Source organism: Ischnura elegans, chromosome 12, assembly GCF_921293095.1.
Source record: "Ischnura elegans chromosome 12, ioIscEleg1.1, whole genome shotgun sequence".
Classification (NCBI taxonomy): domain Eukaryota; kingdom Metazoa; phylum Arthropoda; class Insecta; order Odonata; family Coenagrionidae; genus Ischnura; species Ischnura elegans.
In genome coordinates, this window is record NC_060257.1 from 48,857,275 (window position 1) to 49,099,328 (window position 242,054).

The 242,054-nt window shown below is 36.8% G+C and overlaps 8 protein-coding genes and 5 long non-coding RNA genes across 23 annotated transcripts; 7 read left to right on the plus strand and 6 right to left on the minus strand.

Moving 5' to 3' along the window:
• The first annotated feature begins 8,382 nt into the window (after window positions 1-8,382).
• LOC124169733 (sec1 family domain-containing protein 2-like) lies at window positions 8,383-30,592 on the plus strand. Its single transcript, XM_046548423.1, has 11 exons — window positions 8,383-8,790; window positions 12,568-12,825; window positions 13,500-13,661; window positions 16,002-16,187; window positions 17,351-17,559; window positions 20,454-20,742; window positions 20,996-21,148; window positions 22,923-23,106; window positions 24,333-24,411; window positions 25,995-26,168; window positions 29,347-30,592. Exons 1-11 carry the CDS (start codon window positions 8,614-8,616, stop codon window positions 29,573-29,575), a joined length of 2,100 nt encoding a protein of 699 aa, XP_046404379.1. The 5' UTR covers window positions 8,383-8,613; the 3' UTR covers window positions 29,576-30,592.
• LOC124169737 lies at window positions 26,082-71,885 on the minus strand. Its single transcript, XR_006867221.1, has 3 exons — window positions 71,632-71,885; window positions 71,427-71,478; window positions 26,082-26,163 (listed from the first exon to the last, which is right to left on the minus strand). It is a non-coding gene; the product is annotated as an uncharacterized LOC124169737 (long non-coding RNA).
• On the plus strand, window positions 39,148-43,480 carry LOC124169736. The gene is made up of 4 exons (XR_006867220.1): window positions 39,148-39,691; window positions 39,778-39,959; window positions 41,660-41,784; window positions 41,881-43,480. It is a non-coding gene; the product is annotated as an uncharacterized LOC124169736 (long non-coding RNA).
• Window positions 56,233-59,430, minus strand: LOC124169734 (BEN domain-containing protein 5-like). The gene is made up of 7 exons (XM_046548424.1): window positions 58,984-59,430; window positions 58,571-58,719; window positions 58,061-58,445; window positions 57,887-57,963; window positions 57,086-57,305; window positions 56,785-56,941; window positions 56,233-56,513 (listed from the first exon to the last, which is right to left on the minus strand). The coding sequence occupies exons 1-7, from the start codon at window positions 59,195-59,197 to the stop codon at window positions 56,498-56,500; spliced, it is 1,218 nt and encodes a 405-aa protein (XP_046404380.1). The 5' UTR covers window positions 59,198-59,430; the 3' UTR covers window positions 56,233-56,497.
• On the plus strand, window positions 59,443-61,200 carry LOC124169735. The gene is made up of 4 exons (XM_046548425.1): window positions 59,443-59,630; window positions 59,835-59,951; window positions 60,174-60,290; window positions 61,023-61,200. The coding sequence occupies exons 1-4, from the start codon at window positions 59,445-59,447 to the stop codon at window positions 61,116-61,118; spliced, it is 516 nt and encodes a 171-aa protein (XP_046404381.1). The 5' UTR covers window positions 59,443-59,444; the 3' UTR covers window positions 61,119-61,200.
• Window positions 71,886-78,268: 6,383 nt separating the features above from the next.
• On the plus strand, window positions 78,269-126,547 carry LOC124168897 (DNA repair protein XRCC2). Of its 6 annotated transcripts, none has more exons than XR_006867006.1 (4): window positions 78,269-79,303; window positions 79,473-79,667; window positions 82,571-82,733; window positions 83,238-83,583. XR_006867006.1 is itself a non-coding variant. In XM_046547276.1 (2 exons), the coding sequence occupies exons 1-2, from the start codon at window positions 117,125-117,127 to the stop codon at window positions 121,833-121,835; spliced, it is 900 nt and encodes a 299-aa protein (XP_046403232.1). In that variant the 5' UTR covers window positions 116,926-117,124; the 3' UTR covers window positions 121,836-123,222. The 6 variants fall into 6 exon arrangements, 1 of the variants encoding a protein (XP_046403232.1); XR_006867008.1 differs by adding an exon at window positions 124,979-126,547 and having other exon boundaries at window positions 78,276-79,667; window positions 83,238-83,377; XR_006867007.1 differs by adding an exon at window positions 121,608-121,689 and having other exon boundaries at window positions 78,277-79,667; window positions 83,238-83,377.
• Window positions 98,967-99,797, minus strand: LOC124168901. The gene is made up of 3 exons (XR_006867011.1): window positions 99,393-99,797; window positions 99,097-99,316; window positions 98,967-99,007 (listed from the first exon to the last, which is right to left on the minus strand). It is a non-coding gene; the product is annotated as an uncharacterized LOC124168901 (long non-coding RNA).
• LOC124168895 (xylosyltransferase oxt) lies at window positions 125,989-154,463 on the minus strand. Its single transcript, XM_046547274.1, has 19 exons — window positions 154,264-154,463; window positions 153,977-154,108; window positions 144,640-144,764; window positions 142,965-143,167; window positions 142,395-142,551; window positions 141,123-141,265; window positions 140,352-140,569; window positions 138,956-139,221; window positions 138,631-138,771; window positions 138,202-138,382; window positions 136,951-137,127; window positions 136,450-136,555; window positions 134,291-134,520; window positions 132,526-132,675; window positions 131,715-132,029; window positions 129,272-129,432; window positions 127,871-128,056; window positions 127,505-127,690; window positions 125,989-126,939 (listed from the first exon to the last, which is right to left on the minus strand). The coding sequence occupies exons 1-19, from the start codon at window positions 154,447-154,449 to the stop codon at window positions 126,933-126,935; spliced, it is 3,270 nt and encodes a 1,089-aa protein (XP_046403230.1). The 5' UTR covers window positions 154,450-154,463; the 3' UTR covers window positions 125,989-126,932.
• A 198-nt stretch (window positions 154,464-154,661) lies between these two features.
• LOC124168896 (protein ecdysoneless) lies at window positions 154,662-203,701 on the plus strand. Of its 3 annotated transcripts, XM_046547275.1 has the most exons (13): window positions 154,662-154,929; window positions 155,207-155,324; window positions 169,468-169,555; window positions 172,945-173,105; window positions 173,516-173,657; window positions 177,828-178,007; window positions 178,420-178,566; window positions 181,187-181,397; window positions 185,091-185,262; window positions 185,637-185,767; window positions 191,509-191,610; window positions 193,836-193,960; window positions 201,087-203,701. In XM_046547275.1, exons 1-13 carry the CDS (start codon window positions 154,662-154,664, stop codon window positions 201,321-201,323), a joined length of 2,082 nt encoding a protein of 693 aa, XP_046403231.1. In that variant the 3' UTR covers window positions 201,324-203,701. The 3 variants fall into 3 exon arrangements, 1 of the variants encoding a protein (XP_046403231.1); XR_006867004.1 differs by lacking the exons at window positions 193,836-193,960; window positions 201,087-203,701 and adding an exon at window positions 191,054-191,325 and having other exon boundaries at window positions 191,509-191,597; XR_006867003.1 differs by lacking the exons at window positions 193,836-193,960; window positions 201,087-203,701 and adding an exon at window positions 191,054-191,276 and having other exon boundaries at window positions 191,509-191,597.
• LOC124168898 (NFU1 iron-sulfur cluster scaffold homolog, mitochondrial-like) lies at window positions 164,386-167,315 on the minus strand. The gene is made up of 7 exons (XM_046547277.1): window positions 167,178-167,315; window positions 166,915-167,098; window positions 166,709-166,843; window positions 166,506-166,617; window positions 166,231-166,334; window positions 166,031-166,147; window positions 164,386-164,647 (listed from the first exon to the last, which is right to left on the minus strand). The coding sequence occupies exons 1-7, from the start codon at window positions 167,261-167,263 to the stop codon at window positions 164,549-164,551; spliced, it is 837 nt and encodes a 278-aa protein (XP_046403233.1). The 5' UTR covers window positions 167,264-167,315; the 3' UTR covers window positions 164,386-164,548.
• LOC124168900 lies at window positions 187,384-188,506 on the plus strand. The gene is made up of 2 exons (XR_006867010.1): window positions 187,384-187,914; window positions 188,101-188,506. It is a non-coding gene; the product is annotated as an uncharacterized LOC124168900 (long non-coding RNA).
• A 7,270-nt stretch (window positions 203,702-210,971) lies between the features above and the next one.
• LOC124169087 (O-acyltransferase like protein-like) lies at window positions 210,972-235,698 on the plus strand. Of its 4 annotated transcripts, none has more exons than XM_046547565.1 (15): window positions 210,972-211,131; window positions 211,400-211,688; window positions 211,811-211,944; window positions 214,842-215,101; window positions 215,879-216,087; window positions 216,571-216,665; window positions 216,807-217,000; window positions 217,840-217,991; window positions 218,920-219,088; window positions 221,865-222,058; window positions 224,395-224,536; window positions 224,780-224,975; window positions 225,405-225,547; window positions 235,054-235,174; window positions 235,270-235,698. In XM_046547565.1, coding segments are annotated over exons 3-15 (1,911 nt in total). In that variant the 5' UTR covers window positions 210,972-211,131; window positions 211,400-211,688; window positions 211,811-211,943; the 3' UTR covers window positions 235,305-235,698. The 4 variants fall into 4 exon arrangements, with proteins under 4 accessions (XP_046403521.1, XP_046403519.1, XP_046403520.1 ...); XM_046547563.1 differs by having other exon boundaries at window positions 211,857-211,944; XM_046547564.1 differs by lacking the exon at window positions 210,972-211,131 and having other exon boundaries at window positions 211,216-211,688; window positions 211,857-211,944.
• On the minus strand, window positions 232,434-233,403 carry LOC124169089. The gene is made up of 3 exons (XR_006867030.1): window positions 233,002-233,403; window positions 232,728-232,888; window positions 232,434-232,644 (listed from the first exon to the last, which is right to left on the minus strand). It is a non-coding gene; the product is annotated as an uncharacterized LOC124169089 (long non-coding RNA).
• Window positions 235,699-242,054: the final 6,356 nt, after the last annotated feature.

The following is a 242,054-nucleotide window of genomic DNA, read 5'->3' on the forward strand; positions in this document are numbered from 1 at the left end:
TCTCAAATAAGTACCAGCCGAGTTATCCTCACACAAGTACCTACTTCTTTCTCTTCATAAAAGCATCAACTACATCCAATGTTAAAATAATTAGATATTAAAATATGTGATAACCCATCAAGATTCTGTCACACGCATGTCGGCCACACACAGCCTGAGGGTTGGTAACCTCTGCTTTACAGTATTTACTTAAGAAATTGAAAGGTTTTTCATTAATGGTTGGGTTAAATACTGCATTGGGTGCTATAGATTATTACTCCTTACTAGTGATGGGCACTGTGTGAGTCAGTTCAAATGTGCAACTCAGCAGATAGAGCTGTGTGATGAGAGAGTCTTATTTGGTGAGTTGCGACTCCCTCCCCTCCAAAGTCCGCACACAACTCCCTCCCCTCTGCAAACGACTCTCTCCGTGCACACTGTGCGTGTTGGAGTCATGAGCTGCAGAAGTTGGACTCCATGTGAACACGACTCTCTTCACACACACTGTGTGCTGGAATTGTACAAGGCAAAGTCAGACTTCTGGCACCTACGACTCCCTCCTTCCACAAACATTTCCCGTATGATGCTCATTGCACGTTTGTCGGGTCAAAGGAAGCACATGGCACTTTTCGCAGGTAGCCCACTGCTCACCTTTTCACACCGCTTGAAAGATTCATTCATGATTAATTTTCTGGGTATTGCTCTAAAGAATCTCATACGACCCATATCGTAATTCTTTCTCCTGCATGTTCCATGTATTGTGAAAGAAAAACGGTGGAAATGCTCATGTAAAAGCTTTTGCCAAAGGCAAATTTATGAAAGTAATACGAGACAAAAATGAAAATTTGCTTTAAGACAAACAACTAAGATTAATCAAGGAAATTAATTATGAATTGTTAACATGATCATGTACTTTTGGAGAGAATATTTTGTTATAACAGAAATTTTTAAATTGCCGTCATCTCTAAGCACAGGGGACGGAATACAGTTTCCATCTCCCATGAAAGATATGAATAACTTATTGGCAGAAATGGTTTCTCAGTTATATCACCTGTTAAACATTGTGACTATGAAATACGTGAGTGATTTGAAATCATTTTTTCAAATTGTGATCTAGGAAATGTTGCATTGTAAATGTTTTAATTTGGGCTTCCTAAAATTCACAAGAGTGATTGCCCAATTAGACCCGTTGTTTCCAATGACATGGCTCCAAGGTACCTCTTGGCAAAAAAACTCAACTGTGCGCTAAGACATCACTCAAAGTTTACCCCTAAGTATGGAGTTACTAATGCCATTGACTTCATCCAACACGTATCTAAAATTGATATCCCCAATAAGTACTTGTTAGTATCTTTCGATGTGTGCAATCTCTTCACCTGTGTCCCACCTAAGGAAGCCGTAGACATAGCAGAATCTATTCTCATCCAGAAATGTGTGGCAGCTCCCATTATAAGTGACTTGTGTGATCTATTGAAGATTTGTGTGTCTCAAAATTATTTCAAATTTAACGGTGTATTTTATGAACAGCCCAATAGATTGACCATGGGCTCTCCTTTTTCCCCTCTCCTGGCGGACATGTATATGGACTTTTTCGAAAGGAACCTGTTTTCCCCCAATAATCCACAAACCAAAAATGTACTATCCTGGCATCGATATGTAGACAATGTGTTTTGTATTTGGACTGGCTCAAATAGAAAACTACAAATGTTCCTATCTTTTTTGAATTCTTTGGACTTCAATTTGAATTTCACTTACGAAATAGAAGATAATAACTCTCTCAACTTCCTAGATCTTAAAGTCACTAAGGTCAACAATCACCTTGAGTTCTCAGTCTTTCGGAAAAACTCCTATATGGACCAAGTGATCCACCCCAGTTCAAGACATTGTTTCTCTCAGAAGTTATCAGCCTTTCACAGCATGTTACATAAGTTGCTGCATATTCCGATGTTCCCTACCAATTTCAATGAGGAATTAAACACAATTAAACTAACTGCTGAAAATAACGGATATAACAAACAGCTAATTGATAGCTTATATGTATTGGAAACAATTAAAAAAACAAGCAGTGGGAGAAATTTATGGATCCCGAACGCGACAAGAATCCACGGCCAAGTGGCGTAGAATCCTTTTTTTAAAGGACATCGGGCCGAAGATTTACAAAAAAGTGCCTAAGGATAAAATAAAAGTTGTGTTTTACAATAAATCCAACCTCAGAAACATCCTTTCCCTCACAAAAGATCCCATCCCAAGAGAAGAAAGGAGTGGGGTGTATAGGTTAAAATGTGATTGTAACGCGGTGTATGTTTGGCAAACGGGGCGACAATTTCAAGAACGGGTGAAAGAACACCAAGCCTGCCTGAGAAATAAAAAGAGTACTTCACAATTTGCTATACATTTGTTAGATAGCAATCATCAAAGTGATTTTGTTTTTGAAGTGCTTCATTTTGAACCTAAAGGACCTAGATTAGACGCTTTGGAACAGATGGAAATTTTGCAGCATGTACGTTCCAATGACAACATTGTAAACAAATTTTTGTATGACTCCCACTCCCCTCTTTTAAGCCTCCCACTCCTGAATTCCTGGGCTAATGACATGACCAACTCTTAGGCCTCTCTCTCACCTGAACCATCTCCACCTGCCATGCCCTCCGTAAGGGAGCCTCCTCCCCCTAACTTCTTTCAAAGCATATGACCAAGTTCTTTCCCCCCCCCCCTCTTCTCTGTTGACCAATCCGTTCAACCTAGGTCGCGGTCCGTTTCACGCTTCAAGCCACTTCAAGCGCCTCAGGCCGGTCCGTTTCACGCTTTGGAGGGCTCTGAAGCACAGAAGGTGGGGCCCGGGAGCGAGCATAAATTATCAATTTTGATAGCTCCAAACGCCCCAGCATTTACGTGAAGTGTTTGGAGCGAATGCGATATATCGTTTGCAATCATTCGAGAAATTGCGCCAATTTCCTATGATATTATCACGGTTACTATGCACTGGTGAGATAAATAAATAAAGCTGTGGAATAGAAGACATTACCCTCGTAGTTGAGAGAGGTTTTGGTTAATAATTGAAAGTAATGGAGAGAAAAATATTATTAAATGTGGATGCCCGATCGGTTAAAGGATGCCGCCATGCCGTGAAGGGCCACAGCCGTGGAAGGGCCGTCAAAATCTGCAGAAAGTAAGTAAATAGAAACGATGAATTATTTCAAAAGATGTTAATGACTTTAGCGTTATAGTGATTGATGATGTTTCCTTTTAATAGTGTGTTTACTGTGACGATACTTTATTTTATTGAATTAATTAGCTTAGACGTCCTTAAAGTAACATTATTTCCTGTGGTATTCCCTATCCATTCATTTTTCCCAAGCAGTGCCAAAGAAGAGGCGAGTCGATGTAATAATCGAAGAGTTCATTAAAAATATCAACCAGCAAAAGGAAAATAACAAGCGGGATTGCGAAATAGAGAGGGAATAAAGAAAAAAGGCGAAGGAGGAGAGGGAAAAGAATTAGATGAAGAGAAGCGGCAAAGGCTCGAGGAGAAAATGGAATTGCTAAGAACATCGATAGATAATTGATGAAGAAACTAATAGCGAAAAATCAGTGACATTTTTTAATTGGATGTTCATAATATTTTTAATATGATTGATGTGAAATAAGTAAGAAGAGTTTCAATGCATTATTTAATATGATACGTTCTTGCAATTTGTTATTGTATAATAATTATAATATAGGTATTTAATTTCTTACATTTAAATAAATGTAATCAATCCTGAGGTAATTCATAATCATGATTCTCTGACTTTTATTCACCCCCTAATTATGTTTTCATTAAAGTTAATCGGTACTCTTTCCACGTCAATTGGAGCTACATCGGGTGCTTCGCCTCCTCTTTCTTCACGTATTATGGAGCGCACAACAAGCCAAGATGAATTCTGTTATCTTCTCCATATCAAACAATTTCAATTTGTCTCTTATTTTTTATTATTAATTACTTTTCGAGCCTTTGAAAACTTAGTATTGAAGAGTTTATGACGCAAAGTCATCCCGTAGTGTAGTTCATATTTTCGTTTCGCATCAAGACCCGTTATCTCTGAATGGTACCATCAAATGTTCATTGATTCCATAAGCGGAGTCTGCAATGATGTGGGTCTCATTGGGAAAGAATTCCTATTGATGGCTCAAAAAGAGAGAGCCGTGAATTATTTAACACCCGCACGTCATGGACGGTAGCTTCATTGCCCGCCACACAATTGATTTATTATCATTCTAAATAAGATCAGGCTTATAAATGACAATATTTGAAAGGACTTAAGAACGATAGTACACTGTAATTCCCTACCACATTTTCCACGTAAGAGAGAATCCGTGGCTTCAATGCCAGATTTCCCCTCGCCTCCATCATTTTAATGGCATAAATTACTAATAAATATACCTCATTGACGTCTCTTGATTCCTCCTCACTCTCACTTGTACTTGCGTCATCACTCGTATCCGATTCGCCATCAAAAATATTTGTTAGCAATTGGAAAGAAACATTCCATTTCCGTGCGATTGAAGATAAGATCGAGATGTCTGATTGATAACAAATGTTTATAAACAAACTCTTTCATTCAACAACTCCCTAGCAACCAAAGTCGAAATGCCCGCCGTTCTGAAATGCCGGTCCGTTTCACGGCCTCGCTTGAAGCGCTTCAAAGCGAAGGAATGAAACGGACCGGCCTTTAGAGCGGTGACGCTTCAAATCGCTTGAAGCGTGAAACAGACCGCGACCCTAGTTACCTTCCTCCCTCCCCCTCCTAGCCTGGCATAAAAGGATGCGATGGACCTCTGTAGAGTTCACCTGATGATGACGTCTAACGTCTAATTTGTGAATAAATATTAATGTGAAAGCACAAAGTTCTTCTTTTTTAATGTTAATTATGAATCGCTTTCACCAAGTTACGCCTCAAACAATCAATTTTTTCATGTCAAAGTTATGCCTATCTTAATATTATGTGAGCAATAATATTTTTTTGCAAGAAATAAATTTCAAGGACTTATGATCCTATATGAAATTTTCCTATAGGAATTGATTTATCGTACCTAAGAGTCTCAATGGATTATGTTGTCAATGGGATAATAATTGAAGATGAGGACTTCTTATCTACCTCTCTAATAAGGGCTCTCTTCCATAGTGGAGATAATAATACTGCATATTATTCACCTTCATGATATCTGTCAAACTTTCGTGATCTCCCATGCAGTAAGGCAGTGCATAACTATGGGGGGGAGGGGGGGGGGGGGCTGTGGCATAGCCACTTGGGGGTCCAGACCTCCCCCCCCCAAAATATTTTAGATGCATAAAAAAATTAATGAAGCATGGATCGACGGAAAGTCTTCAGATAATAAATTATCATATCGTTGTTAAAGGTTTATGTTTTAAGGATATGTGCACCGCTGCAATGCAGGCTGCTAGCAAGTAGCAGAGTACCCTGCTAGCATGTAGTGTTTTGCTTAAATAAGGATTATTAATACCTTATCAAACGAAGGAAACTTTCCGACCGTAGGCAGTTTTAAAAGGTGATTATTGAGAGATGTTTCCCTAAGCTCTGTGCCTCATGCATGCATTGGTAATCTCAAACAATGTAAAACTGCTATCTACTTGTATAGAAACTAGGTCCCTGTGATGTCACGTGGAGTGGCATCGCTTGGGTGCCAATCCAGCCGTTTTCAAATGTGGTTAAAATTTACCATTTATAATATATTTTAACAAATGCTCTTCGCTGTTGGTTTTCTAGCCTTTCTTATATATTTGAAAGAGTTTGTAGCTGCGGATAACTACAACACTACATTTCTGTTTATTTGGATAAAACATAATTACTTGTACTTTGCGTCATCTTAAAGGAAAACAAAATATCAAAAAATCATGGATTTACAAAAGATTTCTTTGAAAAATGCAGTTTTTCCTATTATGAAAGGTGTAAAAATTAGTTGAAAACCCTCTACTTAGTACCCTATTTTTCAAAAATTTTCCTCCGGACTTGGTTTTGGACCGCAGGTTTTGGCAGCGAGGTGTATTGTTGTCGTTGGCTCTCGGGAGCAGCTGCATGCAGCGCTTTGTCATGCGAGCTTTCGTGTCCATTACAGGGCGCATCATCAGGCGATGAATGAAAATCAGAAGAAGGTTGTATTTTAATATACTCACCAACCCTCCTCACTCCACCAGAGTAGTGAGTGAATTAGTGGGGGAGGAGGGTGTCTCTGACTTAGCAGAACTCAACCCTATCGTTGAGCGGCAAGCGGACAATTCTCCATTGTTGTGTGGGTTGCCGGTCAGCTGGGCCATTGTTTTGGACCCCCCCGAATGAAATTCCTGGCTACGCCACTGTGGGGGGGATTAGGGGATGTATCCCCCCCCCTCAAAGCCTCTGAGAAATAAAAAAATTATATGTAAATCTTGTCTGGATTTGATATATAATAACAGCATCTGCTAAAAGTTAAATTTTAAGTGCCAAAATGATGTAAAATGCATTTTCAGGAAAAACTTTTCATGAAATCCCCATTTCCTGGGGGGGTAGCCCCCACTAACCCCCCACCCCCAAAGACCCCACATCCCCCCCAAATCTTCATCCCCCCAAAGCATATTCCTAGTTATGCCACTGCAGTAAGGAGATGAGGCATAGTCCAAAGGAAAAACATCTCCCTCGCATCCTCAATCATGTGTCTCGCAAAAGATGATCATGGAGAATAAAAACATTACTGAAATGAACAAACTTGACTTTTTAAGATACTCGGGTAGTTTTCTTAAAGTAGGGTAATAACTTGGCTGTTCAATAGCAAAAAGGATTGGCAAGTAAAATTATTGGTCGTGAGAGGTATCAGAATGAAGGTTAAAATTCGACAAGGGATCATAAAACTGAAAAGTGGTCAACTTTTTATTGGATTTCAAAGTAGCCTAGAGGGTGGATCTCTCATTAAGAAATGAAATACAGAAGTATATAAGTCCACTCCAACATTGCCATAAATATTTTAATTGAGAAAATGGTGGCCCATATTAGAATTACTCAATGCACTCTTTTGAGATCATTGTAAAACAGTCGAGTAAGACAGAATTTAAGCTATATAACAGTGAGAATATAGTAACTGCAGCACACCTCTGCAAATTTGGTAGTTTCTCTAATATTGTACCAAAAAACTCATGAAGAAGGAATTACTGATGGCCAAGGTAAGACATTTAAATTAATCTTAGTGTTACAAATGTACTATCGTTTCCAAAACTACGTAGACACTCACGAGCCCCACTCAACTGATGTGGTAGGGTCGGTAAAAACTTGGAAGGTAGGCACATGAGCTAGCCTGCATCTCTAACCAGTACGCCAGCAATAGCTGATGAGGATGGACGCAGTGGCGACCGGGCTAGCGAGACAGGAGTCAACTAAAGGCTCAAACGCTCTAGTAGATACAATGCACTGAGGCAACTCATGTCCACGCACAGGTTAGGCCATCAGTGTTTTCTTGCGGGCTCCATGGCGAGGATTTCCTCTCTTCAGATTCATATTTGGACTCACCATGAACAGGGAATGTGTAAGTGGCTCCATATCTGAGTAGGATTACTTCACGTGCATTTGTTGCTCCAAATTGTTATGGGGGAGATTTGAATCTGAGCTAATTGTAATTTTTTTTCATTTTGTGAAAGATTAACTGATAACATCAACATAATAGATACAGTTGAGCTCAAAAAGTACCAGAGGATCACCCAAAACATGACTAGAACAGAAAAAAAAAATTTGATCGATAACACTTCAAAATTTTGAAGTGTTATCGAAATTTCTAAAGATATTTTTGGATGTTTTAGTTGATTATGTGGAATAATTCACAATCATTAATTGGTTAGCCATAATTGGATGAAGTAAAAATTTAACTATGTAAATATATGATTCGAAAGAATAATCATTGAACACCTATTTCGTCCTCCTGATGAGAAGACGGCTTAATAATATCAAGTATTTTTTCTAGGATCATCCCCTAATTGCTGATTTTAAGGAATTCATTTAATTCCATGATTAAAATTTTATCTTATATTCACCTCATACAAGGAGCATTAGCGGTCCTAATCCTCGTATCAGTAACTCTCCTCTTGATTGGGAGTTTATGATTTCCTTCTGACCTTCCTATATTGTTCAGCGACCATCTTTGGTTGTTTTTATTTACTGTGAATACTCTTCATCAGGAAAATGTGCCTATATTGCGAATTCATGCAATTGGTGGGATTTGGAATGCTTAAGTTCGAAACGTAATATTCTCGCAATATTAAAGGTATATTATGTTAACAATAAAATCACTGAGAAAGATTAAACAATTTTCGCGCTCTAACCCTCTAACTGCGGGTCGATCGCATATCGCATGCTTTTGTTGCAGACGTGAAAACGTAAACATCCGGTTTAACGTAAACGCGAAGGGAAAGGAGTGAGAGAAGCAGGCAAAAGAGTTTGTTCGATAGTGTCAGTTGACTGTGGAAAGTATGGATCATAAATCAAAGTTGTAAATGAGAAGAACTTGAATGTTAATACTTTTAAAAAATCGTATCTTCGGAATTTTGGAAGTTATGTCGAATGAATAATTTTAACCGGTGCGACAAGATCCGTTAACGTCGGTCTTCTCACGATGGCTACAGATGTGCAGAAGTTAAATGAAGATGTGTGGGATATCATTTTTGGAAAAGTAAAAAATTCAGTAGTGTTCATTGACGACAATGCTGCAGAGTGCTTGCATTGGAATGGAGGTGTTATGAAACTCTTCAATGCAGGAGCTGATGCTGTAAAAGAATTTTCCCCAGTGGAGGTATCTTTCCAAAGACTTGTGTTTTTTTCTCTTAGGTCTTACGTTGATACTGGCGTATTTCAGCCAATAAGTGTGGTAAAATATCTATGCATTAAGGATTACTTCGTTAATCTTTGATAAACCATGTCGTCGGATACAAGTCATTGCTCTCCCAACACGACTTTATATCACATATGTCATTTTAACTTGTTGGAAGTTTGAAAGAGAAGGATACATCTCCAATACGTTAGCAGTATTTAAGCTATTAATTACCATTTGATGTCGATGCTGTATATGAAAACACATGTCGACTTTTATGCGAGTGGAAATGCTATTACCCTATGTATTCTACCAAAGTGAGGACAAGTATGATATTTGCCTTATATCCTCCATTGAGTCTTTTTGCCAGTATGCAGCATTGTAATGGCACAGTTTGACGTCATTGAAGTTGAATGCACTTATAACTAAGTTGCCTTTTTGGATCAGAGTATGAGGAGCCTGTTGTATGAGAATTCTGATTGGTTTTATTTGTTTTGGTCATCATGGTTTCATTTCATCAGTAGCTTAGTCGTTTGGTTGAGTTCTTTCCCTATTCTGCATGTAATTATTGTGTGTTAAATTGTATTCTGAGGTTTCTTTTTTCGTTATCCGTCCACTGCGGAAAATAAACGAAAACTCTCCGGTCTAATGAACAAAAATAAATTAAAAACTACCTACATTTCAAGTACTGTGGCTCATGCCAGATAAGTCAAAGGGTAGGAGCCAGACCAAAGGTCGTCCACGTAATGGTGTCTCGTAGAAAGCAGCCAGAAAAGATCTGAGAAACCCGACCAACTATCTCTTCTATGATAATAGAAAGCTGAATCAAATTAGTTTTGGAAACTCATTCAATGGGGCATAGCCGTTTAAGGTGGGTGTTTTTGAAGGCAGTAGGGTTGGCTAGGTCCTCATGATCCCTGGCACGAGAAATCCATGAAAGTACTTTTCAGCATCATGCAAGGAAGAAGAAGAGGATTCCAAGGCATTGGAAAAGGAAAGGCTGCAATGAATGCAAGGCTATAGAATTGATGTATACTCTTTTGGGCAGCTAAGCTGCTAAATATCTACATAAGGGAAAGGGAGGATAGATATGCCTTGAATTGCATGAGTGAGATGTCAAGGGAGTGGGGCTACTGGAGGTAATGGGTGCAGGGTGATATTCTTGTATATGTATAGTAGCAGGGATAGAAGTTAGTTTGGATTAGCTTTGGTTTTAAATGGTTGACTGGAGAAAATAGTGGTATTGAGCTAGTAAATGATAGGGTTCAGTCGGTGAAAATTTAGGCATGTCCCACCAACTTCTTGGTAGTTTAGGAGTACATCAGACTAGAGATCATGGAGTAGAGGAATGTGAAGGGCTGTATGAACAACTAGAAGTAGTAATAAGGGAAATCTTTGAAGAGAAAAATCCAGTAGTCATGGGGACTGGAATACTGAGATGGATATTGTGAGGAATGAGGACAGGAAAAACTGGATTAAAATAAATGACTATGAGGAGAAAAAAAGAATTTTGCTGGAGGAATATGTGATTTATGATAAATTCATATTTCTATCATCATTATGGACAAAGCATACTTAAGAAGAGTCAAGGGATTATGGATATGTATTAGACTGATATCATATTAACCCTTTTAGTACCAGAATATTTTGCCTGGTACACTGAAGAATGCCATGGCTTTTTTGGTGAATTTGTAGGTTTTTACTTCAAATTTTATATAAAGCCCTAATATGCATTTTCTTAAGCTACTTTTTTCCATGTGCAAACACTTTTTTACATGTTCCAAAACAAGATAGCACTTTTTCCACAAGCTTTACTATGTACTAGCCATTTCAACAACTTACGCTAGGCATTTGAAGTTTGGTCATCATCGGTTCATGTATTTATGTATATCAGGTACACGATATTAAAGCTTGTGGAAAAAGTGTTACCTTGTTTCTTTTTTCAACCAATGGAATATAGAAGCTCTGCAGGGGACTGAGGGAAAAGAATATCTGAAACTGTCTCTTGAGAATTTAGTAGGGAGAAGGGGCATGGAGAATGTAAGGATAGAGTGGTATAGTGTTGAAACAGTAGTGGTAGAAGCAGCAGTGAAGTCGATTACGGTACTACTAAGTTTAAAATAGGTCTGTGACCTGCATCTGTTAACAAAGGTTTCATGCTACTAGTTAAACCCACCTTTCTAGAGGTGTTAAACCATATACTTATGGGGCCATCACTTTTCACCTTAATAAAATAGGTTTAGGTTTGGGGGGGTAGGAGATTTATTCATAATCTCTATAAAACTCACAATTCACAAGTGAAGGTACCTCACAGAGAGTCAGGGTTGGAAAGTTTATTTGGTTAACACATTCAGTGCGCAGCACCTCAATTGACGTGGTCCCGTCCAAACCGAGATACGGAGCATGTCGATTGACGTGCTCTGCTGGTCGGACCGGGGGCCTTTCTCCGCCTCCGTACGTGACTAATATCCACTTCCGAGTCTTCCAATCATGTGCATGGCCTTCAGCAAGCTTCCCTCTTTCAACCTGTGTGCACCATTTGTAAATAGTATTTGAACGGAAGTTATGACACAAAAACTTCTTTCTTATTTTATCGGCCGACTCTGACGACGTTGTTGAAAATCGGGCCCGCATTTGCTGTATTAAGGGGTTAGGTAAGGCTCTCCTCTATCAAGCCTGCTTTCACGCCATGCAGAGATGGTAAGGGAAGCATGGGATGGTTAGATTTTTTGGGTTAAAGTGGGAGATTGGTGTTTAAATTGGAGAGGTTGGAAGGTGATTGAATATTAATTTGTTAGTTGGGCAAAGGCCTGCCCTCTGGTTACTTTGATGCAAACACATAGAAATTGGAAAGTGAATCCTTTATTTTTTGATCACTTATCTTTCTGTTCCTTTCTGATACATACATGACAACTATATCTTGAGGCAATTTGATGGAGGCTTGTTATACATACATATTAATGGTTATGAATGAAATGATGCCGAAAGTTCATGACACAGATAAGGTAGGAAACTTTCCATACCTCCATAGATATTTATGTTGTGCCTCAGTGGTCCTTTGAGAGTGATGTTATGAGGAGAATGAGGACTTCAAGGATGCTATTTCGGATGCTGAAATGGTTTTTCCTTAAGAAAATACTTGCTAATTTCATTCCTCTTAATTTATCTGCCTTCAAATTATAAGTAAATCTTTCATAATTTACAATAAAAAATTCAAAGATAAATTGATGCTCCTACTTTGTCCGTCTGAGGCATATTCTTTTTGTGTTTCTTTTCTCATTCATTCCTCATCACTTTATCGATAAATCTCATATGAGGCATTCATTGGTGGAGTATTTGCCTTATTATTCATTTTTTATTTCTTCATATGTTGGATCATTTTACAAACTATTTTTCAATGGTGTAAGTAAGGGCTGGAAACTTTCACCTGAAATTAATTTTTGCTGGGATTAGATAAAAAAACAATCAGACATTAGTGTGAGGTGGAAAATTAAAACATTTACCTCTTTAAACTGGGAAACATCTTAATAAGTATAGAGAGCGTTTGAAGGCATCTTATTGTGAAAGTCTAGAATATTAATATAAAACTGGCAATTCTCAGCAGGAAGTTTAATATAAAAAAGTATGTATTCAACTTTGTGAGGAAAATTGTTAATTTTATAATCTTCATACTCAGGGTAACCCCTCAAAATGTATCCTCTGCATTTATATTTCCTGTAATTTCTCTAAGTGCTATAAGATGGTCTGTTAATTTTTCAGTCAGGTTCACCAAAACAGACAAGATGTATGTTCATTACTTGCTCACCTCTTCTGGGGAAAATACGTTACACCATGAATGCCATACTTCAAGCAAGCAGTTTCTCATCATGTGTTGCTGTGACAGGGGCCGGGAAAAAAGTTCACTCAATGGCCTTTACACTTTTTGATGATGGAGTTTCCCAAGTTCAGGATCCTTTTGCTATGATTGAAGCTGAAATTAAGGATGTAATGAGGTTGCAGGTTCGTGACTCAGAGAAGGTAAGAAAGTTTCCACTTCACTGTAGCAATTATTATTCAGTTGTGCCATCATTTCATGCATGCTATTGTACTGATGGAGTCTTTGGCTATGAAAAAGCACTATAAGTATTTTAATTTTTTTATTCACTCTTATGTGCATGAACCGTAGAAAAGCTTTGAAGATTCTCTCTTTTAGATCTACAAAATGTAATTTTTTACCAATATTTGTCTTTTGGTAATTTTGGCTTGGATTTTTTATAGTAAACTGTGGTTTACTGAACTTCCTTTGAAATAGTAAATAACAGGGCAATTGTCAGAGAAATAAACTTCAAGGGTTAATTTTTTTGGGGGTGAGGGTATTTGGAGAGAGTACAATTATGATTGTACAAGTACATGTATATCAAACATTTTCAAGGGGAGCTTGAAAACTCGGACCCCCCCGCGAGCTCAGAAATAACTCATGATAAAAATTTTTTTCTAGCAATAAAATGTGACAGTGGGACACAACATCATTGATGATTCGATTAATTAGTATTTGTGTTCAATTGAAGGAAATAGGAAAAGAAGTGCATGTATACATTCTTATTGGTTTTCTACAATTCCTAATGTACACGTGTGTGCATAAATAGTGTAATTTGTGCCAATGCAATAGATTTTTTAAGAAAATTCATTATCAGAATTCTTTTTTGTTTCAGGCATTGGATGTGGAGGTTTTATATTTACCACTATTTGCCATAAACTTTGGGGGAGAGAAAAATCATATTCTTTTAACTCCTCCATTTTTAAATCTATTTCCTTATTTTCAAACTGATGCTTCTAAATCATCTAAATCCGCTAAAACTCATCCTGGGAAGAAAGTGAGTATTCTTGTTGTAGTTTTCTGGTAAATAAAGGAAATTGTAGAATGCTATCATTGTCAGTTTGGTTATAATTCTGAAGCAATTGGTAACTTATGTACAATATTTGTAAGTCAACTAAAATTTAATCATTATGGTGTAAAAGTGCTGATTATTATTAATAGTGCTGCAAGCTTCTTTATAGAATCTGATTGCCATGGGAATTAAAGAACTGGGGTAGCATAGCGGTCTGTGCAGTGGCCCGGAAAACCAAAGGCCCACGGTTCAATTCCCAGTCCGGGGGAATTTTTTCTCATGGCAATTCTTGTATAGGTAGTGGTTAGTTTTTGGATTGAAAAGAAGAAGGTATGGGTGATTTATTTTCGGATCAGAATCAGCATTTGACCATTAATAATTTGCCTATGCATATTATTGTATCTCCCTTTTTTAATTTCAGTTGCAAGTGTTAACATTTCAAAAAAATATGTTTTTATTACCTGTCATAAGTACAAGTTCTTAGAAATTCCTTGTGGGTATTTAAAAGTTATATGTACCGTACACTTGCGATTATCCGGGCTAATGATGGGTAGAGACAGCACGAATAACCAGAAAACACGGATAAACCAAACTTTTTCTTTAATGTCTTGTTATGTTCATAATTTATGTAAAGCAAACAATATATTATTATTCGTGCAGTTATTCTGTTATTTTAAAGCGCTTGCCAGATTTATTGAGAGCTTTCTTTGCCAGTTCATGATCTTTTTAGCGGCGATAACATGGTACAATTGCATTATTACTGCTTCATGTATGACCTCGTTTCGAAAACCATGTGATCACGGATTCTGAATAGTGGTTCGCACGAATGCTTCAAAACACTGCTTGACGTTGGAAACTACACTTTCAGGCACCACGCCACGCAGTCGAATCTCACACAATTTGTCTGGGTTGCAATTTGTGGTTTGTCTGGGTCGGGAAGTGTATCCGTGATCATGGAGTGCAGTTGCACACTGCGAGGCTTGGAAAACAGGAACATGCTGCTTCCGTGAATGCAACTAGCGCACGATCTCCTCCGTTTTACAAAGGGGATTCTAATTGAAATAATAAGTCATAATGGAGTAATTCTGGTGATTTTGGGTTTGGTTTTATTTTTTATAAAGATCAAGGAAATATTGAGCGAGAGTGAGAATTACGCACGGATAATCCGCAAAACAGATACATATACCGCAGGCGGATAATCAGGAGTCTGATGTATATGTATGAATTTTGATCCCATTATTTTTCATATCAAGAAAGTCGCGTCATCATCGCCCTGATGAAGTCTCCAGTAGCGGGGACGAAACTGTTGGAATTTTAATTTGTGACACAGGTAAACCCAGAAATAAGGATCTTAAGTTTTTTTGTTGTTTAAAGAGGCTCTCCCCTGCCTCTCTCTGCAAGGTGGTGCACTATTTTAAGGGTACAACTTTCAAGGCCACTTCATGATGCATAATCAGGAAAGAAATTCATCAGGGACGGACGTATCGGGAATGAGCTCATTCAAGCATGAGTATCATTCGTGATGTTGCATCTTGCAATTTTCATGAAATCTAGAGCCTTAGCAAAGAGCACAACATAGTAGCATGATTAACATCCTTAAATAAATATGTAAATATTTGTGCATTTGATTGAAGTTTTTTTTATTTTTTCTAATGCATAAAAACACCATTGGGCTTGATATGGTGAGTATGAGTCTATGTTTATGTGATGTATGGATTAAAATTTAACCCATTTTGATAGTGCCCATATTTCATGAAAAAGGTGCAGTATTCATCTGTTCATCAATTTGGTAGTAATTCTCCATTTGTCTTAGATCAACTTTATTTTTTTGAGAAAAAATTAGAATAGGAATTAGAATTCAACATATATTTGGCCATTAGCGGCTCCGATTTTGATAAATATGTTTCTGTATATTCAGCCCAAACTAAATCCTCAAAGACCCAAAGCATTTTATGCATTTTAATTTCATCACATTTTTGCTAAAAATGTGCTGTAAATCATAAAATACCTCATTCGCCTCCACATAATTGTCGTTGGACCTTTATTTTTCCATCTTTTAAATCTTGCTCTTTACTAAGGCAATAAATATCAACTTTATAGATTAATCTTCTTCTTATTAATCTTTAAATTTAATAAATAATACTAACTAACTTTCCTCAAGTACTCAAGCCTAGAATCGGTTGAAAATTTTACTTGAAATCTATGCATATCTAATGTATAATTTGAAATTGATAGATGGTGAAAAATACTTGTCGAAGCTACAATTAATATTGACTTTCCCCTAATGTTGTAAACTGTTGTAATCTTATTGTATTATTATTTTAGGGTCCACATGCGAATCAGCCCAATGCTATTTTGGATGATTCATCTTTACCAAAAGATACTAGATTGGCTATGGTTCACCTTGCTGATTCACTCCATTATTTGCTTAACAAAATTAGTGGGAGAACAGAAGTGTATTCTCTTGGTCATTACAGTAACTTGATTGCAGGAGAAATATCAAGGAGAAAGGTAATGACCATACATCTTATTATATATAAGGATGAGATATATATTTGGTTGCTATGTGATGTTAAAAAATTTTGAAGTCCATGTTAAAGTCCGACTCGGATAATTTCCTTCAATGACCCAATAAATTCTTAAAGTGAATAATGCTGCTGCAAGTAGCTAATAAAGGAGCTATCTGGATATTAAACTGTGATGATTACAGTGTAAATGGGATCCAACCTGTTGGAGAAGAACATGAAAAACCCTTAGGTTATTGTTCTTATGGCTTTTTTTATCCCCAGCTTCCAAAATATTAAGAGGGGTGTACTTTCCCTTCAAGAAAACATTTAATTTATAATTAAATTTTAGCATCTCTCTTTGCAGATAAGGTGCTACTTCCAAAATATCTCTAAAGTTTTTCATTTATATATTGTCAAGAATCATAAAAAACCAAGTTTTTAATATTTTTATGATAATCAAGAACATATTTTATTGGTAAATTAAATTGTGCTTATTGCCCAGCAAATTTTTTGCATGAAGTGTTATCAAGATTTGCTGTGGCTAAAATCATTGTATATCACCGTTGTTTAGTTAAAGTTATTCATTCACCTTTTAATGATGGATGAGTCCTTCATTGAAATGGTAGTGATGTACTCATACATACAACTGTTATAGCCGGTTTAAATCTTGAGAAGACTTCATACAAATTTTGCATTTACTGGGTTTTATTAATGGCATGACCTTTATATATGATTTGCAAAATGGACTTATGGAATATTAAATCATCATTTATGAAATTGCAAATTGGGTTGTGAAGGCCTATTTTTCCTTGCAAATCAGGATTTTCGTAATTTTTGTCATTAGTAACCTTACCCATTGGTCATAACTTTAAAGTTATTAATTGTACCCACATATGGTTGTTAATTGTTTTCCAAAATGGTATAATTCTATTGTAAAATAGTTTTTCATGGTGTCCCTTATGTGGATAACATTTCTTGTGAGTCTGAATGTATGGTCACCCTGGTGTCATCCAAATGATGCTATTGCTTAATTAAGACAAAACATATGCTATTGATGTGTTGTCAATGAAAAAAGTCATCTTATGTATAGTATTAAGTCATTACCAGTTTTACATTGTTGATATTGTAAATTTCTGTATGATATAATTGCTATTAAATCATTTGTAGGCAGAATCCTGGTCCCATTTAAGTGTGCATGGTGGTGATGTTGCCTTGGATGCATCATTAATTTTGGTTGATCGTACTTTGGATGTTGCAACTCCCTGTTCCCATGGTTCATCGGCTCTCTTGGATCGCATAATGGCTTCCCTTCCTCGTTTGCCTGGGCATACGACTGATGTTGCTATTGACACGACTCCACTGCGACACCCAAAAAAGTAAGCTATTTATTTATGAGATTGGTGTTATGCAGGTTTTTTGTAACTGGAAGATGACCTTTCAAAATTAATTATCATTAATAAAATTCTTCTCTCATTGCATAAAACTGAAGGAATCGATGGTATAAATAGGCTGACTTAGGTGAGGGGAGCGGGGTGCATGGGATGCTCAAGAAATAGATAAGATTTTTAATATGGTTATCAATTTGTTATGTGCATTACGGAGCCTCAGTCATTTAATTTCATATTAAAAGAAAGAGAATACTTCATACAGTAATTGTGATACATATGTTGTTTTTATCCTGAAATATGAGAAGACCATTTACCTGTCATGCCTGTGTGCCTCCACCCCAAGAAAAAAATCCTGGATCAGCCCTTGATCGTTTATATTGATAGGTATCCTAAGACGAGAGAGACAAAAGGCATGGCTGAACTTTTGGTTGCACTAGGGCGATATGAGGACCTTGGGGCTCAATCCTTTATTGAATGAGTAAAGAAGTCCAAAACTTGTAGACATGGCCTCTGAAGTGTCATCCCAAAATGGTCAAAAGACTGTCTGACTGTCAAAAAGATACCAATAGAACATGCAACATACTAACCTGTTACTCAGTCAAAATGTTGATACAATTTCATCAGTCTGATTCACTGTCTCCATCCAAGGAAGCCAATGATTATACTTCAAGTTCTTCGCCTCATGGAAAAAGGGCCAGCTTTGTCAAAAGAGTGATTTCTTTCCATTTCAATTTATCGATTCTTCTAAAAATATTCATTGGAGAATACAAAAACTAGGCAATTATTATCCCTATCAAATTAAAAATACCTCATTTTTTAGTTGTTTTGAGATATACAATAGAAAGACTATCCCTGAAAGGACTAGGGCACTGATCCAGAAGGCCAGGAAGATTTTTCAACAGCATTCTCGTTTTATATTTTATATTTTTTCCACATTACAGCAGACTCCCAATTATTCGGCTGCGGTTTATCTGGGTTGCGGATTATATGTGTATGATTTTCACTCTCGCTCAAAGTTTTTCCGTGATCTTTATTAAAAAAAAATTGGAAGGAAAATTATCGGAATTACGAAATTAATGCTAGGATACACCGGGCTTATTATTTCCGTTGCAGTCACCTTCATAAAATGGAAGAGATCATGCGCTAGCTGTATTCACGGAAGCACTGTGTTCCTGTTTTCCAAGCCTCGCAGTGCGTGACCTTGCTCCTTGATCACGGATACAGGTCGCGCAGCAGTTGCAACCCAGGCAACTTGTGCGGGATGGGACTATGTGGCGTTGTGCCTGAGTGTAGTTTATGATGTCGAGCAGTGGTTTTGAAGCATTCTTGCAATCCACTTCTCCATATCCGTGATCACACAGCCACGGACGTGTGTTTTTCAAAACAAGGCCTTACATGGAGCATTAATAATACAAATACAGCCATGTTATCGCTGCTAAAAAGATCGCAAACTGGCAAAGAAAGCTCTCAATGAGTCTGGGAAGCACTCTTAAATAACAGAATAACTGCATAAATAATAACATATTGTTTTTTTTACGTAAATTATGAACATTCTAAGACATTTAAGTGAAAGTTTGGATTATCCGTGTTTTCCAATTATTCGTGCTGTCTCTCCCCATCATTATCCCGGATAAATGGGAGTGTACTGTAGTTAATACGCACATGAGCATTTTCTGGCTTGTTATAAAGATGTAACACATAACCATTAAATTTCATTTTTATTACAATGAACAATGTGTAATTTACATTAAACATTTTAAATTTAATGCAGTAAAAGTTACGGTTTCCCTGGACCGTCAGTAGTGCATCTCATCCTGTGATTTTGTGTATTTCAACATCATAAATTATGTATCTCATTGTTACTCAAGTGAAAGAGTAATGAAAAACAAAATTTAATGAAAAACTTATGCATGAGAAATAAATATGTACCTATTGTAAGAGTTTCCTAATTATTTTAATTTAATTAAAAACCGTTATATACACTTACATGACAATTAAATTCCAATTTTCAGGTGAACATCTGCATGTTTAATATTTAACTCAAAGTTTCGCTGCTCCTGCTGGGAACGTTGTCAGGAGACAACAACGAACAAATTTTTCACTCTGTTCCTGTTACTCTTTTCCTGTCTCCTGACAACGTTCCCAGCAGGAGGAACGAAGCGTCGAGTTAAATATTAAGCATGCAGACGTACACCTGAAAAATGGAATGTAGTAGTGTGTCTCGCTGCGGAAAACTTAAAAACCAAAATACTTACATGATGTTTAAAAAAATGGTCACTCACAAGCTACCAGGTGGTAAGAGTATACTATACCCAAGAAAGTACTACATAATTTAAGTATACCGGAACTAGCCACGGTGATAACTTTACGGGAGTCACCCGCAATGCACAATTGTGCGAAAAATCCACAGAGAAAAAATCATTCGCCTTGACCGGGATTCGAACCCGGATCCCTCGATTTCCGGCCGAGTGCTTTAGCCAGTTAAGCTACCGAGGCGTCATTCTTCCCTGTGGAAATTTGTGGACTATACCGGACATGGTGGTATGGACTGCCGAGCATATTATGCTACGAGCAGTCCAAATCGTGCGCATGGCGCCACAGCCGCCATACCACCATGTCCGGTATAGTCCACAAATTTCCACAGGGAAGAATGACGCCTCGGTAGCTTAACTGGCTAAAGCACTCGGCCGGAAATCGAGGGATCCAGGTTCGAATCCCGGTCAAGGCGAATGATTTTTTTCTCTGTGGATTTTTCGCACAAAGTACTACATAATATCATTCAAAGTCAAAATGAAATTAATTTGGAATGTGTATCTCCATGTGGATCACCTTATTGGGTGGGAAAAGGGAAAAAAGTGGTACATGATTATCTACATTTACAGGGCTGGAGTGAATGTTGTTGGTTATCCTGTGGGAAGCCTAGCCACTGCCTCTGTTCCTGGTGAAAAGACTACTGGTCAGGGGGAACTCCTGGACCTATTAGCTGGAGGAAGACGGCAGAAAGAAATTATATTAGGCCTTCACAGGCAAATAGTTTCCGCTGCCATCAGTTCCAAAGTTCGAACTGCGGCACCTAAAGCTGAGAGGATCACTCCGAAAGTTATTGAGGGGTTAGTGGAAGAATTTGCTGGCCATCCCACTGCAGTGCAATCATATGGAACACTTTTGCAGGTAAAGAACTATTTAAAATTATTTTAACTGCGGAGTCCTCTCAGATTTTTTGTTTGAATTTAAATTGATTTATAATTCTTCCTCTCTTCTTAGTACTTAACATGCATTTGATATAATCAACATTATATTCTACTCAAAATTTCCTGACTTGTTGAAAATATTACTTATATTTGTGTTCTCTATTGTTCTATTTGTTTGATTTTTATTTTCCAAATTATAATACTAGCTTTTATTGTATCACATTTTCTTTTAGCATAGCCTTTGTGTATCCCAAGCATTGGCTCATCCTGTGTCTCAGATGTTTGATTACATGTCTGGTGCTGAAAAGGTGCTTCTGCAAAGTCTATCTTTAGAAGATGGAAAATCACCATGTACTACTGAAAAAACGAAGGAAATACTATCTCAGGTTGGTATATATTATGAAGTCAAACAAGTATATGAGTCACTGAAAATAGTCACCTGATATGTAGAATGCTGCTTCTTAAATGGGCCTTCTAGTTATTGTGGCTGTTCTGATTCAAAGATGGAGGAGAGGGAGATGTGGGTAAGGGATGAGGCAAGAGAGAGTCAGTATTCTAATTCTGAATGAAATGCAATCGTTAAATCAAATCTCAGTCCTTATTAATTTCTAAGATGAGTTCCAACTCTCTCTTTGAGTGCTGCGCAGAAAGGTGCTAAAAGGGTTCATTAACAAGACTTGGTGCCCTGAAGGGCAAGCAAGGTCATGAAAATAGCCTAATTTCATTTAAAGGTTTCCCCGGCTGTTTTACAGGTAAATTTCTACCTCACGAAAAATGTCAATAAATATACAGTGAGTCCTCGTTTAACGTCACCTACCGTTCCTGAAAAATGTGACGATAAACGAAATGACGTTAATCGAAGCATAATATCCCATAAGAAACAATGTAAAAATTGAATATCGGTTCCTAGACCTCACAATTCCTATGCGAAAAAATTTTAGCGTATCATATGTGGGGCATTTTTTACGATGGGAATGCCAAACTATGGTACAAATACGAGTTTCTGTCTTCATCGACGACAATAGCGGCAGTGACGTAAATCCTTCTCCATTTTTGTATCTTCCCGCATTTGCTTTTCGGCTTCGCCAGTCCAATGAATGCTACCAGACGCTACAGACCGGGGATCCGGTGCTCCGGTCCATAGGCCCCACCCTCGCTACGAGAATTTCTTTTCGGACCGGTCAGGAGCGAAATCAAAATGGCGGAAATGAGCGAGGGCGGGTAAACTGGGATTATGAAATCGAAGAGATGGTTTTAATTGCGAATTGAGGCGGGCGGGCGTCGCCTGGGCATCATCATCGCTGAAACATCGTGGCAGTAACAGGAACCAAAATTATTGTGAACATTGTTCTCTTGGAAATTTTCGTGGAAATGTCTCTGATGCTAAAATTTGCCAAAACCGTAATCGCAATTAACAATATACACACCGCTTTACACTTTGAATAGACTAACCGTATTACCGCCCACGAAACAAATTACCTGTAACGCCTGCCACTTCGCCTTTTTTCTCACGCGAAATTTAAAATACGTGACGTAATCGCGAATCGAAGGGACGATAAACGAATCACGGTCGTAAAATTTTCGTGACGTTATCGCGAATGGACGTTAAACAGGGTGACGTAGAACGAGGACTAACTGTACTTATATTATTTTCACTTATTACATAAAAAAAATTAGCTAAAAAGATTACTGGTTGTAGAAAAAATATTGTCTTTTTTTGAACTAAGATTTAAAAAAATGGAAGAAATCGTTAAGTTATAATTAATTTAATTTTCATTTACATTTAAAACTTAGAAACTTTTTTTAGAAAGCCTTTCAGAGTGATTTTGGCACTAAATGGGTTATAAAATTGAGTAAGGTTAGAGTCCTAGCAGAAAATCAAGGTGCCATGCATTTGAAGCCGAGGGTAATATCTTTCTCATATACTCCCCTGAAATGAAGATACATATGTATACTCCACTGAGTCGTGACAAGAATTGACTAGTAAAAAGGCAGATTTATATATGTACCTGGTTTGGTAATAATTATATTTAATAAATTTTTATATGTGGCCTAATTTTTGACTGTTTTAATTGAATTATTCCAGATTAGTGATAGTTAAATTAGATTTTTAAGCATCACCACAGGTACTCCATTCAACTGCATTGAGCTTTGATTCAGGTGGAGATGATGATTCGCAGTCGTCATGACCGTGGTTTTACAATGAATGAACTACTGGCTCTTCTTGTGCATCTGTTTGCTCTCCCATTGGCAACGATAGATTACAGTTCGTTGAAGACAGTCATCCAAGAGGCCTTTGAGGATGATTACAATGACGAAAACCGGAAAGATTTTTCTGCTAAAGGTATTTAGTCATCATTGCTGTTTTACAATTTTGATAAACTGTGGTTAGAATTTGAAATCTTTTAGGAAAAGGAAAGAAGCATTGTATAACATTGGCTATGTTTTCTGTCTATAACTTGTGGCACTGTTTAGCAGAAAATAGATTCACATCAACTTATCAGAGTTGATATTTTACTATAGGTTTTACGGATATTGGATTCTAAAGAAGTTTAGTTCTGAAATCCCAAAATTAATGAATTATTACTAATATTTTCTATTATGGAAAGGAATTTGTGTTCTTGTCCAAAATATTCAACTTTGTATTATTAGAATTTTTGTTATAATCAAAATGTCCACAGATTGAAATGCTGCATGACCCAATTCTGTGTCATTAATGAAATGGTACTAGTAGGGAACATGCATGAAATTTGTTCATCAAGCTAGTCTCGTTGAATAGAAAATTTTCTCATGAGTCCAAATATATAAGCAAAACTCTCCTAGTACTCCACAAACGTCAATAAATGCTAATTAAAAATGCTCGAATATCGCTTGAAGTCACGTGTAGTGTAGTGCTAATTTTCTTGATTTTAAATGTGAAAAGAGTTCAGGAAGGCGATCCTACAACAACTACCGATAGTAATTGTAATTATGATGACTTTTCCACAGATTGCAATTACCCCAACTGCTAATATTTATTTTCCTCGTTGGCACGTTTTCCTGGTTAGCACATTCATTTTTTTGTGGTCCCTTCAGAAACGTACTAAACAAGTTCTACTGTATGTATACTTGATGTAGGGGAATTAGCAAATGGGAAGAACTTGTTGTCATCTCGAGTTTTACAAGTGTGGATCATTTTAGTCTTAGCATATAAAATCTAAGAGTTATTTGATACAAAAAAATTGAGAAAATCTAACCAAAGCGTTAGCGTAAATTAAAATGTTAACTGTGAAGGGAATTGAACTTATTCTTAAAAGATTCGTCAATAATTTTCAAGATTCTAATTTTTCTCTTAAGTAATTTATGTAGTAAGAGCAATATGAATAAAGCTTGGTAATAATTTTTTGAACCCTTTGAGTCATATGTCATTTACAGAACATGTGCATCCCGCTGGAAAAATTAGTAGAAAATAAGATATTGTGAACATTTCTCCACATTTTTGTCTCAATGTAAAGTAAAAAATTAAGCTGTAAGTTGCAAAATGAAGCAATTAATTTACTAATTAAGAGAATTTTTTTTTTAAATTTTCAGATGCCTCTGTTGATGTGTCTCATATATTCAAAGTTCTTGAAAGTGTATCAAAAGCAAGGGATAACCTGAAGAAATACAGGTAAATAAAAGATTTTATAACTAAATTTATCATGACTTGAATGATTTTATCCTTAAGGATATGAAGTTAGTTACTATCCTCTAGTAGTTTTTAGATTGATTGAAAATTACTTGTATTAATGATAATAAAAACTGGTATATATCACTGGTACACTTGGCTCTCTGTAATTCAATCCTTAGATTGTATCACTTTTTCTCCACTTTGACTAACCCTGGCATATTTTGCTTAATTCAGGTGTATGTTTTTTTGCCCAATGCATCTTCGTAATGACCATATCAATTTCTAAGAATACTTAATTTTCCATAAAAAAGTCACCCATGAAATATTGTTGTGGTCATCAACTTTCATGCATTAAATATGAAAACTTCTGTCTTACCACAGCAACTGATGCGGTAGTAACCGAAAATGAAGAATTACTTTCCCTTTGAAGCCATTCATATATGTGTGTACTTAAATTTAAAGTGTTTTCCATATTATAAAAACTTTGAAATAATTTAAGTAGCTCCTGCAAAAACAATTAATTCATAATTAATCAATTTTGCTCTAAGCCTCTTATTAATTAAAAATTTCAAAAATATTAATGTACTTTAAATTAGTCTCCAAGGAAAACATTATTTTTCATGAGTTTATCAAGGACTGAGAGAGCAAGATTGAAAAGCCAGTTGGCTTAATTTGAGTGAATGGACTGGGCAACCTAACAAGTATGTAAGTTGGAAAAGAGTAACCCAATAGAAAGAGCATGTAGAAAGAAAATTGTATTTACAACAATTTTTTACATTGGAAAAGTTTAACATGAAATCCTTGGGACAGAGTTCACAGAAAAGAATTGTGTTGAGTTTAGCATGTAGCATACACTGTTTTGCTTAGCTATTTCAACAGATAATGAGAAAGAGGCAATGTAATTCTAGATGTGGTTTTGTGGGAATTGGGAGGAGATGATGGGGATGAGAGGAAAACAATGAAGTACTTGATATGGTTGGCAAGTAAAGGAAAATAGTGGAAGGGATTCAAATATTTTTTCCTTCCAGCAGAGCATTGTGGATCGTGGACCACTTTTAATGATAATTATTTTATTTACTTACCATATAATAGTGATTATTATTCCTCATATTTTCATTTAGGTTATTGTGAAGAAACTCTTCATATTGCCTAAACCCTTATATCCTAGGTCATATGCAATATATCAGTACACGTAAGCTTCAGTGGTTCCATAGTGCTCAAGGATAATGATAGCTTATTATTTATTTCGATAATCCTTTCCACTCCACTGGTTTGCAGAGATTTTTTTTCATGAAATGAACAAGTGTAATTCTCATGAAGAAATTCGTTTCATCTCATGGAGGTGATAGCATTCAGTAGTGCATTTCAGGTTAGAGGTGTGAAATATTTTGGAGTCAAATGATCCAAAATCTTATTCAATGTGATGATTTTATTTTCACTGTGGATTTTCACAAATGCAAAGTCAGTACCCTTGAAAATTCCTGGTTTCAAACAATCTTGGCATGAAATGGAGGGCCTACTCTATATGAGTGCCTCTTTAATGACTCAGAGATTGCTTTTGCATTGACTTGGTATTTTTGTAGGACTTTATACAGCCAGGAGTACTCTCAGCGGACTGTTACACTTCGACCCCTGCTCGCGCAATTAATGATAGATGTGCTGAATCCAACCATCACTCCAGTCCCAGATCTTGTTTGCATGTCTTCAGTGGCTGGGCATTCTGCAGGGATCACTGGTCTTCTACGATCAAGCCTGGGGTGAGAGAAATTCTATTGATACTCATTTTAAGCATATTGTGGGAAAATTTTTGTTATTTTCTCCAGTTTTGGCTAGTTTTTTTTTTCAGGACAACACTATTAACGTTCACTTTTTATTCAACAAATGAAAGTAACACATATATAATTAACTCAATAGCCCTGAATACAGGCGGTCCCCGACTTTCGTACACAATGCGTTCCCGAAAACTTGTACGAAAGTCGAATGTACGAAAGTCGAAACATTGACTTCCATACTAATTAGGGGTTACGTTCCAAAAGAGCGGAATATACGCACTAAAACCTTTTTTTTCACGGAATTCATTTCAATTGACTTAGTTTTAAAAATATGTTAATAAAATTCCTCAAATCATCTAATTTCTTTCGAAAATACGCAGAAAATGCAAATAAAAGTTTAAAAAACAAGAACTCCGTTGGCTATCGAGTGAAATTTCCTCTTGGCATTTAAGTTGACATTCCACTTATTACGTCCACTATAAATAAAAAGACATATCAAGAAGCATAACAAAATGTAGTTGTTGAACCCGCACTCTGGATACCTTTTAATTTTTACACCAAAATTTGACATTTGGCAGGTAACATTCGTGATCGCGTATATTTCGCATGTTATTCAAAAAAGACAAAAGACAAACGGAATTCGGGTGATATTCCGTGCAACATCGTTGCTGAAGGTGTACATGAATTAAACAGCACTCAAACAAAAAAACACAATTAGAAAGAAGTTCTTACTAGTTTTATTGAAAGCTATTTGATGATGTCTAGTCAACTTCTTTTGAAAAATATCGTCAATGAAGGCTTTCTTCTTCTCTTGATAAAGGAGCCTATAGCAGGCAGTCTCTCACCCAAATAAATCACCTAGATTAGAGTCAACTACCAACAATTCCCTTCATTATATACGTTCGTATTGTTCGCATACTGCCATTTGAAACAATTGAATGTTGGGATGCACGATAAACATCGCGGGAACTTTAAAAAAATTACAGACCAACGTCCGAAAGTCCGAATTTAGCGTACGAAAGTCAAGTAAAAGGTGTCAATTTTGAACGTACGAAAGTGCGAATTGTACGAAAGTCGAGTGTACGAAAGTCGAGGACTGCCTGTAAGTCCATTTGAAGAAAATTGGGAGCAATGACTTGTTCCTTTACTTCACAAAATTAGTTGGCACAAATTGCAAACACAATTGTCCCGGAAAGGTACAAAGAAAAAAGGAAGCGACGATACGTTCTATCACTTCGTGAATCCAATTTACTCACAAATTTCCCGCACAATTACTAGTAGTTTTGGCAAAACATCAGGAGCGATGATTGGTACAACCGAACGCCACTCTTTTCATTACAATACTCCCCATTTTTTTTGTTTTGTGTCGTCAACAAGAATTTTTGTCCATTATCACATTACTCTCATTGTTTCTTCATGTTGTCAACAAGAATTGTAACACACTTGAAAACTTGTAATTCAATATCAATGTGGGAGACAATACTTTTCCATGCACATGCAAAGGCTATTCTTGGCCAAAGATTCAGAAATTTTGGGCCGTATTCTTAGTCGACCCTACATATCCGTCCCTACATAACAAAAGGCCCCTACATGCGTTTCTCAGTCGACCCTACATAAGTGGTGGGGGGTGATTCCGTCGTCAACTTCTCTGAGATGACGTAGATGATGGTGCAGCGCCAATTTTCCATACTGGTGGCGTAATGGGAACTAACTATGAAAGTAAGAAAAGACGTCCAATAATTTTCGGGTGCATTGTTAGGACAACAGCTCAAGGTAAATAAACAATCGGTGTCGTCCGCCAGGTCGTGTCGGTACCTTAATTATCGCTACAAATACACTCATATCGAGCCAAAATTAGAACCTTGTTTTCTTCAAATTACTTAAAAAGCGGTCTGTACAAGATAGTAATAAGTACGGAGCACATATGATCATTGACGTGGTAACTTACGTTGCATCATCAAGGTTCGTCGTTCGCTTTTACCTTCCGTAATTAAGTTTATTATGTGGCAAATAGTGGCATGAAAATGCGTTTTCTATGGTTGTACGAAAACGAAGTATTGGTTTCCCAAAAGTATACCAAGTGCCAAACGTGAAAAATATTATATATTCGTAGAAACCAGATGCTTGTATACCGCTATATTCTTCTTATTAGTTTGTAGCAGGCGTAGGAATTGTCTGCTAGCAATGATAAGGCACTGTAATGGTTTGGACGACGTTTATTGATCCGTTCCATATTTCAGACTGACTTGCCGGCCGAAAGGCCGCAGTATTTATTCTATTGGTGCACTTCCAGAATGTTCTATGTTACTGTTCTTGAACATGAAAGAAATTTCTAGAAAGGAATTCTAGAAGGCAAGAAAAAAAATTAATTACACTTCCCGGCACGGGGAATCGAAGTCGAGCTGCCCGCTTAGGAGGCGACCGCTTTACCGCTGGGCTAGCTGGCTTGTTGAGGATAAGCGATGATGGAGCGCGGTTTATCTTGCCTCCGGGAAAGCGGTGTGGCGGCGAGGCAGGACGTGCGGCCGCCACAATTTCAGTCAATTTTATAATTTATTTAACTTGGTGGCTATAAAGTGGTAGTATTATTACCTTTCCGCTGTGTTACTGTACATTTCAAAATGGTTTGTGCGAGCTCGTCTCCCTTAATATGCATTACAACGTAAATAATTTAATCGAGGTGATCAGCAGACGATATTTGGCCGCCATGTTTTTGTAGGGTGTAGGGTTGGTTCGGGTACCCTACATCAAGTAGGGCCCGTTTAGTTCCAAAAACGGCCATATGTAGGGCTTGATGTGGCGTATGTAGGGTGAGATCGGTTTATGTAGGGGCTGATGACGTATCTAGGGTCGGTTGGCCCTACTGGGTCGACTAAGAATACGGGCCTTTGACTTTGTATGAAGAACATATTGCTGTTCAAATGAGAGCAAATTTTAATTTTAAAATAGTAATGTACTTTATATATTTACAACAAAAACGTTACATGGTATTAAACCTGTAGCTAATATATCGGCACCTTGATACCGGAGAAAACTGAAAGCCAGTGTAGCAACACCTTGAGCATATAAGGGCTAAGTAAGCTGGAGAAAATTCTTACTTGTCTCATGATTTATGTAACTAATTAATATTCTTCACATTAAACTCATTGAAAACTTTTTTCAGGCACTTAATGAGCACTGCTAGGCCTACACCCCCTGGGGAAGCTAAGCTGGTGATAGTTTTTGTTATCGGTGGTATTACTGGAGAGGAGGTGAGGTTAATCAGAGAGACACTGTGGTCAGTCAAAGACAAAGCAGCTTTGGCTGCAGCTCCAAAGACTGTCGTAGTTGGCGGAACGCAAATACTCTCCCCTGATGAAGTTGTAAAGTATTTACTTGCTGCTGACTGTTAATGTAATATTGCCAAACTATGAATTTATCATTAATAAGAAACAATAAAATGTTTTTCATGTGTTTTTTAGGTAGTTGGGCCACTATGGTAAATTGAATTCCACATTGTTTATGTGTGATTGCTTGTTAATATATTTAGTGCTATAAAGCTATTTATTAGCTTAAGTTGTTAAATTATCTGAAATATTTATTTATAATAAACTCATTATGATGTAAATGAAATGCAAATGTACTTCTTTTTTTTCAATTTTATGATTTTATATCCATTTGATATGAATTAAACATATGGTTTTTTTTTTACAATAAGAGTTTTCATTTGACACTTGTGTTTAATCTATAAAAAGGTATGCTTCAATGATTGAATGGCTGGTCATTTTTGACTGCAAATGGTCCTTGAGTTTGTTAATCACTGTTTGATGTAACCTCATGTTAAGCTATCAACGATGTCTTAAATCACTGACAAGGAGACGTCACGAGAGTGATGTTCGGGATCTGGATCTTCGGTATATCTAATGAGGAGATATTGCAAGAGTGACATTCGGGATTTGAATACTGATGTTATTTTCAGAAACTGTATGGGTAATGTGGAAAAAGTGTCACTGCTTTCTTCCGCATAGGCCCGGGTTTGAGAGATATTCGCATGTAAAGATTTTGCACACCATGACTTTTTTTGAGTAAACGCTCCTCGACTCGACTATTAGCAGAAATACTGAATGTCTCGGGTTTTATTCCTGGAGTGGACCAATTTTTTTTTCTCTCTTATAATTTAAGAAATCACTGTTACAACTCATCCACGTTCATTTAATGAAGTGACTTCGTAAGTTTTTAAATTTTCATATTAATTTATGGATTTTAAATGGATCTCCGAATTGTGCCTTACAATGGGATTTTGAGGACGTATGTACATGTGAATTTCTGGGTAATATACTCATCATCGCCCCAGCCATTGCTCCCACGGCCTCTTCATGTATTTATAATGTCAACTCTTTCTTTTCAACAAATAAACACCATTGTCTATCCTCAAATTCAATTACTGACCCAAGCCAGTTTTGTGTTATTAGTTGTCTTCCAGGGTCTTGTGTAGTTATAGTTTCTTTTTCTGCAACTGTCGTCTGCACAGATGGACACACTTGGTGTAAATCCCATAAACCTCTCTGCTGAATCTTCGCCACTCTACAAAAGCCTACACAAGGAGTTCTGACCTTTGTTTCTGTGCCATGATTCATAGTGCCCCCTACATCTCCCTTTTCACACCCCATTTTCCTCATACATAGTTATTTGTGGTTGTGTACACCCAAATGAGTACAATGCTAGTGGGATCATCATCATCATCAATGCGAGGATTGGCTGTGCCTCTTGCTTCTATGTATACAAGATGTTGATTCCAAAATCAGGTGTTTATGATCATTATTGGAAGGTGAGTGTCATTATGTAATTGGGCATTGGAGGAGTGGTTTGAGGGAAATGGTAATAGCTCTCATTTTATGAATACAAAATCTTCATTTTCTACGGGGGAAAGCCATGTTATTGCACACATAGCTTGACAAAATTTTGGTACCAATAATCTATGTCCCATCTCTAAATAAGAGTATTCATAGGTCACTCTAGAGGAGGAGGAGGGATGGGACTATGAAATCTCTAGACAACATGGTGGTCCCGTGGGTAGATTCTTGGACTACTGATCCTAGGGTTGTGGGTTCTAAGCCTGGGCCTTTAACCTGGATCCGCCCAAAATATTTTTTTTTAAATTAATAATTGATATTCTAGGAGAATGCTAAGGGTCTCATATTTACTACATTCTGAAAATATTACATTAATCGGTTGTGTAGTTTCCAAGATACAGACTGTGACATAAATGTCACATTGGGCGGATCTGTTGTCTTTTCGTGCAAGGTAATATTTCCCTAGAAAAAGCAAATATTTTTCGTATTTGAGCTGCACAGTTCATTTAAATGATAAAAAACGCTAGAAAAAACATATTATTACTTACATACACTATTGTCAAGCTTTTGTTTAAATTTAAAGTATATTGTTTAAAAATTAGCAATAATTTTTAGAGTTCCATTGCCTGCGATTTATAAATTTTTCAACGTAAAGTGTGATATTTACGATTTACAAATTTTCTGGATTTTTCAATGTCATCTCACAAATGTGGAATATTTAAATTTATAATGTTTATATTATAAATTTGTCAAATACACGTCAAGAAAAATTATTCTAAAGTTATGTAAAGTTTTCGTCAGGAGTGTTACGAAATTACAGAACCTTGAATTGACACAATCAATGGATTTGTTGAAGGTACATTTAAATAATATTTTTACATGGCTAATAAGTAAAACAGTTGAAAATGCATTTCCCAATTTTAGAAAACACATAGAATAAATATACATATTTGAAAATTATTCTCATAACACATAAGAGTGTAATACAGTATAAAATTGAATGAAATTTGAAACAATTTGTTTCAAATAAACAATAGATTGATTTAGAGTTCAATGCCGGCGTATACGTACCATTTTGAGTGGTAAGTAGTAAAGCAACATTTGTCCATATTACATGCGTCGCATGCAGTGCAGTTGACGGAAGCGCAATATTCTCCAGCACGGCGACGCCATCTTTTATTTAGTAAAACAGGGACTAATTTATTATTAGCATCATAACATATTTCACTGTCTGCCTCTGTTGAAAACGAAATAGTACGGCGGCTACACTTGGCTTTGCATCGATGTATGGTCAGTTATGTTTGCACTATTACACGCCTGATCTCTAATTGTGACATGTAAGGACCAGATTTCGTTTGTGAACAGCTTCAGATTGTAAGCAGCTACATCCAAAAGCCAAGGAGAGATATTCCACCACCACCACCAAAACTGATTGTCTTCCGCCGAATGAATTGCATGCAAGGATGGATACCAAAATACGTAATCATACTCCTGCCAAAAGAGAGTTTTCCCAATGGGAAAAATCTCCCTGAAACGTTTTTGCAATTTAGTGATGTGCGGGCGTAGCTCCCACAATTTGTCTTTCATGCTAGGCATCGTATTGTCTGCACAGTGAAGGTATTTACTTATCACAAGGAATCTATTCCTTTGCTTGGCTATGGCAGGAATTGAGTTGTAAACATCCCCAGAATCTTCCCAGGGGCATCGCTTGGATGGAACCTTGTTACAACCCATAACAGTAAAATTCCAATGAAAATTTTCATCTCCTCTATACTGATACTAGGAGATGAAAAAACAATAAACGTAGTATTATTATCTTATTCTGCCATGAGAAAAAAATGTCATCCGAAAAAAACGATTTCAAAAATGTGTACACATGATTTTTCCCTCAATTCAGGAAGATCTGTATCGGATTAACCTATACCTTACAAAAAGAACTTCCCGTCGCCAATTAGCTGCTTCTATTTTTACTTTTTTCTGTTGAAGAAGTAATGTAAGATTCGTTGACTTCGAATCCTTTTCCTTATGTGTAACTGGTACCGAAATTCTTCCAGACTTCTCTTTAAATTTATTAGTATTATCATTATCAAGCTGCAAAACAAGCTCCACTCTTGCCCGAAGTTGTCTTCCCATTCAATTTTCCACAAGTCCTCCAGCCTGGTCATCTGCAATGTCCTCATCAGTGACAATTATCGCTTCTGGTGGCTCAAGGTATATTGATTATACTTCGTCAAAGTCTCTGTTTTCCGGAAGCTTCACAGTTTAATATCTCTGAGCTATCGATATTAAAAATTTTAATTCAAAAGTAATTACCTTAATAAAAGTAAATAAACGCAAATTATTGATTAATTCATAAATAATAAATCTTTTGGCGAGAATGCAAAGGAAAAAACGTTGAAATGCAACAAATTCTAACTAGAGCATAAAATTCGAAACTTTGAAGATTTGCATAGGGATCCGCCCAATGTGACATTTATGTCACAGTAACATTTATCAGAGTATATTGCAGAAATGGAAAGCAATACCAAACATATTAATGAATTATTAATAATTTTGTATCATTATGTTGATACATACCAAAAATTGTCGCTGTAGCGCATATAGTTAATGAAAAAATTAATTATTTACACAAAGCGAACGTCCATTTTTAGTGTCTAGGGAAGGCGCATAAGTACCAGGGGTACTTAAAGGATAGGTCTTCACTCTCACTTGACAATTCTTACCTTGAATTAAAGCACTTAGCTTCCTCTTTCTAATAAGGTATAAAACTTAACAATATACCGTGCCCGAGCGATACAAGAGCCATTACAGTGGAGCGATACAGGGTGTGACATTTTTGTTACATTGGGCGGATCCAGGTTAATCATCACCGTTAAAAATCCTCATAGTGTGAGGTGATAGTGTGAGCACAAAGTTGCTAAGTTTCAATATGTTATCAGGCATTTTTTTATTTTATTTCCATCCAAGTTCGAAACTAAGGGAAAAAATTTTTACTCAATGAAACAATGTTAAGGAGTCACCCATCGGCTTCAAATATTTAAAATTAGCAATATTATTTGCGTACTTTACAGGGGCATGTCTGTAATTGTGTAGAATTTCCACTTCTACATTATTCTACAGCATTTCAGCTCTAGTGATATATGTACATATGTGATAGGACATGAAATATGTCTTCTTTCAATGAGGGAGTGCATCAGATGAAGATTTAATAGAGGAATACAATTCTTAGAATTTGCCTACTTTATAGGGGCAAGGCAGTTCGGTGGACGAGTGCTCCATTCTAGGTATGATTCCTAAGGTTCAAATGTCCTTTTCTGCCAATTAGAAAGTATGGCAGTGGGGATTTTTATACCAAATTACATATCAAAGGAGAATATTGCTGGGACTATTGTATTTTCTCTCTGATGTGTATGAAGTTGGTGGCATGGCTTTTGATGGTGCCTCACAGCAATTACTGCCAATGGCCAATGATATCACAACAATGATTTTCCTTGATATGATTTCCCCATATGACTGCTTTCGCCAATCCATTTACAGTTGGCTGAGTAAATCTTTTTCCATTTGTGCAGACAGATCCTTTTCTATTCCTTTTATATCCTTTCTGGCATCATGACGAAGAGGATGAAGAAGAGTCCACTAGATTGGGGTACTAACCTGGGTATGAAAATTTCAAAGCTAGCGACTCATTGCTTATCCTAACTGTATTTCAAGTACTTCCAAGAAATTGAGAAGAAAAAATTTGAGAAATTGATATGCTAATTTTTGAAAATAGAGGGGTCCTAGAAAAATCTAACCAACCTTTGGACTGAGTGACTGATAAATTTTCAATGCTTTTACAGACCAAGGCCAAAGCCAATCAATAGTCCATCAGGGAAAGGTTGCAATGAGGGAGGAAGGTATCCATTTGGAGGGACTACAATTGTCTCAATCTTTTGAGGGTATTTTGAACCCCTTGACTATAGGGCATGCTACAGCCTTGTTGTGAAATATCCATATCCCAGTTAGCACATTATAAGTCATTGAGATAAGGTGAAAGGAAGAAATAAGGAAGGCGCTTATCAAGTAAGGTTGTTATGGGTTTCTTACGGCCAGGCCAACAAAAATCCAGAGTAATGACAAAATGGATGCCAAACTTTCAGCACTTATTCAGTTTTTTCATTCAAGCACCAGCTAAGTTTTCCTATATGTACATATAATTGAATTTAGAAATGGTAACTACACCTTATGGTAACTACCGAAGAATGATGAAGATAAAATGGATTGACCGTGTGAGTAACCAGGAAGTGCTAAGGAGAGTAGGAGAAAAGAGAAGCCTCCTAAAAACATTAAGCAGAAGAAGGGACAACTTAGTTGGCCACATTTTGAGGCACGATGGTCTGATGAAGACAATCGTTGAAGGACAAGTGGAAGGGAAAAAGGGCACGGGACGGCCCCGAATGAGTTATATAGGACAGGTTATAAAGGATGTAAAAGAGAAGAAATATGTAGCTATGAAAAGATTAGCGGATAGGAGAGAGAAATGGAGAGCTGCATCCAACCAATCTCAGGATTCTTGACTAATGATGATGAACTACACCTTTTTCAGTCATCAGTTACCATGGTGTAATAGTTAGCGTATAGAGCTGCGGATGGGTAGGTCATGCATTCTTTTCTCCCTGGTTTAATTTTTTTTCTTTCCACCACAAGGATAAAGTACTTTTAATATCTTCGCCAGCCAGTCACTTGCTGTTGTTTATTTTTTTTTCTATCTACTGGAAAATCTGTAATTAGTTGTTAAGCTCTTATAAAGACTCACTGAATTTCACCATTAAGCTTTAAATTCATGTCGGGATGAGCAGCGTCGAATGTGTAGTATGCTGTTCAGCCACCTTTGGCACTTTAATAGAAGAGACTTTCGTTGTATGAGGATATTTAACGGCATTCCTTACCTATTCTTCCCTAAAATCTTACTCTTGCCCCTTAGCTTATGATGAGCTGCTTATCAATTTTTTCCACAGGAAAACCATAAGAAACTGATAACTCTCTTACTTTGTGCTATCTGGAATGAAACTCATATCTTGTTCTGTTTTTATCACATTACCTTAAATATTGAATATGCAGCTCGCGAATTCATATATTATAAAAAAAAACATTTTTTGTACATAATATCTTAAGAAAATTTCTCTAGCCATACCTATTTTGGATTGTTTCATAACTTTGATTTGGTAAAAATTGCATCCTTTATTCAGGTATTGGCTTAAATAGTAGTTGCATAACGATATGGAAGGTAAAATAATTATGTTAACATTTTAAATTACAGCGCAGACAGTCTTAAGCTCAAATTTCCTACGATATCCTAATTTTTTCACTTACAAATCATAAAATCAGCTATTATGAAATCGAAATGGTAATATGTGACAAACTATCCCATTTGAACCGTTCCGCGCGATTTCTTAGCGATAGCAAGCGAAAATGACAGCGATTCGCTGGCGGGATTTTTAAATTGGAGTTTCTCTGCGAACATGAGTCGCTCGTAGAACAAGAGTGGCGAGGGGACATTATGGGGGAAAATGTTTTTCACTATTCTGAGACAAAATTTTGGCACAAACATCAAGATACATGTAAGTACATTACTTGCAAGTAGTAGACAAAATAAGCTGATCTTACATAATTAATAGGAACATGTCCTTTTAAATTTCGAATTAAGAAAATAACTCTTGAAAGTCTGGCTGATATATTTTTTTGTGTGGTTCCCAGGTCAACCTATTATCAATAAGAATCCCTAAAAATTTAACAGTTTCTAGTTCATGATGGTCAGATATGTTCCTTAAACTAAAAAGAAGACTTTGGGTTTTACTTTCATTGAGTAAAAATCCATTTGCCCTGAACCATACGGAGGCCCGAGAAAGTGTGTTTTCAGTTAATGTTTTTAGTGTCAATAGATCTGAACTATTATTTGGGAAAGTTGTGTCGTCAGCATATATTACATATTTTAGTGATTTATTCTATACGTCAGTTTTCTACTTTCCATAACCAATAAAGTATATAAAGTAGGGGTAAGTATCGTTAATGGGTTGACCCGTGAATAAACAGATAAATGAAACTGGTGCTATGCGATACATCCGCAATCATTGACGAACGGAAGATTGAGAAAAAATTCTCTATTATAAGATTATAAATTCTCCTACCATTACCTGCTAAATACTTCCTTCATTCGTTGCCATAATTTTTTTTTACTAGATTAATTCGTTTCGTCAAAGTATAGGCGAGCGAAAAAACAACAAATAAAAGATTAACGATCAGCGCGTATTTAGATGACGTTTTATGACACAATAGTACAGATCGTTTACGCGCTGTGTAAACGGAAAATTACGGTCATACCATCGCTGTGTAAACGCGTAAGTGTGGAAGTCACCATGGTCGACACCTACGTAGTATAAAAAATAGGATACTACAGACAAATGAATGTCTGTGTGTATACACGACGTTTAGTACGCCATGGAATGGAAATTTGTCGGTAAAAATGACATGAAAACGGGAAATACGATTCATAGCGTAAAAAGGATTTAAGATGCATGGCGATGTACTGGGAAAACTATTACATTCGAAAATTGTGGCGGAGTCAGCAGTGCGAAAGTCAGTAGTGAAAAAGATATCAAAGGAAGGCTTCGGCGATATTATAAAAGAAGCAATAAATATGAATTCCCTTCATTGAAACCCAACCCAACGGGTTGCGTTTTCAAACATTAATTTAAAAACTACTCACAGGAACTCATTTCTTTAGTTTGTAATAGTGATACGTATCACTCCCAGACGGCACAGGAAGTTTTCGTACCTGAATACGAGGATGGACCATCAAGATACAAAAATCGCACTTAGGAAGTTACTAAAAAGGTTTTGTTTCTTTATTTCCTATAATGACGAAAAAAGATGCAAGAGGACTGGCAAATTCATATGCATCGATAAAACTGTATTCGGTCTGGGACTATTTTCTTTCGCGGGTGGTGCCATCTGGTGCCATCGTGCCATATCCTCCTAGAAAGATCACATGTCTTCACAAGCTAGCACAAGCCGTTGGAGATCGCGTCGTTTACGTAACGTCTTACCACATTTCAGGGATTTTTGTGGTTAAGTTTGTGAAAATTAGAGTGTCTGGTAATACATAGTAGTAATAGTAGTGATTTTGCCAAACGTTAATTAGCTATTTAATGTGCGAAACTATACATTCATTGCAAGTGAATTTGCTCGGTAGGTACTAAAATTATTTTCCCCTGCGAAAGAGATCAGTTCACGTTATGGTACCACAAGTAAAGGGACATTCAGGGTAGTGATGCCGTGATAAATAACATCATCAATTAATTTATTTATGCAAGGATCATGGATGTGTGCTTGATTTACATGTACACTGCAGTGATGCGTGCTTGAAGAATCCCATCGAGTTGATTGAGTATTCAGTGCAATTGTTTTGTTCATAGCGTGTGATTTGGTAAGCCCGGATAAATACGTATTGCCAGTACTGCAGTTAGTTTATAAATTGGCTCCAAATACTATTTAGTCGACGCATTGATGACGCGGCCAACTTATTTTCAGTGTCCTCCTAAATGCTATCCAACTAAAGGCACACTTCTATCAATGTTTTCACAAGTAATGGGTTTCCAAAATGGTTCTCAGTTGAACTTGGGTATCTGTCTTAAGAAGCTGCATCATATGATATCAAACATTGAAAAGTAAACAAAAACATTGAAAATCGGAAATCGCCATAACTATAGTGATTACCGGTTTTCAATGTTTACGTTCAATTTTCAGTCATAATTACACCATATAAAATTTTGTAAAATCAGGAGGAAATGCTAAATTCTATTTGATGAATGCCACTCTAAGTAAATGGACAATGCCCAACTATCCAATCCCCAAAATGTACTTAATTTTATTGTGATTTAGGCTTTTTTATCACTCGGAACAGTAAAATATGTACCTATGTTGAAAAATGAGACATTGACCTACACTCCAAGAACTATTTTAAGGTGGTTTGAGCGAGATAGATCCGTAGTCACAACAGCGACTGTATCTTCTCAAACTTTACAAGTATCAAGAGTTTTTAAGGTTAACGATACAATTTTATAATTTTTTGTCGGGTAAATATTTGCATCAGTTGCTTATTTTTCTCGGTAATGAACAAAATATACGTATTTTAAACTCTATCTTGACTTATTACCAAAGGTACCAACGGTACTTTTAGTAATATAATACTAAGTTTCCTTAATATAGTATGGACTTAATCCCGACTTGGAGTACGATATCCTGACATCTGAAATGTTCAAACATAAAAATTTAAGGGTTACTTATATTAGAAAGCTATTTTAAAGCATTGTATCGCTAGAAATGACATATGTCAAAGAGACGTTCGACTTGGCAACAACGTCAAATTTCTTAGGTTGGTGCGACTCTCAACTAGCAACTAGAAATTCAGAGAAACAAGTGAATGGCTTGAAGCGTTACAGGAGTGCAGAGATTTCGGTGTTGAAATGTACTTTAGAAAGTCGAGTATTTCTCTAACTTTTTAGTGAAATATGCCAGTTTTTCAGCCTTCTCTGCTTTAACGATGAAGTCATCCACTAGTAAAGCGGGGCGGTTTGTGCGGAAGAAGGAATTTACGAAGGGACAGAAGAGTTCTTCTCGAACGTTCAGTGAATATAGGTAAGTGCTCTAGTAAATAACTCATTGCGAATTTAAAAATGGAAATATGTTATTAGCTGAAAATAATTTTTTTATTTCATTTATAGTGTGCGTCCTGTCATGTGTTGGGAATGAGCAAATGAATCGGGTTTTGGCAACCCTAATTATTCCGTCTGTCGCCAATTCCACTTGGAAAAGGTAGGAGCGATCTGTGGGGTCAAAGGTTGAAGATGCAATCGAGTACGGAAGCTGTGGAGGTGGAGAAGCTTCTCACTTTGGCCTTAACACCGTAAGTTTCACCGCATCAGTTTAAAAAATGAGACTATAAGTAGTAGCGTTATTGGTCCCCCGAAACCCAATGTGAAAGTTAATTCTTTTTTTTTTAAATGTGCCTTGTGGTTGCATTACGTTCTTTCATATCTCTTGGAAATATTCAGTCGGTGTGCTTTTTATTTCCATGTACATTGCATTCCAAGAACATTATCAGTAGTAGGTCCAATATATAAACTAAAATTTAGGAAATGCAGAGGCTTTAATTTTTTTGATGATTACTTTGTTCAAGTGTAATTTTAAATTAGTTTCATTTAATTTTTTATTGTCCTTCAATGTAATTTGTTATTGGTTCCTTTGGATGAAATCATTATCGATTAAGTGACTGTTGACTGGAATTTGGTGATGTGAGCTATATAAAGTGTTTGATATTTAGAACCAGAGAATTACCACAGATTTGCTGTTTTTAACATAGAAAATCAATAATTGCTGGATTGTGTTAATGTGGATTATAAGTTGATTAATTATGGTGATCTGTTATCAGGTCATAGGATTAGAAGTCTATCTAACATATATTTTCAACTATAGTATCCATATCTTAAGTATTTATTCAGCAATTGAAGACAATCTAATTTCTCCTTGATTATTATTCCTTAGTCATTGTTTCTTAAAGAGGTAAAGTACTCAGCACAGCCCTTATACTGGTGTGCTCAGTGTTGCAACTATTACTCTATGTCATAATTTTACATGCTACTTATTTATCTAAGACTTTCAATATTTTTCGTGGATCAAAAACTTTTTCTTGATTTCTTAAAGGGATTACCTGTCTCCTCTAACAGCTATTTGCATGTGCTTGCCAGAAGAGGAGTATTAGTTATAATTCAATCAGCTTTGTTTCCGTGGCCATACCCTTTCCACTTATGATGTTCATCCTTCTCTCACAACCTGTTTTTTATGCAATGTGAAGAAATATTTTCTCTGTCGTTAATTTTTTAAAGTCAAGGCTGTACATACTAATTGCATACCCTTATTCATTTCAAATTCCTAATGTTGCATTGAGTGAATGCTAATGATCACATTGAACTTATCTTTCCAAAAGAATTGCATATAATCATATTTTACTAGTGGAAATAATATTGCAGGAAAATGTTCCTATCCATCGACATCATCTCCCTGTTGTTCTTGATGGTTCTGTCCTGATTGTGGTTGCTTTCCTACATTTATCATAATTACAACCTACTTCACTATATCTGGTATGATGTTGGGCACAATATGGTGGTCTTTAATATTAGTACAATTAAAAAGACATTGCAATATTTCCACTGAGTCTTATTATGACAACAACAATTGATAATGTTGTTTGTAGCAATGAAACGCGTTTTGTCATAATAAAACTCAGTGGAAATATTGCAATTTATAATTTTAGTAATACTTCATTATACATACTGATTAATGTTCTAGTTAGGCTAATGAGTTCCAAAATGGCAAAATGTATTTGTGTCACATTAACCAATGATAGGGTATAAGTGTCTGACACATATACAATGTCCTCCCTAATGTTGAATCAAGAACATCATAAGTTAAGGGGTAGATTACCTCCAATGTTATCATACTATTTCTATTCCTTAGTTTTAATTCCACCCAGTCACAGAAATCTAAGTGCAGTGCATTGGCTAATTAATATGTGGCCCCTCATTCAGTATACATAATTTATTTCAGTGGCATGACTCCCAGTGAAGAGTCTCCTATGCAGTGCAATGATGGAGCTGAGGTAGATATCATTGCCTCTTATGATTATGGATGGCAGAAGAAAGGCAATGGGTAATCATACAACAGTAAATCTGGTAAATTCCATCATATTTTCTGGGAAATAAATTATGCATAAATTGTTCCTCTTTATTATGTTAACAGTTAAAATGTCTTTCTTTTTACATTCACAGGGCATGGGTCTGTCATTGATTACCACTCCAAAAAATTACTTGCGTATGATGTATGCAGGACTATCTGTGCAATGTGTAGAAGACACAGAAGGTGGGAATGTTACAAACCCTGTGGAGTGTTATTTCAAGCTTAATGATTTCCCAAATGGCTACAGCTGGCATTAATATGGAGAAGCTGGTGGAAATACTCAGTATATGTGGAACTGAGGGAATAAGATTAAGTACACATGGGAGAGAGTATCAATGGTAAGCCCCATGTTACCATCCAAAGGAGAATAGAGTTTCACAAGTCTATTGAGGCTATTAGTAAATATTTTGAGGAGTTGAGAAAACTTAAAGAGTATGATAAATAAATAAGATGATAAATAAAAAGAGAAAATTAAAAAGAGTAAGACTGATAAATTATCTTATGCCTTATGTATAGCATGGTTTAAATGTACATAGTAGCAATGGTCATACTGTAAAGTCTATTAGAGATTTTTTAGCTTCTTTAAGATTCTCCCCACGTCCTCTGGCTTGTGGTAACAGGTGTCTCCTGAGTATTTTAACTAGTATCTTCAGGTTTGCTGCAAGGGTCTAAAGGTTTGCGTGACATAATATTGGGCAATTTTTCCATGTTTTCTTTTGGGTGATTATCTTGTATACTGGTTAATGCGTCAACGCCTTTGAGTGAGAATGACTCTTTAGAAACTCCCTCCTGAATTGTTAGTGGGATTTTGTCGATAGGGCTGATCAATTTCTTTGCACACCTTGATTGGCAAGAAAATTATGCTGTCCCTCCCAAGGGATTGTTGTTAAAAGGGTAGCAAGGATTTTATTATTATTTGCATCGGTGAAAGTTATTTTAAAGTACTGTTTAACTAATTGCCATCTAATTACTGAAAGACATTGTGTTCCACTCTATGTATATAAATATCTTTATATATAAAATTAACCTGAAAATGTCCACCAGCTTCTCCATATTATGTAGAAATAAGGTTAAGGCAAATCTGGTGGTCTCCATGTTCAATGCTATTGGCTCCTGAAGTTAAGCACAATCAAGATCAGCTTACATAGCTAACATTGGTAACATATTCCCTTTCGTATTATATCTTTTGCTCTTACAATGACTTCGGGAACAACCTAAGTTGCTTCACAGGGACTGTAACTTGCCTCCTTACTGTAGCCTTCATTTTTTCTTCTATTCTGCTAGAGTGGGGCACATGGCATATGCAGTGTTGAATGCTAACAAAGAAATGTTTCTTTTTAAGACTAGCCTCTGCCCATTTCTTCAAAATTTACTGTGAATGCCTGAAGTGTATTTTTTTAACACTGATTTGAAGGAAAAAATCCCACTACTACATTGGAAATATGAGGGAACATTATCACAAGCAAGTTAGAGTGATAAGACAGCAGAGAAACACCTCATATACAAACAAACAAAGTATATAGTAGCCAATTTAATGTCTCTTGGGAGCCCTGGCTCTCCTTTTTATGTTCTTAGCCAACACTCAGTGAAACTGAAATGTGTATTGCTACATATATGTAACATTGTAGAGTGCTTTTCTGAAAATATTTTGTAATTTTTGTTATGTATTAATAATAAATATGTATACCAGAAGTGTAGTAATATATCATTTTTTGTCTGATTTCTTCCTACAAACCCTAAGTTGGTAACTATGTGCATATATTTCCAGAATAGGGCCATGAGATGAAAAGCAGAATATTGAAATTGTATCCAATTTAACTAAAGGTAAGGGGTATTGCAGTAGGCATCAAGATGAATGGCAAGCTTCATTTAGAATAGTGTTATGGATATTTTAGTGGTTGAAGCACAATATTGTGATTTTTTAGCTTATAGTATCTCTGTAATGATGTAAGCAGAAGTCCATTTGGTGTGAATTTCTTGTTCCTAAGGGATTGTTGTAAGGAAATGGCAAGATGCACTTCCTTTGAGACTCAATATGACTGTTATTGGAAGATTAATTTATATTTCGGTAACGTTCTATCTAAAGATTAGATTCGTTTGATTGCTTCGTGGTTAGTAGTCAGCTCTGCATTCATAGGTAATTTAAAATCGATGTCGACCAATGTTAATATATTCGGAGGGCTGGTTATACATTCATTTTTTCGATAGGTTTCCTCAAATTCGGTTAAGGCAACAAGATTTAGTAGGTTTTATGCATTGTGGGATGAATTCTGATTTCCAAAAGGGAGATGATTCAACAGAATTTTACCATAAACGAAATGTGTTGTTTGACTTAAGTGTAAACGCATGACTACACTCATAATATCTCGCCATGAATCCTGTCCTTTCGTTTATGTAAGGTTCGGACTGCGTTGACTTAAATATGAAAAGTACTTGTCAATAACTACCTGTTAACGTTGTTCAATAGGTTTCACGCACGGCTCATACCTAAAAGATGGTTTGAGCCACTCGATTTCATCACAAATAGCAAGTTCATTAATGCGGATGGAGAATCGTACTTGTGAAAGTAAATACGCAGACACCTTTAGTATGCGTAAAATCGGTAATATCTTTCCTCCCAAAGCATGCCAAATAATATTTACGTACACATAAGAAATCTCTTCATTCGAAGTTTACAGAAACCCAAATAGTATCAGGAATCGCGAGTCTCATATTTCACTTCCCAATGTCCACCACGAAGTAATTTTTGTACTTGGAATTTACTGCGACAATATGGAAAGTCAGTACACTAAACTCTTACGCAATCAATTATATCCAGTTATTCCTTTTCCAATTATTCCTTGTATGCGATCATGTTTGTTTACGTTTAATTCTAAAGCAGCGTTGCCAAGCCGAAACTTCCGGCATCCGGTCGTCTGCAGGAAATGCCTTTTCGACGAAAAGTTTTTCTTTTATATTTTAATTATACTACCGGTGACCTATAATTTTAATGCAACCAAAAATTCATAAATGAAGTTTACTACACTCAGTTAGTTTTTCGTCGATTTCTATGTACGGGAAATAATTCTTTTTAAATAAATACTGTCGCCAAAGCGCATGGCTCCTATCTATGCCATGTAAATCAGCTTCTCTTTGCTCACAAATATCTCTGAATTTAGCCCGGTAAGGGGTGTATATTATGATATCACTGGAAAGATCAAGACTTTTTCTTTACAATGAGATAAAAATCATAGAATTCTATGATGATTGATTTTTCGCTCAAACTACCTTAACACATTGTAGCTATTTATTTCTTAACTTTGCAAGTAGGTTACAAGCACAAAAACCTCCCTTCAACTAGTTGCTTCCATCAGCTAAAAAATTCTATTCATTAATGCAGTTCAAATGCTTACCATTGTTAAGCCCATTTGGAAGCACATTTGCTACCATATTTTGTAAACATGTAATCAGCAATTATTTTTTCCTATGGCAACAGAGTTTTTAACAAAATGATGTCTAACCTCTGTTCTTTGACCTTCCATGCACCACATCAGTGCCAAGTTTTTTTTGCTCCAGCTGCCTAACTTACATACTCGCCTTCTATTGTATACATAGCCACTGCACAGCACTGCTTTTTGTTTTCCCAAGCTACTGCTCCATTAACTAACTTGTCATGTATCCAGTACAGGACACTCAATCTATTTTGTCAATGGCAAAGTCAGCATTTTTGTATCCCTCCAGAAACTTTCCTGACTAAGAATAAGATAATTTATAGTTCCCATTAAAATATCTTAATATACTCTTTGCATATGCCCAGTATTGCATTGTAAAATCATCAATAAACCTTCTTAACACATCTTGGTCCGGCACCCTTTAAACTAGACTAGCCATTGGGGCCGGTCATATTTTATGCCATAGGCCTCAATATATGTTCAAACTATTATAACGTCGATAAAAAAGACGTCAATAAGAAAAAAATTTCACAAAAACAAACAGTAAAGCTACCTGAAGACGCACAAACCAGAACTAGGTCGAAATAGTTCCAAATAAATCCGTAGAGGTCAGCAGGAGACTGCACTGCATGAAAACGTGAAAACGTAAAAACGCGTGATCGGCACATAAGCGCTGGCGGCGGAAACACGTAAAAACACGTGTGCGGACCATAATGTGTTAAGTTTGACACTGCAAAGACGCGATCTGGCCTTGTACAAATCATTGCATACATAAGAAAACCAATCAAAATTAGAAATGGAGCATCAGGAAAAGTTTTTGGGTCACTGCAGGAGCTACATTCAAACCTGCTTCTATGAGACAAAGGTTGATTGCAGGTCAAGTTAGTAGATGACAAGGAGATTATGTGATCTGGTAATTTTCGAGCCACTCCATTTTTTAAAGAAAACGTCTCTTCTGCTTCCTTGCTTCCAAACACTGACTCATTTTCTTGATTACTCTCAAAACTACTGTCGACATTAGTTGGAACTTTGTCATTGCCCTCACAACTTGATTCAGGAATAGAGTCTTCATTACTTGATATTCTGATATTCCCCTCACTACTTGGGTACCTTTGTGAGTTCAGCTCTGCCATTCTCTCCACTGTCAGGTTGAGGCTAGTAACTAATTATCCCTTATCCCCTAAGAGCCTAGGTAGAATGAAAGAGTTACCAAGAGGTATTTGGACTAGCTTGAGCTCCCTAAACATATTTACAAAGAATACTACATCACATGCTTCGATGAATCTTCCCGCAATATCAGGGTCAGTCAAAAAATATCATTTTTGACTCCTCACAATTGCCAATACTTTTTGCATTTGGCATCCAGCATCTTTCATTGCTCTGTAGCCACATAAGCATAGAAAATACATCCAAATACTTTTAGATGTCTTCGATTAAATTTTCGTTCAGACCATCTCTCCTCAGGTAATGCATTCCCTCCTGCTTTGGATGGTACTGTTTCGAGATATACAGCTTCTCAACAAGCTTCAACCCAATAATATTTTGGTAAATTGATGCCAGAGAGTTTGTACCTAGCTTTCTATTTGCTCAGCGAATCATTTCTGCTTGAAGATTATAAGATTTTGTAGTTTAATCTTTTATCACACATGCCCTTAACCTCCCCTGTTATGCCTGACCCATATATTCACCCCCATAATCTGTATGCAGGCATTTCATATTGTTCCCTGTCTCATTCTCCATGCTTGCCTTAAAAATTGTATAGCATTGTAGGACTAAATGAGACTCCTTACTTTTAATAAAGAAAACAAAAACCTTTCTTGTGCAGTCATCAGTGAAGGTGAGCATACATTGTTCTCGTCCTTTTTCTATTCCATGTTCCTATCCCTTTCTTTCCTTACCCCTGAATTTATATGTATATTTTGCATAAATAATATAAATATATTTTCACCTATAATACCATCAGACCACACAATTCTGAGAGGATCAGACTTAATTTATTACATACAGCTTCCATTCTAGCACTTATCTCGAATCATTTCTTTGCTAACATGCCATCAACATATGCTATACAAGGCTGAAATGTATTACATATTAGGGGGACAATCCACACCACTGACAACCACATTATAACCTGCATGTTACTCTGTCACAAGTCTGTTACTCTTGTACCACAGACTTAGCAAACAGTCCTCTACTGCTTTGACAGTCAATCCTACGTAACAAGTTGCATTACTTTTACTTTATGAATTATATTGTTTCAAATCTTGACAACATATGCCATTTTCTTCTAAACTAGTGGCTAGATCACTCCTTTTACTTCCAAAGATCTGGCATCAAATAAGCTGTACCCAGATTCATTAAACAAGACAGCTGTGTCTTTTTAACTAGCTTGCTTACAGACAGTACATTGGTTGATAAATTTGTAACATTTTGATCTGGAGTATAGCACTTTACAGTGTGGGAACATGGGCACTTAGGGAGGAGAATGGGAGAGGCTGGAGGTGTTCGAGATGTGGGTAAGGAGAAAGTGAAGTGGACTGAGAGAAGAAAGAAGGTCAAAGTGCGAGACATGTTGAGTGAGGAGAGACAGCTTCTGGATAGCATTCAAAGGAGACAGGAAGTATGGATTAGGCAAGTACTGAGCTGGGAGTGGATGTTGAAAACACTATTAGGGGATAGAATGTTGGGTAAACAAAGGAGAGAATAGGATTTTTAGATAGCATGAAAAGGATGAAGTTGTGAATTCAGGAGGGAAATCAATGAGGGCAAGGGGGACTTTTGGAATGCTCCATGCAAACCTACCTTAATACCAAGCGGTAGAATACTTAAATAAAAATGTCTTGGAGTTAATTTTTAAGCATTGTATATGCAGTATGACAAAGTGTTTGTGAAAATTTTATCGACGTATTAAGTATTCCTTCCCGATTTTTATGAAAAAAAATTGTTTTCAAGTCGTATATCTTGTCGGAAAGCCATAAATTGATGTCTAGCAGCTAAATCTACATACTATTGATCGTAAAAATCGTCTCTTCAAAACAATTTGACCCGTAAAACTCACTGATGGCTGAGATATACTATACACTACGCTTCCTTATTGACGGTTTTTCGAGTAAGCTGCAAAAATTCCCGTCAATTCGCTCAGTCTATCAGTATTTTAAGTAAATATGAGTTGCAAGTTACGGCTTGGAACTTTCGAACGACCGTAATGAATAAAATTAAGTTTTAACATACGCATCAATAAACGTTTTTCGTCATCATAAGTACTATGCACATTAAATTTCGGCATATCAATCATTGTGTTATCGCTTAACCCGAACTATCTTCCAGCACGGGTGCCTGCGGGTATTTTGAACGGGGGAATACTTCCCGCTCATATCGCATCAAGCCGTTCCGAATCATGCATCAGCATGGGTGCGTTCCGAATCACGCATCATGCGCATCAACGCATGACCTTGATGCAGCCGTTCCGAAATTGCATCAAGGCATTGATGCGCTTATGAAATGGTTCTAAGGTTTCTCAGCCCATGCCTGGATATCATATTTCCTCTATGCTATCAAAAATATAGTTGTTTACAATGTATTTGAATTGAGAAATCTGTATTGTTATCTACTTTGTATCACGTATCCCATCATCAATTATAATTGATTGTAAGGAGGTTTATGATCAAAATACACATTAGCAGTTACAAGTCTGATAAATTGAGTAGAGCACAAATTATCAATAATATGGGAGGGGAAGCTCAACAGATAGTCAAACATCATATATTATCTGTTTATCGTCATTTTCTTCTTGAGTTTCAAATATTAATGTTTTCAGTTCAATCATATCCTTGTTATTACCACATATACTAAGGAAGAAAAAGTATCCCAACAAAATTTGTGCCACCATTATTGCCGTAAAATTGGTTCCTTTCTAATGATGCATCACTCTTAGGAACTAGAAAAGAGATATTTCACTAGGGAAGAGGTGAATTCAATACACATACTTTAAAATTGGCATTATATTTAACTATGATTTTATCTTCCTTTTCTATGATACCATCTCCCTCTCACTTTCTTCTCTCTCCATGCTTTCTGCTTAAGATTTCACTCAAAAAACACAAATCCTGAAATGAGCTCCAACCTCATCACCACTCCTTCTTTCCATCATCTGAAAATTTGAGAACTGTAGTCTTTTGATTGGACGTTGCGATAGTGATTAATCCCTTTGATTACTAGAAAGGATGAAGAATAATGTTGAATACCTCAAAAAGCATCACCATATCATCAACATCAGTCCACATAGTAAAGAGGTAGCTTGTGAAAATATTTACTCAATACACTAGCAAATCATTGCCACATAGGACACTATTACTACCTTTTAAAACATAGTGTTTATTCTTTGGATTTTGGAATGAGTTTTTTAAACACTACTAGAAGAACACTTAAACAAATAATGCATTTAATAATAAGTCTCTCAGTTAAGAATTCATGATTGAAAACCTCTGGCTACAGAGTTACCATTGTAGTTTTGTTGCTCCGGTTTTAAACCTAAGTTCTTAAACCTAATTTTAATGTTCCGTTATGTACTGATTACAAGGCTACTATTAATCGTTATCTTGATGATGTCAATCTTGTCACGCCCAAAGTGGAATAAATATTTCAAGCAGTTAAAAGGTGGCAAGAAATTTTCAAAACTTGATATGTCAAATGCTTATATCAATTAGAGCTAGGGGAAGAAACAAAACCTTTGTTGGCATGGAGTACACATAGAGGTATTTATATTCCTAATACAGTAGATTCCGGTTAATTGGGACACATCGGGACAGGCACACTTTGCCCCAATTAAGCAGCTGTCCCAATTAAGCAAACTATCCCATACATGTACCTACATAAACAAACTTTGAATGATAGAAAGAAGACTAAAGAATGGTTATAATGCAAACAACGTTTATTAAACTATTAATTTGTTTAATAAATCAGCGAGATTAGTTAATTTATTAACATTTTTAAGAATGATAGTAATCTTAGTTGAAAATATTTTTCACAGTCTCAGGCGATGCTGGATGAATGTCATTTACTAACTCCTATTGAAGAAAAATTCATGGTTAATTAGTTTATAATATGTGATTCCTTAAATTCCTAAACATGCAAGTACTTTCATTTCAAATCGTATCTCGTCGCCCAAGGAATTTTTCTAATGTTCTCTGCAGCATTCTCGTCATCCTCGTCGTACGACCCAAGTCGGCACAGAAATCCAATGACGACCTTGGGCTATCTTCATTGCCTTTCACATGAAGAAGAGTCGCAAACCCTCAATGAACCTCCTTGCATCCAGAGTTATCACTTAGCTACGTTCAGGTGCGATTTCATCTCCATCACCATCCTCACCTTCAGCTTCAATGTTGCCTGTGTAATATGGTTTCAGCAATATCAAGTTCACAGTTTTCATTGGTCCAAATTGCAGTGAATATAATCGAGCTCTTCATGGCTTGTTATGTGGCACAGTTTGGAGTTGAATACATTTTCAGATTCTGCTGTAATGTTGTACACTGCACTGAAACTTTAGAAATCGCAATGAAAAAACAATGTTGAATTTTTTGACATTTGACATCCATTTTAGCCAGAAACAATATTGCTTGCTGAATGTTCACCTTTGAGCTTAGCGCGTTGGCGGTGGATGATGATATCAGAAGGTTATCTTCTATAGATTCTAGAATATTATCTACTTATTTCCCACGGTAAAGTGTTCTCAAATTTTTTATGATCCCCATATCCATTGGTTGCTCCAAGGACGTTATGTTTCCAAGCAGAAATTCCAACTGATAATTTTTTAACACACATTTTGGCAATTGGCATGTGCCGTACAGCTTTCAAGTACAAGAAGAACCTTTCTTGATTTCCATGCTAATTCTTTATCCCCACTGGTCAATCATTGCGTAAAGAGACTCACTGTCATCGCTACCTTGCTATTGGCTTGGTACTCTGATGGTAAACTGCTTATTCTTAACCCTTTAAAGCATTGAGGCTTAGCACTTTCCAGAATTGCCAGAAGAGTTTTTTGTCAGTTCCCGAAACATTTAAACAATACTAAACAGTGACGCGATTCATCGATTTTTTGAAGCCCGTTGGTCCTACATGACTGTAATAAGAAGAGCCATTTGGTGTTGCTCGGTATTACAGTCCCGTTTCATTGGCATTGTAAATGCCATCGGCGCAAAAATTCAGGAGTAACTTGGGCAGTTTGTTCAATTTCCACTCCTCTGCACTCACGACATCAGCACTTTTTTCTCCGTTAGCTCTCTTGAATTTTATTTCGTTTTTGGTCTTCATCGAGATGCCAACCATCTGTTGCCTTAAAATGGTCATGACCAAGTTTCAAAGCTAGTTCCTTCGACTTCTTATTTAATATTGGACCGCTTACACAAATCCCTCGATCGCTTACTATGGAATACCATTGATCAAAAGCGTCCTCAACATCTGGATCCTTAAGTTGACGCTTGCATTTCATAGACGATGCTTGCTTTCCTTTTTGACTCCATTCCTCTCTTAGTTTATCCTGTTGCTTCAATAACTGAGCTATCGTCAATTTTGGCATCCCGGTAATCTCAGCCAAACGAAGATGACTGGATCGAGGATAATCTTTATTTTTGTCGAGTATAGCAAATTTCAGCGAGTAAAAGGTCTTAACGTGGCCTATTATTCAAGAAATGGAGCGTCACTGAATCTCAGAACTAAAAAAATATCACTTATCTTAGGTTCACTTAGATCGTAGAGCACGAGATAAATCCCACCAAATATGCGCACCATTTAAACTGGTTTTAGACTTAGTTCACAGATGACTAGGTACAAGTGAAGAGAAAAGTGTCTTTTGTGCATGCATAGACTACTGGGAGAGTGATGGGAAAAAGAGAAAGGAACGAAGAAACTTAATTTTCCAATAGTGACTACTCAGTTGTATAGAGGAAAAGGAATTAAAAGGATAGATTTCATGAGTAAGTTGAATTTTGTTCAAGATGCTGCAAACAAAAAGCTCTTTGTAAGCAAAATTGTTCGCCTCGTACCGTCTCCTCTGTTCAAAAACAGCCAGTAATTCCTAGAAATTGGCCCGTACTCGCTCTTACACCCTCACCACGGTTGTCATTAGTTCTTTCTAACTATCCCGGGCTCATTCTATCACCTATAGCCTGCCACAGGAGTCCTCTCCTCTTGAACACATCACTACGTTGAATGAGGTTTCATGGTCGGGAAACGGAATCCGATTCCTCACACGGATGATATAAGAACAAGAGTTTTAAGATTAAGGCAAGAATAGGTACACTTGAGAAAAATAAGACTAAATTAAAGAAGGAAAATATAAAAAACAGTATTCTGATACAAAAAAATTTTAATTTCGTCGCGAGCATAGAGTCGCCTACTCATGGCCCAATAAAGCGGCATGCTGTCCCAATTAAGCGGAGAAAACTCTGGGATATTCTTCAATTGGATTCGGTTCCTCAAGATTTGCCCCAAGTAACCGGTGGACCCATTAACCGGAATCTACTGTAGTTTGCCATTTGGTGTGAAGCCTGCTTGTTCCATTTTTCAAAAAGAGTTGGAAAAAGTGTTACAGGGTGTGGATGGTGTAAAAAATTTCTTGGATGATGTGATAGTCACTGGTAAAAGTGATGAAGAACATTTACATAACTTGAGGTTAGTTTTTTCCAGACTTAGAGAAGCTGCATTTCGATTGAATTTTGATAAATGTAAATTTTGTGAAACAGAAATTTCATATTTAGGTCATATTATTGATGCTGCGGGAATTAGGAAGGATCCTTGCAAAGCTATAGTTACAGCTGCCAGGCCTACAGATGCGACTGAGGTTAGATCTTTCGTTGGTACCTGCAATCACTATGGGAAATTTGTTCCTAATACATTCGTCAAAATTATTAGGTCCATTGTATAAATTGTTGCGAACAGGAGTAAAATATGAATGGAATGATGATTGTGAGAGAGCTTTCATTCAAGTTAAAAGAATTATGTCATCAGATGAGATATTAGTGCATTATAATCCTGATTTACCAGTAAAATTGATTTGCAATGCCAGCAGTAAGGGAATTGCTGGGGTGTTGGTGCATATTTTTGAGAATGGTGAGGAAAAACCTATATGCTTTGCGTCAAGAGTTCTACCACCTGCTGAAATGAATTATTTTGTAATTCACAAAGAAGCCTTAGCAATTTATTGGTCAATAAAAAAAAATTTTTCAATACTTATTGGGAAGAAAATTCATTTTGGAGACAGATCACAGGCCTTCGTTAGCATTATTTGGTGTACATAAAGGTATTCCACAAATGGGAGCTAATCGGTTACAGAGGTGGGCATTGTTTCTGTCTGAATATGGCTATACAATAAAATACATTTACCAGTTGATGAAAATGACATTAATGATGAAACTGAGAATTTTGTGGATGATTATATCAACTTAGTTAGTAATTGTGTACCTATTGATAATGATCAAATAAGAATTGCTACAAAAAAGACAAGGACTTAGTAAGGTTTTGTATTACATTAAGTCAGGATGGTTAGATACTTGCGATTAATTGGAATTGAAGCCTTATTTTGTAAGGAAAAATGAATTGTATATTGGAAATGGAGCAATCATGTGGGGTTATAGAATAGCCATTCGAGAGAAGTTTAAAATTCATTTATTAACTGAGCTGCATTCAAACTCATATGGGAATGTCAAAGATGAAAAATTTAGCCAGAGGTTATTTTTGGTGGCCAAATTTAAATGATGAAATTGAAAAATTTTGTAAAAGTTGTAATGTTTGTATGACAAATAGCATAAACACAAATAAATGTGAACCCAGCTGAAAATTTGACCAACCGGTTTCGGTTACTAAGCTGCTTTTTGAAACACTTAACCGGGTTCGGTAGCTGAACCGAATACATACTGGATTTAACCGGGTCCAGTAACAGAGCCGAATACATACGGGATTTAACCGGGTTCGGTTGTTGTACCGAAAACATACTGGATTCAACCGGGTTCGGTTGATGTACAGAAAACATATTGGATTTAACCGGGTCAGGTAGCTGAACTGAAAATACACTGTATTTCATAACTGAACCGAAAAAATACTGTACATAACCAGGTACTGTAGCTGGACTGAACATCTACTGAACTCTACCAGTTTAATAGCAATACGATACATTCATACAATGTATCGTAGCGGATTCAGTAGCTGAAACAAACACTCTCTGTTTCCAATTGGTATCATGTCCCTTCAAATAGAATATGCATCAAATCAATCCCATATTATTTCCCCATGCAACTACCTTTAAAAATTTGCACCCTTACGTGCAATACACTTATGGAATGGGTAAAATGCCACTGGTTAAACAAATAAAAGCTTCCAAAGTAAACATCAAAATATATTTATCAGAAAATTTTACAGTACCTCAGGTGAAAATTAACTGCTCACTTCACTGTTCTTTGGTTGACCGTTGACACGTGATGAAACATGATAAATGCCGGAAATATAAAACTTGGCCGACAACTGGGATCATTTGCGCTGACTTCATTCAATAGTTGCGTAGCAATTATGGGTTAATTAAATACTTAAAAAACTTATTGAAACTTGAATTATCCCATTCAAATAGCAGTGTATCGCAAACTATTGTAACTTTAAAAAATTATTAAGTCCCATGACAGTTTGTACTACGCATTTGATCGCGGAGGGGTAGTTCAGATACTCGAGTGTTGCTGAGTTACCCTCAATTCGTACGGGAAGTAGAATTGATCCGGGTTGAAAATGGAAATTCGAGGTGAAAAATGGACTTTAACTGACAAGAAAACGAAAATTTTAAAGATAGTTGATTCCCTCACCAGAACCGGCATCGATTCAAACACTGGTGAAGCAACTCAAATGTGGAGACCGGCAATCCGATCGGATTTCCAGTCTCAACATTCAATACCGTGGTGAAAAATCTCGATGCCATCGTAAAATATGCAAACCAGTGCGGACATTTATCAAAAAAAGAATACATGTGAAGAATTCCAGGTAAGAATAAATAGAACGAATTCTAAAAGAGTAGTTTTTAGGTGCAAGATCATCACATGTCCCTGCAAATGGTGTCATCTAAAGGCCTGTTTACATAGTACATTAACCTGTACAAGTTAATGTCTAAATTATGAACATGAAAATGCACCGTATATTCACCCAACATGTGTCCGTACGCATGAACAGAAAATAGAACCTGTTCAAATTTGGTTAATGCGCATTCATAGTCGGATTTAGGGGCAGGGGACGTGCCCCCCCCAGATGCTTAAAAAAATAGAGAAAATTTGAATAGGGTTATCATAGGAGGATCAATGGGAGGGGGGGCACGTGTCCCCCCAGACTCTTAAAAGTATGAAAGATTTTTAATATGGACCCGTTATCATTGCGTTTGTTTTGTATAACGTGGTATCATTGTGCCCCCCCCTCTAGAACAAAATCACGGCATTGCTTGTGCACCCCAGCAAGAAATCCTGGATCCACCCCTGATGGTCATAATTACGTTCGCTTTGTTTTGTGTATTACTCAAGGAGGCACGATCATTTAATTCAATAAGAATAACTTTGATGTAAAAATTAAGAGAATTTCGTACAGTCATTGTTAAATCTTGTTTTTAATCTCAATTAAGACAAGGTCTTTTGCCTGTCAGGCCCTCTGTGCCCCTCCCAGGAAAAAATCCTGTATCTGCCCCTGCCTACATTCATACATGTCCTGTTCCGGTCCATAAAAATCATTCATGCAAGCAGAAATTAACTCGTACGTGTTAAAGTATCGTGTAAACAGGCCCAAAGGCCCTTGAGAAAAGGTATTTCCCCACAAGATTGAGAATCGAAGATTGCACGGTATCTATAATGGTTGGTTGGATAGATTCAAAAATAGGTAGTCTTGTATATAAGATGGTGAGTGGTGAAAGCAAAGATGTTAACATAGAGACAGCAACTCAGTGGAAAGAATCTGAATATATTAGAGTTCTGGAAGGTTACAGCCCAAAAGATGTTTTCAGTGCAGACAAAACAGGATTACATATTTTTTATTTTTTTCTGCCAGCAAAAACACTGTGCTTCAGAGGGAAACAATGTCTAATGGAATAATGCCTAGTGAACAATTAAAAAATTAACATTTCCTAAGCCAGCATATGAATAAAAGTGAAAATTCTGTATTTCCCACTATTTGCATTTTCCCGCTATTTACACTTTTTTTCTTGGGTCCCAAGAAAAGTGTAAATAAGGGGTTTTACTGTAGTTTTAATCCTACAGTAAGCTTAATCCTTTAAGTCCCTGGAAATAATAAATTAGCTCAATTAATTACCTATGGTAAGCATTTTAATCCACTTATTATTAGAAATAATAAAAAATCTCTAACTGAATTATTACCATGTAGTTATAACCTCATGTGATACTACATTACATTATTATTCATAACAGCTTACTAGCCTTCCCTTTTTTAAAGGAGCAAACTTTGGCAAAGGATGTATGCACTAGGAATAGCAATTGTTTATGCCAATGAATATCTTCAATGTAACATTTAACATTTTACGTAAATACTCACGCTGCTTCCAAATTATTGCCTTCTCTTTCATTCACGGCCCGGTCCTTCCGATTAAGATACATGATCTTATCCGATATATAGGACTTGTATTTCTTTGATCGTGCAATTAACTCCGCTCCTTCCACTCCTTGCTTCTCCAACCAAGCTTCAAAAGTTGCTACGAACAGAGTTAAACAAAAATGTTGGACACATGCTACATAAGACACGAAACATTTAAGCCTTACAATTACTGGTCTATATTAATTGAAATGCAATTTTAAAGCCACTAATTTTCGAACTGGAAATCAATCATCATGCTCACCTCTAATATCATTCAGTTTCGCTGGAGTCAGAGGTGGCTTGCTGACAGCACCTTTTGAAATTAACCGCCGGCAAGGAATTCCATCTACACTCCTTCCTTTCAATGCTTCACTTCCCCACACTGCCACTGCGAGGTCCTTTATGAAAATTGAATCTTTTGTGTTCCTCATTACCATATCCCACTTTTCTTTGGGAAGGGAAATAACCTTTCCAAGGGTGACCTAAAGAAAAATAGGATTAATCTAACTTCTCATGCAATAAAGATTCCCTTCCCTTCCAACTATGTACCAAAGGTTTGAGAAATAATCACCATTAACCACAGGTGGAACAACGAAATCCTTGGAATGCGTCTATTAGTACAGGTACATGAAGTTCTGAGAGAAAATAATTTTACAAAGGAAAGGAAACAAGGTGAAGTAGGTAAATTCAGGTGTACAGCTAGGAATTAAGGCTGGGAGGGGTTTAGGTGCAACTAATTAATACAGGGGCATGTGGGGGTATGGTATACCCACCAGGATAAGCAGTAGGTGCAAGATTAATAAATTGCAGAATTTTTAGGTAAATGGTTCAAAATTTTTATGACTTTCTAAGGGATATTTTATTGTTCATCCTTAAACTGTTCTATTAGTCATATCAATCCAATTAAGTGAAATGGTAATTCTATGAGCTCTGGGGGGTTATCCCCAAAACCCACCCTCACAGCACCACTGGGTAAATTAGTTGCATAGGAGTGTTCCCTCAAAACTCTACCAAGTAAATCACCACTAACATAAGCAATACATTACTATAACGACATACTTACATTTCCATCTTCGACATCGTGCTGATTATTTTTCAGCATCTGTCCACTAGCTGCCTCTTCTGGAGCTCCAGGGGAGGCTTTGATTAAACACAGAGAAAAATTAAGGACATGAGCACATACTATTTTTTAATATTTGTTCCTGACAAATGATTCATATACATATAAAATACATACCGGACGAAAATCTGTTGATAACCTTGTCTTGAAGTTCATAATTTAGCTTCTTCAAAATTTTATTCTCCTCCTCGACCTCACAGAGCTTCTTCTTCAATAACTGCATCTCCTCGCTGGCCACTGAAAACTCTCCTTCTATTTTTCTCAACACCACCATACTTTTCTTGAGACGGATGTATCTCGCCTCCATCTCCAATAATAATTTTTTGGGGACTACATCGCCGCCGTCAGAGCTCGAGTCCGAACCGTAATCTAAGTCGGATTCGCGCTGTATCCCTGGACTTAGAGGGACTAGGGGAGACTTTAACAAAGACTTCTTCTTCTCGGCAAGAATTGCCCTACAATTTTCCTCCGTTGATTGCTGGCACTTTAATTTCATCTCCACCTAGACGGATGAAGAAGTCAAGGTAAGACAGATGGAACAAGAGAGAGAAGCACAAATACTCATGTAAAGGTGTGATAAAGCGGCCATGATCCTTTGGCAACAAACATAAATTATAACTAATTAACCTTCTCAGCTTGTATCGCCTTTCGCTTCTTCGTTAATTCTTCGTTAAACAACGTCTTACTCCCCTCATCCGATTCTTCATCCATGCCCCTAATTTTGGTGACAGGAACCCTTGATGTGGATATCAGCTTCTGTAGCTTCTCTTTAGTCTCTGTGAAGAAGCAAAGGCTATGGACTTACACATGCTCCACAAAAATTTGCAATGCGATCACAGTGATTACATCCACTATTAGTGGTAACAATCGATATGCAACTTTCGCATATATATCTAAAAGCATTTTGGATTAACGTCGGCAGAAAACTGATGGATTAATGGTTCAATTTGTTTATACGTGTATAGTGGAATGGTTAAAAAGATGTATGAGCCATAAAATTTCTCTGAGAATATACCGATATACTAATCCTAAGTACTTACCAGCTAAAATCAGTATTTGGGACTTATAAAAATCACCATCCGTGTCTCCAACCTGCCGTTCCCTTATTCTTTCCTCCTCGCTCGGACTCCAGAAGACCAAGTAAATTTTATGTTTCAGAAAGTCGTCCGTTGACTTTGGAGCGAAATTTAAAATTTGCGAGGTATGGACGATTGCCCGCACATCGTCCTGAAAGTACTTCACGTATGCAAACATAATGTGAGTATTCCTACGAAACTTTCCACGCAGCTACACATAAAATGTAAGTCTCTTAGAAAAACCATTGGCGCCGAAATTACCCACGTGAGTGGTTGAACGGGTTGAACCAAAACCCCAAAACATATGAATATCAGAATTCGTTCTTGTGTGATCTTGTGCTCAGTATCGTGATACGAAACGTGAACGCATGAGGAAAAGCCGATTGTAACTCGAATAGCCCACTGCTTTGCAAAATTCAATCAGCATGCCGAGGGTAAGAGTGCGAGAAAATTACAAGGCTTATCTTGAGCCTGACTCGCAAGATTCCAACAGCGCACAAGTTCCTCGATGCACACGTTGGAGGAAAACAAAAGGCATTCATGCTGGTGTGCCGCTCAAATCTACAGTTGAAGATGGAGAAGTTTTCCCCGCTAATCCTGCGGACCATAACGTAAGTTCTTCAATGCATAAATGTCTGAGAAAATTTTTACAGATCGGCTCCTTATCTATCCCCATCGGTAGATCTATATCCATACCCAAAATTTCACTATTTTCATCTGTTGAAAACGGAAAATGGTTGCATGATTTTGATGGTTAATCTATCGAAAATTCGAGGTTAATATTTCTAATAATTATTTGGTCGAATTTTATTTAGGTTCGTGGTCAAGATGTTGACGATCTGGAAGAGGTGGATGTCAATGTCAATCTTGTTGGTTGTGAAGTAGAGAAGGATGAAGTTCCATCTTCCACCTTGAATTTTGCTGAAGTACATGTAAGTATTTGAGAGATTCTTGGTAAACTGTATATTATAATCGAACTTCCATAGAGTATTATTGTAGGTGCATTCAGTCTAGATGGAAGATATTTATGAGATGAGGGCTTATTCCTATATCAGTCGACACAAGAGTGGAGATGGTTGCATGATGTTGATGGGTCATCTATTGAAAATTTGAAATTAATATTTCTAATAATTATTTGGTCGAATTGTATTTAGGTTCGTGGTCAATATGTTGACGATCTGGAAGAGGTGGATGTCAATGTCAACCCTGTTGTTTGTGAAGTGGAGAAGGATGATGTTCCATCTTTCACTGTGAACTCTGCTGAATTCTATGTAAGTATTTAAGAGGTACTCGGTGAACTGTAAATAATCTTACCTCGTAAAGAAGGGGGATTTCATCTCAAATCAGGGTGAGGGGTGTCAGATGATCATCACCGATTTCTTTGAAAGTTATACATGTGAAAGCAATATGCTTATTACGAATAATTATCACTTTATCTCAGCTCAAAAGTGAGCCGTTTAAAGTTATTATCCTTAGAGCATTGCTGAGTCAGGTCACTGAGTAAAAACTGAAGAATCAGATAAATGCTGATTACTAAGGAACCATGACCCATAAAGCAGAGGTTATTGTTTCATGTTGAAGAAAATGCATTCATGCATATTTTGATGTAACTTTAAAATATCGTATATTTCTGAATATAGTCCCCGATTTCTTTCAAAAATGCCTGTGGTAAAAGTAAAGGGGGGGACGTATTCAAATGCTTTTTTTTTTTAACTTTTCTCAAAACTGAATCCTCAAAATTGGGGGGGGAATATATTCGGAGAAATACAGTAATTTGAAGTAATAATAAACAGATAGGACTTGCATTACTCAATTATGTCCTTCATGAAATTTGAACAATAGTATATTTTAGCATTGAATTTTGAAGCTTTAAATAGTTATGATGCCTTTTTATTAAAAGTATGGAAGAGTCACGAGTGCAAAGGCAAATTATAAAGTGAATTATGAAGGGTTTGATGTGGTTCCAAATTGGATTTAATGTGATAAATACTTTCTATTTTCAGGATAGTAATGCTCCCAGTGAATTCTCCGAGTGTGTTGAAAACTCTTCCTTCAGTGATGACTCTGATTACTGTTGTATTTGTGCTGGAAATAAATGAGGCTCGATTGGCTCGACCGGCACGCCGCCTACCCCGGCTTATCAGCGGCAGTTGTGAGCTCGAGGAGTTGCTACCCTACCTGCCGCCGAGCCAGTCGGACTCGCTGAACTGAAAACCACGTTGTCTTGAGTCATTGAGCGGTACACCACAAATGGCGACGAGGATAAACTATGTGGAAACTAGCGTTATGTAACAGATCGATAACGGCTAGGATAAAGGAAGTAATTCCGTGTGATCCAGTAATTCTGAAATGGCTGGAGTAATAGGCTCGGTTGGCGAGTTTGATAGTACGATAGACACGTGGCCGTCGTATGTCGAACGATTTGAATTGTTCGTGGAATGTAACGAGATAAATGCGAGTAAGAAAGTGAGTACTCTCTTAACCGTTGTGGGAGTTAAAACATTTAATTTGATTCGTGATTTGTGCACGCCGAACAAACCATCGTCAAAGACGTATGGCGAGTTAGTAAAGCTGGTAGAGGACCATCTTTACCCGGCACCATCATTTATTGCTGAGCGCTACAAATTCAGCAAGAGAAATCAAAATGAGGGGGAGACGGTAGCTGATTACATCGCAAGCCTCAAAAAGCTGTCAATATATTGCCAGTTCGGGTCTTCCTTAAATGACTATTTAAGGGATCGCCTAGTAAGTGACATCAGGAATGAGTCGACGAAACAGCGATTACTTGCAGAGGCCAGCTTGAGTTTCGAGCAGGCAGTCAAGATTGCCAGCTCAGTGGAGGCAGCAGAGAAGAACGCAGCAGCCTTGGCTGTCCAAGGAGTCGACAACGGCGGCCGAGTACAGCACATCGCATCGTGGAGAGCAACGCAAAGGATCAACAACCCTACATCGACCAGGTCAAACTCAGTGTCCAGGGATGGTGGTGTGAAGTGTTTCTGTTGTGGGCAAATTGGGCATGTAAAGAATCAGTGTAAATTGTATGGTGTTACTTGCCATAAGTGTGGGAAGAAAAACCACATTGCCAAGGTTTGTCGATCGACGAGTGCGTTGACAAGTGCGACAACTGTGCGTAATAATAGTTACGGCCATTCCAGACCACCAAAATGTAAGTCTTTTAATAAGTCTATGTTAAAGCCAAAACACAATTTCGTGGGTTCGGAAAAATGTTCCGATACGCCAAGTGCTTTTTGTGTGGGAAATCAAGCTGACGATTTGCACATCGAAGATATTCAGCACATGTTTGTCATGTATGAGGAACATACCGAGAAAGTCAAAGTTGACCCAATAAGGGTAGATATTGTCGTTCAGGGTGAAATGACTACGTTCGAAGTAGACACAGGAGCAAGTGTGACTGTTATTAGTGATACATTTTACAAGAATAATCTAAGTTCTTGTACGCTTTACCCTAGCGAGTTAAAGCTATGTTCCTATACCAATCAACCGATTGTTCCAATTGGTAAAATTAAAGTCAAGGTCAGCTATCAGAATGTAAATAAACTTCTTGATATGTATGTAATCCAAGGGGGATCACATCCGTTAATAGGACGTGATTGGCTTAAAATATTGGGCATAGACATTTCCTTCAAAAATAAATCCGATCTGTACGGAATTAGCGATTCAAGTAAAATATTTGATAACTTTGATTTAATGGTTAACAATTTAGTAAAAAAGTTCCCTGAAGTTTTTACCAATAAATTAGGCCAGTACAAAGGCGAACCAGTAGAATTAATTCTGAAAGAGAGTGCTAAGCCGAAATATTTCAAGCCAAGACCCATTCCCTTTTCCTTAAAGTCAAAGGTTGAGAGTGAATTGCAACGTCTAGTGGACGAAAAAGTGCTAATGCCTGTACGTAGCTGCAATTGGGGTACGCCAATTGTGCCCGTGTTAAAAGCTAATGGTGACATCAGAATCTGTGGGGATTTTAAGGTCACACTAAACCAGTATTTGGAGGTTGATAAAAACCCCATACCTCGCATTGAGGATTTATTTTTAAGCATGCATAAAGGTCGGCACTTTAGCAAAATTGATTTAAGCAATGCATTTATGCAATTGACCTTAGATTCTGAGTCACAAAAGCTTTGTACTATTAGCACACACAAGGGTCTCTTCTCTTATTGCAGAGTGCCCTATGGTATTTCGAGTGCTCCAGGAGTATTTCAAAAGGCCATTGAACAAACCTTAGCAGGGTTAGAAGGTACTGTTGTGTTTTTAGATGACATTTTGGTTAGTGCACCGGATACTAAAACTCATTATAAGCGATTGGAGGCTGTGTGTAAACGTCTTAGTGAATGTGGTCTAACAGTGAAAAAAGAAAAATGTAAATTTTTTGCAAGTAAGGTTGAATATTTAGGGTTTAAAATTGATAAAGACGGATTGCACACATCCCAAGATAAAGTAGCTGCGATTGTGAATGCACCCATACCAAAATCAGTCAATGAAGTTCGAGCATTTATTGGTCTTGTGAATTATTATTCTAAGTTTATTAAAAACATGTCAACCATTTTAAATCCTATGTATAAACTTCTACGTAAAGATGTTCCGTTCAAATTTGGCAAAGACTGTCTTTATTCATTCAATGAAGTGAAGAAAATCTTGACGCAAGCACCTGTGTTGGCACACTATGATCCAACACTGCCCGTGAAATTGGCAGTTGACGCCAGCTCCACCGGACTTGGTGCTGTTTTAAGCATAGTCACTCAGGAGGGTGTCGAAAGGCCAGTTGCATTTCATTCACGAACCTTATCTCCTGCCGAGTGTGGGTACTCACAGATAGATAAGGAGGCATTAGCAGTTGTTTTTGGCGTCAAGAAGTTCAACCAATATTTGTACGGACGGAAGTTTACTTTATGTACCGATCACAGACCCTTAGTAAGCATTTTCGGCCCAAAAAGGGGATTACCTGTTTTTGCCGCGAGTAGACTGCAGAGATATGCTTTGTTTTTATCAGGGTATAATTTTGATGTTCAGTACGTTAAATCTGAAAAACATGGTAATGCTGACGCTCTTTCACGTATGCCATTACCTGACTTACACTCTGTTAATGAAGAAACAAAATTGGTAGGAACTTATTTGCATTGTATAGCTGAGAGTTCCGTACCACTAAATTTTGAACATGTAAGAAAAGAAACACAGAGTGATCCTATCTTAAAGAAGGTGTATAATTATGTAATGAATGGGTGGCCTAACTTTATCTCAGAGGAAAATAGTGAGTTACAGCCATATTTCTTAAGGAAAGATGAACTGACTGTAGAGCATGGTATTATTATGTGGGGGTACAAAATTGTTGTTCCAAGTAAATTGTGTGACTATGTTCTGAACGAATTGCATTCGGGTCATCTAGGTATTGTAAAGATGAAATCTGTGGCTAGAAATTATGTTTGGTTCCCTAATATTGATAGACGAATAGAAGACCTAGCTAACAATTGCTCGCCTTGCCTTAGAGAACATTCTAGCCCTCCCAAGAGTGAACTTCATGTGTGGCATTATCCCGCTTCTCCTTGGGAGAGGTTACATGTGGATTACTTGGGCCCTTTTAAAGGAAAGATGTATTTAGTGGTGATTGATGCTCATACTGAGTGGCTTGAGGTATTTGAAGTTAGCTCTACCTCGGCTAAGGTAACCATAGAAAAGCTCAGAGAGCTATTTTCAAGATTTGGACTACCTGTTTCCTTACATTCCGATAATGGCCCACCTTTCACTTCATTAGAATTTAGAAATTTTATGGTATCAAATGGTGTGAAGCACTCATTTTCACCGCCATACCACCCTCGATCTAATGGCCAGGCGGAGAGTTCTGTTAAGTATGCTAAGCATAAGTTAAGTTGCGCTTTTGTAGAAAATGCAGATGTAAATATTGCCCTGAGTAATATATTGTTTAGTTACAGAAACTCTATTCATAGTATTACGAATGAAACCCCTGCTAAACTAATGTTTGGTAGACCTTTAAGATCCAGACTAGATCTATTGAGGCCTAATGTGGTCAAGAGAGTGGAACTTAAGCAAGAAAAACAAAAAGAGTATTTTGGTGTTAAGAAAACAAGGATTTTGTTTGAAAATCAACCTGTTCTAATTAGGGATTATCGCTGTAAAGACAAATGGGTTGAAGGGATCGTATTAAAACAATTAAGTGGTGTAATGTATTCTGTAATGTTCAAGTCTGGTTTTGTTTGTAACAGACATATTGATCAGCTCATTGGGATGAATTCCAGCTCAGTGTATGCCAATTCTGATGATGTTAAAACGGGTGATTTCAATGTCAATAATGACGCAGTAGCGGAGAGGTTCCCAAACAAAAACAACCTTTCCCCTCACTCCTCACCCACCTCTAGCATTCCCAGTACGCCACGTTTGCCTCACGCATCCCCATCGCTGCAATCCCCGGTTCCTTCTCACTCTGACACTCAGTCAAATGCAAGTGTTCCATCTCCAAACGAGGGATCAGCTGTTGATAAAAGATACCCTCAGCGCATTAGGAAGCCGGTTGATAGATTTCAATCGCAATGATCTTGTTTATTTGGTTATATTTGAGAGTTTAGTTGGTGTTTATATTAGTTTTTATAGTTTATGCATTGTTACACTGCTATTGTTATTGCCTTATATTTCCAAATATGTGTTTCCAAGGAGTTGTTAAATTTTTGTTTATTGAAACAAATTTATTTTTTTTGTTATTAAGTTTTGTTCTGTGATGTAACCATTTTTGAAAGGGAGGAATTGTTGTATTTGTGCTGGAAATAAATGAGGCTCGATTGGCTCGACCGGCACGCCGCCTACCCCGGCTTATCAGCGGCAGTTGTGAGCTCGAGGAGTTGCTACCCTACCTGCCGCCGAGCCAGTCGGACTCGCTGAACTGAAAACCACGTTGTCTTGAGTCATTGAGCGGTACACCACAATTACGATCATCCGTTATCAGCGAGCTGCGATTCCGAAGATGGAAATGACGACAGCAGCAAATCTGAAGCAGGTGACCAAGATTCAAGTGGTGACTTCTTGTATGACTTCATATTTTGGAAGTCAAGGAAACAGTTACTCTCAGTTGTATCTGCTGGTGAAATTTTTTTGATGGCAATTGTGTTTTCCGTTAGACATTCATTGCCATATCTGGCCATAATTGATCTGCTGAAGTTAGTGAACACCATTTTTGGAGAAGCAGTAGTACCAGGCTCTAAGTTTTTGTTTGATAAGATTTGTTATAAGTTGATGGGTGGAATGGTGCAAAATTACTATTGCAAGTTCTGCTTCACATACTTTGGTGAAAGTCTAAATTTTGAAAGTGGATCCATTACATGCCCTACTTGCAAAAGAAGTCTTGAAAAACAGCAAACAGACTTTTTTCTAACGCTACCCATTGAAGAGCAGCTAAGAGTTATTCTTGAGAGACAGGATGTATCTGGTAGTAACTTCCGCAATTCTCGTGTAAAGAAACATCCGGAAGCGTTTGAGGACATATTTGATGGTAATCTTTATAAGGAGCTAATGGAACCGGGACAGTTCTTACACGACACTAACAATTACTCCTACATCTTTAATACCGATGGTTGCCCTATTTTTAAGAGCTCAAAATGCTCAGTGTGGCCAATTTACATGCAAGTAAATGAACTTCCACCAGGAGAAAGGTACAAAAATCTTGTTTTGTGTGGTGTATGGGTGGGCACTAGTGATCCAAAAATGAATATATTCCTACAGGAGTTTGTTAAGCAGGGTAAAAAGTTATTTAATGAAGGAATAACTTGGAGAAGGGATTCAAAAAATATATGTAGCAAATTTGTATGCTTGTGTTGCTGTGTTGATTCTGTTGCTAGGCCATTATTACAGGGCACTACTCAGTTCAATGGCTATTATGGCTGCAGTTGGTGCCTTCACAAAGGGGAGCTTGTGGAGGGTCAAGTGAAGTACCCCGTGATTGAGGGAGAGGTCAAAGCCAGGACAGATAGGCAGCTGGAAAAGCATATGAGCATTGCTTTTCATTCCAAGAATAAAGTGAAAGGTGTCAAGGGGCCATCACCTCTCATCAATTTGCCGCTTTTTAAAATAGTGCGTGGCTTTGTGCCGGACTATATGCATTCAATATGCCTTGGTGTGGTACGCCAATTTACCAATTTATGGTTTGAAGATGTAGGGAAAGCCTATTACATAGGTCGACCAGGTCTTCTAGACTTAATAAATAAGAAGTTGATGGCAGTGACACCTCCTAATGGCATTGCAAGATTGCCGAGGTCAATAGGAGAAAGAAAATTTTGGAAGGCTAATGAGTGGAAAAATTGGCTCTTGTTTTATAGTGTACCGTGCCTGCGAGACATCTTGCCTGCCAACTATCTAAACCACTGGGTATTGCTGGCTCAAGGTGTGTTTAAACTATTATGTCAGTCGTTGATGCCCGAAGATATCAATTGGGCTCATATTAATTTAACAGAGTTTGTATATAATGTGCAAATTTTATATGGAAAGTCAAAGATGACATTCAATGTCCATCAAGTGCTTCACCTAGCACCCAGTGTAAGGGACTGGGGTCCACTCTGGGCACACTCCGGATTTGCATTTGAGAGTGCTAATGGGCAACTCCTTAAATACGTTAAGGGACCTAAAGGAGTAGCTTCACAAATTGCAAAGCGCTTTCTGCTCCAACAGTCTGTGGCAGTGTTGAAAACCATGCCATGTGTTTCCCCCACGGTAGACAAGTTCCACAAGGAAGTAATTGGTTACTCCTTGGTAAAAACAAGTGTACAGGTTGGTAGTGCACATTTTCTTGGTCGTGGCAAACCTTTTCTATGTCAAGACGAGGGTAAAAAAAGGGCTTTAGAGGTACTAGGGGTGGATGTATTTAATTTGACTGAGTTCAAAAGAGCTGTGGTCGGAAGTCTGATAGTTGAAAGTGCCCAATACAGCAGACCCAAAAGAAGAAATAATGGTGTTGTGCTCTTAATAGACAGAAGAATCATGAGGATATTACATTTATGTCATGATGAAATTAAAGGCATTTGCTTGGCAATAGGTAGCCCTTACAAAATTATTGGAGAGGAGATGGAGGGTAGCACGGTGATGTGCGTGCCTTACATGAGACAGTACGTCCATGATGATGGTGTGGTAGCATTTTCGCTGATAGACATTGAGGGAAAATGCATTTTAATTAAAAATGAAAACTCTTTTTACATTTCCAGTTTGCCAAATAATTATGAAAATGAATAATAATCAGAATGATTAATATAAACTTTGGTGCTAAATTCATTTTAAATTCATCAATATGACAATGTTGTAAACTTAATACATTTATGTAGTGTAGCGTCACATTAATTAATTTTTCAGTAAAAAAGACTATTACTTTCCCAAAGATAATAAAGGAGAGGGTGAGGTTTTCTAATGATACTATGTATAAAATTTATCATTAACGTTAATGCAGCAATTTTCAATTATGTATTCTTCACTTGATCCAGAGGCGGATACAGATGGGGGGCGCAGGGGGTGCGTGCCCCCCCTTTTGCGTGGCCGCTCACATTGCCGAACATTGTAGAATCACAGTTGTAACTTTTTTTATCGTAAGATTTTGACTTATATACGTGTATAATTAGTTTAAATAAAACCATATTCAACTTCGCACGTGTCTTGATTAATTTTTTGTTACGATAAACGTAAAGGTAGCTCAAGATATCTTTTGCGCCGCCCCCCCCTTGAGTTTTTTTTGTATCCGCCACTGACTTGATCATATCATTTTCAGTCTTCCTTGCATGCTTTACTTTAGTACATGTTTGATGGAACTCGTACCATTTCGAAGTGTGAAGTGAATTTTCAATTCAAAGGGTGAAAAACCCTCTCAACCCTCCTTAATGGTGACTCGTGTAACACATTAAAAACTGCTGTGACACAGAATTAGTTCATTCATAATGTGTTGCTATGCTGCAGCCTATACCTTATCAGAGACAAAAGTGCCTTTAAATGTATTTGGGCAACCGAACAGTGTACAGTAGAGTTCAGTTGGACAAGTATGTATACAGTAAGGTACAGTTCATTTCGGTTGGAGGTATGTTGTGTTCGGTTGAATACAGATGGGTTCGGTTGAAAACATTAACCGAACCCGGTTGAAATTTTTAGCTGGGAAGTGATCAATTGGCCCGAAACTAAAGAGGTATTTGATCGAATTCATGCAGATTTCCTAGATCCAATTAAAGTTAAGCAGTATCTCATTGTACCAGTCAGCTTTCCAAAATGGCCTGAGGTATATGAAATGGCAAAGCTAGATTCAGAAACGACTATTGAAAAGTTGAGAGACATATTCGCCAGGTTTGGAATTCCAAAATTGCTAGTGAGTGACAATGGAAGGCAGTTTGTTTCACAAGAATTTGTAAATTTTTGTGCTGTGAATAAAATTAAACATGTAACTTCTGCTCCATTTCATTCAGCAACCAATGGTGCTGCTGAAAATGCTGTTGAGACTTTCAAATATTCTTTATATAAACTGTTAAGTGATGATAAACACAAAGGTTGCTCATTAAATACACTCATAAATAAGGTTTTGTTTACCTTTAGAAATACTCCACACTGTATAACCAATGAAAGTCCTTCTTATAGGATGTTCAATAGGAAAGTTAGAAGTATATTTGAATATGTCAAAGAAACTACATTAGATTGCAAACCTTCTCGGAAATTGTTAAACCTGAAAATGAAGATTTAATTTGGCGTACTGATGCTACATGCTGATCAGATGATTAAAACGTGCGAGTTCAATTCAGGTTTGGAGCAAGGGCATGTTATGAATAGCGACTTCGGAGAGCTTGACACAAATATATAATCATACCAAATAATGTAATGGCCAATACAAACCGACATGAAGGCGTTCACCAAAAATGTTAACCCAAACGATGGATTTTTCTGTTTTCATATTATTAGATAATTTGAGATGATGAAAGCCGGACACAGTTAAATTCCGGTTCATTGCACCACTCACGATTGTAAGAGAAAAACGCATATTTTCATTCACGGCGGTTCATCCACACTATAATAACATATACAAGTTTCTGACGAGACTCATCTCACTGAATTTCTCATCATTGCTTTCCATGCAACTTATTAAGTGAGTATCGTTGGTCTTGCGAAATGATACATAAGCTCAAATTAATTTGAAAGCAAGAATACCTTAAAATGTATGTGCTTTTCCCCGTAATGTACGGTACTACGCCAAAAATACAATGACTCAGGAAGTTTCATCGAAAATACCCGATTATATAACTTAGGGCGTAAATAATTCACACAGCTTTTCAACTCTAAGTTACGAATGAATAGTTAAATAAGTATTTTTAACTGAGTACTGAGTTTCAGACGCATAACACACCAAAGGGCAAGCTAAGAAAGAATATTCGATACTATAAACTTGGCTGCAAAATTATAATTCCCAGTACCTCCTTCAACCACACGTTTACTGAACGAAATAATACAAGAAACAACTAAAATAAAAGAATTTTCCGTCGAATTGCCGCTACAATATTTTAAATCACCACTTTTGGTATTGGAGACATTCATCAACATCCCCAAGCCACATCTAGCTAGAAATTTCATCCAAATAATTACAGGCGTGAAAGGGTAAGTAAGGCGTAACCTTACTGTTTTTCGTGGAGGTGAAACTGTCTCTTCTGATCGCCCGAATCCACTCTCCAACTCAAGATATTTTGGAAAGCTAAAAACTTTAACTTAATTGGGTCCACTCCTGGAGTTTTCTACGCACCCCGGCACTGAACACGTTAAAGGCGTTTTTCACAAAAAATACCTCACAAACACATGTTTCTTAAGCCCAGCGAATGAAATTCAAGAAAAAAAGGAAAATTCACTATCCTCAGAAACTTCAATTTTCAACAACTAACACCACATAAAACCCTAAAAATTCGTGAAACTTAACGTACTTCACTCGTACACAACGAGTTTCAAGAATATCACTACTTCGCTCAAAGATGATCTTATGAGTGGACTCATTAAAACCGATAATGCGCAAATAGGCAATTATCAGTTTTTAAAGTGAATATTAATCCACAAATATAATTTTCCTCGAGCGAGAATGTGAGCGAGAATGTCAAAAGCATTTAAGTCTGTGGTAAGAATTTATTGAGAAATAATTAAAACTATTAATTATTGAAGCAATAACACAAACAACATTAAAATCAACCTCCAAATACATTTTGGCGCGTAGAATTTTTTCGAGAAACCAACACTTGAAGCCAACCAACACTCTGACATTCGTCCACCGTTCGATGCTTACATGAAATCTCGTTGTAATTCACTTTTAATAACGATATAAATGGCCAACTTACTAGGATATCCCTGAATAATAGCAGAGTTCAAAATGAAATAAAAGGATAGAAACCCACCTAGGAATTTCTGTCGGCTGGAACTCGTTTCTTGGAGTGGCCATGGAAGAATCTTACATGGAATGGCAAGTATCATTAAATATCTACCAGATGCATAGGAATATGTCTATTTAATGAAAGTAATGTACTGCTTAATCTACAAAAAATACCGTAATTTTAAATACTGATAGTAATTTCTAAAAATATTTGAAGAAATGCTACATACATCAACATTTAAAAAATTATTGATGAAAAAGAAGCCATCGAAAGTTTCCGCAGAATTTATAATCATTACACGCATTTAATAAATCAAAAATGATAGATGACTGTTAATTATCTCAGTTCCACGATGGTTCTACGTGTCCTCGTCCTTTGGAATATAGAAAACACTTTGTTATGTACTCGGGTGTCGCAAGTATATTTTTTACTTGTAGCGCAGAAGAAACGATTCTCAAATTTCATTGGTCGTTTAAGTTTCAAAAGTCGCCGCCAGGGGTTAAGATGAGTTTCAGTACTCATTTGTTTTTAGTTCCTAATAACGCCGGGGGTGGCGTGAGGGGACATAAAAGGGGGCATTTCAAACCACATTTGTTTTCAGTTTACAACTTAGACCATATAAGAACTAGACCCGCCATTCCCCACCCCTACCCATGTCTCGCCGTGTGGCCAACATCTCCCCTCCGCTCCCTTCCTTCCCCACCCACTTTTAAAGCGGCGTGACGTCACGGTTGGGACGCTCATCGTCGTAGCGCATGGCTACGAATGGGGATTCACTGTATCACTGCGGTATTTTGACCATTTTCTTCGCGATTTTTCAATTAAAAGTACTAATATTTATTGCGTTATGTACTAGAAGTATTCTTTCAGCCATGGTTGGATTGGTGAACTTACAATTAATGAACATTGGCATTTTTCGGCATTGGCAGCGACGAAAAAATATTGTGGCAGTAAAATGAAGACAAAGCCCTTTGTAAACTTCCGCAGATTTTTTTCTTATCTCGTTAGCGATCTAGCATCATTCGGAGCATCGTTATAAAAACATGAAATCTTGTACAAAAGTTGTAAACGGGGGGAATTTTAGAGAGGAAAAGGGTCATGGTGTAAAGAATTTGCCGGTCATCCACGAAGTAACGCGGCAATGCTTTCGCATATAGTAATTTTTAAACGGTCAATTATGCGATGCAAATTGAGCTGCGCGCTAGCGGTACTAAAAAGGGATGTCAACAATTCAGCATTCATATTATTTAGGTAAGTAATTTAGTTATTTCATAAATGCATAATTTTTTACTTAGCAGACAGCTCTCGTGTTATATATATTTTGCGATGGTGGAAAAAGGTCTAGCGCCGGCTTTGCAAGTGACACCTACGATTTACGTACGCTACGGAAAATTCTGGGAATAAATAATACCTATTAACATATTTATAATTAGAAAGAAAGAGAGGATTGGATTAAAATAATTTTAAAAATAAATTTGCTTTACAACAATCAATTATATTTAATATATTGAATAACTTATTAAATATTTTTATGTAATTTTGTACGTATGTACTTACAGAGCTTTCAATTAAATTTTTTTTAACAATTTACGACATAATTTAATTTTTTATATTCTTGTCACAATACGTAAGAAAAGAGAATGTGGATTCAAAGATCATCTAAGAAGTGAATCTCATTTTATTAAAAAAATCCAGACGCGATTACTCTGTTAAATGTGTGAAATGTAACGGATAAATTTCTATTTTTCACGGCAGTATGATATTTCGAAGCACTTGGAGACGCAAGACCATAAAAGATATTTAAATACTGCTCTATCTTCCTCCAAAATACAGAAATTTTAAGTAAAAACCATTTATGAAAACGAAGAAAGAAACTAGCATTAGCAGAAGGATGTATTTCCATTCTATTTTTTATAGTCATTCCTTCAGATCTAAGGTCAGTACATCACAAGTTATCAAATCGGTTTTGCAGCGCACATGATACATAAGGCCGTTCAAACAGCTGCTGTTTTGTTGCCCGCAGATGTGGAAAATATTGTCATTAAAATATATTTCTATTTCTACATTACACTGTGCGTCTTCAAATGCTGAACGAATTTTGTGAAAATGCGGAAGTCGCATGTATAAGAAAATACTTGGTTACAGTAAAACGCGCTAGTTACCTCTTTCGTCAGCTGTAGATAGAATTTTTAAATTATACCACACCATGAATTCCTACTTTCTATATCAGGCTTAATGGCCTAGAATTGTAGAAGAGTTTTGAAAAAGAATCCTCAAATTTAGCTAGAGTTTAAAAACAAACAATCACCTTTTTTAAAATGCTATTGAAGTTATTGAGGGAGATAAAATTTTGGTAATCGAAGTAGCGAATGAAGTTTAACATATCTGAATCAAAAGCGGTCAGAGAGTCAAAGCGGTCGACTAAAATCTCTATGACCTTTGACCCCCATTATGACTTTCGGAGGTCAAAATAAATTGTTGTACGGATGAATGAACTGCGTAACCGACAATGGGACCCTCCAAAACCTATGGTTTGACACGTTGGTTGTCATGATGGCCAGACATTTAACTCTATGACCTTTGACCCCCATCGAGACCTCGGTGGTCAACAAATCAACAATACGGATCTATTAACTGAAAAATCGACTTTGGCACCCTTGAAAACATATGGTTCGAAACCTGGGTGTTACGATGGCCGGACGTTTACCTCTACGGCCTTTGACCTCCAAATTAACCTTGGAGGTCAATTAGTGAATAATACGGGTATTTGGACAATATCAATGACTTGGGTGCCCTATAGAATCCATGGATCGACACCTTTGTTGGTATGCTATTCTTTTTGCCACCCTTATGACCTTGGCGGTGACCTTACTGGGTCAACGGTTGAATTTTCGTAAATTAAAGTGTTATTTTTTCAGGTTTCTTGTGTCTGAAAACCCAAGAATTGACATTTTTGGTCAATGAAATTTAGACATTTTTCAATCTCGATTTTTTACTTTAAAACCACATAAGGCAAATTAAAATTTTTGGTTTGGACCCACATTGCGAGGTCAAAAGGTCAAAATTGTAAAAATTTTCCTTAAACTCAACAAAACTTAGGACCTTTCCCCATAAGTGTACCAATTTTTTGAATATTGCTCGATGCAAAGTTACTAAAATTACGGGTCAAAAATGACACACGACCGTTGGGACAGTCTTAATATTCATTTTCTAGGAATGTCACCGTTAGGTTAATCTACTAGTAATAAGGAATATTTCTAAAATAATTTTGCCTTTTTATGGACCCCTCCCTTCATCCTTTGTGAGATATCGTGGGATTTTGCCTTCTTTCTAATCTCACGTAGGATTTTTCAAAATGCGTATTTTCAGTGTAAATACGTTAATCTAGGCTTCATTGTACTGGGCTTATAAATAAAACGATTTGTTTAATTATTTTATTGAAGATTACCGAGATCGCAATAAACTGGTTTTTGCGGAAAAAATTACGAGATACTTGCCAGGACCCCTTCTTTTTACCTAGAGGGGGTGAAAAGGTATGGTCTATGGGGAGGAAAGCCATGGTCTAGGGGGAGGAAAGCCATGGTCTAGGGGGGGAAGCCATGTTCTAGGAGGGGGGGGGGGCAAGCCAAGTTGAGACATTTTAGCATGGAAAAGATGAATGAAGAACATTATAAAAGCGCCATATTAGTTTATGAGATCATTTCCTTGAAAAAATAGTTTTATTTCAGTTACTTAACTTATACTAATACATATCATTTTTCGTTGGTTTGAAGAAAATTTGTTGAATACTTTCGTTCCAATTCAGTACTGATTTTGCTTAAAGAATTTTGCGATTTTTGCTTCTAGGGGGACAGCTGCTCCCCCTGGCCTTCGCTGGCTACGCCCATGTTTACATATGACATTCTTAATCAATTTATTTAATACGATCGCTTCTAGCTTTATCTTGATTTATTTAGCTTTTTGCGCACAGTCAAGGCTATAAAATGCCTTAGTTCATCGTAAAAATATATTTATTAAGTGTATAATCATTTTGCGTGCCCAATATCGTCACTTTTCGGCGACTTTGCAGCGAATGAGCGTTAAAATATCTCAAGCGCGCATACGGAATATCGTCTGCAGTCCCAACCGTGACGTCACGCTCCCTCATCCCACTCACTTCCCCACCGTGCGATGTTGGCCACAGCGTTCCGCCCGAATGGCACGTCTACTTACTTAAATGGTCTAAGGTTTACAATGTTGCCAAAGGGGCGCTGTCCCCTAACGACGGATTGCTCGCTTTTCATGTGGTCGGTTCGGGTAGGGGATGGGTTGGGTTGGGTTGGGTTGGGTTGGGTTGGGTTGGGTTGGGTTGGGTTGGGTTGGGTTGGGTTGGGTTGGGTTGGGTTGGGTTGGGTTGGGTTGGGTTGGGTTGGGTTGGGTTGGGTTGGGTTGGGTTGGGTTGGGTTGGGTTGGGTTGGGTTGGGTTGGGTTGGGTTGGGTTGGGTTGGGTTGGGTTGGGTTGGGTTGGGTTGGGTTGGGTTGGGTTGGGTTGGGTTGGGTTGGGTTGGGTTGGGTTGGGTTGGGTTGGGTTGGGTTGGGTTGGGTTGGGTTGGGTTGGGTTGGGTTGGGTTGGGTTGGGTTGGGTTGGGTTGGGTTGGGTTGGGTTGGGTTGGGTTGGGTTGGGTTGGGTTGGGTTGGGTTGGGTTGGGTTGGGTTGGGTTGGATGGTAGCACTGGTACTGTTGGGTTGGGTTAGATGGCAGCACTGGCACTGTTGGGTTGGGTTAGATGGCAGCACTGGTACTGTTGGGTTGGGTTAGATGGCAGCACTTGTATTGTTGGGTTGGGTTAGATGGCACCACTGGTACGATTAAGTTCAGTTTTGGCCCGTCGGATGGCAGTACATGCGTGCAATAACTCCGCATCTCTCTATGTGTTCTGTGCATCTCTTGCGCACCCACTCGCTGTGGTCCGGCATATGAATGGCAACCATATGATAATGATGATCTATTTTATTTGATGTTTGTATTATATTCACACAGTGGGTAGGATTTTTCATACTTTTTTTTGAATGACTCTCCTTTTGAAGGAATTCATTGTCATGACAACTCCTCGGACTGAACCATTCAAATATTTTTTATCCAGTATTTCTCCTATAATTTCCTTCTGTGAACTTGTATTTTATAAATGCTGAGAGTTTCGGTGAACCTTAAATGGCAGAGTTAACAATCTAATACCACATAAGAGATATTATTCTGAATATATAGTGAATTCTTCTTGGAATAGTTTTCTGCCAGCCTCTCGAAAACCTCAACGAATAGCAACTCTTCGTAGGCTTACAGGTGACCTAATTAGGGTTAAAACCGTTAAAACCAAACACGATTGGCATTTGTGTTTCATGGATAATATAATTACGTGAAAAGAAAGAGATTTTTTGATACACTTTTTCAATTTAAAGAAACTGTTTCTGTTAGTAGCATTTAATTTAAATGTTAGAAAAGCCCACCTGTTGGGTTGGGTTTTAATGAAGGGAATTAATGTTGAGTGCCTGTTTTATAATGTCGTCGAAGCCTTTCGAAAACAATTTTCAGTGCCATAGCATCCTGCGCAATATGTATATGCCTATCCTTGACACTACAAAATTGTCGACCATGGTCACACCTATACTTTCCCGTTTACACCACAATGGTATGATCATAATTTCCCGTTTACACACCGCGAATACCGCCCGTACCATTGTTTCATAAAACGTCATGCAAAACTCGCAAATCGTCTTTCAGCTAATATTTTTCGTCTCTATCTATCTTATCTATCGCTCTACTGTACTTTGAAGAAGCGATAAATATAATTGATGAATTAATGTAACATAGAAAAAATCTGTTGCATCGATTTAAGGAAGTTATATTTAGCAGGTGATGGTAGGAGATATTGAAATTTTATTACAAATCTTTTGCTTGTCAGATGATTGCGGATTCGATGTTTGTAACATATCCACACAGTGACTAGGATTTTTTATAACTTTCTTTGAATGACCTTCCTTTTGAAGGAATTCATTGTCATGAAAATTCCTCGGACTAAATCATCCAAACACTATTTCAACCAGTTTTATTTCCTTCGTAGTTTAAATAGCAAATATTGCATGATCCGTAACCTTTTGCACATTCACTCGTCTTGTGGCCTAGTGTTTATGACCTGCAATATTAATTTATTGGCAGTTTCCTATAATTTCATTCTGTGAACATGTATCTTATAAATGGTAAGACTTTCAGTGAACCTTAAATGGCAGACTTAACAATCCAATACCACATAAGTGATATTTTTTAAAGATATAGTCAATGTATTCCTCTTCGAATAGTTTCCTACCAGCCTCTTGAAAATCTCAACGAATATCAACTTCTTTGTAGGCGTAAGTGAGACCTTATTAGGGTTAAAAACCAATCACGACCGGAAATATATAGTTATGTGAAAAGAAAGAGATTTAGTGATACACTATTTCAATTTTTAAAAAGCAGTTCCTGTGAGTAGTATTCAATTTTAATGTTTGAAAACCAAACCTGTAGACAGGTTCAAAATGGTTAAATTAGCTATGAACTTAAAATTCGATAAAGAATATCAGTTAATTGATCTAGGAGATCATTGCACGAAAGGTTTCAAGCATGCATTTAACGTTGATATAGCCACATTTTTTCAGTGGTAATTAGCAATAAGCAGGAGAAATTACTTGTGAACAATCCTTTTTACTCTCTTGATGAATTTTTTGATTGCACTGCATTGTTACATGTAATATTTTATCTCTGTTCTTTGTATTCTAATCAATATTGCACATAGTCAAGTAATGTACATGTATCTTTGTTTATTTTGTATTTGATGTTGTCTATTACTGAAAAGTTAAACGACAATAAAATCTTTTTATTATTTATTATTATTAATATTCAGTATCGCAAGATCAACTTGGCCACAAATAATCCTTTCAATTTATATTAAGACGTGGAGATTTCGATACTTGTACATACCTTGTTTATTAATCCAAGCTTATCCTAGTATATTTAGTGCATGTACTCTTTCAGCGCGTGAATCCAGTTAAAAGTTTCAACATTCTCTTGATGATTCCTAGATTCGTTAAAGCTTTACTGACAGTTCCTTATAGTTTTTTAGTTTTACCTCATAATTCAGGAATGCAAAGTGTAACTTTTATAGGCATAACTTTTTCAGTGGTAATTAGCAATAAGCAGGAGAAGAGTTATACAACAATGAGGCGGTTCATTACAATTTACTAATTAAAGGGGATAGGAAAAATATATGTATAGGAATTAATAATGTAGGTGATGAATAGGGTACGTATCCTTGCAAGATCGTCTGTCGTGTAGGTAAGGGTTTAAATTGGGGAGGGATAGAAGGTATAAAGTGTTGTAATCAGACAGTGAGATTCCTAATTTATTAATTATTCGATTTGAGAAATTTATTTTTGACAGGTTCAAGCTGGATTCTCTGTATTATGATACGGTGACCAGTTAAGAACTGAGTATATTCCAATTTGCAACGTACCAAAGCATGAATATTGTTAAATTTTTCTCAGATTCTCATCATGAATTCTACATTCTTTTAGCTTCCTTGATTTAGTTATGCAGTCAACAGGATCCGTGGGCTAGTTCTTAGGCATAATTATTGTTGAATGAATTTTTGTTATTGTGGTTCATATAGTTTACCTTATTACTTCACAGTATGAATGTTGTGTTCGCTCAAGAATTTTGTGTTTGTATGTATCTGTAGTTCTCGCCTCCACAAGTATGATAATCTTGCTGCAGAATTGACTCTGTTTCCTCAAAATTTGAGATATTGTCAGTGTGGAGCCCGGCTCTTTAAGGAAGTTTTTGTTGTAATTCAACCCTACCAAGCCGTACTTTGACTGAAATGAATACCATGGTATACAATAAAATTATGCTGATAATGTGTGTTAAAGATTCTCAATAGTCAATGATTTACATGACTTGGCATCGGTATACAACGATTGCAAGTTCTCCTGAGGAAAGTTTGAAGAAGAAATTTCTATGGACATTTTATTATTTTGGAAATTTTCCCTATTGAACTGTAGGTGGCCCCATCAGATGGCTTCCTGAGGTTCATCTGTCTGGACAAGCAAATCAGGATGTTCAAGGATCGATCAGTGTCTCCAGGCACGCTCCTCCTTCCTGCAAGAGTTCCTTTTGGAGATTAAGCAGGCCACGGAAAAACAGCTGCTTGACGCTGGATTTGAGCAAAATCCTCAACAAGTGAGTTCTTCATTAAGGTAACTGCATGAGGAAAATGATATCCTTAACCCTTCTTTGGGCACATAAAATCTTGTTATGCGGTTGGGTGTGTGGGCCACACTGATGGCCCAAATTCAATTTATTTTAATTTCCTTAAGTGTTCAACATTTCGTAAAAAAGTTTTTTCGTAATAATAAATTTAGACTTTGTTTATTGACCTTCAGATCTAAAAAATCTACAATACTGTTGAATGAACTGCAAAACTGACTTGAGCACCCTTTAAAACCTATGTTTAGACACGTTGGTTGTCACGATGGTCCCACATTTACCTCTATGACCTTTGACCTCAGTATTAGCCTTGTTAAGGCAAAAATACAACTATGGGCAAGGTGGAAAAAGCATAATACGGAAAAGAAACAATGTCAAGTAAAGAAAATCTTCAAAACATACCTTTTGAAAGAGAGTAGTATTCGAAAACTGTACCAACACAGGATTACACAACTGCTCGAACACATAAAACCAGAACATGACATCAATAAGGAATGGGAAAATCTTAAGAAAGCTATTTTACAAATAGCTAATGAAGTTTTGGGCACCAGAAATAAAAAGAAACGGAAAAGAGGTTTAAAAATCTGGAACGAAGAGATAGCACAGGCCATCGAAAATAAAAACAAAGCATACAGAGAATACCTACAGAGAAAAACAGAGGAAACGAAAGAAAAATATCACAGGGTCAGAAACCGTACGAAAGCAATAATAAGGAATGCACATATGATATCATGGGATAGATTTATAAGTGGAGTAGAGGAGGATATTCATGGTAGGCAAGAAATAGCATATAAACTGATGAAACAACTTAACAAATCAGAGAAAGATACTGCCCAACTAAATGTTATACCGAAGGAAGAATGGATAGAACACTATAGGAGATTATGGTATGATCCAACATTAGATGATACGATCAACACTCCAGAGGAAACAATAGGAGTAGACCCTATTGACTTGAAAGAACTAGAATGTGCTCTGAAGAAGACAAAAAATAGGAAAGCTGCTGGCATAGATGGAATTGAATCAGAGCTGATAAAATATGGAGGTACATCCCTACAAATAAGAATCCTCCATCTATACAACATGTGTTGGAAAAAGCTTGAAATCCCAAAGGATTGGAATGTGGCGAAGGTTGTTTCATTGTTTAAAAAAGGAAAAAGAAATAATCCAGAGAATTACAGAGGTATAAGCCTACTAAATACTGCATACAAAATTTACAGTAGAATAATAAATACTAGACTACAAGCTATCTCTGATACCATTTTATTAGAAGAACAGGCTGGATTTAGGAAAGGAAGATCTTGCATCGACGATGTTTTTACTTTAAAACAAATAATTCAAAAACGAAGAGAGTTCAATCTGGAAACGCATCTGGCATTCATAGATTTTGAAAAAGCATTCGATCGTGTGAATAGAGAAACGTTATGGTCAGTTATGCAGAAAAGAGGGTTTCCTAGACATCTGATAAAAGCTTCCCAGAGTCTATACAGAGACACCAGAATTGTAATTGACACAGGGAAACAGATCACCCAAGAAATTATCATTAACCGAGGAGTTAGACAGGGTTGCAGCCTATCCCAAACCTTGTTTAATCTATACATAGATGACGTTCTAAGAATGTGGAAAGAGAATAATGTATCACCAGGCATAGAAATAGGACCATCTCAATACTTAAATACGATGCTGTTTGCTGACGATCAGGTTATAATACAAGATAAAGAGGACAAACTCCAGATGGCAGTACACAGACTACACGAGTTGAGCAAGCTATACAACCTGAGAATTTCAAAAAACAAAACAAAGACTATGGCATTTTTAGGAAGCAACCCGATAAGAACAAAAATTGTTATTGAGGATCAAGTCCTGGAGCAAGTGTCGCACTTCCAGTACTTAGGATGCAACATAACATATGACGAGGAAAAAGATATTATGAATAAGGTTAACACTTTCCAGAGAATATGTGGCACTATCAGAAGAACTCTGAAGAACAAAACAAGAAAAGAAACACAAATAAAATTTTACAAAGTGATGGCAGTCCCTACTGTACTCTACGGATCAGAATGTTGGGTAACAAAAAAGAAGGAATTAAGGCAGATAGAATCGTCTGAAATGAAATTTTTAAGATCAGTTAAAGGTTGCACAATATTGGATAAAATAAGAAACACTCAAATAAGAGATGAACTGGGTGTCCAAGCGGTCACTGACAAATTAAAAGAATACAAACATAGATGGAAAGAACATTTACTTCGAATGCCAAATGAAAGAATTCCAAAGCAAGCAATGGAATATCAACCATTTGGCAAGAGAAGTATAGGAAGACCAAGGAAAAGATGGTGATGTGGAGCCGGAACAGGCTTAGTAGCCTAATCCTGGAAGGAAGAAGAAGAAGAAGATTGGAGGTCAAATAGTGGATAAGACGAGTATTTGGACACTACCAATGACTTGGGCACCCTTTAAAACCCATGAACCACCACCTTTGTTGACTGATCACCCGCTGATTGGGTCGACCTGGGTAGCAAAATTCTTCTCTATCACTGGAGCACCAAAAAAGACCTACACATCTGAGAAATTTGTACTTTTACTTTTTTGGGACGGTTAAGCACTACACATCCTAATGTATTCTAAATCCATTCCAAGGGCTCCCCATTAGTCCATGGACTAATGGGGAGCCCTTGTGTGCCTTGAGAGCAAGTTACAAAAACATTCTCTGGGAAAATATGCATGTATGTGCCAAATTTCCCAATGATCGGTGCAGTGGATTTTGGGGTCTATCAATCTTGGACTAACAATTATAAGAACTTCCTCTTTTATATATTAATGTTTTAGTTTTTGTTGCATTTAAGGGTTACTATCAATTTTTGTTAATTTTAAGAAGGAAATGTTGTTATTCTAGGTAGTGCACAGGTAGATAGTGGAGGTTATGATGGCCCAGCAACTTTCTGCTTTCAATCTAGCGCTTGGGAAAGATGTGGCCTTGAGAGCTATGAGCTGCAAGAAGTACATCAGCAAAGGGATCCTGAGTTTGTTTCAATACTTCAGAGCATAAGAATTGGTCGGTAAGTATTCTTAGAGAAAATAGTCCATTCTATATTTTATTTGGAAATAAATAACATTAGGTTGGTATCAGTGTAGGTGAAATACAATATCCCTTTAAAATTTGTTTTCAAACCTTGATAGTGAGGGAAACTTGGTATTTCAGTGACAGTCTTTGTAATTATTCCATAGTTTTTCATCTTGATATTTGTATACAGTCATGCTTTTTTTCTTGAGGCTCTAAAGTAATGAGTTACATATTTAGATACACATGTATGGTTTTGAGCATCATATAATTATGTAATTTGGTAGAAGGTTTGATCTCTGTGATATTTATTACAAAGCTCTCAGAATTATAAAGGCTTCATAATTGTGGTCAGGACATAATTCATTATTATGAGAAGGCATGTATACTATAAAAGTTATCCTGATTTACGCATCCTGAAAGCCATCATTTTTTCAATGAAAATTCATCCACTGCATCAGCTAACTCAGTGTGACAATACCTTTTCTTTTGCCTCTCTTAGGGTCAAAGAAGAGATTTCAGAGAAACTTACTTCAACGATATCTAACCAGGTTGAGGAAGGAGGTATCCTGGCTACTCGTCTGTGCAGTCATACCAAAGATGCAGATCAAATCAACCAGTCACGTTTAATGGAGTTACCAGGTAAAGTCTTCATGGAATAATCGATGGAACTCAAACTTAATGCTCTCCTTTCTTTGAATAACTCATTGAAACTAGTCGCAGTCAAGTTGTAATACCATTCGATCTTTATGAAATAAACTTACACCATGTTAACTTGCCAATCGGGATTTCAGAAGTCTGGTTCTTTTGTGTATAGTTATTTGAGGACAGGCAACCCTCGATTATCAATTTCCTAATAATAATAATAATAATAATTTATTCGCTGAAGGCAATACAATTGCATAGCTTCGTCAAGTTACATTACATAAAGGATAAAACACAAACAAACAATGGCAATAGAACACAGTGTGTATGCAAATGACAATTAAAGATACATCAGGACAATAGTTAATACATTAATTTACATTTAAGTTTTTCCTTACATACAACATAACTCATTTAAGTTTTTCTTTACATACAGCATAAAATTCATCAGTAGAATATAAAGGTTTTTGTATTAAAAATTTTTTTAGCTCAGTTTTGAATTTAAAAAAATTGTTGATTTTTTTAATATTTTGTGGGAGTGAATTGTGGAGTTTTGCTCCTTTGTGGTATGGACCCTCAGTATTTAGTGTGGTAGATCTAGTTTTGATGTGGATATCTAGGTTTGACCTGGTATGATGCTGGTGAATGTTGCAGTTTAACTCATATAAATTCATGTTATTTTTAACAAACAGAATGAGTTCAAAAATATACAAGGAGGGTAGGGGCATTATACTGGCCTTACTAAAATAAGGTCTACAGGACTCTCTATAAGATAGGTTGAAGAGAGTCCTTATGGCCTGCTTTTGCAATCATCTGTTTTGTGGGTTATCCAGGCTATTTTCTCCTCCTTGCTCATAGAATTTCAGAGACTATTCTATAGGCAAAATTGATGGAGTTCTTTAAAAGTCCAATGTATCTCAATATAATGCATCTATTAAAATATGTACTTGTGAAAATGTAGATACAGCAGAATCCCGATTATGCGGCTGCGACTTATCCGTGCTGCACATTATCCATGCACGATTTTCACTCTCTTTCAATGTTTTCCGCGATCTATATAAAAAATAAAATTGGATGCAAAATCACTTGAATTACTGCATTTTAATGCTAAGCTACACCAGACTTATTATTTCCATCAGTGTCTTCTTTGTAAAACGTAATTATTTCATTTACTTGCCAGCAAGGAATGTTTCAAGTTTACTTGAACGTCTACTCAAGGAATGAAAATGACAATAAGCGGCAGGGAAAAAACTCTTGATTAATTTAAAAGATTCTTCAACAGTTAACCAATCCTAAGTCAACAAAAATGTTATCCATGGTCTTTAAAAGAATGCTGCAATGCAAATGCGCAATTATTGCTGTGGTCTCACATGTTGATTAATGCAGCCCAAGAGTACCAGACATTTTGTTGCACTCAGGCATGTTAATGCCGTGACTAATGAAGGTCTAACTGAAGAGGAAGGGATTCGTGTAAGTAAAGGCAGCGGGGGAAGTGAAAGGAGAGAGATTGGATGAGTCATAACCAGGCAATCGCCAGTGTGGATACTCTAGAACCGCTGCTGCATGATGACACTAGCTGCATTCTCGAGAGCTCCATCTTCCTGTTTTCCAAGCCTCCCAGTGCATGACCGCACTCCGGGTTCATGTATCCACGTCCCGCTGTTGCTACCGAGGTAACTTGTGCGAGACACGACTATGTCGCATTTTGCCCGACAGTTTACAGTGCAACCTCGATAAAACGACACCCCACGGTGCACCAATAAACACTCGCTATAGCAAATTGTCGCTTTACCGGAGGTGGAGCAAATAATAGCCAATATACCTGTTGCGAACAGTTATACAGGAACAGGAGTGGTGCAGCGACAGATTAATTTCTATCCGATAAACGTAAGCATAAATCCAGGCGAAAGGTGATGTTTTTTTGCATCACTAAATTTCCTTACTCAAACAACGACTAACTATTCAAACAATTTATAAGCGCCGCACTGAATAAATATCATGCAAAGCATTGTTTTGTAAATCATTATGCCACGACCGACCGACGAAGCCATTTTTCTATGCACTTAATTAGTGCATTTACGTAATCATTCTATTACTTTTTTTATTTTCCACTGAAAATTCAAAAATTAACTAATAAAACTGTATCGCGGTTATTTAATGCCTCAAATGTTTCCATTGGTGTATTTTTATTGTTCCTATACATTAAGCGGCAGTGAAGTGACATAATGTATTGCATTTGTTTCTGCAGTCGAAAACGGTGGAAGGTTGTATAACATTCCTGCCTTAGAAGACTTTTTCTATCAGATAATGTAATATCTTCATCATCTACAGTAAAAAGTATGCTAAGCTTGAAAAATGATGCGATTAAAATTGCCGTTGTTAAAAAAAGTTCCTTTTTGAGTGTTTCGCTCGCGACGTATTTGAAATAATACACCGAGTTTACCACGGCACTGCAAAGGAGAGTCAGTTATTCTGTGAGTTCTTCCAGCGGCCACCAGTGGATGTTCGGCTACCCACATGACGGAACAGAGCACCAGTACGACTCCAACCACTGACACGAATAGTTCACCCTAGTGAATCCCCAACGGAGAATAAATACATCCATCCGGACAATTCACGCTCAGTATCATTGCATCATACATCCTACATCATTGCTAAGGTGCACTACATACCTTTAGAGGCATCATTGCAAGAAATACCTAGTACTGCAAGGATTTTGTCGGGGAGTAGGATGTAAAAAAGTTCCGTTTCTTCTATGTTATATCATGCGGCGAATACTTCTTAAGATACTTATGATCGGAGTCCTTTCTTCCACGACTTCAGGTTTACACCGCAGGCATCATCAGCATTGATGAGGGGAGATAACGCTTTGGTGCTTTGCATCAGTATAATCTATTCTCCGCACTCTTGAAATTCTCGATTCGCAATCTATCCCTGAAATACTCCGCTTTAGGCTTAGGCGTAGCCCCTTTCTCAGAAGTTCCTGCAGACTGGAGTGGGCAAAACCACCCGAAAAAAGCTCCTTATAACTCTACGTAGTCTGCATTGCTTGGGCGCTTTTGTTTTTTTTTAATTGTGAAGAGCGAATAGGAAGATAAATTAATTTCGACACTCTCATATTACTCCTTTATTTTTATTTTCTCGCTTAGACGTGTTTGGTGTTTTTTTGGCCATGGTGTCTGCCGTCAAATGCTTTCTATTCATGCAACTCATGGACGTGCGGGTATGCTGATGACAGCTTTCTGCCGTCCCAGGAACAAAAGAGGATCAAGCATTCGCGAATGCTAATGCCACAATATTTTCACCAAAATTAACTACTTATTTATTGAACGACAGTTTACCGCATAAATTTGAGACTGAGCACTCCATTAACTTAATTTCTAACAAATCGCTAGCAATTACAGAGATTAAGGAGTCTTGATGTAAGTTTTTCCGGCGGTGAAACCCTCGCTATGGTGAGAGCCAACACCAAAAGGGCCTCGTGAAAAAGAATTTTTTAACATGCTTATTATAGGGTCAATTGACGGTGCATCAGCTATCTCTCGTAATAGCGGGGGTTTCGCTATAGCCCGTACTCGCTTTAATGAGGTTCCACTGTAGCTTCCGACATCGCACTGTGGTTTTGAAGCATTGATGCAAACCACTTTTCTGTATCCATGATCACACAGCCAAGGATACGTGATTTCGTGATTTTCAAAACCAGGTCTATCCGGAGCAGAAGGAATACAAGTACAATCACATTATTGCTGCTAAAAAGATCGTGGTATGGCAAAGAGACCTCTCAATGAATCCAGGCAGTGGTGCAGCGGTGGGGGATTTTTGGGGAATAAAACCCCCTCAGAGCTCAGAGAAATTTGTTAAATGTATTTTACTTAATTGGATTAATATTGCTTATAGAATAGTATGAGGATTAATAAAAATCCCTCAGAAGGCCGTAAAACTCAACATTTTGAACCATTTATGTATCTTAATTTTTTTCTGGTGGAGGGACCCCACATCTCCCCTTACCCTGGTGGGTATACCACACTCCCAGGCACCCCAGCATTAGCTGCGCCTGAAACCCCCCCCCTAGCCTTAATTCCTAATTGCGCCCCTGAATCCAGGCTCTTTAAAATAACAGAAAACATTGATGAAGTATTAAACTCATGCCGGGATTATCCGCAACACAGATAAACTGCAGCCGGGAAATCAGGAGTCTGCTGTATTTCAATTTTTCAAATCAATTTTTGACGATGTAGCTTTCCCTTTCATTTTCCTCGCTTATTGTGGACACAACCCAGTGCAGCCATTGCATGCTTTTTAATCTTCCTTATATCCTCCAATGATATGTCTAAACCCTAGACCTTTTGTTAAAATTTGAGTTTTACAAAGTTGCAATATCTTGTAAACCTGTATGTGTTACAAAACGTTTTGGGGTTTTTGTTTCTCAATGAAATGAAGACTATATGCCAACCTCGGGTCGAAATTCGTGACTCAGGCAAGGGGTAAGCACCTGGTTAAACTTTGGGTAGAATAACCCATGTATCATATCAATGAATGTAAAATGTTACATTGTTGGTTAGCGTGACAATTTAAGTGCAATATGAAGAAACTTTGGCCGCTCAATTGGGGAAACAAATAAAAGCTCAGCTGCTTACACTGCCATTGTTGGCCATTGCATTTAAAAATTTAATTGTTCACTTGCACAATGGTTGTCATTTCCATGTTAATTCGACAAGAAAAACTAGTTTAAAAACTAACCATTACATTATATTCATTCATTTTTATCAGATTTCTCTGCTCTTATCCTTCAGCATAAGATCTTAGGCAAAATTAATGAAAGAGTAATCATGCCATGATAACACTACTTGGGTGATTCAGCCTGTTCTTTTCATTCCCTGGAAACTAAGTACCATATTTATTTGAATATAGTTCCCCCTTTTTTTCCAAAAATGCCCATAGTAAAAGTTAAGGGGGACTATATTTAAATGCATTTTTAATATTTTTCCCGTAACTGAAGCCTCAAAATTAGGGGGTGGGACTATATTCGGAGAAATATGGTATCAACTCATGTCTAATGCGATCCTATGAATTCAGTCATATTTTAATCAATGGTGGCAGTTAGAAATTAATACTTAAACGACAGAACGGAGAAACCCATTACATGATCTCCAGAACCATTGCAGTGGTAAATGGCACAAATGTAGATTCAGAGGTAATACTGCCAAAGGAAAGAAGCAAGCCTTTATTTCCCTCCCACGCTGCAATTCCCAAGGATGATGAAGGCAAGGCATGAGACAAGCCAAGAATTAAGTTCTCTCCAAGAGCAATGTTTCCTTGGGTTGATGAAACCACAATCACTACCCTGCCATCAAACTTGCCGCCTAGGAATTAACTGTGGAAAAGAGTACTATAAGAGCTATTAAAATTTTAAGGCGATAGGAGAGTTAGAATGGTGAATCAGCCTCGGTAAAATAATTCAAAGAATCTCAGCTCAAATGTAGGCCTTGGTAAGTTGATGAACCATGCAAAATATTTAACAAATATATTCACACTGAGTTAGCTGATGCAGTGGATGAATTTTCATTGAAAAAATGATGGCTTTCAGGATGCGTAAATCAGGATAACTTTTATAGTATACATGCCTTCTCATAATAATGAATTATGTCCTGACCACAATTATGAAGCCTTTATAATTCTGAGAGCTTTGTAATAAATATCACAGAGATCAAACCTTTAGAGCCATTGAGTAAAAAAAGTACTATGGATATATGAAAAGCTATCAACCAAGAGAAAAATCTTTTCATTGCAAATACATACGACTTATTTGGGTATATTCTACCAAATTACATAATTATATGATGCTCAAAACCATACATGTGTATCTAAATATGTAACTCATTACTTTAGAGCCTCAAGAAAAAAAGCATGACTGCATACAAATATCAAGATGAAAAACTAGGGAATAATTACAAAGACTGTCACTGAAATACCAAGTTTCCCTCACTATCAAGGTTTGAAAACAAATTTTAAAGGGATATTGTATTTCACCTACACTGATACCAACCTAATGTTATTTATTTCCAAATAAAATATAGAATGGACTATTTTCTCTAAGAATACTTACCGACCAATTCTTATGCTCTGAAGTATTGAAACAAACTCAGGATCCCTTTGCTGATGTACTTCTTGCAGCTCATAGCTCTCAAGGCCACATCTTTCCCAAGCGCTAGATTGAAAGCAGAAAGTTGCTGGGCCATCACAACCTCCACTATCTACCTGTGCACTACCTAGAATAACAACATTTCCTTCTTAAAATTAACAAAAATTGATAGTAACCCTTAAATGCAACAAAAACTAAAACATTAATATATAAAAGAGGAAGTTCTTATAATTGTTAGTCCAAGATTGATAGACCCCAAAATCCACTGCACCGATCATTGGGAAATTTGGCACATACATGCATATTTTCCCAGTGAATGTTTTTGTAACTTGCTCTCAAGGCACACAAGGGCTCCCCATTAGTCCATGGACTAATGGGGAGCCCTTGGAATGGATTTAGAATACATTAGGATGTGTAGTGCTTAACCGTCCCAAAAAAGTAAAAGTACAAATTTCTCAGATGTGTAGGTCTTTTTTGGTGCTCCAGTGATAGAGCAGAATTTTGCTACCCAGGTCGACCCAATCAGCGGGTGATCAGTCAACAAAGGTGGTGGTTCATGGGTTTTAAAGGGTGCCCAAGTCATTGGTAGTGTCCAAATACTCGTCTTATCCACTATTTGACCTCCAAGGCTAATACTGAGGTCAAAGGTCATAGAGGTAAATGTGGGACCATCGTGACAACCAACGTGTCTAAACATAGGTTTTAAAGGGTGCTCAAGTCAGTTTTGCAGTTCATTCAACAGTATTGTAGATTTTTTAGATCTGAAGGTCAATAAACAAAGTCTAAATTCATTATTACGAAAAAACTTTTTTACGAAATGTTGAACACTTAAGGAAATTAAAATAAATTGAATTTGGGCCATCAGTGTGGCCCACACACCCAACCGCATAACAAGATTTTATGTGCCCAAAGAAGGGTTAAGAATATCATTTTCCTCATGCAGTTACCTTAATGAAGAACTCACTTTGTTGAGGATTTTGCTCAAATCCAGCGTCAAGCAGCTGTTTTTCCGTGGCGTGCTTAATCTCCAAAAGGAACTCTTGCAGGAAGGAGGAGCGTGCCTGGAGACACTGATCCTTGAACAACCTGATTTGCTTGTCCAGACAGATGAACCTCAGGAAGCCATCTGATGGGGCCACCTACAGTTCAATAGGGAAAATTTCCAAAATAATAAAATGTCCATAGAAATTTCTTCTTCAAACTTTCCTCAGGAGAACTTGTAATCGTTGTATACCGATGCCAAGTCATGTAAATCATTGACTATTGAGAATCTTTAACACACATTATCAGCATAATTTTATTGTATACCATGGTATTCATTTCAGTCAAAGTACGGCTTGGTAGGGTTGAATTACAACAAAAACTTCCTTAAAGAGCCGGGCTCCACACTGACAATATCTCAAATTTTGAGGAAACAGAGTCAATTCTGCAGCAAGATTATCATTCTTGTGGAGGCGAGAACTACAGATACATACAAACACAAAATTCTTGAGCGTACACAACATTCATACTGTGAAGTAATAAGGTAAACTATGAACCACAATAACAAATTTCATTCAACAATAATTATGCCTAAGAACTAGCCCACGGATCCTGTTGACTGCATAACTAAATCAAGGAAGCTAAAAGAATGTAGAATTCATGATGAGAATCTGAGAAAAATTTAACAATATTCATGCTTTGGTACGTTGCAAATTGGAATATACTCAGTTCTTAACTGGTCACCGTATCATAATACAGAGAATCCAGCTTGAACCTGTCAAAAATAAATTTCTCAAATCGAATAATTAATAAATTAGGAATCTCACTGTCTGATTACAACACTTTATACCTTCTATCCCTCCCCAATTTAAAACCCTTACCTACACGACAGACGATCTTGCAAGGATACGTACCCTATTCATCATCTACATTATTAATTCCTATACATATATTTTTCCTATCCCCTTTAATTAGTAAATTGTAATGAACCGCCTCATTGTTGTATAACTCTTCTCCTGCTTATTGCTAATTACCATTGAAAAAGTTATGCCTATAAAAGTTATACTTTGCATTCCTGAATTATGAGGTAAAACTAAAACTATAAGGAACTGTCAGTAAAGCTTTAACGAATCTAGGAATCATCAAGAGAATGTTGAAACTTTTAACTGGATTCACGCGCTGAAAGAGTACATGTACTAAATATACTAGGATAAGCTTGGATTAATAAACAAGGTATGTACAAGTATCGAAATCTCCACGTCTTAATATAAATTGAAAGGATTATTTGTGGCCAAGTTGATCTTGCGATACTGAATATTAATAATAATAAATAATAAAAAGATTTTATTGTCGTTTAACTTTTCAGTAATAGACAACGTCAAATACAAAATAAACAAAGATACATGTACATTACTTGACTATGTGCAATATTGATTAGAATACAAAGAACAGAGATAAAATATTACATGTAACAATGCAGTGCAATCAAAAAATTCATCAAGAGAGTAAAAAGGATTGTTCACAAGTAATTTCTCCTGCTTATTGCTAATTACCACTGAAAAAATGTGGCTATATCAACGTTAAATGCATGCTTGAAACCTTTCGTGCAATGATCTCCTAGATCAATTAACTGATATTCTTTATCGAATTTTAAGTTCATAGCTAATTTAACCATTTTGAACCTGTCTACAGGTTTGGTTTTCAAACATTAAAATTGAATACTACTCACAGGAACTGCTTTTTAAAAATTGAAATAGTGTATCACTAAATCTCTTTCTTTTCACATAACTATATATTTCCGGTCGTGATTGGTTTTTAACCCTAATAAGGTCTCACTTACGCCTACAAAGAAGTTGATATTCGTTGAGATTTTCAAGAGGCTGGTAGGAAACTATTCGAAGAGGAATACATTCACTATATCTTTAAAAAATATCACTTATGTGGTATTGGATTGTTAAGTCTGCCATTTAAGGTTCACTGAAAGTCTTACCATTTATAAGATACATGTTCACAGAATGAAATTATAGGAAACTGCCAATAAATTAATATTGCAGGTCATAAACACTAGGCCACAAGACGAGTGAATGTGCAAAAGGTTACGGATCATGCAATATTTGCTATTTAAACTACGAAGGAAATAAAACTGGTTGAAATAGTGTTTGGATGATTTAGTCCGAGGAATTTTCATGACAATGAATTCCTTCAAAAGGAAGGTCATTCAAAGAAAGTTATAAAAAATCCTAGTCACTGTGTGGATATGTTACAAACATCGAATCCGCAATCATCTGACAAGCAAAAGATTTGTGATAAAATTTCAATATCTCCTACCATCACCTGCTAAATACTTCCTTAAATCGATGCAACAGATTTTTTCTATGTTACATTAATTCATCAATTATATTTATCGCTTCCTCAAAGTACAGTGGAGCGATAGATAAGATAGATAGAGACGAAAAATATCAGCTGAAAGACGATTTGCGAGTTTTGCATGACGTTTTATGAAACAGTGGTACGGCCGGTATTCGCGGTGTGTAAACGGGAAATTATGATCATACCATTGTGGTGTAAACGGGAAAGTATAGGTGTGACCATGGTCGACAATTTTGTAGTGTAAAGGATAGGCATACATATTGCGCAGGATGCTATGGCACTGAAAATTGTTTTCGAAAGGCTTCGACGACATTATAAAACAGGCACTCAACATTAATTCCCTTCATTAAAACCCAACCCAACAGGTGGGCTTTTCAAACATTTAAATTAAATGCTACTAACAGAAACTGTTTCTTTAAATTGAAAAAGTGTATCAAAAAATCTCTTTCTTTTCACGTAATTATATTATCCATGAAACACAAATGCCAATCGTGTTTGGTTTTAACCCTAATTAGGTCATCTGTAAGCCTACGAAGAGTTGCTATTCGTTGAGGTTTTCGAGAGGCTGGCAGAAAACCATTCCAAGAAGAATTCACTATATATTCAGAATAATATCTCTTATGTGGTATTAGATTGTTAACTCTGCCATTTAAGGTTCACCGAAACTCTCAGCATTTATAAAATACAAGTTCACAGAAGGAAATTATAGGAGAAATACTGGATAAAAAATATTTGAATGGTTCAGTCCGAGGAGTTGTCATGACAATGAATTCCTTCAAAAGGAGAGTCATTCAAAAAAAAGTATGAAAAATCCTACCCACTGTGTGAATATAATACAAACATCAAATAAAATAGATCATCATTATCATATGGTTGCCATTCATATGCCGGACCACAGCGAATGGGTGCGCAAGAGATGCACAGAACACATAGAGAGCTGCGGAGTTATTGCACGCATGTACTGCCATCCGACGGGCAAAATCCGAACTTAATCGTACCAGTAGTGCCATCTAACCCAACCCAAATGTACCAGTGCTGCCATCTAACCCAACCCAATCGTACCAGTGCTGCCATCTAACCCAACCCAACCGTACCAGTGCTGCCATCTAACCCAACCCAACCGTACCAGTGCTGCCATCTAACCCAACCCAACCGTACCAGTGCTGCCATCTAGCCCAACCCAACCGTACCAGTGCTGCCATCTAACCCAACCCAACCGTACCAGTGCTGCCATCTAACCCAACCCAATCGTACCAGTGCTGCCATCTAACCCAACCCAACCGTACCAGTGCTGCCATCTAACCCAACCCAATCGTACCAGTGCTGCCATCGAACCCAACCCAACCGTACCAGTGCTGCCATCTAACCCAACCCAACCGTACCAGTGCTGCCATCTAACCCAACCCAACCGTACCAGTGCTGCCATCTAACCCAACCCAACCGTACTAGTGCTGCCATCTAACCCAACCCAACCGTAACAGTGCTGCCATCTAACCCAACCCAACCGTACCAGTGCTGCCATCTAACCCAACCCAACCCATCCCATCCCTTACCCGAACCGACCACATGAAAACCGAGCAATCCGTCGTTAGGGGACAGCGCCCCTTTGGCAACATTGTAAACACGGCGAGTAGACTTGTAGGTGAGGGGGGGAGAAATTCGCGGCGAAGCGGGGTTGCGCCGCTACCCCGGCCACCGTGGCGTGGCAATCGCGTGACGTCAGGATAACAGCCAATCGGAATTGACTGCCAATGTCGTCTGCATATATTGCTGTATTTACGTATTACTTATTATTTTTTCTTATTCCCTTTAACCAGCGCGAATTTAGGGACAGGATTTTGTAGGGATCTTATAAGGATAGGGGTATTACTGCTTCAAATAAGTAAAAAATCCGATTACGCTTCAAAAGCCTTTATTTTGAGCTGGTGTCTGTACATGAAAAATCGTTATTACAACAGAAATTATTCTTTAACAAGCAGGACAGGAGTCCACAAAATTCACACGTAAAGCGGATAAGGATTAGTTTGTAAGAATTAATTGGAACGAAACTCCTATGTACCACTCGTACGTTCTACCAGTCTAAACTAACATTGTAAAAAGTTAGGAAAGCTCAAATCAATAAACATGGGTTACAACCAACACACATTAAAATAATATTTATACATTGAAAATGTAGTCATTATATTAACAAATAAGCTTCCATCATAACAATTAATGTACAAAATTTTATTGTAAATATCAGGCTATATACCGTAATGTGTACTACAGTATAATGTCCTACGTTTGATGCAATATAATTAAATTAGAAGTTGAAACGAAAACCAAATACTGTTTCACAAACTTTTTATATGCTATCAAGACAAATTGTCTTGGTAATGATGTTGAAACTAGTTGATAGCATTAGTAAAATAAGACATTGCAATATTTCCACTGAGTTTTATTATGACACTACGTGTTCCGTCGTTACAAACAACGTTATCAAGTATGGCCAAGCAACACCTGATAATGTTGTTTGTAATGACGAAATGTTAGTGTCATAATAAAAGTCAGTGGAAATATTGCAATGTCTTATTTTACTAATATTAAAACTTCCACCATATCGTGCCCAACATCATACAAGATAGTTGATACCAAATAAAAAGTTTTTGGAACAGTACTTTGTTTTTGTTTCACCATGAATATTTCATCATTCTACTAAGTAACGCCCAAATCAGTTGAGTTTAAATGAGAAGGCTTCAGACATTTTGGTAAGGGTGGAAATCAAATTGGAAATGGGAAGAATTCACTCAGGCAGATGATTCTCGGTAGCCTACTGAACCCGGTCGGCTACAGATGATGTTCGGTTGTCAACCAAATCGGGATTGTTACTGACGATTTTTAGTTGCCTACCTAACAAACATAGTAGGATGTTTCAAAAAGCATATAGCCTACTGTAACCGGTTGGAAAAATTTTCAGCTGCAGTTATCCATTCATATCTCAAAGTGCATTCGTATCAATGAAAAGTAACAAAGTGAATCTTTCCTATTTCCAATTTGGTTTCCACACACACTATTATGGCTGAATCTCTCAAATGTACTTATCATATATCAAACTTAGGAGATTATACTGCACTGTACAGTGTAGAGTACGATGAACAGAAAACCACTACTAATCCATGGTATCTCATTCCAGTTTTTAATCCATATTGCACAAAATTAGTAATCAAATCAAAATTTCTAAACACAGGAGAAATTACTGTAGTGAAAGGGATGTTATTACATATCACATGAATTGAGGTGACTTTTGAAGTTGAAGTAAAGCCAAGGTACAAAACATATTATTATGAAAATATCTTACCATTGTCAATAATGTCACATGATTTAAGACTCCCTTAAAAATTCAAATGTGTTTTGCTGTTAGGATTATGTACATATGCAGTAAAACCTCTATGCAGTGAACCTCTTTACATCATAAACCTCCACACTTCATACCACCCCTGCGGTCAGTTTTACATGTAAATTTATAGGCAAACCTCTCTGTAATGTTAGAGCGTAGGTTTCCGTGGCGATGGTTTGATCTCTGCATTTCTCCAGGGTTTTCTTCCGCGTCAGATTGTTGAAACTGTTGTCAACCAACAATCTGACGCGGAAGAAAACCCTGGAGAAATGCAGAGATCAAACCTCTTTGTAGTGAACCTCTTTATCTCATAAAATACTTATCATACCAAGGAGATACTCCCGAGACAGCCTAACTACCTCCAAACATCAAATTGCCCAAATTTTGGTCCCCTCCATTGCGATGTAAAGAGGTTTTACTGAATAATTGAGGATCTTAGAAACCAAGAAAGATAAGTGCAATTAATTACCAAGAATTATCAGCTATTATGTAAAAAAATTGCACTAGTCCCCCTATAGGCTTCTATGGTCCTCATTTGTTATGTAAAATGAATGACTAAATGAATTAATCTAAAAAATCTTTACACGTGAGAATACAACTCAAAGCAAATTAGCAGTAGGAACACTCGTGTATTTAAAAATTTTGACTGCAGTAACTTTTCAACAGTCTGACTGAACTATTAAATAAAAGCAAACAAAACAATGAGGTGGGAACGGGAAAGATTTTTCTGATTACAGAAAAACCCAACTCTCTGTCTTACTTTGAAATTTGATTAATTTACCCAGCCTTAAATATTTATTTATTTATTTCAAAGGATGGAAAAAATACACTTTTGCATTCAAAAGAATCCTAAGTCTGGAATAATGAACAGTAGTCTCCATGTAAACTTACTAGGAATTTCCAAATTAATCAATTTTAGGGGCGTACAATCCACATTGAAATCATGTAAAACTCAAGGTCGGAAAATGTCAGAAAATTGCAAATGCCCTACTACATGCTTCAAAATTTCCATTAAAAGCTGTCCAGATTTGCCAAAGCAGTATCCACTCCTTTGTTTGAAAAATTTTTTTGAGTGACCTTAAGTGTTTAGGGTGGTAAAACATTTATCCTTGTGCATTTCTTATGGAACAACCGTTTTGGTTACCAAAAATCGAAGGCAGCATTTCTTTACTACCTCCTTTAGGCAAGTTTCATTTGAGATATGAAGTTATAATTTTCACATTTATGCTGACAAATAGATGAGATTCACTTGTCTAGCAATCCGTTTCTTCCCACGATAATATCTCCCTTGATAAATGCAGTTATACTGATTAAATAATTCATATTCCCCCAACATCAATAAGGACATAGATATTTACTTCCTAACCATAAATACCAAGGGCAGGAAACAGTAATCTCATCTTCTGAAATCCATCACTTAGAAAACCAGATTATCAATGCACTAGATAATAAAATGGAAGTTGCTACAATATTTTTTGATTTCTCAAAAGTTTTTAACACTGTGGACCACCAATTGATACTCAATAAACTTGACTTGATGGTTTTTGTGTCATAGCTAATTTTGATTGAAACCTACTTGTCGGACCATATTCAATTTGTCATTACCTCAGGAAATGGTGTAACTTTCATTTGCCTGGGTACAGGCCTGAAGCAAGGAGTTCCATTAAGCTCCTTCCCTGTGCCTATCCTATCACTTTCAGACATAAATGATCATATAAATAGTTTTCTACAAATAAATGGTTCCAATCCATTCCCTATGCTGTTGACACCAATATTGTTCTCACAGCAACAATAATTTTGGAGAATTGAAAGAAAAATGCAAAAAGTGAGTCATACTTTCTCTACCTATCTCATTGAATACATTGGAGTTCCTCGTCTCAGACAATGGCCATTTTTATAGATCAAAAAAAAAGAGGCATTTAGGCTATGAATTTTAAAAAAACATGATGCCCTTTACTGTCCTCTGTTCAAAAAGTTGGCTGTATTACCACTGCCATGCAAAAATTAGAGGCTTTGGTACTCGTTGTCTTTAAGTAATGGTTATTTTATTAAAGTTGGTAGCAAAAACTGTAACTACTGTTTTCACTAATATTTCTCATATCTTGCTCACTAAGGGTGAGGCCTTAAGACAAAGTTTCATTACACTTCCCTAAAAGACAGAGAAAAGAATATCTCATAAGATACAAAGAAATAATATCTCCTTCATCTTACACAGGAAACAGTATGTTTATACATATCTTGAATGGTATTCCCATCGTTGATTGTTGAAATAAGTCAGGCCATTATATGTACCGAATAATTTTGTAAGGTGTGCTAAGAATGTTGGCTATGTTGTGTAATCTGACTGATGTGTTCTATTGAATCTTGGTGCATGAGTAATTAAACAGACTAAATGAGTAACAGGGAAAGATACTTTCCAAAAAACCATACCATACAACTTTGTGAAAACATCAGGAGAGGTACAGGCTAATGCTTGGTCAGAGAAATGCAAATTGTTAGAGAAATGCAATTTGATAAATAAAATATACAACATAATATAGAAATACCCACTATAGAGACTGCACAGAATTGGCGAATCACAAATATATAAACTTTTTCAATACCTTCTTCCTAAAATTCCAGATGCTGACATTTATCATGCAAGAGGCCACAAGATTTCCATTCGAGTTCTTCTGTTGGGCACTTCCATTAAAGCTGCAAAACTGCTTTATGAATTGAACGATTTCTGCAGTCACACTCACACCTTAATCAATCCACCCTGCAATAGACAGTAAAAATAACATGGATGTCTCCCTTACTAAATTTATCTATTTACAGTTTCTCAAATCTGTATGAAATCATACTCACCTAACCGAACAAAAATGTCCAAATGGAGAAGACAGTAATCGACAGAATGCATGGGCGGCAAGGCTCCCTTTCATTTTCTCTCTTCACCTAGGATTAAGAGTAGAGGTGGATATCTTGGGGAAGTGAACGATATTCCCAGTGTCTTCCACTCAGATTCTTTAGTCTCCTCATTGTGGGTCTATTTTCCAACCCTTGTAATAGCTACACCACCAACTGTCATCTACAACAAAATTTATAATTAATTATGGTTATTTACATAATACTGACAATTTTGAAGTATTTGCTAATGTTTATACCTCTTCTTTATTGTCATATTCCATGAACATGTTTCGTGGGCACTTCAGGAGATGTGGAGGGTCATCGATGGTGAACATTTTTTCACCCGCAAATCTGAAATAAAGATAGGATATCTTTGCCAAAGTGTTGGAGGAGTAGAAAGGACGATCTTCAAAGGGATTACTCATCACGCCAGCTTCCCTAATATAAGGGTACTCCCGTGGAAAATTATCTTATAGTGAATGACTGTCTCTCGCATGGAAGAAAATAATGCCCTAATAGTACTTAAGTCCCCACCCTTTGCACTTGCATTTACCCCGTCATAACACCATTTACAGCACATATATAGCATGACACTAATGAAAAAAATCCACAGATACTCCAAGAACATAAGAATATTATACGCTAAGTACGATATGTCACATAAAAACAGATTGTTTTTATGTGACATATCGTACAGTGCATTAATGGCCAACTTATACTACAAGATTCTTTCACTTTGTACTTACAGACGTTCATTCCGAGGAAATGAATGCAATTTGATAGGGTTATCAGGAGTTTTCCGCGCGCCGTATCCAAAGGCATGACAACGGTGAGACGAAGGCAATCAGTTTAGATTCAAACGATTACAAACGGTTTGCTGTTGTCTGCTAGTCGTTGCCGATTGGCTGTTATCCTGACGTCACGCGATTGCCACGCCACGGTGGCCGGGGTAGCGGCGCAACCCCGCTTCGCCGCGAATTTCTCCCCCCCTCACCTACAAGGGCGTAGTCCAGTACACGCTCCCAATGCTCCCAAGTGCTCCCGCTACAGACGCTACAGATTCGTGGTCCACTTTCGCTCCTATCGCTCCCAGTGCTACCCTACTGGATCATGGCTGGAGCGATTGTAGCATTTGTTAGTCGTTTGTTTTACTAGTATCGTCTGCTCGGATATTAGATCGTCTGAATTAGGGATTGTTATAGCCCCTTGTACTTTACTTAGCTTGTTAGAGAGGTCAGTAATATAAATGACAAAAAGAATATGACCATGGGGTACACCACAAGAAATCTATTTAATATTAGATCTTCATTGGATACCATGATCGGGCACCACAGCAGACCGATGCTTGTCCTGAAGATTTTACCCACCCAAATCCTCTAACAACAAGGTGATAAACTTAAACTATAAAGAGCAGATCATATGATACATATGAAAGAAGATAAGACTGATTAAATACCTTATTAGAGAAATTTCAATTAAACGAAAAATAAGCCTAATTAACTTAACTCATCTAATAGCCTGCGTTTAAACGATACAGGTACAAGTTAATGCCTATTTGCGTGAATTATTTTTGTGGACCGAAACGGAACATGTACGAATGTTTGAACCTAGCTAAAATAGGTTAAATTTGTCGATCATGCATTTGCACAAGTTGAGTGGTTACACGTGAAACCACTTAACGTGCAACAACGCAACCGTACGGTACATTTCGTGTTCTTCCTCGCGTTCATACATTTAGACTTGTACGGATTTATGTAGGTGTAAAAAGGCCTTAAGTGGAGTGTCCTTTATACGATTTATCAATTGCACTCATGACATTGTATGACAGTCTCAAAAGCAGTCCTACACTTGAACCAATCTCGTCAACAACGAGCCTTAAGCATAAATGCAATGCGTGTCAACCTGACCTTAAGAAAATTACATAAGTAAAATACAACCGAACATCAATAATTGATTAAACTTCAGTTGAAGATTAGAGGAAGATATCATCATTTAACAGAGAATACAATCTTCATGGGGAAAGCTTGAAGAAAACCTAGGTTGGCCGCCAAAAAGCAACAAACGGAATGCTTTAACTAGAAGTTCACGTACCCTAACCTAAGAAGTCATATTCTATCTCAATTTCACGCAATATCAAGTTCAATTAACTAATAATTGATCTAAATAACAAATAAATCAATATAACTTACAAAATTAACATAATTCTTATATGTAACGGACGGAATGCTTCGACCGGAAAGTTCACTCACTATACATGTCTTATTAATTTCGAATAGCCATTTTCTATCTCCCCTTCTCGCTAGCTCAAGCTTAAACCACTAATAATTAAATAATATTATATATAATTAATTATCACAACAAATTTTATAAGATATCTTGGTCTTGCCGCTCAATTTCTTCCCCGATCTGGCCCGTGGCGACTCTGAATTGTGAAACCATTGAGTTACAGCCATTTGCCTCACCGTAATATTCCCCGAATAGTTCTTTAACCATTTGTTTTTAGCATTTACTATCCAGGCTCTCTTAGCGACTTCTTCCATCAACTCCAAATGGTCATATTATTGCCGGCCAGGTCCACAATTGTTATGAACACCATTTTCTTTTGCCTTCCTTCCCGTTCAAATTCGCGCTGAAAACCGGTTCGCTCCAGCCGCCCTACCTATTTCTTGGGAGCGTTTGTAGCGAGAGAGAAGCGAATATAGTGACGTCATGCGTGACGTACGAGAGCGCCACGGGAGCTTTTGTAGCTTCTACTGGACCACGAAAAGACTCGCTTCCAGTGCTTCGGAGCACTGGGAGCTTGTACTGGACTACGCCCCAAGTCTACTCGCCGTGTTGTAAACTGAAAACATATGAGGTTTGAAATGCCCGCTATTATGTCCCCTCACGCCACCCCCGGCGTTATTGGGAACTAAAAACAAATGAGTACTGAAACTCATCTTAACCCCTGGCGGCGACTTTTGAAACTTAAACCACGAATGAAATTTGAGAAACGTTTCTTCTGCGCTTCAAGTAAAAAATATACTTGGGACACCCGAGTACATAACAATAGTATAAAGTGTATTCTAAATTCCAAAGGACGAGGACACGTAGAACCATCGTGGAACTGAGACAATTAACAGTCATCTATCATTTTTGATTTATTAAATGCGTGTAATGGTTATAAATTCTGCGGAAACTTTCGATGGCTTCTTTTTCATCAATAATTTTTTAAATGTTGATGTATGTAGCTTTTCTTCAAATATTTTTAGAAATTACTATCATCAGTATTTAAAATGACGGTATTTTTTGTAGATTAAGCAGTGGAAATACTTTTATTAAATAGACATATTCCTATGCATCTGGTAGATATTTAATGATACTTGCCATTCCATGTAAGATTCTTCCATGGCCACTCCAAGAAACGAGTTCCAGCCGACAGAAATTCCTAGGTGGGTTTCTATCCTTTTATTTCATTTTGAACTCTGCTATTATTCAGGGATATCCTAGTAAATTGGCAATTTATATCGTTATTAAAAGTGATTTACAACGAGATTTCATGTAAGCATCGAACGGTGGACGAATGTCAGAGTGTTGGTTGGCTTCAAGTGTTGGTTTCTCGAAAAAATTCTACGCGCCAAAATGTATTTGGAGGTTGATTTTAATATTGTTTGTGTTATTGCTTCAATAATTAATAGTTTTAATTATTTCTCAATAAATTCTTACCACAGACTTAAATGCTTTTGACATTCTCGCTCGAGGAAAATTATATTTGTGGATTAATATTCACTTTAAAAACTGATAATTGCCTATTTGCGCATTATCGGTTTTAATGAGTCCACTCATAAGATCATCTCTGAGCGAAGTAGTGATATTCCTGAAACTCGTTGTGTACGAGTGAAGTACGTTAAGTTTCACGAATTTTTAGGGTTTTATGTGGTGTTAGTTGTTGAAAATTGAAGTTTCTGAGGATAGTGAATTTTCCTTTTTTTCTTGAATTTCATTCGCTGGGCTTAAGAAACATGTGTTTGTGAGGTATTTTTTGTGAAAAACGCCTTTAACGTGTTCAGTGCCGGGGTGCGTAGAAAACTCCAGGAGTGGACCCAATTAAGTTAAAGTTTTTAGCTTTCCAAAATATCTTGAGTTGGAGAGTGGATTCGGGCGATCAGAAGAGACAGTTTCACCTCCACGATAAACAGTAAGGTTACGCCTTACTTACCCTTTCACGCTGTAATTATTTGGATGAAATTTCTAGCTAGATGTGGCTTGGGGATGTTGATGAATGTCTCCAATACTAAAAGTGGTGATATAAAATATTGTAGCGGCAATTCGACGGAAAATTCTTTTATTTTAGTTGTTTCTTGTATTATTTCGTTCAGTAAACGTGTGTTTGAAGGAGGTACTGGGAATTATAATTTTGCAGCCAAGTTTATAGTATCGAATATTCTTTCTTAGCTTGCCCTTTGGTGTGTTATGCGTTTGAAACTCAGTACTCAGTTAAAAATACTTATTTAACTATTCATTCGTAACTTAGAGTTGAAAAGCTGTGTGAATTATTTACGCCCTAAGTTATATAATCGGGTATTTTTGATGAAACTTCCTGAGTCATTGTATTTTTGTCGTAGTACCGTACATTACGGGGAAAAGCACATACATTTTAAGGTATTCTTGCTTTCAAATTAATTTGAGCTTATGTATCATTTCGCAAGACCAACGATACTCACTTAATAAGTTGCATGGAATGCAATGATGAGAAATTCATCGAGTCTCGTCAGAAACTTGTATATGTTATTATAGTGTGGATGAACCGCCGTGAATGAAAATATGCGTTTTTCTCTTACAATCGTGAGTGGTGCAATGAACCGGAATTTAACTGTGTCCGGCTTTCATCATCTCAAATTATCTAATAATATGAAAACAGAAAAATCCATCGTTTGGGTTAACATTTTTGGTGAACGCCTTCATGTCGGTTTGTATTGGCCATTACATTATTTGGTGACTATATATTAGTGTCAAGCTCTCCGAAGTCACTATTTATAACATGCCCTTGCTCCAAACCTGAATTGAAGTCGCACGTTTTAATCATCTGATCAGCATGTAGCATCAGTACGCCAAATTAAATCTTCATTTTCAGGTTTAACAATTTCCGAGAAGGTTTGCAATCTAATGTAGTTTCTTTGACATATTCAAATATACTTCTAACTTTCCTATTGAACATCCTATAAGATGGACTTTCATTGGTTATACAGTGTGGAGTATTTCTAAAGGTAAACAAAACCTTATTTATGAGTTTATTTAATGAGCAACCTTTGTGTTTATCATCACTTAACAGTTTATATAAAGAATATTTGAAAGTCTTAACAGCATTTTCAGCAGCACCATTGCTTGCTGAATGAAATGGAGCAGAAGTTACATGTTTAATTTTATTCACAGCACAAAAGTTTACAAATTCTTGTGAAACAAACTGCCTTCCATTGTCACTCACTAGCAATTTTGGAATTCCAAACCTGGCGAATATGTCTCTCAACTTTTCAATAGTCGTTTCTGAATCTAGCTTTGCCATTTCATATACCTCCGGCCATTTTGGAAAGCTGACTGGTACAATGAGATACTGCTTACCTTTAATTGGATCTAGGAAATCTGCATGAATTCGATCAAATACCTCTTTAGTTTCGGGCCAATTGATCACTTCACATTTATTTGTGTTTATGCTATTTGTCATACAAACATTACAACTTTTACAAAATTTTTCAATTTCATCATTTAAATTTGGCCACCAAAAATAACCTCTGGCTAAATTTTTCATCTTTGACATTCCCATATGAGTTTGAATGCAGCTCAGTTAATAAATGAATTTTAAACTTCTCTCGAATGACTATTCTATAACCCCACATGATTGCTCCATTTTCAATATACAATTCATTTTTCCTTACAAAATAAGGCTTCAATTCCAATTAATCGCAAGTATGTAACCATCCTGACTTAATGTAATACAAAACCTTACTAAGTCCATGTCTTTTTTGTAGCAATTCTTATTTGATCATTATCAATAGGTACACAATTACTAACTAAGTTGATATAATCATCCACAAAATTCTCAGTTTCATCATTAATGTCATTTTCATCAACTGGTAAATGTATTTTATTGTATAGCCATATTCAGACAGAAACAATGCCCACCTCTGTAACCGATTAGCTCCCATTTGTGGAATACCTTTATGTTCACCAAATAATGCTAACGAAGGCCTGTGATCTGTCTCCAAAATGAATTTTCTTCCCAATAAGTATTGAAAAATTTTTTTTTATTGACCAATAAATTGCTAAGGCTTCTTTGTGAATTACAAAATAATTCATTTCAGCAGGTGGTAGGACTCTTGACGCAAAGCATATAGGTTTTTCCTCACCATTCTCAAAAATATGCACCAACACCCCAGCAATTCCCTTACTGCTGGCATTGCAAATCAATTTTACTGGTAAATCAGGATTATAATGCACTAATATCTCATCTGATGACATAATTCTTTTAACTTGAATGAAAGCTCTCTCACAATCATCATTCCATTCATATTTTACTCCTGTTCGCAACAATTTATACAATGGACCTAATAATTTTGACGAATGTATTAGGAACAAATTTCCCATAGTGATTGCAGGTACCAACGAAAGATCTAACCTCAGTCGCATCTGTAGGCCTGGCAGCTGTAACTATAGCTTTGCAAGGATCCTTCCTAATTCCCGCAGCATCAATAATATGACCTAAATATGAAATTTCTGTTTCACAAAATTTACATTTATCAAAATTCAATCGAAATGCGGCTTCCCTAAGTCTGGAAAAAACTAACCTCAAGTTATGTAAATGTCCTTCATCACTTTTACCAGTGACTATCACATCATCCAAGAAATTTTTTACACCATCCACACCCTGTAACACTTTTTCCAACTCTTTTTGAAAAACGGAACAAGCAGGCTTCACACCAAATGGCAAACTACAGTAGATTCCGGTTAATGGGTCCACCGGTTACTTGGGGCAAATCTTGAGGAACCGAATCCAATTGAAGAATATCCCAGAGTTTTCTCCGCTTAATTGGGACAGCATGCCGCTTTATTGGGCCATGAGTAGGCGACTCTATGCTCGCGACGAAATTAAAATTTTTTTGTATCAGAATACTGTTTTTTATATTTTCCTTCTTTAATTTAGTCTTATTTTTCTCAAGTGTACCTATTCTTGCCTTAACACGTTCGCTGCCGGGCCCGAATTCTACTGTCATTCCGCGTGTGCCAGGCGAATATTTTCGAACCTATTACCAAACGGCAATAACGATATTGAGCCTATCTCCGGGTGTTACTAATATTTCTCGGTATATTTGGACTCATTATGTGATGCGCTATCGATTGTAACTTTAGTCACGTGCGACGCCATAGGGCGTCTCCCCACTTTTGACAATACCTAAAATTTGATGAGACGCCATTTGGCGGCTCAGGTCATTGGATCTTCGTTCCAACGTTTTAGTGTACACTCAAAAGCTATGGTTGAAAATACTGTTAAAACAAATTTTAATTGTTGATTATGCTTTTAATAATATTTGCTATCGTATCCGGAGATGATTAGTGCAATGATTTATACTTGGGAGGCTTGGGTACGGCTGATCCGGAGAGATCATAAATTTTGTAGAAACACGTTTGGCTTTACTGAGGGCAACTTTGCGACTCATCGTCTGCAAGAATTATTTGTAACATCCACGACAGCCAACACGGGCTTTTCTAAAATGAAGAAACAGTGCTAATATCTAAGTGCGTCAATTTTTTTAGACCCTATCAACGGAATCCCGAAGAATATGCAGCCATTCTTCTATAATTTATCGTCTTAACTACTGGAGAGAGATCATGTGGGCACCTGGATTCCGTGTTTCATTCCACAGTATAAAAGCATTAACAATGCAAGTCCCAAAAAGAGCATCATCGGCCACCTTGTGATACCACCTTACTTTTTTTCGATGGGTGCACTGATACAACGAAAGGGTCTCAGCAATGTCAATTCCTCCCTTTATTTTATTGTACTCAAACACCATCTTTGGCTTAGTAACCATGGCCCTCTTCGATTTCTTTCCCCGTTGGGATTATTTCCTATCTGATGGTGGTGGAGATCATGAATACGTCACGCTGATCTTTTCATTTCTTTACCGTTGCTCCACAAGTTTTTCATAGCACTGAAATGCCTTTCTTTAAGTTAGCAGTCGTTATTTCTCTCAACAGCCCTTTCCTATTTTTCCTAATGGTACCCACAAAATGAGACTTATCTCACAACATTTCTTTCCATAAGCGTGGGATGAATCAAATCACTAGAAGTATCTAAACATTACAGCAGGAGTAGGGGTGCCGACTTACAAAAAATATTGGGGGGGCCCAAACCGGGGACCCTGTCTCTGTAAATTTTATAAGTAGTGAATTTTATGTTTTTTAAGCATTTTAGAATAGTCATATGATCGACATTAGAACCCTGATCACTCGAATCGCTATATCTGGACACTCCGGGGAAAATTGACAAGCATGAACATTTTTTCCTCACATCTGTAACGAATTTTTGGGGGGGCTCGGTCCCCCTCAGGCCCCATGGAGTCGGCGCCACTGAGCAGGAGTTATTAGATTGTGAATAAAAAAAATGGAATAAGGAATCATACCTGTATTAGAAGAAGAAAGATTACCTGACTCTGAGGATTCATACGACTCCTCAGACACCCTGAATTAGCGGTGTCTCCTTCAGAAAATCCTTCAAGGTCGTTGGTGGAAGCCGAATTGTCAGAATGAAACATATGCTCGATTTCTTCTTCGTTAAAACGTCTTTTTCCCCCAATAATGCGTGACGGAGTACACATGATATATTCACTAAACTGGTTATCACTTCCGTATCGAAGGCACAGACACAGAGAATACATTTGGTATACTGATACGCTCCAAACTCGGTTAGGTACGAGGGACAAGTGAGGGAAGGAAAAAAAAACGAAAAAAGCTCTGCAAATGTAATTTGAAACATTGTGTGGAGATATAATACCTCGAGCTTCCACTTGAAGCATAGAAATTGAAGCATAGCCATTGAAAAATGGCACTCTCGAAAAAAACATGAGAAACCGAAGACGAAAAAAAAATGAAATTCGAGCTGAAATGTGTTACCAATACCCTCCCTTCACAGAAGATAACATTGTCTCGTCAGTGCATAAGGAAATGTAGCTTAAATTTCAAGTTCTATACATCGCTTGATGATTCAAGGAAAACGCTACTTTGACGCCCATTGGCGTCTCACTAGTAGCGTCCAGCAGCTATGCGAGACGCCATATGGCGTCTCACTAACTCGAATTTGAAGTTATGTGAGACGCCCTATGGCGGCGCGTGGCAGGGAACGTGTTAATCTTAAAACTCTTGTTCTTATATCATCCGTGTGAGGAATCGGATTCCGTTTCCCGACCATGAAACCTCATTCAACGTAGTGATGTGTTCAAGAGGAGAGGACTCCTGTGGCAGGCTATAGGTGATAGAATGAGCCCGGGATAGTTAGAAAGAACTAATGACAACCGTGGTGAGGGTGTAAGAGCGAGTACGGGCCAATTTCTAGGAATTACTGGCTGTTTTTGAACAGAGGAGACGGTACGAGGCGAACAATTTTGCTTACAAAGAGCTTTTTGTTTGCAGCATCTTGAACAAAATTCAACTTACTCATGAAATCTATCCTTTTAATTCATTTTCCTCTATACAACTGAGTAGTCACTATTGGAAAATTAAGTTTCTTCGTTCCTTTCTCTTTTTCCCATCACTCTCCCAGTAGTCTATGCATGCACAAAAGACACTTTTCTCTTCACTTGTACCTAGTCATCTGTGAACTAAGTCTAAAACCAGTTTAAATGGTGCGCATATTTGGTGGGATTTATCTCGTGCTCTACGATCTAAGTGAACCTAGGATAAGTGATATTTTTTTAGTTCTGAGATTCAGTGACGCTCCATTTCTTGAATAATATGCCACGTTAAGACCTTTTACTCGCTGAAATTTGCTATACTCGACAAAAATAAAGATTATCCTCGATCCAGTCATCTTCGTTTGGCTGAGATTACCGGGATGCCAAAATTGACGATAGCTCAGTTATTGAAGCAACAGGATAAACTAAGAGAGGAATGGAGTCAAAAAGGAAAGCAAGCATCGTCTATGAAATGCAAGCGTCAACTTAAGGATCCAGATGTTGAGGTCACTTTTGATCAATGGTATTCCATAGTAAGCGATCGAGGGATTTGTGTAAGCGGTCCAATATTAAATAAGAAGTCGAAGGAACTAGCTTTGAAACTTGGTCATGACCATTTTAAGGCAACAGATGGTTGGCATCTCGATGAAGACCAAAAACGAAATAAAATTCAAGAGAGCTAACGGAGAAAAAAGTGCTGATGTCGTGAGTGCAGAGGAGTGGAAATTGAACAAACTGCCCAAGTTACTCCTGAATTTTTGCGCCGATGGCATTTACAATGCCAATGAAACGGGACTGTAATACCGAGCAACACCAAATGGCTCTTATTATTGCAGTCATGTAGGACCAACGGGCTTCAAAAAATCGATGAATCGCGTCACTGTTTAGTATTGTTTAAATGTTTCGGGAACTGACAAAAAACTCTTCTGGCAATTCTGGAAAGTGCTAAGCCTCAATGCTTTAAAGGGTTAAGAATAAGCAGTTTACCATCAGAGTACCAAGCCAATAGCAAGGTAGCGATGACAGTGAGTCTCTTTACGCAATGATTGACCAGTGGGGATAAAGAATTAGCATGGAAATCAAGAAAGGTTCTTCTTGTACTTGAAAACTGTACGGCACATGCCAATTGCCAAAATGTGTGTTAAAAAATTATCAGTTGGAATTTCTGCTTGGAAACATAACGTCCTTGGAGCAACCAATGGATATGGGGATCATAAAAAATTTGAGAACACTTTACCGTGGGAAATAAGTAGATAATATTCTAGAATCTATAGAAGATAACCTTCTGATATCATCATCCACCGCCAATGCGCTAAGCTCAAAGGTGAACATTCAGCAAGCAATATTGTTTCTGGCTAAAATGGATGTCAAATGTCAAAAAATTCAACATTGTTTTTTCATTGCGATTTCTAAAGTTTCAGTGCAGTGTACAACATTACAGCAGAATCTGAAAATGTATTCAACTCCAAACTGTGCCACATAACAAGCCATGAAGAGCTCGATTATATTCACTGCAATTTGGACCAATGAAAACTGTGAACTTGATATTGCTGAAACCATATTACACAGGCAACATTGAAGCTGAAGGTGAGGATGGTGATGGAGATGAAATCGCACCTGAACGTAGCTAAGTGATAACTCTGGATGCAAGGAGGTTCATTGAGGGTTTGCGACTCTTCTTCATGTGAAAGGCAATGAAGATAGCCCAAGGTCGTCATTGGATTTCTGTGCCGACTTGGGTCGTACGACGAGGATGACGAGAATGCTGCAGAGAACATTAGAAAAATTCCTTGGGCGAGGAGATACGATTTGAAATGAAAGTACTTGCATGTTTAGGAATTTAAGGAATCACATATTATAAACTAATTAACCGTGAATTTTTCTTCAATAGGAGTTAGTAAATGACATTCATCCAGCATCGCCTGAGACAGTGAAAAATATTTTCAACTAAGATTACTATCATTCTTAAAAATGTTAATAAATTAACTAATCTCGCTGATTTATTAAACAAATTAATAGTTTAATAAACGTTGTTTGCATTATAACCATTCTTTAGTCTTCTTTCTATCATTTCAAAGTTTGTTTATGTACATGTATGGGATAGTTCGCTTAATTGGGACAGCCGCTTAATTGGGGCAAAGTGTGCCTGTCCCGATGTGTCCCAATTAACCGGAATCTACTGTATTAGGAATATAAATACCTCTATGTGTACTCCATGCCAACAAAGGTTTTGTTTCTTCCCCTAGCTCTAATTGATATAAGCATTTGACATATCAAGTTTTGAAAATTTCTTGCCACCTTTTAACTGCTTGAAATATTTATTCCACTTTGGGCGTGACAAGATTGACATCATCAAGATAACGATTAATAGTAGCCTTGTAATCAGTACATAACGGAACATTAAAATTAGGTTTAAGAACTTAGGTTTAAAACCGGAGCAACAAAACTACAATGGTAACTCTGTAGCCAGAGGTTTTCAATCATGAATTCTTAACTGAGAGACTTATTATTAAATGCATTATTTGTTTAAGTGTTCTTCTAGTAGTGTTTAAAAAACTCATTCCAAAATCCAAAGAATAAACACTATGTTTTAAAAGGTAGTAATAGTGTCCTATGTGGCAATGATTTGCTAGTGTATTGAGTAAATATTTTCACAAGCTACCTCTTTACTATGTGGACTGATGTTGATGATATGTTGATGCTTTTTGAGGTATTCAACATTATTCTTCATCCTTTCTAGTAATCAAAGGGATTAATCACTATCGCAACGTCCAATCAAAAGACTACAGTTCTCAAATTTTCAGATGATGGAGGGAAGGAGTGGTGATGAGGTTGGAGCTCATTTCAGGATTTGTGTTTTTTGAGTGAAATCTTAAGCAGAAAGCATGGAGAGAGAAGAAAGTGAGAGGGAGATGGTATCATAGAAAAGGAAGATAAAATCATAGTTAAATATAATGCCAATTTTAAAGTATGTGTATTGAATTCACCTCTTCCCTAGTGAAATATCTCTTTTCTAGTTCCTAAGAGTGATGCATCATTAGAAAGGAACCAATTTTACGGCAATAATGGTGGCACAAATTTTGTTGGGATACTTTTTCTTCCTTAGTATATGTGGTAATAACAAGGATATGATTGAACTGAAAACATTAATATTTGAAACTCAAGAAGAAAATGACGATAAACAGATAATATATGATGTTTGACTATCTGTTGAGCTTCCCCTCCCATATTATTGATAATTTGTGCTCTACTCAATTTATCAGACTTGTAACTGCTAATGTGTATTTTGATCATAAACCTCCTTACAATCAATTATAATTGATGATGGGATACGTGATACAAAGTAGATAACAATACAGATTTCTCAATTCAAATACATTGTAAACAACTATATTTTTGATAGCATAGAGGAAATATGATATCCAGGCATGGGCTGAGAAACCTTAGAACCATTTCATAAGCGCATCAATGCCTTGATGCAATTTCGGAACGGCTGCATCAAGGTCATGCGCATGATGCGTGATTCGGAACGCACCCATGCTGATGCGTGATTCGGAACGGCTTGATGCGATATGAGCGGGAAGTATTCCCCCGTTCAAAATACCCGCAGGCACCCGTGCTGGAAGATAGTTCGGGTTAAGCGATAACACAATGATTGATATGCCGAAATTTAATGTGCATAGTACTTATGATGACGAAAAACGTTTATTGATGCGTATGTTAAAACTTAATTATATTCATTACGGTCGTTCGAAAGTTCCAAGCCGTAACTTGCAACTCATATTTACTTAAAATACTGATAGACTGAGCGAATTGACGGGAATTTTTGCAGCTTACTCGAAAAACCGTCAATAAGGAAGCGTAGTGTATAGTATATCTCAGCCATCAGTGAGTTTTACGGGTCAAATTGTTTTGAAGAGACGATTTTTACGATCAATAGTACGTAGATTTAGCTGCTAGACATCAATTTATGGCTTTCCGACAAGATATATGACTTGAAAACAAATTTTTTTCATAAAAATCGGGAAGGAATACTTAATACGTCGATAAAATTTTCACAAACACTTTGTCATACTGCATATACAATGCTTAAAAATTAACTCCAAGACATTTTTATTTAAGTATTCTACCGCTTGGTATTAAGGTAGGTTTGCATGGAGCATTCCAAAAGTCCCCCTTGCCCTCATTGATTTCCCTCCTGAATTCACAACTTCATCCTTTTCATGCTATCTAAAAATCCTATTCTCTCCTTTGTTTACCCAACATTCTATCCCCTAATAGTGTTTTCAACATCCACTCCCAGCTCAGTACTTGCCTAATCCATACTTCCTGTCTCCTTTGAATGCTATCCAGAAGCTGTCTCTCCTCACTCAACATGTCTCGCACTTTGACCTTCTTTCTTCTCTCAGTCCACTTCACTTTCTCCTTACCCACATCTCGAACACCTCCAGCCTCTCCCATTCTCCTCCCTAAGTGCCCATGTTCCCACACTGTAAAGTGCTATACTCCAGATCAAAATGTTACAAATTTATCAACCAATGTACTGTCTGTAAGCAAGCTAGTTAAAAAGACACAGCTGTCTTGTTTAATGAATCTGGGTACAGCTTATTTGATGCCAGATCTTTGGAAGTAAAAGGAGTGATCTAGCCACTAGTTTTGAAGAAAATGGCATATGTTGTCAAGATTTGAAACAATATAATTCATAAAGTTAAAGTAATGCAACTTGTTACATAGGATTGACTGTCAAAGCAGTAGAGGACTGTTTGCTAAGTCTGTGGCACAAGAGTAACAGACTTGTGACAGAGTAACATGCAGGTTATAATGTGGTTGTCAGTGGTGTGGATTGTCCCCCTAATATGCAATACATTTCAGCCTTGTATAGCATATGTTGATGGCATGTTAGCAAAGAAATGATTCGAGATAAGTGCTAGAATGGAAGCTGTATGTAATAAATTAAGTCTGATCCTCTCAGAATTGTGTGGTCTGATGGTATTATAGGTGAAAATATATTTATATTATTTATGCAAAATATACATATAAATTCAGGGGTAAGGAAAGAAAGGGATAGGAACATGGAATAGAAAAAGGACGAGAACAATGTATGCTCACCTTCACTGATGACTGCACAAGAAAGGTTTTTGTTTTCTTTATTAAAAGTAAGGAGTCTCATTTAGTCCTACAATGCTATACAATTTTTAAGGCAAGCATGGAGAATGAGACAGGGAACAATATGAAATGCCTGCATACAGATTATGGGGGTGAATATATGGGTCAGGCATAACAGGGGAGGTTAAGGGCATGTGTGATAAAAGATTAAACTACAAAATCTTATAATCTTCAAGCAGAAATGATTCGCTGAGCAAATAGAAAGCTAGGTACAAACTCTCTGGCATCAATTTACTAAAATATTATTGGGTTGAAGCTTGTTGAGAAGCTATATATCTCGAAACAGTACCATCCAAAGCAGGAGGGAATGCATTACCTGAGGAGAGATGGTCTGAACGAAAATTTAATCGAAGACATCTAAAAGTATTTGGATGTATTTTCTATGCTTATGTGGCTACAGAGCAATGAAAGATGCTGGATGCCAAATGCAAAAAGTATTGGCAATTGTGAGGAGTCAAAAATGATATTTTTTGACTGACCCTGATATTGCGGGAAGATTCATCGAAGCATGTGATGTAGTATTCTTTGTAAATATGTTTAGGGAGCTCAAGCCAGTCCAAATATCTCTTGGTAACTCTTTCATTCTACCTAGGCTCTTAGGGGATAAGGGATAATTAGTTACTAGCCTCAACCTGACAGTGGAGAGAATGGCAGAGCTGAACTCACAAAGGTACCCAAGTAGTGAGGGGAATATCAGAATATCAAGTAATGAAGACTCTATTCCTGAATCAAGTTGTGAGGGTAATGACAAAGTTCCAACTAATGTCGACAGTAGTTTTGAGAGTAATCAAGAAAATGAGTCAGTGTTTGGTAGCAAGGAAGCAGAAGAGACGTTTTCTTTAAAAAATGGAGTGGCTCGAAAATTACCAGATCACATAATCTCCTTGTCATCTACTAACTTGACCTGCAATCAACCTTTGTCTCATAGAAGCAGGTTTGAATGTAGCTCCTGCAGTGACCCAAAAACTTTTCCTGATGCTCCATTTCTAATTTTGATTGGTTTTCTTATGTATGCAATGATTTGTACAAGGCCAGATCGCGTCTTTGCAGTGTCAAACTTAAGAAGGTTTATTGATGATTTTACAATGCAATACTGGGCATATGCAAAGAGTATATTAAGATATTTTAATGGGAACTATAAATTATCTTATTCTTAGTCAGGAAAGTTTCTGGAGGGATACAAAAATGCTGACTTTGCCATTGACAAAATAGATTGAGTGTCCTGTACTGGATACATGACAAGTTAGTTAATGGAGCAGTAGCTTGGGAAAACAAAAAGCAGTGCTGTGCAGTGGCTATGTATACAATAGAAGGCGAGTATGTAAGTTAGGCAGCTGGAGCAAAAAAAACTTGGCACTGATGTGGTGCATGGAAGGTCAAAGAACAGAGGTTAGACATCATTTTGTTAAAAACTCTGTTGCCATAGGAAAAAATAATTGCTGATTACATGTTTACAAAATATGGTAGCAAATGTGCTTCCAAATGGGCTTAACAATGGTAAGCATTTGAACTGCATTAATGAATAGAACTTTTTAGCTGATGGAAGCAACTAGTTGAAGGGAGGTTTTTGTGCTTGTAACCTAGTTGCAAAGTTAAGAAATAAATAGCTACAACGTGTTAAAATAGTTCTTGGAGTGTAGGTCAATGTCTCATTTTTCAACATAGGTACATATTTTACTGTTCCGAGTGATAAAAAAGCCTAAATCACAATAAAATTAAGTACATTTTGGGGATTGGATAGTTGGGCATTGTCCATTTACTTAGAGTGGCATTCATCAAATAGAATTTAGCATTTCCTCCTGATTTTACAAAATTTTATATGGTGTAATTATGACTGAAAATTGAACGTAAACATTGAAAACCGGTAATCACTATAGTTATGGCGATTTCCGATTTTCAATGTTTTTGTTTACTTTTCAATGTTTGATATCATATGATGCAGCTTCTTAAGACAGATACCCAAGTTCAACTGAGAACCATTTTGGAAACCCATTACTTTTGAAAACATTGATAGAAGTGTGCCTTTAGTTGGATAGCATTTAGGAGGACACTGAAAATAAGTTGGCCGCGTCATCAATGCGTCGACTAAATAGTATTTGGAGCCAATTTATAAACTAACTGCAGTACTGGCAATACGTATTTATCCGGGCTTACCAAATCACACGCTATGAACAAAACAATTGCACTGAATACTCAATCAACTCGATGGGATTCTTCAAGCACGCATCACTGCAGTGTACATGTAAATCAAGCACACATCCATGATCCTTGCATAAATAAATTAATTGATGATGTTATTTATCACGGCATCACTACCCTGAATGTCCCTTTACTTGTGGTACCATAACGTGAACTGATCTCTTTAGCAGGGGAAAATAATTTTAGTACCTACCGAGCAAATTCACTTGCAATGAATGTATAGTTTCGCACATTAAATAGCTAATTAACGTTTGGCAAAATGGCAATAATTTGCAACATATATGCCTTCAAATGATAGACCTGTGAGATTATGCAAAGCGTAAGCAATTCTAATATTCCGACGAACAAAGTCTTATATTGTTATTTTGAAGATACTATTATACTATAAACCACAGTCTCTGCGCTATAAACACTCCCTGATGTAGCTTTTCAACTTATCTTTTCACAATATAACATTAAAGTGTCGAAAATTTCCACAAGTTAGTGTACAGAAGCAAAATTACGGTAAAAACTACCACGCCTGCATATTAATGTGTGAAATTATAGATCGCATTTTGCATTTTTTACCACCAATTAAATTAATAACGGTTGTAAACAAGTTACATACACGCACACTTCAACGCAACGGATATACATTTTCCCATTTTCAATTTTATATGGACTAATTATTTCAAAAACTAATCGATGCACATGATGCGTGATTCGGAACGCACCCCAATTCCCTCTTGTAGCTTTTCGGTTCGTCGTTTTATCGTAATTCTTTTGTTGGTACCCATTTTAAATTTGTGAATTATCTCGAATTCATTCGATAGGTGTATCTTAAGTAATGTATTTCGTAGTTTACCAGCTGTCGTGTGAGTTTTTAGTTGAAATAAAAGCGGTGGTCTGATTTAGAAGTAGAGTAGATATCAGTATATAGGATGAACTACGAGTGTAAAGCAGAAACTGGCATCCAACTTTTGGCGCGTTCAGGTACTCGTCCGAAGGTGAAAGGAATAGACCAATCATTATTTTTTCGGGATGTCTCCTGCTCTCCTGATAATGGAGATACCTTAGAAGTAAGTGGTGACGGGTCAGTTGGCAAAACGCTTTTTGTTACCCAGTTAATGGCGCAATGTATTCTACCTCGTCGAATTATTGTTGACGGAGTTGACATTCATGTAGGTGGACTAGATGCTGGTGCTGTGTTTATTAATACTGACCACCATTTTCAAATACCAAAGCTTGTTCAAATAATGGAACAACGTTTGAGAAATTGTAAAATAAATAAGAGCGACGCTGAGCTGTCGCAAATCATGGAGAAGCACATGGAAAATGGACTCACAAAGTTAATGATTCTTAATTGTTATGACAGTGCTCAACTTATGGCTACATTTTTTTCGTTAGAAAAACATCTGTCTGATAATCGTTCTGTAGCTTTGGTGGTTTTGGACAGTGCAACTGCTTTTTATTGGCAAGATGTCTGCAGCAGTAATGTATCTGATAAAAGAATGGATAGTTATTTGAAATCTGTTTTGTCAACATTTGAAAAGTGTGTGAAGGGGAGCAGTGTCTTGATTGTTTATACTCGCCCAAAGTATTTTTACTCCAAGGTGAGTGAGCCTTTCCAATTTAATTTCGGTTTTTGTGAACTAGCGAAATATATCAATTTCCTTTCTTTGCCCATATTAATGGTTATCCCTCAATGTCTTGGTTTCAAAGCGGCAGTTTGCCCTCATGTTACCTTCCAAGATCTAGAGTTACTTTTTATGCCAATTTCTGTTCATTTTGTATATTTTTATCAACATTGAGCACTGCTAGATCTAGCATCTATGGAATTATATTGGTTATTATGTTAATCTATTATTGCCTTATTGATTTTTTGCCTTCTAAAAAACAGATTTATTGGATTCCCTGTGAATAACACCCATATATTTGATGGGCATGCAAATATTATCTTGTGTTTTTGCGGGGTATGATTTTGGTGGTCTTCTCGGGTTTATCTTCAAAGTTTATTTTCTCAGTCAGTACAAAGAAGTTTGCCTTAATCACCCGTGTTTTTCAAATAATAGCAAAATTCAATATCTTCCCTAACCCAATATTATCAAAAATAATATTTAGGACTGACTTTACTTGCTGCCAGCTGGTAAAAGGGTCATTTCATCTAAAATGAACCAAAATGGCAAGATGCAACCCGTCTACTTGGATTTTCATGAAATTTGGTACACATGGTCGGTTTACATGTACATATAAAGTGACGAAACCGGCACTTACCTGTAAACCATTGTTTCAGAGCTAGGACTAACGCCCACAAATGTGGGCAAGCCGTCTCATACAGGATGGTAGGCACTACCATTATGACCGGAAACCAACTGTCCCAAAGTAAATTGGATTATATGGTTGCCCAAAATTTATTAAATAAAAGATCTCATGAAACAGGATTGATTGGGTATGGTAAAAGGAATGCTTGATAGGGTGAAGGGAAGGCTGTGGTGATTCAGTAACTGATTACCTCTTTGGTGCCTATGTAGCACCCGAATAGCAGCACCCAGCCTCTAACACACACTTTTGGTATCATATTAACTATATTGCAATATATTTGAGGCATACAACTTAACACTACAAAAGGAAGAAAAAAATGAAATGATATATGACAAAAAAAAACAAAAAGGAAAATTAGTGAGGGATTATAAATACATGTTATGGATGAACACTTAGAGAAATTATTGATATCAATGAAAGCAAAAGAAATAATATGCATCTGATTTCAGGCACCAGCAGAAAAATTTACTGGTAGGACATTAATTGAAAATTTAGCGATCAATGCCTCATCTGGAGTATGGATGGTCTTGTACAAATTACCACATTGAATTGGAAACTAACCAATGGGAAGTCATGTAAAGTTCTTCCCATTTATATCTCGATCAGGCACCTCGGGCGAATCCCACCAATTAAACCGAGAAATGGGGAGGCTAGGCATCGAATTGCTCATGTTCTGTACTCTGGAGACAGGGGTGGGATCCCTGGGAGAAAAACAGCGTGGACTCTGAGGAGGGATTATGGAGTGGCAGCAATCTTACTTAACTGCTGATCGCACTCAGCACAGCACCTAGGAGCCACCTTCCGTCTCCGGCCCTGGAGTACCAGAGTATCAGCCAGCATTCACCGATCCGCCTTGCACCATTGCAAGTCTCTGCATCCCGAAGACTTAATTCGAGACTTTTTGCTCCCATGGTATGGCATGTTTGCTCGAATAATGAAGATGCCGGACTCTAAAATTTCTTTCTTCACCATGCCGAGCGTCGCTCCTTCATCTCAGCTGCCAAAATCACCTCTTTGGAATCTCGAGCATCTTTCCGTCTCCTCTGCGACCCACTGCTCACGATTAGAAAAAAATGCCAATGAATAGTTTTGGTGGCACCTGAATTTGCCTCTTGTATACTAAAATCCTCTGTGGGGGTCACATGAGGGGTGTGGGAAGGATGGGTTTAGCTCAGCACTGGGGCAGGATGAATTCATTGTCGATGATGATGACAAAGCTAAGTTAAATGGCCCCTCCCATGCTACACACTCTCTGCCACACTTGACTGCACACTGTGAATATTCACTTGAAACCCACTCGCACATAGTGCACTGCTAGTCATGACGTGCCGGAACCAGGAGCCAGGAAGAGTGGGGTGGGGTGGCGGATGGGAAAATAGGATTGGCAGAAATAAATAAGGTGGAGTTGATAAGAAAGCTAAGTGATGGACGTGGACCATCACAATAATGACTGGTTTAAAACCTCAGGCCTTTATCTTAAGCGATGCCAGAACTGTAGCCTGAGCAACCTGATTTTAAGGCTAAAATCAGGTTGCTCAGCCTAGACCTCTCAACAGGGTTGATTGATGTAAATCACTTTGATTTAAATCACTTGATTTTTATTTAAAAAATCAGGTGATTTAAATCATAATGTGATCTATATGTTTGATTTTTAAAGAGTCAAGAAAAGGAAGCTGTAAGTGTATAATTTTGATTTTTATTTCTTAATTAATACAATGAATCGACAGTTATCAGCACAATGGTGGCTTTTAAATAGAAGTGATACTGTAGGAATGCATGTAACATGAAAATTAAAAAAAATGGCTTTGGTTAGAATACTAGTGTATCCGTTGAAAAAAAAATTGTTTTCTGATTTAACTTCTAAGCGTAGGCACCATACAAAGTTGCAATTACAGAATTTTTCTAAACTTCATATGCTTTAAAACCGCATAATATTGCACATTTGATACTTCCAATGGCAATTTTCTATTATGCTGGAGTAATTTTTAATTTGATACCATTGGCATTTCCATAGTTCTCTCCCCTGATTGACTAAATGTTGTATTAAGTTTAGAGTATGTTGCCTCTTATTGTTTCTGCAAACGATCATTCTCCAATATGCTGTCCAAATAGTTAGTTTTGCAAATAACTGAATTTTTGATGAATGGAAAATCATTAAAATCTCATTTAAGTCAATAAAATCCGATTTAAATCAATAAAATCTGATTTAAATAAAAAAATCAACAAAAATGATTTTTTTGAAAAAAATCATGATTTTTATCAACCCTGCCTCTCAACCTGATATGTTAAAAATGCATTGACGCCTGTAATGAATTCAGTTAGTACTCCTCAGTAGGACTCACAAGTTTAGTTATTCTTCTGGGCCTATTGCAAAAGAAATTTTCTTCTCTTTCCAATAATACCAGTCATAATATGGTGATGCTGTAACCATGGTCTGTCGACAGTTATTTGTAATTTAATTTGTGGATATACAAAAGAATGTAATATCTATATTCTCAATGCTCAAATGACCCTTTAAAATGTGATAACAATAAATCTGATAGAATGTCTGAACTCCGCAGAAAATTTTACAGTAAAGTAGAATAGAAAATTTTGCATCTTTCCTAATTCAATTTTAGGATAAATAAATTTTGAATTACTTACTAAATTTGCAAGAATGAATTTAAAAGATATTTTTGGCTGATAATCAGGTTGATGAGGCTAGTTCTGCAATGGCTTAACATAAGAGGCCAGAGATTTTAAACGAGTCATTAACTAATTAAACTACATACAAATTTCATTAAAATCTGAGCTGGGGGTTGCATGCCATAAGTCAGTTGATATGGTATGACCTAAAACTGTTACTCCTGATTAGGTTCACAATCTTTAAAGTAGCTATAGGTCAGGGTGAAGTAATTTATCTGAAAAATATTGCTTAAGGATATTTTTTTTCATGAAAGCAATGAGTAATGTGGTAGTCCTGATGTTATGGTTTAAAGTACTTACACCTTAGAATTATGTATGCATTACGGCCCCTTTCCTTTGAAGCAGGAGTGCATAAGTTGGAATACAAAATGTACATAAATTTTAAAGTACACTCTAAGATATTGTTATTTATTTTAGAATCCAGTGAATGTGAAAAATCCTGGGCCTAGTTCTTCTGGAGAGAAGCATAAATTCACCATTCAACTTTCTCATTTAGAAGCTGATGAGGAGAAGATACTCCTCAATAGTGATAGATTGTCAGCTGTGAAATGCAAAGCAGTAATCAATACACCAAAGTCTTCATTTGAGTGCAGATATTATATTTCCTCTCAAGGAATCATGTATCCTGACAAAGATGGTGACTGAGTGTAAAAAATGAAACCATTTAATTGTCACACTTCATAGTTTAATTTGGAAGGATCAAGTGCTAAATTGTGAAAATTCACTTCAGCAGTACTCCTCATTCCATTAATTTCTCATGCATTTTTTTGATTTGGTATGCACCTAGTACTAATTAATAACTGTATTGAGATTTATTTTTTGGCATTTTAAGTTTATTTTCTGTCAAAAACATATTCCTTTGTTATTAAATCTCACAGGTGCCAGTCCATGTAGGTGATATTCATCAATTTATCCTCAGCTATATCTTATTGCCATATCTAATGGGTAGAACTTAATTTCTGCTGCAAGAATGAAAATTGTCTAATCCATTTATACTTATTGAAGCTTTGAGATTGCAAATTGTTGTTTGTCAGAAGAAAACTCTAATGGCATTTGTGTACTAGAAGTTCCATATACTTTTGTACCTTACTGAGCTAAAAAAAGGGAATAGCTACAGGAATTAGATTCAAGTATCTTGGTTGCCTCTATGTTTGTAGCACTGATGAGTTGTTGCCCAAACTATGATTAAAGTTGCTAGATTGATGAATCTGCATTGTTACCAAATACATATATTTTATGCGGTCATAGGATATGTTTGCTTTGAATTTATCATAGCAAACATTTTTTATCAGTTATTTCAAAATATATTTTATTCTCTTATTATTTATGCAATTTATTGTTGATCATTCTTAAATATTAAATAATTAAAAATGATTGGCAGCCTGAAAAAATCTTATATTGATAAATACCATTATTTTGTTATGAATTAACTTGAATTGAAGATATGAGTGCTAGAATAAGATAACCAGAGTGAAGTTGGGAGGAAAATGAGAAAAATAATGGTTTTTAACTAATATGCTAGAATGTTATCGAACTTATTGCTGAAAATGACTGTCTGCCGGAGAAGGGGAGGATGGGCTTCATGTGTTTTTGGAAATTTCCTTTTTCAAAAATTTGTCATTATCTGGTTTGTGCACTTGGGCCTTCAATTCATGTTAGCTTTCAATACCAATCATGTGAAATAACCTTGTATGTATTTAGTTAGTTTTACTTTTGTCGATGAGAATGTCAACTTCAAAATTTAGATATGACAATACACGTGATTGAATTCTGGTGAAATAATACCTGCTTGTCAATCTAAAATTTTGGAGTTTGATCCTGCTAATGAAATTGCATCTTATTCATGTATTTCTATTGATGTATTCATGACAATCTTTTTTTTGACATGCAGTGAAATTATGAAAAAATTATATAGCCTCTCCACTGGATTCAAATTCCATTAACCAAAGTAACAGGTTTTATTTTATTACATCATATGAGGTTTTCATTCTTTTTGTAGTTGTTACAAAAAATAAATTATATTTTTTCAAAACTGTGTATCTGTCATTTTAAGTAAATTTTGAATTTAATTTTATTCTTTTTATTATGTTCCTCAATTTTCAGGATCCATTCTATGTAGGAGTAGAATTTATAAGGGAATATTGTTTCTGTATACAAAGTAGGTGCTTTGTAGAATGGATTCTGGATCAATGCTATGCAAGTAATCTGATGGGAGGCTTCTCGTCAATCATATATTTAGGTGCATGAAGCCCTCAGAGTTCATCAGAAAAATTAACAAATATTTTCCAATAGGGTGGTTTCCTATTATTTTTTATTGCCTAAATCGAAAGATTATTACTCCTGGTGTATGTATTTCACGCTTTTAGATTTTTAAATGACGATATCTATTTTTTGCGATTAAATGAAAAGTGAAAATTTTCAAGCGCGTGAAAACGCGACGGCTAAGTATGAATGCTGGGAAAACTCCGTGTGATGTCATTCTGGTTCCCGCTGCCGCAAGTGAGGTGACCTTGGGGCGAGGCTTTTGAGTGCTGATACGATGCAGGATGCTAGCAGGTAGCAGAGTACAGCTGGTAGCGCTTGGCTTAAGTAATGATTATTAATACCTCATCAAACGAAGAAAACTTTCCGACCTTAGCCAGTTTTAATAGGTGATTATTAAGAAATGTTTCCGTGAGCTCTGTGCCTCCTGCATGCATTGGTAATCTCAGACGATGTAAAACTCCTATCTACTCGTATAGAAACTAGGTCCCTGTGATGTCACGTGGAGTGGAATTGCATGGGCGCCAATCTGGCCTTTTTCAAATGATGATAAAATTGACCCTTACCATTCATCTAAACCGGTATTTCTAAAACCAAATAATTTGTATATTATGAATACACTAATGGTGGGTAATGAATCGCAATCAATGCCTTTCGTTTTCTTTGATGAAGGAAACTACCGTATTATATGTTTAAGCATATGACCTTAGATTGGGCCTGTTGAGGAAGCCTGCTTGTTGGGAAAGTTGAGCCTGACACCATTGAACGTACTTAGATTGGTGATTGAAAAAACTTAATCGAATACTTTCAGACTTTAATGGTGAAGTTTTCTTCAGTAACCTCCCTGGTCAGTTGCTCCTTCTAAGTAACATAGCATGCTTATTTTTGTTTCCTGGACAAATGTTGAAGCAGATGGAAAAACTGATCTGGGATTACCCAAGAAAACTTCACCAACTGTGAACTTGCATTTTTTATTTAGCCATTTAAAATTTGAGAATTTAAGATAAAATTTTCCTTACAAAAGTTACCTATTGTTAGGATTTTTGAATTACCACTGCCTGAAAATTTAGTAATGCGGAGGTACAAGGTTATTTTCTTTGATGTTTTATGCTCACATTTCTCTTTATCAGGACCCCAAATCCAAGCTCACAGGATTTGAGGCCCTATACTTAATCCATTATTAAGAACTGTCAGTGTCTTGAGTGACACATTTTGTACTCCATCAAAAAGGTAAATTCTTTTAGCTGGCAACAGTAGTCTATTCAAAATATAAGTGTGAGTTTATATAAATCCAGTTGTCATGCAATGGAAAAAAATTATATTATAGTTTTTCTTTGTTGCATCATGTAGCTATTACATGGACTGTCCTTGCTTCAATTTACCAAACAAGAGTTAGTTCGTAAAATAAGGAATGGGTATGTTTTGCTAAAGTGTGAATTACAAGTTTTTACTCCATCTTGTCATATCAAACTGATGATACTGCTCAAAATTACCAGAGTTCTAATGTTGTAAAATCTGGATTACAGGATGTCGAGAGAGAAGTGTGGAGTAATAATGCTACTACATAGGATGAATATGAAAAATGGATTGATGATTGACGTTCTAGTGCAACAAGGATCCAGATCAATAAGAAATATTAATAATAATAATAATAATGTGCCATTACTCGGGTGAAGTTGAGACTAAGTAGTCCCCTCTTCCACCAGAAGGAATAGGATGCAGGAGAGAGGATATGATAATCAAGTGTGTTGTAAGTAACAGCCTGAAATGTATATTGTTGGTAAAATCATCATGAAATTAGGTATTTTAGTTCTTTATAGCCAAAATATCTGAGTGTAGCACATTGCTAAGACTCCAGAGGGCTTTCATGAGGACAAAATGAGTCAATTTAATAGTCGCTAATTTAGACTTTTTTCCGAGGACAGGGTTGGAACTACTGATAGGGGCTTGCTAGATGGGGTTGCTATAACAGGGAGGGTGTGAAAGGAATCCCCATATAGCTCCTATGTCCACTGGGTGAAGCTATATATGTATTGAAAATATTTATGCAAAAGTGTGTCAAGGGGTGAGCCTATGCGGCAGGATGTCCAACCACAGAAGTTATATGACAAGACGTAACTAATGGTAATGAGAAAAAAATTCAAAGGACACATCAAACACCACCAGAAGTAGCACAACTGGATTTTGGAGTATGGGATACACCTTCTCACTAACTTAGGTTATTATCAGTGCAGCCATATGGATATGCATAGCAGATAGGCAAACGGACATCTTGTGTTAAATGTATAGATAGATAGATAATGTCACCAATATAAATTTAAAAGCCCTTATTTCCCCTGAAATAGATTGCACTATCAGTTGCTACTTGAATGGCAACTTTTGTGAAACCTTTTCAATGCTACATGGGTGACAGCACATTTGGTAGCTGGCTTGATTGATTCCTTGCTGTCCATTAGGTGTAAGTAGCAGTTAATCCTGAAGGAAACCGTGGATGAAGGGATGAGTTTGAAATGCTTTAGTCAAATCAAACGACCAATTAGCAAAATAACAGTGTAAAAGTTTATTTTTGTTCAAAAGGCAATTTGCATAAACTTTAACAGTTCATATTTTTTACCATCACATATCTTGTCTTTCTCCTAAAAAGGATGCAAATGTATAACAGCTTCAAAATTACCCTAGATGTGATTTACAAGTTTATGTCACTTGACTTGGAATAAAAACATGTCCATAATGACAAGACTCCTGTTTCTTAGAAACAGTTGAATGATAAAAAACAAAAATACATGATATATAAGATATAAAATGAGTACACCTGTTTGTTCCATCATTTGTTATGGCACTGTTTTACAGCGGAAAAAATAATCAACTGAACCATGTACATAACCTCTAACAAAATTATAATAAAATGTACAAACAGAATCCATTCAAAACACATCAAAATCAAAATAAGCTCTCACTATTACCCATTCGTCTTCAGGTGAGCATGTGCCTTCCATCCCTTAAAAATATATATATTTGTTTATATCACATGGGTCCTTGATGCATGGGCAACAAATTTTAACATACTCCCTTTCGTAATTGTCACATAGCAAAAATGAGATGGTGCAAAAAACTTTGCTTATTTTTAAACATTATTCACAATAAAACATTTTTTTGGCCTTTTGACCAACTATTTACATACAGCAACAAGAACAAATGACAAACGGGTATATCAAATGTTATATTGGTAAGGAGCACCTTCTGGAGAATATCACAATGGGGTGGCCATCGGTGACGCAATGGCAGAGCAGGCTGGCCAATCTGCTCCAGTTCAACATGGAAAATTACAAAATGGGAAACAACAAAACCCTTCAAGTGGGTCACACGTCCAGAGAAAAATGTCAAGATGGTAGGACTGTGCTAGGAACCAGGCACATCACAGATAGCTTGATTTTTGGCCAAGACCAGCAGCATCAGTACGCACATTCTCTGAAACTTGGGTCACCACCTTTAAAAGATAGAAGAATATAAATTTTTCATGAAGGTGGAATTTTCAAATATTAAAATTGCTTAAAATAATTTATTTGTTTATTAAAAAGTGAAATATTTGCAATAATCAACATAAAATTAAGCATTTGATTCGAATGACACACAAATTATGGCAAGATTTATTCCCCTACAATTCTGGTCACATTTGGTTGAAACATTATGTTAAACTATTCTCTTCATTTCTCTATTTTTTTTTTATTTCAAGTACTAAAAATGCGGAAAGCTTAAGATAACTTAATTTATACAACCCAGCTCAATATTTTATCTCCAGTGATCTTAATGTCAATATCTGTTAATCCATGCCCATTATATCTATTATTTCACATCAACTCAACATATTTTCAGCATGACCCTCTCCGATCCCTTTCAAATCACCCATTTTTAGTGACCCTTGTGAGCGATAACAAAGTACCAATTTCTAATCTACAGGATAACACTGACATTTTTATGTTTCAGTGCCATTTTTAAATACATATCCTTAAGGTAACATGAAAACAACATCTTTAAATTTCAAGACTTCTAACCTGTTCAGTCGACCTGAGGTGAAGTTCACACCGCGTATTTCAGACTTGGGGTCAGGGTACAGAGAACTCCATTTGGTGGAAGTACAGGATTTCAGGAGTTTAATACCCCGGCATTGAGCATCAACATCAGTTGCCACAGAAACTTTTATATCAACAGCCAGACAAGATTCACGAGTGGTATAGAATCTGTAGAACAAAGAGGACACAGAATCCATATTAAAATTTAAAAAACCCGTCAATCAGATTACACATTATAGTCATAGAGGTGAAACAATTGTACGAGGACTCAAATGTAAAAGTTTTCTGTAATTTAGATACACAAAATTGAAATTTTGAAAATTAGTACATGAAAATTAAATAACTTACTTTGAAGTCAGAGAGTCAATCCAACCATGAAGATCGTGTCCAAATCGACGAGAATTGACTAATGCACGCCTCAGTCTAGCTCCACCACCTTCTTTTTCAGACTCGCCAGGACCATTCCAGTACGAAAAGCGCTCAAAGTCAGCAGAAAATGCTTCATAGCCCTGTCCTGGACCATTGTGAAGAAACCTAAAAGAGAAAAATTCAGATAAAGAGGTAATTGAAGCTCCTTTTCACAATCCTCATAGTTACTTGTTATATAGTCGTAGTTACCTAGTAGAAATTTAATTGAGTCTCATTCATGTCAATGGACTGATGATGAAGTGAGATTTAGAAACCCACATGATGACATTCCTTTGAGAGGGTTAGGCATTTGACAAGCAAAGATAAATGCCACAAATTTTTACAAAAACTATTTATGTATTATTGTAAGCATATGAAAAGGGAATTACCCAGGTGCAAAATTTAATGCACTTCATTATCAGATAAGGCAGAATATCTTTCTATTAGTATATGTCAATTCCATTGACTGTAACTAAGTCACTTCATTAGGTATTACTTATTAGATACTACGCGGGACATATACTGAACTCGAACAATACAATTCCGCTTGCAAAATTATAGTGATTCATTCAAGATAATCCACTGGTGCTCGCATGGAAAAGAGGATATAAAGAATTTCAAAATACAGTGCACTCCCGATTATCCAGGCTAATGATGGGGAGAGACGGCACGAATAATCGGAAAACACAGATTAGACAAACTTTCACTTAAATGCCTTGTAATGTTCATAATTTACTTATAACAAATAATATATTATTATTTATGCAGTCATTGTGTTATTTAAGAGTGCTTCCCGGACTCATTCAGAGCTTACTTCACCACTTCGCGATCCTTTTAGCGGCGATAATATGGTTGTACTTGTGTCATTAATTGCTCCATGTAAGACCTGGTTTCGAAAACCACACATCCCTGGCTGTGTGATCATGGATACAGAAAAGGGGTTTGCACGAATGCTTCAAAACCACTGCTCGACGTCAGAAACTACACTGTCAGGCACCACGCCCCATAGTCGTGTCGTGCTCAAGTTGCAACTGCCTCACGACATGAATCCGTGATCAAGGAGCGCGGTCGTGCACCTTGAGGCTTGGAAAACAGAATCACGGTGCTTCCGTGAATGCAGGTAGCGCGTGATCACTTCCGTTTTATGAAGGGGACTCTAATAGAAATCCAGGTGTATCATAGCATTAATGCCGTAATTGCGATGATTTTGCATCCGATTTTTAAAAATAAAGATCGCGGAAAAAATTGAGCGAGAGTGAAAATCATGCACAGATAATTCGCAACCCGGATAAACAGCAGCCGTATAATCGGGAGTCTGCTGTATTTCCATTGGACACTCACCCTGCTTGCTGTTGTGATACTTCAACGCCAGACACAAACTGCAGCGGTGTGATTAGAAATTTCACCATAGCCGTTGGTTCAGATGCACCATCCTCAATCATAAGGACCTTCCATACACCTGGGCGTATTGGCTGCCGTAGTGAGGGCTTCACCACTCCCATCTGCAGAAGACGAATACATAATATGTATTTGAGATTGCCACTAGACATTTTTTAATCATTCAAGAGCCTTAGTTTTGCATCTAAGGACCATTTCTGTTTCATTGACTGACTATTTTGATTGAGCCCATCCCTCCATCCACTTTAGTATGCAATTGCCAGGACTAAATTCTAGAGCTACAATTGTTTTTCCAAGCCACCATAAACAGGTATCCAGAAATTTTCGGGGAATTTTCTTGGATGAAATTTATCGAAGAGACAGTAGAAACAAAGAAATATTTTTTTAATCCAAATTGTGGGACAGGGGTAAGCTATCCAATACCTGGAATGATATTTTCACTGGTAAGATGCTGGAAAGCAGGTCTACCATCAAAACACTCCAGCTAAATAGTAATGACTCCATAAGATGAAGCAAAACGATGTCTTACTTAAGTAGACAGGAAGTATTTAGCACAATGGCAGAAGAAATTGTTGGCACAACATTCAGAGAAAACTGAATCAAGCTTCAGACCCAGCTCACAACTCTACAGTTATTTGTAGTTGAATATCTAGGCAGATCTCTATGATAGTTTGGAGGGGGGTGGGGGGGAGACGAGGGAAAGAGAACTCTACTCAGCTTCTTTGGTTCAGTAACAAACTGGAGTATCAGTTTCATATAGCTACACTTCTGTAGAGGCGGCTGATGTTTTCTCTGCAGAATACTAATACTACAGCAAGATAGGAATGCTACATAACATTTAGCCATCAATATTTTAAGTTAAAACAGAAGCCTTCAAATTATTTACCATTAGTGAAAATAGGAAAAGAAAATCCTTATCCTTTGAGTCGACACAAGCTGGAGACACCAAGAAAAAACTTAAGTAGGAATTATACCAACTTAATATTATCAGTTCCCCTGATTTTCAATTTGAATTTTTAAAATCCCCCCTTCACATCAACAGCAAACCAGCTGTACAAGGCAATTTTTATAAAATTGTAGAAAGGAGTATATTTTGAAATAAAATTAGTGTATTCCAGTAACATATTCTAGTCATAATATTAAAAAACTAAAATCTAATCGTTCTTCGCTTAAAATCAACGATTATTACAAAGAAGACAATTATTCACAAAAACTTATCCTACGCTTGCCACTATTGCAGCAATCTGGTCATCCATTGCTCTTGTTTCATCAACCTTCCCAGTACCTCAATTAGCCCTCTTGGTCTTCATGTAAGCCATTTTACACCAGAGATCTGTTGTTCACCGACTTATCTCTATAATTCTGAACAAAACCAAAACAATACACCTCCATCGCCACCCAAAAGTAGCACTGCTCTGTGCGTTCGACCATAATCTTCACCTTCTCGCTGCATTTAGTGGAGTTATTCCATACAGTCATGCCATTGTTAGTTGTCCGATGACAGGCAAAAGGTTGGGGGGAGGGAGGGGGGCGAGGTCGCTAGATCAGAAAGGGAAACTCTCACATCACATGTAAACAAAAGACTTCCGTCAAGAAGGAAACTGGAAGGGACGCCGATAATGAAGGGCCAACTGGGAATCGCAGTCATCATTACCTTTTTATGCATCTCTTTCCTGCTACTCTGTCCTCGCAGCGAAAAATTGTTGGGCTTGTTTTGGTGATTCATATACATACATGTGACACGTTGTAAGACTAGGTGAGGGTGAGAGGTGAATTTGGGGGACAGTATTTGACTGCAAAACATGCTGGCGCAGGGTTCTCCACCCCTCCCCTTTTGCACTCTCATTGGACAACTCTCGCCGCATGGACTTTAATGACCATATAATATTTTCCCTGACTTACAGCCCTAATTGTTTTATAATCGGGTGTTTTCCCGGCGTAGGTGTTGGATGAAAAGTTCTCGGGCTTTCCACCGGGTAATAAAATCCTTCTCCGCCGACGTTTCGATGTCCATCAGGGGCATCATCCTCAGGGCAACTGAGTGTCGAGACATAAATTCGAACTTCATTTATAGCAGCTCATGGAAACCTGTGTTGAAGACCATCCGCTTAACCAGAGGTGGCAAGAACCAATCGGAGCGCACGATGACCCGATGCGGCGACGCCGACCAATCACACGGCACCTGACCACCTGGCCGTCCCTATAAATGAAGTTCGAATTTATGTCTCGACACTCAGTTGCCCTGAGGATGATGCCCCTGATGGACATCGAAACGTCGGCGGAGAAGGATTTTATTACCCGGTGGAAAGCCCGAGAACTTTTCATCCAGCCCTAATTGTTATTTCCCTCATGGGAACCATCTCTGCTATATGGAAAGATATCTTACCATTCCAGCAAGAGAACCAGAGGATGCGGCTGGTGAAGAGTATGATGATGATGGAGGGGAAGAAGAGGGGGAGTGGGATGTTGCTGTATTGCTGAGGCCGCCCTCTTCCAGGGAAACTTGAGATAGCTCAGCCAACTGACCAGCAGAATCAAACCAAGCAAATGTCACATTGTGGTGAAGAGCTGACCGGCCGGATTTTGTTGTTTTCCCTATTAGTTGGTAGGCCAAAGCAGGTTCTGAGAACGGTCCTAATGCACCAATATGGTTTCTTGACACCTGTTCCTTCTGGTCAAATTCAGAACTTACCCAGAGCATCTATAAAAGGAGAAAACATCATACAGGGTTTTACAACGAGTAAATAATATGTAATATCACTAATTCAACCAATGACTAGCATTTTTAAGCGCTCACAGCACACATTCCTTACTGTGCACAGCCATACAGGCCATATTTTTCACATGAAATGTAATGGTAATCCAAGTAACTTCAAACCAACTCCAATATGAGAAGTAAAGCTCCCTTCACTAGCTGGAGCTGAGAGAAAAAAATTCATCTTCCACTCATTTAAGTTCCTGCAATTGCCTAAATTTTTTTGCTTTCCCTTGATCTTACCAGTAGTTCTACAAGTATTATCATTATTGATGGTAATTTCAACTCACAGAATTTCATATTGTGTTTCTTCATTAATCTTTGATAAATCTTATAATAACTTTTAAACAGAGGTTGTAATACTGGCACTAATTCTTGGAGAAGCAAATATTCTGCTGCAAGACATATTTCTGTGAGGAATAAATAACAACATCATACAAACCTTTAGTTTTGATACCAATTGATTAGGATCGCTTTTTCCATCAGGACTTGATTTGGGGTAAAAGAAAACATGATGCTGCGGAACTATCCATGTTTCAATTACAGCTTTTGAACCACTGGGAAGTAGCGCTTCATACAAAACAAGCGAGCCCTGGAATATTTGAAGAAATATGTCACTAATACACTAATGCAGTTCTCAACATGCATATACATTTTAACTTCAGTGAAAAAGAGACCAGAGATGATAGCCGGATTTGAATACACTACTAGCTTTGCCTTTGAAATGTTCCTAATCTCAAAAGCCTGAATCACAACATCATTTTTTAATGTGAGCTTTCTACTGGGATCACACGAAGAATTGCTGAAAAATTACCCTTAAAGGTGAGGTATCTCATTGATGGCTCCTGCAATAGATATTCCTGTAGCTTTTTCCATGTTACAATATGTCCTTTTTCCTGTCGCTGAAAATATCTTTTGGCTAACAAGAGCCCAAACAATGATAATAGCAATTGTGATGCCACATTCACCATTTAACCGATTGAGAAATGAAAATATTGAGGCAATGAAGCAAAAATAATTATGTGATTAAGAAAATGTTATTTTGGGCTATCATTTGTCATTATTTTTTAGCTGAATACCCTCCTAAACAGCCCTTCACTGGCTTCAGAATGGAATAAGAACTGACTCACTTCCTCAGGTGGGAACAAAACTGCACTACTATGCTTTTTTTTCTAGATGGCAGCGCAAAATACAAGAACAAACAACAAACCATATGCATCATAAAGAACAAAAATTTTCTGTGATGACACGCCCATAATGCCATGCATCCAACATCATTCTCTCAGCCATTGAAAAGAGGTCGCAAGAGCTAATCCACCAAAGGAGAGTAAATATGAGTGTGATTCAGGATTAAGATAAGATATATTATCTACTGTCAGGTTTCACAAAAAAATATGGAAATTGAAAAGTCTACAATCCTTATAAGTAATGTGATATGGAAATAAGCGATTGCAGTTTTGGTAAGTAATCCTGAATCACACGATCATTTTCTTTCGTCGCGAAAAGTGATTACTAGAGCGATCGCTTTTCACGATGGGAAAAGTGATCTCTCTAGTGATCATTTTTCTGAATCACACGGTCCCTCCCGCCGTTGCCTTTCGCATCACTTTATACATCACAGCTCGTTGTCATGGGACCTGAATAACGAGAATATATAGAGTGATTGTTTATCTATGTCGTTCCCACGATTGTCAAAAGTTGCACTGCAATCGCTCCATATGGGCATGCACCCGGATTGGCTGATATGGGGTTTTAGTGACGGTATTAGCGACAGAAAAAGCAACCAGAGAAGTGATGAAAAATAGTGATGGGAATCCTCATCGTGATTGTGATCCCGAAAAACAATTGCCGGCGACAATCATTAGCGAGTGATCACTCTAGTGATCGCGATAGTGATCACTAGGAAATGACGGATAAAATTATCGCGCGATTTAGGCTTTACTAATGGTAAAGACTTGACCTCAAACAGCATTTCTTATCCAGTTCATACAACTTATGTGCCACATAATTCTGAATCACCTCAAATTCAAGGTAGAATTTGATCTAAGTGAAGCACTATGCTTTGAGGACAATTCTTCTCTTTGGTTAGAGAAATGCATACATTTTGACGTGAAATCACAATCTGTGAGAAAAACTTACTGTAAAATATTTTTAAAATCCATAAATTATGCTAAACTTCCAAAAATTAAGATCTACTGCACACATACCTGATAACTGTCATCACGATGATATGAAGTAACTTCTAAGACTTTGGTGGGAGTCAATTTACATTCATTGACATGCACCTTCTTCAAAGCCCCTGAGCTATTAGAAAAAATGGCCGCTACTCCTAGACGAGCTGCTGAATGTGCCAGAGTGACAATAGTATCATCAGCAGCAGGGGATAGGTCAGCATGGTGATATATACTCTGCCAGTAGCTGTCAACACTGACAACATCTGGGAAAAAAATATAACAACTTTAAAGCATAACCTAAGAAAAACAAAATATTCAAAAATATCTCCTAAGAGTGTGAGGAGTTCTTAATATTAAAACAAAAACATTTTGCTGATTTTGAATAAATGAAATACCAGAACATTAAGATCTGAATTTCATGAAACCTTTCTTGATGCTCCTTATTACAACTTTACATAGCATTTTAATGTTTGTACTTCCTCATAACTTCACTAAATCTCGTAAATACCAATTTCAAACACTTTTTCAGTTCTTTTGGCGAAAACATCATGAGCGCCGACGTGCACACCTGAACCCCACACTTTTCACGAACATACTCCCATTCTCTGTTCCGTGCCATCAACAACAACTACCGTCCATTATCACTCAATCCATTGTTTTTCTCCCATTAATTTCTACATTAACATTTTTACTCAACAATAATAGTTACATAAGTGTGTGTGTTGTCGCTCCCGAAGTTTTCACCAAAAGAACTGAAAGTGTTTGAAATTGGTGTTAACAACATTTAGTGAAGTTACGAGGAAGTATAAACATTACAGCATTAATTAGTAACATGGAAGAATGCTAAACCAATATAAATGGGAGATGTTTTAGAAAAAGACTAAGGTATCAAAATTTTGATCACAGAGTACCATGTTTCTTATTTTCATAGATATTTCACTAATCACCTACATATAGGAAGTAGGGGAAAGAAGACATTCTATCTTCACGCATGGATAAGGCTCCTACATTGTGGTAAATAAAAACTTAGCTACATGACTTTCACCTGAAACCCACATCCCAACCTCTAGATCAACAAACCGTAAAACATACTACTGACAAAATTGCAGATGACTCAAAATGCCAAAATTGCAGATGACAAAAAAAGCCATGTTAAGTGTAGCACACTGAGACCATCATGAAAAGTTAAGTTTGAATACCGATGGACTCCCTAGAGTAGCAAATTTAAAAACTTAACATTCATTTCAGGATAGCACAGCACATGGACATTAAGTTTACTGTTTGCCAAGTTATTCAGAGGCATTTAAATGAATGCGGGGTGAGAGCTATCAAAGAGCGCTACAGCAGTAGCCATGGAGTTATGCCCAATATGTGTCTGCTCCAAAATAGTTAGAGTGAGTACTCAGTCATTTCTTGGAGTATTCTTTTCGGATTTGAGTAGTTTCCATATATAAAATAGAACCTAGAATCGATGGCATAGTGATAGTTGCATCATTTGATGAGTTTTAAGGATAATGTAATGTGGCGGCATGGGAATCAAGCATTTCATCCTTGGTTTGAATTTATACAGCAAAATTGGTAAAAACAACATTTATTTCTGGTTTCAAATTTAAAATGCAGCAAGGTGATCGAGAATCCTTTCCAAATCGAGGAAAAGGTCATCAAAACCCCAAATTTTGCGTAAAAACTGAAATTATACATTAAACAGTAAAAAATTCGCATCTATGAAAATCAAGGAGCACTACGCACAACCATCAGACTTCGCAACACAAAATATTTAGACTCAGAAATGATTTTGATTTATAATGTGATATGTTTGAAAAAAAATCCAAGATGAATAACCAGAGAATTCTAACAATATCAAGCTCATACAGCCACAATAGCTCTGTTAATTCTTTAATGAAACACTGAAGGAGATATGCAGTATTTTGAGACAAGATTAAATGTATTCCAAACTAATTTTTGATACATAAATGTGCTGCTCAGGAGAAAGTATGGAGTGATTACATCAGATCTTTTTGATCAGACATTAATAGACAGAAGACATTAATTATGTATAATTCATTGGATTACAACAGATGAATTACCCATAGTAAATGTCCACTATTAAGTTAAACTACAAAATTCAATTGGTGGATTAATTACACATTGAATAACTTCCAACCGCAATTTCACTCAAAAAATAAACTTACCAGAAGGATATGGTCCATACAGCCACGTCTCCACTCGATCAATGATAGCTTGACTTATAATAGGTTCAAATTTTCTGGCAAAGTATAGCTGCCTATCCTCGGTACCCTAAAATAAGAAACAGGAAATAAATTACCAAATGTTCCCTTCATATTTAGAAAATAATAGAGCCAGGATAAATAGTGCCAAGCCACATTTTAGTCCCTCAGGCATATCCTCAAATGTACATGAATCACACGCCTGGAATTAAATATAAATCGGATAGTAATTTTTTTGGTATTTTAGTCTTCCCTTAATAATGCCCAAAGGTATAATTGAAAGACTAGGGTTACAAATTTTCTACAGTAATGGAATATGAAACTTATTAAAAATATGAATGCATTTGACATACAATTAATTTTTAAAATGGCAAAAAAAACATTAAGAACTGCCATTGGCACGATGGGATAAGTTTACTTTCAAAGTGTGCCATAGATTATTTTTGACTTGTTCCAAAAACCTACCTGCAGTCTAGGCCAATCATCCATTCTAAAATCATTAGGTGAACATCCACACCAGTCAACAACATGACGATATTGACAACGGCATCCAAGTCGCCTCCTCCAATTCGTAACATGGAGATTGTTGTCCACATATGTACCACAATGTTTTGAGTTCCTCAGAGCAGTGTGGAAAAACGACTAGGAACAAACAAAATATTTTAATTAACAATGATGCAAGCACGTTTGAATTTTGGAAGGCTCAAAATGATTTGGAAAGCATCAAATGACTCATTACAATTATTATAATATATCTCTGGATATATGCCAGAAAATTTCACATTTTTTTATAGAACAAGTTAATTCACCCAAGAATTAAAAGCAATTTGATTGATTTGAAAAACTGACAATAACTATTATGTTTTACACAATTAAATCAGGACCAATACTTCAGCACATATAATTAACCCCAATTTAATTAAATGCAAATTATACTTCAAATATACCTGCTCAAACATAGGGTAGCATATTGGCTAACAAGGCACACAAGTATTTCTGTCGGGAGCACAGTAAGATTCCAGGAGTCATTCATCAACAACTGTAGAAAAATTTAGCTTAGAAACTGGTGAAATTCAAGCAAAAATTAGGGTGGAGTTTGGTCAAAGGAAATAGTGACATTGGACCCTCTGGAATTGACCAATCCCCCTTTCAAAGGCTGATTTTGAAACTGTAATTTCGTCAAATTCGAGAATTTTTATCTTGGAAACAAAGCATTACCTAGCCCTCAGGTAGGTCCCGTTGTGCAAGATTTGTTGTCCTCCTATCTTCTCTATTTAAAAAAAAAATGCAAGTTCTCCACTAGGGTGACACTTCAGAACCCACCGCCATAGTAACTTTTTCATATGCTTTGCATACCTGTTTTGATAGATATCAAAACGTGAATTGTGGAAGAAGATATATTGGACGAAGAATCAAATGGATATAAAATAATTGAGGAGTGAACTCTGGATAAGGCATTGATGCAGGTAAGAAACAACTCAACTAAAATACATGGTGCACAACAGGTGGTGTCGAGAACACATTAACATTTTTTTTAATGTACCAAAGCTGTGAAGCTAATTTTTTAAGAAATGCTGTATTAAAATTTACTGCTTTTTTTTCTATGAACTAACTTTAACTTTGTACAGGAATGATAACCCCATAAAACCATAAGCAGCACTCCGTTTATGGAGATACTTTTTTGACTGAGAGCACTTGCATAATGGTTTTACTAACCTCTGCAGGAAGCAGTGTATGGCGGAATAGAGCCTTTAGGCCATGCACCAAAGTGTCACTGTGGGGAGAATTAGCGTCATCTCCTCCTAAAGCAACATACTCCACAAATGGCCGAGCTAATGCAACCCAATCTGAGCCACCATCCACTGCTATACCTTCCGGAAGCTGCCTTTCACCAGCCCTATTTTATACAGGAGGAAAGATAAAATAATTCTTACTCCTTTACTGATGTAAATGAAAATGAGACAATAGGAAATTAAAATAAAGGACAAGACAAATTTAAAGACAATTGCATTAAAATCACAATTCAACATTCATATGATTCATATAAATTTTAATTACCACGCACATTCACTAGTTCTAAGCCATGTAAATAAGATAATAAGCTAATTAATAGCAATAACAACTAGAAAAATCTACATTACTTGCCTCCACATATGCAAATCACACTCAACAAATGTTTTATCTAATCCCTGTTTTTGCACAAATCGTTGGGCATCTCTCCCATGGGACTTGACAAAACTTTTTCCTCGGTTAGCAGTCAGGAAGCTTACAAGTTTAGCATCAGTCCTAAAAAGTGCATAACTTCTATTATTCTAGGCAACAGGATAACAGGAAAAAAACTAGTGTAAACTATCGAAAACCATACAAACTAGAGCCAGTGATGTTAATTTCATAGGCAAAGTTAAAATATTAGGATTGCCAGTTGCTTTCAATAAATCTAACCAACAAACATCAGACAAAAATAACTCACTTAACAGGGAAGTCCGATTCACTGAGGTTGACAACATAATCCCAAGGCCATGGGGAGAGGAGTAGCTGCTTCATTGATTCTAGAAGTGTTCGCAGCAGCGAGGCACCCCCCCAAATGGTGGAGAAACGCTTGCGTGAGAGACGAATATTACTGTAAGGATTTGGATTTCCAAGTGTCACGCTGGAGTTAGTAACGTTTCCCCATGGATGCTCCAACAATTTCATCCTTTCCAACACCAGCAATTCTCGGAAAAGGTAATCCTGCCGCTAAACAGAAAAAAAGAGATAAAATTATGCACTGCTCTTTTCCAGATACATTTTTCAACATAAACATAATTAGTAGAACAGTGAAGTTCAAGGATTTTCATTTAAAATGGAATTACATTAAAGCTATTGAAAAATTTTCAAATGAAAGTGAAATAAATATAGTACAATTTTCTGTGGAAACAAAAATATCAATGATAATACAAGTTTAGGATTTTAAATTTTTTTGAAAAGTTCAAGGAATTACACATCAATGGCATGGTAGAACCTCTCATTATTCAAGCAGAAGGAATACAAATTTCCTAACTTTGTAAATGAGAAGGTTTGTAAAACGGAAGTTGCCTTCCTGTATTACAGGTTGCCAAACAACCAGGCATGCATGTGACAACCATAAAGAATATCAACCCACTCACTTCCTACGGTCATTCATTTAGTAAAAATGGAGCACATATGCTAGGAGTCAATGCTCATAATAGTGATAAATATTACACAAAATGTCACGACTGTGAATAGGTAGGACTGAATTTTTACATTTTAGATCCGAGCATTGATCAATGCATTTCACGATGAAGCTAATGCAAGTATGTACATACTGCATTCACTATCTGACTAAAGTAACTAAACATCAGTTAATAAATGATAGGCTCCTTCCTAAGTTCCAAAAGACCAATTATCTTGGAATCAGATTTGTCTTAGATCTGTGCAAACATCAGAAACAACACATAGATGAAGCAACTAATCCTTCTAATGTACATTAAAACACAATGAAGATAAATCTGATACCATATGTACCGTATATGTCTGAATACAGTCCCCACTTTTTTTCCAAAAATGCCTGAGGTAAAAGTAAAGGGGGGGACAATATTCGAACGCATTTTTTTAACTTTTCCCATAAGTGAAGCCTCAAAAAATGGGGGGGGGACTATATTCGGAGAAATACAGTAATTTAAATAAATAAATACCTCTAGAGTCGAAAAAGGGGTGGATAAATGACTTTGAATAACTAACTAGGCATGACATGGGAAACCAAAGGAAATGTAATGGCCATGCTGAGTATTATAAAAGTAAATAAATAAAAATACATACATTCAAAAGAAATTTTAATCGAAGAGCTCTAATAAAAAAATACTTACTGCGTCAACATGAATGAAGAAGAAGTGACGTGTGTGGAATAGAGCCTTGAGCAATCGACGGACTTGTCTTAGTGCCCTGCCATTTAATGTCAGAAGGAATGCAATACGCACAGGAGCTTCTTCTCCAGACTTATCTATGCTATGTGGTGCAAGGATGCCATCTGGCAGGTGTGGTGGGGTTGGTACAGGTGCCTCCCTTGGAACTTGTGGCACGAATTCTAAAAATTGATTTAAAAAAATTAAAACATGTATATTTTACTTATGCATACCAAGAACCTGATATCATTTATACTCCTATATAAAATTTCTCATTATGATACTGATTTTAAATCACGCACCAAGCTACATCAACACATTTCTAGAAAATCTGGATACCGCTTGACCTGTTCATTATTAGCTGATACAACTTTATGACACTGGACATTATCACATCAACTTCTTGGTCAGAAAAGAAGTTCTCCAATAGATAAAAAATGGATGGAAAGAATTTGACAATATTCTGTGTCCAGTGAAGTAATTACCACTAAAAAGAGTGTGGAAGATACATAGGTAATTCAATAAACACAACAGGTGACCCTATTATTCAACAACGATATCAATACTAAGAAAATGAGGACTTCAATTGATTCCACACAACCACTTAATCTCTTACAGGCTGTAAATATGGTAGTTTCAATTAACAAAAAATTTTGAAATAGTGGGATGATCAAAGTACAACATAAAAGTATAAATCAAAGACACTCCAGGACAAAGTATGCATTAGGTACTCACTCGCAATGCCTGTCTGATATATGTTGATGGTAAAGAAACCACCACATGCTAGCTTTGGATCAGCAGGACACTTCATGTTACATGAAGAGTCCGGTAGACGAGCTGGTGAAGGAGGCTCTTCACTGCCACAAAAGCACTCACTCCTGGAAATTAAGCAGAATATAGCCTCCAAGAGCTCAACAGCAATAAACATTCTAAAATTGAAAGAAGCAACAGCCACTATAAAAATTTGATTATAGGACTCAATGAAAGGGCTGCTCAGCCAGATATTGTTAAATTATAGTGTCAACCATAGTTTAAGTAGTGTGTCATGCTATTTTTGAATATTTTGTACCCATTCCATTGAAAAAAAGTTTCTGAGGTGGGAAAGGTAGGAAAGGAAAAATAATTGAGACATTTTAGAGGATGAGTATAATATACCATAATGGATAATGAATGAATAACATAAAGGAGGGTTGGAATGGAAAAGCAGTGGAGTGAAGGACTGACTTGAGTAGTTACAGGAAGATAATCTAGTGAATGTTCAATTGTGAGAAAAATAAATGAGGCTCTACTATATCTAGATATATGTCAACACTAACTTAATACTGCAGACCTATAGATAAAACACAGTTCACTTTTCAATAGATACACTATGATCTGTAATCTTGGAACTTAAACTAGCACAGATTTTTCAAATAAAAATTATATTATCTGATATTAATTTTAACCACATGCATATTTCTTGAATAACGTTTTCCACATACACATTTACTTATAATTTTAGATATCTTTATCAATGAAGCCTTGACTGAACTGGCATTGAAACGATAAAACAGATTCCTAGTCCAGAGAAATTGTCAATAATAATACATAGTACTAATAATAATCATCAAGAAAGGTTCCACTTCCATTACATTGCATAATAAAATTTATCTGTAAATAGGTTATATAAGAACTCGACCAAACAAATAAACAGGCTCAGAAAATGTAAGAATATGGATATAATATAGTTTAAGCAAAGTTAACACATGAACTTTCAGGAGTTAGGTGAAACCCCTCAGTAATAATACTTAAACAAAAGAACACTTAAGTATGATCAATGACTAAGGGAAGTATTAATGATGAAAGATCACTGAGAAATGAAAGAATAATAAAAAAAGTAAAACATGCATAATAAAGCTTCATTCCTGAAGGAAAATTGCGACTTTATGTGATGAATGTGAGAAATTAATTATGAAACATCTTAAAAGAAAATAAAATGAATAATATAATTGTTTCTGTAGCACTTACGAGTATTGGACTCCAGCATATGGGAAGCCAGACTGAAGGCACAGGTTGATGCAATGGGCTGGTGAATTAGTAGCTTTGAGATTAGCATAATAGCCAGACAATAACCGAAATGTCTTTTCATCTTGGAAGCATCCCAACGAACGGCCACCCTCAAGGCCTGAAAAACAATTATTATCAGTAGCCAGAGCAAAATCACATTTTAAATGATAAATAAGAGTAAAACACCAAATAAATCTAAATATTCACAAAAAATTAACTACAGATGCAAAACTCTGGTATGACAACAAAGCTTCCTCATTTCCTATGAATGAAAAAATCAGATGACTTAATGGCAAATGTTGAATCTTTTAAATGAATACAAATGAAATAAAGTGACTATGATAAATGTTATGCTTCAAAAATTACCCAAATCAACTGATTTAACTTTAGCACAATTACTTGATTTACTTTCAATAACCACTTTTTAGCCGAGTTTGGTAAATATGATATATAAATATGATATATTTGGTAAATATGGTAAATATGATATGAAATGATAATAATGAAGGTGAAAAGTGAGCAAAGTATTACCTGGAGCTGGACATAGATGTGGCAGTCTTGTAGGATACAATGTGCCTGAATGACTTCGACAAGCAACATCAGCAAGGAGCTTTTTACAGCTCTGAGTCCGCGCACGATGAATAGCTGACACTGCTTCCCTACCCACTATCTCACACTGAGGAGTGAAATCTAACTCTTCCAACCTCAGCGGGATCACTAATCCTGTTCCAGTCCTGGAATATATATTTAACATTTATCAATAACACGCTAATGATTGACAATTTCATCATCAGTGAAAACACAGACTGGTTCAACTGAATTGTGTCAAAAAGTTAGTGGAGCAAAAATGTTGAGTTAAAGAGCAGGAACAACAACATTTAAATTGTTTTCAGAGAACTTCACAATTTCATAAACATGACAAACACAAGTATTTACGTCAATATTAATCGAATGAGTTAAAGAATAGCCTAAAAATTGTAGAAAAAATTTAATATCAACAAGTCAATTTTTTATTAGATTTGGTACCACAAGTAAATCTCAGTATGGTCTGAATACAGCCATAAGAGCATTATCTATGAATAAATAGTTAGATATCAGGTAAATTTTCAAGTAAGTAAAATTAGGTAACTTTTGACAGATAAAGCACCCCATTTCTACCACAGCTTGAACAAATTTTCTCATGACCCTTCACTTTAGGAGAATTCCTATTAATCTACATAACTGCCAACAAGCCAGTTTCTCTTCCTTCCCCACTAAGCAAATATTCAGGGTGTCACGAAGGGGAAATGTATGGTACAAGTTGCACCATAAAAACATTTCTAGAGGAATGTAAAATTTCTTAGGGGGAATTTAAAATGCATAAATTACACCATGTAGGGAAAAGTTGTTGCTTTGAGGAGTGCACAATAAGTAATGGAGGTGACGGCCGCCCCTGCAAACATCCATTCCTCTGGTGTATATTTGGTGCACCTCTTGCTAATTTCAATTCCATATATCCTTTTACAATATTCTCATGTCCTCAGTGTATTTTCAAAAAGACTTTTCCCTTTAACAATCATACTGAACACATCATTTGTGTTCCTGTCCATTCAACAGTTTTTCCATTGTCCTCCACTCCACTTCTAAAATATAATGTAACCTATTCTAATTTTCCACCATCACAGTCAATTTTTCTTCATCATACAACATGACACCCTTTGTGAGACTTTTCTTTACAGCCAGGGGAAACCCCATTCAAAAAATCTACACTCTCCTTAAAAATAAAGCAAAGAAAGACTTCTGATATCTAATATGTTATAGCTGGATGTTAAAACTGATAAACCAGCTTTTTAATTCACCTAATTTAATGATAAATTAAATTTATGAATATAGAAAAATATTGCCTCATTTTAAGAACTACTTTCGCAAATGTTCTATTAACATAAGTGGCCCAAGATTTGATTGAATCATGGCTGTGCATGCTGCTTAGCTTCCAAAGAGCAGTTGAATGCCTGGCTTTCATTGTTGAATGATACGCTTGAGATTACTGATCTATATACAGCCATCATTATATGATTCAGCCACAGATGTTTAGTAGTAGAGGACTTCACTTTCCAAAACAGATAATATTTAGGTATGAATAAAAATTAATTTGCTTTAGTGTCTTGGATTTATTTTAACATGTATATATTCACATCAGAGACAAATCTAAACATGGTTTACATACTTGTTCGGTGAGGATTGGGAACGTTGGGTGGCTAGATTCGCTTGTCCTTTTGCTGGAACAGCTGCAGCACCCTGCCTTGCCCCCCCATGTGGAATGCTGTCATCTTCCAGCTTGTCCGGAGGAACCTTGAAAGCAAAGCAGTCATAAATAAGGCTTTAAGGAAAAATACAGCATTATTTACATCTACATACAGTCCTACAAGCCACCCTAATAAAAGTGTGAAGGGTATGTAAGAGCACCAGCCCTTTGAAAAAGAAATACAGAAAAAGAACGAGCAAGATGGAGTAAATATGCTACTGAGTTCCACCTTGCATTTATTAAAAATTTTTATTGTTTAGGGGAGAAATGAATTCCTATTACTTTTATTCCTATCCATTAAGCAAAATGTTTCTCTTATATTAATTATCGTTTCGGTTCGACTTAGGGCGTAGTCCAGTACACGCTCCCAATGCTCCCAAGTGCTCCCGCTACAGACGCTACAGATTCGTGGTCCACTTTCGCTCCTATCGCTCCCAGTGCTACCCTACTGGATCACGGCTGGAGCGATTGTAGCATTTGTTAGTCGTTTGTTTTACTAGTATCGTCTGCTCGGATATTAGATCGCCTGAACTATGGATTGTTATAGACCCTTGTACTTTACTTAGCTTGTTAGAGAGGTCAGTAATATAAATGACAAAAAGAATATGACCATGGGGTACACCACAAGAAACCTAATTAATATTAGATCTTCAGTGGATACCATGATCGGACACCACCGATCCGATGCTTGTCCTGAAGATTTTACCCACTGGTTTGCAAATCCTCTAACACCAAGGCACCACCAAGGTGATAAACTTAAACAAGAGCAGATCATGATACATATAAAAGAAGATAACACTGATTAAATACCTAATTAGAGAAATTTCAATGAAACCAAAAATAAGCCTCATTAACTTAACTCACCTAAAAGCTTGCGTTTAAACGATACACGTACAAGTTAATGCCTGGTTGCGTGAATGATTTTTGTGGACCGAAACGGAACATGTACGAATGTTTGAACGAAGCTAAAATAGGTTCAATTTTCCGTTCATGCATTTGCACAAGTTGAGTATGGTTACACGTGTAACCACATAACGTGCAACAACGCAACCGTACGGTACGTATTTCGTGTTCATTCTCGCGTTCATACATTTAGACTCGTACGGGTTTATGTAGGTGTAAAAAGGCCTTACGTGGAGTGTCTTTTTACGATTTATCATGCACTCATGACATTGTATGATAGTCTCAAAAGCAGTCCTAGACTTGGACCCATCTCGTCAACAACAAGCCTTAAGCATCAATTTGCAATACGTGTCAACCTGACCTTAAGAAAAATACACAAGTAAAATACAACCGAACATCAATAATTGATTAAACTTAAGTTGATGATTAGAGGAAGATATCATCATTGAACAGAGAATACAATCTTCATGGAGAAAGGTTGGACGCCACAAAGCAACAAACGGAATACTTTGACCAGGAAGTTCACCTACCCTAACCTAAGAAGTCATATTCTATCTCAATTTCACGCAATGTAAAGTTCAAATAACTAATAATTGATCTAAATAACAAATAAATCAATTTAACTTACAAAATTAACAGAAGTAACATATTAACAAAAGTAACAGACGGAATGCTTCGACCGGAAAGTTCACTCACCACATGCCTTATTAATTTCGAATAGTCATTTTCTATCTCCACTTCTCGCTATCTCAAGCTTAAACCACTAATAATTAAATAATATTATATATAATTCATTATCACAACAACAAAGTTTATAAAATATCTTGGACTTGCCGCTCAATTTCTTCCTCGATCTGGCCCGTGGCGAACATTGACTCTGAATTGTAAAACCATTGAGTTACTGCCATTTGCCTCACCGTAATATCCCCGGAATAGTTCTTTAACAATTTGTTTTTAGCATTTACCATCCTGGCTCTCTTAGCGACTTCTTCTGTCAACTCCAAAAGGTCATATTATTTCTGGCCAGGTCCACAATTGTTACGAACACCATTTTCTTTTGCCTTCCTTCCCGTTCAAATTCGCGCTGAAAACCGGTTCGCTCCAGCTCACCCACCTATTTCGCAGGAGCGTTTGTAGCGAGAGAGAAGCGAATGTAGTGACGTCATGCGTGACGTACGAGAATGCTACGGGAGCTTTTGTAGCTTCTACTGGACCACGCAAAGACTCGCTCCCAGCGCTTCGGAGCACTGGTAGCTTGTACTGGACTACGCCCTTAGAAACATAATGAGGTTCTAAAATGTTTGCTGTGTAATTCAGAATGATATCTGTTCTTAATAGCTCAAGGAACCTAAGCCTAGAAAGTAGCCTCCAATGTCTAGCGGCTCCCAGACTAATATCCCAGCAGCTTTTGACAAATGGCTTGGCTTTCCTTTGTACAATGTTGCATGCAACGATTGAGTCTTTCTGAGTCAGATAGAAAATGTATTCCATAAACGTAGTAAAGTAGCACCAATTCTGCACTAACCTTTGCAGCCAAGGCACGACCACAACAAAATACCCACCCTGCTGCTCTAACACAACAATGGTCCTCACATTAAACCACAATTTTTTTTCTTTTTGCTATGCCTCTATAGTTATTTCTAAACCATTATCTAATTTCCCTGACTTCAAGTCCCAAATTTCATTTCTCTGATTGGTATGGACTCTGTATAAACTATTAAAATATCAATGGAGCAAATTATTAGCATGAACCTAAAAAAAAAATCACAACCACAAAAAAAAAATTCCATACTTGACTCAGTGGCCTATGAAAAGAGCTCATTGATATTAATTACAAGAAAGGTTTGTGGATCAAAAGACTGGAAAGCAATCTCTTTAGACTAAAGAAGGGACCTATAGAATAAACAGGAAGGATTGTTAGTTATCCCAATCAAGAAGAATGACACACGATTTTAATTTTTCGTAGTGAATATTTGTGACGAATATTTCTCGGGTTTCCAGCCAGGTTAATGCTTTTATGTAAGCTGATGTTTCGGGAGACGACTTGTCTCCCATCAGCCTTGAGGATGGGAGACAAGTCATCTCCTGAAATGTCGGCTTACATAAAAGCATTAACCTGGCTGAAAACCAGGGTTGATGAAAATCATGATTTAAAAAAAAAAATCATTTTTGTTGATTTTTTTTATTTAAATCGGATTTTATTGATTTAAATCGGGTTTTATTGATTTATATCGGATTTTATTGATTTAAATGAGATTTTTATGATTCTCCATTCATCAAAAATTCAGTTATTTGCAAAACTAACTATTTGGACAGCATATTGGAGAATGATCGTTTGCAGAAACAATAAGAGGCAGCATACTCTAAACTTAATACAACATTTAGTTAATCAGGGGAGAGAACTATGGAAATGCCAATGGTATCAAATTACAAAATTACACCAGCATAATATAAAATTGCCATTGGAAGTATCAAATGTGCAATATTATGCGGCTCTAAAGCATATGAAGTTTAGAAAAATTCTGTAATTGCAACTTTGTATGGTGCCTACGCTTAGAAGTTAAATCAGAAAACAATTTTTTTTCAACGGATACACTAGTAATTCTAACCAAAGCCATTTTTTTTTAATTTTCATGTTACATGCATTCCTACAGTATCATTTCTATTTAAGAGCCACCATTGTGCTGATAACTGTCGATTCATTGTATTAATTAAGAAATAAAAATCAAAATTACACACTTACAGCTTCCTTTTCTTGACTCTTTAAAAATCAAACATATAGATCACATTATGATTAAAATCACCTGATTTTTTAAAATAAAAATCAAGTGATTTAAATCAATCAACCCTGCTGAAAACCTGAGAAATATTCATCACAAGAAGAATGAGTTTGGACCATGAAAATGAGAAGGGAGATAATGAGCTGTTAGGGAGGGAGGGTTGAACGCAAAAGGATGTTTTTCCCAGTTTTCTATAGGTGTACACTACCTCGAGCTGAAGGATTAAACAGAAAATTAACCACAAAAATGAATAACTTAGGCTACCCCTTTCCTTCCTAGCCAGGCTCGAATATCTTAAAGGCATGGATCCAGTTCTTAAAAGGATGAAGGAGGGTGACCTGTCTTCTCTTTTCCATAAGACGTTACTTCAGGCTTCACTTTGAGGAACAGAAATGAAAAATATAATATTTATTGAAGCACCAAGTACATGGGCAACTTAGTATGGGATAAGCAAAAATATGGCGCTGAAGGAAGAAATTTATAGAAAAATTATTAGATTTGACCAATACTCAAACCCAGAATTTCTGATTTCAAGTCAGGTATGTTATCAGTTACATCAGCAAGCCATCATAGGTTGAAAACCATTTCATATACCCTTTGGAAATTTGCGTTAACCAATGATAGTAATCTGGTTTAACTGATTGTATACCTGACCAGGTATTGGTTCAAATACCACTCGATTCAACAGATTTTTTTCAGGTGGATTTTCTCTAGTGGTGTTTATAAAAACACTAGGTAAATTGTCTACTGAAAAATGGAGTTCATTTAATTCATGATGGGTCATTCCATGTCAGTTCATCCAGGCATGACACCCACCGACTCGGATTTTGATGAAACTTGCCAATTTTCATCCTTCCATGCTGGAATGAAACAGTGTAAAATATTTCTTGGCTATCTCTAATAGTTTTTTTTTCACGACCATTTGAAGTTTGGGTTAAACTGCAGTTTTTCAATGAATGCGGTCTCCAGAGGCACTTGCGCCTCCAGAGGGAAATAATTTGTCTTAGCCATAGTTTTCATCCGATTCTTATGAAAATTTGCAGGTTTACTATAGAAGTCATGAGGATTCCAAAATCTTATTGAAAAATATCCTAAGGAATATTGGAAATTCTCTAAACTCATATGTTTCATAAGATTTTAGAAAATTTTGCGTCAAAAACATGGTTCTATAAAACATCAAATTTTGACCTGAGGCAATATCTGAATCAAGCTAAATTATTTTTTCTAATATTCCTTAAGGTATGACCCACCACCTGTAAAAATAAAATTCATGGCTTTTTGCTTGCTTTGTTGTTAAAAAAAATTTTATGCAAAAAAAAATCCCTTTTCACGACTCTGGTCGTCAGTGTTGGGTCCTCCTCCAAGTGAGATGAAATGCTTGTGTTAACTGCTTTCTATATCTAAGAAAATATTTACAACATGTATCTAGTGCATAATACATTCAAAAATTAAAACATTTTTTTATGTGCAGGTTGTTTTTCTCCCGATACGAAAAAGATATTTTTGAAATAGAATATTTTAAGGAATTCATAGCACTTACCCATCATTGCTGGGGATAACTTGATTGTTGCTTTATAAAACACATCAAAATACAGGATGCATGTCAATACAAGTCAACTTTCTCCTTTTTGTATTGACAAAAAACTTCACGAATGTGTTTTACTTCAATAATGTTGCACAACTTATAAATGAATAATTACATACAATATATAGTCACTTTTGTCTGTGCATCAGTTTGTAGTTAAATAGGATAGTATCCAAGGTCTTCACTGAGGCCTATCTCTGAGAAAGCTAATATTTCAGTTACACTAGAGTTACATTTTTTCCCAGTAGTGGTAATTCCAAGTTTTCCTTTTAAATCCAACAGCCGTCGGTTCACACGTTTAATGTCTTTCTCCGAGAAGTAATACATTCATCCTGATCCTCTTGTGGTAGGAGTTTCCACATAACAAATGACATTATTTACAGGAACATTGCAAATATTTCTTTCTCTTTTGGTCAGTAAAATGATAAAGAATTTCACTTTTATATCACATGGATCAACATCCTTTGACATAAGTAGCCCAAAAAACCAGTGATTGTCATACAAGCAGGCCACAAAAGAATTAGTACAAGTTTTTGTTAAAATTTCTTCCCAACTTGGCTTTATCAAGAAATTGTGGACAGAACTGTACGTGGTATCAAAGCTAATTTTTTTTGCCGCAATAATGTATAGAAGAATGGTAGCTAAGAGTACCTGGGATTGTTTTTACAAGGTACCAGCGAGTTTCTAATTGTTGCCGAATCATTGATAATTGTTCTTTTTTTAAAACGTAAAATGAAATTTTGTCCACTTTGTACTTGCAGAACTCAAACACCTTTTTAATGGAAGTCATTGTATTACCCAGATCCCGCTGAAGGCTTTCTCTTGTAAGAATGCACTTAACTGTTCCACCTATCCCATCACATGGAGATTTCCCATGACTAGTTGAAAAAAAGACCAAGAAGCATGCAAGTCAAAGTCCTGGTGATGATGGCACAGGTTTATAAAGTTTTTACAGTTCTTATATTGGCCAGCACAACCATCACTGAAATATTGCACTTCCTTTATTTCAAGGAACTTTTCCTTTAAAAACTGAGTGACTATTTTTGGCGTTTCAAATACGAAAGCTACATCATTTTCTAGATCGTCACAAAATACACACAAACTTGACACACAGAGATCTTTCTTCAGCTGTCCACGAGTATAAATTACCGCTGGATGTAGGGAACAACCATCCTGATTCCAGTGATGACCCTGAACCTCATCTTGTATTACATAATGGTAGTTTTCACTGAAATCCAGCAAAACAATGGCTTCATCTGGCTGTAGGTTATTTTTTAGTTCTTTTAGGTATCTCACCTGGGATTTGTTTATGAAGGAATGTGGGAGAAGTTTTTCCAGATTGTTCACCAGACTACTGATGTATTCATCCAGAGTCACTGTTAATCTTATTTGTTGGGTTCGATACGTTGTCACCCATGCACTGTATGTCACTTCATCTTCAGGGTCCCATTCCTCATATTTACTTTTCAGATGTTCCTTCAGGCGTTTGTCATACATACATTCTGAACAGTGCCGTAACATGCAATCCCTGTTATCTTTGGAGCATACCAGATAATCAAATAGGTCATTGTAGGTCTCCTCTATTGAGCATGCATGGAGAAGAAGTGATGCATTCTGATGGATAGCACAGACACACACAATGGGTTGCAGAGGAGCCTGCCAACACGCACCATTTAGGCCGCAACAGACAAAATTTTGAAAACCCTATTTTTACATGTGGGAATTCAAATTAAAAAGCTGCATACAGCTCGTTTAGGTTACTTAGAAGTAGGTAACCTCTTTTGCTTGTGGACATTTTTGGACACACTCACCTTATCTTTCATTCCTGGCATAAGGCGTGAATACTTGTAATTTTGGTAGAATGACTGAACTAAGTCCACTGCAGTTTGTTCTATGTTTTTCCCCCTCCTTGGATCTGGTATGGCTATGATGCCTTTCATTCTTAGAATTCCCTAGCATGCTGAATTGTATATTCACTAACATTAATTGTGGTGGCTACTTTTTTCCTACTCCATGAAGTCGGAGCTAGTGTTAGTAGCTGAATTATCTCTCGCTGACTGCCTGCTGTCACCAGTTTTTCTTTTAGTAACCCAACTAGCACATCCATATCACTCGCTTTATCAAGTACTTCTGAATCATGCTCTGGAAGGAAATCTTTATCCAGTACTTTGAAAACCTTTTTGTTCAAAGTAGAACAATATTAATGTGGTAAAAAACATTTGTGAAGTTTTTTGTCAATACAAAAAGGAGAAAGTTGACTTGTATTGACATGCATCCTGTATTTTGATGTGTTTTATAAAGCAACAATCAAGTTATCCCCAGCAATGATGGGTAAGTGCTATGAATTCCTTAAAATATTCTATTTCAAAAATATCTTTTTCGTATCGGGAGAAAAACAACCTGCACATAAAAAAATGTTTTAATTTTTGAATGTATTATGCACTAGATACATGTTGTAAATATTTTCTTAGATATAGAAAGCAGTTAACACAAGCATTTCATCTCACTTGGAGGAGGACCCAACACTGACGACCAGAGTCGTGAAAAGGGATTTTTTTTTGCATAAAATTTTTTTTAACAACAAAGCAAGCAAAAAGCCATGAATTTTATTTTTACAGGTGGTGGGTCATACCTTAAGGAATATTAGAAAAAATAATTTAGCTTGATTCAGATATTGCCTCAGGTCAAAATTTGATGTTTTATAGAACCATGTTTTTGACGCAAAATTTTCTAAAATCTTATGAAACATATGAGTTTAGAGAATTTCCAATATTCCTTAGGATATTTTTCAATAAGATTTTGGAATCCTCATGACTTCTATAGTAAACCTGCAAATTTTCATAAGAATCGGATGAAAACTATGGCTAAGACAAATTATTTCCCTCTGGAGGCGCAAGTGCCTCTGGAGACCGCATTCATTGAAAAACTGCAGTTTAACCCAAACTTCAAATGGTCGTGAAAAAAAAAACTATTAGAGATAGCCAAGAAATATTTTACACTGTTTCATTCCAGCATGGAAGGATGAAAATTGGCAAGTTTCATCAAAATCCGAGTCGGTGGGTGTCATGCCTGGATGAACTGACATGGAATGACCCTGATATGAGTTGCATCACACATACTGACATATTCAGGTGAATATGCTCCTTTTACATCATATTTACAGTTCAAGGTGATGAAAACATTGATGTGACTAATGCAGTTTAAATTTTGCTAATTAATTTCCTATATGCTCCCTTCAAAGGGAGATACCACCTTCAAGTGTGCCCAGATTGGTGAGGAATCGTATTGATTGGCCAGGTTTTCTCCTTCCTTTACTTATCATGACTTTAGATTAATAGATCATTCTTAATACTTGATGAATTCATAAACAGGTTACTCGACTACAGTGCAATTGGAGAGTTTGATTTTTATTAATGTCAAGCCCATCTGTCCTCTAACCCTTACTTAGGAAGATTATTATCGAAGCTTAAAAGTCTAACGATAAGGCACTTCAAGTAGTAGGCGAATTTACTTTGTGGGCGTAGTCTATCAATTTATAGATAAAACTTTCGTCCAATGAATATTTAAGAACTAATCAAATTTTGGCATTTTCATCATGATATCTTTCATTCATTAATCATTTGTAATGACATGGTAAAAGGAAGTATCCAAAATTACCGCAAACATGATAAAATAATTTGCTCGCAATGGCCTAATTACAATGATTCATATTTAAGGCTTTCAATTTTAGACCGGAAGCAAAGTAACGCGAAATTATGAAACGTCAAAGTGAACTAAAAAGTGACCGTAGGTCATAAAACCATACATACTTAGGGTTGTTAATAGTATAATAATCACTGATTGCAATAAATCGTATAGTATTTAAAGGAGAAGCTAATATTATTTTTAATTCTCCATATGTATGGGAAGGTGTACATTACATTACTACAATTGACGGTAAAAAATACCAAATCAAGCCCAATAAGTCAAACGGGTAGAAAATTATCAGTACCTTAATTTTTCGGAGTGGTCCCCCATTATCTGGATTGCTATTGGCAGGCCCATCTTCATCATCGACAAGATAACTTTCTTTGAATCGTCTCGCTGAAACCCCGCCGGCGTTATTCACAATTTCATTGAGAACCTAGGGAGGAAAATTCAATTTTTCCACTTAAAAATAAAAATAATAACAAAGATAGAGTGAATTTTACGGGTACGAAGCTATAATTAACCCAGCAGGAAAGTAACACAGCAAAACAGAGATGTATGTTTAGACGATAGCGAACAGGAACCACAAACCTCAATGTTTATTTTGCCTTTCCCGGACACATCACGATGTTCTTGAGCTCGTTCATCTTCACCCGCATCGATGGGGAAAAATTTGAACGCGAGGAAGACTTGGAAACCTAATATAATACTACCTAATAGAAAAAATACACGGTACCTACGAATCCACCTACTGTCAAGTGTCCTCGATGCAGCCATATTTAGGGCGATGTCATTGCGATTGTCAAATTTGATACGGATACCGCTTTTCACGAAAAACTAAGATATTCCATTAGATATTTAGAAGAGTCTTTGGAATTTATACTATGCAAATAGCTCACCACCCTAGCCACTAACCATTTCATGAGGTATTACAGCAATAAGAAAAGAAAAGACTCAGGGCAGTGAGCGCATGTCATTTTGATCCTCAGATGTTCGCAACAATGGCGAGTGCTACAAAGGACGCGAGGGAAGAGGATTTTATCGAATATTTCTTATTTCCCAATGATGATCTTTACAAAGAAAAATCAGAAGAGGAAATAAAGACGAATTTGGAGTCGTTGCTGGTCAATGTTAGCGCGACTGTCGCTAAATATGCCCATGGTTACATATGGCACAAAGATTCTTTCAATGTCACTCCCAAGTACTCGTTAGCACAAACTTCAAAATACCGAGGATACGACGACGTTGGAATCTCAGGTATTTAAATAGTGATAAAGTTAATATTGTCTATTTTTATTTCATCCCGTTATAGTCACTTGGGAGGAAGTGGTACCTTTAGTAATAGGAGGATGCCGTATGATGTCCAAGCAAATTTAGTTATTTTCCTTCGGAAGTACTGATTTGTGAATGAATCGTGTATTTTGTGAACATTATCTCAATTTATTCGTTATTGCTTCTTATATACATACATTTATTTATGTGATGCCACTGGTTGATCATTCAATGTTCATGCCTCATCTTGATCTACCCTCAGAGCATCTTCCACCGCATTTGCACGGAGTGTCTCACTACGGTGATAACATTGAAGATGAGTGGTTTATTGTTTTTTTGTTGATTCAGCTGACGAAAGAAGTGAAAGGGCTAGTTGTAAGGTAAGTGGTTCTCGAATACGAAATATTTATTCAAATGTGTGTTGATTTCTTGTCAGCCTGAGTGATTGAGAAGGTAGAACCATTCCATTGTATCATATATAGTTTCCCATATGTTCTGCCAATTTGAGTGATTTTCAAGGAAATGGTCATTATGGGCACTGAGAAAAAGTATTGCGGTTATTAAACATAGTAATCTGTAAAGTCTCCATCAGTAGGGTGATTTGTCAGCACTGGTTTTTGGTCGGTCTCTAGTGAATTGAATGATGTGAAAAAGTTAATTTATGCAGTCTGCCGAAATGAATTTATGACTTAACGGTAATATTTCGAAGACGATTAATCAAAGGAGAGGATTCGCTCGGTCAGTTCTTCTCAAACAAGTGTACTTATTTAGACGTAAAAGTTCTACGCGAGAGAACAGTACGAGGAAGTACCTGTGAAAAGTTATCTCGCGGGATGGCCCCTTTTTGCATTGTACGAATGTTGAAGTTACGCCGAAATTGAACGGGATGTGTGTGAAAAACCGTCTGAACACAATTACCCTTATATTTCGTGGGCGTGATAAGCCCGCATCTTTGTCACTACGGTTTTTTTTTTACCCTTTCTTAAGCTTGTCGAAGAAGTTGGTAACATCCTCGACCCGTTTTCCCCCTAGTGCAAGGAAATAGACATTTAACCATTTAAGTGGGATTTGGCTCCTCCACCCCTTTGTCGCAGAGGAATTTGGGGGTTAATGAAGGTAAACTAAGGCAATATGATGACCCATGTGTGACCTCCAGACAATTTAATTAAGTCTGGCATCGAGGTCTTGGCGGGCGAGAAGAAATTTTCCCCAAATCGTCTTTGTGTCCGGGTTGTCCGGTCCCTTGCGCAGTGTCTCGTTTGAAAACTTTTAGTTCGCTCACTAGCAGGGTGCAGCTATTTTAGTTTGGGCAATAACTTATGCATATTTTAACAACATTCAGGAAAATGATTATGATTCGTTTATCATGTTTACTCTCTGAAATTCATGGTTGTAAATGTTTTCAGAGCTACAACTATTCGTAGATTAGGTTGTTGTCTTAGTCCGTCCGCCCGTCGATTGATCCGTTTCGTTAGGGAGTGATATTCATCACAACTTGGTAAATACTCGGACTTTTAAAATACGAGCTTGATAAAATCATTTCATTTAGTTAACGCGCTGCGAACTATTTCCGTTTTTCGATCATACTCCGTTTATCCATTTGTGGTGCTGCGGAACGAGACGGCGACGTGAACTCGTCAGTGGGACAGGACGATTCTAGTTAATAGCCGCAGATTATACGTCATTACCACAACCGGTCCCTCTGTTGGAACTGTGCCTTTACCAAGTATTCACATCCTTGTCACCTCAATTCAAGGTTTGCATTCACCGCCACGAGATTGTGGCGGTGAATGCAAACTGGCCTGTGGAAACGCAGTCGAAGTGTTTTACAATTATTTACAATTTTTTTACTGTGCAGTAATTAATTTGTAGGCAATTTTATTCTAGTGGAAAATAGGTAGTTGTAACTGGTAGAGCTCTGAATTAATGTCATACAGGTCATTGGTTCATATTTTGGACAAAGTATCAGAATCCCTTAGAATTAAAATTAAATTCACTGTTGTGGGCGGGGATTTCACTAGTAGACCAAGTAATTTATTCATATCTGTCATGCCATTCTTTATTAAAGTTCATAGTTTATATATCTTTTAAAAGTTCTGGGAGGTACGTTATTCCTTTCAGCCCCCTCTCCTTGGCCTTCTTCTGCCATAAAGGCGTTTACACAGTACATTAACATGTACAGGTTAATTTCTAAATGTATGAACTCCAAAATGCACCATGTAACCACCCAACTTGTGCGAATGCATGCACAGAAACAGTTCTAATTTGGTTCATGCATTGGCACATGTTCCATTCCAGTCCACAAAAATCATTAATGGAAACAGACATTAACTCGTACATGATAATGTATCGTGCAAACAGGCCTTTAAAGACTACCACTATAGTCAGAGGCAGATCCAAAATAAGGAGGAGGGGAGGGCTAAAGGACTCTCCTCTCCAGTATATATTCGATGTCTGAGCAAAATAACCATTTTATTTGGTGGAAATTGGATACCCCAGGGAAGGGGGCTTTAGCCACCCCGTCCTTTCCCCAGCCCCTCTCTGGATCTGCCTCTTGTCTACAGTAAACCCTTGCCAGCACAAATCTCAGAAGACTGGGCAGGGAGTTCATGTTTATAAAATTTTGTGTTAACCATAGAGCAGCGGTTCCCAAACTTTTTCTTTCCGCGACCCATTTTAGCTCATTCTTTTTAGCCGCGACCCCCTAAAAATGGTCATCCAAGTTTAAGTACGGTGTTCACCATATTATTAGTATCTCGCGACCCCTTTCCGAACGGCCTACGACCCCCTTGGGGGTTGCGACCCCCACTTTGGGAACCGCTGCCATAGAGTGATAAAAAAGTGGGAATATATTCACTGATGATGGTCTGATGAAGACAATCGTTGAAGGACTAGTGGAAGGGAAAAAGGGCAAGGGACGGCCCCGAATGAGTTATATAGGACAGGTTATAAAGGATGTAAAAGAGAAGAAATATGTAGCTATGAAAAGATTAGCGGATAGGAGAGAGAAATGGAGAGCTGCGTCAAACCAATCTTAGGATTGTTGACTAATGATGATGATGATGATATTCACTGATATTATGATGTTTACATATACATATGTAAGGATCACAAAAAATAGATCTAAGAGGAGCATGATAGCTCAGCAGGTGGAGTGTCAGTCTACTACTTGAAGGGACCCCAGTTCAAATCTTGGGTGAAGTATTTGGACACTAACTACACAAAAATCGTGGAAGTGCGAGGTGGTCCAGGGAAATGAACTGGCCCTTACCCTGAATGTGTAAATTTTGTATACCCTTGATCTGGGTTCAGCTATATCCTCTCTTATCCTATCCAACCTTTGGGTTGAATCTATTACTGAAACAGTTCTTTTAAATCCTTGAAGTCATAGAAGAAGGGCTGTGATGCAGTAAATCATTCTCAAACAATCAATCATACAATGACTGATAATTTGAAATATCTCACTCTCTGGTGCATTGATTGGTATTTTATCTTTTCAAGTTGATAAAGGATTGTCCTCAAGCCATATCTCTTGTCAAATATTGGTGACATTAGATACACTGCTCAAGCTGTCAGTTATTAGCTGGGCATCAAGTTCTTCTTTTCATTGTAGCTCTATTTACATCCTCAATGAGATCTGTTGTTTCCTTATTGATTGCTCTTCTTCTCTTATTGTCAACATTTTTATCCAGCCATTATAATTTTCATAATTTCAGTTTCTCGTGGGTCTATTAAAAGGCTTTATTTGAAGTAAGATTATTTTTCCTGATGTTACTCATAATATAGAGGAAGGGGGTACAAAACCTGAATGAGTAAATGTAAGGCAAGCAGGTGTAAATATTATGCTTGTACTTACCTCCCCTTTTGGGTTATCTGTTGACAGTCTATTGTACACTCCTTGTTTCTTGGTCTGAAAGAAAAGTTTTCTTGTGTAAGAAGTTCTAATAGTAATCTAATTGGCAAGGTCTTCCACGAAGGTTAAAAAAGGTATAATAATTTTGAGGCTCCTTTGATCACTCTTGTGATAATGAATCCAAAGTATCAGTCCCAGAATGAAATAACTAATTTCAAGACATACTTGTGAAAGATTGAATTATTTCTTTGGTGAGTGTTTAATTTTTTTTGCTGCAGTGCAATAGACGATTGGGAGTACATATTTACCTGGTCTCTTTTATTGGGGTGTGATATTGACATAGGTGGGGATTGATCTCCATTACAATGTTGTTGCCAAGTTAAGAATTAAAATTGCTGGAAAAAAGCAATGTATATATATACATAATTCTCAGTTTGTTAGTTGATTTCTCTTAATTCTCAGTTGATTTTAAGCCATATAAAGTGGTAATTCGTAGCAAAAGAGAATTATTAACCAATGTTAATCCGGATGTATTCAATTCCAAAAAGGTCAGAATATTATGGAAGTCTGTGTTTTCCTCGTCTCGTTCTTGAGACTAGCTACAGAGTCATGCCCCTGATTCCATATGTAATTTTTACCCATTCTCTTGACATTTGAGTGATCTAACAGGGATGGGTATAAGTATTTAATAAGAAAGTATGAGGGATTTAGCAATCTCACCGATTACTCCAAATACACAGCTGGGTTGGAAGAGGGTTGGCTGCCGCCACCAAGGAGAATGTATTTGATGTCTATATCATCTTGAGTTTGATGATAGCGCTTCCTGCTTGCTGATTTTTGAACCTAATGGACTTGACAGCTCTGTAACCAAAACTACTTTACTTGAAATTCACAATAGAACTCAAAGCACTGAAGTCAAGAATCAACTACACAATTTAACTTGAAGATATAATTACTTCCAAATCCCTTGTCATTAGAACATTAATTTACTGTTAACTCTTTCGTAGCATGACTCAAGGTAGTAGTTGGGCGATAGTTTAGTCAAAATTTTGAAAAAGTGAATGTAATTACCAGTGCTATTAACCCGCCGTGACTCGCGCCCTAAATACGGACGTGAGAGCTCGCGTGGGGTGTTTCTGACACCCCACTCGTTTTTTTCGCTTTTTTCAATTGTTTAATTGTATTTTGCCTTAATTTTTGCTATTTACCTATCCTTTCATAACTCCTGATAATATTTGTTTGTTTGATATGAATAATTGTCGCATAGGAATATTTTGTTGTAATTTTGTTAATTTTCAAAAGAATTTGAAGTACAAAAGATGCGGACGTTGATACAATTTGTAAATATTCTTACATATTGGCTGTATTCTAATTAAAGCAATAATAATTTTGTTCTCATAAATTAACAAATTGCATTACCTGGCTAAATAATTTTATACGTTACTTCGTTTCAATATTTTATATGAATTGAATTTTGATTATTTGATGGAAAAACCGGCCGCGAGTCTTGCGATTTGCCTGCTTTTGAGCTAATGGAAATGATTTGATGATTAGGGTTTTTTACATTTGTTATAACGATCAAATAGTATTCTAAGTTGTTAATAATGATTCTGAAAAGTATTTTTGAAGAATTTTATCTCAATCACTGGCTCTTTCAAGTGGGAAAATTCTGAATAATCTTCTAGTTTATAAATTCCAAATTTGCCTGGGAAATGCTGTATCTTTTCGGAAATCGAGGGTGGACCTGTAGTATGTTCAAATAAGGAAGGATGGGTAAGAGATTTGGCATGGATCGAGGGTCCAACGATAACCGCGTACCTGCCGTCAGCCAAAAATTACCCGGGGTCCAGTCGATCACGCTCGATATAATGAGTCACGAATCGCACTCCACTCGGAAAAATTATCTCATAAAGTAAGCGTGATATGTAATTTTTTATTACATCTTTGATTTCTACGTGTAATTTCATGAAGAAAGAGTCTCTATACGACGGAGCTACGTCCATTAGTTATGTAACACTTACATAGTGGTTGCAAAAAAAACCACTAAGTGTTGCATAACTACTTGACATAGCTCCGTCCTGTTTACACTCTTTTTTCATGAAATTACACGTAGAAATCAAAACTGTAAAAAAATACAAATTACGCTTATTTATATGCAGTAATATTTCAGAGTGGAGTGCAATTCATGACTAATTATAGCTAAAGCGGTCTACCAGACCCCGGCTATTGTTTGGCGGATGGCAGGTAGGAAGCTATGGTTGGACCTCGAGCGGTGCCTAATCTCTTACCCGCCTTCCCTGTTTGGATAGACTATACCAACGATCGGAAAATCTGGACTACTCCTTCCTTTGTTTATTTCTCACGCACAAGAACCCCCTACACGGGTTCTTACTCACGCCATTCATTGTGCCCTAGTATGTCATGTTATGACCGACTATCTCGAATTTTCGTCATGACTCACGCCAGGCTTGGAGAAGGACAGGGTATGGCAAATACCGCAGCAAGAAGTGTGAAAACCCCCCTACGCACCCAAGACTGGAAGCAATAAAAAGGTTTCACAAATGAAGCGGCGGTAGACGGAGGGGGAAAGATTCTCTTTCCTTTGTACGCAGCTGAGTCAGGGTCATTCGGATTTCGGAAATGTTTTGGGCTTAGGCCGGAAAGGATCTGGGTGAAGGTCTTCCCTACTCTCTTTGCTGAGAGGTTTACCCTGCAATAAATCCTTTTGTCCTGGCGGTCTCTGTATCCCAGTAAAAGAGAAGTTTGCTCTCCATTCGGCAATTCAAATATGAATTTTTACTTCTCTAAACAAGATTTGTCTTCGTTACTTTGTGCATGCAGACATCACGATAGTTACCACAAAAATTTCCCTGCGAAATCCTCGCTATTATTGATCAATATTCATATGCTCCTTTGGGATAGTTGCATTTTGATCAACTTTAGATATTATTATGTGTAAAATGAGACAGAAAATATTTACGAATTGTAGCAAGTTGGTATAGCCTCAGTTGACATTTGGAAGGGCTAATGAATGACACGAAAAAATCATTTACACGAATTCCTTCATGAAACTATTTTTTAATATTTTCCAAGCACTCACTACATACTTTCAACATGTGCGATGCACACACATTCCTTTCACAAATTTCACAAAACAATTTAGTTTTTATGTCTTTGGCTCTGGGGCAAATTACACACCTTCCACTTCCTCTTCTCCGCTTTTCCTGTGGCTCCGATATTGATGGCTCTCCGTATTTCTCTAACGTTTTCCTAAATTCTTTTGGCAAATTTTTTTGTGTACTTCTCTGGGCAATAAAAGGTTTTGTTAAGCCTTAAGCAATTTCTCGGAGGAATGTTCTTCTATTTGTCTTAATTTCAGGATGTAAGTTCCTGAAAATAACGAACGCATTGATGCCCAATGTATTCATCAAATGATAAAAAACCACCATAGGCCATCTCCTTGTGTTTCTGGCAGCACTATAGGTAGCGCACATTTCATCTACCGTATCTACACCACCTTTCGTAGAGTTGTAAAAGGATATCATTTCCGGTTTTTTTTCTCACCTGTGGTCGGATCAATGCTAATATCGCTGTGCATACTCGAAATCATGAGGACGTTTTTCTTCTTTTTAGGAATATATGACACAATAGTCATATTTTTCCTGAAGAGAAAAATGCTACCATACTCATCTCTATTTTTGACAAAAACAATTTCAGGGGGAAGCTCTGCCTTATTCTTCCTAATGGTCCCCACAATAGTAAGTTTTCTTAGAAGTAGATCTTCCAAAGGTGGCACACTCATGAACCAATTGTCCACTGTAATGTTCCTCCCCGTTCCCAAAATTGGACTGACAATCCTTTTTACAACCTCCTTTGGGCTGTTGTCTACTCTAAAAGGACCATCTGGCTGAATACCTAGGTAAACCTCCATTTTTTGCGTGTAATACACAGTAGCATCTACAAGTGCAAATATTTTTATGCCGTACTTTGCGGGTTTATTTGGTAAATATTGGCGGAAAGAACATCTACCCCGAAAAGGAACTAATTGCTCATCTACTGTAGCAAACTCACCGATGTTGTACAATTGTTCAAATTTACGGATAAACATTTCAAATACCTTTCTTATCGGAGCCAATTTATCAGTTTTTCTCCTATTTTCTCTGTCTCTGATGTCATCAAATCTTAGATATTGAAGCAGCAATTTAAACCTCTGGTAATTCATTGATGCCCTAAATATCTCCACACCCAAACCATCTTGATCCCACATATCTTTCAAGTTCTGGCGACCTGATTTGTTTGCCCCTAAATAAAAAAGCAGACCAATGAGACATCTGATTTCAGATTCGTCTGTTGGCTTAGCATCTCTTTCTCGAGAATAATTTTGCGCCTTTTCTGCAAGTTTGATATTTGTACTATTTACAATTATGTGACAGATGTTCTCATCAAAAATTATGTCAAAACAATCTAGCGGAGAATTTATATCATTCTTATTTCCCTTGAAGCCAGCTGCCTGAGATACAATGTTATGAACTGGTGTTCGAACATTACGTCGTGGCTCAGAGGTACTCCATTTTGTCACTCGATATTTGCCCGTTAAAAAATTATCGTTAGTCACAGTTGTATACTCAGTCTCTGAATCACTGATGTCCTGATCGCTACATGTGTCGTGCTCCGATTCCTGTGCTGAAGCTGAAGAGAATTCAGTGTCTGAATCAAATTCTTCCTCTTCGGATAGTCCACTGGAAAGCAGAAGAGCAGTTTCTATGTCCCTCTCTGATCGTAAATAGGTCATCTAAGGGAAAATATAGTTTATATAAGTTTCTGAATGATTTTCAGTGATTCCTAAAATTTAAATTTTTCATTTATCAGAAATTGAAAATGACATGAACTTACCTCGAGGTCTCTAGAGAATTTTTAGGCTTCCCACTAGCAATCACTTCTAAGAGAAAAAAGTTATACGAATTTTGGGATGAAATTCTTCCCTAAAATGGAAAAATAAAAGAAATATTGCGTATAGTCTCCTTTGAAATAATGAAGTAACGAAAAATAATGGTGAAATAAGCGTTGAAAATTTATAAAACGTAATGAAGCATTAGGTATCGAAATAATGATTGTAAAAATAAGATAAATTTTATAATTGTAAGTGAAAAGACTCACCAAATAAAAGAACGAAGTACACTTCGCGGCAGTATTCAGTAGAGGATCCAATGAACACAAAAACAAGTAAACGCAAAAAAGTTTACGGCACACATTCAAGCATGAAACCAACACTCGAAAATTTCGCTCTGACGGGATGCGCACTGTCTTCACAAAAGCGTCTGATCTCGGCCGAAAACGGAAAGAAACTAACCAATTTTCCAGGACAGCTAGGAAATATCCCTAAACTCAGCTACTGAAAAGATGAGACCATAAAACTAGACCCGAAACGAACTCTAACCAAAACAAGACGCTGGGGTGCCTGGGACACCCCGCGCGAGTCACGGCGGGTTAAATGGAGTGTTAGGATCTTCAGTCAATTCATATTAAATATGTATGTATGTATTCCACCCCGGTAATCCTTAAAGATATCCAAATTTATAGACTAGTTGTATCTTAAATTAATCAGTTTTATTGAATTGTACATGCATTAATTACATACATCCTTTCCAACATGCTCATAGTACATTCTTAACAATCATTGTTCATGAATTTGTAGTATTTGATAAATGTTGACAACAATAAAAACAAATATATGACTAAAATTAAATCATTCTATGACTTAGGCTTCACTTTAATTTTATCTTCTAATTTCTCAAATTCTTCTTTGGCAATTCCGTCGACTTCATCTTCTACTTGCTCCACTGCAATAACCTATGAAAAGTGAATGACCATTCAGTCAGAAATTGATGTGATTATTGCTAGTCCAAACCTGAATCAACTACAAAGATATTGTCTGTTTCTCCATCATATTCACCATCAATTTTCACATTGCTTTATGTATGTTTACAGCTCCCATATCATAAAAATCCAAATTTATGTGGTATTCTGAACACCCTGAATGGGTAAATGGCATTTTCAAGAGTAGATAACTGGATGTGTTGAGTCATTAAACATGTGAGAGGGATCCATAACACTAGAGTTATCCCTTAAATACTGATGTCGAAGGTTCACAATGTTAGCTGCTAGAGCAATCCGTTAAAAGGGTGGAAAAATGTCATTTGTTTTGGGTTTTAACGTAATGAGACCTTGGATGAGAAAGTATGGAAAAAAATCTTAGGATCAAATATACTGAAAGTATGTCTCCCATATTGTTGCTGGAACACTACCTAAAAAGTTAGATTTTGATGTAATTATGAGTTTTAATGAGTAGACATGTTTTAGTTTATTCTATTGTAATGTTCATGAGAATAGTGCATTTTATGTTTATATATTTTAAATTTATATCAGATCGTGATCTATCTTCATCTAATGATACTTTGGCAGCTTCATCTTTGTGTTTAGTGTATCCATATTTGTATTAAGTAATGTATGTATTTTTATGTTCCCTCAAAATCCATGTATTTTTGTGTTCCTTCAATATACATGTATGTTTGATTTTAATGCAGTATTTCTTAAACTAAATGTATTAAGATAGAGATAAGATTAAGTGTAAAAACAGCATTAGATAGGTACCGACAGGAGGGTGTTATACTCACACTATGATAATTTAGCAAATGTGGTGTGTAGTAACTTCTCCCAAAATGAGAAAGTTTATAGCTGATAGTACAGGGCCGCATTGTCTTTCACTAGTGGCTGCCAAACCAAAATTACTGTAGCAACTCTATCATAGCACCCCCATACCTTCATTGAACCCTTGTATATGAATGGGTGGATGTACGAGTTGTCCATCGTCATCACTTGCCTGTGCTTTCGATGGACAACTCATACATCGAAACGCCGCCCAAGATAGAGTTGGAGAACCTGACCCGGTGGAAATCCCAAGTAACCTTCCACACTTGTGTATGAATATTACCCTATGAATTGAAGTACCAAATTTTCGTTATTTGTAACAATTTCTCAGTTCAGTTCCATGATGTTTGCTTCCGCAATGAAGATTTATGGAATTATTTCACATAATATGCCAACATTTATACACATAAGTGGATAAAAATGTAGTTGAATTGAATTTTAAATGTCACCACTTCATTAAAATTTCTGTGTGTACCCTAAGAATAAAACAACTTTCATTTAAAGATCATTTGAAATTTAGCTCACCTCAGGTACATAAAATTGAAGCATGTTTTGAACACCATTCTTTAATGTGACAGTGGAGCTTGGACAGCTTGTGCAAGACCCTTGCATTTTTAGTTTTACCACTCCATCTTCAAAACTCTGGAAGAGAAAGGAACTTGATCTTAACATAAAATTGTAACCAGCTGATAATAATTTAATCTAAAATCACTATTGAAGCTCACCACAAAATATATGTCACCTCCATCTTCTTGGACAGTTGGTCGAATTCGTGTGTCAAGAAGTTCTTTAATCATTTGCACTATTTCACTGTCGTCCTCTGATATTTCTGGAAAGAACATAGAATTGAATAATTGGTAGATAACTTCTGTAGTGAAATTAATTGGGTTTCTATAAATGCGGCATAGGTCCCCCACTGACAATTTCATGCTCTGAATGTTTAATTTGAGACTTAAGGATAGAAATATTTTCCAACCAGCTCGTACTCGGCATTACTAACCTGTATCCGGAGATGGCGTCGTTTCTTTTAAGACGGGTAACCCACTGGCAAAGAAGTCCATTATTGTGGCAAATATTTCTGGCTTCAGAAGCTTCCATTCATTTTCTTCGTCCTTCATGAAAACAATTGATGCAGTATGAGCAACCATTAATGTCAACATAACAGAGTAAATATTACACAATGATGTAGTAACCAATACATACTTTTGAAATGGTGATAAAATCCGGACCAAAAAACACGGATTTAACGCCTTCGATGCGGAATAGAACTTTAGCCAAAGGAGAATTTGAGGCGTCTCTGACACTGGGGAAATCCATTGTCTGGCCCTTATCTAAAACCTTTTGAAAAGGAAAATTGAATTAAAAGTTATGCTCATATTTTTTTGTGCTTTCTGCCCGAGTGTACTCACTTTCACTCCAGGTATGAATTTCAAACTGTTCGGATTTGGTGTATCTTGTGTTTGTATAAACATAGTCCGTTTCAAAAGGGCTGTCGGGCATGAAATTTTCTCTTCTTGTACATTTTTAAAGGATTTTGAGAAGGAAGTGATCGCAGGCCATGTGTTTTTTCTCAAATTACCTCCATGTAAATGCCTGGAAATGAAAAATACTTTAGTAGGCATAACACCTACAATGGACGCAAAACTTTAGCTTTGTCGATGAAATGATATACCGCGTTCGCCCAGCATTCCGAAAGTAGTTCAAAATTCCTGAGTTCCTTGGGAGAATCAACTGTCGTATCCCGGAAGAATTCAACATTTTCAACTCAAGAACGTCGTAAAATCAAAATACATTAGCGCAATTTGGAATTTGTTCTTCATTTGTTTCGAAGTATGAAAACAGCGTGCTCACTCCTGAAAAATTTGCCATACTATCGATTTTAACTTTTGGTTTTATTTTTTTACGCCATGTAATAGCGATAAGATCCGTTTTAAATCTTTTATTATTAATGAGAAATTACTTTGAGCATTAGTTTCGAGTAATAGCAGGTCATGAAAAAAGCCATTTAGTAAAATAACCAGTTTACCAATTGGCCGGTAAATTCAAATTGAGGCGTCAGAGGATCATTTTCTAAATCCGATGATTATTTGAGTTTTTCATATGAAATGTTCAGAAATGCCTCACATATTTGGCACGTTCAACTTCATGTTACTTGTTTTTCCGTTCCTTCCATGTGCTGTTATGCCCAATGGACACTACCCTTTTTTGTAGTTTTTCTTTTCAATCCATAGGCGAACCCAGCGGGGGAATGAGGGGACAGCTGCTCCGCCCCCAGAAGCAATAGTAAATTTAGTTCAAAACGGAATTTCCGAAAAAATCTTTTAATCCCAGAGAAAGGGATAGTAGTGTGAAAAATGTAATTCAAATAATAATATTTTTCCGAGCAAATAATTTAAAAAACCAATAAAGCGCGGTTATAATTTTCTTAAAATTTTGGTTTCATAAATTTTCTGTGTTACAACTCTGTGCTACCACTACAATCACGGCTTTCCCCCCTCTAGTTTTGATACGCCCTTGTTTCAATCACTTAGTTTTGCCTTGGGAACCTCGGCGAGTGGACTAAAATCGGTGCACCATTATGTTTGCTATGAATCTCTTTTGAAAGAACTCAAATAATTATTTGGATTGGTGTGAGGTTAAGGTTCAGCACAGAACTACATTAGTGGGGATTTAATCAATTCTGGGTAGAGGGGCTAGTTTCTTTCCTCGGGCCACGTAGAGGTTTTGACTTGGGGCGTTTCAAAGGCTTCACCCAGGATTTGAACCAGGAACCCTGTGATCAGTATCCAAGTGCTCTACCAACCTTCTACCTTCAACCTTCTTCAAGCTACCGTATTCCACTTTTGATATGGATATGAATCATTAATTTCTCCTCTGCCAGTATGTCATGTAACTTACATTAATGCTCGATGCATGGTGTGTATGTCAAGGCATAGATGAGGTTCCTATGGTTCATGTAAGTCAGGGAAGCCATGAAAATATGAGGGAAATTAGGTTATGATAAGGGAAAAACTCTAAAAGATGAGAAAAAAAAGATGAAAATCATGGTTGAACATCTGTGGTGTTGCTGCTGTGGAGTGGTGAGATGGGCATTTTTTGCTTTCCAGGCTGGGGTGCATCGGATAGTGTGACTTTAGGGCTATTTGACTTTATTTCTGCTACTACTATTTTGACTTGTTAACTTTCCATGAATCCGTGTTTGTGACTGCTTTGCTGTTGATGTAAGAATGCGGGAAGTTAAAAAAATATACGACTGGGAATTAGGGTAAAGTCAAGGAAATTGAAATTATAAAGTTGGTATGAACCTGATTGAGTGCAATATCTTCCAAAAAGTCCCTCCTTGAATCCAATCATTTCAGTACTATTGGAATACTTGGAAAAGTAGTGTAAAAGCCATTTTACACGGTACACGGAATTGCGCAGGTTAGAGCTACATTAATTTCTAAAATGGCATGGAATTGCGCGAATGCATGAACGAAATTAGAACATGGGCTATTTTGCCGTCTCGCGTCCACGCATTCTCGCATGTGTTCTAGCAATTCACCGCTTTACACAACGCAATTTTGATTGCGCCTTCGCACGTACGTCAGATTGCGCAATTCCGTGTACCATGTAAAACGGCCTTAAGAACATCAGAAGTTTTTTCAGCCTTTTGTTTGAAGTTAATGGTGTATCTTGTTTGATTTTGTATTCTGCTGTAATGGATGCAGTTAATCATTCCTCCTGGGATTCAAATTGATAATTTGATACCTTTTTATGATTGTGTACTGCTTTTTTGCCATGACGTGGCTTGTAGACAATTATTGGGTGTTTAAAAAAAAACATTTAATGGTTTTATTATCAATGGGGAAATGCCAAGAATTTTTGAGACAGAGAAAATCAATAAATCATATCATACAACGGGTATTGCTCATGTAAATACCTGAGATTTTACATTAATATGTAAATTCTTCTTTTTACAGGACAATTGATGAAGATGGTGAATTTTTATTGATTGAGGCTGCTAATCATCTACCTCATTGGGCAGAACCAAACACATGTAGTGGGCGGGTAATTGCTTCTTTTTAGTATTTTAAAATTTTTTAAGTTTGGAATGAATCAAATTATTATGCAATGTGTGTCTATTTTGTTTAGTAAAAGTAAAATGGGACCTAAACCTGTCATATTTTACCAATGTTAATAATGCATTGAATAATCAATTATCTAAAGTAATTGAGTTTGAGAGAAGCATATTGGTCAATTAGGCTCTTACTTTTTCAGATTGTAATCTAATTTGAGTAAAATGGAAAAATAATAAAAGTCATGGAAGTTAATCCTACTTGTTGATATGTGAAATTCCTTTATAATTATTTCAATGTATGTGATGGTGGTGCATCACTTTGGTTGTGGGTTATTAAATTGGTATCTGAACTGTTAGTTTCATAAACATGTCCAAAGTGCTACACAGCATGGGCGTACCCAGTGAGGGGCAGGGGGGGAGAGGGGGCTGCTCCCCCTAGAAGCAAAAATTGCAATAGTCTTAAGCAAAATCAGTATTGAATTGAAGCGAAAAAATTCTACAAATTTTCTTTAAACCCATGAAAAATGATATTAATTAGTATAAGATATGTAACTAAAATAAAACTATTTTTTCAAGGAAATAATCTCATAAACTAATGTCACACCTTGGTTTGCCCCCCTTAGACCATGGCTTGCCCCCCCCCCTTTTTATGATCCTGGTTGCACCCTTGCTACACAGGTACAGTAAAATTCGGTTATAACGCGGGTCTAGGGGGACATAGTTTACACCCGCGTTATCGGACAACCGCGTTATAACGGGAAATACGTGGGAAGCAATAAAAAAACCCTTAAAGGTAAAATTTATAGCCAATTTATTTGCGTTATACATTATTAAAATATTTATTTTATGATTTAGACGCTCTACTTTAACGGGAGTTACTAAAATACTCGGATATTTTCTTTTGCCGCGATAGTTGATGGCTTTTCTTTGTCACGTAATTTTTTATGCTTTGCAAGTGCAACAGAAGAATACTATCGCAATCACTTTGTCCCTCCAACCAATTCATCAATTCACTAATATTATGTAATAAATGGCCAATTTTTGGCATCTCGACCTCACATTCGTCTTCTTCATTCTCGCTCTCATCTTCCGATGATGCAGCTGTTTTTGCGCGGCTCTGGACTGCAGCCACAATTTCTTCGTCACTCTTATAAGCAGATACAGGAGTTTCCTCGTCTTCGCGAACCCAGGCCTCGAGATCACTCACAAATAGTTTATTAGAAAGAACATCTGAAGTTTCACGTGCGTCCTCTTCCGTGAAACCCAAAAACTCGTCTTCGTCTTCCATGCTATCGCCCGCTGTATACTCGCACTTTGACCAGCAATTTAGGATTGTAGCTGAAGTTATTTTCTTCCATGCCAATCCAATATTATAAGCCATATTCTTCAGGGTGACTGTTTTCAGATATTCTTGTACCTGCAGTTCTGAATTTATGACACTAGTGAGCAATTCCCGCCGATAATGGGCTTTAAATGCTCTAATTATCCCTTGATCCATGGGCTGAATAAGAGCTGTCGTATTTTTTGGTAAAAATGAAGCCACTATTTTGCCATCCCTCGATAACAAGAGCTCAGAAGACGGATGGGCCGGACAGTTATCTAACAGAAGTAGAGCCTTCTCTTCTAACTTTTTTGATCTTAAGTGGCTCTTAACCGATGGAACAAAATCTTCATTGAACCAAGATAAAAAATGTCTCGAGTCATCCAGGCATTCTGACTGTTTTTGTAATTTATGGGTAGTGCTGTCATATTAACGTGCTTGAAGCACCGAGGACTTCGATTTTTACCAATACACAGAGTTTTTAACTTGTGACTTCCTGATTTGTTCGCGCACAGTAATAAAGTCACTCTTTCTTTGCTCATTTTTATTCCGGATTTATTTGCAGACTTCTTAATATCAAGTGATTTTGTTGGAAGCAATCTGTAGTAGAGAGCGGTTTCATCGCAGTTATACAATTGCTCTTCAGTGTACTCACCCTCATCAATCATCTTGCGTAAAGTCCCACAGAATTCTCTAGCTGCTTCACTGTCACTGGAACGAGATTCTCCTTGCATGTTAACTTGCGCTACCCCGTGGCGAATTTTCCACCTCGATAGCCAGCCAGCAGAAGCAACAAAATCATGAGCACCACCTATTTGTTTATTTAATTTAATTGCCTGTGCTTGTAAAAGTGGACCAGATAATGGAACACCTTCACTGCGCTTCTGAACAAACCACGTGAACAAACATTCATCCACATCACCAGCAGCACTCAATCTGGCCTTTTTTCTATCAAGTCCTATTTCGTCATCCACTTGATCAACGAATGATCGTAATTTAACTTCTTCTTTCATCCAACCACGAATAGTTCCTTCAGGAACACCAAACTCCCTGAATAAACTTGATTTTGAATCACCGCGTTTCACTCTGTCGATTATGCCCAACTTTTCTTTTATTGTGTAAGTTTTCCTATTGGCAGACATCGTTTTAACCCTAAAATCAATGAAAATTTTTGTAAAAAAGTAATTTTCATATTCACATTAAAACAAAGGTAAAACAGCCCATTCATTATTAAATGCTCGAAGCCTGTGAGCATTGAGTACCTACCTTGGTTTGAGCGCCGCGGTGCGAACGTACGAATGAGAATTATCTCTATCTCCCAGAATCTCGAAAATTATTATAGCCGTGCAACACACTTTTCAGCTCGAGTTCGCAAGACACAATGACCGATCAGGCATTACCGAGTTTTTTTTATGGCTACGAAACAATGTATGGAATACGTCGCCAACCGCGTTAATACAGTCGCTTGAAGTTGCGACGCGTCGGTAGTCACGCCGAGATAAAATTCGCCACAAAGTTACCTACCTCAAAAAAAAGGTCAATGTAATCATCTCGGGGGACATGGTGAGACCCGCGGTATATCCGAAACCGCGGTAAAGTGAGGCGCGTAATAACCGGAATTCACTGTATATGAGAATGGCTTTAAATGGCATTACAATGGCCATGCATTGCTTCGGTGGATAAATGTTCAGTAGTCAAGGGGTAATTATTTTTAGTAGGTGACCTCACCATATCATTTTCTCTTTTCTTAATTTCATGCATTAAAATTTAATTTTTACATTAACAGCTTTGGTGGACACATTTCTAATCATGGGTGTGAATGTGCCAAGTCCTGTTTGTCCAAGTGGTGTTTTCTATTTAATAATTTAGCCATATCTGTGTGATTTCAATAACAAGAACTTCTCTAAAAATTATATTTTAAATAATAAATTCAATGATTATTAGAGATTATTAGGAAGTCAGTTATTTATGATTGGTATTCAAAAGTCATACTTTATTTCATAAATCATGCTTTTTAGAAAGTGGTTAATTTATTTTTAATTTATCCTGTAATTTTAGGTTTATCTTTATAATGGTGCTTTGCATCTTGTGGGTAAGGATGTGGCAGGAGGTGAAGGGAGTATGCAAGTACCAGAAGGAATTACATGTGTCCGCAAACACCCTAGATTCACCAAGGCATCTGATCTTGTTCAAACAGCTGTTAATAAAATGATTAAAGGGTAAGGAGAGTTAATGTTCTTTGAATAAAAAAAATTATTGAGTAATTTTGGTTTTAAGTCTTCTTATGTGACATAAATTGGAGTTGAAGTAGTATATATGTGTATTTGCAATTAATGAGTTTGTTATCTGTTAATGCCGGAATAAAATCTTGTGAGATTTGTAAATTCAACATTATTCTTTTTATCAATTTGTGACCAAGAGGGATAATTTACAAAATTTATGTTAAGTCATGTAGTTACCCAAATATTTAATGCAAGTATGAATCCCAAATTTGACTGTATATCCTTATGTATGATCATCTTGTTGCCTCCTTTATTTTTTGCCTATCATGATAAAGATTAAGATATGATATATGTAAAGATATGTAAATTATGCATAGGTATGATTTTGTTACTTCACATTTTTGCAGGTATCCTGAAAAGGCTGCACAAAGCTTACATCGTCCCCATGCCTATATTCCAATCGGTGTGGCAGCTCTGTTAAATGAAAATGCTTCATTAATATCTCCTGCTGTCCTAGCATTTTGCCACAGGGATCCTATAGACATGAAGGTAAGGAAATATTTGTTACTAATTATCTTGGCTGGCATTAACCTTATGGGGAGCGTAATGTTAAATATACTTGGGAATTCAATGTAAGTGCCATTTTTCCTATGTGACATTGCTATCACTTTAAATAGACATTAAGTAGTAATATTATTTCATTACATTTTCATTTTTTGGTTGAAGGATCTCAACTCTATTAATTCTTTCATCTTTATTTATCCTGACTGACCCTTAACTGTGACCTTTACTTCAACCAGCCTTTCCTTCTCTATCACATTCCCTTATGTAGGCATACCTGGTTCTAGTCACAATTTTAATACTTCTAGCCGCATCAGACCTATTAACAAGTAACAGCATCTTCATTATAACATCTAAAAACCCCTCTTTCACAAAGTGACTACAGTAAACTCTCGATTATACGAAGCAGGATTTTACGAAGTTTTCGATTATACGAAGTGATATTGCGGTCCTGGTGAAAAGCCTATGTTAAATACATGGTGCTATTCGATTATACGAAGTTTCGATTATACGAAATGTTTTAAAATTACGAACCTCGGCTCGGTCCCCAGGAGCAAATGGCATTCGTTTATACGAACTACGGCAAAATATTTGTCAACAAAACTAATTACGCCGGCGTAGTTAGCTAAAAAAAATCAGCGCTTCTGACTGTGGTCCATAAAAAGTGTGAAATCGTAAATGATAGTGCAACTTTGGAGAGAAAGGGTTCGCCTAAAACCTCACGGTGGGAATTTAGGGGAAGTAGGAGTTCAGTAAAAATATCGCGACTGACATAATGCCCCTATTTACGTGCCTATTCGTAAACATTGCATTGACAATACATCGTAGTTTAACATTTCAGGAAGGTCGCGCGAGGTATTTCGCACACTCCTACTTAACCGTTTGCAGTGCTATGAACGTACCTGGTACGTTCGCAAGGCAGGCTGCAGTGAACGTACTTCCAAGACTACTTGACTACTTTTCGCCGGAGCACTTCGAAGGTCCCTAATCCAGGACCCTTTCCTCGACGAGCTGACCCTCGCTGGCCCCTCTCTTCGACCCTCCGAGCGGGGGGCCTCCCTCCCCAAAAGTGACCGCACTGACTGCATTTTGAAAATCTATCAATCAATGCCATCATCAAAAAATAATTGTTTGCATCGCACTCCTACCAATCTGCCAATCAGGCAATCAAGTACGTCTCTGAACCGTGTTTATGCGATGAGAAATAACAATTTTGTTAACTTTGCTAAAATGGCCAAGTTAATAAAATTGTTATTTTTCATCGCGGAAACACGGTTCAAAAACGTACTTGATTTCCTCGACTACAATCGCAAATTGCTGGAAATCGGCCGGATTCCCTTAGATAGCGCATCATGAGGATGTTCTTGAGGTTGGTAATTGATACAACGAGCCTACTAGTAATTCTACCGCTATAATATCACGGCTATGGTTGATTAGTTATGTTATACCTTCAGGAAGCTGCAGCGGATGAAATCGCGGAGGAGATTAGAGGCTTAAAAAATGATTTTGAAAAATACTTGGACAAAGCAGGAAGAGCACTGTGCGCAACATCAAACTATTATATTGCCCTAGACGATGATATCTAGGTTTGCGACAATGCGACGCCGGTACCTACGTTGGATGAAGCAGCGGCCGGCTGATAATAGCAGTGACGACGAAGATGAAAGCAAGGAAGTAATTTCACCAAATAAAAAAGAAGTATACGCTGCCCTCCAAACATTAAGATATTTTGATCTGGCTAACGATTTAGATCCCCAATTTAATTCCCATTTATGCAAGTGAGAAACCATGGTGGAAGCGGCGATGGAGAAGGGCAAAAAGCAAAAAAATAACGGATTTTTCTGGGTAATATGTTTTCGTGTATATATTAGCCTTCCTGAATAAACAACTTAAATATCTTAAGTATTGGGCTCTATTTACCACCAACTTATTTTTCAGGCTACTCGTAATGAAGACGCACTTCTAACTCTAACCATGAACTTTCTTCTCGCGCGACTCCCTGTTCTCCCATGCCGAGAGATCTTTCTTTCCAAAGTCTTTGTTTACTCACTCCCGCGGCCTTCTGCTGATCTTGCTGACACCCACCTTACGCATCCCAAACCCCTCCTTCCCCAGCATTTCCCATTCACTCCCTCCCTAAGGTGACTGAGCTTGAGTGCGTCGTGAAAAAATACGCCCCCCAAACATAGACTGAGGCAGAGCTGAAGGCCCTTTCCCCACCCTTCTTTCTCCTGCCCCTTCACCCCTCGTTACGCTGACCACACTTCTTTCCTCATCCCACTCCTATTCACCCCACCCACTGGGAACGTTCTCCGACTGTGGAGAAGGGCATGGTTCATCTTTACCTGCAAGGGGAATAAGTTTTTAACTGGAGAGGCTGAAGAAGTATCTTTCACTATCAGGGAAATGGTGCCTTGCTTATAATTGTGTCTCTTCTTCTCTGCTGACTTTTCAATTTAAATTATTTTATTTTCTGTTTCCACACTATATTTATTTACGATTATGGCGCGAATATTTTTAGTGCTAAAACTAAAGAAAATATTTTCTCTATGTCAATGATCCTCTGCATAACTTTCAATACGGTGGAGAAAGGAACACGAAAACTAAATGAGGTGAGGGTACAGGTTTTTGCGTGTCATTTTTGGGAATTCATGCAAGTGAACCAATACTTCACACACGTTAAGAAATGATGAAACGTCTCTTGTAGGAAAACAATCAATGTGGATAATAAGGTTTCTCTCTTTACTCCTCCGTTAATGGAAGATGTTTCTCCTGTCGTTTTCCGGTTTGAACCTTGCTCCTGTCGGCATAAAAGAAGAGAGACATACTATATGAACATAGCACCATATTCTTCGTGCCGGGTGTGAAGTACTTCACACCCGGCACGAAGAATATGGTCCTGATGAAGAATTAAGTCTTTCATTGCAACGTCTGCAAAGATGATGGAGCACATAGTAGCCGGACGGAGAACTCAAACAGAATTTACTTCAAATATTCGCCAGAATATAATCATATCCTACGTAATTTATGATCATAACTGAATCTCAATGAAAATAACTAATTGAAAAGATGGCTTATTCAGCTGAAAATTCGGAGTAACTCGAAATATTAACTTACGAAGGTTATTTTGGAAACGGGTTAAGGCCCTCGCTTTTCTTTTTTTTTCTCGTCACTGAGCGATAGAGGGCGACATTAATGGTGGTTAGGCCCTTAGAGTATGGTTAGGCCGGCTGCCGCTAATATTTCCGTGGGTATTGGAAACAAATATCTATCTTACGCTTACTTAATAGTTTCTGTTCGCTCCTAACCACAAATTTATAATATTAAATTCTTATAATAAACTTTGCAATTCATGATTTGATTATGTTTTCTAAACTGGTCGGGAATTTCTTAAACGATCGTTGATATTGAAGTATGTACAAGAAATGGGAAAATTATGGTGGTATAATTATTTAACGATCGGCATAAATCGATAACAAAAAGCCTTTTCTAAGAATTTTACCGTGAATAACTACTGGAAACATTTTTAATAAGGCCACTAAAGACAAAAAAGGGCGGAAGAAACAAAAGTGAACATTTTTTCGGGACTTATGAAAAAGGTTTGAAATTACGAAACTCTATTTTACGAAGTGCCAATTTCCCGGTCCCACTGACTTCGTAAAATCGAGAGTTTACTGTAATCCTTTATTCTACCTCCTTTTATGGTCGTTTTAGCATCCTTGTTGTTTGTATGGGTAGCATTCTTTGTTCACTTGTATGTTTACTTTCCAAATTACCCTAATGTCAGGTATTGGGGTATGCTCTATTTGATGGTTATTTTGTTTCTACCAAGTAATATTCTTCACTCTTTTACTTTGTATGCAACTTGGCGGTTGGTTGGGAGATGTCTGGGTTGAGCTCATCCTAGATTAAGCCACAGACATGTGAATCTCACACATTCAAGGTAAAGAGGCAGTTTCTAGTTCATCTAGCACCTCAAGGAATTTCGTTTGTGGGGTGTCTGAAGGCTTCATCTGGGATTTAAATCCAGGGCTTGATTAGAAGGATTGTGCTCTACCTTCTTGGCATCCATCCCTCTTATTACTGATTTGATAGTCTGATATGGAATATTATTCTGTTGGTTACGGTGCTTTTATTTCTATCGCGCTCTATTTTCAGGCATGCCGTGCAATGCGCTACTTCCCTCCTGAGAATTGCGTGATGCGGCAGATAGCTCTAACACGTTGCCAATATGCCATGCTAATGCATCAACAGTTTACTCCAGATAGGAGGACTGGCTGGAGTCTCCCTCCCCCAATGCATCCTGATCGGAAAAAGCATTTATTAGGAATTAAGCTGGTAAGCAAAGTCATTTTTCCATGGTAGAAGTTGTAATCATTTATTAGATCAGCATTTCTTTGTTTTTTAAATACAATTTACCAACATCCTGGTTTACGTACCAGCATCTCACATTGCCTGTCTGTAAAAGTAAAAAAAGTATTGAGCAATCATAGCTCATTTCTTACCACTGTGGTGAGAAATTTATTTGGAAATAATTTTCTCCTACTCCAATTATAACACTAACTATAATTGGAGTAGGCCTAACAATAATTGGAGTAGGAGAATGCATAGAGTATAAATTGTATGATCTTAAAGTATATTGTGTAGAACCACCTTCTGATTTGTTTTAAATCTCTTATTTTCATTTCCTTGTGCTGGCATCAATCATGTGAGGACATAAAATCTCCATAAGTAATGGTTTTATTTCCAGGCATGTGGCTTTGAAATACTGGTAGCACAAGCAAAGTCACTCCCATCTCCATGCATTTCTGAGCCCACCTCTCCAACTGATAGTGCAATGTTAGAACCCGTTTGGAAAAAATATCTTAGTAGTTTGGAAAAAAATGGTTACTTTGAGGTAAGAACTTATATTTATTTGGTGTAAATTATTTAATGGTATGATTTTTAATACAATTTATTATTAATAATATTTTTGAGAAACTATATAAATCAGGATTAAGTACTTCCTTTATGTTTGTTTAGTCATGGGCATAGCCTGCATATAACACAGCCTTGATTATCTACCCAACACTGTTACATAATGTTTTGTTGATATTCTCATTTTAATATTTTCAGAAAATAAAGTCATGATAAATTTGGGAATTTCTTTGAAAAGTGTATAAATTGCAAAATGAGAAAGGATATACAGTGGAACTTGGTTAGTACATTCCTCCTTAGTACGTTTTCCTCCTTAGTACGACGATTTCTCTCGGTCCCGGTACCATCGGAACAAAATACAGGCAAAAGTATTTGGTTAGTACGTTTGAAAAAATTGCTAGCCGTGACGCAACCCGCAATTCGTTCTTTAGTATCTTCTTAAGGGTCGTAAAGCTCCGAATTCATGATTTAATTTATTATTACTAGCCATTAACATTCTTGCATTCATTCTACATATCTTTCTTCGACCGTGATTTATCCAAATGCATTTCTCAATTCTTATGACGTGATGAATTTATCAGGAATGTCTGACAATGCAAAACTGCAGCCAATGAGAAGCCCCAATTTTCCCCATCCCGAGCTCCTCACCTTCTGTTGCCTCTGGAGTGCCCACTGCGCACAAATTTCACGAGTGGGCAATTGTTGCTATTGCACGAGTTATCATGATGAAGAAATGAGTCTTATCCAATTCCCACTTTATCTAAAACAGTACTGCACGACGTCAATGCTATGGAGTACGTGCGTATTTGACTACTGCTGCGGGAGCAGACGATGCTCTGGATCTCCACGCCAAGCTTAGCTTAAAAATACTTGATCTCGGCACGAAAGCAGACGACATTAAACAAATTTTTAAAGTAAATTTCAACTGTATAATATAAAATCTTCTTGTAATTATGTCGTAATCTAATAATCTTGCGTGTTATTATTCGATATATTGATCGCTATAACAATCGATATGGCTTTATTCCAGAAGCCAATGAGTATGGCTGTTGCCGTAATTTAAGGTTAATATAATTTTGTCCAATTTTTATGATGTTTAAAAACAACCCGTTGACATACTCAGGGTTGTTGTTATATTCTCCGAGAATGCTGTGACAAAAAAGAAATGACTTAGATTTACTTGTCCTCTTTCCATAAGTACATATAGGATAAATCACGGGAGAAAGACGCCGTTTTCATGTAATTGTCTTTAGGAAATCTATGAAACATTGTGATTTTTTATTCACATGGTATTGTTTTTCAATGTAGCGCCCATTTTCTTTACTTTAAAGGTGAAATGAGTTCAGGAAGGCGATCCAGACGAGAACTACCAATAGTAATTGTAATTATGACGGCTTTTCCACAGATTGCAATTACCCCGACTGCTATTTTTTACTTTCCTCGTTAGCACGTTTTCCTGGTTAGTACGTTCATTTTTTGTGGTCCCTTCAGAAACGTACTAGACAAGTTCCACTGTACTTCGATTACTATTAGTCTGATCCAGAAATAGTGAAGAACTTTGCATCTAGCTCTGTCTATCAGGTTTTTTTATTAAATATGTATGCAAGGAGCTTCATTTTCAGTGAGGGCAGTTGCCCTACCCTCTGCTGTGTCTTTGAAAATAGTGATGCGGAATATAAATCTCAGAAAAGATGGGACATGTGAAAAAAAATACATGTCAAATACAAACTTACAAAAGTATATTTGTGAAGTAATTCATATTTCTAATTACATGGGTGAAGTATGATGTGACGACAGTCCTGAAGTCTACTTGGAAAAATGAATGGATAAAATTTTGTCCTTCATGGAATTTAATCAAATTTACATTCACTTTAAAAGGCTTTAAGTTTTGAGTGACTATCTTTATCAATATTTACATGATGATGTGCGGTATTTACATAATAGTAAGTGATTTCCTTGTTTACTAATACTATTTTCTGTCTACAATGCTACTAAATTTATACATATCTTGGATATTTGCAAAATTTTGTTTTATTTTTTTGTGGTGTTGAAGTGAAGTAGTCACTGGATTTTTCATACCCTAGTATTTTTAGTAAATGAGGTAATTACTCGAGATAAATTCATTGGCCTTCCCATTTTTAAGTGTGAAAGGAAATTTTAGAAACCCGAAACAACTTGCTGTTAAATTATTTTTTTGTAAGTTTACATCTTCAGGATCTTTGTGGCAGCCACTCAGTGATTCAACCCAAAAGTTGGTTTGGTTAGGTGAGGGTAGATTTCACTCCGGACTGGGCCATGGGAGTCTGAACTTCACTCTTTCTGGGTAGGGGGGAAGTTACTTTCCCTGGGCCACCCTACACTTCCAAGGGTTTTGATTTGGGGTGTCCCAGGGATCCACCTGGGATTTGAACCTGGGACCCCTCGATCTGTAGCCAAGTGCTCTACCCACTAGGCTACCATGCTTCCCCATAGTGGTGTTATAAAATAAAAAAATGAATTGATTATAACATATTTTGTTGCATTCAGTTCTAATAATTGTGTCTGTCAACACTGGGAATTAAACTGTCTGATTCTCATTCTATATTTGTGGTTTTTTACAGAATTTACTCCCTGGGTCCAAGGAATACAATCTTAAGTTGAAAGAGGCACAACAGTATTTTTCAGTGGCTATAGGTAGCATACACAAAAGTAGTATTTCTAGTCAAAGAGGACAGCCACCATCAGGTGCTGATATTTTGTCTCTCTTGAAAAGCTTAGATATTGATGAGGATGTTTTGAAGAAAGAAGAATCATCATTACCTTCACCTGATGGTAATATTCTGTGGCTTATTGCTGCATTAGCAACTGTTGTTTATTTAATTACGACAACCCTAATGAGGAACTTGCATGGGTCGTAGATTGCTCTAAAAACTATTTTGAATAAGTCAAATGGATACATTAGCTCGCAAAAATACCTTCAGTTTCTCCATTCAACATCAAAAGAAATAAAAAAATTGCATTTAAAATCGAGAAAAATTTCTCTGAGCCGACCACTGCGCGAAGACACCCGAGCGTTGCCGAGGCCAGGCGTGACGTCATAGGTGCCTAAACAATCGTATTGCATTTAAAATCGAGAAAAATTTCTCTGAGCCGACCACTGCGCGAAGACACCCGAGCGTTGCCGAGGCCAGGCGTGACGTCATAGGTGCCTAAACAACCGTATTGCATTTAAAATCGAGAAAAATTTCTCTGAGCCGACCACTGCGCGAAGACACCCGAGCGTTGCCGAGGCCCGGCGTGACGTCATAGGTGCCTAAACAACCGTAGGGAGTTGGGAAATACGCTGAGCGCATTGATGTAAAATTTGTTTTGAGGGAGTATTTAGCCGCTCATCGTCACTTTATTTTGTTCTGTTATTCTTGGGCAAGTTTTCCTATTGCTATTGTGCCACGATTATTACTTGGGATATTAATAATGCGAGATCGGGATGATGAAGCACAAGGGTTTCACTTCGTATGTTTTAGTTATCAGAAAAATGGGTGATAACGTTGCCACTCGCTTGAATAGTACTCTTGAAATCCATCTACATCTACATAATACCCCGCAAGCCGCCTAAAAGGCGTGTGGCATGGGGTGTTAGGACACCAGCTTTTTTTTTAGGACACCAAAAATTGATGCCACGACCCTCATAGAATTTGTTAAGACAAATTATTTCTATACGTTGGCGGCAAATCGAGATGTAAAAGAAACTTGTAATACTAGAGGATAACGATCATAAGCTGTGCTGTTGACATTAGAGTAAGCTGTGCTGTTGAATTTGGCAATGCCGAATTAGCGGAGAAGGTAGTCCTATCCGTCCTACGGTACGAATTCACAGCAAAACAGTCGGCACACAATCCACATGTGAGATCGTGAATCGGTTCCGCTGCCAACACACACAAGCCACAACCTATTTCAATAATATAGGTAAATCCATAAACAATATACTAGCATATACCATAAAAATATAGTGGGAAATAGGCAAATACTCTTATCAAAAACTGGAAGTCACTGTCACATTCTTATATTCATCACGTACGACTTACAATAACAGAGCTCGTTATGATGGAAACAACTATTTATTCACTGATTTAAACCCTTAAATTAGCCCACACAAGTGACACAGGTGACTTTTCTCACTACTGTTTGTTGAAATAATGGAATAACAAACTTCACACACAGTTTTTATTTCAATAGCTTGATCATGAAATGTCATATCTACGGTGAACAACGGAGGTTAACACGCCACTGACAATTTTTACACTACTGTTAAACATTTATCGATAGCGTAATAGCACTCTTCACAATTCAATCACGATGGAACACTGATAACTCTTGGCCGATATTTTTCAACCTTGTCAAACTTTGTGCATTACAACCACTGGCACTGTGATTATTAGCAGTAGCTTAACGGGAGATGTCACGTTGAAAATAAACTATTTTGGCACAAAAATGTTCCTAGATGTCTCCAATCAGCGAGCAAAAGTTGCATTGACTGGAATTCACCTCATAATACAAGCACAGACAGTCCTAAACGACGAATTCTCCGGTACCTACAAATAAAGGGATGAAGTTATTGTATATAAAAGCATAGCGGACATTAGTAAACATCAAAATCGTTCTAATTACATCCTTAAATGAATGATATGCCGTTGATAACATCAACTTACAATTAACGTATCCCCCTTCCAACAGCCGTGGCTCAGACTCCTACAACGATGTTATTTAGGTATTGTAACATTTTTGGTTTAACTGCTCCAGTTTTATATTTTATGCCCTTACTCAGATATTAATATTATAAATAATGCAAAATATTAGGGCTTCCAAGCCTCTATCGTCGGATATTAATCTTTAAATAGAAAATAATCAACACGTCTAACAAACGAAGCTCTCACAACTGCTGGCAACTATTACAAACAATCACAACAATAGTTTCGCGTGATGTTTAGGCACCTTTGACGTCATCGAGGCTTCGTCGGCAGTGGCTTGGGGGGTGAGGGGGTTTTTCCCGCACTTTAAAATTCGTTATATTTATCATTGAATATCTCGCGAAGGAAAACTCAGATTTACATGCGGTTTTCTTTGTTGTATTCAGAAAATAATTTTCTGTCCGCCAGTGAAATTAAAAAAATTCATGCAAGTTCCCCATTGTCACAATACTATCAGTGTGTACAGTTATTAATGGGATGGTATACGAAATGCTTTAGTCTCTCTTTGTCTCTTATTTTTTTTGTTATAACTTTTCCAGTCCTTGACTTTGTTGTTATTGGCCTCTTATCAGATTTGCAATGCTATTGAAAGATTTCATTTCAGCTATTTTTTGCCTTATCTTTTGGTGTAATTTAAGAAAAAAACTATGATGTTTTAATTCTATTTGCAAAATAGGCAGATAACTACTATGTTTTGTTTGAGGTCTAAGTATTGAAGTTAGTTAAGTATATTATTGAATTATATAGGTTTGGGTTCATTTATTGAGTGGAAGTTATTGTTGCAATATGCAAGATACTACAGTGAATCCTCGTTCTACGTCACCCCGTTTAACGTCATTTCGCGATAACGTCACGAAAATTTTGAGACCGTCATTCGTTTATCGCACCTTCGCTTCGATATAACGTCAAGGCTTTTAAATTTCGTGCGAGAAAAAAACGTGAAGAGGCGGGCGTTGCAGGTTGTTCGTTTTGTGGGCGGTAATACAGTCAGCCTACACGAAGTGTAAAACGGTGTGTTTATTGTTAATTGCGATTACGGTTTTAGCAAATTGTCTGCAAAATGAATTCTTAGGTAGGTGCGCAAGGTTTTACTTGACGTAATGGTTTTCAGGAACCTAAAAAGTGATTTCAAGGAATTTTTCCGTGTAGAACTCGGAGTTTTTGTCGTCACTTTTTTTGCCGTGTTCACAATAATTTTTGTTCCTGTAACTGCGACGATGTTTCAGCGATGACGATGCCCAGGCGACGCTCGCCTGGGCGACCACCATAGCGAAGCTGAAAAGCAAATGCGGGAAGATACAAAAATGGAGAAGGATTTACGTCACTGCTGCTATTGTCGTCGATGAAGACAGGAACTCGTATTTATGCCATAGTTTGGCTTTCCCATCGTGAAAAAATGCCCCAGATATGATACGCTAAAATTTTTTCGCGTAGGAATTGTGAGGTCTAGGAGCCGATATTCACTTTTTACATTGTTTCTTATGGGATATTATGTTTCGATTAACGTCATTTCGTTTATCGTCACATTTTTCAGGAACGGTAAGTGACGTTAGACGAGGACTCACTGTATTTATTTTATGTTGAAATTTATGTATCTATTGAAGATCCCGGGAAATTATTATTATTATTTCATACTGTTTTCTAATTTGTAACAGCGAGTTAAATTTTTATTTATATAGTCTGTAGGACCCTTAGGGTCCATGATAGTAAACGCTTATTATTATTAATATAAACTTTCAATTTTGCTGATTCTATTTCAATGTTTGATTTGTTTCAGATGACTCGTGGCTTCAGGTAACAACGGAAGAATTGGACTCGATGTTGGATGAGCGGTACGGTGTACCCAAGAGTATGGATGTAGGGAGTGATGCCGATCCATCGTCAGTGGCTGCACGTGTGCAGAAATTTCTTAACCATGTTTCTGGACTTGAGGGTGCTGAGTTTCCCAGGTAAAACCTTTCATTCAATTTCAGTCCAGTAAGACCTTTTCTGACGAACAGTGGATGTACAAACTTTCAGAGATGTGAACGTTTAAAAGATTGAAGTGTGCCCGAAATATAGAAATATATTTAAAGGAACTACAAATACTCCTACTTCTGTTAAAAGATAAATGTTGCATAGGGAATGCTACATTTATCTTTTCATATTTTCTTGGACTTATTTAAATGCAATAAATTTCTTTTTTCACTGTAAAATGAAATCTGTAACTCGATAATGTAGGACCCTTATTTAACTTATGAAACCTCTACTGATACTACTAATCAGATAACTGCGTGAAATCCTTGGTGTACTAATGAAATGATGATCCAAAATTATTACGCAGGTGGAATGAAGAGGGAGCTGCAGAAGAAGCAACAAATGATCCTGGGACATCATTGGCTGAGAACTCAACAACTGCAAATAAAGTTGATTTTGATGCTGATCTTTTCTCTTGTGCAGTGAAGGATATTGTAGGTAATGGACCTTAAAAGTTTTTACTTTAACTAAGTAGTATTCACCTGATATCATAAATATCTAAGTGCTCAATCATATTGTACCTACAATGATAAGTTTTGGAAAAATCCAAGTGACAATACTTACCGGGTTTTAAATTTTGCCTTTCAAATCGATGGAACTTTCCAAGGCGTTTTCATTTGACACTGGTTTATTTTCTGTAAAGGTTAGAATTGCAAAGTCTATATGTAACTCAATATATTAATTTGTGGTGTATGTTTGCAAACCTCAACTTTGATCCATTAATTTGAGTTTTCACTCATCGGATCGAAGAAGAATTTGTGTTTTTTGAAAGAAAATCTGACCACATGCAAGAGGCGTTTGTAAATTTTCATCAACTGATAGGAAAGGGTTAAGAAATGAGGGCAAAAAGAGGGTTTATCGATATTATTTTACATGGGGAATGAGTTATGATGCTGAATTTTATTGTGCTGCTTTTTAAATTTGGTTACATTTTGTGCAATAGAAGAATTGACTGTTTGGGATGTGGACAACTCATTAGAAATCAGAATGAGTTTTATCAGTAAATTTCTCCTGAAATTAACCAATTACTTGAATGTAATAAATGATTACTTAGTTAACAATTACATACCTGTAATATTAGGTCACTTGTGCATTGACTGTTATACAAAAAAATCTGGGAAAGCAGTGTTCGGTTTTTAAGTAGTTATGTAAATATGAAAAAAATAATTTGTATGTCGGTGAATACTTATTTAGTGTATTTTTAGGTACTTTTGAAACAAAAACAATTTTGCTACTGTTTAGTCAGCAGTTTATTTGATATCATAGATATTAGATTCAGAGTTGCATGTGGCTTACCTTTGCAGCATTAGCACCTATCTTGTGTGTGATTTTTTGCACCTCTAAGTACCATTCTTGTCATTAAAATAATTCCATTAAAATTGTGCTCAAAGTAACCTACACCCAACACATTCGATTCACTTTTAAAGCTCTCTTAGATCATCGTGTGGGGTCGGGGAAGTTATGCACTTGTAAATTCAGTTTGTGCAGTGAAATTTAAGATTCACTTTTAACATGCTCCATAATTCACAGGTGTTGCTGCTACTGTTGCCACTATACAAAATGAGAAACATTACCATTAATTTAAAAATTTTACTATTATTGAAAAGGTCAGCAGTAACCACTTTTGTATTGTCCATATTGCAGGCGGTTAATAGTCACATAACTACCAACCTTAGAATGATGATAATAAATTATTTACAATTATGGATTACAAAAAAATTGGAATATTTATCCCTTACTGTTTGCACAAAGAATCTGAAAGGTGAACAATTTTCAACTGGAAAAATGGAACCGGCAAAAATTTTCCGATGCGTGTACTTTATTTTGATATTAAAAACTATAGTATGCAGATAAACCTTCAGATTGAAACCACAATTACATGCTTTGACCTTATTTACATCCATGTGTTATTTTATTATTGTGTAATTATACATGCTGCAACTTGCAAGGAAGTTAACATTTGCCAATAACTTTTCCTATAACTACAGAATTACAGTACAGTGGTTAAAGCATCTTTGAATAATTAAATTTTTTTAATTCACTGAAGTATACAAGTCCCTTGTGCACACAGACATTCTTCTGAAAACTATGAAAAATAGCTGTAATTAAAATGTACAAAATCAGTCTGACACAAAATATAAGTTTATGGAAGAATTTTGAGAATATCTAGTATAAAATATTCCAACTTTGCATTTTATATGTATTTAGGGTCGCGGTCCGTTTCACGCTTCAAGCCACTTCAAGCGCCTCAGGTCGGTCCGTTTCACGCTTTGGAGGGCTCTGAAGCACAGAAGGTGGGGCCCGGGAGCGAGCATAAATTATCAAGTTTGATAGCTCCAAACGCCCCAGCATTTACGTGAAGTGTTTGGAGCGAATGCGATATATCGTTTGCGATATTATCACGGTTACTATGCACTGGTGAGATAAATAAATAAAGCTGTGGAATAGAAGACATTACCCGCGTAGCTGAGAAAGGTTTTGGTTAATAATTGAAAGTAATGGAGAGAAAAATATAATTCAATTTGGATGCCCGATCGGTTAAAGGAAGCCGCCATGCCGTGAAGGGCCGTCAAAATCTGCAGAAAGTGTGAATAGAAACGATGAACTATTTGAAGAGATATTAATGACTTTAGCGTTATAGTGATTGATGATGTTTCTATTTAATAGTGTGTTACTGTGACGATACTTTAGGTTATTGAATTAATTAGCTTAGAAGTCCCTAAAGTAACATTATTTCCTGTGGTAATCTCTATCAATTCATTTTTCCCAAGCAATGCCAAAGAAGAGGCGAGTCGATGTAATAATTGAGGAGTTCATTAAAGATATCAACCAGGAAAAGGAAAATAACAAGCGGGAGCGCGAAATAGAGAGGGAAGAAAGAAAAAAGGCGACGGAGGAAAGGGAAAAAATTAGATGAAGAGAAGCGGCAAAGGCTCGAGGAGAAAATGGAATTGCAAAGAACAGTGATAGATTAGATGAAGAAACTAATTTTTCAAAATCAGTGACATTTTTTAATTGGGTGTTCATAATATTTTTAACGTAATTGATATGAAATAAGTAAGAAGAGTTTCAATGCATTTTTATGACAAGTTCTTGTAATTTGTTATTGTATTATAATTATAATGTACCTATTTAATTTCTTAGATATATATAAATGTAATTAATCCTGAGGTAATTCATAACCATGATTCTCTGCCTTTTACCTATTCACCCCTCTCATCCTAATTATGTTTTCATTAAATTTAATCGGTACTCTTTCCACGTCAGTTGGAGCTATATCGGGCGCTTCGCCTCCTCTTTCTTCACAATTATTATGGAGCGCACAAAAAGCCAAGATGAATACCGTTATCTTTTCCACATATAATTAATTTGAATTTGTCTCTTAATATTTTATCATTTATTACTTTTCGAGCCCTCGAAAACTTAGTATTGAAGAGTTTCTGACGCAAAGTCATCCCGCAGTGTAGTTCATCTTTTCGTTTCGCATCAAGACCCGTAAAATCTCTGAATAGTACCATCAAATTTCATCGATTCTATAATCAGAGTCTGCAATGATGTGGGTATCATTGGGAAAGAATTCCTCTTGATGGCTCAAATGTATGAGAGCCGTGAATTTTTTAACACCCGCACGTCATGGACGGTAGCTGCATTGCCCGCCACACAATTGATTTATTATTTTAAATAAGATCAGGCTTATCAATGACAATATTTGAAATTACTTGAGAACGTTAGTGCACTGTAATTCCCCACCAAATTTTCTACGTAAGATAGAATCCGTGGCTTCAATGCCAGATTTCCCCTCGCCTCCATCATTTGATGGCATAAATTACTAATAAATCCACCTCATCGACGTTTCCCAATTCCTCCTCACTCTCACTTGTACTAGCGTCATCACTCGTATCCGATTCGCCATCAAAAAATACTTGTTAGCAAATGGAAAAAAAATTTCATTTCCGTGCGATTGAAGGTAAGATCGAGATGTCTGATTGATAACATCACATGTTTATAAACAAACTCTTTCATTCAACAACTCCCTAGCAACCCAAGTCGAAATGCCCGCCGTTCTGAAATGCCGGTCCGTTTCACCGTCTTGCTTGAAGCGCTTCAAAGCGAAGGAATGAAACGGACCGGCCTTTAGAGCGGTGACGCTTCAAATCGCTTGAAGCATGAAACGGACCGCGACCTAGAACGAGTATTCAGAGCCATGAAATGTTTGGAACTTAATGTTTACCAGTGCAGCATTACAGAGGTTTCACAAGTAGGAATTCATTCCAAGTATGATACCACATAAAATACGAAGCTCAACAGGGCCTCTTTTCTTTAATTTAAAGCCAGGACATTAAAGAAAATAAAGTGAAACCTCTACTTCAGAAATTCATGGGACCAATAATTTTCCTCATCGATTGGGAGTTAGTTCCTTGGAATTGCTTTTCACGTTGCGTCACATTAGGGGTAATGTAAATTATTCACTCCTTTACCTTGAATTTCAGGGTTGCAGACAATTGTTAGTAAAATTTTCACATATGGTAGCTTGGTTTATTCTTCACTGCCTAAGTTAGCACTTTCTTCTCTGTCCTACTGGTTAAACGAAAAGCTTCTCCATAATGCCTTGGCATATCCTTCTCACTGTAGAAACTACTCCCTTCTAATCTGGCATCCTTTGCGGACAAGTACAAAATTTTATTCTCTTGAGGTTTCCTCAATTGAAATCACCTGTATTCTGTGCTTCTACAGCAAGGGACACTTGTGACTTTTACTCCTAGGAGTATAGCAAATTTGGTTTCATCATTCAAATCAAATTGTATCCAACAAAAAGTGAGGCAGCACAGAGGAACTTGACTACCTATCTTGGCTATGAATTTCATACACCTGTGACTTAGTTCAGGTGTAGCCTTACCCTCACCTATCCAAAGTGTGGTCATACAAATGTACTTCTGGCAAGGCTATTATGTTGGCTATGTAGGGGTATTTTGAGCTTTGTACCTTAGAGTATGTGATTATACATGGTTGAATTGCAGATAAGTGGGAAAAATTACGACAATCATATTATATCATGTGGAGTGAATCTCTAATCTAATGTTGAATCACAAAGAGAAACCATGAGAATGAATCTGTGGCCAGATTTAAATATTTAAGAATTCTAAAGCCTAAATGTTAGGCAGGGTATTGTGGTGGCCCAGTGGGTAGATCGTTGGGCTACTGATTGAAGGACCCTGGGTTCGAATCCCAGGCAGAATGCGAGCATCCCAAATAACCAATGAGCAAGGTGCACCAGGGAAAGGAATTGGCCCCATTACCTTGAATTTGTGATATTCATGTGTCTGGGGCTTAGTCTGCAGTGAGCTCTACCCTCACCTAGCTATACCAATCTCTGGGTTGAATCACTGAGTAAGTGAAATGTTAGGGCTAAATTTAGTACTTCTATCATCTTAATTCCTACCTGCATTTTGGACCCAACCTGTGCTTTCTCTTTTTACTGTCAATCTATGATTATATCCCGTTTTTATGGTTTGCTTAGGAGTGGTTTTTCAGTCCTTTCTTAAACTAATCAGTCATTTGTAAAAAGTCCTGATTTTCCTGTGTTTATTAATTTTTACTTACTTTGGCTATGAGTAATACTATTATTAGTGCTGTTTTTTTTAGTGCCAAAAATCATTAATTTTCTCTTCTTCTCTTTATTTGTTATTATGGTCTAAATATGTTGGTGCCTGCTTCTAATTCCAGGGATGATTTTAAAATCTTTTCTTATGCATGGCATCGCCATATCCCATTGATATGAAATGTGGGCGGCAGAAATCTCAGAAATGCATCAGTGTTCTAATTCTATGCTGTGAAGTTAATGTGGATGATGTGGATGTTTACTAGTAGCCAAGAAAGTATTTCCTTTCCATAGAGGAGTGTTGGAGGCTCCAAGTCTGCATCGCATTATGAATATACTAGACTAACTGTGAGTCATATATGTTGCAAAAGCAGACAACTATGAACCCAATATGTGTGTGAGTCATCCCTACTCCTTTATCTCTGTTAAAAGCTGTAAAATTAAGAGTTAAAGATGTATTTTAACACTTCCCATTTGTTATAACATAGAGCTACTTAATCCACCCAGACAGGAACTTAAGTTTGTTTCTGTGCTTTCATTGACTATTGAGCTGTGATTTATGTTTGTGTTTTGTTTTCAGATCTTGTAATTCCTGAAGATAATTGGGACTTAGAATCTTCTAACTCAGAATCTGGAATGAGTTCATATGAAGACGAGGGTGTTGGGTCATCAAGGGGTAAAAGTGAGTTGCTGATGATTTTTTTAAAAGTATGAATATAGCTATGACTGTGTAGTGGCCTCAAAATCCAGAGGCCATCAACAAAATATGCTGTGGAGGACAGGGCTGTTTGCGAGGTAGAGGAAAGTTTGCAAACAGCCAGCCCAGTTTATCATAAAGACCATTTTACATGGGGCACAAAATTGTGCAAGCTAGAACTGATTAACCCATTAGTGCATAGTGTCCGATATATCGGACGTGTGCCATGTCTCACAAAAATACTTCTCTAGTCGATAAATACAATGAGTCAACTAAAATATTAGCGGGGGGGGGTGAAGGTAGACAGACATTTCAACTTAATACAGTATTAAAATGTAGCGTATGTCAACTGGAGCCCATAAAAAAATAAAATACACCCATCCAATATATCGGACGCTATGCACTAATGGGTTAATTTCTAAAATGGTGTGGAATTGTGCGAATGCATGATCGAAATTAGAGCAGGGGCTATTTTGCCACCTCACGTCCACAGGTTCTCACATGTGTTCTAGCAATTCATGATGCAATTTTGACTGCGCCTTCGTTCACATATCAGATTGTGCAAGTACATGACTCGTGTAAAACGGCCTTAAAATAGGAGATGCGGAGGCTGGAGGAGGAAGGCAATGACTGAACCTTCAAATTAGAATAGAAACAGGCACAAGAATAACTCGCGAAGGGAAGCAATGCCATTCGCATAACCCTTGCGAGTCTTCTCATGTAAGAGTGCCGAATGGCTCTCTGCCTAGCTGTGGGTAGAAACTCAAATTCCTCGTGCTTCATATTGCAAACTCCTTCGTAATTTCTCGTTCCTCACAGTTTAGCCCAAGAAACGGGCAACACCCTAGCCAAATAGCTCAAGTTTATAGTCCATCTTACCGATCTTGAAATAGGCTTCACTCCCCCTCAGGGAATTGGGAAATTCCATGCTGTCCGCTTCAAAGTCTCTGAAGTACATAGTTCAGTCAGTCAGATGCTATCATCCAGCGCCTTACCTCCTGCTTCCAAAGCTATTATGCAGCAATCCAGCCCAGAGATATCGTAAAAGGTATTGTTCCTTTTTCTTCTTTTCATTAACAATGCAATCCATGTGCCATTATTGAAATGTCTAGGGCAAGATCCCACGTATTTCAAGCTCCGGTGGCATCACCACCTGTGGTTCGCTCTCAACTGAATAGAAAAATTTGTTTATTGCTATTAATTTTCACATTGTTGAAAAGCTCGCACTTTTGCCTATTTTTCAACGTAGTCTCCATTTTTTTGGACACACTTTTGAAGATGGTGCTCCAGCTTTTGTATCCCTAAGTTGAAGAAGTTTCCTGCCCACCCGTTGAGGAAGCGTGTGACCTCTGCTCAGACTTCATCGTCGCTCTTGAAGCATTTTCCACCTAAGTGTTTTGTTTCGGGGGTGTAATGGAACACCCATGTTTCATCTCCAGTGACGATAGACTCCACCAATTTCTCCTTGTTGCCTCCTCCCTGACATTGTTGAAGAAATTTGCGAACACGGTCAAGGCGTTGCTCCTAGTGTCCGTAAGTCAGCATCCAGGGGATCCAGCGAGCACACATCTTGCGATAACCCAACGTTTCTGTTAAAGTTCTTTCAATTTTGCCATTGGAAGCTTCAGGAATGTGTTCAACAAGTTTACGGACAGTGACCCTCCAATCTTTTGATCTTTGAGCAGCTCACCGTTGATCTTCTGGACAATTGCATCCGAAACTGGCGGTCTTCCACTCTGTTCTTCATTGTGAACTTCCGTGCGGCCCTCAGCGCAAGTCCTGCACCATTTGCGATGTGCTGAACGGGCATGTATTCTTCACCATAAACTTCATTCAGTTGCCGATGAATCTCCGATGCTGGTATCTTCCTTGAGTGGAGAAATCAGGTTACAGCCCGATCCTCATACTTGGCGGGAACGGGGATCAACCCTTTCATTGTTGATGGTTGTCAAGCCAATAATAAGCGACACAGTGAATCGCAGACTGGCGGACTCAAGAGTAGGGGAATCACTGCATACGGCACAGTTATGGGATTTAGCCTAGCACCTTCCCTCAACATTGTAGCTCATTGGGAACCTTACTTTTGGTACAACCCTCGTAATTGTTGAACTGTAATAGAACTGTAAACTCTAACGAGAAAGCTGTGTTTTATTGTATATTTGACTATTTTAGCATTCATTTTTATATCGGCGAGTATGTTTATCTTTTAGGAAATGGAGGGCATAAGAGTAAAATCCAGCAATACATGGAGCAAATGGACAAGGAATTAATGGACTCTACTTTGGCAGAATCCTTCATTAAAGCTCCTCCAAGGAAACGAAAGCAAGCCAAAATGGTAAGCTCAGAATTTATTAATTATGTTTACAAAAGATAGCTTTCATGCAATGTTAATCCAGTAATCCAATCCTCAATAATAGTAATAATAACAACAATATTTATGTATACAGGAGTTTACCCAATTTACAACATTTAATTGAAAGAAATTACAAGAACATTAAAATTTCAAAAAGTTACAAGATTGCTTTACAATACAATTACATTGGTATTTATATAAATTAGAAGATAATATTTTTTTATTATAATAATGAGATTTTTATTAATGTTTAAAAAACTGATAATTTTTGTTTTTATATACCTGTCAGAAAGCTCGTTAGTTACGTAGGTATAATTTTGATAGTAAATTTACAGTAAATATGTTACCATATTTTGTTTAAATGCATCAAAAGGATCATAAAAGTATGTGTCAATTTTATAAGATAATTAGTTGAATGACATCAACGATCTTCTGTCGAGATTGTTCTAAATAATATTGTGTCTGCAGAATTTTACAAAGAAAGTACAGCAGACTCTTGATTATCCGGCTGCGGTTTATCCGGGTTGTGGATTATCCATGCATGATTTTCACTCTCGCTCAGTTTTGTCCGCAATCTTTCTAACAAAAATAAAATCGGATGCAAAATCATCGGAAATACTGCATTAATGCTAGGATACAACAGGCTTATTATTTCGTTAGAATCCCCTTCATAAAATGGAAGCAATCGCGTGCTAGCTGCATTCACGGGAGCACCGAGTTTGTGTTTTCTAAGCCTCGCTGTGCGCGACCGCACTCCATGATCATGGATACGCATCCCGCAGCAGTTGCAGCCCGGGCAACTTGTGCGAGATGCGACTTCGTGGCGTCGTGCCTGACAGTGTAGTTTCCGACGTCGAGCAGTGGTTTAGAAAAATTTGTGCAAACCACTTTTCTGTGCCACGGATGTGTGGTTTTCAAAACCAGGCCTTTCTTGGAATATTGATAATATGAGTACAACCATGTTATCGCCGCTAAAAAGATCGCTAAATGGCGAAGAAAGCTCTCAAAATGAAGCACTCTAAAATAACAGTATAACTGCATAAATAATAATATATTGTTTGTTTTAGGTAAATTATGAACATTGCAAGACATATAAGTCAAAGTTTGGGTTATCCGTGTTTTCTGATTATTCGTGCCATCTCTCCCCATCATTAGCCTGGATAATCAGGAGTGTACTGTATTACAATTTCTCAAGTCTGGTGAATGCTTTTATATAGTGAACTACCCTTACTCCAGTTGAGGACTTCTTTTATGACATTAGTGGCAGTAACCGAAATGTCATTATGTGGCACTATTAACCCTGTCGCACTGGACGTCGGGTGGAGTCGACAGGCATTTTCATACGTAGAAGACCTGACGTCAGGTATAGCTGTCACAAATTTTTCTACGCAAACGACTGGACATTGGCTCTGGCCTATGGGAGGGAAGGGAAGTGACCACTGAGGTAGCAGTTGTCGGATGCATTTAGGCCCGGCCAGAGACCCAGCTTAGCGAGTCCTTAGGGCCACTCCTAGGCAATAAAGCCCGACCCTCCCACTCATTTATGACCATCCTCACTGCAGGAATCCATTGTATAGTAGTTATGTCTTCAATAGTTTTTTCAGTGATATGTTTTATTGCAAACTACTATTTTTTTATACTTTGAAATGAATTCTTCGTTTTGTTCTGTGCCCAAGCAATTTTTAAACGGAATTTTAGCGTTTAAAATAACGGACCTCCAGACTTATAGTCTTATTACCTTATATTTACTAACTTTGTTGTTATTAACGCTTGAAACCCGTTTAAAATTCCACAATGCTTAAAAAAAACATTATTAATTCTTTTAGAAGAGTAAGTCATCTAAAATCAACTACAATGTTTGGTTGAAAAAAACACTGGTAACGCAATAAGTTGACCGTGGATTCGTGCTATGTTAGGGTTAGAGGGTGAAGAAGTCCTGTGGCCAGGGTAAGGGACGGGCTGTGTTGAGCTGGGCCCCAAATCTGAGGGACGAAAATACCCAGGCAACTCACCCCTAAAAAAGATCTCCGTACAGAGAGGTTTAAAATATTCTCATGCTACTCGTAGCACGAAAACATTTTCCTAAGCTAGGCACTGGCTGGAATGGGTTAAGCATTCATTGTGAAAATGTCTCAGTGAAAGGGTGGCTACAAAAAATCTTTGTTCCACTTTTTATCTGCAGACCCCCTAATAGTTGACAAGTAAAATATGATTTTGGCTAAGTTTCAACTAAATATGATTTAGGTAACTTGTGCCTATTTGGGGGTAACTTTGGAAGTAGAATGATTTTTTAGGAAAAATTCAAAGATTTTCTTCAATTAAGGAGGAACCATCATTTCAAACATGCCCGAAAACCTCCCCTTATTTTGACATATGTTGTTGCTCATTATTTTTTCTATCGAATAGTGAAAAAATATTACTATGTCACCGGCCATTTAAGAAAGATTAATGGATTTGAAAATGACGGATTTCCACCTTGAAATACATTGTCTTTATGGGAGAATGATGACCTTCCCTTGTAAAACATTTTTTATCTCAAATTTGGCCCGAAATATATCGTTGAAAAATTAGCACAGCATAGAATAGACATCGATGCTTAATATATGTATTTTTTTAGAAGGGGTTACCGATATGTTAGCGCCAGTATTTAAGTTTAAAGAACATACTTCCGGTTTTCTGCAGAGCGAGCAGCCATTATGCGGCGGAGGTAGTGGCAACGTGGCAAATATACGGAGGTTAAATATGAAGAGCGATATTGCACCTGTCGACCGCTGCATAATTTTCTACGTATTCATTAAACGAATATTCAGTTCATCTCGAAACGTGCTATACACCGAAGTATGAAATTTATCAGTGCTGGTTGTTAAAGTAATTCCTATATGCGACTACATTTTATTAAACATGCGAATATTCATGACCGGAATTCAATACATCCCTTGAAATTGTCGTCGTATCGCTTCAAAAGCGAAAATGATAGAATATAATGAGACTTGCGATAGTTTATCTGTTCTTCTGAATACTACTTCAAATTGTTTTACGTTTATTTCGAAAAATATGTATCGTTTTCAACTTGTAGAAAATACTTATTTAAATAGAAGTTCTAAGCGTAAAGTAGAAAATCTAGCGCATTATGTATTTAATCATCAGTTTAATTGATATTAAATGTCTAGAATAAGGTGTACAGGTAAATGAATGTACCACGAGACAAGCATATTGCCGTTGGGTACCGACTATGTAGTATTTGGAAATACAACTTCGCGAACGTACTAATTAATCGAATATTCACCCATGTAATTCTTCGAAAGTATAAAATAAAATAGACAAGAGTACTTCCTTTTTCACTGACCAAACAATTTACTTTGATACGTTTTCCAAAGGTCCAATTAGCATAATTTGAAAAAACAACAGTAAATACATTTACCTATTCATGAAGTCATTGCAGGAGGATAAAAATTAGGATGCATTCCTGAACAATCGATGGCAGCTGACATAAGTGAGTCCGTAGAAGTTGCAATGCCAGCCTTCCAAATTTACTGAAACTTCGGCACTAGGAACAAGTATTATTTAATTATCCTGATACTAATGATTCGAATTACATTTGGGTTATAACTGACACATTAGTTTCTAATTTTCACTAATCAACTCCTTATTAATAGTATGGATGAGGCTATTGAATGGAAAATCTACAAAGAAATAAACATTAAAGAGCTTTATGTCAGTGAAAAATTCATCATTCGACAAAAGTCATTCGACAGGGACTTTAATCTTCATAAATCAAGACACAAACATTGATTATTTAAACAATGATGGACACTTTAAGTTGGGAAATATTGCAAAAATTTCTTAAGAAATTAAAAATGCACGTAAACGATTCGGTATCCTTCAACAGATGCACTCGTTGAAATCGCTTCAATGGAATTGATGGATTCACTTTCGGCCACATTTCGTTTCCTCAAATAATCCAAGCTCTTACCTTTACCTTCAGACACAAATTTGCCTTTAAATCGGCATAATGACGCCATCACTTCAGCTCAAAGGTATATTTAATAACTTAAGGCTAAGTAAAAGGGATAATAAAACGAGTAATATTGTCACAATGCAACGTAACTCTACGAGGTAACGTAAACAAACAAAGGTGCTCAATCGCTGTGAAACTACGATATGCTGGCAGCGTTGTCAAGTTGGTGGTCAGCAATTATAAATAAACCATTTTTCCAAATTAGGTTGAAATTAACAGAGCAAAAGGTCTCATTAGTTAAGTTCATTTTATTCATCACAAATGATGTAGTTATAAAGCTTTACTGTATTTCCAGAGAAAGTACTTAAATTCTTCCGATACCTAAGAGTCAATATAACAGCCATTCTTCATATCACTATATTATTCCATTTTAAGTAAAATTCATGCATTGTACAGCTATTTTGATTGATTTAGCATTACTTTTAATTTTTATGAATGACTAATTTAGCGATTTTAACTCGTTGTTACCGAGTTTATCTAACTTATGAAAGCAGTATTTCGAAGCGCAGGTTCCTCCTTAAATGAAAACAGTTTGTCATGAAAACTTAGTTATTTTATAATATAGTATTTCTTGGAGTTTAGGTCATTTATAAAATAAGTTTCAGCCAACGTTTCGATTTATTTTTTTAAATCATCTTCAGGGCTATGTAAGAAAAAATGTGAACAATATAAAATACAGAGAATAAAACGATACACAATATTTATACATAAAAAAGGTACAATCAGGTTTTTTTATACAATATAATTTAAAGAAATATATAAATATAATATTAATATATTATTAATAATTAATATGTAAAATAATATATTAATTATGATAATATATTAATTTATTATTATATATTATAATATAATATTATATTAATATTATTATAACTTTATTAATATACTCCAAGAAATACTATATTACATATTAAACAAGGTCAAGAAAAGGGGAAAAAAATAATAATAAATATCTTAGTTATTATGCCATTAATTACAAAATTTTATTGTATTTAAGTTTTGTTCAGTGGCTACTTTTGGTAAAACTGATAGGTGTGGCGCTATTTAGTATGTTTCAGGTTAGGCTGATATTCATTAGTTGCATACTTTTCAGGATGACAAAAATGCTTGGGCTAAAAAATAATTGGAAAAGCGTTTATAACTTCTTTCCAAAATTTTCCCATTACATAAATCATTTAGACTTCTGGGATTGTATTTATATTTAATCATAGAAAATATGTACTGGGATAAGGACAGAAAATGCCTTTAAGTATATTTGTATATATGTATTTTATCCATATGACAAAAAGTAGCTTTTAATATGTAATTACTTTTAAGCAGTTTTTTAATGTAACTGTTAACTTTTACCCATTAATTTGTTTTTAAAATCTTTTATCGTTGGCATACATATTTACTCAATATTGAGCTGATTTCGATTGGGCTGATAACTAACAACACTCTGCACCCTTATGCCTACAAAATGTAAATAACTCAAAATAAATTTTGCATCTGTATTTTTTGCTATAATAATATTCTGACAATATTTTTTACTTGACTGGGACTCATAATGAGGTACTGTGCTGAAGTGATTCATTGAAATGCCTTTAGCTAGATGAGATTAGAGAAGAGTTCTAAAACTGACAAGGAATGTCAGTTGAAGGGCCATAATGGTTAAATATTTGTGAAATTTTTTCATCTTTGACAAAATAGGGGCCATTGCAACTAATGCTATCTGCGACATAATTCTCTGCTTTCAAATAGAGTGAAAAAATTGAATCTAAATAAATCCTGGATAAAACTTTCTGTCAGTGGGAAGTGTCTGTCAATTATGGTCAAATTTAAATTTTGTAAGCAATTTTGCTGGAATCAGTGGTGTGGTGACCCTCGGGTCAAGTTATTTGTAATGATAAATACCTAATGAATACTGTTGCCTTGATTGATTGGTGTTCCTCAGCATCTGCCGGGCATAAGTGTTTTTATTGACAGACAATACATGATTAGTGATCTTAATTGCATGCACCAGCAAGTGTCCTCAGATTAATTCTTCCTGTTTATCTAATGCACTTAAACGAACTGAAGAGAAAATGGATTGCTTTAAAATTAATTGCTTCAGATGTAACTTCTTGGCAATGTTGAAAATACTTGATTGAATGATTAAACTTTGTAATTTCTACAGAATCTATTTGAAGCATGTTTTATAAGTTTCAAATAAAGTCTGTGATAATTGTGTACCAAGTTTAACCCTTAAGTGTGGGAACGTTTTATACGTTTTGCATGCTGACTGCAGCATTAACCCAAAATTTTTATTGCTACCTGGATATTTTGCACTTGGATACTTTTTGTCACTGTAATGATCGCTAAGGAGCTACCTCACTATCACACTAACCCTTGTGACAGGGGGTGCCTCCTTTTCTGCTCTGGCTGGCAGCTACAATCGTGAAGTCCGGCAGCTTTAGGGTTAATTATTGAATCATGAATATGGAACTCATTTTCAATTTCTGGTGGCTCTGAAAATATGGGAAATATGTAGTGATAAATTGAGAATTATTTAATGAAGTTTTGCAGTATTATTGAATTTTTATATAGCATCAAATTGAGGTCGGGTAATTTCAGTGGCACTCAATGATTTAAATTTCTTTGAGTATCAAGTGTCATTGTCGGATCTATCGAAGATATATCTATCCTCCTGATTGATGGGTACAAACTTGGTTATTTCTATGGCATCTCAACAAAATTCTGGGTGATCCTTCTCCCAAACAGAAAAGGACTGAAACTTTGCCAATTCTATATTATGTGGTTTTATTAGTTTTCTGTTTTAATGAAGTTTGGTAGTAAGTATTAGCTATTATAATCGCTTTGATTAATTTTTTTTGTTTGCTATTTCGGTGATAATTTTTTTCTAAATTTTTTACCAACATTTCCTAAATAACTCACCATATTACCTATGAGCTTACATGGCTAACCATCATTGATCAACAAATCCGATATTGGTTTGATACAGTTTTCAAATCTATTCTTATACTAGCTAACATTTGTATGAGATATTGTGCCCATGTTGTTCATATTAGTGAGGTCTCAGTGTGATCTCTGTTAATTACACCTTTTTAGGCTGCAAAAGAAGGCAATTCCAGTCAGAAAGAGGTCAATGGAGCTTCTTCCAAAGAAGCTGATGATGACTTTGAGGATGTGGAGGACTTTCATCCTGTAGATGTTGATGTTTCCACCTTGCACGGGGTGCTCGAATCTATACGTATACAAGGAGGTGGTCCTGGCCCAGCTAGCAATCTGCTTGGACCACTTGGAATGAGACCTAATTTGAAGGAGACTGCAAGCAAAGAACAGTGAATGAATGCTGACGGTTGAGTTATGGTAATTAGAATCCAAGGCTTCTATCACAGCAAAAGGCCACTTTTAATAGATAGAAAGAGGGCTCTATTTCCCATTGCAGTAAATTTCATTTTTTGAAATTTTTGCTAACTCCTACTCGGGAATTTGGCTTCAGCAAGCAAATGATTGTTGGTGCTGTAGTTGAATGTCATGAGAAAGATTATTCCTTGGATAAAATTATGTGTTTTACGAGGTACCCATTTGCCTATGGCAAATTGTATTTTGTATTTTTTCTCATCATGTTCTCTTGCAATTCTAATATGTAAGTGCAATGCAAATTGCAGCTTGTAATTTAAGAAATAACTTTGAACTTGAAGCAGAATATATTTTCCAAGCTGCTTAAATTTATATTTATACATAAAGTTGTATTATGAATGATTTGCTCTATCATCTTTGTAGTGAAAAAACTTATTGAGGTTGAGTTAAAAAAGAAATTGGTGCATAGGCCTATTTTTATGAAGAGAGCTTTTGGAGCTACTTTTAATTATATTTTTCCTTTGTTATAAATTTATCTGTTTAGCTTAAGATTATCATATGAAGGCTGTGAGATATGCAAAACTTAGAAAAGTAATACATTGTATATTTAGTAATCATAGCAACATGTCTTACCTGGGTCAAAACAGGTCAGTGACTATACGTATCGAATTTTACGTTTTTAGGGGGTGATTTGACAGCCTGTTGTGGTGTTTTGTTCAATTTATATTGTTCCAATCGTATGGTTCACTGAGTTGCCGAAACAATTTATTATCAGAATGTCTCTTTAAGAAAGCTCTCTTGAATTGTTTATTGACAATTGTTGGACATTGGAAAGAACTTCATAAAAATTCTGAGTGGTCTAAATTCAGCATCATATAATGTATCAATTCATGCATTCTTGGTTATATTTTTAGATGATAGGACTCCATATTGCTCTCAAATCATGTATTTTTCATAATGTGTGTTCTATCATTCATGAATGTTGAGTGGACCTTCTTCAATTTTTATCTGTTCACCTTTTTAAGAGGTACATTTCCCAAAAGACCTGTAATTCTAATAAGGCTTGTAATGACTAATTACGACAAGCTAATGTCATTATGTCTACTGCCAATTGATAGCCCTTTAAAAGTATTGTAACTATTGGTATACCCAATGCCTTTAATGCTTTCATTAATTTGGGGGGTGCAAGTATGGACTACCATTTCTTCAGTTTATTATTATGGTAACTAATTTTATCGCCCTCATAATGTTATTTAAAATAATGAAATTAAGAAAAGACCTTAAATGTCAACCAAAATATCTCTTGATGTCTCCCATACACCCTTTTGGTGGCTGAGATATGTTGGTACTCTAATCTAGTGTTAGGATTATTGTGGCCATTTACCCCGTAGTTCTGTAGCCATGAGTTGCAAAAGCTCAGTCCCAATAGAATAGCCTCATTGCTTAAAAATGGAACATTTGTGGTTTACAGTTAGTCTTAAAACTTGAAATCAGTTGTTATTTATATTTACTGCATTACACACAACTTTGAATATTTTATCCAATGTGATAACGTGACTCACTTTTCACATGTATGCCCTGATTCATATTTTAATTGCTCAATTTATGATAATTCAATGTATTAGCCCGTGAAACTGACCTTTTTTCATCATATTTTATGTCCTTTTTTCCTGTCTAGTCTTTCTGTGAAAACACTAGCAGCTTTGCTGTATATGCAAATTATTGTCTGTGATGAGTACATATTTGTCATTATTTGATCTCTATTCATTTGATTCCATTTTTCAACTCTGCTATCCTTTAGCAGCCCATTACAGGTTAAAATTATTGTAGGAAATGGAATTTTGGTTGCTTAGACGTACAATTTCAATGAACTCAAAGGTATTTAGAGGCAAAGAATTTTATTCACACACATTTCATGTTTTTTAAGTGAAGATAACATAAGTAAATAAACATATCCTTGCTTCTTAATTGGGGCATTAATGAGGAGATTTAGAAACATGCTGCTTTTGTAGCAGTGATTGTCCATAAGGGCCAAGACAATGTGTTCCATCCATTTTGTAAGCAGAGGAAATGGTATGAGACTTTGCGACATTGTTTATCCTGAGATGCAATGGTAACAGGGTCTAGGTAGGTGAAGTTGAATAATGGAGACTGCTTTACAAAAATGCTCAATCAACCATCTCTGTTGATTTGGAATTTGTAGTGATATAAATGGAGACAGAAATTGCTATAAATGTTCTTATTATTATATTCTTGTACCTTTTTGTTTTTAAAGTCTATCTTTTGATGCTCTGCCAGCTAATTTTCAGACTGTAACAAGCAGTGTTATCCATTTAAAATAAAAATTTCTCGTAACTGAATATTCCTCTTACAATCTGTGTTATTTCTCCAGCTGAAACCGTAGTCTTATCAATTAAGTATTGGTAGGTTTATATGAAAGTCAAGAAATACCGTATCTCTCCGAATGTAGTCCCCCCCCTAATTCTGAGGTTTTAGTTTTGGGAAAAATATTTTTTTAAATGTATAAGAATATAGTCCCCCCTTTACTTTATCACAATAATTTTTGGAAAAAAAGGGGGAACTATATTCAAATAAATACGGTACATTTTGTGCTTTTATTACAGCCTCACCCCATCTCCTTCACCTATTCTTCTGTCTGTTGTGTCGGTGTACACCTTATTTCATCCTATTCATTTTATCTATTTTTATTAGAGATGTGCGAATAGTATCCGCGAATACTCGAATACCTCGAATATTAGAAAGTATTCGATATTCGAGGTCTCGAATAGTTATGCGAAAAGTAGTGCCTCGAATACCTCGAATACTTTGAATTTCGCGTCGTACACTGTCGCACGCACGCGTCGTTGGTAGTTGACTCGGAAAAATGTTGAGAACTCTAGTCGTTTAGTGCATGCAGCGCCGTTTTAGGCAAGCTGACGAACTACATCAAATGCGCGGGTTAGAGCGGTGAAAAGAGTTCGACGTGGGGAACCTAAATTGATCCGGGTGATAAAATCCGAAAATCCCCGATTCCCCCCACCAGGAGAACTTCATTGCCGTGGGATAGCAACCTTAGGGCATTTCCCACGATCCGCTATCCCCTTCCATTCAGCACTCGCCTCACCCACTCTGACGCTTTCCTCTTCTCCAAATCAAACAAAAGGTCCCAGCTCGCGCAGGGATCGCATTACGAAGACCTTAGCTTCGAAAAAAATATCGAGTTACGAGAACAATATAAACGTGTTTCACGCCCTCCCCCCTTTCTCATCCACTGACCTTTTTCTGGCTACCTGCTTCGAAGTTCCCCATTTCTGGAGGTCAACTGCTGCGTGAGCACCGTGGGATACTTACATAAGTGCATTTCCCAAGATCTGGTATCCCCCTCCATTCAGCACTAGCCCCCCCCCTCTGAGGCTTTCCTCTTCTTCGAAATAAAAAAAAAGGCCACAGCTCGCGCAGGGATCATATTACGAAGACCTAGCTTCAAAAAAATACCAAGTTACACGAGAACAATAGAAACGTGTTTCGGGCCCTCCCTTTTCTCCCCCACTGACCTTTTTTTTCCTACCAGCTTCGAAGTTCCCCATTTCTGTGGAGGTCAACCGCTGCATGAGTCATCTATTAGCACAAAAGGTGTCTAAGAATGACTTTCGTCAATTGATGTTACACCTTTATTGGATTGAAATATTAGTAATGTGCGCGTAATTTAAAAAAGAATAAAACCAAACACGACGTATTTCTGAGTTTATTTAAGCATTTTACGCAAAGAAATAAATGTCAAAATACGACGGAGACTTGGCATTCTGGCGAGACTCGATATGAGCAGCAGAGCTTCTCGGAAGTTGATGCGGTATTTTTTTCCGAAAACATATATCAAGTTACAATTTATGAGTGGTGCTATAAATCTTTATTGTTACAGTCCCAGACGAAGGGATATTTTCTCAGGATATTTGGTTTCTCCCTGATAGCAATTCCAATTCATCTTCTAATCTCGTGAGAACTCCCAAAGATGGACTGAAAAGTAATCGAAGAAAATCCGGTGGAGAAGCGCGTGTATTTTGAAAAATGCCTCAGATTGTCAGCTAGCACTTGGCAGCCGTAGTGGGGGTAAAGTGATGTTAGTTGAATTAATTATATGCCCAATTGTTTCCATAAAATTAAAATATTCCATTAATCAGCTAAATTCCTGTTCGAATCCTTTAAAGGAAATCAAAATTACTCCCCAAAATCTTGTGTTTCCTGCTGCATAGGCAACCGAGTCAAACATACCAGCATTCATCGTTTAGTATTCGAGGTATTCGAAATTCGAGGTATTCGAAATTCGAGGTATTCGAATATTCGAGCAATGATTTAATATTCGAATTCGATATTCGAATTCGAGAAATCTGCTATTCGACCCATCCCTAATTTTTATCTTTATTCTTCCATGTCTGCCGACAATTATTCCCTCCATCATTGTCTTCAGAATCCCTTCATCCATGAATTTCTCATCCTAGTACTTCTCTCCTTTTTCCATCACAATTTTCCACTCTCTGTCACCTTTCTATTAGTCTCTTTTTGCCTATCGCATATTTTCCGGTACAATATTACCTGCATTGAAAATGCATGGTGCAAGTGCTTTTAAGAAAAATTTGGGGTAATAAGCTCTTTTCATGGAGATGGTGGCACTCCAGCTATCGACACCGATTTCTGAGATCCAATCGTTCTATTCTTATTCTGAAAAGTGCATATATGTATATCATTTTTCCATTTAAAAGATTTTCTTATTGCAAGAACTTCATGGTGTTGGGTGTTATGCACAGTCCCAGACAAAAAATGAATCAGCTTTGTACTGAGAAAAGTGGAAAGTATCCCAAAAACCTTGCCTCAGAGGAAGTGACAACTCTGCACCCTCTCCACTTACACTGCATTCTGCTAAAGCAGTAAAGGATCCTCTTTGGGATAGTTAGTGACAGAGGATGGTCTAGCTCTAAGGTTGTGGGCAAAATAGTATTACTTCTTGTCTTCCTTTTGTGTTTCATTTTCCATGGTTTCGTATGGCTCTCAAAATATGTGAAATTGCTAGAATTAATCATAGAAAGTCAATCAAAAAAGCAATAATTGCCATTGGACAAAGATAGTGATAAAAGCTTTGACAAGCTGCTATGTTGCATATTCTAATAAGTAGAAATTATTGGGGAAGCAGTCAGATTTCTTAGGTTCAATCTCTGCCTTGGAGCCTATTACCAGTAAAGGTGTGAGGGCAGGGGTTATATGGGGGTGACCAGTTGAGCTTATTGTTAGTGAAGGTATTCTGATATCTCAGGACCTATCCCTATCTCGGAGCCTAGGTTGAGTGGAGGGATTTTAAGGGTCGGGTTGGTGAAGGTTTTGGGGTGGCCGCACCCTCGAACACTACCAACCTGGAAAACTAATTGGAAGAAATGGGAGGTGGAAAATTATTCTTACCAGAAATATTTTAGTTCCTCAAAATTAATCTCGTGATTTAGCAACCAATTAGTTTCAGTCAGATTAATTTTTTTGTTCAGTCTTTGTGATTAAATCTGTGGGTATCTCATAATATTGGGAGATTGTCTCATTAGAAAGATTTTTTCTTCTAAAGTGTTCCCATCATTAACCCTTATTATCTGTTCATTTTATCTCTGTGGGTCAGCTTTCGTGAGATCCCGGACACTCGGAGGGCCTCGCTGAAGGGGGAGGGGCCTCGCTGAAGGGGAAGGGGTAGTACCGAGAGAGAGAGAGCAGGAGCGACCTTAACGTTGCCAAATGTACATAGCTGCCCTTGTGTCTCACCGAAAAGGTGTGACTCATACGTGGCCACAGATATTTTGGGCCCGGCGGCGAAACAATGCATACAATGTATACCTACTCATTTAGAGGGGATTGAGGATAATCCCATCTCAGAAGCCAGGATATTGTCCGCTAAATGCGAGACCGCTGGTGAAAGGCATACATAGGCGTAACATTCTTATAAACGGGGAGTGCAAGGGAATTCGCGAGGATGAGGTAAGTTATAAGTTGAATTTAAATGGAAGAATCGAAGAGCACCAAGAGAACGCGCGAGATTTGGCAACACAGCAAGCAGATTCACGAAGTTGACAAGACGGAGGTCTGAGAGCGACTGAGATTCCGAAGTGCTAGGCCACGCCTACTGTCTGCTGATTGACAGAGGGAAAGTCACGGGTAGATAAACTTTCCCTCCTCTCACCCACAACTCGGTTAAGCCACACCAGCTCACCCGCAAAGATAAAGTGAACAGACCTTAGTAACACGCTAATCAGGGAATTTGCAGCATTTTTCGAAATTTCAAAACAGCGGGTTTACTGTGTATATATCTCTGGTGGCACACTTTGGTATTCTATTTCTGTACATTTTCCTCGATCAAGAACATCATCGTCAGCAATTCCTCGAGAAAAATTATTCTAAGTTTTTATCAAGAAATTTGCATATTTATATTCTTTTTTTGTTTATAAATGAAATAAAAACATCTTTAAAGTGATTTTAATTATTAGAAGATATCCTAATGCGTTAGAATACCATAACATTTTTATTTATATTTAGGAAAACCAAAAATATAAAATTGTGGGAAAAGAGCCGCATGCGTGCACTGGCGCTATCCTGGACGAGTGTAGCTAAGGGTTAGTACATCAACGAGAGTTGCTTTTTGCTGTTATGTGTAATTAATATGAACCACAATCCAAAATAACTGATATAAGTTCTTTTTTCGTAGATTATAACTTAAAAGCTTGTGCAATGTGAAAACAGTAGCAAGTTGTTAGAGACCATTTATGCTTAAAGCAGTGCTTGTGTTTCTAAAATGTCACCCAAGCTTTCTTTAATAGTCCTTTGTAATAAGATTTTTTTAAAGAACTTACCCTTAGAATGGATAGCTTTCTGACTCTTCTGGAAGCCCTTTCTTTGTGAATATGATGTTTGTGGTGGGACCACTATGAATTGGCGTCACTGACATAGGGTGAGGGGTGGAGTATTGTAAAAGCACCTACTGTCGGCATCAAAATGATGTGCCGATGTACTTTGCAAATTTATATCTAGGCTTCAGTGCATACTATAATAATGATTAATACGTCATTTTAAAGGAAATTTTATTCTCAATTGTGATTTTTATTTAATTCAAAAATTAAGACTCGCGAGTGCAATAAATGACTCCGCGCACCATAAAATTAGCCGTTTTGCCAAATTCATGAACTTTTTAACTCAACCCAGGGAAAACTACTATGTCTACAGCATTCATCTTCGACAATAAGTTGCAAATGTAGATTGATTAAGTGGCTTTTGCGTATTTTTAGAACACATATTTTGTTGTAAAATAACGAAAATCTCTCCTACAAGATTGCCAACCAAATCCCTAAGGAAAAATTCAGAGTTTCCTTTTACACCCCCACAACATTATCCCGACTCTTGTGTAAACACAAAGACCTAATCGAAAGTGAAAAACTGAGTGGTGTTTATGAGATTACGTGTTGCGAGTGCCATGCGCAATATATTGGACAGACAGGAAGAGATTTCAACACGAGATTTAATGAACATAGGAAGTGCATCGCCCACAGTAACCCAACTTCGATGGTGGCCAAACACATCATTGAGAGCGGCCACAATCCAAACTTCACAACCAAAGTGCTCCATAAACATATCAAAGGGAGGAAATTAGACGCCTTGGAACAATTAGAGATCCACCAACATAAACATTCCCAGGTTTCCCTTCTCAATGACCACCTCTACCTTTCAAAATCGCCCTTGCTTTCCATTAAGTTCCAATAGTGCGTTTCCTAGAAGTGTTACAATCCCCCCCCCTCCTGTCGCCCACTCGACGTGAAAGAGATCCCACAAGAACCATACAGTGAATCCTAACCGCCGACCCCCCGCCCCCCACCTACACACCCTCAGAAGAACGCATCCCCGAAGACCCTACTAATCCGCACGGCAGCCCACGGGCACAGAAGACGTCTTTCCCCCCCTTCCACACCATTCACGGATGGCCCTCGGAAACACCCGAAGATAAGAAGACCGCCACGTGTATTCAAATGCATTCATTTCTATGTTCAAGTTTGTTAACCCGGGAAAAAACCCTTCAATTCCCAACCTTTTTACCTCCTCTGATTTTTCCACTCTCCCCTCCCCCCCTCCCACGCCTTGCACCCCTACCCATTCCAACCAGCTCCTTGAGGACCTTCCACCACATTTCTCATCTCTCAGTTGTTACTTGAAAATGATGTAGTATCATTGAAACTCGAGTCGAAGTAAAATTTTATTTTTGTGGAAAATTGCAAGTCAGTGTTTCATTATGAATCAATTCCACTCCATCTCGCTTGATTCCTCGAATTTTATAACGAAAATGTTTAAACACTATCTAGTCCTACAGTTTACCCCGAAAGAAAAAATAAAATTGATAGAAATACTTCTTAATTTATTTGCAATTTTTCTATGATGCGAAAATAAATGATTTTTATGTAGTGTAGATTATATATGGGCATTAAAAAATATGCTGGAGCAAACAAATGCTGCATTGCCACGTCTTGCGTGTGAAACTTTGCTTCCTGGTAACCGGCACTAGCCCCGTGCAGCTCCGTTTGGCAACATGACATTAATAGAAGTTATTAAAATTCACAAATATAAATTTTTTTATTGATTATGGATCCTAGAAAAATTGCAAATAAATTGGTCAGGTAGTGTGGAGTACAAAATTAGGTCTTGAATAAAACAGGTTGTTCCAGGTTAGATGTGGTGGAATCATTCCATCCATAAATGAAAGAGATTTTGCAGGTTCTACTAAAAAGTTTTAAATGCAAAAAATCTATTTCAGTTATTTCCTCTAAAACTCACAGAATCTTTGTGGCTCTGGCTCTTGTCAATTTACTTTCCTTGTATACTTTATATTCACATCGAATTGACTGTAGTCAGTTCTTAGTAGACTTACTCCAAAGTTATTCATGAGTGAGTCATGTTAATAGGTATTTTATCATGCTTCTGAACCATTTATTATGAATATATCTGTGGAGTGGCATAGAGTTTATTTTTGCTTGTGCAGTAATAGTATTGAGCTTATGTGCTTTTTCTTCTATCAGTTCTTTACTCAGTGCATCAAATTCGGCATTGCCTTACCCAGGGAGCCTACAATATATATTCTGAGTAGAAAATCAACCATGAAAAATATGTATAAACTATTAAAGTGGGTTTTGGGGGTTATATATAAGAGGCAGTGTCCATTAAAAAATGAGCGAAACCCCAAAGTTCCATGGGGAAGTGACGTTTCACCACATTCATGTTAAGGAGAGCCAATTGTACCCCCTTGTTGCTGAGTCCATTGAGTCACCCCTCAAATCTTTTCCTTCCATTTGTCGGTTTTCAGTACCTTGAATATTTCAAGAGGTTTTTGAAACGAAAAGAATCAGCCTGTGGGATTCTGACTGCTGCCGTATCATGGTAAGTGAAGATTGTCAGAGAGCCTACAAGCAATGCCTTCTTAAGCTAATTTAAGAAGGCACTGCTACAACGCATTCGGTACACCATGCTTCTTTTCCTCGAAGATGAGGCTCGTCCTCCGCAAATCAAAATTTACATTCTAATAATAGTCCATAGGCGGAACTGACGACTACTCGGCGGAAATTCCCGGCATCTCATCAATTTTAATGCGCCGACACTAAAGATTACGCCGAACGGCGAAGTGAGGCAGGGGGCGGCCGTAACGAATGTTGATTGTTGTTTATGTACGAAAGCCTGTACTTCAACTGATTTTCGTCATCGGGTGATTTCTGAAGAAGGATATGGTGAGGTAAGAGTTTTCCGATTTCGTAATTATCATTATGCAAGTCATGCGGGTACATCGCTAATGAGCCATTATTTAGGCGACTGTTTTCTTCTGCGCCTGAGTGGCTTGAATTGATCTGGGTTACTACAAGAGATGTTGACGGGACAACTCCGCGTTTTGACATGCCATTAAAACTGCCGCTTGAATTTTGAGTTACATTCTTTCGCATCGTGTGCGTCATTGGCCAAGGGATTCCATTTCGTCACAGCCTCATTCGTCGTATTTTTTGCAGCCATTTTTGAATTGTGAAGCATCGTGAATATTTCAAGAGGCTATCCAAAAAAATACGCTCCTGGGCCGTAGCGGTACTGCCTTCTCATCGTACCCATGAACTCTTCACCCATTCTTATGGAGAGTTAATGGAGGAAGTCTCAGCCAACGTGGTCGTCTGCAACGATTTTGAAATATTGACTATCCAACAGATGTCTTCGCGCTTCTTGTTCTGGCCACTGATGAAGTTTTTGCTTCAGCCGTGTGATTGATAGCCTTCATCGAAGTATATATGTGTTGCTACTTAAGGGGTAAGTGGCATTTGCTGTGGCTCTCGTGCGTTTCAACTTGTTTTTTGGAAGTACGAGATGAAAAGTGTAGTTTTCTTTCTAATTTATTTTAACTCAAACGTTTGGATATCATCTGGCGAAAGCATCAATGGAACTCGTCCAGACGCTTATGAAGCCGTTCTCTTGCAGCTCGAGAGACAGAGCAATTCCGATTGTAGAAGAGATGTTCGCGATCTCCTGATTAATCTCCATCGACACACCCCGTGGGCAGTTAAAAGTAAGAAAACTCAGTGTATGCATGTCTTTTAATACATATCTTTTAATTGCGTTTGTGTAGAAATGAATTTTGTGATTTACGCATGAATGGCTGTCAATGTTTTTTATGGGGCTCAGTTTCTTGGGGAGGGGAAATGACTGAAAAACCAAAAATCAACGGATATGCACCCTTGTCGCGCCCCCTACCTATGAGTGGCAGCTTTGTGGAACTCTTTTATGAGATATAAATTTTACGAATCATAAAAACTTCCTGAGAAATGTTACTGACAGGGTGATCAACATTTCCACAACTATATAATTGTGTAAGTGATGAAAAATGAATTTTGAAACCTGTTATTCATGCTTTTTTAAGCTGGAATGCCACCATAAATTTTCTTTTTCAACCCATTATGTAATATTGCAGGGGTGGCGACTTACAAAAAATATTGGGGGGCCCAAACCGGGGACCTTGCCCCAGTAAATTTTATAAGTAGTGAATTTTAAGTTTTTTAAGCATTTTAGAAGAGTCACATGATCAACATTATTAGTACCCTGATAACTCGAATCTTGATATTTGGGCACCACGGGGAAAATTGACTAGCCTGACACATTTTTTCCTCACATCTGTAATGAATTTTTGGGGGGCTCGGGCCCCCTCAGGTCCCATGGAGTCGGTGCCACTGTAATAGTGCCTCCGAATCCTTCTCTGAGTCTGAATTTTTAAATTGGTTATAAAGACTAAGGTTCATATTACTACAGTCCCAGATGCAAATATGAGCTAGGGAGGTACCCCGACAAAGGTATCTTTGTCAGGGTTCAAACTGGTCAGGCAAATTAGATAAGAATAGGAATTCTGGTAAGGAAAAACTTCAAAGATGCAGCATAATAGCATAATGGTGAAAATGCTCAATGAACGCTCAGAGCATTGCTGCATTCGAGTGGTGAATAAGGTGTGTTTTATTATTTGCCTTCAGAAAAACAGGGAAGAAAGCAAAGACTAGGTCATTGGGTAAAACTCTGGCTGACATGTACGTAGGTCAAGGTGGCTAAGGTAGCAATAGAAATGTGAGGAAATAAGTACAAAAAATAACCAGATTGTTACAGTAATGGAAATTCAAAAATAAGTTTTGCTTTTTGTGATGAGTTGAGTGATTTTTTATAATTTCATGTTTTTAGACAAATTTGTTAAAGACCTCTTAGATTTTACATTTTGTGTTTTGAGTTTTGACTGGAATATTGTAAATTATTTAGTTAGTAAAATTTATTTCACAGTGTAACTTGCCATTTTTTGTAGTGAGTCCCTGTGCAGGTTGGAGAAAAGTGTCGTGAAATTAGGAAAAAAAACAACTCATGACTTTGAATGCCTGCATTTGCCTTTGCCATTAACCAGAGAATCCAGCAACAGGGCATGCTCTCAGCCAATTTGAGCACTTGGCTCATAGTTTCTGAAGTTTAAGAATGGTGCGTTTTCGACCCAAACATCATTAGTAATTTTGGTTCCTGTTGGCATCAGCAATTTCCAGTGATAATTTCATGACATAATTTTTCTCCACCCTGAATAGGATTGCTTATCCATTGATATATGTACAGCCGTGGAAATTTAAAAATTCTGAATAGAAATCTGGGAAAAATTGGGGAAATCAAAAATGGATAGTTGTATGAATGCAGGGGCGGATCCAGGATTTCTTTCTGGGTGGAGGCACAAGCAAGGCTGAATCCAGGATTTTGTTCTGGGGGGGGAGGGGGGAAACTCAGGGATACCTTGTAATACAAACATAACCATAATGGAACCCACATAATAAGCCTGCTGACGGCGGTGCCCTTCGAGGCTCCTCCAGTGCAGATCATTGCCAGTTGTCTAACAGCCCCTTGGACTGCAATGCCCCTAGGCACGTGCCTATTTTGCCTTACGGTAAATCTGGCCTTGAATATACCAATTGTTGTGAAGGAATGATGCCACTCTAAATTCATCACATACCTGCAGATTTGGCCATGAGAATGGGAGTTTTGGGGAGCTAGGGGGAGCCTGGATCTCCCAACTTATATGGTAATTTGTCCAAAAAATATGCAAAACCTGTACATTCAAGATCTGTGAAAACAAAAACATCAAAAGTTTAAATAAATTTTAGACTTGTTAGATAGTACTCAAAATGCTGTTTACAGAGGCTAATTTAACAAATTTTCCAGGGGAGGGCTTCGGGGACCTCTGTTTCATTTAGGGTTATTCTGCAGACCTCTATTTGTAAAATTAAACATCTTAACTGTCCCAAGTCTGTATATTTTCTGCACTGTTGTAGTTGTAAAAAATAATCTTCATCTTCTTAAGTTCAATAACAGCATACATGCATATGGTACTAGAAACAAAAATGCAATCCATGTAAAACACCACATGTCAAAGATATCCAGCAACAGTGTATTTGCAATGGGGACAAAAATATACAACTCACTCCCAGAGAGCATCAAATCTACCGGATGTATTATTAGTTTTAAAAACAAGGTGAAAAAATATTTGTCAATGAAATCTTTTTACACACTAAGTGAATTTCTGACAGACAAGTTGCCTAAATGAATTTTGTTTGTTTATCGTAACCTGAAACTGAGATATGTTTTTTTCCTTTAATTTGCATTCCTGTGCCTTTTCCTTCAATGGTATCCTATGTTTTTTTCTCTTTGTTATAATTACTGTGTGACATTGTTTTTGTATGCCAAAATTTTGACGTACCCTATACATTACTAATTGTAGGCTATTTTATAACCTACTCTGTATATTGTCTACTGGGGATAATAAATTATATTATATTATATTCTATAGCCACTAAGCTCCCGGTGGGATTGCTGCCCCCAACATAAAACTCTAATCTCCGCACATGGATATGACCAGAATTTATTCTTAATATCCTTTGTTAATTGGGTTTCCAGTGTATGATGCTGGAGGTAAATTTCCAAGAGGCATCATCACCAGCATTACTAATCATGGTGGAAATCATTATGATTGCATCGAAGTGGAGAGAAGAAATGACGGAGGTATTAAATTCCAAGGGCAGTATTGTGTTGTGCCAATAGAAGTATTTGAGGGAGAATCCACCAATGGAACAACATACAGCTATAGTTCTTTTGGCTTCACTCATCACTATATTCGGCCCCCAAAACTTACACAATCACCTCAACTTTTAACACAGGTATTGTTCCAATGAAATGAAGCAAAATCACAGTATTTCCAAACGAATAAGTTTAATTGTTTTTAGATATTTTTATATTAATTTAAAAGTAACAAAATTTTTATATGAAAATATATACCAACCTTTTGACATCATAATTGTTCTCACTCCAATTTCGTTCCTCTTTTGAGGAGTTGATATATTTTTAATGTTTACACTTTTATCCTAAACATCATTTATATATATTTATATCTCTGTAGAAATGGTGTGGATACATGTGGTCATTCCAGACCGTTGGGAGTCTCAATATGCGGGAAGGAATTTTTAAAAATGAATATGATACATTTTTATCGTACCTCATATATAAATGCTCTATTAAAATTTTTTTGAATGATTTTGAGATGTTGAATAATGCATGTCCAAAGTTTACTGGTGTGTTACAACTCATGCAAGTGCAGTTAATCAGGGAAATTCAGTTTTTGTGAAATTAATCAATATTTATTAGTTTGGGTAAGATAAGGGAGATAATAATTGATTAAATTGCACACAACGGCTACAAGCAGTAATTTGGCATAGTCACTAGTAATTTTTGCATTTTTGATATGCATAAAATTTATTAGATACCTAATTCATTTTAGTACGATTTTATTCCTTGAATTTTTGAAATCAGAACTATGCATGTTAATTGTGGAAGAAAAATCACTGCTAAATTATTTTCTGCAAGTATTTACCACTTACATTTTTATTTATTCTAGCAATACGTACCTATGTACATGTTCTTTTTATTATTTTTACCAGAGAAACCTCAACTGGACTGATTTAAAAGAATTATTTTGGGCCACATGCATTCCCTCTACTTGCTCAAATGCTGAACTTGAGAAAGCTGTGAACACAGCTCTTGCTGAGGCTGTGAATGGAAAGAATCTAGTCATCCATGCCACAGTTAAGACAATAGACTGTGCTACCACTCCAATGAGAGATAGAACATTGTTTGAATATATGTTCTTGTGAGTTAAAATTAATTTTATGTTTTTCTTATAAGAGTAATATGAGTAAGACTTTTGTTCTTGTAAGTTATTCTAATGGCCGTTTTACACGGTACACGGAATTGCGCAATCTGACGTACGTGCAAAGGCGCAATCAAAATTGCGTCGTGTAAAGCGGCGCATTGCTAGAACACATGCGAGAATGCGTGGATGGGAGACGGCAAAATAGGCCCTGTTCTAATTTCGTTCATGCATTCGCGCAATTCCACGCCATTTTAGAAATTAATGCGGCTCTAACCTGTGCAATTCCGTGTACCGTGTAAAACGGCCTTAAGAGTTCTTGTAAGACTTTCGGCCTAAATCTCAGTAGGTAGTAGTAATCAAGTACATATGTATGTCAGTTTTGAGACCATTCATTTTTTGAGTGAATTGTAATTGTGAAAAACTTCACCACAATTGAAATAGGTGAAGAAATTTGCTGATTTTGACTCTGTTATTTTACAGCTTAACCTTCTTTTGCCTTTGCATCATATGCTTGGCTAGCTCAGTGTATGATTGCTATGCTCAACCAAGGACAAATGATGAAGGCAAAAGTCCAGGTAAATCTGTGAAACACATTTTCTCCCACCAAAACACCTTTTTTTTAGTAGTTTTGTCTACAACTTAGAGGGCTCATCGGTGATAATTTTCTGATATTGGGATATTTTTCATTTCTAATGATTTGAATTTTTATATTTCAGGGCTTCTGGTTAATGTATTTCTTGGTTTTTCACTGAAAAGAAACTTTAATGATCTTGTTGCTGAGCCATCAAAATCTGATGGGTTGAGAATTCTCTATGGGATACGTGTCATCTCAGCTTTATTTATCATAGCATTCCACCGAATGTTGTTAACTGGCTTTGCTTCCGTACTTAATCCTGACTTCATTATATCGGTGAGATTGAGAAATGAAAATAAAACTTGGTGAAAGGCATTTTTTAATCATGACAAATTAAGGAACGGAGAGAGTGCAAGCCATTATGAGTTTAACTTACGTTCTCTTAATGAACTTGCGGTCTCTCCTCTACATCTATCTCTTATGATGGAAGTGCCAGTGAAACAGGTCTTGAATTTTGATGGTTCGTGGATTGTTCTTCAAGAGTAATTTACGAATTGTTACTTTACAGTATTATCTATATGATAGTTCAAACAAAAATTTAGCCTGAATATTTTTATTATTGAAATTGAAATTATTATTAAATAAATATAGAAATTGCACATGTTAAGATAATTCCTATGAGGTCGATGAGGAAATTTTTGCCATTGAAAAAAAAGATTGAGTTATAAATATAAAGTTGAAAAAAGCATTTCTTCGCAAGAAATTTGTTAGTGTTAATTTTTTAAAATTTAACTAGCCGTACTAACGGAGAACCCTCAAAGATGCATTTTTTTCACAGAAATAAAGGATATGTGTATGGTTTTTGAATGCTTTTCATAATTTATTCATATCGTGGCAGTGGAATGAATGGTGACAATCAATTAGGATAATAGGAATCGTGAAACTGAAATGAAATAGCAAAAATGAGATAGTGAGTTTTGAATCCACATCTCTATATGATTATACTGAATGCCTCACCCCACTGCAGGTAATTTATCAGAAGTCTGGAAAATCCTTAGCATAGAATATAATTTCATATTATAAATCTTGTAATACAGACTTTCACATGTTTTATTGTTTATCATTGAAACTTTAAAAAAATTAAATATGTTAATTTATTCGATATTTTCTTGCAGATTCGGAATAAACCATCAGCCATGCTCTTTAGGAATGGTGAAATGGCCGTTGATACATTCTTTACAATTAGTGCCTTTCTTCACATACTTAGCATGTACAGGCAGCAAGGAAAATTTTCTTTTCTGAAAACTATATTCAGGCGTTATATGAGGTGAGTGCTTTCATAAGTAAGTAGCATGTATTAAGTTGTACATGTTTCATCTGTTATTTTGACTGCTGAGTAGTGAATGACTGATTCTCAGTTTCACCTTGAGCAATTATACTGTATTTCTCTAAATATAAGCCTCTCTTTTTTTCCTCTCTTCCACTTAAAATCATCTAAGCTGTATGTAACGTAAGAAATAATGCCGCATGATGCCAAATTGCTACACAAAGTATATGAAGGCATAGTGCTGAAATTGGTTTGCAGTGGACATGGCATGCAACTGGGAGGAGGAGAGAGAGAACTGTGTTGTATGCCTAGGGTGGCTGGCTGCTATATCAGAATGGCTGTAAATTATTCATAATGATGATGGTGATACAAAAAAAGGCCCATTCATGCTGTTTTCATTTTACTATCTTTTCTAATGCTGATAGAAAGAGTGTGGCTTTCTTTCACCGATCACCTAATTTAATTCTCTGTTTGAGGTATAGAAAAATTGGAGATTATTTGGAATTATCATTTATCACAGAAATTAGCATCTTGGAAAGATGTTAATTTCTTGATGGATATGGATATTCCTGATATGTATATTCTTCTTGGGTGTGGCATAGGTTTTGGCTACTTATTACTGTTGTTTCTTTGATCCACTCACTTAATTTCTCATTGGGGTATGTGCACTTGATATAGGTTGACTATAATGCAAATTTTTGCTTACAAGTCAAGTTTATTAGCATTATGATGGTTAGATATTTATTTTCTCACTGTAAGTGGGGATTAGTAACAGTCTGCTATTATGGAAGATGCCTTGAAGCTTTGTAGCTACAAAAATTGTTTTTCAAAATATGTGGAATTAGGTTCTTATTATTAGGAAAAATTATTTTATTGATGTGCAATGACTAGTGATATCCTGTACTAATGTAAATTGTGTTTTCTTCAGGCTGACCCCTGTTGCTTTAGTTGCCATTTTTACCGAAATCGTAATGATAGATAATATGATGGGTTATCCTTTATGGAAACATGCAAAGCACTTGATTCAGCGCCCATGCACTCGCAATTGGATTGCTAATATGCTTTATATTAGCAACTTTAAAGCTGCTGATGAAATGGTAAGTTTGTTCCTTTTGTTGTATAAAGTTCTTTGTTTTAAATTTATTGTATTGATTCATAAATTACTTTAGTTTGAATGAGTTTTCTTTTTATAAGTAAAATTGGACATTGCAATATTTCCACTGAGTTTTATTTTGACACTATGCATTTCATTGCTACAAACAACATTATCAAGTGTTTATGTTGTTTGTAGCAACGAAACGCATAGTGTAAAAATACAACTCAGTGGAAATATTGCAATGTCCAATTTTACCTATGGTAAGAACTTCCACCATAACGTACCTAACATCATACTGGAGTGTTCTTTCTTTTCAAAAATTTGTAACTTGAATAACTTTTAAAGAACTTCTTAATGATTTGTCATGTAAAATAGTAGTTTAAATGGTGGCCATTATTTCATAAAAAATAGTATTTATGGATGACCATTTTTTTAAAGCATGGACAATTATAGGAAAGCAAATATTACCTTGCAACTATGACAAAAAATTGAAAAATGGATAAACAAAATTTTCAGGGCGCAGAAAATCGATGCCAGAGAAATATTAAAATACTTTTATCAAATATCATTTACTATATAATGTATTTGAGTAGTTCATAGCAATTATTTTTGTAATAATAAGGACAAATGTAATGTAAATGTGTGACAAAACTACGTACAATATGAATAATTATCCTTTAAAAGACTCTGATGGTTAATTTGGCCTACAATTTTGCAAGAAGTTCTAGCTAGTAAGCTCAGAAAATTGCACCATATGTTTATGATAGAAACTCCCGGAGTCAGATTCATCAATATATATTACTAGTTTACCGGGCAAACTTTGATTTGCCTTGTAAATTATTTCGAGTGAATACTTTGATCATCAAATAAAAAATTACTAACTTATTGTGTGTGGGGATGTGGTATATTACTCAAAGAGGAATGGGGCACTGTGAACGCTGACGACTAAAAATAACAATACACTAATACTCATTTTCTGAATTCATTGTACTTATTATCTAAATCAATAAAATTCACATTATGACACATTATGAGAATTAAAAAAAGAAACATTATCAGTCTCTTAGTGCAATGGAGTGTACGATATTTTTAGTGGGTCCATTTTCAGCCAACACAAACAAACTGGATGGTTTGCCCACGCGAGAACATGCCACGAATAATTGTCCATGTGAAAAACACGTTGTACCTAAATCTAAGCCACAAAAAGACTTTGTTTGGCCTTGTGACTAAGTGACTGTCATGTCAATGCCAATGTAATTGGAAATTGAACCCGTTTGAATCCAATTGGAGCCTCTGTCGCAATAATTCGGATTCATGGTAGTATACATCTGCTCCTTAGAACTTTCCTTTCAAAATGCGAAAATTTCAAATTACAAAGCAAAATACTAGAGATCCATCCTTCAGTTGGAAACGGTTCAATGGCATGCTTGGCAAATCCAATTACATAGTTCAAAAACTCTGCTGGATAATTTACAGCTTTGTTGGTATCGCAAACTGTATTGATAGTAGATATTTTGAGCTACACAAACAGTGCTGATGCTGTTCAAGGGACAAGTACATAAGTTGAAATGCTAAAATTTCAGCATTTTTATGAATGTTTTTTTCAAAATTAACCATTAATCACGTGGGGAATGAAAGTCAATTTCAAGAATAAGAATGTGCATTTTTTTTTTCTTTCCATTGGTATATACTTCAACTAAATTTTTTATTGCAATAAGCCATTATCCCCAATTTAAATATGCAAAGGAAAAAGGGTCTGCAGGCATTAATAATGAATTTCACATGTAATTCTTATGGAAATGATTCAGGACCAATTCCAGGGCCTCATGGGCCCTGCGGATTAATGAAAAATAGTTTACGTCCTATTCCCAAACCTACTGAATACACACACAAAATTTCATAGGAATCGGTCCAGCCGTTTCGGAGGAGTTTGGAAACAAAAAACTGTGACACGAGCATTTTATATATCTATTAGATATATGTATTAAGAAATTTTTAAACTGGTATCAGAGCATGGGCATACCCTGCGAGGGACAGGAGTGGGCAGCTGCCCCCTGTAGAAGCAAAAATCGCAAATTTCTTTAAGGAAAATAATATTTTTTCAAGCAAATAATTTTAAAAACTAATAAAGAGCTGTTACAGTTTCCTTAAAATGTTGATTTCATTCACCTTTTCCATGCGTAAATCTTACCTACAACTTGAACAAACATGGCTTGCCCTCCCCAGTTTTGATCCTGGGTATGCCCTTGGATCAGAGCTACCAATAGAATGTGCAAATGCGTGATCCTAAATGGCCCTGAAAGTTGTTGCAATAAACTTTTCATGCATTCTAAATCGATGGCTGTGCTTTAATACATATAATTGCTCTTGATTTAATGCAATTGAATTGCATCAAAAAACTAAGTCCTAGACCTAGGTTACAATGATAGTCATAAAGGTCTTTGTTATTCTCTATCACATGGCCCTAAAAGAAAAAATTACAAGTATGTACTCCTGTGGTAAATAATTCTATCCCATAGGCAATGTTAAATCTAAAAATACTTCTGCGTTAGACTGTATAGCATACTTGAAAGCAAAGTAATCCTCTGGAAAACCTGTAAATTTCAGGAATATTTTAAATTTTGAAACAATGCCACACTCTGGCTTGCTTAAATGTAAGTTTGAAATAAGCAGATATATACCATTTATTTTTTCACTGCCATATTGCATGTCTTAAAAATTTTATTGGTTGTATTATTTATGAATGCATACTCTTTATTTTCTCTTTTTCTGTTTAGTGCTTAGTCAATGCTTGGTACTTAGGTGCTGACATGCAGCTATACGTGCTCTCTATCCCGGTGATTCTATTGGTGATCAAATACTCCTCTGTTGCCAAGTATGTATTTGGAGCACTTGCTTTTGTATCAATTGCAATACCATTTGCAGTTGCATTGGTTAGTGATGCTCCCCCAGTTCTTCTCTCCATTATCGAGTGAGTAATAAAATGGTGTCATTAACTATTGTATAATGTGAACATTTCATATTCATAGCATAAGTAGGACCACAAATTATTTCTTGGATTTATGTCTGCCCTGGTGAAAATGGAAGTGTAAACAAAATGTATAACGTAGCGGATGGAACGGTCAATGAAATGGAAACCAAGCGATAGTGGAGCGTAAAAGAGGCGTAAAAAAAATGGAAAAAAACTGTAAATTGAGACAACGAAGCGGAAGACAGGAGCCGTGAACTGTAGAAGAAATGAACCGTATGGAAACAGAAAATGAACGTAATGGAAATGGAAAAAGGAACCGTATGGAAACGGAAAAAGGAATCGTATGGAAATGGAAAAAGGAACCGTGTGGAAACGGAAATTGAACCGTATGGAAACAGAAAATGAAAAAAATGGAAACATTTTCCTCACAGAAAAATAAAATTTTCAGGCAAAATCATGGAAATAATCATCAATATCAGGCTCCTGTATAATGAAAAGCAGGAAAATTTTTTGAAAAAAATGCCATTGTTGAGAATCGATCCTTGGACCTCCGGATAGCAGTCGCTTGCGGTGACCTCCGGGCCACAACCCCATCTTGGTAAAAATGGACTTTCTAAGGATGTATATTAGTCCTGTAAATGTTCAAAAATACTTTCACCGAAAGTAAAATTAAGTTTACTACAGATCTTAAGAGAAGCTTCTAAGTACACTGAATCTGATGTTACAGGGATGGTTTTGATGACTTTGCCTTGATATAATGGCATAAGGTAATGAGTAGGAAATGAAAATAGGTAAGTGTATACAAAATAGAATTAGTTATTGAGAGGCTAGTATGACACCTTGATTGTAATAGCATCTAGATGGAATACTGGGAAAATTGCATAATTTTTTTGCCCATTTTTCAAATTTTGAATGATAATAATAAGTATATTAAAATGCAATTAAAAGCAAAAGCGGTTCATTTACTGTTAAGGAAGAAGCAGGGAACAATTTTCAAAATGCAGGGAGATGAAGAAGAGACTTACTCTTCGTTTACATGGCAGGGAGGAGTAAAGAAGCGTCTTCCAAGCGAGGATCCAGTTTGTGGAGTGGATTTACGCTTTGTTTCGTTTGCTACACGCTCTGGGAACTGGCACATTTACGCTAAAGAACAAGGCAAGGAATGGTTTTGAAAACGGAGGGGAGAGGAGGTGGCAGTTGTCTTTCGTTTCCTCTGCTTCGTTTACAGTAAAGGACGAAGCAAGGAATGGTTTTGGAAACGGAAAGAAGATGAAGCAGCGGTTGTCGCTTCCCTCCGGTTCTTTGAGCTAAAGGACGAGGCAAGAAACGGTTTTGGAAACGGAGGGGAGAGGAAGCGGCAGTTGTCATTTCCCTCCATTTCGTTTACGTGGCAGGAAGGAGTAAGGAAGCGTATCCTAGGCGAGGACCCGGTTTCTGGAGTGGATTTACGATTTTTTCGATGCTATATGCTCCGGGAACCAGCACATTTTCGCCAGGGTGGTTGGCAATGGTACTTTGGATCTGGGCAGGATTGTCTTTTTCCTTTATATTATCATCAATCTAATTAATTTGGGTGTGTCTCTCTCAAATTTGTCTCCTATTTCTTGTCGTACTGTTCCATTAAGTTCTGTATAGTTTTTTCTTCAAAATCTATATGCTTATGGATTGACATCCACACAAAATTATCCATAATAAAGGTTTTTTCCACTTTTTGCGCCGTCGTAACTGATGACAGTAATTTTTGTATTACTCATGAGTAATGACGCATGTGTCTTTATGACCAAAATCACTTTTGTATATGTGCAGTTTATTTTCTGTTTTTGAGTTCATTTGTTGTTTGTTTTATTTGTCTGTGAGCACGTTTGTTTTTCTTTTGATTTTTATTTTGCTGATGTGATTAGAGATAAATAAGGGATTGTTAAGAGGAGAGCATCTTGAAGTGGGTGTACAATAAGATTAAGATTAAAATACAGTGTCAAGTGATATTTATATTGGATTTAATCGCTGTGATACGTTAGTAATGAGTGTGTGTAATGCAAAAAAAACTCTCTTTCTTTTCCCTTTAAATTTGCAAAATAAAATAAAGAATTTCTTGTCCCTTAAAAATAAAATCCAAGTGGTAGTGTACTGCTGCAATCTGCATGAATTATTTGCTTACTGTGACAATGCAACTCGCTAATCCATATGCGTCCTTATCTACGTGCTACCCCTCAAGACACCTCAATAGGCATGTGGCTGGAATTGCTAGGACACCTCTATATTTAGTGATTCCTCTGTACGAGATGGTATTTGATGAATTTGTAAAAATATTTATATTATTTTCTTCTTTACTTCAGCCGCAGAGTTCATCCTCTGGTTAGGTCTCATGTTGAAAACTTGTATTGGCCAACATATTGCAGAGCAGGTTCTTATATTGTTGGACTGATAGCAGGCTACCTTTATCATCATATACAGTTGAAGAAATTTAAGCTGTCTGAGGTAAACTGACACATATATCTGGAAAATTTCCTATTGAAGGCATTTAATCTGTAAAGCTTTAGAATAACTTTAATGGTGAATTTGTTTATTTCTTGGTCACTTGAAAAATAGACTTTCTGTTTACAATTCACTGGATATAATGGATGGTAGTTAAGAATATTGTAGTTAAGTTATTATAGGCATATATTATGTTTTAAATAGCTGTAAAATATGGATTCCTCATTTATTGTGCTTATTTTTCAGACTTTATCACGGTCATTCATATTGCTGACAATAAGCTTTGTATGCTGCTTTGTGCCATTGTATTATTCAACTTCATTTCATGATAAAGGGTACTCTTACACTCCTTTGGAATCAGCCCTCTTTGTGGGTTTCAATAGATTTTTATGGGGTGTTGGAGTTGGCCTTTTCATACTGGTCATTGCAACAAGAGCAGAAGGTGAGTACATTTTATATTTGGGCTCATAAAAAATACAATATCTACATTAAGTCGAAACAAAATTCATTATACTGTGACTAATAATGCTAGTTTCACATTGCTCTGTAAATGAAATATGTGGTATCAGACTATTATTTGCTATCCTTGTTTTACTTGTATTAATTCCATTGCAGAGCATATCAATTTGAGGGGCTTGATCCCTCTTTTGTACATATTTGCAAAATTATTATCTTGTAGTTTCTTCATTAATTTTGAAATGGTAAAACATGCTTATGATAATTGTGGATTTTAAAAACGCATTGTATTTTAACATAAGGAATACATTAGAATATTCTGTTTGATAAGGAGAGATTTAAAATAGCGTGAAGTTTTTATCTTTATATTTTTAAATAAACTGTACTAATGTGGGGTGTGAACCCTTAATTTCAGGTTTTCTGCACAAATTTTTAGGACATAAGTTCTTTATATTTCTGGGGAAGATAACATATTCGTCTCTCCTTGCAAATCTTGTGATAAATGTTTACTTTCTTGGGGCCAGCCTGCAGCCTATTTACCTGAGCATCTCATACTATGTGAGTATTTATACAGTAGAATCCTGATTTAAGGTTTTTCAGGGGGGACAAAATTTAAAACACTAAATGCAGAAAAACACTAAATGAGGACCTGCCATTTTTTGAGATTTTAGAGTGCATGCTATGTTTGGAACAGCTTTCTATAAATATGAAATATAATTTTAAGTAATTAAAAGGAGTCATATGCAACAATAAACATTTTTCATCTATTCAATGTGCTTTTCCCAAAGAAGGTTGGAAGAAACTTTTCAGAAAACTGCAAAAAATGGGGTGTAAAATTAAATATTATAAGTAATTTGTGGATATTTTAAGAATAAAGAAAAAGTTTTATCATAACAATTATCTTAAAAACATCACAGTCCTAGGAGCTGACCAATAGCAAATGTAAAAAAATGCACAGGAGGCGTATGATGAATTTGGTGATCAAATGGGCAACGTTTTCAATTTTCTTTAGAAATTCAAAGTGAAAAAAAAAAAATGTAAACCAAAAATTAAAGTAATCCCAGACAAAAAATACAATGCATTAGCTTTATGCCTATTCACAAATTCAGTATTAATTTGAACACTTTTAAGAGAGAATAATTATACTTTTAAATAGTTATATTTTTTAAAATCTGAGATTTTACTTTGCTTTTTTTGCCATAGCTGAGAAGCAGTTCATTTTCAATAAAATGGATTGATTGTTCTCAACAGATGAAAAGTGTGATCTTAATTTCTCTAGTCCAACCACTGCCTCTGAAATGGTAGTCAGAACTGCCTCATTCTCATCCTCACTGAAGTTAGAGTCTGTTTCATTTGATTCACCACAAATTTCACCTATTGGGGCAATTTCACTGGTCTGTCATCACATTCAACAAAATCATCAAACGATACATCAGAATTCAAAGTTCATTCATTACCATCCACTAAAATTTGTAAATCACAATCTATTTCAGTGGTATTCAAGAACCCCGCTTTAGTGAAACAGATTGTGACTATTCACACTTTCCCATGCACTTGCAATAAAATGGATGGCCTGTATCACATTAATTTTGGCTTGTTGTTGCCCACAATTTATTGAGATAATTGCCTTTCTTACTAATACATTTCTCAAGAAATGTGTATCAGGAGAATGTGCACCACATCGGTCAATAAATAGGATTATTTTTCGTCATCCGATCCCTTTTTGGCATCAAGGGATTTCGAAAAGTCCTGGAATAAATCTATGGTAATCCAAGCCTTTTTGCTATTAAAGTACCTGCGTGGTAATAGTCAATGACAATGCTTGAAGCATCTGTGTTTACCAAATTTACCAATCACCACTGTTTGCAACTTTTCACTCCCATCACTATTGCAACAAAAAAGAACTATCAACCTCTCTTTGCTTAGTTTGCCACCATGGCACTTTTCACCTTTAAAAGCTAGTGTTTTGTTTGGTAGAAGGGGATAGAAAAGCCCAGTTTCGTTGTCATTGAAAATGTTTCTGGGCTCATAACCTTCAATTAATTTCCCTAGCTCACTTTTCCAGGATTCCACAGTTTCTTCATTTACACTGCTGCTTTCACCACACACACTTTTGATCACCAGTCCATGTCTAACTTTGAATCTATTGAGCCATCCGCTGGAAAATCATCAGCAACAAGTCTCGTAGCTATTCCATGTGCTTTCTCCTTCAGTATAATGCCATTTATGGGTAAATTGCTAGCTCTAGCTTGCTGAAACCAGGGGAGTAGGTGGCTCTCTAGTTCCTCAAACCGGGACATTTTTGAGTGCTTGCGACGCTTAGATAAAACACCCAATGATGTGGCTTTTCTTAAAATTGTTTCCCTTTCAATCATGATTTTGTTCAAGGTTGTAACTGGTACAAGCAGCTTCTTCGCCAAGTCAACTCTCTTCAAGTGAGGATTTTTATCCACCTCATCAAAAATTTTTCTCTTCTCTTTGAAGCTTAGAGATTTCCTTTTCGAAGCCATTCCAAAATCAAAGTCAGCAGACTATGCTCTCAATAAGCCAATGGCTTCTATGAGACTAATTCTGGTCAATCTGTTGTGTTGTGAAAGAGTTTTTCCTTGTATTTTCTGTGGTTTCAGTTGCCTCAACACTGCCGACTTGATCACAAGCATATGATTTACAAAGTCACCAACTCTCTTTTCTGAAGCACTTCTCACTGGCTTCAAAGGTGGTTATACAATGCATTGTATTTTTTTTTATCTCTCACACAACTTAATAAGCGTATCCTGCCAACCATCCTAACTCGTAAGTACAATAATTTTAGCCTTTGGGCGAAACTCATCGTAATTCAACTCTCCCACTTTTTGTGCAGCCGTAACTTGAGATTTTCTCCCCCTCCTCCTTCCAAGTTTCAATATAGTCGAAGCTCATGAAGTCAAGTATCAATTCCATTTTCGAATTAAAAAAAAATGTCGATATGGAGTTTAAGTTATGATTGGCCAAAAGTTATTTTTACATACATCCCAAAATATTTTTCGAATTCTTATTAAGTGCCGTCTACCAACCAAATTCGTACTTTGCGTGCATTATAACTTTCGACGTTTTCTCCATGAGATCATTATTTTTAGTCATATTGCAGTATAAGAGATATATTAATGGCGTTAAGCTGACGTCAGAGTTTTCTTGGCTAAAATTTTTACTGTTGTTGTCACCACGGCACTAGTAGAAGTTGGACATTTTCTGAAGAAAAATGGAGTTACGGCAAAATACCACTGGGAATTTTAGTGTGGATGGTTATCAACATCAATAATTCCATTTATACGCATTTCTCAGAGGTTTGGATACATTATTTGACAATTTTTTTCTACATAAGTGAGGTGTAAGCGGCGATATGTACTCGAAAAATCGTCATCATTGCATCATTATAAAAGAGGAGTGAAATAAAGATGTTTCATTTAGAAAAATAGTGACTATTTTCGAATAGTAGGACATTAGTGACGCAAGAAATAATGAAAATACCTATAGCAATCAATTTTGCATTTCCGGAAAATTTAACTCCTGTTGTGCACGTAAATTTTTTAAGTGGCAGCCAGTTCTACGTTCATTTTTTTTCCACAACCCTATTCTTCCGGGAAAATTTCAACGATTTCACGCGTTACTTACCTTATCATCATTGTCTTATAAAGAAATTAAGAAAATGCAGTTGTATAATTATGTATGTATTACCAAGACCATGGGCGCAGCTAGGAATTAAAGCTGGGGAGAGGGGGTTTTGGTACAACTAATACCGGTGTGAGTGGGGGTATGGAATACCCACCAGGATAAGCAGTAGGTGCAAAATTAATAAATTGCGGAATTTTAAGATAAATGGTTCAAAATGGTGAGTTTTACGGCTTTCTGAGGAATATTTTATTAATCCTTACACTATTCTATTAGTAATATGTATCAAACCAATTAAGTAAAATGGATTAAACTTAAAATTTCCCTAAGCTCTGGAGGGAGTTTTATCCCCCGCAACTCCCCCTCACTGCACCACTGACCAAGAGCAAACCCTATCTTAATGTCATATGCTAAATACCTATGCTCAATAATTACACAACAAAAATAAGTATCTTCATGTGACACCTTATGGACTCTCATCCTATTCTTAACTAATGCCAGTGACATTTATCAGTGATGTTTGAATAATAATTTGTATAAACTGTTAAGAAAAAACGTTTACTTGGGTAAAAAATCTTTTGTTGCGAAAAATTTGACGACGCAAAATGCAGAAAAACGCAGAATGTGGAAACGCTAAACAAGGATTATTTTTACATTTTTTAAATAGGGACCTCAAAAAATAAACCTTATATGAGGAAAAATACTGAATGCAAAGATGCTAAATCTGGATCTGACTGTATAATAGGGTGGTTTCCTATTATTTTTTTATTGCCTAAATCGAAAGATTATTACTCCTGGAGTACGTATTTCACGTTTTTAGATTTTTAAATGACGTTATCTATTTTTCGCGATCAAATGAAAAGTGAAAAATTTCAAGCGCGCGAAAACGCGACGCGTAAGTAGGACTGAAGGGAAAAAGTCCATGCGACGCATTTCTGGTTCCCCCTCCCACCTGGTAGGTGACCTTGATCGAGGCTCTGACCGCGGATAGGACGCAGGATGCTAGCGGATAGCTGAGTACCTTGCTGAATGGTAGCGCTTGGCTTAAAAAAGGTTTATTAATACCTTATCAAGCGAAGAAAACTTTCCGACCTTAGCCAGTTTTAATAGGTGATTATTAAGACATGTTTCCCTGAGCTCTGTGCCTCATGCATGCATTGGTAGCCTCTGACGATGCATAACTCCTATCCTCTCGTGTAGAAACTAGGTCCCTGTGACGTCACGTGGAGTGGAATCGCATGGGCGCCAATCTGGCCTTTTTCAAATGAGGATAGAATTTGACCCTTGCCATACGTCTAAACCGGTATTTCAAAAACCAAATAATTTGTGTATTATGAATACACTAATGGTGGGTAACGAATCGCTATCAATGCCTTTTGTTTTCTTTGATGAAGGAAACTACCCTATTGAAGTACTTTTTGGTTTGAAGTACATATAGGTTTACATGAGTTTTAAGTAGTGGAGGTACCATAAATTAAACTACACTTATTCTTTATTAATTTGCTATTATCCATTTTTAAATTCAACTTAGGTCCACAAACATTCATGTAACCACCATTTCAATTCACCCAAAAATAATATGTATACCAGTGTTGTTAATTAGCCTGCAAAAATAATTTTTCTAATGACAGAGAGCAAAACAAATAAGGGTGGTCTGAGTTAAAGTACAATTTTGACAATGGCAACCAAGAACTGTTGCCCTACACTCCTACTACCAATGCAAACTTTAGGGGTGGTCAATTATATTTCCTATTTTCCATGGTACAACAAATATCTTGTGAATGAAGCTGTTAGAGAGGTGTTTCTTCTTGTTTTTGTCCATGTATGCTGAGTTAGGTCATTGAAAATGCATTCTTAGTGCCATGTATTCATTAAGTCAGTGGCATAATTAGGAATATGCTTTGGGGGAGGGAGGGGTCTGGGGGGTGCCCCCCTCCAATTCCCCAGGCGACGGGAAAATTTTTGAAAGCTGGCATGCCCGGAAATACATTTTACACCATTTTGGCACTTAAAATTTAGGTTTCCCTCATAATTCTGCAGGAAATTATCCAGCAGGGAAAACATTAGTATACTATAAAATTTCCTGAGGCTTTGGGGGGATCTACCCCCTCATTCCCCCCCCCTCCTTAGTTACGCCACTGCATTAAATTTTCTTTGGCATGTTCGCTGCTCGAATATATCACTACATTCACCATGCAAACTGAGATTGGTCTTATCTCAAGACCGATCTGAAAATAGAAAGTAAGCTGACATGGTACAATGCATTTTGCAACATATCGATCTTCACCAACCGATTCGGCCATCCTTCTGTTTGCCTCCCTAACATGTGGTTAGTTTTTGCAGCGCCTATCTTTCATAAAGTTTAGTTAATCCAGTTTCTTGATGCGGATTTGAAGGCAATACCATCAACATTTGGTCAGGCATTGCCAATGGCAAATTTTAACTGTTATCTGGTACTTGCATAATCAAAGGTTCAGAGAATACTGGCTGAGATTATTTGCCATTATTTGAGAATATATTAAGTCAAATTCTATCTTAGTAGAAAATTTATCATGTGCCTCTTGGAGAAATGTAGGATGTGAATGCCTAGAAAGGTCATGAGTGGTCTTTGGTGGGAAGTTATCATTTCAATGAAAATGATTCGATAAGTAGGTAAGTTTCGGATGAGCAAAGTCACCTTTGAGTATTATGGTTTTATTTTAGAACTAAAACCAAGCACCATGCTGCAGAAAAAAATAGCCTTGTGAAAGAGTGTGGTCATTAAATGACAAAGAAGAAATGCTGTAAGAAGCTGAGCTCGATCAGCTCAATGTGTTTACTATTCAGAAGAATTTCAGTTGGCCTGAGCCGAGATTTCAGGCTAATTTTGAAAGGGAGCTCACCCAGCCTGCTCTCAAACCGCTTCATTTCCCAACTCAGGCTGAGTTTGCCAGACCGATCTCATCTTGGTTGGTAAATGTAGTGTATGTTGTGCATTCTGTGATGCTTTTCTATTACTATGGCTTCTATCAATCAGCGCCATTGCAAATATTTTCTCAAATTGCTGGACATATTATATAGTGAGTTTACTTCAAAATTGAGATGAGCAGATAATAGTGGCATAATTCTATATCTTGAATACTGCAATGAATGTCCCGAGATGTTGCAATTGTCATAGTACTGAGGGATGTTGAGAAATTCCACCTCCCATTCCACCATTAATCTGAAGCACTTAAGTGTTGATGAAAACCTTGACATCCCAAGTCCAGGTTTTTCTCAAGCAAAGCTAATGGAAATAAAGAGGTAATTATTTGGTTTGTTTTTTTTGTCTAAGTTGCATGATTTCTGGCATCTCTTGTTGAAACTTGATCTTGATAAGAGTAGTTGAAGATCAGGTAAGTAAATCTCTTTCTTCATAGATGCTTGGTGCATTCATTCTGAAGTACTTATTGGGATCTATAGATACACCCAAGGAGGAATGAAAAGTCATTATGACATCATCTTGATGTCATTTTCAAGTCATGGCTTGGTAGTCACGGTGACCTCAAAATGGTCCCGTGAAATGACATCTTTCTTGACTCATGATGATGTCAATATGACCTTAAATGACTACCCATCATTTTGACCTCATTTTGAACTCACTTTGACTATTTGTGACCAAACCTATTTGTTCTTCTAATAACAATTCATACTATAATTTCTGTATTTAGATTGTCATTTAGGGATAAATTAAACACTTCAGATATGAAACTCAACCTCTATTAGGATTTATTGCAACAAAAAACAGATAGATTTTACAAGAAGAAATTCCTCAGGATTTGTTTTTAATTTTCCTTTTAATGTTCCTTTTCTCCCTCTTCAAATAGAAATCGAGAAAAATCATCTACATTGGCCATTACAGTTGATTCTGTTGCATTTCCTTTCCCTTCAGTTGCCTCTAGTTGCTTAAGCAATTTTGTTGAACCACCGCTGAATCTTTGCCTTCTTCTTAATTACTCTACCCTGAGGGAAATTCTTCCATCGTGGGACTGCAAACAAAGGAAAAAATAACATCAAGAAGCTGAAAGTTTCTAATTTTGATGATACATTAAATAGAAAAATTGATACTAACCGCAAATAGCCTTATTGATGTAGGGTTTGTTGAACATAATTTTTCCAAGCTCTCCATCCCAATTGATGCAGCGAGCAAATTCATTTGTACATATATTTCTGGTCACATGGGCTGAAAACTCCATCAGTATGATCAACTGCAATTTGTCTAAGATGTTAAACCTGTGAGAAAGGAAACCGAAATAAATTTCAACTTTAACATATGGCACAAGAAGGGAAAATAGAAGGGTTAATTTGATGGATGATGTAGAGCGGATAACAGTCAATTTACTCACAAATGATTTGAAGAGAGATGAGGTTTTTAGGAGCTCTTCAAAGTTGTTTAAATCCTTCTCGTCATCCAGAGAAGTTTTGGCATATTAGCTGCTTCAAACATCTCATCTTCTGGAGCAATATAAAGCAAATTTTCATTTCCTTTTCCTCTCTTGTATGGTTGCAATCTCTTTTCTCGTTTGTAAAAACAAGCGTAAATAATCTGAGAAATGGCACATTACAGTGAAACAAACACTCCATTGTTGATTTCAAATGAAGACCGATATTTATTATTGGCTATTATTCCCGTAGTGACGCACGTACGAGCTCTCACCGATATTGAAAACGAGGAGAAGCTTAATTATTTCTTACGCAATCAGCGACGATGAGTTATTTAAAAAAACCGCGGCGCATTCTAGTTTAGAAATGGCGCGTCACGGATTTCCTTCGAAATATTTTGGCGAAATAGGTTCGTTCCCGGGGACTTTCTTGCGGTAAAAGCGAGTAATAGACCATTTTTAAGGAACAATTATCATAAAACGTCATTAAATCTCGGACGAAAATCGATAAAAATATCGAGAACAAAAAATCACGATGAATATCATCCAATATCCATTAAAATATCACGATATATATCATCCGATACAAACATCGAAGCCCATAAAAATCGCCTACCGATAAAATACCACGATATATCATTTCATAAAAAAATCTCCAGCCCGATAAAAATTTGCCTTCAGATAAAATACATCACGTTATATAATTCGATGAAAAAATACCTCCTATTTAATATCGCGATGTACCATACATTAGTGAGTTTTTAACGCACCGATTTATGGTCTAGCATAAACGAAGGCCAACCCTATGCATATTCTAGCCATAAACATTTTCCCAAACTAATTTCCCGATGCCAAAACATGATAATTTTTTCGCGCGCGACGACGCGATCGGGTGATAAATCACAATGTTTTATCGCGGCTGCGGCTTTTATGAGACAATAAATCGTGATATTTTATTCGAGCAGCAAGTTTTATTGGACGATATTTCGTGATATTTTAGCGGTGGCGATTTTTTTATCGGATTATCTAGCGTAGTATTTTATCAAATGGCGATTTTTATCAGGCCCAATATTTGTTATCGGATGATATATCTTATATTATATCGAAAGGATATTTCTACCTTATAATAGTAGTTCCGTATAGTATTTTATCGGAAGACTATTTTTAATGATTCCGATATTTTTAATGGCTCAGTTAATTTATCGCACCCGATATTTTTATTGGACGATATATCGTGATATTTTATCGGTTCCAATATTCTATCGGTCCCGATTCTTTTATTGGGCCCTATTTATCGGACAATTATTTATCGATAATGTACAAAACTCAAATTAGTATTCCTGATTTAATTAATTATCGCGATATTTCACGATATATATCGCCCAGGGCAAGTGGCACAGTCACGTCTTGGGGTACCAATAGGGGAAGGGAAGGAGGGTAGAATTTTAAGGGGCGCCGCCTTTTAAATTTAGGCCTAAAACCTGGCTATGCCACTGAGTGACCTATTGGATGTAGCCACTGACTATTGGCAGATGGGTCCCAGGAGTTCAAACCTGGGGTGAAACTTTGGGTTCCCCAAAATTAATAATTATCTGTAGAACTAGCCCAGGGAAAGGAACTGGCCCCCCTCCTTTAGGTGTGATATTCGCATTCGCGGTTTTGTGATTAAGTGTCAGGGGTGAGCTCTACCCTCACCTTTCCAAACCAACCTTCAGGTTGGAATGCGGGGAGAGTGAGTATCGTAGAGAATATTTGACAATTTTTTTATAGATTTTTACTTTTAGTGAAAACTTGTACAAATGAATTCAAAGTCAAAATGATGTCACTTTGACATCAGAATGACCCGCAAAAAGTCACCTTTACAGTACTGACTGAATAGTGACTTTTTGTGGGTCATTTTGAGGTCAAAGTGATGTCATTTTGACTTTTCTTCCTCCTTGGGCATCTTCCATTATTTACGCTCTAATTTTATTTTTATTTCGGATTTGCTTGTATGTGCTTGACTTTTTTTTGCAGGTGACCTCATCAATTCTTGATATCTTCTTCACTTATATATTGGGATTCTTCATATACCTTTTTATTGAGCAACCATTTCGGAATCTGTCAGAATTGATATGCAGTGGATTCAAAACTAAAAGTAATTTGAGTCCCTCTAATATTTTATTCTATCTGTGAAGTTTACTCATCCCTTGTTCATTTGAGCATAATGGTAATATTTACTTTGCTTTTCAGGCATAACAACTCATCCAGCAAAGAAAAGTGAATGATTTTAAATCAGGGATTAATGAATAATTCTTGAAGCAGAATGAATTTTTGTGAATGTAGTCATTATTTGTTGTTGTATTTCCAAGAAAGTTTTTTTCGTTTTTTTTAAGGCTTTTTGTATCTTTTTCAACTATTTGCTTTTCTATTTTGGAGCTAAGATTTTGAATTTAAACGAATCTGTTCTAAAATCCTATTTGCTAGTTTAATGGTAAATGTGATTTTCCTTGGAAATGATCAATCAGTTATTAATATAAAATTGCCTATAGATGTGTGAAGGTTTTTATGAAATGATTTTATCAGATGATTTATTATGCCGAAGTGTGTGTGAAGAAACATGTGATTCATTATTGTATCATGCAATCCATTCAATATGACAATAAACATTCTTTTGTATAATATATGTTTTAATATTCCTTTGTTGTGATAACTATAAGGCAGCATATGTTGATGTAAAATAATGACAGCATTCTGAAGCAGTGTGGTTTTGAATATTTTGTTGTTGATGCGAAGCTTGCTGATGATTTGCATCCAATGTTTTGCTTCTGTGTCTTCCGGCTGCTACACACAGTGAATGATCATGCCATCATTCACAGTATCACGTGAGCAAAATACGTGTCCTAATTTTCACTGAATGATCATGTGCATGACGGTTCATTTGCTAATATTTCTGTTATACGCGGTGAATTATTTCATTCGCATGATCATTCAGCATAATCATTCATATGATTTTTCACCCTGTAGTGGCCTTTTGAAAGCATCCACAGGAAAATCGAAAGATTAGTAAATGCCCAATTATTATGATTATACTGTCTTCTAATTATCATGAAATCTCTGATTCCATGGAAAATTTTCATGGGCATTAATAATCATGGATTGTACAGTGGTCTCAGAGTGACACAGATAGTCCTACAACAATTTATATGAGAATTAAATTGATAAATCCAAGTAATACTAATTTAATTATATGTACAGTAAATTTTGGTTATAATGCCATGGGACGTGGCCTCTCTCTACAGGCCATCCAGAAAAATCCATTCTTTGTAGGGAAGCTTATCCCACTGGACCAAGTGGATTAAGTGGCTAAAATTTTGGCCCAAAAATCTCCTCTAACTTTTAAGTCGACTGCATGCCCTCACTTTGTGGCTAATTATGGAGGGAGGGATGAGAATAAGTAAATCCTTTATTTTACAGGTATTTTATAGGTATTTTTATTTTATAGATATAGAATCTGTGAATCGAAACAAACTTGCCAAGTTATGTTTGTAATGGGCAAAAACATATTCCATTTCATTGTACAGTCAACTCCAAAAGTAAATGTGGGAAGCTCAGCCGCGCCACTCCTAGGACCCAGCTCGAACCACGTCAAATTCGCATGACAAACTTTCGGATGTTGGCACTGCATTTGAAAAAAGACGCGGTAAGAGGAGTTGGGGGTGGTTGGGGTGGAAGAGAAGTGGGATGAGGAAGCTACGAACTGCGAGAAGTCCTTTGGTTTGCGCCGTATAGTGCGAGTTGAATGGACACTACCTTTCGAGCTATTTTATCGGCGACAAAAATTCTTTCGTGGACTAAAAACATACGAGCGAGATCCCAGGCAGTACGATCGCAGCTGGCACGAGTGACGAAGCTAGGAGCGAGGTAGAGAGCCAGGAGGAGAGTAGCGAGGCAGGAAAGGAGAAAGTTATCAGGAGAAAAGTGTATCCACCGATATGAACCTGGTCGGCACCATTGCATATTTTCCGTAGAGGCGTGTGGGACTCGGAAATAATCTTGCATAAAATTGTATTCACAACAAATTTCTCAATAGCTGTTGGTTAATCAAGAGTATCTTTTAATAAATAACTGCAAATTGTGCATTTCTACCGGCAGATATGTTTGTGACAGCACATAATATCAGTCAAACTACTCCATAGTAAAGTAAAACCGACAACTGATTTCTCAGGGTCGAGATATTAAAACTGAACTGCCGATAGTATTTTTATTAATTAATATCTTTTAAAAAATAATCAGGCTTTCAATGCATAGCTTGCTTGGAGAGCAATAATAATATTCCCAACATGATCCGCCATAATTATGAATAATTCCAACTTCAAGAAACGTTTAGCAATTAAATACTTTTTTCGGATCAAGTTCCCTAACCTGACCAAACACTGACAGGATGTTATGATCATAATGTAGCGCCGCGGCGCTAGATTGCCGGTTCGCGGAAGAAGGGTTGGCAAGTGAAATAAAACGCCTTCCAAGCCCAAGCAAGGCCGCTTTACTCTCTTTCATCATAGGGTTTTTCTCGGACTATGTCCCTATATGACTTATGGAGGATCCCACATCTGTAAACGCTGTAACACCTAATTTTGAGTGGTTTGTTTTGGTTGTTGGTGTGACGAAATAAAAGCAATAATAAGCAGCAGAGGTGGAGTGAGGTAATTGTTGGGATTGTTGACGGCGGAAGAAGATGAAGAGAGAGGACTCGGATTGTGATAGTTATGGAGGACGGGTGTTTCCCTGCTCCCGAGTTTGTATTATTTAAAAGTGCAATAAAAGGTTTGAAAGTAACGTGAAAACGAAGTGAAATTAATTGAAACGTTACATATTGGCGCCGCAACGTGTAGGGCACGACTTCTCGAGAGGATCGAGACCACGGAACGCCTGAGGAACGAGTCGCGTCGTAGAGAGCGGGAATTCAAGATGGCGGGAGTGAAAAAATTTTACGAACTGAAAAAGGTGGATTTACAAAGTTTGTTGAGGGATCGGGGATCGACGACCCAAGGGGCGAAATTTGAGCTGCAGGAGCGTTTAAAGCCACTTTTGATAAAAGAAGGGGTAGATATAGAGACACATGAGTTTGAGATGGAGACGCAGGACCAAGGATACAGTGACCTACGGGTGCTATTAAGACAGATGCTAGAAGAACAGAAGAGTCGAAATAGAAAATGGGAAGAAGAACGGGAGAGTCGAGATAAAAAATGGAAAGCAGAACGGGAGAGGCGAGAGAGTAAACAAGAAGAAAGAGACAAAAAGTTGGAGGAGACAATGAAAAGCATCAACGAAGGGCTAGCGGCGTTTCGGCGAGAATGTGAGGGGAGAAAGGAAAAACAAGCGGAGGAAGTGCCCGGGAAGATGGTGGACGAGATAGGACAAGAATCCACCTCAAAGGCAGCTGGGCTGGATGAGGAGGCGGTCCAACACATCGTGCGTGAGAGGGACGCGAGACCCAGCGTCACAATGACATCCGCGGTACAGTTGAAGGTACCGACGTTCGATGGGAGGCATACATCAGGACCCCGTGAGGAGAGTGCGTGGAGGACGTCGGGAGGCACGTTCCAGCACAACCAGCAGCACGGATGGGACTCGAGGAAGTCGCAGCAGCAGGAGTGGCAGGCGTCGAGCCAGCAGAGAGAGGGACGACGAGACAAAAACTTTCGCGGCGATGGATACGTTCACCGGCCGGGCGAGATATCAGCTGATCAGCGGCCTGCACTAAACAATGTAGCGGAGGCGCGCCAACCGGAGCGACAGCACCTTGTCAATTCCATGATGGCGGAAGGAAGCAGTCACATAACCGAGCTTGGATCGGCGGGAGAAGGTGACTCTGAGAGGATCGCGAGAATATTTAGGATACGTGAAGGTAACGTAAGAAGGGACGAAGGTCGGGTGAAGAGAAGAAGGAGGAAGGAGAAAAGGAGGAGAGTAAAATTTAAAATGGGGCAATTAGATAGGTGGCGAGAGTGGTTACACCCTGGAGAGACGGTGGAAGGGTGATGTGACAGGAGAAAAGTGAGGGTAAATACATGTGTTATAATTTGATATCGATGATTGCAGGAGTGTTTGTTGATTGTTTATTAAGTGCATGGTTGGTATTTATATGCTTGGAATGAATGATGACAGTGATGAATGAATGAGTAAAGTGAACGGAGAAGGGGAGTGATAAGTAAGAGAAGTGTGACAGACGGAATAATGAAATGCCGGTGTGTGAAGTGGAGTGAACTGTGTTTGTGTGATGGAAAGGGGGAAGTTCAAAACTGAAGGCGTTGGGGCCACGCCCGTAACCCATAATACTTTGTTTTTGAAGGCTTTGAAAAAGAAAATTGCATGTCATTCCATTTTCTTTTCCAATGGGGCAAATGTAACACCTAATTTTGAGTGGTTTGTTTTGGTTGTTGGTGTGACGAAATAAAAGCAATAATAAGCAGCAGAGGTGGAGTGAGGTAATTGTTGGGATTGTTGACGGCGGAAGAAGATGAAGAGAGAGGACTCGGATTGTGATAGTTATGGAGGACGGGTGTTTCCCTGCTCCCGAGTTTGTATTATTTAAAAGTGCAATAAAAGGTTTGAAAGTAACGTGAAAACGAAGTGAAATTAATTGAAACGTTACAACGCGTAAGGTGTCAAGTTAATTCTCCCAGAGGATTATGCCATAAGGATCTCCCCAATCACTCCAATATACTTGGTGTCTGGTCACTAAGATACTAGCACACTTACCGGTGCTGACTTGGCACATAACATCTTGGCCAGTAAAAACTCGCTTCCAATTCCCATCCCACTGGTGCTGGAGTGATAGAGCATCGATTCCGATTAAATATATTTATGGCACACATCAAGCTGAATAAAATTCCTGAGCGTCTTTTTATTATCATTCTTATTATTCGAAACCATTGCGCTTCTTACACGTCAAGCACTGTAGTAATCATTTGCATGAAAACATGAATAATTATAGTTCGCCAAAATAGAAAATAAATGGTTATTAGAAATTGTGAGTTGAGAGTTTTCCGTTTGTTTTGTCGAAATATTTAACCGATGATTTCCACCACAATACTTATCTATCAACGTAAAAACACCTGTCATTATTTAATGCAAAAACAAATTTAAATGTTCAGAAGCGAATTTGTGGTCTAAAACTACTATTTGTGGCTGCATGCAACCTAACAGCTAGATATCGCATCCGAATAGGTAAGAGTAATGCACTTAAAAGTTTGAGTCTCCCACCTAAAGGACGGTGAAATGCTGTGCTGGCTGTAAAATTCCTTGCGTTCAATTCTCACATCCAAAGAATTAGTTAAGACTTATCCAAACCACCCCAGCCAAAAGATTTTTTGTTTCACGCTCCCGGCCATCGAATTATTTCTTCTTAGCAGTCAGAACTTTAGTTGCAGCAAAAAATCCTTAAAATTCTCTCACCATTTCCATGACAATCAAACCCTACTCAAAACATTTCTTGTTGAAAACGAAATTCAAAAGTGAATTTTTGCTATGTGCATAACTAAGAAAACTAGACAATTGTTTGTGTAAGATTGGAGGGGTGAGATCCCTAATTAGAATTTCACGTTGTCTCTCATAGGGGAGGCAAGAGGTCATGAGGCGTCAAAAATCGTTTTATGCAGTATTTTAATAGCACTCTATCAGAAATATTTTGAGAAATTATCTGGAGCTCGATGCAGGGATAAGTGACGCCTTTCTAAAAATTTTTGAGCTTAAATAGAATTAGTGGACTGAAATTTGAGTGTTGCGATGTTGCCCCGTAACACAACGCATCGGAAAATCGAGGGGCTCTCTAAGGCCTTTCTTCGTCACTCATGCCGGCTAAGATTGTACTGCCTGGGATCCCGCTCGTATGTTTTTAGTCCACGAAAGAATTTTTGTCGCCGATAAAATAGCTCGAAAGGTAGTGTCCATTCAACTCACACTATACGGCGCAAACCAAAGAACTTCTCGCAGTTCGTAGCTTCCTCATCCCACTTCTCTTCCACCCCAACCACCCCCAACTCCTCTTACCGCGTCTTTTTTCAAATGCAGTGCCAACATCCGAAAGTTTGTCATGCGAATTTGACGTGGTTCGAGCTGGGTCCTAGGAGTGGCGCGGCTGATCTTCCCACATTTACTTTTGGAGTTGACTGTACATATATGTGTCTGTTCAATAGACCGGCCCTTTTTCAGAATTTAGAAAAATCCCTCATCTCAAATGACCTAAATGAAATTTATATTCATGTGCTGAAATTTGGCTATTTTAAAATAATGGGAACCCATGTCCTAAGTATTGGGGACTCAAAATTGGATTTTTGGGGTTGAAAAAACTCTTGTCTTGATGATAAATGTGATAGTCTTTTAGGGCTGAAATATTGTTTGTTTTGATGCATCTCTTAGCATAAATGAAATATGGTCTCCTACAATCTGCTCCACCCCAAGAGCAAGGATCATTTGTAATATGGGAAGCTTCCCCAATTTCTCATACCACCCTGCACCGAGGTACTGCCGAAGGATGGCCCAAACCACTAACTTCTCTGTTAGATATTATACAATAAACACTCCCTCTACCTCCTACCCTCCCTAGGGCAGAGTGAATGTCCCAAGTGTAAATATCTGAATTTATATGTTGCAGAATTGTAAATTTTTTTGTCTGATGTCATGATTAATATTACTAAATCCTACAGTTTCACATGAAAGCTACGCTATGCATCCTTTTTATGGAAGCTCATGTTTACCTTCTTCTCCCCTCCCCTGGTGAAGCCAATATTCCCTTTGTATATTCCCTATGAAGGCATGTTCTTGTTTTAAAAAGTTTTAAATTTATTTCACTCACACTCCAGTCAAGTACAATTAAATTTATTTTCACCAAGCCTATGCATGTAAGTGCATATATGATCCAAAATAAAGCAAATAAGGTAGCACAAATTTGCAACTCGTCAAAGAGAGCAGAGTGACTATTCAGTCACATTTAAGGAGTCACAAACTGCCCCTCCATGTAAAATTACCCCTTT

What these genes read in the sequence shown, in the direction of transcription:
- LOC124169087 (XM_046547561.1), top strand. Translation starts at nt 211,746, where the DNA reads ATGAAAAGTGTAGTTTTCTTTCTAATTTATTTTAACTCAAACGTTTGG. An exon ending in TTAAAGCTGCTGATGAAATG is followed by an intron (nt 219,089 to 221,864) that starts GTAAGTTTGTTC and finishes TTTTCTGTTTAG; the next exon opens with TGCTTAGTCAATGCTTGGTA. An exon ending in CATTGCAACAAGAGCAGAAG is followed by an intron (nt 224,976 to 225,404) that starts GTGAGTACATTT and finishes CCTTAATTTCAG; the next exon opens with GTTTTCTGCACAAATTTTTA.
- LOC124169734 (XM_046548424.1), bottom strand. Translation starts at nt 59,197, where the DNA reads ATGTTTGCATACGTGAAGTACTTTCAGGACGATGTGCGGGCAATCGTC. An exon ending in CCAAATACTGATTTTAGCTG is followed by an intron (nt 58,720 to 58,983) that starts GTAAGTACTTAG and finishes GCTTCTTCACAG; the next exon opens with AGACTAAAGAGAAGCTACAG. An exon ending in TATCAACAGATTTTCGTCCG is followed by an intron (nt 57,964 to 58,060) that starts GTATGTATTTTA and finishes GTTTAATCAAAG; the next exon opens with CCTCCCCTGGAGCTCCAGAA.
- LOC124168898 (XM_046547277.1), bottom strand. Translation starts at nt 167,263, where the DNA reads ATGTTGAATTCTTCCGGGATACGACAGTTGATTCTCCCAAGGAACTCA. An exon ending in ATTTTATCACCATTTCAAAA is followed by an intron (nt 166,618 to 166,708) that starts GTATGTATTGGT and finishes GTTTTCATGAAG; the next exon opens with GACGAAGAAAATGAATGGAA. An exon ending in GACGCCATCTCCGGATACAG is followed by an intron (nt 166,335 to 166,505) that starts GTTAGTAATGCC and finishes TGTTCTTTCCAG; the next exon opens with AAATATCAGAGGACGACAGT.
- LOC124169735 (XM_046548425.1), top strand. Translation starts at nt 59,445, where the DNA reads ATGCCGAGGGTAAGAGTGCGAGAAAATTACAAGGCTTATCTTGAGCCT. An exon ending in CTAATCCTGCGGACCATAAC is followed by an intron (nt 59,631 to 59,834) that starts GTAAGTTCTTCA and finishes AATTTTATTTAG; the next exon opens with GTTCGTGGTCAAGATGTTGA. An exon ending in TGAACTCTGCTGAATTCTAT is followed by an intron (nt 60,291 to 61,022) that starts GTAAGTATTTAA and finishes TTCTATTTTCAG; the next exon opens with GATAGTAATGCTCCCAGTGA.
- LOC124169733 (XM_046548423.1), top strand. Translation starts at nt 8,614, where the DNA reads ATGGCTACAGATGTGCAGAAGTTAAATGAAGATGTGTGGGATATCATT. An exon ending in GAGAAATATCAAGGAGAAAG is followed by an intron (nt 16,188 to 17,350) that starts GTAATGACCATA and finishes AATCATTTGTAG; the next exon opens with GCAGAATCCTGGTCCCATTT. An exon ending in CTTCTACGATCAAGCCTGGG is followed by an intron (nt 26,169 to 29,346) that starts GTGAGAGAAATT and finishes AACTTTTTTCAG; the next exon opens with GCACTTAATGAGCACTGCTA.
- LOC124168897 (XM_046547276.1), top strand. Translation starts at nt 117,125, where the DNA reads ATGAACTACGAGTGTAAAGCAGAAACTGGCATCCAACTTTTGGCGCGT. An exon ending in CAAAGTATTTTTACTCCAAG is followed by an intron (nt 117,797 to 121,607) that starts GTGAGTGAGCCT and finishes TATTTATTTTAG; the next exon opens with AATCCAGTGAATGTGAAAAA.
- LOC124168895 (XM_046547274.1), bottom strand. Translation starts at nt 154,449, where the DNA reads ATGGCTGCATCGAGGACACTTGACAGTAGGTGGATTCGTAGGTACCGT. An exon ending in GACCACTCCGAAAAATTAAG is followed by an intron (nt 144,765 to 153,976) that starts GTACTGATAATT and finishes TTTGCTTTCAAG; the next exon opens with GTTCCTCCGGACAAGCTGGA. An exon ending in CTGGTTCTCTTGCTGGAATG is followed by an intron (nt 129,433 to 131,714) that starts GTAAGATATCTT and finishes CGTCTTCTGCAG; the next exon opens with ATGGGAGTGGTGAAGCCCTC.
- LOC124168896 (XM_046547275.1), top strand. Translation starts at nt 154,662, where the DNA reads ATGTTCGCAACAATGGCGAGTGCTACAAAGGACGCGAGGGAAGAGGAT. An exon ending in GTGAAAGGGCTAGTTGTAAG is followed by an intron (nt 155,325 to 169,467) that starts GTAAGTGGTTCT and finishes TTCTTTTTACAG; the next exon opens with GACAATTGATGAAGATGGTG. An exon ending in GGGATCCTATAGACATGAAG is followed by an intron (nt 173,658 to 177,827) that starts GTAAGGAAATAT and finishes CTCTATTTTCAG; the next exon opens with GCATGCCGTGCAATGCGCTA.